Source organism: Gallinula chloropus (genome assembly GCF_964237585.1).
Source record: "Gallinula chloropus genome assembly, chromosome: 10".
NCBI classification, from domain to species: Eukaryota; Metazoa; Chordata; class Aves; order Gruiformes; family Rallidae; genus Gallinula; species Gallinula chloropus.
This window is the reverse complement of record NC_140095.1, coordinates 18,436,884-18,674,327: the sequence shown is the minus strand read 5'-3', so window position 1 is coordinate 18,674,327 and position 237,444 is coordinate 18,436,884. Positions and strand designations below refer to the sequence as shown.

The window sequence follows — 237,444 nt, the reverse complement described above, 5'->3', positions numbered from 1 at the left end:
CCATTTTACAGCGTTAGCTGGGATTATCTCTAACCCTTGCTCATTCCTGGGTGCGTGTAAGCAGTCAGGCTGCAGCCAGTGCCTGCTGCTGTTGGGGTCTAGGTGTGATGGAGTCACTTCAGCCTCCTCTAAGTAGGTTACGGTGCTGGGGGAGTGATGCTGATGCTTAAGTGCTTTCAATTGATTTTGTGCAGTCACTTGGCTCCCTGCCAGCATTTGTAGACCCAGAGTGGGTTTACACTGGAAGACATGGATAAAATGACCCTCTCTCCTGTAACAAGCTGTCTGTCTGATAGATGTGATTTATACCAGATCTAAAGGAATGGCCCAGCAGCCCAGCAGCGTGTGGCAGTCATGGGCAGTACGCAGAAAGGAGCTGGAAAGGTGACGGCAGGAAACCAGGGTCTGGTCGCTGGAGCAGGTAGGTCCCAGATGCTGTAAGAGCTCATTTATACTTTCACCTTTTGCTCTCCATGTCACAAGTCTCCCTGTGGGGCCATTGTGGCACAGGGAAATGACTTTATCAGCAAGGGAATATCCTAAGGTTTTGTGCACCCCTGAGAAGGGGAAGGGAGTACAAAGCTTCTCCAAGCAAAGCACTGTCTGTGTCCCTCTGAGCTGCTTCAAGCTCAGGAGTGTGTCCTTCAGAGTGTCACCTTGCAGTGTTCACTGTCTCCTGTGGATTCCCAACCATGCTTGCAGTTCAAAGGAAAGGGGGAGGCCACCATGAAGGTCACTGGTGAAGGTGCAGGGCAGCATGGTGCTCCACAGCACCTGGAGACATGTGGGGGAATGCAGGGGGTGGGCATCGTGGCTGCAAAACTGGGCAGAACTCGTGTCCCTCCCCGAGCAAATCCCCACTCTGGTTCTGTGCTAAACTAACAGCCTGGAGTAGGGATTTCTCTCCCCTCAAGTCTGTGGCCAGTATGAGATGACCAAAGCACGAATAGGGATGAGGTTATTTTTCAGAGCTGTCTCATAGACTGCCCTGCTTGTTCTCACACTTTGCCTCTGGTCCTTACTGTGCCGGCCAAGGTAACAGCTCCCTCCCTGCCCTGCGGGGGTGCTGAGCAGGGTCCTGCGTGCAGTTGGGGGTTACAGCTGGTGGCACTTGGGACTCCAGCTTTTCATCAGCTGCCTGCCCAGCACCCCGACTGTCCTACACCATCTCTCTGTGCTGCAGCCATCACTGCTTCTAAAGCTAGGCCAAACATCTGGCAAGAAAGTTTAACCTCTTCATCGCTGCTGCATGTGAACATCCAAACCCTCTCTGAATTGCCTGCTCTCCATTTGTCTTTCCCAGTTGGGTTTTTATTTCCCCCCCCTCAGACTGATCCTAGGGTTCATGGGTAGTGAGTCCAAGGTGTCTGGATGGGGAACGTTGTGTTAATGTACCGCGGATGGGGCAGCGAGATCGACCTGGCTCTGGTGTTTTCAGTGCATGTGGGATGTCGGGGCAGTCTGTGCACGGGACCAGTGTCCTGAGCACAGTCACCCGTTCCCCTGAGAGTCCCACCCTCACCATTACCTAAAACAAAGTGGCAACCGAGGCAAGAGGGATGGCTGCAGTCACAACATCCCTAACTCGGCCACCTGACTTCATTCCCTTCACCTTGCAGCTTATCATCTATCGCAGTGTGTTTAGCATGTTTCATTCCTCCTTTTTTTTGCAGCTGGCATATCCAGTTACCTGTTTCTGTTTACCCTTGTGATCCCCTTGCCTGGCCTTTCAATCCCCAGCTCTTCAGGTTACATCCTCCTCTGTGGTTCTCAGTTGCAGTGCCCCGAGCTGCTCCCTGCCTTAGTCTCTGCTTTCAGCATGTGATGACCAGTAATTGTTTCATCCTCTCTTAATCTGCTTTCACCACTGTTCCACATCTCCCCAGTGTACACTTCTCTTACCAGCACAATGCACAGCTGCTTTGGATGTTTTGTTTTCCTTGCCATCCTTTGGAGGATTCGTGCATCTTTCAAGGCTTTTAAAACCAGTGAAACTCTGCTCAAGCCTGGGCACTCCACATAGCATTAAAACCTGCAGTTCTGCTGCCTGACAGTGTTTTCCCAGGCTTTGACTCTTGATTAGCACTTCAAGGTCCAAACCCAGCATCCCTTACAAAGGTCAGGGCTTTCCTGATGGGAGAAGGAAGGGAGGGCTCTTCAGGGCCTCTTCAGGACTTTCTGCCTTCAACTGAAGAGTCACAACAAGGCTGGAGCAGGGAGGGGAGAGAAGTGCAGCAAGTCCACAAGTAAACCAGCCCCACAGTGGCATGCCAGCAGGTCAGAGAGGTCACCAGTGGTGTGACATCCCTTTCGGACAACCTAGCATCCTTCCTGCAGTCATCTCTGCAGGGGCACAGTGGTGTTGGGCTTAGCTGAGTGGGAGGAGGATGAAGATGAGCCCTTTGGGTGGGCAAAGCTGGGCCAGGGGGCGGGGGGGGTGGGTGTGGGGGTGTGGGCAGTAAAGCCCTGGCAACCTGTCCACACCTCCATTAATTCTCTGGGGTGGTTGTAGCAAAGTTAACAGTATAAGAAGGAGCCACGTTTAAGGAGTTGCTAAGGAGTGAGATGAGCTGTCTGTGATTAAATTAAATCCATATGAAAGCTAATGACCTGCCAGCGCAAGCCTTGAGTAACTTTAAAATGCAATTAAATGCCCAACGGGGAAAAGAGCTGTGGTTATGCCATGTGTTGAGGAGCTGCTGGGAAGACAGAGGCTGTGGATGGTGCTGATGCAGAGAAGTGCCTGGTCACTGCCTTGCCCACGAGCAGAGCTGGGCACCAAGGGCGGCACGAGGAGCTGGGCTGCGGAGGAGGAGAAGCGGGATGCTCAGCTCCCAGGCTGTGTGGGTTGCTTGGGGTAAGGAGCTTCTGGTCTGACCACACCAACAGCCAAGAACGGCACCTTTTTCTGCCCAGCTCATTTCCTGGATCCTTTAGTGGTGGTTGTGGACAGGTCAGCACCACCTTGGGGGCTGTTGTTATGGGACAAGAGCGGAGCTAAGTCAGAACCTGGTTGCGGAGCCCACGCACAGGCCAGCCATGCCCGGCACGGTGGGCAAGCTCGGACCCCTTCCAGCCCCCATAGCCACCTCCCCGCCACGGGCAAACCAGCTGCACGCACCCCTGGAGAACCCCTGCCCTCGGACACAGCCGGGTCGCCTTCTCCCCCCCCGCACCCCGGTCCGGCGGGCAGCACGACCCCACCAGCGGCACGGAACGCAGCGGACGGGCGCTGCCGGCCGCCCCTTTAAGCAGGCGGCGGTGGGGCCGCCCCGCCAGCCGGGATAGGCCGGGACGGGCCGGGGCCGCCTCCCGCCCTCAGCAGCGGGCGGGCGAGCCGCTCGGCTCGGCTGGGCTCGGCGCGGCGCTGCAGGCACCGGTCCCGGCTGCGTGCGCCAGTGCCTCCCCCAGCGCCGCTCCCCGCTTCGCCGCTGGCGCCGGGCTGCGAGGGGCAGAGGCATGCCCAGGCGGAGCATCGCGGAGGTGAAGGTGCTGGACGTGCAGAAGCGGCGCACCCCCAACAAGCACTATGTGAGTGGCTCTGCTCGGGGCGCCCCGCTCCGCCGCGCCCGGCGCTGGGCGAACAAAGGCCGGGCGCTGCCGGCTCCGCTGTCCCGGCGGCGGGCAGCGACCGCGGTGCTCCGACCCCGGGGTGGGAGGGAGGAGAGGGAGGAGGACAGCGCGGTCCCTTCCGCCCCCGGCGTGCCCCGGTGCCCCTCCTGCCAGCGGGGCGGGGGGGTAGGGCGCGCTGGCTCTTTCCCCCAGGCCCCCGATGCCGGGGGAGGCGGGCGGGGAGGTCGCCGCGCCGCGGGACCAGAGTTCGCGGTGACCCTGTGCGGGACCCGCCGGGGAAACGCCGGGAGGTGCCGTGCATAGCTGCGGGCGGGATTTGGCCGAAGGGGCTCTAGGGCAGCACGGACCCGGGAGGAGGAGGAGGAGGTGTCTGGGCACCGCCGAGACGTGCCACTGCTTTCATGAGAGAGCAGCGCTGGGCAGAGGGGCTCTGAAACCTGTTGGCTGCAGGGTCCCGGGGCAAGGGACCCTCTGGTTCCTCCCTCTGTGCTTGGGACGGTGCTGCCGTCCCCACCGAGATGCTGCCTCGTGTCCCCTACACCCCTTCAGCGTGAGCCGCTCAGGGAGCGCGTTCCTGCACGCTCCAGGGCATCTTCCAAACTGTTGTGGGTTTGTCTGTTTTAGAAGGGGTTTTTTTGTTGTTGTTTGGTTTGGTTTTATTTATTATTTAAACTTTAGTGTGCTTCCAGGCATCTGTGGAGGTCTTGTGGGTGAATCCTGGCAAAAACCATATAACAAAACCCAAAATGTTCTTCCTGCCGCATTTGCCTTAGACGGGGGTGACCCAGTGACACACTGCTCATGGCGCGCTGGGGTTGTGCGGATGTGGTGTTCGCTTTGGCTGGAGTGTGTTGTGTCAGCAGGTCCAGGCTCCCTGAGCTCTTGGGACATCAGGCTGGGTCACCCCAGCTGGTTTGCGTCCGTGAGCAGCAGTCACAGGAAAGCAGAGGGCAGGATGGAGGGGAGGGTGATGGGGGCTGTGACCCTCTCCTTGCATCCAGGGATTTGGCGTGGCTGCTGCTGCCAAACCCTTTATCAGCCCTTCTTCCTCTCCTGCCCTGCCTGCAGCTCTATCAACCCTAGCTGAGCCTGGCCCCAGCTCCAGATGTGTCCCCCTTCCTGCCATGTTCATCTCAGACTTACTCATCGAGGCTGGGTTATGCATCCGATCTGGAGGAGCATGTACGTGAGGAGGTTTGCTGAGCTGCGTACACTCCTGTTTGTCTTGGCGGATCTGTTGCACTGCTGTCAGGTCCTGTAACGGGATTTGGACGAGGTCGCCTGTGGCTGCTCCTCTGCTCTCCTTTCAGGCTTTCACATGCTCTTGCTGGGGCTGGGGGCTCCACACACCCCTCAGGACCTGCACCCCATGGCTGGGATATGCACCCCAATTGCTAGATACAATCTGTTTTGGGCACTGTCCTTGCTTACCCTCTACCCGCAGGGGTGAGGTGGGTGGAGTTGGGCATAGCACAAATAAACCCTGTGAAATGGAAAAAGATGGACAAAGGTGTTTTTAAACAGGAGAGGTGTATGCTGGGGCAGCTGGGTGGGGGCACTGGAGCGGAAGCTCCTTGGGTGGGGGGGAGAAAGTGACTGCTCATGACAGCCAGCTGTGCAGCCCAGCCATTGGGCCACCCGCTCCCTCCTCAACCAGCGGCTGGAGTCCTTTGCCTCTAACCTTTCCCTGTACTTGTCTTGGACCGAAACCTGGCAGCATGAGCCAGCGCGGCTGGCGATGAGGCTGAGCCCAGGGAGGGGCAGGCAGCTCACAGGCAGCAGCCTCCCCTGGGCAGTGCTGGAGTGAATGGGAGCGCTCGCCTTGTTTGAGGGAATCGATAGGAACTAGGCAGATTCACAAAGCCCATTAATTATATGGAATCAAACCCTTTTTTCCTTTTTTTTTTTCTTTCCCCCCTTTTTTTTTTTTTCCTCCTGCCTGTAAAGAGGGAGAGGAGGGGCAGCAAATCACGGCTGAGTCATCTTACTTTAAACTGTATCTGCTGGCATGCTGCAAATCCGAGTCAACCACAAAGTGTACATGTTAAACCTTTGCTCTCTGCCTTCTCGTTGCTGAGCACAAACGTGCTCTCCATCCCCAGGGTCAGCCGCTCGCTGTGCCCGGGAAGGCTGTAGGAATACTCCGGCTTTTCCTCCCGTAGCCTCCTGACCGGTGGGTGACCCGTGCTGCTCGGGCTCAGCCTCCTCTCTACATTGGTGAGAGGCCTTTCTTTGCTGGACAAAGGTTCGGTTGTGTTGGCTGCAGTGAGGCCACGGCAGAAAGTCGCGAATTCCAGTTTCCCAGAAAATTGAGCCGAATCCAGTGTTTCGAAGCCCTTATTGATGTCTGTGGTGGGGAGGGGCTGTGGGAAAGGCTGGCTCTAGTCTGGCCGGTGTTGTTCTCCTGTCACCTTGGTAATTGATACAAAAAGAGTTGTGCTGCCTGGTACAAAAACTTGGGCTTTTCGACAGCTCTGGTTTGAAACAGGAGGCAAAAGTGTTCCCTCAAAGCATGGGGCTGGCTGGGCAGGCACCCAGCCTGGGGCTGGGTAGGGCTTGGGTAGCAGTGTGCCAGCTTGAACATGTGTCAGGCTGAGTGTCGGGGTTCAGCTGGGGACCTGGGTGCAGCCCCATGCCCCTCGAACATGTGTGTGCCTGTCAATGGCACCGACTCAAATCCTGGTACAGGAGAATGTTGGTGCAGCCTGCTGCTGTCCTGCTGCTTCTCACTGTGTGTCTGGTGGCTGTGCTCCCCTAGAAGGATGTGTTGGGACAGCAATGCTCTTGCCTGTCTATCCTCCTTACCCTGGTGACAGATCAGTACCCAGCCTGAGGGCGGGAGGAGCTGTGTGGGTTGCTCAAAGGAAACCCAGGCATGTTTAAAGCCATTTGGGGGATAGGGAAAATGAGAATGGCCTCTCAGTTGCTTTTCCCCTCAGTTGAGGTGTTAAACCCCTTGGTGGGTGCTACAGCGAGCACTGCTGGCCAGACTCAGGCTAAATGGCAGTTAGAGGGGTGTGCTTTCCCCTTGTATGCTGCATTCCCTCCTGTCAGCCTTGCGCTCCTGGAAGGCTCTTGCTGCTGTGGTGTTGGAGTGGCACGAGCCCGACCTGTCTGCTCCCGTTCTCACCAAACCAACTACACTCACTCTCATGGAGGAGCCAAGAGGGGAAGGACAATGGAGTGATGGGGACCTTGAATTTGCTCTGCCAGCTGTGAAAGCACACGGCTTTGTATTGCAGTGACACCTCTCCTGGGCTGCTTCAACTGTGCTTGTGCCACTTGTGTCTTTTAAGCTTTCTTTTGTGGGTGGTACCTGGAAGGGGCAGAGGGGAATGTTCCTTTTGCAGGTGCTTGTTGCAGGATGCACTGCTCTGGTCCCATTGAGAGGGAGCAACTGAGCTTGGGATCCTGGCAGCCCATTGTCCAAGTGAAGAAGGGGACTCCTATCCTTCAGGCAGTGGCTGGAGGGTCACCCTGTGGTGACATTTCCCATACAATACTATGTTAAGTGATTACAGCTCGTGCCCCTCAGGGATGCTGCCAGATAGGGCTTCAAGGCCATACAGCAAATCTGAAAAGGCAAAGTCCAAGCGTAAAGTTTAAAAATAATTATTCTGGGCAGCAGAGTAGCAGACTGTCTTTTCTATGGTCTGGCCAAGTCTCAAATTCTGATAAATGAATGTTTATTCAGAAAAGACCCAAAACAAAGCCATAGTTGAAATGGACTGAATTTTCCTTTAAAGGACTTCACACGGGATCTTTTTATAGTTTTGTGTTTGTTATTCTCTAGTAGAAGCCTTAAAATAAAGCTTTTCCTTACTAAATCCAGATTTTGCCTGCTTTATTTTCCCCTTAGACCTTTGATTTTAATACAGCTGCAGTTTGTGCGTGTTTTTCTATGTTAATATCAATGCCATTGATTCACGTCTTCATTTTTAGAATCCCACCCACCAAGAACCATAGTTCATATAGTTTTCAATGGTTGCTCCAGAGTACAAACCAAAATTATGTATATAATTACAGGAAAGAGAGCGCGGGGTGCTGTTTGGTTGTGTTAGTTTATTGGGAAACATGGACTATGGTCTTGCAGGGCTTCCTTTCCCAGCCTCTGTGCACACACATACTGCTTTCAATAAGGGAAATTTAAACAAAGTGAACAGCATAGTATATTTTTGCAAGCTGAGTTAGCACGATTGCAAACTTGAAACAAGGTGAATACACATGCCCCTTGAGCTGCCTTGTTTGTGGGAGCTGCCTTGGGAAAGCAATTAACAGTGCGTGTTGGAATCTGGTCCTTACTTGATAGGGTCTATAGATGTTTTAAAACAAGTTTGAAAACCACATTTAAAAAGTAAACGTGTTCTGGTTTTGATGTGGAATTTGTGACAAGGTGGTAGGTGTCTTCTCTGCTTCTGTTCCCTGTAGTGGTGAGGCTGTTGTGGTTTCATTTGTTGCCCAACCCAAGCCCATTGCTTGTCTGGATGTGACCGTGGGGCATTGAGAGAGGAGTGCTCTGATGGCAAGAGGATGAGAGTGCCTCATCTACAGATGTGGTAGTTCTTTAGTGACATACATGTATAGCACAGATGTCTTCCAAAGAACATGTGTCCCCTGGGCCTGTGTGTTGTGGTCCCCTGGTCCTGAGTCACCCAGCTGAAGCAGAGCTCTGCAGGGACCTGGCATGGTATCACCCTGTACGGCTGCGTTATTTCTGCTGTTGTGAATCATACCGATTGCTTGGCTTAAAAAGGGCATTAGGGGATGACTCCCCTTTTGCTAGGCTGTCTGGGGAGTCACTGTGCTCCTGGTATGGTGGGAATGTCCTGTGGGAGCCGAAGGAGCTGGGTGCGTTTAGGTTGAGGGTGCAGGAGGTTAAAATGAATAGTGTGAAATCTATGCAGGGACCGTTAACTAAACTGGGGATGAAAGAGAGCAAAAGCCAAACCAGAACGTGTGAAGCAAGACTGAACCCAGGAAGCTGCGGCGAGGAATTTCTGAGTATGGGTAGCCTGGAGAGGTTTGGGGGCTTTCTCAGCATCCTTAGTGGTGTTTTGCTGCTGTATCCTGTGGTGCTGCTGTATCTCATCCCGTTTCCTGTCAGCTGGCTGATGCTATCCTGCTCAAGGCAAGGCACAGACAGGGTGCTTGGAGCCCATAGCTGGTACGAATTTGTGCCTGTCCTTGTGCCTGACCCTGTTCTGCTGCACAGTATTAGAGAGCCAATTGATCCCTCCTTCCCCCTCTCCTTTCAAGAGAGTTGGGGCGTAAGGGAGCGCCGCTGGCTTTGTGGATGAAAACCAACACTCAACTGCAAACTCTCCTTTGTTTCTCTTCCCTAGTCATGTTACTGAAGGCTGTTGAAAGCCTTGAATGTCGTAGTTCAGTGTAAGGGCCAAATCCTGCCTGGCACACAGCCACTGAGGCGGGTGCAGCTCTGCGTGGAGAGCTGGTGCTTGTACTCTGTTGCAGCGGTGAACTTCAGCACCAGGGCCATCCATCGCCTCTGCCTGCCCAGAGGTCCGGTGACCTTGATCCCTTGCAGCTTTGCTTTGGAGGGTATCTCTGTCTTCTGGCTGTTTCACATAGCAGTGGGAAATAGGAAGCAAATGAAACCATATGTTTGATTTTCAGTGTGATTGAGAGGAAAGGAAAAGGTGGTTGTACGACTGGGGGGGGCGAGTGGAGCTCGGTGGGTTGTCCTTGCAGTCCTTGCACTTGCTGTAACCCTGCATGCATGTGCTTCATCTCAGCAGCTCTGGCTGTGTGCTCAGGCAGCACCATGCCCTTGTGAGCCGCGCCACAGCAGAGCAGGAAGAGCTGTTGCTCCCAGGGAAGGGCTTTAGGGAGACTACAGTCGAAGGGATGAATTAGGTGGCTGCTTTGTAGTCCCGGGTGGATGGGCAGGTTGGCTTGGGTGGTCTATCCCGGTGATGAAGTTGTGCCTGTCCTCATGCTGCCTCCACCGCTGTTACCCAGCTCCTCCTTGTAACTCTGACTTGTTGCTTCTGCCTCTTTCCTCTGCTAAACCAGAGGGACTTTGGCAGCATCCCCAGTGCCATGCTGTTACTGCTGGGATCACTCCTCTGCGCCTTTCCCAGTGCTGTCTAAAACAGCGAGACCCTTCTCGGAGCTCTCCGTGCCCACAGAGCAGGAAGAAGGGGGTGACAAAGTTTCTGGGAACAGAGCTGGGGGCTGGCAGTCCCTCTCTTGCTCCAAGTGTCGGTGTCCCGCAGAACAAGAGCCCTGTGCTGCCTTCCCCAGCCCTGCACGCCCGTGGCGGCGAAGGCTGATGGAGAGGGGCCAAGCACAGCAGCTCTCCGCCAAGAACTTTCTTTGTTTCCAGCCACCTCCCTCCTTTTTTTTTTTTCTTTTCCTCTTACAATTTCCCACTCCCTTTTCTATATTAAACCCGCTCTGGTTTGGCTCAGTCCTTTGGTTTCTCTGCCCCTTTGAATTTCTGAGTACTCCTTTCTCGTGGCATCAGCTGCAGCCAGGGCACGAGGCTCTCTCATAGCTTCCCAGTGTTTCAGAGTGGGGAGGAGTATGGGTGGAATGGAGAGGCCGATGCTTTTTTCCCCTTCGCTGGCGAAAGATGCTTTAAATATGCAGGGCTTTCCACAGAGAGGTTTATTGTACATAGTCTTTCTGGACTCGAGACCACACAGGCTCAAACCCATTGGAAACAGCTCTTCAGACAGCTCTGCCTCTGCTGGAGGCTGTTATGTCTGGCTTTGCCATAGGAGCTTTGCAGAACAGCTGGGGACCTATGCTGATGCCCGTTGGTGGCGGGTGGGCAGAGCTGTGTGTCCCTGCAGCCTTGTGGAGGTGTCTTTCTGAGTGGCTGTGGCATTGCTTTCTGTCCTGTTATTGTTCACGTGCCTCTGGTGTGGAAATGAGAGGGTCTCAGTGTGCAGGAGCTCTGGGCATGGGAGTGCTCAGGGCCCAGGGAAGCTTGGGGATTCCTGCCGAGCTCCCCAGGGAGGGATGCTGGTGGGTTGCTGGCTCACAGAGCTGTGGGTGTGCTATGGGTATGCTGCTCCTGGGCTCCAGCTGGAGTAGCTGGATGGTGCTGAGCTTGGGCTGGACTTGCAGCCTTGTTCAGCTGGGTGCCAGGCAGGGAGCTCACAGGCCAGTCAGCATCTGCTCTCTCCCCAAAGCCTCCCTTAGGGGCTTTGTGTGTGTGTGTGTGCCCCAGCCAGGATGACTTGGAAGGCTCCTTGGAAGACTTTGGGAAAATTCTTCCTGTGGGAGGACAGAGGCTGAAACTTTTCTCCTACAACTTCAGTCTGCCTTTTTCCTCCCCAGATTTAAGCAGTCCGGCCTGATTCCCAGGCCATGTTTAGTGTGTGTCCATAGCATGTTTATGCAGGGAGTGCAGACGTGATTTTTCTAGGAGGTCACAGGGCCTCATGTTTCAAGAACAGGAAACTTCTTTTTCTCTGTGTGTATCTATTCTTAATCCTGTTGCCTCAAGTTAGTTGCTTGAATCCTTTCCTCTCTCTAGCCACACTGATGTATCAGGGCAACGTACCTCTTGGGGAAGGTGCAAGGCTGAGGGCTTGCAAAGGTCTCCAGAGTCCCTGGTCCCTCTGAACGGTGGAAGTCACCAGGAGCTGTTGGTATCTGCAGCACTGAGGCTCTTTTATCGGTCCCTGGAAGAACGCTGCCGCGGTCTGACAGCTCCTAGGGCTTACGCTTGGTGCTTCATTTCTGCAAGAGGTAAAAAACCAACCTGCCCTGGATGTGTGTCTGAGCAGGTCCTTCAGTCTCCCTGCTCTTCTGATGATGCCCATGTGGGAGCTCTCTCCCTGTCCTGGAGGGATGTCCTGGATCTCCCTAAAGCTTTCAGCCGCTGCAGGGTGCCAGTGTGTTTCCCCCAAGGCTGCAGAGCCCTTGCTGCCATGTGAGCTGACTGGCAGCTCTCCCTGACAGCTCTGTTAAGGTTGGCCAAGTGCCATTTGCATTTCTTTTAGCAACCTGTCATTTTTTGACAGTTCCCTTACGAAGGTTTTCAGTCCCACTTTCCACCAGCCCTTCTCCCTCTGAGCTGCCTCCCAGAGATGCTGGGGAGAGGGGAGAGCCAGTGTTACACCGGAGGGATGCTGAGCTTGCAGTGCTCTGCCAAGATCCCTTGGGCCTTTTTTTTTTTCAATCCTTGTATGTCTCCTTAGGGCACTTGGTTTCAACCATGACCAAGGAGAATGTTGGGCAGTGGTGGTCCTGATGTTAAACTCTCAATTGGTAATTTTGATGTAGTTGGTATGTGGCCAGTTACTTGTAATGTCAGGAGTCTGGGGAACACAGGGAGTTTGGGAGCCTAATCCCTGTGGTGTCTGTCAGAGTTCAGCCTTTTGCATCTGCTGACTTCCATTTTCTATGAAGGATCTGATCTGCTCCTGCCCTCCAAGGGACAGGAACACGGGGAGTGTTTGGTGTTAATGTGAAGTGTCCTTCTCCAGCGCTAAACAACATCCACCTACACCCCCAAAACTGTCCTGGGTTCCTCTGCACCCCCTGCCCTCAGCCTCCAGGGTCTTTTCACATGTCTTGCTCTGGCGTGGTTGACCCACTGGGAACTCCTCCTGCTCTGTAACGGGGGCTTGCTGCAGCGTGGGCCATGGTGCGAGGGCAGGGGAGCTGGCGACTGACAGAGGAGTGATGGGGGAGACTGGGGTGTGTGGTTCTTTTAACCCAAAACCCAGGATTTTGAGTGCATTTGAGTGACTCTGAAGGCTCTGTACCCCTCTTCTGCAGCTTGCTGTAGTAGGACAGATGCCATGAACTGCATCTCAAGGATCTCAAAAGCACAGGCATGAATTTCAGCTGTGTTCCCCAGACCTGCGGCTCAAATGAAGCTAGGGAGGGTTCAACCCCTCTCATATCTCCTTCTTCCAAAACTCAGCTTGGCCCAGTGCCTTCAGGCATCAGACCTAGCTGTGAGGTTTGACGTGACACGTGTGCAGCAGCACAGGATGGAGCAGAGGGTCTTGGGTTGGGAGTGGGGCAGGGCAAGGCATCCTTTCCGGAGGGAGGGGAACCACTGGTTCCCAGGTTTCACCGAGTCAGCTAGTTCCCTCCATGGTGCAGACCCTGCTGCTGGCCTGGGAAGGGCTGTAAATATTTAGATAGCTCTGCCTGTTGGTTTTGGCCAGGGTCCCAGCCCACATGATGGGGTTGCAGAGCCCCCCTCCTGGATCTGGCTGCCTGCTGCCTCCCTGCCATCTGCTTGGCTCTCTCACCCCTCAAGTGGGATCTCAGCAGTGCCCCCCTCATTCCCAGCAGTGATCCCCATGGGGGCTTGTCCCTGAGGCAGTGCCAGCTGCAGCCCCAGGAGATCCCCTCACTCTTTCCATGGAAAAGGCCTGCTGGTGGTTTCTCTGTGTTATTTCTTTGAAGGACCATAGAAATTGGAGCTGGAGAAGACCCATGAAATAACTGTTTCCATCTGCCTTCACCCACACAGCTGGGCTGGGAAAAAGCCTGTCCTTGGAGCAACCTCTGCAGGACTGAGGGCTGTGGGAAGAGGGGATAGGGTGGCCCCTACCAGGACAAAATTGGGTTGGTTTGGGCTGCTACTTCGTGGTGGGTGCTCTTGGCAGGCATGGTGCAGTGCCAGGCTAGGAGGTCAACCTTCAGACCAAATGCAATCCTTTCAAAACTATCGTGATTGAAAGTGTCATCCAAAAGCACCTGAGAAAGGGGTGGGTGGGTGCCTGTGGGAGCTTGGTGCCTCACTGTCCCCAGCCCCTGTGAAAATGACTGCTGGGTGACTGACTGCACTGCTTATCCCTTTCAAAATGTGCCTTTTTGATGTTAGTTGAGGTGAGTACCTGAGTTATGCTTTCTGGTGTCTTTTATGCCCATAGGACAGTAGGAACTGGATTAGGAGTTGACAGAGGCAGAGATCTGAGATGGTTTTGGCCAACAGAATACCTTGGTAGGATAGTCAGAGTGAAGGATGAGGAATATGCACAAGGAGAGGAAGGCAACATCACTGAGACAGTGTTTTCATAGATATTGAGGAGCTCCCACTCCTGTGGGCTTCCCCATCTCTTCTGCTTGTTCTGAGTAGATGAGGAGAGTACCCCTGGAGACCTTTCTGCTGTTCTGATGGGATGTGCAGGAATCTGTTATCCAGAGTCCAGGGAGATCTGCGTTTCAGCAAAACAGGAGTGAGCTCATTGGTTGGGGGAAATACTCCTTCCCTCAACTGCAAAGGTTATAATAAAGCATGGTGTGCCCTCAAATCTCATAGCTTTATTACCCTTAAGAGCTTTGAATTCATTTTGGCTTGAGTAAATCCACATCCTGATTAAAATCCCAGTCTAATAAGCTGTTGACTCCAAATAAAGGCAGGATAGGAATAAACAATGAAGAAAAGTTGGCTCTTCCTCCTGCCCCAGTGGAAGGCTTTCTCCAGGCAGGCAGCCAGCAGTGATATAACTGTAAAGTGTTGTAGACTGGTAAGAAAGCTGGGATATCAGCTGAGCTTCCAACCAAAATGAGCTCATGCTGGCCTGCCTGCAGGTCCTGGGGTGAGGGTAAAGGCAGCTTGGATGCTTGTTAAGTGTCAAGTTAACGCTTCGCTTGCTGATGGTGTGGTGGTGACTGTACAGATGCTCTTAGATATTCCAGAGGCCACATCATGCAACTTTAGATGTTGTCATTGCAAACTGTGGTCAGCCAAGTTGTCTGTTGAGGTCTAAAGGCCTATTTGTCAGTGGGTATTGTGCCTGACCCAGTGCAGAGTGCCTGTCAAGCCATGTTTGGTGGTAAATAAGCACGGTGTCTTGGCCTCCCTATAGCAAGTCATGGTCCATCCAGGTCTCCACAGCTGCTACGGATGGTGTCTTGTAGGAGCCCTGTCTTCCTTGTGTTAGTGTTCAGAAAGCATGGCTTCTTCAGCTCCAAAAAGGGATTTCTGTATGAAAGGAGAGGATTGTGGTGAGCTGAATCAGGTCTGTGAGGCAACGCTGAGTAATGCGGGTTTTGTCTGGAAGAGGCTGCTGGTGCCTGTGACACCCAGCCAGCCCACTGCAAGGCAGCAAAGCAATTGCAGCAGCTTCTGAGCTGATCATCTGGTTTAAGAAGAGTGGTCATTGAATTCCTGGGTTGAAAGTACTGAAGTTCTTTATTCTAGCAGTAAGAGCTTTTTGTTCATTTGCTGCCTTGTTTTCCATCTTACTTTGGAAGTTATTCCTCTGGGAGAGGTTGTGGTTCCTCAGGAGTCTCCTCACCTTGGTGGGTCATGCTGTGTCAGCCCTCTGAGCAGCAGAATGACCTTTCAGTTAGATTTTTAGTATGGCATTTGGTTAGGTTTGAGCTCAAATAATTTAGCATTGAGTCTCCTGGTGTTTGAGTTTGGATACTGGGCTAGGATGTTGGTCACATTCCAGCATCTGGAAAAATGTGTGTCCCTCTGGGAAACCTTGTGAAACTCTTAAGGGATTCTGTTTTAAGCACCTAAATGTCAGCATCCTAAGAGCCTTCATTCTTCATTATGTTGGTGAAAGTTGTGGCAGCTCTGTTCACCTGAATTTCTGAATGTTTTGCCCTTGCTTCACTGGATCAGTTCTTGAATCTGTGGTGGAAATAAGCAGGATGTGAGGGTTAAAAGAAAAGCTGAACATGTCCTGACTCTGCTTAGTCAATCTGTTATCAGTTAGTGAGGGTTTGCATCACTTGAATGTTACATTGGCATCTTGTCAGGGGTCATCTTTGGCTTCTGCATGGAACAAGCAAGGACATTAGACATATAATTGCCTAATTCTGTTATCTGCTTGTTGTCTTTCATAGAAGAGTAGGAAAACTGGGTTGGGGAGGTGTTTGGTAGGGGTTTTTTTTGTTTGTTTGTTTGTTTTCATTTATTACCAGTAAAAACGTGGTCATATGGTCTATGAATAAGCTGGTATTACTGGGTTTGATTGTGTAGCATTTTAAGGAATAGGAGGGTAATTTGCACCCTGCAAGTTTAAGTAAAACCTCAGAGCTGCTTATGGAAGAATGTATGAGAGCTTCAAACCTCTTGGGTTTGGGTTCTTGCAAGCCCTAACCCTAGGACCTAGGCTGCTGGTGGGTGGTGATGTGGGCTGTGGTTTTGGGATCCAAGACTGACTTGGGTGGGAAGGGACCCCAAAGCCCATCTAGTTTCACCCTCCTGCCATGGGCAGGGACACCCTCCACTTGCCCAGGTTGCCCAGAGCCCCATCTTGACATCAAACTTGATGCTGCAGCCACTGATGCGAGGCCAAGGCATAGGTATTAACTCTTGATGTGTCTGTGACTGGAGACACTTGAACTGTCTATGTAAAAAGACAAGTCCTCTCACATTCAGTGTGTGCCCCTGTTTAGGGACAGGGGACTGTCATAGTTCACAGCTATCAGTAAGTATTTAGTAGACACCTAAGTTGCAGCTGTGGAATTTAATAATTTAATCTTGCATAGTTTCCAGTATTGCTGAAATGACTTTAAGTGGTGCAGTGAACTTCCCTGGTTGATGCCCAACTGTGGAGGCTGCGCTGGCAGCTTTAGCAGTGTTTGGGTCACGGTGCTGGTTGTTGGGTCACTCCTCTCTGACTTCTTCCTTTGTTCCCTGCAGGTGTACATCATCAAAGTCACCTGGTCCAATGGGTCCACAGAAGTCATATACCGACGGTACAGCAAGTTCTTTGACCTGCAGGTAAGTGTTTTGCCAGTTCTTGGGGTTTGGACTTCTGAGGGTCGAAAGCTGTGGTGTGTTGAGAAGTGTGGTTTCTGCCTTGTGCTACGCATGCCTTCTGTAATCTACCAGGAAATGTGTTGATCTGAAGAAACTTAAGTGCAATTTTGGACATCCTTGAAGAAAGCCAGAATAAGGCAACCTCAAAAGCTGGACTCCTCACTCCCATGCCTCTGGCAGCTTTTGCCTGTCCCAGTGTTGGAGCTTTGGTGTCACTCCTTGCACTAAGTGCACGCAGGGCTGCGTAGGTGTGTTTGAGTTCCTCCAACAGAAATCTGTGCAAGTGGTGAGGGTTTTTTTTTTGCTGGGGATTGTTGTTTGCTTTTGGGAGGGGGATTTATTAAAGTTAGGCTCAAATTCCATTCCCGTGGAGCTTATACCGTGCCTTTCCCAGCTGCTATCACAGCAGAACAGCACGGCTGCTGAAAGACATCGCTTCCCTGGGTCCAGGTCCCGCTGGCTGGTGTTTCGGGGAGCAGGCACTGGGGAAATGCTTGCTGCCCAGTGCAAGACACTGCCAGCCCAGAGGGCAGCTGACAGCAGCTGCTTTAGCAATTACCTCCCAGTGCAGGGGGAGATGGGGAAAAAATGGAGCCAAGAGGGAGGGAGGAGGCTGGAAAGGCAATCGGGACAGGCTGGGATGCAGAAAGCCGAAGCCCGTGTTCTGGGCGAGCAGGCAAAGGGTGTTTTCCACCCCCTCCTTGGTGGAGATGAGCCAAGGGGTCTGGCTGAGCTTTATGAGCCAAAACACAAACTGAGCTGCTGGAACAAGCTCTGTGCAGATGAGAAAGGAAAATGCATGAAGTGATCTATGGACCGGCAGCAGCTGCCAGAAGAGTCACTGGCACATCCCTCCTGGCCTCTGTAGGGGACTGGGAGAGGAGCTGGGCACCCTCTGCCTTGACGACGCGCTCACGTGAAGGTGAGCGTCACTGTGGGCTTTATTTGAAAGGGTCCTGTGATTGCTTGGGAATCAGGATGCCTTTCCTGCATCCAGGCACAAATATGCTGCTAGTTACAGTGCATCTGGGCCTGCCTAGCAAAGCAAAAGCCCAGTGGGAACCCAGATGGCTTTCCCAGGTTCAGCTAGTCATCTGGCTCCAGGTCAGCCAACAAAGCCTGGGATTGTGTGAGACGGCTGCTCACACTGGTGATGCCCAGTCCCTTCCACGACAGGGCACCTTCCCTGGAGCTGTGGACATGGCCATGAGGGTGACCACATTGAGTGAGCCCTGGCATGGCAGATGAGAGCCTGGCTTTGGCAAGGCCCCATGTGACCTTGCCTTGCCCCATACTGGGTAAGGTAAGGTAAGGTAGGGTGTCATGGGAGGCCGCTGGTGCAGGCAGGGGTTAAGCTGCATGCAGCTGCTTGTGTAACCAAGGAAATATTAAAGAAAATAAACAGGGAACAGCTGTTGGGCAGCAGCCAGGACTGGAAGGAAATGGAGCTCAGCACTTCCTTCTTTGCAGCATCTTGTCTTTGCCGGTGCTCCAAGGTAGTGGCCAAGCTGGTGCTGTCACTTGCTGCAGGGGGTACAGTGTTTGGGGGCTCATCTGTGATAAAACTGTGCCTCCTTCTGTGCTGTTTCCCTGGCTGCCTTGTTCCTGTGGGGAAGGATGTGTAGGGAAGTAGTAGCCATCCTTCCTCTCTTCCTCCCCTTCCATCGTGGCTGGGGCTGTGCATGCTTCTCCGTGGAAAGTCACTAAAGGCTGTCTGGAGCCAGAGGCACAACTGGCTCTGTAGAATACCCTGGACCACCTTTAGAGGCAGAGGTGCTTTATATATATGTAAATAGCTATTTCTCTCTCTATATATATACCATGGAATCCTAGAACCATGGAATCTCCTGAGTTGGAAGAGACACATAGGGACCATCAAGTCCAGCTCCTGGCTCCACACAAGCCAGCCAGCTTGGATCAGGGACTGAGTGCATCGTCCAGGCACTTCTTGAACTCAGCCCAGCTCACAGCTGTGACCACTTCCCTGCAGAACCTGTTCCAGTGCTCGATCACCTTCTCAGTAAAGAACCTCTTCCTAACATCCAGCCTAAACCTCCCCTGGTGCAGCTTCATGCCATTCCTTCAGTTATGCTGACCAGCTATATATATATGTATATATGATTGTGCAGATGAGGAAATTTAAAGCAAACATCTACCCCCTTCTCTGTTCCCTACAGATTTTTTCTTGGGGGAAAAAAATAACCACTCCTCTTTGGCTGTGTTGAAAGAATGAATGAAACTGTGGTTTTTCCCTTCCTTCCCCCTTATCACACATGCTTCCTGGTGTCCTTATTTTAAACTTGTGGTGCAGTACAGTGGAAATTGGATTGAAAGGCGAGGAGTGAAACAGATCCTCTTAGCACAGTGGAAAAAAATGCTCTAGGTAGGCTTGGTAGCACTGACTGTTGCTGTTGCTGGAGGCCTTTATTAAATGACTGTTGGATGATTCTATGCCAATTTTAGCTCTTTAGGCAGAAACTTTCCGTGCTGGAAATTATTCATGCCTCTGATTATTCAAAAAAAAAAAAAAAGAAAGAAATACAAAACCACCCACAAAATAACTGATTGGCTGAAATGGTTCAGCTGCTTCTGAAAAACGTAGTAAGAGGGGAAAAAATATTTTTCCCAGATCCATTTCTGATGATCTTTTTGATGTGTTGGAGGAAGAACTGGAAACTTGAGTCGCAGGTGATCCCTGTGTCAAGAATCTGTCTTTCGTGTTATCCCGTGAAAATCCATCCAAATTTATTCATACTCAGGACCTTGAGCAATCACAGTACATGAATGTTTGGGAAGAGTTATTTGTTAATTTAATATCCGCGTTCCCAGTGATTCTGGCTGCACTTTCCATGCTCCTGCCAGAAGCTGAGCAGGGGTTTGTTTCTTTAATAGCAGTGCTGGCCACGTTCAGGTGAAGGTTGATGCACCCTCTCTTGCTGTCAGTGACCCTCCTGCTAGGACCAGGCAGGAGGACAAGGATGCCATTTGATTCAAGTAGGAGAGAGGAGAAGAACTTCTTGGGGCAGGAGTAAGGGCTGGTGGTGGGGGTCTGCGGTGGGGGCTGTTGTGATGCTGCAGTTCCAAGCAGCCCAGACTTGGTCATGTGAGTGGTTGGGGATTTTCTCCGGATATTCCCTGTGGATCCACAGCTGAATCGGTTGTCACCTTCCATTGTGGCCAAACAATTATTTTAGGAGTAGGGCCAAGTAAAACACAGGCACGCTTACTACTGACAGCCTCGCCGGCTCGGCTGCTCCCACTGCAGCCAGGGAGCTGAGTGTCCTTCCCTCCCCAGCCGGACAGGAATGACACTCCAAACACAAACCACCAGCTCAGCTGAAACGGGGTGAAGCCTGGAGTCTGCCCAGTGCTGGCCTCTGCCTGTGTCGGGATGCAGAGATGTCACACCAGCCACTTTCTCCGCACTGCAGTGGGAACGCTGCAAGGCACCTTGCCGATCACAGCAGTGCTGCAGGCTCTGCCCTCGCCAGCTGGGAGTGTTCAAGGTGGTGTCTGAGTACTTTGAACTTCCAGAGCTCTTCCCTTTGGCTGTCACTGATAAAAGACTCGCCCTTTTCCACATCAGTCCTGGCTTACCACTCATTGTTGTAGCAGCCTTTCCAAGAACCATCCTGCTTTTCTCTTCCAAGGGTGGCAAGACCTCTTTTTGCCTAATTACCCATTTTCATCCCTCTGCCCACACCACGGGCCATCAGCTGGTCATGCAGGAGACTATCACCTCCTCTGTAGGCCAGTGACTGCTCGTTTTGCAGTTCACATGAGGCATAGGCTGCTTCCTCCTGGTCCCGGTCCAGCATTTGAAGCAGATGAAATGGTTACCCTCATCCCTTGGGAAGCAGCGTGCAGATCATGCCCTTTCCTGCTCTGAGGTCTTTACAGGAAGGCTCAGTGTACCGTGCCAGGTGGGGAGACTGGGGAGGGAATGCTTAAGCTAAGGAATACCCCCACCTCCTGTACAGTGCTTACTGCAGGAGGACCAGGGCAGTGCTCAGGAGTGTTTCTGCTGTGTAGACCCTCTGTGCTCAGATTCCTGCTCTCCCCACCATGCTTTCTCCATAAACTTTTTCTGTCACATGGCGATTTACATAAGAGCAACTTTTTAGTGATGAAATTGTAATTCTTAAGTTTGAAACCTCAGGTAACTGCATGATTTGTAGTAAATTGATAACTACAAACACTAAACTCGGTTCTGCACGAATCTTTTGGCTAGAGGAATAATTCTCCTCAAATAGGATTGAGGCTCTTTCATAACACTCAGCATGCCAGATGTGAGCTATTGGGAGCAGATGGATGCTGCTCCTAAGAAATAAAGGCAGTAAGATTGATGCTTGCAAGGATGCCAGTTGTATTCTGGACACTAATTGGGGCTGGCAGGTATGCTGGAAATGTTAGCTGGCATGGAAGTTGGTAATCAGATATGTGAGCGGCTGTCTGTGGTGAACAGAGATGGAGGATGAGGGTCTTGCATTCCTGAAAGATGCTTCCAGCCCTGCCGATGGGGGAAGAGCCGTGCAGTGACTGCAGGGTCTGTGGGATCGTGTTGGATGCATTGCAGCACATCTTTTGGAAGGATTCTCTCAAAACCATTGGCTGTAAGGAGCCACACTGATGGTTAGAGAACAGAACCTGGCATGGTTTTTTGTGTTTTTTATGGAAACCCCCAAAAGGAAACATTTTTCCCCACTCTGTAATTTTGAGCTCATCAACCACGACGGTTGTCATTTCTAGTCTTTCTGTGACAAAGTGTCACCGTTGTCTTGCTGCACTCCCAAAACATGCTTATACCCCAACCTGGCCCTTTTGCACTGTTCCTGCCACTACCAAATCCCTGTGCTTTGCCTGGGTGGGAGCCCCGCTTCGCATCTCATCCTTGTCTTCCTCTGCCTTTCAGCTGCAGCTGCCCACTCCTCAAGTAGGAGCCTTTTCCTGGCCCTTTTCAGTCCTCTCTGACATTCCATCATGGACAGCAGAGCTCACAAGCTGCTTGTGAGCTGTGATGGAGCTGGTTCTCTCACCTCCCCCTTGGAGCAGGCTTTGCCGTTCACACCATGCCCTGCCTTCTACCCACCGAAACAGTAGCTTGTCCTCTGGCAGGCAGCAGAAAGCCCCTAAAAATCAAATTGCCATTTAGGGTTGCCCTTCTGGGGGACAGGTTACCCTGGGGCTTTTCCCTTTGCATTGAAAAACCTTGTCCCATCTGAAGGCTGTAGGAAGACAGGGTAATATTGTGTGGCTGCTCCTCAGCACGACCGTGTAATTCTGAGCCAAGGGATGGAGACATGCCGTAGGCTGGAGTAAGTGTGCTTGCTGAACGGTTCAGAGACAGAGAGCTGGAGAATTTTAAGCAACGTTAAAAATGACTCTGGCTCTCTCCCCGACTCCTTTCTGTATGTGCATCAAGTGGGTTTCCCAGTCCTCCCGTTTGTCCATATGTTTAACAAATCCTCCAGGTTCTTAGCTGGAAACTTTTAGCTTTGACCCACCTGGAGCAATGTCATCTTGGAGAGAGTCCTGCAGCCCTCAGGCCAACAGCTTTGTGTGTAACACCAAAAAAAAAAATAGTCTGTTGAAGTGGTGCCTACTTCTATGAGAAAATTGGCAGAAGTCAGCAGTCTGTGCAAGTCGTCTCGACGTGGAAGACGGATTAGCCCTTCTGGAAGGGGTTCTTCACCTGCTGTGCACGTGTGGCTGTGAGGCAAAGATGGGGAGAGGAGAAAAGTCAGTATCCTTGTAATTCGCACTGCTTTTAAATAAAACATTGCACTAAAATGGGCTCAGAAGACACTAGCTGGCACGCAGAGGAGAATTGTTCTCACCAGCCTGCTTCAGGCCATTGAACTCTTGAAAAATTAAGATGAGCCTTGTGGGTTGCTGCCAGTACTGTGAGCCCTGTGCTTGCCTTCCTCTGCCTGCACTCCTCCTCCTCCGCTCTTTAAGCTGGTCTCCTGGCAGGACATGTTGGACTCCATGATCTCTTGAGGACCCTTCCAACCCCTACAATTCTGTGAACCCTACAATTCTGTGACACACGGTTCACAAAGTTGAATTAAGTGTTATCTTAATTCTCCAGATGCAGAAAGCAAGGGGCAGGCGTGCTGAGTAATGTGTCCCAAACAGCACAGGGCTCCTTCAGGTGGGAATTCCAGCTGAGGCACCGCTTGGACTTCACCTCTTTTCTGGGTCAAACCTGGTCCTGGTTGTCTCTTTGATAACAAAGCCCAAAGGCAGCTTGGCTGCAGGAGATGGATGTGTTTTTGTGCCCAGAGACTGTAAACAGGGCTCTCTTGATAGCTATTTCCTAACAGGACTCTTATTTCAACACTTTGGGGATTTCTGTTTTCTCCAGGGTTTATGGAATTCAGCAAAGTTCTGCACTGTTGTGTGCGCAATGTACTTTGCGGTTTCACCCCACCACGAAAATACATCACCAGGACCTCACTCTCAGACAGCTGGATCATGAAAGACAGGCCCTTGCGTGATCAAGGACAAGAAAAAAACCCACAGCTTCCTACAGTGAGGTTCCTGCTACAAAGCACCAGTGACCATTGTTTCTCTGTGTCCAGCCATGAGCCTAAGTGCAGCAGGCAGCAGTACAGAAGAGGTGAACTGCTGTAATGTAACCAGAAAGAAGAAACACTTTCCATGAAATGAGGACTAATTCCATCTCTGTAGAAGAAGCAGTCGGTATTTTTCCAGCAGTGCATCAAAGATCTTCATCGTTCTCCTCCTCCCTCCCTCCCTCCCTCCACAAAGAACACATACAGCCCAGTGCACTTCAGCCTAGTTAAATGTTGGCTCCTTAATTTTTCTCCCTCCAAATGTCTCCCATTTATAGCTTTCCAGCATTTGGCAGCCGGGAGCCAGCGCATTCCCGCGCGTGCTCGCACCAAGGCAGGTCAGCGCAGTTATAATTGGCTCTAGCTGGCACCCCCACTAGCTGCTGTGCTCGGTGCCTGGCAGCTGAGCGGGGCTGCGAGCTGCTGAAAGCCATGCCTGCTGCTGGGAAGCAGCAGCACGTCCTCCCAGGGTGTCAGCACTGGATGACAGTTCCCAGGGCCAGTGTACACCTGGGCGAGTGGGGCAGCACCAGCAACGTGCCTCTGGAAACCCTTTTCAAGTCTCGTGGCTAAAACCTAAGAGCTCCTAAGAGCACTTGATGGGGTTTGGTTTGTTGGAAGCTTTTGTTGGCCACTGTTTGCCCGTTCCCTTTGCTCCCAGCATGCTGCTCCGCAGGGTCTCTGCACCCTCACCAGGTCTCTGCAATCCTCCTCTTGTCTCCAGTGTGGTTTTGCTTCTTGCTGGTTTGCTGTGAGCACTGGGGGGGCTCCTGCTCGCCTCCTGGCTCTCAGCTCCCACTGCTCCCATCAGGTGGTTCCTTCATGTTCCCAGGCGCATCACCTGCGCTGCTGTGGTGGCCCCAAGGGAAAGGAGGGCTGGCTCGTGAGCCCATGCTCTGTTTATTCATCCAGCTTGGCACCCCCATGTCTTCTCCCCTCAGGAAACATTGTAGAGCAGCCAGAGGAGGCAGCTTTCATGGCCTTTGCTTCCCAGCCCTGGGAGAGGTATATCCCACATGAAGCATTAGTGTGATTTGGAGGGAAACCGGTGCTGAGCAGAACCCATGGAGAGGGGAGGCAAAAAGACAGGGTGGTTTAGAACAGCTTAAGCTCCTCATGTGGTTTTATTTGCTAGGCCTTTTGGTAATGTGACATTTAAAAGTTGTCGTGTAACGTGAGGAGAAGGGTTACACCCCTCTCCCTGGCTCAGGGGTGAGCTAATGTCCTTCCACTCCCCAACTGTAATGGCAAAAGCCCTGGAAGTTCAGCTGCCTTGTACCTGGGAGGGCTGAGCAGGATCCTCAGGAGGACAGGAGATTGCTGGTAGCCCCTCTCCTGCCCACTGTCCATGGGGTCAGTCCCTGGGGAGGTCCCCAGGGTCCCACTGCAGGAACCTGCCTGGATCCAGTTGTTGCTGGGGAATTCTATGAGGTTTGCATGGGTCTGGGCTGACACAAGCCCCAGCATCTTCTCCATGCTCTTAATCAGTCCCATGCAGCTCAGTCTGCTGGTGAAAAGACCTGCCATTTGTATTAGGTGGGAGCAGCCCTGGATCTGAAACGAGACAGCTTCAAGCTCGCTGATAGTGGCTGGGGAGAAACTGAGGACTGATAGCAGTAAATCAGTGCAAAGGAATCTGCTGGATGGTTAGGAGAGTGTCTGGGACCCGTTTATATCCCTAAATCTGTATACTCTAGTGCTGGCTGTAGCATGTGCCACATGCATAGTGTGGGCATCGGAGAAGCGGAACCATCTGTGCAGTTTTATGGTCCATGGGAGATGGAAAGAAAAGCTAGGAGAGACAGAGAGAGATGGTGTTTCTGGGCTTCTCCTGCCCTTGCAGAAGGAGGTGATAAAGCTGAAGGGATGATGTGTTTTTCCTGAGTTCTCACTTCTTTTCTGTGCCTTTCATATGATTATATGAGGCTGTCGCAGGTCTGTCGCGGTGCTGTAAATCACTACTCCTACACAGGCTGTTGGCAATGCTTTCACTGAAGGACGTCTTGCAGTCCCCTTGCAAACTGAGGTGTGGGCTTCTGCAGTGATCTCTCTGGGGTCCTGGTGGGTCTGGGGGATAAGTGAAGAATTTAACCTCCTGCTCTCCCTTCCCAAGCATCCATCTGAGAATGAATGCTCCTTCCCCTCCTTGTTTCCTCTCCTCCCTGAGGCTTGCCTGGCTCCTTGTTCCCATCCCTGGGATCCAGCACAGATTTTTGCTGGATATGTGGCAGGCAGGTGCCAGCTACTGCAAGGCTTCTCTGTTTGCTGGACCTAGGGAGACCTGATGGGGAGAAAAGGGTGGGTGTGCAGGATCTGCCTTTCCTCTGTGATTCATGCCTTCCAGCCAGCAGCAGGGAGGGGGGCCTCATTAACCAGAAAACAGAGAGGGGAAAACGTGACATGGTGCCAGCGGGTGGATGCTGCTGGGCTCCAGCAGATCCTGTCCCTCCGTGGTGCCATGGTGACTCTGTGGTTTTCCTGCCAGCGGCTGAGGCTTTGCTTCTCCACCACTGCGGGGGTGTTGCAGTGCTGCTGGATACACTGCACCCCTTCTGCTCATCTTCCCATCACCTCGTGGCTCCCACGCATCCCCAGGCTGTGGGCTGCTGCTGTATCCCCCGTTTCTTGGTGATTTATATTCTAGTGTTATCTAGGATTGTGGCATGAGCAATAACGTGTGAAAAATGATCCCGTGTGATCTGACAGCATAGGAGAGCCAGTGTTTTCCCTGTCTGCATTCCACCTCCCTGAGCCTTTCTGCCTTACCCATTCGATGCCTCAAGGCCTTTGCAGTGGGGGTGACTCACTGAGCAGTGAATTACAGGTCAGGTTTATGGCTCTCTTTTCTGGGCAGAGTGGAGATTAGATTTTAGAGATCAGGTTAGAGAGGTGTAATTAAGGTTAGTGGGTTTACTGTTTTCATACTGCCTCTGATAAGATTTAGGGTTTGGGGCAAGATAAGGCTTTCATTCAAAAGGCATTTTGTCGGTGCTGATACCATGCAAAATTAGCCAAACCAGGTATATTTTAATAGGCAGGGTGCTGTTGTGCACTTTATGGAGAACTCCTTGTGCTCCTGTTTTCCTCTGCAAGCCCAGCTTGATGATGGTTTGCCACCAACTGTGGTCTGGTATTGGACCTTTTTGGTGAGCAAGAAAATACTCTGTTGTACCAGACTTTGAGAAAGTGCCTCCCTTGGTAAGCGTTTTGGGTGCAAAGTGCTGTGGGACCCCTTCGGAGTTGGTCCCCCCTCCCCAAGCTGCAGCAAACCAGCTCGTGTCCCTGCAGGCCTGGAGTGGTTCCAGGAGGGTCAGGAATGAGGAAGGGAAGGAGGGTGGGGGTGAGACCTCTCCCTGTCTTGTGCTGCAGGTGAAAAAGTTCAGTTGGTTCAACCGTATCGTGCAACTTGACTCTGGGGTAGGTGGGCAGCCTGCCCCTGGCACCGCAGAGCCGAGGTCTTCAGCCTCCCAGAGTTCCACTTGCCTTTTCTTTTCCCTTTAATTTTAGTTTTTTAGGAAAAAAAAATTGCTGAAAAAGGAAGGAAACATCACTTCTTAGAAAGTTTGAATTGTAGGTCTTCATCTCTGCCTGAGGGCATTGCCCCTCTCCAGCCCCAGGGAGCACTGCAGTATGGAAACTGCCAGCATCTCTGGTAGGAACCCAAAATTCTGGAGTTCTCACCCCATCTCAATCAACAGAAAGTTGTAATCCTGTATTTTTTAACTGCATGCATACATGCTGATGAAATGGCTGCTGAAGAAGGCTTGGTGTTTGGCCACACAGAGTGCCAAGCCAAATGGGGAGCTGCACAGCTCTTCCAAATGGTGAGGTTTCCTCGTCCTAAGTTGGGAGGAAGTTAGTGTTTAAGTTTTAGCAAGGAAAGAAACTCAGTTCTCAGTGTAAAACATTTTCTGGAATTTTTGGCTATTAATTCTTTGGGAAAAAGAAAAGAAATTAAAAAAAGCTTTCCCCTTGATTTGTCACTTAAACCATTAAAAAACATAAAGTAATTGTAGAAGTTAGGTTTTACTGTTCAAATTGAAACACGAGTTGAAATGGATACTCCTCTGCTGATCTCTCTTCTTGGCAAATCAGCATTTTTCCAGTTCTCTTCCTCTCCCTCCACCCCTCCGCCCACGTCCAGGAAACAAAAACAATCCCATTGGAAGTTTCCCCATGGAGCTCTGAGCTTTCCAGGGGAGGGAGACAGACACACCACTTCCCACCTGCCAACAGGTGGCTGCTTTAAGCCCCCAAACAGCGTTGGCTTTTTATCCATCAGTGAGTTTGGCCAGAGGCTGTTCAGATTTGTCTCTCCGTGTGTCTGCGGTGAGATTACGCTTAGAGAAGAGCTCAGAGATGAGGATCCTGTCAAGCTTTGCGCTCTTTAGTGGTTACTCTTTAGTTACGCTGGTAAACCTCAGCATTGTTTGATCTCCTCCTGTCCCGGTTGGGTCCTAGAAAAGCAGATGCAGGGTACATGGTTTGGGTTGACTTATGTGTGAAACTTCCTTTTCCCTGTTTAAATGTGCAGAAGGCAGCAGGGTTGCTGCCCTTTGCCTGCTGCTGGGGCTTCTCCACAACGCCTGTGTTTGCTGGCTCTGGGCCTTGGGAAGGGGCGAATATCCTGGGTTAGGATGGCGTTCTCCTGGAGCTGCATTGCATCTTGTTTCATGCAGTCCCAAGGGCTCTCTGTGGGGCTCCCCATACCCCAGCTCCACCGTGCACTGCTCCTACAACTCTTCCCTGTTAAGGGCATTAACTCTTCCGTAAGCTGCGAGGCTGGTCTCTGTCAGACACTCTGGCGTTCTGGGCTTGCAACAAGCAGAGTTTCTTGGCAAGCTCCAGCCTCCTGGCAAGGTCTGAACTCTGGAGCACTCCGAGCCCTCTCCTGCCATCGTGTGAGTGCTGGCAGTGCCTGGCTCCTGCAGCAGCTCTGGGTATGTACTGTCTGCAGAGGCTTCCTGCCCAGCCTGGGCTTTTGGGCGCCCTTGGGCTTGGTATCTTTAAACCTCATCCTTCACAAGGGCAGTGTGCTCCCTGAGGGAGACACGCTGCTGGTGCACAATGAAGGGAGGTGGGGATGCTGGTGGCAGGAGCTGGGCTGGTTTGTGCTGCCCATGGGGTTGTGGGGTTCAACCAGCTTTTTCTCTGCTAGACAAAGAGTTTTATTCTCAGGTGGGAGAGCGTGGAAAGGAGCATGGTCATGCTAAGGACTAAGGTGTATCTGTATCATATGGAGACCCAGGTTTAGGCAGTTAAACCTCAGAGGTTTGTAGTGTCTTGTTTTCTGCCTGTTGTAATTGCACTGGCTGCCATAGAGCTGCTCTTGATGGCCACCACCACAAACCTGAGCAGAATGAAGTCCTCTCTTGCATGGAAAGAAAAGTCCACATCGGCCTTTCTGCTGACTGTACTTGCTTGGAAGACAGGGTTTGTGTTTAGGGAAGGAACAGAAGGGAAAATAGATGGTTAGCAAGAAGTCTGATGCAAGAGGAGTGTCATGAGGCTGGTGTTTCTGACCAGCAGTGCTCTCCCAAGTGATAGCACTACAATTTTTGCAGCTCTGCCTGCAGTTCATATGCTTCCTCCTTTGTCTCATCGTGTTTGGGCCTGCCACAGATCTAAAACATTGCATTAATTTCAGGGAAGGAATGCACACCGGTCTGCTTGTCATCTGCTGGAGTGGGGAAGGTTTTTGGGCAGGGAGAGGTCAAAGAGGAAAGAGATCCTGAGCGGTATAGTGGAAAAATGTGGGGTGAGCCATCCTGAGGTTTTGGCAAGCGTGCAGGTTGGAGTGGGGTGGCCTGCAGATAACACCTCTCCATGACCCGTCACTGAAGCACTTGACTGAAGGCTGCCTCATGATGTGAAGCACCGTGTCATATGTGCAACTAGATCTGGTTGGAGCACGTGAGCACAGCCCTCCCCTTGCTGCACCTTGGCTGCTCAGCATGTGGAATGGGGTGAGGGTGTGGGTATTTCTCCACTGCTGTTTCCATTTCCACAACAGAAACTAAATCTCGTAACTTCCCAGTCTTCAGAGGAGACCTCCTTTGGGATGCTAGAGAGGAGGATGTGGGTGAATGTGAACCATCTTTGCAGCCTTCCCTATGGCTGCTGCTGCTGCCGTGACAGCTCCAGTGCTGGTTGTGGTGGTGGTGGCTCTGTGGTCTTTGCCCCCATAGCTGTGACCTGCTCCTGTGGTGAGACACCTTCCAGGGGTACTTCCTCATGTGACACAGACACAGCTGTGCTGAAGGAATATTCCCATGGATGGGGATGGGAAAGAGGAAGTGGCACAGACCAGTCACCCCTGAGTGTCTACCGGTAAGAGTCATTTCCCTTGGCTGGGGTGTTGTGGTGAATTATGGATGCTGTACTGGCAATTTGGTGATGTCAGTGTTCTGCTCCTGGTGCCTCTATGGAGTGCTGCGGTTTCCGATGTTCATCTGTGCGGTCTGCGACCTGCCCACCCAGCCTAAGGCCATCTGGAAGCTGCAATTTTCAGAAATGAAGTGGGAAATGTGAAGAGAATGATGACTTTCCAGACTCAACACCAATGAATCAAATGCAAAAAGCAGACAGAGGGATCAGCAGCTCTGTGAGGTGGCTCTGTTAATAGATACTGCTCAGTGCTCTTCTCCAAATCTGAGGTTTTCTTTTTCCCTTTTTTGAATGCTAAACTCTCCCCTTAGTTTCTCCCAAATATTTTCTTGACAGGCTTGCAAAAGGCGGGAAAACAAATAGTGCTTTTCAGGAGTTGCTTGGGCCATCCAAAAGTGGGTGATGATCCTGGATCCTACCATCCTGGGGTGTCTCATCTGATGCCGTACTGGAGCTGGGTTTTGGGAAGGGGCAGCTTTGCCCTCTGGTACCTTTCTGGGTGCCTCAGAGTGGGCACCTGGACCTGCTCGTTGCTTTTAGAAGCATTTAAATGTCTTAAAACACATTGGTTTGGGGTTTTTAATGCTCTTGGAAATGCGTTTTGTGGGTGTGCACAGAACAGAGAAATCTCTGCAGGGAACAGGGCTTGGCTTGACCAGAGACACATGTATCTGGAGATAAGGGTATTTCTGTCTCCTTCCATGACACTCTCTTTTGCCCATCTGCTCCAAATAGCACTTGGTGTTGGTTGCGATGGTGGATTAGAAACTTCCATCCTCACATCACTGCTACACAAACATGATCATCTTTCCATGATTTCTGGATATTTAAGTTTCAAGGCTGGGTGATAAAACAGGTTCCTTACAATGAGGTTAATACAGGCTCATAGGGGTTAGACACTGGAGGTCAAGTGCTTTGCAGGGAATCCTGGCAGCCCCAGGAACATGCGGTGCCCATCGTGGTCACAACTGCTTCATCTGGAGCTGAGCACCTCTGAGACTTCCACTCATAGAGAATCAGTGGGTGCTCTAGCTGGAAACATCTCCCATCCCTCTTGCATCTTTGCTTTTGGAGGACCATTGCCCTCAGACCAAATGTGTGGATGGGAAGCTGGCATATCATCCAAGTGATGTGATATCATCCACCCCATGTGCTGGCAGACCCTGCCAGCTCCCCCAGCTTTGGGACATGTAATTTACAGCCAAGCACCCAGGATAGCACAGACCTGCTGGTGGCTCGGTCCTGGGGCTGGGGGGACAGCGCAGGCAGAGGATGTGTCTTGCCCAGCCCTGCACCCACTGTCCTCTCCATGCCAGGGACCTATTCACAGGCACCAGTGTCTCCCTCTGTCTAATGCTTCCTGTGACTTCATAGGAAGCTTCTCTCGCAGTGGCAGCTGCTGCCAATTTATATAGCCCTTTCTTCCTCTGACCTTGGTTAATTCTTTTTTGTCTATTGCTGAGCGATGCTTAAAGTTTTCCATCAAGTTTTCACAATCCAGCCTCTGTGATGCCATTTCCTAGTGCTGAGGAGGTTGGGATTGCCCCTGGCCCTGTAATGTGTACAATAGGCTCAAATGCCTCATCCCTTGGACTGGAAAAACAGGAACTGGGGAGAAGCTGTGGTCATCGAGAAACCACTTGGTTGTGCTGCCCCTCGGCTCCCATTGCTGCCTCTGAACACCCAACTCACTTTAGGCATTGAACAGGCATTATGTGGTGCTGCACCAGTAGAGTCCTTCCCCAGGCTTGAGCTCCTCAGCTCAGCATCACTGACACTTGAGTTCTAAGTTTACTCCGCGTTGGTCCTTCTGTCTTCTGGGCTGTTGTGGTTTCAGCTCCCATTTCCTCATAGACAGTCCATGTGGATGCAGGAAAGGTGCCTCTTCTGGGACTGCAAAGAGACTCAAAATCAGTAGCCTGTGAGCTGCTGCCAGATGTCCTTCTCTTTCGCAGACTGTGTACTTAGATCTTCCCTGATCCAGGGGGCTCCAGGGCACAAGGGTGCTCTGATTTGCAGGAGTGCATTTGCAGAGTGTCTGTTTCTCTGTACACAGCCATGTCCCTTGTCACGTCCTCATGGAGCTGGAGTGCTGACGGGCGACTGATGGTGGATGGATCTGTTTACCTTTCCCATTGTGTTTGGAGATGGAATGCTGACCCTCAGTGGATCAATCTTGGAGGAAGACTCTTCTTTCCATACCAGGAGACCTGACTCGTGCCCCGCTCAGCACGTGGAGGTCAGGGTGGGCACTGTCTGTGTGTGTGAACATCCCCATTTAAAGTTCACCACCACAGGGACGGGGGGCCCACAGTGTGCCCAGCTGCCTGTGGCATTCCCACCCACCAAGCAATGGAGAGTTTGGGAGCTTGGGATGAGAGCAGGCTTGGCTCAGACCCATCTTTCCCCCATGGCAAGCTACTGCCTTCTCTCAGTGAGGGGGCTGTTGCTCTCACAAAGAATCTCCTGTGATTCTGCCACCATGCCCTCAGCTGGACTCTGAAGCCTTTTGTTGAACTCTTTTTTTTTTTCCCTTTTATTCTATTTTTTTACCCCTCTTTCCCTTCGAGGCAGTGTCAAAGCTGACTTCTCTGCTCTGGATAACAGACATGTCTGGTGGAGGCATGGGCTAGGTCAGTTCTTACTTGCTAGACCACGAAGGAGGAATGTGGTTTTAGGCTGAAACCCCATCACACAGCCAAAGCAAATCCTGCTGATAAGAGAAGCGGGAACTTCTCTCACCCCCAGCCCAGGATAGCAGCTGACAGCCTGGCTCTGACACCAGCTCCTGGTGTTGTGCAAGAGTGGGAGAGTTTGCTCTCCCACTGGGTGTTTCATCACACCCCAGCCTGTGCTGGGATATCTTGCTGTGGGGTGACATGAGCCACCATCCCCTCTGTAAGCCGGTAGACTTGCTTTCTCTTCTGCAGCCCTGCTACACGCCACACGAGCCCTAATGCTAACAGAGAACCCAGGCTTTAGAGCAGCCAGAGGAAAGCAAATCCCACTGGCTGCAGAGAGCTCGCTGCAAGAGTAATCCCGTGCCCTTCTGTCTCATCCTTATCAGGGGAATGCATGACCTCTCTGTTTACCACTTCACCCTGACATTTTTTTCCCACCACATGAGATTTAAATGAAAAATACTTCCCCTCCCACCCCCACCCACCCCTTGCATTTTAGAGAGGAAAACTTTTCCACTTCATTGTGGAGAGCGGAGCAGAAGACACAAAGCAGTGCCCCACCTTATTACCTACTGGCACTTGGCTTGTGGGTTACTGTTTCTTGGCAGAGTTCTCAGAGTTTGATTCCAGCTGGGAAGCGAATAGGGCCTGCTCGCAGGCTGTTTGACCTGGAGCCCTGCTCCTCCAGGAGAGACATCCCTCTGGCATCACCATCTGCATGGTGTATCCCTCTGGCATTACACCATCAGCTTTTACTTGGGCAAAGCCCTTCCTGAATGCTGGCTTCCTGGGAATACTGCTGAGCACATACATTCCCCTTTCCCTAGGATCCCCTGCAGCACTCTTAATTGATTCAATTAGAACATTATCTTAGAGCTTCCTGTTAACGAAGCAGCTGTCTGCCAATGTGTTAGCTGTTGATACAAAGCTGCTTTTGAGAGGCTCAGTCTCCCTGGGTGGCCCCACCAGCGTTATCTGCCAATCCTGGGCAGCTCGGCCCTGGGGACAGTGTACTCCCATGACTGGTACAGACCTTCAGCAGAGGCTTGCTCCACAGACTCACTGCACAGACCCTGCTGGGTTCATGAGAAAAACAGCTAATTGATAAGATAAACTGGTGGTGGAGATAAATGGATAAAAGTGCTCTGTCCTGGCGTGCTGTTTCTGGAGCGCAGCCATGGGTTGGATATGCTGCTGGGGTATCCACAGCCCTGTCCTGGCTTAGGGAGCCAGGGCCTGGCAGCTGTGTGATCACCCAAAGGAATTGATGAAAAGTGTGGTATAACAGCCTCCTGCATTTACAAAAGCAGACCAAGATGCTTTAAACAGCATCCATTCCAGTTTTTCCCTTTTTCTTCCCCCTTTTTTCAAGATTCTATCACAAATACTTAAAAATAATCCTGGAAGGGGAGAAACAACAGGGTTATTGTTTCTTTTCTCCTTCATTTTTCTTCCCAACGCAGCTGAGTGTATTGTTGAGAGTGAGACTTGGCCTCTCTGTGCCCTCCCGAGCTCGGCAGGGAAAGCTGCGCTCTGAAGGGTTGTGTGTCTGTCTGCCCTTCGTCTGTTATATCTCCCCCTCTCCCCAGGATCTTGGACGCCCAGGCAAGTCCTCTCATCTGGGAATGTCATGTGAGCAGTCTGGTTTGGAGCTTGGATGGAAACCTGAGGTGATTTGTGGGAGCCTTCCTGTGCTGGCTGCCTCCCTTCCATAGTTCCTTGCCTGCTGGGGAGCGTGTTTCCCAGCTGAGGCTGGGGAGAAGGATGCTCTCCCAGGAAACTTGTGCTGCCCTGCCGTGAGCTGGCATGCCTTCAATTCTGCAGGCCATCTTCTGATGCCTACTTCTGCATCTGTCTCCAGGACTTTTACCCTTTTTCCATCCCTTTTCCAGAGCTGTGCCTGCTCTCCTTGGCTTTCCTGGGGAGAAGCAGTGCTGTAGTCCCCATCCTGCAAAATCAGCAGGAGCCAGATCCACCAGAAAGGGTAGAGGGAACCTCAAAACATAGAGACCTGCTAGCTGGCTTCCTCCAGGTCTCTGGAGCACCTCTTGGCTCTGGAGTTGGTCTTTTCCCATTGCTGCTCTGTGCTTTTCCTCGCTGCAGCTTTATAGCGTGTGGTGCTGCAGAGGAACAGTCAGCCCATGAACCACAGGCTGGATTTCTGCAGATGTGTGCTCTTTTATCTTGCTAACACAGTCTGCCACGGTCACAGCTGGCACTGGGGTTATTTTCTTTGGAGTGGGTTTTTTTTTTAGCTGTTCTGTAACCACAGGTTTATGCCTAGTAAAATGAGATGAACTACTCTTGCTGCTGTATTCTCCAGAGCTGTGTGATGGGACACCTCTGCCTTGCTCCTTCCCCATCTTCTCCTCTTTTTGTGCAAGCTGGAGGGTGCTCCAACGACCTTGCAACCTCTTTTCCTCCCTCCATGGCAAGAGAAGGTTGTGAATACACAGGCATAATGGTACCAACCCATGGCAGGTGGTATCTGGTTTGGCTGGGGTGATGTTGGTGGTGCTGGGCCGGAGGGCAGCAGGGTGGCTGCAGGGAGAGGGTCCCCACGCCAGCCTCCTGCTTGCTGAGCAGCCGCTGCAAGAGGCCCTTGGCAGTCAAGATAAAGGAAATGGAGAACTTCTGGACTGAAGTTCTGGCTGCGTTTGGTGGGATCACATGGGCAGGAGCAGATCTGGCCAGAGGCACAGCCCAGGCACGTGCGTACGGCAGAAAACACAGCTTGCACCGTTTGTGCCTGGGAGGCTCTCAGTGCTCCGGCAGCGAGACGTCCTCCGCTCGCCTTCAAAGCTGAGAGGAGGGGAAAGCTTCCAGCCACTCCAGTGCTGTGTTGCTTAACAGCAATCAGATGTGCGGCGCTTGAGACTTGTTTTGCTCGCCCTTTTCAGCAGTCACAAGCTTCCCCGAGCTCTTCCCAACAGGAGGAGCAAGGCCAGAGGCACCTCTCTGCTGTGGTGCAGCATGGCTGTTTTGCAGGGTAACGGGGATGTGGTGTCATCCTTTATTTTCGTGGATGGAGGGATGAGCAGGACGTCTTTGTGTGCCCTGGGAGCCTGCGGTGCCTCAGGGAGGCGAGTCCTCCCTCAGCCGTGCTGAGGCTGGCTTTGTGGCTGCTGGTAATGTTGCTCCAGTCTCCAGTTGTTCCCGAGGCCAGAGTAGTTTTCTTTGTTGTCAGCCCTTTTAACCTTGTTTTGATTTGTTTTGAAACTGTAAACAGGGTCCATCCGTGCTTAGTGTCACCCTAGTTCTGAGTTGTCTTGTTTTCATTTTGAAGAGAGTATTCGAGAGCTGCTTTTGGCTTTCCTGTTGTCTTTGGGAGTGTTGGGGGAGTTTTTTATTTCTTCTCATAACGTAAGAAAAATACCTCTTTCCTTCTGCCCCCTCTCCACCAAACCTCAAGAATTTTATCCTGGTGCCTTTGAGATCTGAGGAAAGAAACCCACAAGTATGGCATGTGCAGAGGGCCATATCGACAGAAAGGGCTTAGCTCCAGGGTTACTCTGCTTTAAACGAGCTCCTGCCTGGTTCTAGATGAGGCCACAGCCCTTAGCTGGGAGCACAGACCTCCTGTAAAAAGCATGTGGAAAAATAGGTGCCAAAGAACAAGAGCCATGAAAAGCAGGCAGTCAGGTGGGATACATCCCAAGGGGTGCGGGGACCCCACAGTTTGGTTCTGTCTGGACTCCCCATGGTCAAGGGGCTCCTAATGTTACAGAGCAGCAGACAGGGGGGAGTGTGGGTTGTGTGTCTGGCTGCTCGGTGGTGCCTGTCCTCCTGCCAGGCTGGGCAAAGGCTGCCTGCAGATGCCTCTCATGGGATGCATGGCTCGGGCTCTCTGGTTGCCTAGTTTCTTCTTTGCATGAGATACTTTAAATATTAATTGGGCCAGAGGAGAATGGCTGTTTAGGCTTTGTAGGTGCTCAGGACACTTCCTAGGCGGGTTGTCTCCAGTGCTTCCAGACGTACTTACTTATTTATGCAGAGTATGGTAGCTCCAGTAGGAGAGGGCAAGATCCATTCCAAATCCTCTGGGACCAGGGAGCTCAGACCTGTGCCCCAGAGAAAACAAGGGAGAACTTGCACCTCCCCCCGATCCTTCCAAAGGAGGGAATATCTGAGTGGTTGGATGGATGGCTCTTCCTCCTCCTCTGGTCTGTGTAAACTGCAAAGCCCAATCCAAAGGGTGCTTTCCAGTAAGACCAAGTAAAGGAAATGCTGAGGGTGTAGATCATGCCAGGGCATCGGTAATGAGCATCACTGAAGCTGCAAGGAGCTTGTATGCATGTGCGGAAGCACCAGTGCAGGCAGCCAGCGAGAGCAGGAGCTGGTTATCACCTCTCTGTGCTAACCAGATGTATTAAGTGCAGTTGCATCAGTCAGGAAATCATTTATTTAATGCTGACGATCCCATAAAACATTCATTCTTCAAAACCTGTGTAGCACAAAGTGTTCCCCAAACTTGTCATATAACTTTATGGCCTTTTGCAGGCAAACATGGGTTGGTGCTGTGAGTCCAAAGCATCTGTAGTCCAGGAACTGTGTCAGCGCTGTGCAATGCTTGAGCTAATAAGCTTAAAATACAACTTTTTTCAGGAGCTTCTAAGATCTAGTGACTGAGGTCCATCAGAATGAAATGTAATAGCTGCAGAAATGCAGGTTACATAAATCACCCATGCTGAGCGGAGTGATAGTGATGGGAAACATCAGTGGTGAGAAATGTCTTGAAAATAGTGGAGATGACGTGAAGATCTTGTGCTTCTGGCCCTGCTTTGGATGTGCTTCCCTCAGTGCTGCAGGTCACTGTACCCTGGCTGGTGGTGCTGTGTACGATGTCTTGGGACACTGCTGTTTGGAGAATGAGCTTCACCTCCTCCTGGGGATAGCGGCCTTATGTTGTGAGAGTAAATCACAGACTTCAATCTCTTGCATTTCCTTTTCTAGATGCAAATGCTGGACAAGTTTCCGATGGAAGGAGGGCAGAAGGACCCCAAGCAAAGGATCATCCCCTTTCTGCCAGGTAGGCAAGTGGGCTCCAGCAAAAAACATACTGGTTTTGGCGTGGCGGGAGATTTTTCCCAGGCTGTGTTTGCTCTTATCTCCTGAACCATCTGAGTGATAACAAGTTCTTTGCCTGCACTGTGTCCATTAAAACATCTGTATTTGTTACCAGTGTGCCCAGTGAGTGTTAAACCCTCAGTCATTCTCTCTTCCTCCAGAAATCATTAGTGGAGGACTTCAGCTAAGCAACCCCACTTGCACAGCTTCTGCCCAGAGCATCCCCTGCAGCAGCCTCCTTGTTTTTGGAAGGGTCCTGGCCAGCATTGCCCAGGGCTGAGGATGGTGTGAGGCTCCCCAGGAACTACTTATACGCTGTTTTTCCTGTCCTGTGCAGCTCAAAGGGCCATCTAGAGAGAAGGAAATAGAAAGTGAATTCCAAATGTTAAATCAAGCTGACTGATGGCCTTGGCTTCCTCCTGTGATGTTCAGGACTGGTTGCTCCGAGACGGGATTTCAGTGGCATGCTGTGTTTCCATGCCTGCCCAACATGCAGCTGAGCATTCGTGTGCCCCAGGAACAGATGCAAACTCTGTGGTGCAGGGGGTTGCTTGTGGCTGCCCTTTGGTGCGGGGAGGGGGTGGGGGGAAGACCCTTAATGTGCCTTTCAAAGATAACCAGCCTGAGGGGGCCCTGGGAAGTCTTTCCCACACCCATAGCTAATGGCTTTGACCACAGAGTTGTCTTTACCCCCACCCCAAGTAGCTAATGGGCATGTTTAGAAATGTCAGGGTACCATAATCACTTCCAGCGACTGTCAGGTCTGCTTAGTGCAGCCCTTTGTGCTTGTGCTCTACCTCCTGGGTTTTCAGGAAACACAAAGGCATTTAGTGGGCTTTACTGTTCTCTGACTGGTGTGACGAAAATAATTTACACCCCTTTCTGAGCAAGAGAGTCTTGTCTGGGTTTCCCACAGAGGGACTTCTAATTCTGGCTTGTCCTTGTCTTGTAACATCAGCAAAAGCAAGGCACACCTGACATGAGTACGGCACAAAAGCCTTTGCTATACAAGTACTACTCCCAGCGAGGAGGAGGAGGAGTGGAAGCCAAGCTGGCAAAGGGCATAACTTGGAAAAATTGGATATACCATTTGGCTGGGCTGCACTTGCAGAAAATTCCCACCAAAATGCTATTTTTGGAAGGCAGCAATGGAGCTCGGGAAGCCTGGTCGGAGCACTGCTGCTCACTACACTCATCAATATTTGCTCCTGCTTCTTGGTGTTGAAATAGTTTCCCTTCTCTAAGAGGCATGTCACTGGGAATTCCGCTGGAGGAAAAAGGGGTTCGAAGTTGCTGGAAAATAAAGCCTGGTTCTTGTGTAGGAAAGTAGTTCTGGGGACTTGGAACGACCATCCTCTAGATGAGCTTGTGCATTTGTGTCTGGCCTCTGCAGAGACACTTGCTCTTTTGCTCTGGTCCCTTTTTTTGCAACAGGATGGAATGATGCTGTTTTCAGAGGTAGTCACGCGTTGATGTGGAAAATGGCTGGTCCATGCTTCTCCCAGAATTTCTCCTTGACATTTCATTTCTGCAGCAGTTTGCAGTAAGGAAGAGACAGGCTGTTGATGTCTAACAGCTGGCACCTGCAGCTTTACTGCTTGTACTTTCGGATGCCAGCACAGAGCAAGAGGTGGCGTGGTGAGAAGATCCCAGTATGGAATGGTGTCCTACCTCTGAGGAGGAGGTAGACACTGGAAAGACAGATCATCTTGCAACTGCCTCCTGATGGGGCAGCTCCGGAAGTCCTCTGGCTTCAAGAAGTTGTTGCCCTCCTGCCTTTGCTTTGCATCACAGAGCGGCCAGGAGCTGGTGGCTTTCTCTGGGGCAGGATGACGAGCCCTGCCTCCCTAGAGAGATAGCTTGCAAGCTGTGTCAGCTTCTGAAAGAGGACTTCACTTGGGGGCGAGGGAAGGCTCTCTTAATAGGTGCTAGAGGATGTGCAAAGCAATGTGGTTCCTTTCTGGAGCAGTTCTTGGCCTTCGCAGTTTGGGAATGGCAATGGCTTTAGTCACTTATGGCTAAACCCAAAAGTCTCTCTGTGCCCGGGGTGCCATCCAGATGAGCTCAGTGCAACAAGCACAGGTCTCTTTCTCTGCAAAATGTGGCTCTAGTACGCTTAGATTGCTAGGGGCTTGATTATGTTCAGCTTCTGTGAGTACTGTAGTTTGCTCCCAGTTCCATTTTGAGCAACATTTTTAGCATCTGAATTTCATTACCAGCAGAGATTTGGCTCCAGTGGTTTACTAAAAGTGCACAGCTTTCTGGGAAGTCCGTTGTGGAGTAACATTAGACGTTGTGGCCACTGGAGCTCTCAAAAATGTCTCTTGCAACCCCATGTCTCCTGCAGCTCTGGCTTTCCTAGCAAAACCCTGTGTCCCGAGCTTGTAGCACCACCACGACCTGAGAAGGTGCCATCTGGGTTTGTCTGTAAGGCCGATTTCCTGGAATGGGAAAAGAGTTCCATGATTACTCCACGGTTACAACATCCAGCCCACGGGGACTCTGCTTGCTTTGTGTTGGTTCGTTTTGGTAAAGTTTGCTTTGAAGGTTTGACTTCTTGGAAATTTCTAGGGGCTGTGGGTCTTTTGAAGTGGAGCCATAAAGCTGGATCCTCCGAAGCAGAGATTTTGGGCCGTGGGGATGTCCTTCCCCAGGATGTTGGCACCACACTCCTCCTGTAGCACAACTTGGTGGGGCCCGGTTTGGCTCAGGAGGACACTGCAGTGCTCCTGTGCCATGCCTGAAAAGCCTCTGTCGCCTTATAGGGGAACTTGAAGTGGACTCTTGGCTACTTTTGCTGGCTTTGAGCCGCTGGCACAGCCTGCCTAGCTTCATGTGGTGCTGAGGATGGTCCCTGGAAACAGCTCTGGCAGCACCCAGCCCATGCATGGCATCGACTGCGGTCCCTGGAGCAGAGTCAAGAGTAGCTGGTGAGAGAGAAGAGACCTGTCATTGCCTGGCCCCGAGGACGTTGTACTGGGCAGCTCCATCCTTGCCTGCAGAAGTCCACACTAAGGGTTACATGCATGTTGGCTGGGAGGTGATGGTGTGGAGACCCCAGGAAAGAATGAACTAAGAAAACAAATGAGCTCAGTTGGGCCCGCTGTGTAGGGGCTGTGCCAGATCTTTCAGGAAACAGCTTTTATAAGGAGAGTGGAGCCTTCCAAACTTTGTACAGCCCGAGTGGCCTGGAGCAGATCCTGGCCAGTCTGCTTTGCTGGAAACGTGAGCCTCAGCAAGGAGGGGTTGCCTGAGGCAGAGCTAACTTTGGCTGTAAAACTGCTTTTTAGGAAGCTTTAGCTACAGACAATAGTGAACTCCCAGGAAGAGAGGAGGAGAAAAAGGGGTTCAGTGGGAGCATTTTAAAAAGTAGAATGATGTCTCCTTTCTCCCCTACCCAGCCGGCTAACCTCCTTGCCATGGGCATCAGTGCTGCCCACACACTTCGGGGCTTTTCTCCCAGGACAACTGTGGGGATGCTAACAGCTCTCCACACAGGCCCACCAAGGAGATGGAAGACAGCTCATGCATTTTCCATCTACTGTACCTGACTTCCCCCAGGCCCATTGTGTCTTCATTAGAGATGTGGCAAGGGTGCCAACAGTATTAACCGAGGCAGGGTGCTGTGCTGAAGCAGTTGCTCTGCTTCTGACCTTTGAGATGGCTTTAAACAAACTACCTTGTGGCACTGTAAACTGTAAGAGAAATGGCCTCAGAAACATTTTGCTCCAGCAAGCTCTGACATTTCTCAGTGAGTTCTTGCATGGATGGGTAGCAGCAGGGCTTTGGAGAAGGTTTTGGGGCACCTTTCAATGCAGTTCCACTCTCCTGATCATGAAGAAAAGCTGCTGAGCCTGATGGGATACCCTGAATTAAAAGGATTCACTAAATAGGAGACTGCCTTTCCTCCTTGTCCTCCTCTCAACCCCTTGTCTTTGCAGAAGTGTCTTTTTTTGCAGTAGGAAGGGTAGTAAGGCCATTGCTGTCCTGCCAGAGCAGAGAGCGAGCCGTTTGGGGTAAGAAGCCAAGATACTGAGGTTTGCCTCTCAGCTGGGTGGGGAAGAAAAAAGTGTCTTCTCTTGCATCAAAAGACTGACCTGGGTGCCCTGAAGAGCTTCACTGGCTTAGCCCAGGCCAAAATCTTTCTCCTGTATCATAGCAGCCTTGGGTGCACCCTGCTCTCTTTTCTCCTATGGAGATTTTATGTCTTTGCCCTATTCCTCTGGCCACCTCCTCCAGTGCCTGAGAGGTACCTTGCCCACCTCTTGTTGCGCTCTGTGGTTTTCTCAGCAGTTCCTGGCAAGCAAATAGGACTGTGCCCCATCCTGCAGGATCTCGAAGCACGAGAGTGTAAGGGGCAGTCTTGATTAGAAGCACTGTTTAATTCAGCTCCATTGCACAATTTATGGAACTCTGTGCCTATGCTATGCCCAGGACAGCCCCAGAGGTGTGTTGCTGATTTGCCTCCTTTTTTTCCAGGAGATGCACACAGCTCAGGACTTTGCCAAACAGATGCTAAGTGCAGGGCTTCTGGAAACAGTGTCTTCCATGCCTGCTTCCCCATCCCAGGAATAGTCCATGTAGCTGGCTGCTCTGTGGGCTGGGACTAATTATGTGTACATTTGGGGCTGCCTTTTTTTTGAAGTGAGTTTGGAACCCGTGCCAGGGAAAATCTGGATGTGATTTGAAAGGTGCAGAGAAGTGAATTCTTTCCGAGGCAGTAGGGTGGGGGGAGAGTGGGGGAGGGGGAGTCCTTCAGGGTAAAGCAAAAGGCACAGACGGTTTTCTACTCTTGAAATACCTGGCTTGGTTTGTGGCTGAGATCAGCAGGCTGATGTGTTTCAGGTTCTCTGTCCCTCCAGCTTGCTGGAGATCCACTAACAGCCTCTGGCTCAAGAGGAGCCTCAACCATTTTTCTGCTTGGAACACTTCTGCCTCAGTGTTTTCAGCTCCTTTCTCCCCAGTATAACTTCAGCTCTGCCTTGAGAAGTCCCATGGGAAGGAGTCATTTGCAGAGCCCTGTTTCCCTAGCTGTTTGTTTGGTGAGATTAACCACTCCTGTGGTCTGCCTGCTCTGTTTCATGCTGCCAGAGACCCAAATTCCTTATCAGCCCATTCCCCAAGCTGTCCTCTGACACTTTGCAGACGTTGATGAATGGCTGAGGCAAGGGGGCTGCACTGCAGACATCGCTTTGCAGCCCCAGCCCCTGAGCTGCTGCTCTCAGTCACTGCATAAAGCAAAGCAGCTTTGATTAGCTGCAAAGAGGAGGACTTCCAGTCCTGGGAGAGCAGAAACCTTCTGGCATCAGCAGAGTTTTCCTGGGCAGAGCATCTTCAGTGGAGCTTCTCTGTGTGATGCCAGCTCTTCTCTATGGGGAAGAGAGGTCATGCCTGGGTGGGGTGACCTGTAGTGGGTGGTGGGCACCAGCCTCCTCCTCCTGCCCAGTTGGGTACAAGGCAGCACACCAATGTTATCTCTGCTCTTGAAGCCCAGCAATGTGCAGCTTCAGTTCAGAGGTGCAACCTCTGCTCCAGTGGTTGGATAGGGAATAAAAGCCATGGATAATGTTCCCCTGTGTCCTGGCCAGACTGTTACCACTGAAGGGACTGTCACAGTGGAGTTTTGTGGGGGAAGGAGTGCAGGAATTGTGGCAAGGGAAGGATTTAAGGAGGATTTGAAAGAAACCATACCAGTGGAAACCATGCCATGCCATGCCAAACTGTCCCCTAGGGTGAGATGCAGCATGGGATGGTTGGGACAACAGCTGTTGTGGGACAGTGCTGGCTAGGCTGAGGTTCACAGTGATGAATGGTGGTTCTGCTATTCATCATGTTGGATGAAATCTTTCTAATGTGTGGTGGACCTCTGGCCACAGTGGATGGATATACATAGCAGTGATGGAGGGAGAGGAGTGTGCCTGTGGACAAAGGGAAGAAAGGAGGGCAGCTGAGTTGGTGGGACATAGAGCTTTGTAGCTGGGGAGCTTCACATCCCACGAGGCTGTGATCTCTGTCCACTGACTGGTGGAGTCACAAAACAGCACCAAGCTGCTCTGCTGTGGTTTTCCAGGTTTCGTGCCCAGTAGAGTGAAGACCACTGCCAGCTCCTGCCATCAGCCCAATGCACAGGGCCAGGAGAGAGACACAGAAGCACTGGGACGGTTTGAGCACCAGAGCTGAGCAGGTGGTGCAAGGTGGGTCAAAATGGGAGGGAAGGAAGGGGTCACAAAGGGGAAGGGAAAAGTAGGCATGAGTGTCCATAGCTGTCTGTCCAGGCTGCTTGCAAGGTCTCCTCCTGTCTGCTCTGCTGCTGCCCATCTGGGCGAATGGAACACTTGCTGCTGACTCAGAAGGCCTTCAGATGTGCTCAGAGATTGGCTTTGTGGTAGCTTGAGATCTTTTCTTAGGTTCTCCCCCTCTCCAGCCCCCTCCTGAGAACCGGCTGTTGCCCCCAGTGCTGAAGTGCCTGTGCTGGTATTTGCTTGGCTGTAAAACAAACCGGAGTCCACAAGGGGATAAAGTGAGTGTACAGGCACTGGAGTTGGCAAGGGAACCTGGAGACATGGCTTCTGCCACTTTGTTACTCTTGAATTCATCTTTTCTTTGGGTAGATAAAAGCCTGGGTTGCATGGAAGCAAGCAGTCTCTGAAGAGCACAGCTGGCTTTGGCCACAGCCCAGACAAGGGAAGGGGCACCATGCTTCTCCTGCATTGTGCTGGGGACCAGGGCAACAGCAGTGGGGTGAGAATTAGCATCATGTTAGAAATCCCCTGGGATTTCTTCCCCATGCTGAATCCCCTGCCAAGGGTTGTCATTCATACACTGCCCTTTTCCTGGGATGTTGGCAGGGATAGGGGACACTGGGGCCTTTCCCTGGACGTTGCTGTGACAGAGACCCTCTACCTGCCCCAGCCACATGCATGTTGTGTGTAAAGCACCAGGTGGTTCCTGGAAAGCACTGCATACAATGCTGGATGCTTCCACTATTTTTGGCTGGTGAAATTAAATTTTGACTCTGATGTCCTCTTGGTGTAAATATTTATGACAACTTGTTTTTTAAAGAAATTAATCCTTGCTACTCCAAGGCAACCCTACAATAATAATCTGTATTGTTTAACTTCCACCCCAGTTGCTCTAACCAGCCAGTGAGCTTATGAAACCTGCTCCCAGGTGTAGCTGGAGAGGTGTAGGCAGGGAACAGTGCAGAGAGACTTCATTTGCTTTGATTTTTAAAGTATTTCATATATTCCCATGCTCTCCCTTTTGGTTTTATTCCCTCTCACTTTAAGGGATGGATTGTGTTGGTCAGACTTCTCCAGTCAGAATGCTGGTGGAGAACAATAATGGTGCCACGTTGCACTTAAGAGCAGATGCCTGCAAAGCCCCTAACTGCTGCTGGGGAAGGGGGGGGGACACAAATGCGTAGCTACCAAAGCACGGGCGATGCTTTGGTGCATCTACAGTCGTGTCAGTGTAATATGTAATAAATATATTCTGTGGGATAAAGTGTCATATGTCCTACTGAAGAAAGACTGCTTGCTAAATAGGAGCTGTACACAGAGCATCTTCAGAGCCATTGTCCTCCTCGCAGGGACTGCTTTTTTTCCTGTAGGTATTTATGGGTTTTCAAGATCCAGGAAAAGCAGACAGCGTGTCCTGGAGCCTGGGTACTTCTTGTGCAGGGAGACTTACCAGGGCAAGTGGTGCTTTATCTCCATGTCCTTTTTCCAAAATCAACTTACTTGACATGTTCCCAGGTGATAAATGTTCAGTCTACTCATAGCTCTCTTTGTGTGTGTAAGGAACAGCGTGTTTTACTGTACTTCCTTGTGCAATGGTTTTGTTGTGCCAGAAGGGAGAAGGACTCCTTGTTCTGATTGCTGATGCGTAATATTCTGTATGTAAATAAGAAAATGTAGTAATTTCTGAGTGTTTGAGTTGTGGCAGGAGTGAGAAGCTGGTGAAGTGCAGCCTGAGCAGCACTGATCTTACCAGCCAATGGAAAACCCCACTAGGCAGCAGAGGTGCAGAACTGCCTTCCTTCACACTGCTCTCCCTCTGTGTACCTCACACTGATGGTGAGGCCAAGGGCAGGAGCAGTGCAATGAGGCTGTTTGGAGTAAAGTGAGTCTTGCCAGAGGACATTCTTATACAAAGCATGGAGCTTTGGTGAGTTTGCAGCATCCAGGTGTCAAGGATCCGAACTGCACCGTGGCTGTCCTTGCTCTGGCTGGATACCACGAAGGCAGCTGGGATTGCTCCCCTTTTGCTGTGGCTGTGCATCGCTCACATGGAAGGTTTACTGAGTGAACAGTCCAGCAACTGGGAAACTTCATGAGGGAAAATCCATCCTGAGACCTTCCTTTTCTGCTGGCTTCATTCTCTGCAGATGTTTCTCCTTGTTTGCCCTTGCCTGGAGACAGGTTACGCTGTGCCAGAGCTGGGCCAGTGACTGAGCCCTTCCTTGCACAGTACCTGTCTGTCAGGCTGCTCGTTGGAAGAGGCCAGGACAGGAATTCAGCAATTATCCAATGCAGTCTTCAGACTTGAATTCTCTCTTGCCTTGGCCCATCGGTCCATTGTTTGCCATGTATTTCCTCTAGGATCTAGAGGAGCTAGTCCTGAGCCTTCTCCTCCCCTTCAACATGAGGAGTATCTGCTGTGGGCAGGAGGAAGAGTCTCCACCTGTAAGCCAGGTATGAGACTGAGAGTTGTTACAAGCTCCTGGAGGCAGCCAAAACCAGAGGAAAGTGGAGAACCCTTAGGACAAGGTGTGGGTGGTGAGCACCATCGCTTTTGCTGTGCTCCAGGGTACAGATATGAGATGATTACTGTCATGTTTTTCTCTTGCAGTATATGGTCTTTGGCCACATGAAAAGTCCCAGTGGGCAGAGCTGTTGGTCCCATTTTGCAGATACAATCCAAGGAAAATATACCCAGGAAAATGTTGTTTCTCAGTGACCCTGCGAGTTGCCCATCATCCCCTCACAGGAGGGAGAGGGTTTCCTGCTCTTTCTTGCTTTTCAAGTCAAGGATTTCTGTGGCTGTATTTGACAGGGCTGAAGGGCCTGCAATTATGTTAATCAGGCATTTTGATTGAAAACCAGATTTTTTTCTTAGAAAATAAACTTCCTTGTTGAAAAATGCTAGATCTGGAGCAAATCAGGAGAGGAGCCGGTTTTCCTGCTGGTTCATATGCTCTGTGCCTTGGCTAATTTAAGATTCCTTCAGTTGTTGTGATGTATTTGTTCCCCCAAACTATATTCTTTTTATTATTATTCACTAGCATCTGTTTGTTCAACATTTAAATATTCCCACACCCAGAGCTTATTATTTGAGACATTCATAATGTACCCACCCATCAGTGATTTCATTCTGGCAGGCATAAAACCAAAACAGCTATTCCTTACAACTGCCAACAAAACTATTGTGATCCATTAATCTTTTCTAAAAGCATCAGTCAAATAGAAACCTATGCAGCAAATACACCACTATTACTGATGAGAAGGGAAAACTGTTGATCATTTGCTTGTCTGATGGAAAATAATTGCTATAGGCAAGGAAAGGAGCTCCAACCTAGTTGTCGCTCCCAGTCTTTCCAGACAGCCTCTGCATTCCCAGGCTATTCACCCTCAAAATCTAAAAGACAGATTGAATAGAGGGGTGGGTTGGGGTTTTTTTTTTCACTGTATCATAAAGGCTGCCAGACTTGGCTCTGGCAGGCTGTGAGAAGGAATGCATTTCAGAGCAGAGCATTTCCCCACCATGAATGTCTCAGCCCCTCGCTGTCAGCAGGACATAAATGAGAAGTGATCCTTCTGGTATGAGCTGGCCTGACCCTTTGCATTTCACTGGAGGGCAAATATAGAGCTGGTACTGAGTGTAATTCCATGTGCTCCCTTGGACAGTCCAGTTTCGAAGACATTCTACATTGACTGAGCCTAGCAGGAGGTTTGGCTCAGCCATAAAGTTCTGATTCATACTCCTTGCAGGCAGAAGTTGGGCTGGCTTAGCTCATCTCTGCTTAAAAAATGCATTGGCAGGCTGTGTAGGTCAGGCGTGTTCCAGATTCTGGACAAGTCAAGGAGAAGCACGGGGTGACCCAGCCCTGGTTTTGAAGTTGTGATAAGTGTTTGGCCATTGTAACATGTCCTGTTCTCAGGTAGCTTGGTAGTGTCCAGCAGTGCCATGGCTCCTCTGAAGGCTTGCCTTAGGGGCTGAAGCTAGCCATGGTGCAGCAAATGGCTGTGTGGCTCTCCAGAGCGTTCTTCTCTGTTCTCACGTTGATTGTAAAGAGGATGTGGTGGTATTTGGTTCTGAGGGGAGTTTGGCTTCTGGGTTGCCCCATGGTGACCTCTTTGATAAGTGAAGGGACTGTATGGAAAGACATATCAGTTGCTCTCCCTGGGGTTGGTGGTGGGATCAGAAACCCAAGCAGAGACAAAAAGAGACTTTCCTGCATTAGGGGAGGTATCAGGAGGAACATAAGAAAACTTCATCACCACCCACTCCCCAAAACCACAATTTTCCAGGTGAGTGTGTTGCAAAGTGGTGCCAGTTCCTGGTGCTTTGGGAGGTGCTGCTCTGAAATCCTACCACGTACCAGCCCTTTTGATCACTGAGTCTCTGTGTGTATCTGTTTCACTGTCTGCTAATGGCTTTTGTCTCGTTAAACGCCAGAGAAGCTGTTCTCTGTGCAAGCAGCTTGAAGCATTTAGGACTCATTAGATTTCAAAGGCAAGAGGCCTGTACCACAAGCCAGAGGGGAGGAAATGGAGTGGCAAGAGGATCCCATTAATGGAGAACACAAATAAACCCCAGACAGAAGGCAAATCCTATAGGACTGACTCAGAGCTGCAGCCCCGACGCTGACGCTGTGGCTTCAAGGACCGGTTCACCACAGGAGTTGCACAGAGAGAAACCCTCTGGCTTGGCTTCAGCCCACGCTAGGCCTGGATGCTCTGAGCAACCCTGGAGCATGCAGCGAGGGTCCCACCTGCACTGGCAGTCGCAGGGATGTCCGCTTTCCTGGCCAGTGCTAGGACCTGCCCATGGGTCTGTACACCCGGGACTTGCGTGCCAGCAGACTGTAAGGTATCAGGCACATGCTTTGGTAGGGGCTGCTCCTCTGGCATGGCCACACTGGTGATGGAAGATGGGGATACACTTCGCTGGTAGTTGTTTCTTCTTCTCTCTCCTCACCTCTTTAAACATGCTTTATTCTGATATAGTATTGAATCTACCAGAGGGTCATGTTATTTGTTTTTAGGTACGATGTTTCTGGCAAGAAGAGGATGTGCAGGGAACAGGTTCTGACAGAGTGATTTAAAAGAGCTTTCCTGGGTGTTGCACTGACCTGCTCTTCTCTCTCCATCTCTCCTGTTTCAGGGAAGATCCTCTTCCGCCGGAGTCACATCCGTGATGTTGCAGTCAAGCGCCTGATACCCATTGATGAATACTGCAAGGTAAGGGGAGGCTTCTAGCATCAACTAAAGATGAAGCCACCTGAATCAGGCTCCCTCTGATTTGACTGATAGTATATAATGGTGTGCCAGTGCTGGGAGAACGGGAAGCATGGGCTGTCATGGCATGATGGGGATGGAGTGCAAGGTATGCTTGGACCTGTGTGCTTCATACAGCATGGGGGACTGATGGTGTAATAACCGCTTGGCTCCAGCCAGGCATAATTATCCCCTTGTCTTCTGAGTCCCTAAAATGTGCCAGCTATGTCCAGACACACACCACCATAAATCTAATTTTTGGGAAGAAAAAGTCCCTAAGTGATAAGATGTTGCAGCTGGCTGTCTCAGAGTGATGCCATTAATGGCATAAAATATAATGAATCCGTTTGACTTAACAACTGGAACATAATTGCTGATGTTATATGACCCACTTAGATCCGCTCTCTCCTCCTCCCGTTAATGCATTACCAAGTAATAACATGCATGCTGTGCCTGGCCTTCCAGTTGCTGCTGCTTAACTGTAGAGCTGCTGAGTAGAGGGTGGCTACAGGACCAAAATCTGTAGAGATATGGAACGAGCAAGGAGTCACTGGGAGCAGAAAGCTGTCCCTCCTGGACACGTTGTGCAGCGGATTGCAGCCACAGAGTCCCAGCACATGCTTACTGCCGTGTTTATCGCTCGAGGTGGGCATTGAACATGCTTGGGGGATGGTGGTGCAGAACAGAAAAAAATGCAAACTCTCTGCTCCAGTTTGGCCCCAATGAGCAGGAACTGAGGGTTAGGTGAGTATGTTATGAACGAGTTCCCACAGAAAGCTGGTTAAGGATGTTTTTGCTTTCTTTCCATCCCCTGCGAGAGAAGTGCTTCCTTACGCTAGGAGAGCCCTGGAAAGGAGGAGGGAGAGATTTGGGAGGGAAAATAGACAAGACTGGCAAGGGAGGGAACCACTGCTTTCACAAAGCAGTGCTCTTGCTGAAGGGCTTCTTTCCAGGTCCCTCTGTACTGAAAAAACTGGCAATTTAAAGTAAGGTGCCAGAAAAGCAACGAAAGAACCAGAGCAACTGCTAGAAATAGCTGGTTGTCAACTGAGACTTCAGACAACCATAGGGATGACAAGGAGGAGGACAGAGGCCTGACATTTCTTCCCATTTCTCCGGTTTATTCTCTTTGTGTTCTACATCTGTTAGCCTTTCCCCTGGTGTGGGGACTGCCTTCCTCCTGTCTAAAGGGTTTTCAGAAAGCGTGTGTTGGAGGGTTGATGAAGGAGTTGCAGTGCAGTGATGCTTTTTCCCAGTGAGACTGGGTGCACTGCTAAAGAGAAGTGCTGCTAGAGAATAATTCTTTCTCCCTCCCTGGGAAATGCAGTAAGGTTTGTCTGTCTGGGGTAAATGACCTTTCCCTTCAGGCCTGCAGGCAGCAGGGTGGGTAAGGTGACGTGCTGTGGCTCCAACACCATGGGCTGGGGTCACGTTCTGAACAGTGTGCCCACTTGACTCCTTTGGGGGCAAAGCTGGAGGTGGGACAGACGTCAAGCTATTTGTGCCACTCTTTTTGATTTGGATGGGCATAACTGATGTAGGTCATCACCAGCTAGACTGCAGGGTGGCCTTCTTGACTTGGCCACCACTGTGCCAGCTGTGCCAGCTCTAGGTGGGTTTCCTTCACGATGTCCTGAGAAATCAGCTGTGTGCCTTGCTTTTCATCCTTCCAGCACAGGGTGTTTTCTGTGATCATCCCCTGCTATCAGAGGACACAGAGCCTTCTCCAGGCCACAAAAATCAGAGTGATTTTGGCATGGGAGAAATTATGTAGATCATGGGATGCCTGGAACTGGGGAGTGGTACCCACATGGGAATGGCATCCTTGCAAAGCTTGGTCTTTGGATAGTCTTTCCTTGGATCCAGAAGCCATGGAGTGAGTCGTTTTTTCTCTCCTGTCCCTCACATGATCTCGCTTGCAGCTGGCCCGTGGTTAGTGGTCTGACTGCTGTGCTGGCAGAGAGTGACTGTGTGCTGAAGGGCTGGAAGGGCTGTTGGGGAGCAGCAATTAGGTCAATGTGGAGCCACATCGGATCTGCGTGGTAACCCTGGGGCTTTGCAGATGTGGCTTTGTCTGTGATACAGAAAGGAGTGGAGGTTCGGTTTGCCCACACTGCTGTCACAAGACTGCTGTGACAGCAAATGGAGGGGAGAGGAAATTATAGAGAAAATTGGTTAACCATCTGCTCCAGGTCGAGCTGCAGCACTGCTCCCTGATTTCAAATCATCCCTTTTTCAGTTGCTTGAGGTTTTTTTCACTTTTTGCAGCTGCCATCATCTGTGACTCTGTTCCCTGCCACGAGCAGAGAGCGGGGCAGGGCTCCCTGCCAGGCAGCTGCCCATCCTGCCTTCCCTGCCCAGGCCTCACTGCAGCCCACCTTGGAAAGGACCTACAAGAGCTCTGGTCCAAGGTGAATATTGCTGTCCTAGACTCTGCCCCCAGCCCCCACAGATGCTCTCACCCTGCAAGTCTCGTTGTTGAGTACTGTGTTCAGTTTTGGGACCCTCGCTACAGGAAGGATGCTGAGATGCTGGAGCACGTCCAGATGAGGGTGATGAAGCTGGTGAAGGGTCTGGAGCACAAGTCCTATGAGGAACAGCTGAGGGAGCTGGGGCTTTTTAGTCTTGAGAAAAGAAGGCTGTGGGGAGACCTTATCGCTCTCTACAACTGCCTGCAAGGTGGTTGCAGAGATGTCAGGGTCGGTCTCTTCTCTCGGGTGACAAGTGATAGGATGAGAGGGAATGGCTTGAAATTGCACTGGGGAGATTTAGTTTGGATATCAGGAAGAATTTCTTTACTGAAAGGGTTGTCAGGCATAGGAACAGGCTGCCCAGGGAGGTGATGGAGCCACTATCCCTGGAGGGATCTAAAAGGCATGTAGATGAATGGCTTAAGGATATGGTCTAGAGGTGGACTAATCAAGGTTAGGCTGTGGTTGGACCCGATGATGTTGAGGATCTCTTCCAACCCAGATGATTCTGTGATTCTAAGAAGTCTGTCTTTATACAACAGAGGGAAAGGAGAAACACAGAGGCAGCTCATAGCTCCTGCCATTTGCTAGCACACGTAGCAGCCTTCCAGCCCTTGCCCTGATGAGCTGGTGTCCTCACTTTTGCCTCCTGTTGCTTCTCTCCCTGCCTTTTCCTGAGCTGCTGTTGCCCGGCAGAATATTTTTGGGATGTGCTGGTCAAGGCCGGTGGCACTGGGAGTCTGCCACAACTGCACTGCTGAGCCTTTCCTGAGGATGATGGCTCCATGCCCACAGCACAGCTGGGAAACTGAGCCCTGCCATGGCCAGGAGGCTGGATGCTGGGATGGACATCCCCGTGGCTCTTACCCGGTGAGAGCACAACTGTCCAAAAGGCTGGAGCTGGGCTAAGCAGGGCCCACGCAGTCTCTGCTTACTCTCCTTTGGTCTTCAGCAGCAGCTGGGGTGGTGTGGTGAGGTAACTGGGGTCTGTCTGGGTCTTGCTTTGCTTTGGTGTGTGTTTGCAGTAGCTCTCCCCAGCCATGGTCTGTGCTCCTCTCTGCCAGGAACCACATGGGTGTCTGGCTTGGTGTGCGCTGCACTCTGAGGGCCTGTTCTCACTCAGGTCCTTGCTCAGATTTGATGCTTCCCATCACCATTGACTCTGTTTCCTTGCAGGCTCTGATCCAGCTGCCTCCCTACATCTCCCAGTGCGAGGAGGTTCTCCAGTTCTTCGAGACGCGACCTGACGACTTGACGCCCCCCAAAGAGTAAGTTGTTTGGGTAGCTGCTGGTTGGGGTGGTGGTGACACACAAACTGCCTTCAACTTGCTGGTATCCATCAAAGTTTGAGGTTTATCAACAGTTTGCCCTGTGAGTCACAGATCTGGGATTTGGAGGTTTTCTTAGAAAGGGAACAGGGGCTGTGCAGCCTGAGGTGGCCACTTCTGTGCACTCAGCCAACTCCTGGCATAACCTTCTCCAAGTGGGGAAGCAGAATCACTTCTCAGGGACCCCATGAATTGTCGGTATCCTCGTGAGCCACTTTCTGCTCACAGACGCTGGCTTCAGAAACATGGTCAGTCTGAAAAACCTCATTTCACATGGTTACTAATAACCACCCCTGCTGTGCTGGAAAGCCTCTTTCCCTTAGCCGTGTCCACAAGCCCCATCCATATCATCGCTGCAGAGTCTTTCCATGCAAAACAAGGAATGTTTGCAAGGAATCTCGCGTGCCTTACGCAACTCTGTGTGGTTATAAGTCTTGTGACTATGAGCTACTTTGGCCAGGAGCCACCCATCTCTTACTAATCACAAGCAGCATAAATCTGAGCAGCCGCCTCCATGTCCTGCTATGCTGCTCTTTCTTTTTATGCTGCATGTGACACGATGTGCAGCTCTACCAAAGGTTGAGCAATGGAAGAGGCTTGATTAATTGTGAGAGGAAGGGCAGTAAATTGATTTGACATCATTCTGTATTGGAAGGGTGTGGGTATAAAGGGATTTAGTTTTCTCCTCGGAGCAGCAGTGCTGAGCCTTTCAGGTCTCCAGCTAAGTATTATGCTTCTGTGGACTATACATTTTCCCTGCGCTTTTGATTTGTTTCATTCCATCTCTTAATTCTCCCTTCCCCCCCCACTTTGCTTTTCTCCTTTGGCTCCAGTCTCTATTTGCTTGGCCTGTCATCATTCCTCCAGCAGCTCACAGTCACTTGATGAGATTGGTCTGAGGGCCTCGCAGCCCATTAACTAATTGCTTGCTGTCGGCTGGCGCTCTCATCCATCCTGCCCAGCTACTGCTCACCACTTAACCTGCCACCCCGGCGGTCATCCCTCAGCAAAGGCAGTAGCTCAGGGGCAAGCAAGAGACACAAGGAAAAGATGAGCTGGCAAGGACATTGCAGTGGGAGTTTATTGCAGAACATGGGAGGCTTCCTGTGCATGAGTCTTGGGAGCTCTGCGTGAGAGAGTGGTGGGCTGTGTTGCAAAGGGAGTCGCTTATTGAACCTGCCTGTAGCTGAGGCACTGTCATGCGTGCTGGATTGAAGGGCAGCTTCATCCTTGCACCCATATTTCTCACCTTCTTTTTGTCTTGTAAACTGATCCAGAAATCAGGCAGGGTGGGGGCTGTGGCCAGAACAAGGATCACATTCAGATGTGGAGACCTTTGGGTGCTGAGCCTTATCTGCAGAGTGATGCAGCACAGCCGTGTTTGAAGCTGTAGCTCCTGGCCCTCCAGCCAAGCACCAACCGGTGCTGTGTCCCCCATTGTCTCCTCGGTTTGGGTTCAACAGACAAGGGGAGCACCTTGTCTGGAAGCACCAGCCCAACACCCAGTCCCAAGCTCGTGCTTGTGTTGCAGGGCCCATCCTCGGATCCATCCTGCAGTGTCCTATGGGCTGCTGGGCAGCACCCAGAACTCGCTGCAGAACTGCCATGTGTTTGTGGGTGTTTGGTCATGGCATTACTGGGAGGGCGAGCAGGTGATGCACCACTGACTCTGGCAGTGGGTTGTTCTCCATCCTGCTGCCTGCTCCTCTCTGGGGAGGAGAGCTGAGCTTACGGCGTGCAGAAGGACTTTGCAGGTGACACTTGTCCATTTGCCTCCAGCAGCAAAAAGGCTACAGCATCTCAAGGACACCTCTCCTGTGTTTCCTATCCCAGCCTGAATGCCAGAGGGGTATTTATTAGCTACAATTCAAAATGCTAATTAATAAAAGTCCTTGACTCTCTCCTCTGGAGAGATTGGTGGGAGCCCTTTCCTGAGCCCCGAGTGCTGGCAGGCTGCCAGCTCACCAATAACGAGATGAGAGCTGTGATAGACGGCTGGGCTGGATCAGACGTGATGGCGTGTCTGGGGTTTGGCCGGATGTCATCAGTCATCCAGCAGATAAATACTTTTCTCCCAGAATTTGAAAGGGAGCCAGGCCATGACCAGAGTGCAGAAACAGGGGGGAAAAAAAGGCAAAAAAAGAAAGGCAGCTTTTCTTGCAGGGTGGCTGAGAGGTGGGGATGAGGAGGGGAAGAGGACTGGTCAGCATGCTGTGTGCTGAGCCGAGCAGCTGCTCTTGCAGCACTGTGGTTGGGACCCTTCCTGCTCCCCGTCCCTTGCCCCGGCTTCCCCAGCTGACAGCTCGGGTCACAGCACACCCACGGCAGTGGCAGCTGGTGGCAGCGAAGGGGACATGCCTTTGGGTGCTGTTGGATGCACCCTCTGCTTGAGTGAGTTTTTTCTGAGGCACACATCACCCCAAAATGGGAAGCCACTTTCAGGGGCCACAGCTGACTGCAGTGTCTGAAGCCTTCCAGTCCCTGAAGGGAGCTTATAAGCAGGAGGGGATTCAACTTTTTAAAAGAGCAGATAATGGCAGGACAAGGGGGAATGGACTAAAGCTAAAGGAGGGAAGGTTTAGATTAGATATTAGGGGGAAGTTTTTTACAGAAAGAGTGGTGAGGGGCTGGAACAGGCTGCCCAGAGAGGTAGTGGATTCCCCGTCCCTGGAGGTGTTCAAGGCCAGGTTGGATGGGGCCCTGGGCAACCTTGTGTAGATCCAGGCCTGGAGGTTGGTGTCCCTGCCTGTGGCAGGGGGGTTGGAGCTCTATGATCCTTGGGGTCCCTTCCAACCCAGACCATTCTATGATTCTATGATTCTATGTGATGGATGAGTCTTTGGGAATGGTAAGAGGAGGTTGGACAGCCCGTGCACCCAGCTCTGGGCCCCTGAATTGTGTGCTTTCCCCAGCACTGGGGCTCTTCCTGGGCTGAGCCAGGGCTTTCCTTCTGCTTTCCCACAGCACAACTCCCTTCAGTGCCCCTTTACCAGTGTTGGGAGTACCAACAGAAACAGGTCTGCAGCTTGAGCCCCTCAGCCCTTCTCAAGCTCTCACCCACTGTACATGCCCCAGCGCTGCTGCTGGCATGTGCAAAGGGAGATGAAGTGGCTGAGGGCTGAGTGGAGAGGGAAAGAGTCAAGTACTGACTTTGCATGTCCTTTTTTCCCCATCGTTTCCAGCTGGGTGGTAGGTCACAGCTGAAAGCAGAGCTGAGACACAAGTCTTCAGCAGTCAGGGGGTGGAAGAGGGAGGTGAAAACCTTCTTCCATCCTCTCTGCACACCTCTGCCAATTTTCCAGCATCCTCTTGCCCAGAGAGACCGTTTCAAACAGGAGAGTGGATTGAGGTTGTGGTGTTTCCACTGGCAGTGGTGATCAGTGGCTTTTGTGATGTGGATCCCTGTCCAGCAAGCTCTGGACTGAGATAATTCAACTGCTTCCAACTCAGAGAGCTGCTTGGTGGGCCAGAGTGGGACTGTAATCTGGAGGCATTTGTTACATTTGGGAAGAGGTGACTCCACAGAGCAGTGGTACGGGGTGGATGAAGAAATGGTTATGGAAAGAAAAATCCTCAGGAAATGTAGCAATCGGAGGGGATGTGGGATTTTTCTCCCTGGTGTTGGATGGAAGCCCTGTGAAAACTAGTTTAAAAGGAGAGAAATCATTAAATTCCCTCTCTCTGCATATCTCAATAGGTCACATGCTTGGCTGTTGAGGTAGAATGTTGCTGTGTACCCGCCTTACCTCCCATCCATCTTTATACAGTTTAAAATCGTTGTGAACCACAGCAGAAAGTTTCTGGAGTAAGGCTGGGGCAGTCTGAATGGCTGGGCACAGAGCCACTGCTGAGTCAAGGCATTCAGCTCCTGACTCTCCTCGCCAGCTGAGTTTCAGCTCTGTGACACGTGGGAGCCCAGGTTAACTCCACAGTCAAGCAGGATCCTCAGTGGTTCTGTAATAATTCTCTGCAGCACACAAGTGCTGGGGAAGGAGCCATCATCGGGCTGCTCCCAGGGGCTGCAGCACTGCTGTCCTCTATATGTGAGCTACCTCTGGCTGTCAGAATCACTCTCATTAGAAGCAGCTTTCATTGTTTGGTAGCTGAGCATCCCATCATGTATCAGTTGTTGTTTTGAACCTATTAGCTTATGAACCTGAATTCTTTCCCCCCCGCACCCCCCCAGTGGAGGCACAGGCACCTGTAGAGCAAATTTACTGTGTCTTAAACGTGCTTTAAAGATGTCCTCAAGGACCTCTCCTTGCTGCTTCAGGGGACTGTGGATTCACAGTTCGAAAGCTACTAGAGTCAGGATGTCCCAATGTCTTTAAAATGCATAAATTCCTCTTCTCTGAAGTATCTTCCTCCTTGCATACTGGGTCTGTGAGTCCAGCAGGTCTCCAGCGATGGTAGGGCAGGGCCAAAAGGCTGACGTGAGCTGCCCTGGACAGCACGCGCGGGATTGGGGTGGGCAGCGGTCCCAGCACCAGGACTCTCTGAAGGCTCGTTAAGGGCTCATGACCTTTCCCAGAGCAGATGGTAGCAGAGGTGGAGGCCCTGTCTCAGTGAAGGCTGCAGTGCCTGCGATTACATCTGTGCCCATCCTGTCTCTGGAGACCACAGCTGGGTGTTTGGCCGGTGAACTTCAGCTGCTGTTTCTCCATACTCACTGAGGTTGCTTGGTTTTCCTGGCTGCTACTACACAAGTAGTGTACTGGGAGCAATGCTTTCTGCCTGCTGGGTGGGCCATGGGCTGGTGGGAGCCAGAGAAACCCCACATCTGACTTGCCTAGTCAGCAGATGGATGAGAAACCTCCTCCTGCCACCACGGAGCAAACCTCCTCCAGGAACAGACACATAGCTTGGGCTGCTGCTTCCCAGATGAGGTGATCTTCAGAGCTCTTCACGTGAAGTGAGAGTGGGTGGCTTTCCCGGCTGCCATCTCAGCCAGCAGCATTGTTGCAGGACTGTGCTCTGTTTTAGAAGATGGCTTCTTGGGCTTGGTCCTCTCCGGACAGGAAGGCAACCCATGTATATCCAGGCAGATTACAGGACACAAGCCAGCAAGTGTCCTTATCCAAACCACCATCCATTGCCACCCATCCCTCCAGCCTTGACCTGCTATTGCTAGTGCTGCTCAAAGCAGTGGGTCCTTGCCTCAACTTCCAGACACTCCTGGGTCTTGGTGGCTGCAGCTTCTGCTGCCTCAGTTACAGTTATAGACCCCAAAGACATTGAACACTGAGAGAGGAAGCACCGAGGAACAACATTTTCACTCCAGTGATGTCTTCCAGCTCTGGTTCTGAACTCCTCTGGGCAAACTCCACTTGCAGCAGAGGGCCACTGATAGCAGCCATAGCCTGGGACAGCTTTAAAAGATTATTTTTTTCCATCCTTTATGTATGTGCAGGGACTTAAGGAGCTCACACCCCCAGCTTGCCTTCCTGCTCTTTCTCCTGAACGGCCCTTGGCTAAAGTGAGAGGATTTTGGGGTGTTCCACAGGCAGTTCGTCTTTGCTGTGGTGGATGTTTCCCATGCTGGGGTGGAGGACCAAGTGCAGCAGGAGTAACCCTGCTGCTCCCTGCTGTGTGATGCCAGGGGAAGGCATCACTGTCACTGTAGGAATTTGGGGGGCAGCAGGACCCAGGTCCTGCATGTGAACCGAATCCAGGCTCTGCTGAATCAGCACAGGGTGGTGATGGCTGGGTGCTGTGTGTGCCATCCAACCTGGAAGGTGTCTAATAATGAGCTGGGACCTGCCCAGATGAGGACGTGTATGCTGCTAACAAGGTTCTGCCTGCAGCAACTTCAGCAGCCCGTCATTATGCTATTAGTACCGAAGCCCTGGTGATGTGCGGGTGGGTGGGGGTGGCACTGGCAGTTGCAGTAATGGATTGCTTCCTGCACACAGACTGACAGGGACTCCAGGCAGGCACCAGCCCCAGTAAATCAGAGAAGGGAGAACTGGGTTACAATGAGAATTAGCCCTGATGGGGTCTGACCGTGCCAGCTTGTCTCCTGTATGGGCTGATTGCAAGGTTGGGCTTAGGGCCAGGGTGCTGGCAGCCATTGGTGGGTGAAGGATTTGTTGTCTGGTCAAAAATGCCACAAGAGGACACTGACAGAAGCATGTTTCCATCATTGCAACAGGGAGCATAACTGCTCCTTTCCCTTGTTTCTATAAATTGGAAGTGCAGACTTGTATACAGGGACTTCCAGAAGCATCTTCTCTTCTTGCTTCCCCATAGTGTGTCATGTCCTTATCTTTCCTCGTGGGTGGGCTGTGCCAGGAGCAAATTTTTCTTGTCCTCTTTGCATGGTCTTTGGGGGGTAACAGGGACATGAAGTTGTGGGGCAGGTCACAGGGGATTTAATAGAAAAAGGGGAGGCTCAGGTCCCTGCTCCAAAAAGCAATGACTACCCTGCCTAGGAAGCCATTCCAGGAGCTTTTGCTGGTAAACTGGAGATCCCCGAGTCGATGGCTGTTGGTTTGGATAAGGACTCTTGCTGGCTTGTGGGTTTTAAGCTGTGTCCCGCTATCCAGACAAATTACAGCTTGTATAATAATTGTTTGTTTTGCAGTTCTCCTGGTGTGTACGTGCAGACTCACCAGGAGCTCAGGCTGGACCTCCGCTCCAAAATAGCAGCCTACCTCACTCTCAGCTGACAACTGTCTTTCCTAGATGACAGCAGACAGAAGGAGTATCAGAGGAGTCGTGTCCCCTCTGAAAAAATACACTTAGTGCCAGTGTGAACTCCTCTCAGGGACAGAGCACTTGATTTTCTGTGCTAACAGGGCAGCTTTCTGAGCCTGAAGGTTCAGCTTGGCCAGCTCTGCCGTGGTTACACGCAGGGGTAGCACCGGTGCTGTGGTGTGGGGGACAGGGGCTCCATTCAGTGCTCGGTGGAGCATTTGCTAAACACCAGTTCTCCCAGACAAGAGCTCTGTTGTACCCCAGTTTTCAGTCTGTCTTGTCTGCATAAACTTTGCTAAGACTTCTAACATCTCCAGGCTTTCTAAATATTTACAAGATTAACTGCCTCCTGACAGCTGTTTTGATGGCATTACTGTATTACAGAAGGTTGGGGTTTTTTACAAGAGCCAAGGGGTTTTTTTTGTGTAGGAGGTGTTTTCTTGGAATGGTGACCTCAGATCTGTCTCATCTTGCATGTTGATCGTGGCTCCTGTGTGGTTGGCTCTACAGCAGCTGGAGTTGTCTTCCTTGCACTGATGCTCCACTGTCCCTCTCCAGCTCAGTGGGGCAGCAGGGGTGATGCTAAGGTCCCCAAGCTGCACGTAGGGACATCTTCTTCCTGGGAGTCCCATTGTGAGGTGGGAATCTCATAGCCACCTCCCAGCAGCACACTGTGGCCTGCCTAGCCTAGCAGCCACCACGCACGAGTGCCTTAGAGCTTCATGTCAAGCAAGCTTGTAACAGTTCTTCTCTAGACACTGTCCTAGCCTTTAGGGTTTTCCTGGTTTTATAATTAATATTTTTTAATTAACATTTCTTGCCTGAATTATGACCCTGTAAGCCCATGAAGACTTTCAGTGTCTGCAGTATCTTACAGTAAGTTTACTGGCTCACCTACATATTGCTGAAGTACAGCCAGCTTCTGTTTGTTCTGAACTTACCTCCCAAGCTGCTAGCTTTGCCTCACAGAGTCACTGCAGCATTGTCCTTCCATCACTGGATCCACAGGGATGCTGTCTGATACACTAGAGAAGATGCTTCAGAAACCTGACTTTTTTTCCCTAGAAAACCCAAAGTGTCCTGGGGAGTATTCACTGGTGCTGAGAGTTCTCCACGTGTCAGTTTTCATTCAGGATTGCACTGGGTGGTCAATAGGTTCTTGAAAGACACTAAACTGAGGCCACTGTACCCTGGGACTGGCATGTTGGCTCTGTGCTTCGAGACTATGGTCACATGGGAATCCTTCCTTGCCTTCATTGTTAATGCCAAGGAGCTGGGAAGGTCCTGAGAAGCAGCTGTAGAACCAGCCATGGGTTTCACTGCCTGGGAAGCTTTGTGTGGCTGGTTAGTGGCACATAGTCGTAGCTGTGTGTTGGTGCTTTGTCACTGTGCTGTGACTGCCTGGTTCATTTGCACAGCCTGGCTGGTGTGGGGGTGAGAGCTAAATGAGCTTGACAATAGGAGGCAGAGAGGCCTTTCCTTCTCTCCTGGAGCCACCAGTTTGCAGGAAGCTGTGTGTGCAGGCCCTGCTGCATGCCTTTCTCTGCTCCGCTGGGAATGGAGGAGGAAGAGATGCTGCCCGGAGTTTATTGCTGTTTCCTGTCTTGTCTGAGCTCGTGTCCCCTCTGTGGTGGTGGGCTGGGGCTGCTGGTCTGAAGACCTGCAGTTCTTTGTATCCCTGCCAGGAACAACCCAGCAGCAAAGCGAAACTGCAGCTCCTTCCTTGCCCACTCACTCAGATGGAGCAGCCGGTGAAAGGAAACGGGGGATGAATTACAGTAATAGGTTTAGCAGATGGCAGGGAAAAACCAACAGCTCTTTCCCTCAGCACCTGCCTGTCAGCACGAGGGTGCCATGCCGACCTGCTGACCTCCAGCACACTCACCTGGCCTGGCTTTGGCCCTTCCCCACTGTACTGCTGAGCTGGTGCAAATTTAATGGGGCTTATTGATAAACTCTGACTTAGCTCTGCAGGGAGGTCTCTGTTTAGAGGTGGCTTTGGGATGCTCTGTCCAGGAGATTCCTTCGTTAGTCTCTACAGCTGGGACGTGGTATTCAGGTCTTGACCCAGCCTTGTGGTCTCTGAACTTAACAGGGAGTTTCCAGTTTCTAGTTAAGTGTCCTGTTTGTTCCCAGCCTGGCTTTGTTGCATTTCTTTTAATTTTATTGATTACTCCATGGATGAATACCAAAGGTTTAAGGTGCAAAGTGAGGGGGGGGGGACCCAGGAGGATAAGGCATTGCAAACAAGACTTGTTGCCAGGATGGGTGGGCAGTCTTTGATGGCAGCCAAGTCCTGGCATCACCCTGTGGCTCCAGGGGAACCAAATGTCTGCAGTAATTACAGTCTGAAAATGCAGATAAGCTTGAAAGAGAACAAAGCGTAGCCCAGGTCTGGCTGGCTTTCTTGCTGAGCACAGAGGGATTTCTTTACTTGGCCTAAAAAACAAATAGGAGGGAGTGGAAAAGGTTGTTTTGCCAGTCGACTTGGTAAGCTGATGAAGGGGCTCCTGTGGTCTGTTTGGGCTGGTTTCCAAGCAGTGGTCAGGCAGCTCAAAGCCTCAGCAGGGTCCCCTTACCACCAGGTGAACGTTGCCCTCCTTGGAAGCTCCAGTGTCTGCTCTGTGCTTGTTATTTTTCCTGGAAGTACCACGGATCGATGCACGTCTACTGGTACCAAAATATTTCATCTTGTCCAGATAATCTTCATCTGTCACGTGTGTGATTCTGAGGAGCAGGGACAGTAGTCTCCTCTGTAAGTGAAGGGGGAGCAGGTTACCATCACCCCACACTGTGGCAGCATTTCAAGGCAACAGCGTTGAATTATATGAAAGTATTAAGAGCTCTTTTGTAGCACCATGGACCACTGTGGTTGGGCTGGGGACAGAGGGTTTCAGGCTGGTTGAGTATCTTAGTTTGTTACCTGTGATATTTTGAGGCTTTTCTGGTCCCACATTTTCTTTGATCTGGTGTTTGGTTTTTAATCATGAAGTCCCCAAGATTTCATTGTGCCTGAAGAGGGTTGTGTTTGTGCCCTGGGTTTGAGGCTGTTCAACAACCATGTTTCTTGGCAACAGGCAGATAAGAGAAGGGACCCAGGACCTGTGGTTTCTAACCCATTTCATCAGCAGTGTGGCCAGTGCTGGCTGTAGCAAGAGGAATTGGGCTGAAGCTACCTCACTGCCTCCTCATAACCACCAATAGCTCCTGCTTAATCTGTCCTGGAGGCGTTTTTTTCTGCTGCACAGCCCCATTTTGGTCCCTGAAAAAGGTGTAGAAGGATGAACATCATGTTTTCTCTCTTTGTCGTAAAAGTGGTGCCCAGTTCTCTGGTAGCTGTGGTCTGTGCTGAGAGCAGTTCTGGGGGTTTGGGCTTCCCAGACTCCTGACTCTTCTGCCAGATCATCCCAATCCACCCTCCTTTGCCAAGTGACAATGGTGAGAGCTGTGGCTCTCAGACCAAGCCACCGAGGAGCCCAGGCCAGCAACTGAACCTCACTCTGGGAAAGACAAAAGCATTAAACTACTAACTGAGGGGTGAAGAGACAGGCCGTTAGCAAGGCGAGTGACAACCATGTCACCCATGGGGATGTGAGTTGTTTGAGGGAGGTCAGTGGTCCCACCAGGGCCAGCACTGCTGTGGTTTCCTGTGCGGTTTTGTCACTTGAATAATAACCAACCCAGCTGCCCCATGCCTCTGCTGACTCTCTTCCTTCTCTTTTTCAGGGAGCCCATTGGAAAGAAGAGGTCTGGTAAGGACTCTTTTCCTCTCTGCCGGTTCCACCAGCTCCTCCTTTCACCCACAGCTGTGGTCTCCTGGAGTGGGACAAGGGTCTGGCCCCATGGCTGTGCTCCCCTGCGGGGTGTGGGGCTTCCTGACACAGCATAGCCCCTCCATCCCCCCGGGGTTTCAGTGCAGCTTCTCAGACCCAATCTCACAGCTCCTGTGGCACTCCCAGAGGTGGATGGATGCCTGCAGCTCTCCATGCTGCCCTGGCCTCCATGTTCATTCATTAGTCGAGTCATTGCCACCATTACTGCCACCCCCTGTTTGTTTCCCTCCCCACCTCATGCCTTGTTTCCCAACGTGTTGTTCCTCCATCAGGGTTTATCCAGAGAACGGCCTCTTTCCTGCAGAGAGGTAGTAACAGCCGCTTGCTACCTGGCCCTTGCTCTTGCTTTGCCTTTCGCAGGGGGGACACGTGCTCAGGCTGGGTGGCCAAGCCCCTTGCAAGAAGCTGTCACGTTCCCCGTAGCTTTCTGTGGTGGCTGGTGGGTGGAGAGGTAGCAGAGAGGAGGTATGACGGGCTCGGGACCAGTGCTTGGCTGTCAGGACAGCTCCGCGTGCAGGGGCTGTCACAGATCTTGGGTGAAGGGCTGGGCTTGTTCTGCAGCCAGGAGGATGGGGATGCAAAATTTCCCAGGTCTGAAGGAGGGTCTGAGCTGCGTGGTGGTCAGTGTGAGGTTGAAGGTTTCCCTCTGCAGCAGTGTGTTCTGCTTTGTGATCGCACCGGCTGGGATGCTTTGGGTTGACAGTTGGATCTGGGATGCTCTACTGCTGCTCCTCCAGAGAGGAGAACATCTCTGAAAGACTCCCTAGGTGGTGTGTTTAAGCAGTTACCTGAGCTTCCCATAAAGAGGAGATGGAGAGAGGAGAGGAAGAGCCTTCAGTCTGTGGATTAGGGAGGGCATCTTCCAGCTCCTGAAACCACAGAAGGTATAAAAATACCATGAGGATCTTTGGGAAGGAAGGTCTGAGTCTTGGCTGGATGGAGGTTCTGCTGAAATAGGTTTGTAAAAGTTTCTGTCCTGAGAGTTGGCACTGCCATGAGCTGCATAAGCGAATTCATTTGTAGATGAGTAGGTTCCTCTCAGAGCAGAGAGCAAAGTACAGGGGAGACTCGAAGACTTAATTCCACTTTACTTTTTTCTACTGGATCTGCAGGTTATCCCTCCTTCAAGAGCTGATGGTGTCCCAGCCTCTTGCCTGAGACTAGTTGTAGGATACATACTAAAAGCTGTTTTCTGCTTGGGCAGTGGCTCCAGGTTTTGAAGTGGTGGATCTTCAACTAGCTTTGGAGGCAGAGAGAAGTCTCTGTCTGCCTCTGGGTGGGGACCAAAACAGGCTGAGGGTTTTTTCTTCTCCTCTCTTTTGATTAAGCAGAAGTAAAATAAAGATACAATCTCCCTTGTCTTCAAAACTTCTCTTGTGTACAGGCTCAGCGGGAACATTTGGTGACTAGGGGAAAGGTGTTATGTTCCCTGTGAGATCAGTGTGTGTTTAGATCACTTTGAAGCCAGTCAAAGACAAGAGAAGATAAGACCTCTCTGGGGTTGAGGTGAAGAGAAAGAAAATTTCTGCTGTGTAACTCCATTTTCTGAGGGCAGAATTCAGTGTGGGGATGTTGGCTGCCAGAGAAGCAGGAGCTCTTCTCCTCTTGGTGTACACAACTTTCTCCTGCCTTCTCACCACAGGTTTATGGGCAGCTTCACTCTGCTGTCCTGCTGGCATGGCGGCTTTATACGTGACACAGGATGTTGCTGAGGTCAAAGAGAAAATGCTGTTTGAGGTGCTGTTTGCTTGGCAAACAGGGAGGCAACAGGGAGAGTTTGGGTTGCATCCAAGCCAGAGCCTGTCCTGGCAGGGCAGGATGTGATGTTTTGCCCGTGGCACCTGGCATGCCTGCAGCAGCCAGCACGGAAAGGTGTGTGTGTGCAGTAAGGTTACAAAGGGCTGATGCCTTGTGCCAGATGTGTTCAGAGGCTGTCTTGCGTTTTCTGGCATCAGAAAGAGTTTTGTTCTTCTGCTCTCACCCCAAATCCTCTTCTAGCTTGTGGAAGACCCTGGTTGTTGATCGGTTCCTCCAGCCCCAGGTCTGCTTTGAGGCAGCAAATATGCAGCAAGACACCAGGAAAGAGCTCCCAGGCTCCTGCACAGCAAAGCCCTGTTTTAAATGGGATTTAAGCAAGCACTGGGATGCAAAGCAGGTTAAAGTGCTGCTTGTCCTCAGCCTCCTGTAGTCACCAAGAGACTCAAGTGACATGAGCTGTTGTGAGGAGGGCCCGGTGTAAATCAGCAGTGGTAATAAAATCATCTTCCTCTGCTGAGTTTCTTTACCTGTATCCATAATTCCACACACCTGTGAGCCTTAGGCATGGGCCCAGGCTCTGTACAGCCTGCAGCTTGCAGGGGAATAGGTTATTCCCCAAGCTCTGAAGACTGACTTAGCCACTGATTTAGGTGTGTCTAAAAGTAGTTGTCATATCAGTCCCCAAAAGTGTTCTGAGCATTTCTATCCACTCACAGTTCAACAGAAAGCACAAATGGAGAGTGCTGCAGCACTGCCTTAATGCAGAGGAACCTGGAACTGTCTCCAGAGTTCATATTTGGGTGCCCAAGAAGGCTGGCAGAGAGCTCCAGTATCCCCCTGTCAGTTTTATTTTAGATGCTATCTTGTGTGGCCACATCCTTTTGCTGTGCTACGTAATGTGCCTGCAATGGTGTAGAGACCCCCCCACAGTATTCAGTCTGAGACAGTGAAAAAACAGCTGTCATTTCCTACAGCATCCATAGACCTTTCTAAAACTCCACTGGTATTTTTATGTGACTACTCCAGTTCTGGAAAAATCCCTGGAGAGATGAGAGGGCTTGCAAAGAGCGCAGCACAATATCTAATGCCCATTTTGTATGAGGGCGGGAAGAAGCTCAGGTTTGCAGTACTGGTCTTCATGGATCCATCAGGTCTGGGAGAGGAGTATCTGTCCTGAGAACATGGGACAGGTTAGCACAGGCCAGAGGATAGGAGGAAGAAACTTCATCCCAAATTGGGTAAAGCATGACGTTTTTGGAAGGTGCATTAGGCAGAGGGTAGAGTATACAGCAAGGGCAGACTTCAAATACCTGTGTCCCCTCTTTTATTTCAGTCCTGAGCTCTTTTCTTCCATCTGGAAAAGAGTGTCTGAGCTCCATAAGAAAGTCCTTGCTTCAGGCACTGCAAAGCCCAGAATCGGAAGGGCTGAGCGTGTCACAAGCACCCCTGTATCATGAGATTTCCTACCTGCTTTTCTACATCTCACCACTCTGGGTGAATGGCCAAGTTTCTGGTCAAACAAAACCTGGAAAGATTTGCAGGCTGACCCATCATTCATATGTGATGTGTCTTGAGAGCAAGGTCACTGCACAGAGCAGACCTTGGGTGGGTAGCAGGGATGTGCATTGCTGGAGGCAGCTTCTGCCTGGCCCTGCCTGCAGAGCTGAATGCATCTCCCCAGAGGCTCTCCTGCATCTGTGGCAGGTTCTGCAAGTCCACTCCAAGGACCTCAGTGGTCTCTTGACCACCACACATCCATTCTCTAGGCCACTTGTGTCACTGTCACTAGCGATGGGTGTTCAGGGTACAGAGGCTGTGCTCCTGCCTACAGCTGTCTGCAAAACTCATTCTTTTGTGGGCTCTGGACTGTATTGATGCTTCCTCCCCTCCCCAGCTGCAGAGCTTCAGTACTGTCTCTCAGACAGTAAGGTTTACACCATGGCTATTTTTAAGGGACTTAAGTCTGCCCATAAACAGGATGCTTTGTTGTTCACTTGAGTGTGTATTTTTGTGGTTGAAGACAATTATGCCAGGTGAAGACACTCCTGAAATTAACTCCTACTTCTTCCTCCAAGCTCAGTTTACCACTTCTGTTGCTAGTTTAATAGGTACATTGGAGGATCCAGAACTGCTTGCTGAAACTACAAATAGCCTCAGAGCAATTGGTGTAATTATAGCGAGGGAGGCAGAAAGGAGAGTACTTCTCTCTTCCTATAGCTGTTATTCTCTCAGGTCTGGGTAGGTCTTCTGATCATTTTAAGCACAAACCTTTAATTGAGCTAGTAGAACAGATAGTCCCAGCATCCACCATTCACTTTTGAGGGCTATTTTTAATTTGGTCTGGTGCCTCACTTCTGGGTTTTGGCATGGAGGAAGCTTTCATTAGTGGTAACAGATCCTCAGCACTTGTCCAGTTCACCTGGAGCTCTGCAGAGTGCTGTTTATAGCAGAATAACATGGACAATTTGCCTCCTCCCCTCTTCCTTTAAATAACATTGTCTGAAGATACACTGTCCATTTAAATCTTTGATGTGGTCATTCTTTCTCAGAACCAGTTTGAGAGGCTGTGACCTTGCACACAGGAGAACTTCTCTGTGGGGAAGCAGAGCATCCTAGGGTTGCTGAAGACCTGCTAGATCTTGTCCATCTCTGCTCCTCTCTCTTGTTCTGCTCACTGTAGGATTGTGCCATGCGGTAGGTTCCCCATAGGAAAGATCTTTTGTCAGGCTGAGACCTCTCACGTGATGGGGAGCTGCTGCAGTGTAGGTGCACTTGCCCACAGAAACTTCTTCCCACTGCATAGCTGGAATTTCTCTTTGCTGCATTTTTGCCTTTAGATCCTAAGGGACCATCACTCTCTGTCACTTCTTTCTCACACCCTTTAGAGACTGGGAGGTAGCTGTCCTTACGTTATCTGCCATGCTGTAGTAGTTAGAGAGCTGAGCCAGACGTGATTTCTGCCCCCACCCACAACTGGAGGCTCAGGGTACAGGCACAGCCCCTCTAAACCTGACCTAACGCCTACGATCGGGTGTGTGGTTCTTCTGCATCACTCCTGCTGTAATAATAATGAGCATTATCCTATTTCCAAACCACTTGGCCAATACTAATTTTTACTGCACCTGGGGAGAACATGGTTCTGTAGTAGTGACCTCAGCTGACGGGTTGCAGAGCTGCAAGGCAACGTGTTGGGTTGGAGGCCATGGCGGGGCTGGGGAGCTGCCTGTGGGAGTTTCTGAGTCCTGCGGCTTCTTGGAGGCTTTTGGAGGCAGATGGGGCAAGGGCTGCTGGTGCTTTGGGCAGCCAAATGCCTCGTGGCTGGTTTAGCAGGAGACTGTGCCCGAGCGAACCCCCTTCTTGCTCGGCACTGAGCACACACATCTCTGCTTGTTGGGGTCTGCAGAGCTCTGGGTCACTTTGTGGTCACGCTGCACACAGCGAGCCCCTGAGCACGTGTGGGACAAGGGCAGCTGTGCTCCATGTACAGGGACAAGCTCGAGGCCACGTTTCTAAAGCAGAGACAGATACAAGTGGAAACCTCTGTTCCAGTGCTACCACAGCAAGTGAGGCCAAGCCCTGAAGGATACATCTCTCCCCAGGGCACTCTCCTAAATGAAAACGTGCTCGGAAGATACAAGCCAGCCTTGCCCTGCTGTGCCTTGTGCTGATGCCCTGGCAGAGAAGGGGCTGGTGGCTCTCCCGGGTGTCCCCTGGCCTTAGCCGGCAGTGCCACCCGCAGCCTGCCCGGGCTCTGTGCACCCACTGCTGCAGCACCCAGCTCTCCCCCCGAACCCAGCTCCCCTCTCTGGGTGTGAGGGCCCTTTTTGGCCAAAGGAAAGCTTTGCTCCCAGTGAATCCTGCCACTTTGCTTCTCCTTGGAGTATACTTTTTTTCTTCTTCTTTTGTGACATGAAATTGGGAGCCCCAGGATCAGCAGGAGGATCTGAACAGAGTTAGTGGAGCAAATAGCTGAGAGAGCAAGCCGTGCTGGTGAGTCATGAGAAGGCGGCTGAAACTTGAGGGACACAACAGAAGGATGCTGCTCTGTCCAACAAACAGCCTAAAGTGTCCAAACTCTTTAGCCAGAGCCAGCAAAACTCGCAGCAGGTTGTGTGTATCGAGCTGGGGTCTGAGCTAGTCCACGTGTTGGGAGGGCAGCTGATGCCAATGCACAGGAGACTGTCCCAAGCCCCCCTCAGCCTCTGACAGCAAGGACCAGGCTGCTGTGTGCTGCTGCATACATCCATGGTGGTGGTGGGGTTGCTTGGATAGCTCTGTCTGCGAGCAGGAAGGTGGGCAGCAAGTGAAAGGTCTCACCTGGCTGTACCCATCTCACCTGGCTGCTGGTTTGGTCTCTCTCATCCTCACTCTGCCCAAGTTTCTAGCTCACATCTCACGCTGGGGTCCCCAGGATGTCCTGGAGCTGCTCACAGGCCAGCAGGTGCTTGGGAGCGGTGGCCTGCACTCTCGGGAGCTGGTGCTGACCCTGGCGCATGGGTCGGTTCTTGTCCCTCCCCGTGCAGGAGCTGACTCTGCATCGGTCGACCCCTTGGTGCTGGAGCAGTATGTCGTGGTGGCGGACTACCAGAAGCAGGAGAGCTCCGAGATCAGCTTGTGCGTGGGCCAGTTGGTGGATATCATTGAGAAGAACGAATCAGGTACAGAGAGTTTGGCTTGGCAGAGGGCTCTGGGTCTGCTCTGCATCGCAGAGGAGGGGCAGGAATAGCAGTCCTGTGTGTTCAGTGTTTTCCTAGTAGGACCTTAAGCAAAACAGGATCCAGATACCTAACAGGGATGTCCTTGGATGGTCAGCTGAAGTGGGACATGGAGGAAGCAGCTTCAGCATGCAAGCTGTCTGTATGAGTGTGGATGAGGCTTCAGGGCTGTCTCTGATGGAAGGGTCTGAGTACCAGGGTGCTGAACGCCAGGCACCATCCACCTTTTCCAGTCTCTACTTTATGCTTCTTCATGCAGAAAAATCTTGGCCAATGGGTCCTGAGGACAAAAGCCATTCCCAGAGTTGGCAGGCTTGTATTTCGTTCACAGTGGGGGGGTGGCTCTCATGGTGCCCATGAAAGACCCCACTGTGTATTCACAATCCCTGCCTCCAAACACGATGAAGTGCCCAGTCGTGGACCAGGGGCAGGCAGCCCAGCCATTCGCTTGCTTCCAAACTTAAGCTTGCTCTTAACCTCTGCAAAAGGCTTGAGTCGTGTCATGGGCCCAGCTTCTGGAATTTGTTGAAAAGGGGAATTTATTCCCTGAAGTTAATGGAAGCTGCTTAGGGGGTTTACAGATAAATTGTGAAAATATATTTTAAAATTCTGGAAACCCAGTCCCCAGAGGATTGGTTGCTCCAGCAGCTATGCTTGAGAATAGGGAAAATAAAAGCACCCCTGAAGCAAGTGAAACCTATTAGCACAGCCAATTTAAAAGATATGGCAAATAATTTATTTATCAAATGTCAGCCCTGGCTTTCCCTTCCATGCAGATCACTGCTGATTCCCTCCCTGAGAATCTAGTTGTCTTTCTAAATGACTCACTGGTGAGGTTCTGAGGATAATGCTCCGTCTATTTTACATTTTTTTCCCTAAAGACACAAATAGCTTGTGCTTTTAATGACTGAGGAGCACACGTTTATTTTGATTGGCCACCTAGGGTGGCCCAGAATTGCTCATGGCTGCTATGGAGCTGGCTAGGTTTCCGCTGGGAGAGCTCATGTTTTAATCCTGCATTTGCTCAGAGCTTTTAAAATTTGCTGTTTCCACAAATGTAAAGAAGGGGAGAGCACAGCAGGAGTCAGCTATTGATTTGCAGACAGTGTATTCATCTCTGCTAATTGGCCTGCGCTTGCTGACCCAGACTGAGGAAAAATGAACCATGAAGGGGAAAAAAAACAGAATGGGAATGTGGTGGCTGGAGCCCTTCAGTTCTCAGAGCTGCTCCTGCTTTTCCTGGGGAGGGAACCGTGTTTAGATACTATTCAGCTGCGATTCTCCTGCGCTGCTGTCTGTGCTCCTTTTCAGATAGTGCTTGGTCCTGATGCTTTGGGGTCACCCCAGCCTCCTGTGTAGGCATCAAGGAGGGGGCAGAGCTGCCCCCAGCCAGGTTTATGGTTTGGAGGGAGTGAGTTTTTGGCTGGTGGGAGCCCTTGGCTGAGCCGTCTGCTGTTTTTCTTGTCAGGCTGGTGGTTTGTGAGCACAACGGAGGAGCAAGGCTGGGTGCCAGCGACCTGTCTGGAGGCCCAGGATGGTGTCCAGGATGAGTTCTCAATGCAGCCTGATGAAGGTAAGAAGGTGTTGGAGACATCTGCTGCAGCTTCTTCATGCTGGACGGCACCGAGCTGCTCACAGGACTGCTTTGCCCTCCCCAGCTTAGGCAGGACAAGAGCCCAGGGGTGGGCAATCCACTCGTGCTCTGTAGTCATGTCTCCCTGTAATGGTCCTGCCCACCTGGCACTCTGCTCCAGTGCTGTAGCAGGAGTGGAACAGCTGGATACTGGTAACATAACTGCTGGCCTTTCTGCTCCCTCACAGAGGGGCTGAAGGTGCCACCTCCAGGGACCACACAGTTGTGCCATCCCAATGCCTCCTTTAGGCCCCAGGGAGCTATTTTACCTGTGCAGGAGGAGGAGGAGCAAAGCTCAAGTCCTGGGACAATTCCCCTGTCTTCTAAACCCACGCAGAACAAAGAGCATGCATGAGCTCACGTTATGAGAACAGCAAGGTTGCAGCCTTTGCTTAGAGGAAATCTGAAACACTCCTGGAGAATGTATCCTTCCCGTTGACCACTGTATTGCTCAAAGTAGTGCTGTAGCTGGCTCAGCACCTTGCCTGGGGAGATAGAGGTGGGAGGGCAGGTTCAGATCAGGGAGGGCCCCCGTGAGGGCAAGTACAGTCTCTGTGCCACTCTGGTGTCAGCCCTCTCTCCTCTTGGACCTGACTTATGTCACCTCCTTATGTCCTCTCTTGTCCTTTTCCTGCTTCCCCAACATGCTTTTCCTAGTCCCATGGAGATACTGGTCTCTGCCCAGGCACGTTGGCCGCCGTCGGACTCTTGGGGACTTGTACACCAGTGGATGGGGTCAAGGTGGACTTCATAGAGACTTGTTTGGCTGCCCGTGTTTTCTGTTTGGAGCCTTGTCTGCATGTGTGTTCATTTTGCATGAGATGGACCCTGCTTGTGTCAGTCCTCAGTGTGTGCCATACTTACTTCTCAGCCTTCTATTAGGTGCACTCATGCCCACCTCTTTCCTCTACCAGATGATCCTTCTTTTTGGGGCTTGTTTTGTGTACAGAGGCTGGAGTTGCTGCTTACCCCCAACACATGTATGCAGGTTTTGTGCAACTGCTGCCTTACTACCTGTAAGAGTAACTCCTCTGAGCCGTGGCCCTGGGGTTGGTGGCTCAGATGGGGTCAGGATGGGAAGAGACAGGTTGGTTTTGCTGGATGTGACAGGACATTTTCTGCTTTGACTCATTTGCATGAAGGGGGTGGGAAATCAGGCCCTTAGAGGGCTGTGCTCCTCCAAGAAGACAAAGCCACACGTGGCAGGGATGTATGAATGTCCCAAGGTGTGGGTTTTGGCAGCAGACTTTTCCCAAATGGCCTTCACCCTCTTGTGGCACTGTTTAAACCAGTTAATTGCTTTCCTGGCTTTCATCCAGAGAGTACAGGACAAGGTGAGGGAGAGGGGTGGATGGATGGACCTGTTTGTCTGACCTGCTGTCGGCGTGGCTGTTAGGATGTTTCCACTTCCTCTTGAAGGGAAGAGCATCCATGTCTCTGCTTTCCATTCTCTGGTCTAGTGGACAGGACGTCAGACTCTTCTCCAGGCTTACCACGTGGCTTTGACCAATGTCTTGGAGGACCCAACTGTTGAATAGTGAAGTTCATGTACACCTGCTGTTGTGAAGCAGTTGGAGAGCTGTGCATGAGAGCATGTCTCTGTGTGTGGGTTTACCCCCTGGTGTCTGTGGGACAGCTTTCCCTCTCTAGAGGACAGTTCTTCTTTAAAGGCTCCGAGAAAGAAATTTGAACTGAAATGGATGCATGGAAGGGATTCTGTGAAGAGCAGGTGAAAGGAGAGAGGTCTTTTTTAAAGATAGCCTTGAGTCCTAAGGGAGAGAAGGAACCTCCTTTAGACAACTTCCCCTTGGACCAGCCTAGCACACCAAAGTTTACATTTCAAAATGCAGCTGGGTTTGTTTTGAAATACATTTCACTGGCATTTCTTACATGAATGGTTGTGAACTTCTGTGTCTCTGCACCTGTACTACAACATGAATTATTGTTATATAAAGCACTCAAACACTGTTTGACTGAATCCAGGTTTCCATAAAACAAGATGAAACCGTGCTTTCTTTCCACCAGAGGAGAAGTACACCGTTATCTACCCATACACGGCAAGAGACCAGGATGAAATGAACCTGGACAAAGGGGCTGTGGTGGAAGTGATCCAGAAGAACCTGGAGGGCTGGTGGAAAATCAGGTACCATCCCTACCCCTTCTTCTTCCTGGCACTGCAGCTGGGGGTGTGCAAAGCAGAGACCTGATGTGCATGGGATGTACAGTCCAAAGGCAAGTCTAGGGTATCAGGAAGGGCAGAGGACCGGAACTCATTTCTCTTCATCCTTACAAACTAAGGCTAGCTGATGTTCAGGGCTTCAGCCAAGCATAGCTGTGGTTAAACATCTTTAAAATCCCCCGATTTCCTGTGCTGGGAGGTGGACTGCATCCCAGTGTCACATGCCCCAGCAGTGCAAGAGGAACTGGTGTGTTACGTCATATGCTGCTGATAGGAAAACCAGTGAGTGTCCTGGAGGCAGGCTGGATCTGCCAGCTGTGTTAGGAGGCTCCAGTGGAGACAGGCCGTTGTCTGGGCCAGGTCTGCTGTGTGCAGGGTGTGCTGTGGCCAAAGACTCCAGATCATCCTGAGCTGATGTTTGTTTTCTCCTGGAAACCCATTTTCTCTTGTCTGTGGTGTAGCAAACGGCCGGACTTGAGCCGGGTGGGAGCACATGCTGCAATTTTCTTAACCTTACGTTGAACCTCTGGTCTTGGCAGCAGCAAAGCCCCAGAAAAACATCCATTGACTTTTTAAGCAGAGGACAGCTGCCATGAGAGCTCTAACAGCAATTACAAGCTCCGTAGCTGGTGCCATCTGAGCATCGTGGCCGCAGCCCAGCCAGCGGGAGAGTCTCTGACGCTGGCGCCCAACCCTCCAGCATGGCAGGGAGACTCCATGGTTGTGGTTTCTCAATCAGATGGGGGCTGGTTTCTCTCCTAAACAATGCAGATTTAGAGCAGGGAAGGGATCCAGGCTGCCGGCACTTAGGGAAAGGGCTTGTGCTTTCTCCAAAGACCAGGTGCATCAGTCCTAGCAGCAGCGCCCTGGATTTGTGGATTTTGCCTCCCTGCCAGGGTGATTCACTCTGGAAACGGTGCCGTAGCTGTGGTAAAAAGGAAATCAGGCTTCACACTGCTCCCAGTCCTCAGCCCACTGGCTGTGGCCAGCTCCTGTGGCAGCATTAGTCATGGCTGGAGCTCTCCAGGTGCCCACGTGCCACGAAGCATCTCACTGGGCAAGCTCGTTTTGCCCAGGTCATGCAGTACCTTTGGTCAGCGTGTGTCCTGAGCTCCAGCACTGGAGATGTCCCGTGGCTCAGCACCACTGGAGCACAGCGTGTTGCTCCTCCAGGGAGGACCTGCTGCCCCGGTGCAGTGCAGGGCCTCTGTGCAGTGACGCTGGTGTTGTTGCCACTGCAGGTACCAAGGCCAAGAAGGCTGGGCCCCCGCCTCCTACCTCAGAAAGGGGAACGGAGAGGCGTTCCCACAGAAGCTGGGTTCAGGCTCCTCCGCTCAGTCATGTGCCTTGGATCTGGACGGCATCTCCCGGCAGCAGGTCGTGGCGAGCCGAGAGAAGGATGGGCTCTCTGGCCAAAGGGATGGGAGATTCGACAGCCGTCCCCTGCCCAACGCTGACATCCGACGCAGTAAGTGGCTGGGCAGGAGGAGGCTGGTGGTGGCTGGGGCGTCAGTGCAGCCTTTCCTGCAGGCTTTTGGGTGATGTAATGGGATATGAGGGAGGCAGAAGGCTTGCAGGTGCTGTGAGCTCTGCAGGTGACATGGCAGTGGCTGAAGGTGCAGGACCACAGTGCTGCCTAGGGATCTGCTGAGGATGAGCAAACGTGATGGGGATGAAAGCCCCCTGCCCCAGACTGGAGATGCTCTCCTGGGGCATTTTAACCTCTCTGCAGGCCAGGTCTTCTGGATCAGGCCTGCAATGAAAAAGCAATTTCATGTGGTGACCTCAGCTGCATTTTCCAGCAGCACCTGATGGTGCAAAGCTGGTTTCTATTCCAGTGGGTTCTCAAAAATTGGGTGACACATGCCACTCAGGGTACTGGGCAGACAGGTTCCTCCTTCAACTTCCTTGCCCATGAGGCAGGCTTGGTCCTTGCCTTTCTGTTTTCTCTTTTACTTGTCTTTTGTGAACACACATGTGACTAAAAGCCAGAAACTCAACAGTATCTGAAATTTTTCCTCCACAGAGTCACCAAAGATGAGGCAGAGACCCCCTCCCCGCCGAGATCTCACCATAGTAAGTGCCACCTGATGTATGAGCACAGCAATGGCAAAGGGAGTCGGAGAGGACCACTGAAAGGAGCTCATGGTCACCAGTTATTCTTTCTCTGGGACCCTGCCTGTGTACCACAGGCTCTGCTTGTGGTCAAGGCTGGAGTGCTCATGCCACCTCTCTGCTGTCTTAAGAGGCTTTTCTTCCCCTGTGGTCATTAAATGAAGTGTTGGCCAGTCTGTCCCACAAGGCTGGGTTGCCAGTGGGAGGCTGCAGACTGGCTCCCTCCCTCTGGCACCGAGCAGTTTTCTGCTCAGCCTGGAAATGGTTTGCTGGAAATGTTTTGCTGGTTTGTGTTGGTGAGGGTGTCACGTGGGCACAGCTCATCTCCCTGGCCTGGCCATGCTGGCTCGTGCCTCTGCAGGCTCATGGTCTCTGTGGGTGTTGTGTCACTCCTTTGGTAGGAACAGGCTGATGAGTTTTCTTTTGTCCTGACACAGCCACGTGGTTTGAACCTGCCGAAACCTCCTGTTCCTCCTCAAGTGGAAGAGGAGTATTACACCATCGCTGACTTCCAGACCACCATCCCTGATGGTATCAGCTTCCAGGCAGGAATGAAAGTAGAGGTGAGGCTGTGACTTTCCCTTCTGGCATCTTTGTGTGAGTGCAGCTCTCCTGAGTCCCTAGGACCTATTTCAGGCAGGAGCTCCCTTTCCAAGCAGCGAAGATCTGCTCACCATAGCCTTCTGAGTGGAAACTAGGCATGGTGGTCCATGTGATTGCCCCTGTGTACTGTTACTATCCCAGGGCTCTCCTGGAGTGGGAGAGAAAGGTGTGCGAGCTCATGAAACTTTGGAGTCCCTGTGGCTTCCTGTCCCCAAGTGTGTGAGTGCTGTGTTGTCTGAGCTAGTGGAAACTAAAACCACATCACAAATGAGGGTAGAGATGGTGGGGTTTCCTTATTTCAGCCAGGTGTAAAGTTAAAAGCCCTTCCAGAACTGCTTTCCCACCAGACCCCTTTTTGCTGGCAGAATCCTTCTTGCGGATGTGATGTTGCTTTTCAGACAAGCTGTGCCTCTCCAAGAGGATTTTTCCTTTTGGGCTGCCCCAGCGAGCCTCTCCCAGGGCGCAGCCCCGCTGCTGGAGCACGCAGCCGCCGGGCAGATGCTGCTCCCGCGGTACCGCTGCCGGGTGATCGCTCCAACAGTGCCGCGCAGTGGCCGCTACTGGTACCCAGCATCCCGGCCCTGCATCCCGGCCCTGCCTCCCGGACAGGATGGCGACTGCTCAGCCGCAGCCCCCTGACGTGTCTAGGTCATTCCATCATCCCTTGGCAAGCGGGTCCCCTTCCTGGGCAGAGGTTGTTAACAGGTTCCCCTCCTGTTAGGATGCTAGTCCGTGGCTTTGGGTCACCAGGATGGGGAAGCACTGAGGCCATCTACATGTCTCTGACATCATTTCGGAGACACCCAGCATCCCCTCTCGTGCAGAGAGGGCTCCTGCAGGGATGTCTGAGGTTTTCTTTCCCCTTGGCAGGTTATTGAGAAGAACCTGAGCGGCTGGTGGTACATTCAGATCGAGGAGAAGGAGGGTTGGGCCCCCGCCACGTTCATCGATAAGTACAAGAAAACCAGCAACGCGTCCAGGCCGAATTTCCTGGCTCCGCTACCCAACGAGATGGCCCAGCTCCGGCTCGGCGATGCCACGGCAGACAGCAGCGCTGGCGAGGACGTGACGGGACCCTGCCGTCCTCTGCCGGAGGCTCCTCCCAACGGTACAGACTGTGGTGGGAAGTGGGCCAAAGACTGGAAGGGGAAGGAGGCTCCTGAGAGCGGGGACCTAGGCTTTGCCGGTGGCTATGAGGAGATCTCGGACCGCGACACGGAGGAGAAGCCCAGCCTGCCGCCCAGGAAGGAGTCCATCATTAAATCAGAAGGTGAGTTACTGGAGAGGCAGAGGCCTCCCCCCAAGCCCCCAGGCATGATTTTGCCCATGATCCCACCCAAGCAGTCAGCAGCCCCGAAGGACAGCAAGAAGCCCGAGCTGAAACCAGAGAAGGGCAAACTCTTCCAACTGAAAAATGAAATGGGTCTGGAATGTGGACACAAGGTGTCAGCCAAGGAAGTGAAGAAGCCAAACCTCCGACCCATTGTCAAGCCAACCAAGCCAAAAGCTGAGCCTGTGGAGGACAAGCCTGAGCCCATCACCCAGAATCCATTCTTGAAATCGAGACCTCAGATCAGGCCAAAACCCACTGCAGGCCCTCGGACTGACCCACCTCCAGCTGATGATAAATTGGACATTTGCAGCCTGAGGAGCAAGCTTAGACCTGCAAAATGCCCAGAGAAACCCTCCGAGCAGGACAACACTGCCAGTGAAAGCTCCTTCAGTAATGTCATGGTCTCTTCAGAGGCTTCAGGAAGGTTTCAGGAGCGACCAAGCATGGAAAGCAAACCCCTGCCTAAGCTGGACAGCTACACCAGCAAAGAGGCACTGCCCAAATCTTTCCAGGGCCCAGGAAACATCCCAGGTGCCAGGGAGCCACCGCCACAGCGTCCTGTTGTGCCACCCCGCAGACCACCCCCCCCAAAGAAAACAGGGGGTCCTGTCTCTGCCCCCGCAGCGGAGCTCAGGGCCCCAGCACGGGAATCACCCGAAATCAGGTCATCCCCGGTGCCAGGGAGGCCCATGCTGGTCCCTCCGAAAGCCAAGCCGTTCCTCTCTGCCTGTGTCCAAGATGAAGCCAAAGTGAAAAGCAGCATAAGCCCAAAGGTCATCTCCAAGCCAGTGGAGAGGGGGGAACCCAGGGAGAGGACCTCAGCCCCTGTCTCCAGTCAGGACATCTCCAGGGAAGCTCTCTATGTGGCAGTGGCAGATTTTGAAGGTGATGAGGAGACCAACAGCTTTAAAGAAGGGACTTTGTTTGAAGTTCGTGAGAAGAACAGCAGCGGCTGGTGGTTTTGCAAGGTCCTGACTGGGGGGCCATGCTGGGAGGGCTGGATCCCTTCCAATTACCTACGGAAGAAGCCATAGCTGCTCCTCTGCTTGCACGGCTGGAGGTTCCCTGGTCTCTCACCTGCATATTTAATTAGCAGATTAATTTATAGTTTTCTGTGAGGCTGGCTTTAAGAAAGAAAGGTAATAATTGAGATCCTACGCATCCCAGCTGGTGCCTGTTGGCGTCAGCTTGGAGGAAGCAGCTCAGTCTCCCTTCCCTACCCATGTGCTCCCACCTGTCTCCCCTCCCAGGTCCCCCCACCCTGAGCACTTCGCTGCCCATGGCTGCACCAGCAGCCCAGTTGTGTGGCTGTAGCTGCTCTGGCCAAGCTTCGTGGCATATGATGGCTACAATGGTTCTCCATGCTGGGGTGATGGACCTTGATAGACATTTTTGCCACCTGTGGGGGGGAATTGAGAAGAAACATGGCAGTAGCCAGGGAGAGAAGTGAACTGTGGAACGGTACCAACAATGGAAATCTGGCCATGCAAAAGGATTTGCCTTTCCCTGAGGCTCAGCATCGTGGTCAGAGGCTGTGGGTCAGGTGTGTAGCAGAGCCATAGGGAACATGGCAAAAAGGAGGAACGACTGCTGACAACATGGTCCCTGCACTGTGCTCTGGTGAAGGGCTGTGCCTTGCTCCCCTGGCCCCTGCGTGCCACAGCATCACCCCTTGGTCTGTCCCTGCTCCACAACAAATGTTACTGTCAACATCCTCCCAGTGGGAAGAAAAACATGGAAAAATCACAGACGTACAGGTATGTAACAGGTCCTCTCTGTGCTGATCCAGGACACGATGCAGGCTTCTCTCCCTTGCAGCATTGCAACCAAACAGCAAGAGGTGATTTGCTTCAGTAGCTGAGGAATACTATGCAAGGCACAGAGGACCAAAGGGACTCCAAAAGCCCTGGAAAGAGGATGCTTTGCTTTCCTTCCCACACGGACTGCCCTGCCTGTTGGACTAACAGGGGACCACCCGTTCCCATGACCCACAGAGCTTCCCCGGGCTGGCGGGCAGCAGCCGGGAAGTGGGTCCTTCAGTAGGTGCTGATATTATCAAGTGCAATCCAGAATGTGGGAGTTCAGCTCCTCATCACAACCAGTTGTGAGGTGTGTCTGGTGCTCAGGGGCTCCCTGCCTTGTTTCTCACCCCCATCTTCCAGGTACTTTCATTTCATCCTGTGTGCCAGGCTGTTTGGGGGGCTTCAGGTCAAGCAGAGCCTGTTGTTTTTTTTTTCCATGCTGATATTCCTACCTGCCAAGCCTAATCTTGCCCACAGTGATGCTTATTCCAGCAGGAGAATGAGCATGGATGAGCTGTTGTTCCCGGTGCAGCTGTCTTCATCTTCCATACTTGCCTACCTGCAGATTCAGGGCCATGGTTCTCTCTCCAGAAGAGCTTTAAGCCCAGTGCTTCTGCGGGTTTGTTGCTGACCAAACCTCTTTGGCCTTTCCAGACAAATTGCAAGTGTAAATGCTGCAGCCACAGATTTGCAGCCACGTTATTCTGCTACTGAAAACAAATGTTCCCTCTAATTTGAGACTGGCAGAAGTGAAGGAGTGTTGTCCACTCCCTGAATGCTCACTTCTCTCTCTGCCCCATGTTTTCTACCCTGGAAACATGGAGTTGAAGATTCATTCTGTGTACAGAATGCAAATGGTGGTGTGTCAGGAGGCCAGGGTTGTCCTGGGAGGGTGATGGGGCAGTTTGTCCCAGCCCTGGGTTGATGTGATAGAGGAGCCCTGACCGTCCCAGCCCAGCCTTGCATCCAGAAGCCCCACTGTTCATTTTCAGCCGTGGGAATTCACACAGCCCCGTCCCTGGCTGATTCCTCTCCCTCCCACCTACGGTTTTCTCTGGTGGCACATCAGCCTCTGATAGCGCTGACTCACCTGAGCTGGCAATAAACAATACATCTGCAACCCAATCCAATAACAGAGCTCCTTGCGTGGCACGTTGCGAGGTGTTGATGTGCTCCCAGGAGAGTTGCAGGGTGGGTTGGGGAACAATGCTGCCTTGTCTCTGTGCATCTCTTCCTCCAGTAAATCCCTTTTGCTTTGGAAAGCAATGGGGACAGGGTGAGTTAAGCCAGAGCTGCCCAGCAGCCAAATCCAGCCCCCATCGTATCTGGGGAGGGGACAGGACTTGTGTTCCTGTCTGCTCTGGCAGTGTCACGCAGGGAGTGGAAGGGCTGTATGCCCTTGCCCTGTGGCAGTCTGGCCTTGCTCTCTTTGCTGAATGGCCTTTTGATTGCAGAAGCTTCTCTTTTCTGTCATTTAAAGACCTCACTGCCCCCGGCTTTCCTCAGGGGGGCACGCTTCTCTTGCCTCCATACTACATGAGGGCTATTTCTGCTTTCCTCCCAGACTGAACCTCAGAACTGGTAGTGCTTCGTTTTGCTGACACAAGTACTGTATTTGGCTCATTGAGCGTGTGACAGGATGGCTCCCTTGTTCCCAAAGAGCTTCCAAGAAGGCACGGTGAGTGCCCAGGGTGGGAGTCACCCTCAGCAGGGTGCCGGCACTGGCAGCCTTACCCCTTCCTATGGCTCTTCCACCTGTGAAGGCACCACTGGCTGAACAGCAGGTCCCATCAGGAGGGTGCCAGGAGCCACTGGGCTGTCAGGGCTTTTCCCTCCCCGGCCCAACACATCCCCTCGGTTCAAAAGCCACATGTGCCCTCTGCCAGGCTGCACATCCTCCTTCTATGGTGCATGTTCAATGCAGCCAAGCTCCCCGACTACCTCGCAAGGAGGAGGAGGATGGATGGGATGCAGGGCTCGTCACCCCATCCACCAAAGACCAATCTCCCTCCCTCCCTACCACCAGCCCAGCCCCATGGCCGGGGACTGCGGCAAGGGGAGGCATCGCCGTGGCTTGGGGCGGAGGAGCTGGGTGTTGGGAGAGCTGCAGCTCTGCAGGTCCCTGGCAGGCTGGAGGCCCCTGCTGCACTCTGCTCCTTGCAAGCTCCTGAAGCCCCTTTGTCTGTCCGTGTCTCGCTGTATTATGTAAGCGCATATAAATCTACATTACCTGTGGGCGGGTGGGGGGTCAGCAGAGGATAGATGTAGCTGTGTTAATGCCGTATCTAGACTTTCACCATTAAGGGACTGATTTGGGTTTCTTTTTATTTGGTGGGGTTTTTTTGGTGGGTTTGGTTGGGTTTTTGTTTTTTTTTTAAGAAATAAAAAGAAAGTGCTTGACTGGTTTCAAGCACCCTTGTGAACCTGTGTCTGGCTGGTGTATGTCTGGGGTGCTGGCTCAGGAGGTGAGCTGCTCTCCTGCCCGGAGCAATGGTAGCTCTGCCCAGGGAGCTGTTTGGACTCTGGCACATGTTGTTTGTCACTGCAATGGTGGTATCAGCAAGGGCCCTGACCACTGAGCTGCCCTCCCTCCTGCCGTGGAGGAGCCATCCCCAGGTAACACAATTTTCTGTCCTTGGACACTTTTATTGTCATGAGAGGAACAGGGTGTTGCTGTGTCGCCTGGTTTCATGGGGACTTGTGGCATGGGGACTTGCCACGGGGCTGGGGCAGATCACATCACTTGGACTTTGGACTTCAGGGTTCCTGGCCATGAATAACCCAGCTTGCCCATCGCTGCTGTGCCCCAGGTCTCCTCTTGGGTAACCCATGGACATGCTGCAGGAACAGGGGTCAGGTGTGGGTAAGTGTACAGTGTCTGTGTACTGCTTTGGCACAGGAGTGTTTATCCCGTGCAGCTGTGGCTGGGGGGGGCTGCAGCAGCATCAACACGCCCCACGTAGGGTTTAGCCTGGGCCTCACTTTGCACTCTATATGTACCATGGTGTTGGTGAAAAGGAGAAATACTGTTGATGGTAGGATGAATTGCTCAGCAAAGCTTTGTTTTTTCTTCCCATCCCTATAACCCAGCAGAGAGACGAGCATTGCACAGCTGAGACTCACAGCTCTGGGTTGGTGAGAGGTACCCCCTGTCCATCTGTCCGGGCAGCCTTGGTTGTGCTCCCTGCCATGCACAGCACACATGCCTGGGAGCACTGAGGATCACAAGGACCTTAACAATTTGGGTCTTGCCTTTGTACACAAGCCCAGATGGACATCCCAGCAAACGGGACAATGCAAGTGTTGCTGTTGTGTTACTTTGAACTTCAGCTGGCAGGCTGAGCCTGCTGATTTTGGGTCAGTGTGGCAAGACCGAGGGAGTCTGCCTGTCCTGAGGGGATCTGCATTGATTGAAAAGGCTGGGGTTGGACTCCAGAGCCCAAGTGCCTTCTGGCAGAGGGCTCTGGTATTGCACACATGTACTGCTTGTTAAGGGGTAGGCAAGAATTGGGGGAAAAAAGGTATGTAAGAGCATCTCCCACTGTCCCAGCTTACTGCCTGGGACATGTGAGCCTTGTCCATGCTCACCTCTGGCTTTCAGGTGGCCATAACCCACCTAATCCACACAGCTCCTGCACAGGAGCCCTGAACAATGTGCAGGGCTGTGCAGGCAGCAGGTAAACAGCCCAGTGCCTGCCACATTGCACTTAGCATAAGGATCTGTGTTGCTGTTACCCCCCCTGACAGCTGGTGTTCGTTCACCTGCTCACAGTATGTGGCCCATGCCAGGAGCACGCACCTGCCCACCCACTCTCCATGCAGGGCCTGTGTCTTAGCAGCACACCATGCAGCAGCTGCCCTGATGCTGTCACCTCCCTCACACCCAGCAGCAGCTGAGCGTGCTGAGGAGCAATTCAGGTCCTGTGACACAGCCGGGAGCATTGCATGTGGGCCCATCCCACCTCAGGCATGTTCTTGCAGCTGGCTCCTGGCACCGAGTGATGCCAGTTACTGCCCACATCTCCAGCGCTTGTGTGGCCGCACTGAGTGAAGCTGGCAGGGTGCTAATGAGATTTGGGCTTTGGCCATGGGAGGCTCAGCTTGGGCTGGTACCCACGTCATGGCACCCAGGCTGGCAGAGGGGAGGAGAGTGATGGGGGAGGGTGGAAGAGGGAGCTGTGGGTGCAGGTGATGGGAGCAGGTGGTGGTCTTCCACACTGATCCCAGGGCTTGAGCTGGCAGTGGCTGGAGCAGGACATCACACATGCTAAATGGTGCAGATTCACTCCGTGGCCTGAGACTGGCAGCATTACTCTGTTGGCAGCGCACGAGGATCAGCTCTCTGCATAAAATGGGACAGCAGAGTTTATAAAAAGGCATTTTGGAATAAATAGCCATTGTCAGGCTCCTTTGCCACCTGCAGCTCACAAGGGTTTTTGTGGAAATGCTTAACTATGGCCGTGCTCTTGCCAGGGCAGAGTTATGAATGAATTCTTCCACTCTGCTTTAACCCACATCTGAGGCTGCTTGACTGGTGTCTGGCTTTGGCGGGCCACGTTTGGGGATATAAACAGTTTACAGAGCAGCCTTCTGTTGGCCTCTGCTTGTGAAATACAGAGCCAGGCATTGCTACAAAACAAAAAGGAAAAAGGAAAAAAGAGAAAAGAAAAAAGCATCCCTTGTGCCTGTGTCTGCATCATCCCCTCCCAGGGCCAGCCCACACGGTCCCCAGGCTGCCACAAGCCCCAGCACGGGCACACAGCGGGGCCAGGCTGGCAGCTGCCCTGCTTGAGCCACTGCAGCTTGGATGAGGAACCTGGGGCACCTGGAGAGAGCATCTGCCACAGGACCCCCCCAACCCCTCTAGCCCTAAACCACACATTAAATGAGCCAAGAATCATTATTCCTCCCTCCTCAACCCTGCCCATCAAGGGGCTGAGCAGCCATGGGGCAGTAGCCTCCCAGGAGCAAAGCAAAGCTCATGTGAGGTATTTGAAGTGCCTACCTTGAATTCTTCTTCAAGCAGAGGTGCCTGAGCTGAACAGAGGCTCCCAGCCTCTGTGCATTAATATCACCACGCTTCCGGAATAAAGGATTCGCTCACCCTCGCAGGTCAAAGTTCTTTAAACACCCAGGAGCACCCTTTACAAGCCAAAGGTTTATTTGTTTCATAAACAAGTAAAATTATATTAATGTAAAACAGGTAAATGGACAAAAGTAAAACACACAGCACTGAACACAACGCTATAGCAAACTGACACGGAGAAGTGCAGTTTCCCTCCCTCGTGCGATGCCCCCCCCCCTCCCACCCCCACCCCACCCCGGTCCCCCAAATGATTTGCCTGAAAAGCCTAATACAGAGGTCCAAAATCTGATTCAGCTTCAACATGATGTACAGGTCACGGTACTGAATCATCAAGGTAACAATAAGAGAGTAACTGTCTCAGAAAGGAGGAAGATAAAAGAGTTCCCCCACCTCTTCTTTTTCTTTCTTCCTTGTTTGGTTTTTTTTTTTAATTTTTAAACAAATAGGTTAGGAGGAGAGGGGGGAAAATCCATGGAAATAAACACTTTTTCACTCCAATATATATATAAAAAAAGCAGGATTCTCAGTGAACACAAAATTCTATAAAACTACCATTTATCTGTGTTGTTTTTCTCCCTCCCCCCCATTTTTTTTTAACTTTTTAGAAGTTGCTTTAAAAAGGATAAAAAGTGCACAGACACCCTTATAAGGCACAAACAGATCTTCTGTACAAATCATAGATCATCGGACTGTTTAAAAAAAATAGCAATACGAGTACTAACAATTAAATCTGTAAGAGGCTACCTTTTCCTGGAAATCTTTTTTTATTTTTTAAAGAAGAGGCCTGGTTTGGAAAATTCCTGTTGCTCTCAGATAGGCAGGGTGACAGGTCCACTGCTCTCACATCCCACCCGCTGCATGGCCACGCTCCAGACCCTGACAGAGCTGGCTTAGCTGGATGCCATACTTCTGGAAACTGATCTTGGCTGCTGGAGCAAGAGTTCAACCTGTGCAGTGTGTCCTGAAGGGCTCGGACACAGCCCGGGGTGGATTCGGTATTTCTCCTTGCTGGCTTAGAAAAAAAGAAAGAGAGCTACACCAAAAAAATAACCCCACCCCAGGCCTGCAACTAGCCCTGCTTGTTGAGAACCTCAAGTGTCAGGCAAGCAAAGGGCTCTGCTCGGGCTCGTAGCAGTGGGCAGCCACCGAAAGGGACCAGGCACCTCTGAAGTCAGGGCAGCAGCCACAGGGATGGCTGCTGGCATCCACTAGCCCCAACCCGATCCCAGCTAGCATTGCTTGCTGTGGATTCAGACATTCCTTCAAGTCCTCATCATGCAAAGGCTTCCCACTGCAGCCCGCTCCCCAGGCAGATGCTTACCTGCCTGTCCTTTCATCCCACGCTCACGTGCTCTGCCATGGTCATGCTCTTAGTGCGGTGCCCACTGACCGCAGCCAGACCCTGATCAGCACATGCAGGACCGGGGAGGTCTCTGCGAGGGCGATGCCTGTGGTCCCCAGGTGGAGGGCAGCCCGGAGCTCTGAGCAAGGCTCCAGCTGATGGAAACCTGCCCTTGCTGCCTCCTTCTGCAGCAAAGTGGACTGACCACAGCTGAGGTGCTGGTGGCTCCACTGAGGGCCGAGCACGCTGGGCCAGTGCCATGAGCCACGTTTCCAAAAAGGCCTCTTCAAAGCTGCCTGTCTCTTGTGCCGATGCAGCAGGGCAGTGGGTGAGAGATCTCGCTCCACAGCAGCCTCTCATATATACACTTAATTAAAATGTTAATTAGCTCTTCAAGGAAAAAAAAACCCCACATTTTCTCCATGCCCTGTGAGCTGGTAGCCACAGCCTGCTGCAGGAGGAGGATGAGCTGCTCCCCTGGGTGCAGAGTGGGGCTGGCACTGGGCTGAGTGCCAGCTGGTGACCCAGGGCAGCACCACTGGCACCACCAAACCACCATCCAGGCAGTGGCATCGAAAAAGGTGGCAGTACACCTACAGCTACCAGCACCTGGAGCAGAGTGAATGGCGAGGTGACAGGCACCACCAAAATCAGGCTGCCCCCCTGTGCCCAGAAGCCCTGAAATGTCCAGGGGTTGCTTTATTATTTTTTCCCAGACTAAAACATGCTAATTGCACCTTTCTGAAGAAAACCATTCTTACCCACTTGGTGGCACATGGTCACCACCACAGTAGAACAACACCAGCCCCTCTCTCATCTTCCCATTTGCATCCTCTTTCTTCCCCTCTTTACGAACTTGGACCAGCTGGAAAATGGCCAAGCTCAGGCTGAAGGACTGGATAGGAGCTGTGGGAGTGGGTGTAGGGCAGAGGATGGAGGGCAGCTCCTGTGGGAGCAGCGGGAGGACAGCACTGAGCTACTCACACCAGCCCCCTTGCTGCCTGCTCAGATGCAGCTCAGCTTATCCAGGTTGCTGCTGTTTGTAAATGTCTAAAATCACAGCTCAAAACCATTTACCTTTTAAGTCCCAGCATCTAATAATAGCCCCAGAGCCTTTTTCTTTCCTCCTCCCAAGTAAATCCAAGTGAGATAGATCTCTGATCATTTCAACAAGTTCTTATCTACTGTTGGGACCCAAAGTCCAGACAGCTGGAAGCTGTGCTGGGAAACATGGAAAGGCAGGAGAAAAACCAGGTAAAATCAGTCCCCAGAAAAAAGGTGAGCCTGCTGGGACTGGGTCAGAAATTAGTTTCTCATTACAGGCTCCAGAAAGTCCCTGCGGTGGGGCAGGCAGAAGGCTGAGCCCTGCTGCGGCGCTGGCTGCAGGGGAAGGGCTAGGGGGAGGCAAGCCAGGCAGGACAGTGTGGGATGACAGCTATGCTGCCTGTGAAGAGGAGCAGAGCAAAACGCAGGCGCATGTGCCTGGAGGTGACAAACACCATCACTGCAGATGGCAACAGCCCCGTGCTTCTCCTAAGCCAGGACTGCTCAGGCAACGTGTGTGCCCATCCAAACGTCCCTCTCATCCACGGGCTGCAATTTATGGCTTTGGCAGCCAGACCTGTGGGCAGTGCCTGAACAGCCCATCACTGCTGCTCCACCACTGCTGCAGCAGCTGGGCTTGGCTGGGGCTCTGTGTGGGATTGTGCTCCTCACTGCTACCCCGCGGCTGCTCCCTGGGTCTCAGCCTCCCTGGCCAAAAGACCTTGCTCTGCCATGAAAAGCAAAAGCTGCTAAGTCCAGATCAGTGTCTTCACATGCCCCAGAAGCCTGTTCATGGGGGCAAAACCAAAGAAAGTGAGCATCTGGCTGTGCTACTATTTTGACCTTAGCTAGTTCCCCTTTGCAGGGATGAACATGACATTTCCAGATCAGTTTTGTCCACTTTGAACCCTCCCACTGGCCTGTGTCCTAATTTTGTTCCACCACAGCGCAAGCACCCGGCAGCAGCCCAGAGCTGTTGGGGTTTGGGAAGCCCAGTGGCACCCGGCACTGACCAAGCGGCAACCTTCCCTTGCCAATCCTCACCACAGAGAGTCTCCTCCAGGAGAAGGAGGAGGAAAACAAGAGCCTTTGCACAGGAAATTTCTCATTTGCAGCTGGGTCGGGTCCAGACCGCAATTCCCTGGATTCGCCCGTGGGCACATGGCAGCTGTGCCTTTGGGCCCCACGTGATCCGATCCTCAGCTCAATTTGATCCCTGAATTGTGCCCTACCAGTCAAATAAGGAAACACAGATAACGAGCCACTTGATAACGACTGATCAGCACGATAACCCATAAGCAGGGACGGAAAGGCATGGTTACTGCTAGCGGTGTTCCCCCTTCCTACAGCCCGAGCTGGGCGCTAAGGGCGGTATATTTTAATAACATCTTTGATGACCCGTCGGCAGATTGGGCAGCAGGCGTTGAGCTGCTTCTTCAGCTTAAGACCACAGGTGTTGCAGAGGCACATGTGTCCGCAGGTGTAGATCACCGTGTCCACCTCGCTGTCAAAGCAGACGGTGCATTCCCCATTCTTGCTGCTTGATGGCTCCGGAGGGGAAAAGACGGGAGAGATGGGGGGGCTGAGGGGGGAGCTGGGAGCAGTCACTGCAAGGGAGGAGGAAGGAACAAGGTCATTCGGTCACCAGGATGATGCACACCTGACAATGTACAACACACACACCCTCAAGTCAGTTTTTTAAGGCTCTTCCTTCCTTAAGTCATTGCCTGTCTCGTCTGGCCAAACAAACATGGGCATCCCTCCAGCAGTAGAGCCCTGGCAGTGCCGAATGCAGCAGTGTGGGCAGTGTAAGCCCCCCAGACATGATACTAAACCATCACACACCCCCCACCCCATGGGGACCAACTTGCATTAGACTGACTGACAAAGTGGGAAGTAACACACAGTCCTTCTTCAGGCTGTGAAAAGCTTCCTACCACTTTGTGTTTTCTTCCAATTATTTCTGTTGGTCTCATAGGAGATGAAACATCCCCCCCCGACCTTGTCCTGCTGTCTCACATAGCATCATCTATCAGCCCGGATTCCCATCCCAGCATAGCTGGCACAGCAGCGTGCCGAGGGCTAGGCTCTCCTTACCGAGCGATGACTCCGAAGCAGACGATGACCTGTTGACGCTGAAGGCCATGTCCGAGTCACTGTCATACTGCGAGCCGCCGGGGGATCCTGAGGGAGAGATGTTCACTGGGCTGGACTGCACAGTGCCTGCAAACACAGGAGAGGCTGAGCCTGCCTGCCGCGGCGCTGATGGGCACCCATCCCCTCCTAAATGCCTCTCAGGCTGGTGAGTTGCTCCCACCCCACGTGCTCAGGGTGCTTAAGGAGAAAGCCACTGAGATAGATGCTGCCCCTTAGTAAAGATACGGGTGTATGATTTCAGATGTGACCTCCAGCACCTGGACCTTGTACAGTTCCTGTGCAGTGCTCCAGTGAAGCAAGCAGTGGGTTTTCTGACAGGTATCAGCTGGGATGTAACGTCACTTCCCTGCAATCCTGATCTCTGCAGCAGAAGCACTCTCAAGCTATATGGCTGTCTCACTGCCAGGTCAAGGGCAGCTGGGAAAGGGCATTGGGAAAGAGCAGAAAATCCTGCTCTACAATGTCACCAGCATCTGCTTTCCTGACAGAATCCTTAGCCAGAGGAAAGGAGAAGCACTGTAGCTGGTCACCAGCCATACATCAAAAGTGATGCCTGATACCCGAGCTGTGGCAGTGCTTGGGGAGCAATGACTGTCCATTTGCAACACCCAGACTTGTGCTCACAAAAGTCATCACTCTTGTCATGACAGGAGTTTAACACCTGTTGGCTGGCACGGTGGGTATATAAAGAATCCCTTTTAAAAACAAACCCTCTGCAAGAAAAAGCTGCCCCGGCCCCGCCCCAGCCCTCCCTGCCTGCTGCTTATTTTACATCTCCAGTCTCAATTCTTTCCTGGGGGACTCAATATAGGCTGCATACATCTGTGTGACACCTACCATGCCTCGCTCACTCTTGTTTGCAAACACAAGGTGAGATCCAAGGTGCTTACTCACTTCAGTGACCACCTGCCAAAGGTGACACTGCACACGCAAACCCACATAGCTCCCATTCTGGCCCAGGAAGCTTCACGAGCCGGCGGTTCCCATTATCATTCCTTTCGGCTGCACTTACCCAGTATTTTCAGCTGGTTGATGACACCATGGATTGAGAAAAACACCCAGAGAGACTGTGAGGTGTCCACACACATTAGCATTCCTCGGCTGGCTCCATTCACCCCATGGTGCACCTCTCCGTTCGGCAAGACCATGAAACTGAGAATGTCGCCGCTGTTGAGGACGGGGAAGGCTCGGTACACCACCCAGTACTCCTTGCGGTCCAGAAGAAAGTCTGGATCTGCCGGGAGCTCATTTGTCCGTAAAGTACTCGGATCACAAGAAGTGATGCCAAATGAAAGGGCCCCGTAGTATGGCAACCCAAGATGTCCTACTTCCACAAAGAGGCTTTCACCGATGTGCAAAGGCCGGTCAGAAAACACCAAAGTCCTATTGCTTTCTTGCCAGTTAGTGCACGCAACCATCCGGTCCTGAGAGAAGGTGATGTCAGGTCCACGGGTGGGATGGAATCGCAGGTCTGTGTCCAGGAAGGCTGGGACCCCCTGGGCACGCTGCCGGCGGTTTGGGCAACAGGGGATGATGTGGTTGTCTGTCGCAAGTCCTGGAACCCGACTCAGGTTTAGGTTTGCAATTTTGGCCACCACTTGGTTATTCTCCAGTTCGTTGTTATTGAAGTTGGCTGAATCGTGGTTGCTCTGCGGAAGGCAAGTGCTGAGACGGGCGGTGCTGAGACGGGCAGTGGTCATGGTCTCTGCAAACATGCTATCTGTGAGATAAACCCAGTGAGAAGGGGCATTAGAGACAAGACACGATTGCCTAATTTTACAGTTACAATTGTTATTATTTCAGCTGACAGGTGACCTGAATTCTGCTCCTCTGCAGGGAAAAAAAAATGGAAAAATTAGCCAGAGATCAAACACTAATGAACAGATAGCAGCAAGCAGAGAAATACCTGCATCTTGGTACTAGCTGAGTAAAAGCAAGTGTTATGAAGTGTCCATGTAATCTTGGAGCTCCTTGCTCTGGTGAACTGAGAAAAGCTGTAAACTGGTTTGGTCCTACAGCTTTCTAAGCAGAGGGGTCTAATGGGTTTAAGACTGCTCTGTAAAAGAAGGAAGTATCTCAGTATCTTGTGAATTTGGCTTGCATAAGACTTTTACACAACACCACAGTGGTGGGTGAAGGAGCACAAGCATGAACAGATACTCCTTTCACACAGGTTTGGACACTTCACTCCGAAGGGGAGGCATTAACCAGCTGAGCCAAGTTGAAGCACATAGAAGTTAAAGAGTGTGCATGAATGAAGCAGACTCCTGGTCCTCTCAAAGATGGGGCAGGGAGAAGCATCCCATCACTAACACTGCCTGCTCCTTGGAGGAGAAAATCACTAGAGATTTACCAAAGAAGGTAAAAGGCCCAAATCTACCCAGCAGCTGCAAAGCAGAAGCTGCTTGTGCTCAGAAGCCCGTGCAGAAGAGATCACTGGTGTTGCCTGGAGGCTGGACCAGCTGCCTCTAGCAAGCACAGGGTATCTGGCAAGAAATGCTCCCACAGAGGGGTAAGACACCTCCAAGCTCCATGATGCTGAGAGATCATTTTGTGCACCTGTATTTGGGCTGTATTTCACAGCTTTCTTGACTTGTGAAATTTTGGGAGGAGGAGACAGAGACAAACATGTCCACTATGGCACTACCACTCCTGTGGCAAAGAGGCTGAGTCTCCTGGTGCCTCAGATGGCTGAGCATTAGCCCAATTCCTGGGGTACCTTGTGGGGCTTGGTACTTTGACCAGAAAAAACAACACTGCCCTCAGGCCAAGTCTTTGACTCTGCACACTTGGATGCTGCAGGCAGGACCTGGGTGGGGGATGTGCAGAAATCAGCAGCGTCTTATTCTTCTAACTAGAATCTTTTGAGGAAAAAGGAGCCCTCTGGTGAAGCAGCTGCACTGGTCAATACAGCAAACACTCCTGCACCTCTGTGATGAGCACCAGAGGCTGGAGCACATCACAATTGCAATTACAGGATAAGCTACTGCTAAGATTTAATTACACATTTGAGGCAGAGCAGGCAGGGCAAAGTGTTGTTTATGTGTAGCCTTTTTGGCTGTAAAATAATTGGTATGGTTCAGAAGAATATGTGGTGGAGCTGCCTGCCCACTGGCCCAAGTGCTCTGCAGCTTATTGCAGATGTGTGAGGATGCAGGTACCATCCCCTCGAGCAGGTACAGCTTAACTTGGCTGTTTAAAATAAATCAGCTCCTAGGAGCCTCTGGGAAACGGCAACACTCTTGTATTTTAAAAGGATTCCCTGTGGTGTAGGTCAGTTCAGAACACTCCATCTAACACTGAATTCATCTGAAATTTCAATGCCATGAAAGGAAAGCCACCCCATGGCAATCCCATCGGTTTGCTAATGGGAACAAATTCATCCCCTCTTGCAGCACCCCCCAAGGATGATGTTTGTAAGTCAGCCAGGCACCACCTGAGTGCAATCATCTGCTCAGGGGTGTGTGTGGGGGGTGTGGCTCATGGTGGCAAGGATCCCAAAGCACGTGGGAGCTCACGCTATGTTTTCTCATCACTCTTCACCTGGCAGACTGCATCTTGAGCTGCAGCTGGTGCTCTGCAGCCATACGGTGATGCTCATGTCTAAGGGAAGGATTACCTGGGGCTACATTTGCAAACGCAGCTTGTTAAACTGCCAGCCTAGGTGGGGAGCAAGAGTTGGGAGAGGGGCTGGGTAAAGGTGCCAGGAAACTCTCGGGGAATGGGTTGTAGTTTTCTAGTGGACTGGTGGTAACTGGGAGCTGGGAAAGAAGAGTGGAAGCCAGAGCTGGTCACCTTTTTCTCCTCCGTCCCTGGGACCTTGCTGTAAAGCAGCACTATGTTTTCCCACGCCATAATAGCACATGTAGCTCAGAAAAAGCTGGGTCAAGTTACATGTAAAGTTTTCAATCTAGCCTTTCACATGGCTACTATAATGCACAGCCTTGGGCCTTCCCATCACTGACATGTCTGGCACACATTGCTTTCTGGATCCCCACTGCTGGCAAAAGAAAACCAGTTAATTTTCAGTACAAAACCAACAGTGAATTAGTTTTCTTTAGTATCCCACAGAAATGATCAACCAGAAAGATCATGTGCCTTTTCTCCATAAGAATGCATTTGTGGAAAGAGCAACCAGAAGAGCAAGCCCCAGGCCAAAACACACACTCACCTAGTATTTGCACTTCATGGGTAATTCCATAGACGTCTATGAGTGCCCAGAGGGGACCAGAAACTTTAATACCACAGTGAAACAATATCGGCTCCTCGTCATTAATACTGTAGAAGACTCTCCCATGACGGTCAACCCAGAAGGCCAAGATATTGTCTCTCACAGCAAACCTCTCTGGCAAAGCTTTGGCCCAGTATCCAGGTCGGGTCACTAGGTCTGGGCAGGCGTACTTTGGTATCTCCTCAGAGCTCATCTGCGATGGGTCGTGAATGGTGAAGCCGAAGCGCAGGGCCCCGCTCCAGCCGTGGTGCACGGCCACCAGCTTCAGCCTGACTTTCTCGTAGAGGTGGATGGGCCGGTTGGTGAAGGTGACTCCGTTGCAGAAACTGTTCCTCCGCGTGGCCTTGCGCGAGTGAGCATCCAGGCGCACGTTCTTGCCTTTGGCTTGGGAGTGGAAACGCGGCGGCTCCGTGATCGCGAGGACCGAGCGTCTCTCATGGCTGCTGTTGGGCAAACTGTAATAGGGGCGGCTGGAGACCGAGCGGGTCTGGTGGCTTGTGTCTGCAAAAGGAGAAACCAGCAGCTCCATCAGAAGTGTCTAACCTGAGCAATGCATTAGCTCAGCCCAGGCAAGTACAATTGGCTTTACATTCCTCACTGGAGCCTCGCTATTTAATATTAAAACACGGTGCTTGGACACAACCTGCCCTTTGTTACACCAGTTTGGCCCTCAGCTTTATGCAAATATAAGGCAAATGTGGCTCTCGGGGCAAAGGTTAGGCAGCTTCCCTTCGACGCCCTGCAAAGCTGGATGAAAACAGACATCCTTTTGTTCCCATCAGATGCATCCTATTGCACTCGGAAAGGCCCTACACTTGTGACTGTGCTCCAAGTTTCCTATTTACAGTGTATGTGCTGCTAAATCACCACTGTGGCTGGCTGCAATCAGAGTCACACCATCTCTGAGAATCACGGCTGTTAAGATCAGAGGTGCTCAAGAGTCACACGGATGTAGGATACTGATTTTTGTGGGACACGCAGCCACTGGCTTCTACATCCCTTAATTTTGTAATGATGAACAGGAGCTTCTGAACAACACAAATAAACCAAGACATTCAGCAGCTGGACTGTCACCACCTCTGCATCACCAGACTGCTCTTCCAAAATGATCAACCCAGCCCCTAGTTCAGGTATCAGATGCAACCGGCATGTTAAGGAACATCTCATCCCCCAAAGCCTTGCCTTTACACAGAACCTCCCATTTGAGCTCAAAGCGCTTTATAAATGATGATTGTTTTCAGCTTCACAGTACCACAGATGGCACAGAAATCCTACCATCCTCGTTTTACAGATGGGAGAAGGAGAATTTATGGGTGAGATCTTGCAGCATTTAAAGTCAATAGCAATTTCGAGACCAATTTCAAGAAAAGCAGATTTCAGGCCTAAAGTGAAGTTCATGCGAGCGTGAAGCAGGAATGAAAAAAAGCCCAACTTCTCATCTTAAACCTTAGCTGTAAGTTCCCTGTGGCAAAGAAAAATCTCTTTTGCATACCCCTGAACACACGGGGTCTTGCTCCAGGACCAGGGCTTCAACCACCACCGCCATGGTGTTACAAGCACTTCGATCTGGACACCTCTCCCACCCATCCCACCTCTCCTCCACTTTGCACCTGGCTTGGCAGTAGATTTTTAAAGCAAAAAAAAAAAATGGAAAGTGCCCTGGGTGCTCAAAGTCATCCTGTTAAATATAAAACTGCATCACATGTACACATGTATTTCAAAATATATTACCACTTTTGAAGTTTTAAAAGCCACCTGCCTGCCCCTTCCCTTGAGCTGCTTCCCCCTATGTGTAACCCATGGCTCTGCTTCGTGACAAGAGAAGGATTTTGATGCTTTCCTCTCTTGGAAAGAAACACCAGAAGATGCTGTGAGCTCTGCTGGGAAAGCTGCCTGGAAAGCCGCAGTTGTGACATCCTTTTCCAAGAAAAAACACACGAGGTAGGGCAGTGAGGGTCTGGAACCTGCATCCGTGTCTGAACTAATAGAGGCTCTAAGCAAATGCTGCCTTTGAGAATGCAAGAGAAGAGGGGCCAGAGACAAGCCCTGAACACAGGATCAGCCCTGGAAACCAGGCATCTGCAACAGGAGTCAAAGAGCTGCAAAGGTGAAAAGCTGCTGTCTGCATCAAGAAAAAAGGTCAGGCCTAAATGGTGACAGGCAAAAGCAGCAGCTGAATAAAAGGCCTCTGGTACCTCTTCATTCTCACTGCACGTGACAGTCGCTGCATAGCACAAAGCAATGGTTAATCCAGTTGCACCCGAATATAAATATGTACATCCTTGGCCCTACCCCAGCAGGGGGGCTGCCATTTCTACACCAGAGCCACAAAGGCAAAGTCCTGGGGGAGATGGGGAGAAGTCCGTCCCCCCCCCCCCCCCCCCCCGGGTGTTAAATCCCCTCAGGGCAGTACCCTGCAGCAGCGCTGGCTTCCTTCCCTGGCTCTCCTGGTGCAGGATGGGCTTCCCTGGGTCTGCAGGGTCAGCCCCGGCCACACTTGCAAGAGACATGGGTATTTCTCTTGGGTGTTCCCAGGAGAAATCTCATTTCTTACCTCCCGGGGAGGTACAATGCAGAAGATGGCTGCTCTCAGCACAGACCCACCCGCCACTCATGTGGGTGCTGCTCCAGGCGTCTGCCTGCAAACGTTCCTGACAAGTGATGCTGCTGCAATAGGGGTTGGGGTTTTCTTAGCAGAGAGAGGCAGCAGCCTAGCCAAGCCGTAACGCTGGCTGAATCCTCCACAGCCAATGGCTCCCCACTTGCCATCTGCACCCACACAGCCTTTGTGCTGTCCAGCTGGGACACAGGTTAGGGCAAAGCACCCACGGGTGCTGCTGGGTCAGCCTCCAAGGGGCTCCGGCGGGATAAGGTGGCCTCAGTGCTGCTCCTTCACAGCACGCCCTGCCTTGTGGGGTGACAGCCTCCCCGTGTAGAGAAACCCTCATTTTATAATCCACTGAGCTGCGTTTTTTTCTAAAATGGGTAAAAATAACTCCTCTGTGAAAGAGAGTGCCCTACCCTCAGTGTCTCTGTACTGGCCAGGAGGAAGGAGGAGGGAAGGGAGCTTTTGCTCCCATCCTCTCCGCTCTCAGAAGAACCCCTTGCTCTCCAGCCCCTACACAGCACCAGCCTTCCTCCCACACCAACCTGCTGGAGCAAACACACCGAGTGTGGCAGGACATGATGCCACCTGGCCAGGAGCCCATCCTTCTCACGCCGCTTTCATAAAGCATGGAGGGGTGAGGCGGGAGTGACAGCACCAGCAGGGTGATGAACACAATCACGATGACACGGGCACTCACTTCAAACGCAGCTTTGGGCCCACCCTGCCAGAGAGGAACTTGAGGCCAGGGCTTGGCTTTTTTTGTTTTGTTTTGGCTTTTTTTTAAAAACAGGAAAGCATATTGTGGCTAAACAATAGGAAATCTCCAGAAGGAAATGAATGGATAATTTATTTATAATGCCTCGCATGAACACCTGCCGGTTGCCACCAGGAATAAAGCCTGACATAACCCAAGGCAGGGAGGCAGAGCTTTCCCACTCAGACACGCCTGAAGCTGAGCTGGGGCATGTGCTTTACTCATCATGTACCCACGGGGACTAGGCAAGCTCAACAGGATGTTTGTGCCTTTGAATTGCCCTAATTTGCGGCTCGGCTTCCGCGGTTGGGAATCACATTTCAGTCCCTCTGCTGTTCCTCCAAACCCTTCCCTCTCGCGTCTGTGCGTTCCCACCCAAAAGCCCATCAGTGGGATAATGACAGCCGAGTTTGTGGCAGAAATGCCACCCTACCCAAGGGTGCCTGATGCCTGACAGGCAGCAAAGAGCTACGCCAACTCTTTCTTTCAGCTCTGAGATTCCTACAACACTTTGAAGAAGTAGTTTCTTCTCTTTATGCCTCACCTCCCTGCCTGAGAGAGTAGTAGTATTCCTCCACCTCACAGGAAGCTAAAGGGATTAAAAAATTGAAGGCTCTCCAACACTGCAACCCCTGAGCCCTAGAAGCATGTCAGCCCCACGGCTGGATCATCAAATGGGACATGAACCCACTGGGTCCCCTGGGTGATGTCCTGAGGTCCCATCCAGCACTTCGCTTCTTTTCATTCCAGAGTTTTCCTGTTTTCAGCCCTACCCTCACCAGCTGCAAACACAATGCTTGCAGTCCCTCTAACACAGGAGCAGGGCTTCAGCAAAGGAAAATGGAAGAGAAAGCTGAAGGATTAAGAATGGTGTAGGGCTCCTTACTTCTCACAAAAGCAGCCCTGGCAGCATCTCCATCCACGTGGGCTGCACCGAAACAGATTTGGGCTGTGGGGTCCCGTGCTCTCCACTGCAAGTAGCTATTGCACATCTGAAACTTCACCTGCTTTCTTCCAAAAGGCCAGCACATTTATTTCTTAGGTTATGCTGACCTTTGGAGAGTATTTTAACAAACACACACTTTGCATTTCAAAAAGGTACAGCAGGCAGACCCTGGACAAACTCCACATATTTATCATGGTTTCAGTTCTAAAAATAAACATTTTTTTTTCACCCGTTTGTTTAGAGCATCAGGTTTGCTGTGGCACTGTAATCCCACTGACAGCAGCAGACAAAATTCACAAGAGCTCTCTCCAAGGCTGCTGCTCTCCAGGATGCAGGATGGAGGGAGCTGCTTAGCTGGGGAGTTGATCTTAAGCCAGACTGATCCCATCTTCACTTGCCCAGACAAGCCAGGCAGAAGTAATACTACAGAAAGTCCTAAAATGAGCAGGAGAGTAGTGTTCAAGGAGATCAGAGCTAGAGCAGACAGCTATGATGAGGGCAGCCTGACAGTGAAGGAGGAGGGCGGCACTGCCTTCCCGATGTGCCACGGGTAAATCCACCATCTGTATTAACTCTACAACCGCTGCATCAAAACACATTCCCTGGTTCCCAGAGCCCTTTCCTGAGGACTCCATCCAAGTAAATCCATGACAAACAGCACACAGGATCACAAGGCAAGCAAATCAGGGGGCAGCCAGGTGCCAAACAAGGATGCATACTGGATAAAGCAAGGATGTCAAGGGAACAGAAACTGCTAGGACGACTACGCCGCGGGTGACAGCTCATCAGCATGCCATGTCTCCCTGTGCCAATCAGAAAGGCAGCAAGGCAGCAAGCAGTGTGCAGCCTGAAATCCAGCTACTGATGCTCACTGCACAGGGAAAGGGAAACCCACCTAACATGCCTGCCTCTAATCTTTATGGCCGCTGCCTTATCAGTAACATTAGAACTCTTTCCTATTACAGTAGATAGTCAGGTTACTGCTGCTGCAACACCCCTGTTGAACATTAAACAGCATCTGGAGAGAGGGGGCAGGTGGCTTCTGCCCGAAACAGGAAAATCCCAACAGGTGGGAACAATGCAGTCAAGTTTGCTGCGGGATCACAAGCTGGCAGCATCAGCCCTCGCAGACCAAAAGTCAATCACAGCAAGCCAGTGCAGTCAGAGAGGGCACAGTGCTCACCGTGCCCCTACCACTGCATCTTCACTGCTGAAGATGCTGGAGCCGCCCGCGGGTGCGGGGACTGGAGCCTTGCCGGAGGCTGGAAGGAGCAGTCTAGGCTGTTCCTGCAGATAACAACCGCTAACAGCAACACCAAACAGGATTCTGCTCCGACTCGATCTTATCTTCTGAGAACAAGCGATAAAAATCTGTTCACATATAAATTTAGTGCACTGCCTAGGCTTTTTTTTTTTTTTAAATACAGAAAACGTGTCGAGGAGCTCTGCAGGGAACACTGGTGCCTCCTGTTCCATGCATACCGGCGTGCATTTGTGAAGCTGGGCTACCAAATCCACTACAAGGCTCCTACAAAAAAAATCATCCCCATTTCCAAACATCCCACTGGCTCACACGCTGGAAAAACTCAACTTGACAATTAACTAATATCCCCCCATTTAAATTTCAGTGGTTTGCATGACCAGTCCAAAGCCTCACTTCGATGTAAAGGTCTCCCTGCCCAGTCCTCTAACCTGAGAGAAATTTCCAGGGACTTCAACTAAATCCTCATGGTTGACTTGCAGAAGAGGGATACAGACATCGAGGCATCAGGGGAGACTGAAGACCCTGCAGTGCTTTACAGGAAATGTGACATTTTTGAAGAGACTAATTGGGGAAGGAGGAGAGGAGGAAAGACTGAGGTAACTATGCAAATATCTAATGAATATATAACATTTGCCATTGCAAAACCATCCAGAAATATCCATGGCAGAGAACAGGGATTGACTTTAAGTTGCAAAATCAAGTTATGCCTGTCTCTACAAGGATTTTCAAGCAAGAAAACCCTCTTGCCTCTGTGGCTAATGCTTGAAACCAAACACCTTATGAGGGATTTTTTAAAAAAAGCTGAAATCCATGTTTTTCTGGGCAGAAGCTAATGACACATTTATTCTGGTCTTCTAGGTGTTCCTCCATGAAAGCAGAGACAACAGCATTAGGCAAAACCCTTTTGTTCTGATCCTTCTTCTCAAACCAGCAAACACAGACAACTCCATCAGGATCTTGCAGTATTTTCCAGGCTACACCATTCCCCATCTTTCACCATGGCCTCAGGAAACAAGCTCCTGCATCCTTGCTTCTCTCAAGTGAAGCCCTTTCCTTGCAGTGGGGATCTCATGCAAAGTTCAACCTCATGATCTACAAGAATGGTTGCCTTGATAGGAAAGCCGACACCAGGCCTTAGCTCTCCTGGTTCACTGAGTGTCACATCACGACACCAGTGTCAAAGCCAAAAGACAGCAAGTGCAGCTGAAACACCAATGTCTCTCTCCAAGATCTACCAGCTGGCTCGAAGCCGAAAATAAACCATGACAGAAGGGCTGCTCCAAGGATGGAAAGTGCCAATAGCAAATCCTCCACGACCTAGAAGTGATCACAGAGCCCCAAAGACTGAAGAGAGCCAGCACTTTACTGGATCAGGCAGGAAAATGCTCCCAACCTATTCCCAGACCTTCTGCTCAGCTTTGCTTTTTGGAGATGTGGGCACATCTTCAAGCACTTCCCAGTGTCCCTCCAGCTGTAAACTGTTGGATACCAGTGACCTATCACTTCTGCATTCCTTGTTGATGCTTTTCTGTTTTGGTCTTCATGTCTCTTTATCTTTGTGTCTACCTACCACAACAACACACTGAACACTTGTCTTGTCTCTTGTTCTTTAAAGGTTTTCAGGCCTTCACATTGCCTTCTTATGTTTTTATCATTATTTCCTAGGCTGAAGCTGGTTTGCCTTTAGCCTGGCTATAACATTGTCATTTGGTTTAATGAAATAACTCCTTTCATCACGTGCAAATGAAAGACCATTTAAACTTAAAAAACCCAACAGAATAGCATTTTCTAATCTGGGAAAAAAGAAAAAAATATTCTTTAATCTAGATTTTTTTCTTTTTTCCTTGCACAGCTGAAGACAGGCAAGAAACTATGTTCTGGTGGTCAATGAACACGAAACAAAGCAAACCAGTGTATGACTTTGATGGTCTTGAATTTGAAGAGCGAAGTGGGGAGCCCTGGCCTCTCATGGATCAGGCTGTGGATGTGGGGGCTGCTATCAAAACAATCTGCTGCTGGGTCTGCAAGTATAGATAGGTCTACCTACGCTCACCTCCGTCTCCCTGTTCCCCCATCTCTCTCCTGTTGTGCCTCTCGCTGTGTTCGTGCATGGGTTTTGCTGCAAAATTGGCCCCATCTTTATTACAGGTTTTTAGTTCTCCTGCATATAAATAGCACTAAAAATACACAGAAGCCGGCGATTAAGCGTGGAAAAAAATCTCCTCTCCCCCGTATTATTAGTGAATCTGGGTCAATGAGTCTGCAACTCTAGTAACAAATTCTTAGACTTAGTTAATGAGAGACAGAGCGGGAGCGAGCGGGAGAGGGATGGAGAAAAGGCAGGGTTCCTGCCATAATCCCTGCTTAAGTCTTTCGGTGGGAGTGATGAAAGCAGCTGCATGATAGATGAGGAGCCTTGGAAACGGGATGGCTTATTGTAATTCGTTCTGTGGCCTCGACACCCAAAGTCCACTGGCTCGTGTCAGTCAGAAGGCCATGCTCACGAGCCAGGGAGCTTTGAAAGATGGCAGGGATTTGAAAGACATAAAATAACGGGATGGAAAACTAGATGAAACTTTTGGCTACTGGCTACAGATTAAAACACCTTGTCAAAAACAGTCAGTCAGCCACTCTTACTATAGCTCTTATCGGGAATTTTTGGACTGTGTTCCCACTAATACGCTGCACGTGCAGTGGGTATGGTTTCACACACCAGGAGAGCAAACCTGGGCCTCTTACTTGATGTATTACGCTTTTGCAAAATTGTTACCTTCTTTAGAAAGTTAAGTTTAACCTGGGGAGCGCAGCTCACTTCATCTTCCAGTCCTAAACTCAAGAGTCCATAGCACAGTTTTGGGAGATGATCAAAACCAGTGAGAAATAAGCAGCTGACGTCTGTTTAAGCAACTCCACAAATTATTTCTGAGGCTTGCTAGGCTGAGAGACTAAATATTTTCTAAATGTAAATGCTCACCTTGTCAGTCAGTGATTAAAATATGTACTCTTGCACTTTATTAATTTCATTGTTTCATAGAAACAGACAATAAAGCACACCAGAAAGCAAAGAGCACTTTAAGATGTAACACGTCAGGCTGGAAAGAGCAGTCTGGAGGAATGAACTCATCTGGAGACCCAAAGATGGAAGAAGAGGAGCAGAGATATGGACAAAATCCCTCCTGTTCTCTGGAGCACAATCACAGAATGTTAGGGATTGGAAGGGACCTCGCAAGATCTAGTCCAGCCCCCTGCCAGAGCAGGATCACCTAGCAGTGAGCAGTTGGGTTCTGTTCTGATTTACTAAATTCACACGGAAATGGGGTCCAACTTCCATGAATTTACAATGCCAAACTATTTTTTTTCCCAATGGCTGTTACTTCAGGCAGGTCTGAAGCCCACACCCATCTTCTGGTGCATCAGTTTTGTTAAATCAAGTGCGTTGTGCTCACTGCAAGTTAAACTCAGCTTAGGAGGCCAACGTCCAAGGATCCCACTTCAACAGGCTCTGCTCTTCTGCCGAGCACCATTTTCCTTGTGCATTCCCTTTTCCCAAGCCTGACTCAAGGACAGTCCCACAGTACATGAGTCAGGGCACCCTCTTCTCTAACGACCACTCCTTCAGCCATTAGAGAAGGACTTAGTCTTCAGTGGTTTCCATGCTCTACAGCATGGTTCTAATACAGACTTTCACAGCATCAAGACAGACATAGAACTATTCTTAGTTTTATAGCATATTGTGCCACTGGGTCTGTCTCAGAGATCCCTTCCCCTTCCTCTTTGCTCCAGGCCAGCAGCGGTCACTGCTGCAGCACAGACCCCAGGCACAGCCTAAGAGCAACCCATGGGACCCAAAAACCTGCCACATCAATGGCCTGTGATGCCAGAGGCCACCCCGAAGGAGGGGGAGGGATCCCATTGTTGCATCTACAGGAGACCCACCGTATGCTCCTGGCTAATCACACTGCCCAGAAAAGATCCTAGTTGGAGTATTTTTTGCAGATTAAAAACTAAATCTTGTCTCCATGCCCCCGATTCCCCTCCATTCATCAATCCCTAACTTCCCAGACAACTTTTCCCTTTCAGACAGTATAAACAGCTCAGGACTGTTTTTCAGAGCAATGCTTTATGTTTAAAGAGCATCGTTCTGAACCGATGTTTTCCTTTTCCAATCATGGCTGTGATGTGTTGAAGAGTTACAAGAACACGTGAGTGGCGTAATCACTGACATTGAAATGGTCCATGCCCTCACCCTCTCCCCTCGCTGCCGGAGGAGCACGTAACGACCATTAATGCAAATAGACTCCCTGTTTCCATTCAACCTCTTTTCTTCTGACCAGCTGTACCAACTCATCTGCACTGGGGATTTATAAATAGTGACCATGTCATTCCAATGTTAATGGCTTTTAATGAAATTGGAGAATGAAATGCATTCCCTTTTAATATCCTCATAGAGGCAATTTTATTCCATCCCATGGTTTCAATACAGGGCTCATGGAAAGAGTGCTGGAGCTTGGCACATCCTTTCCCTCAGCCCGTCAATGTGTCGCTTCCAGCGCAGACAGGAACAAAAAGAGGGAAAGAATTTTGTTGTCTCCCTGACGCAGGAAACCCACCCATTCCCTACAGCCAGGCAGCATCACAGCACTGCACCAGGGAGGCAACTTGTGAAACAGGGAGGGAAAAAGACTTGAAAGGTAATAGTGGCAATTTACTGTGGCTTTTGACGCGCTGTTCTCTGAAAACACCCTAAAAGCCAGTGTTTATGTTGTCTTCATCCCTCTGAATTCAGACTGTATACAATTTACACTCCTGCCCTTCCCACCTCCAAAAAGCATGTTTGGAGAAAGGCCAGTATGTAAGATGTGCTGCTAGAGCCCTCCCTGGGTCTGCGTGCGTACGGTGCCGTGCCACGCTACAGCTGGCAAGTAGCTGCAACTACCACAGGCAACTCAGATGGGGCACATGATGCTCGAGCCGAGAAGCACTATGAGCTGAGGGTGTTTTCTGAGCTCAGTAAAAACACAAGAAAATTCTCCAGTAAGCACAGGAATTGCTCAGCACCAGGTCTCCAGAGGAAGAGAAGCTGCAGCTGAAGGGCAAGACCAGCCCTCAGAATGATGCTACAGGGGAAGAAAGGAGAGCCTGGCCATTTGGTTCCACCTTCAACTTTTTCCAAGAAAACCTTATGATAAAGGGAACAAACCTGCTGTTTTTCTTTGCCACACATTTGTTACAGAAGGCTCTTTCATCACCTCCTCTCTTCGTAGCATTTGTAGGGTCTCTTTTCTTTTTTTTTCCCTCCTAATCACAACTCCTCTACGCACAGAGGACAGGGATAAATTCAGTTTGAAAGAGAACAAAACAGTGGAACTATTTCAGTCCAAACAGGGCTGGATAACCAGAGAGCCATTAGACTTAACAGTGGTACCCACACAGAGCTTTTGATCTGTCCTAAGGGAGCCGCGAAACCACAGGAAAAGGGGGGAAAAAGGCCTCTAGGAAGATTTCTTTCCAGCAAGCCCCACTCCCAACATGGTGCAGCATTTTTAAACGTTGTCCACAGTCCCTTTTATATTTACACACAGTTTAAACAGTGATCTGGCAGCGAGAGGGGAAAATGCTTTGGGAGGAACGCAGGGCTGAGGAAGTTAAATAAAGAAGTGGCCAGGTCTTCAATCATCCTATATTTTATATATACAAAGGCTGCGATTCCACTAAGCTTTTCCGAAACAATATGTAAAGAATCCAAACCAGGGCAAAGGGATGGGAATAACTGGTTATAATTAAATCGGGGGGGGGGGGGGGGGGGGCGGGGGGTGAAGCACAGCTCTTCCACTCTGCCAGGCTAGTTTCCCTGGAGGCATCACAAAGCACAAAGGGATTCACGGTTGCAGGAACTGTAACAGCTTATAGGTGACTGCACAGGGGCTGAATTCAGCCTGCACGAGGTGGGCTGCTGCCCGAGGCTGATGCTCTCCCATCAGGGAGATCTGAAATAAATTCAATTTGTAATACTGGCCAGGCTCTCTTTCAAGGGATGAGAAGTGCTGGTGACTTAACTCATGTAAAGTCTAAGCTGTACAATAATGTCACGTATTTTGTTGGCTGTTTTACTTAATGTCCAGACAAATAGGCTATAGCATTTCCAAAGTACAGTGCATCTTCAGAAACAAAGCCAAAGTCTTTAAAAGAAAGAATAAGAAAAAAGAAAAAAAAGACAAAAGATAAAAGAAAAAAGAATAAAGAAAAAAGAAAAAAAGAAAAAAGAAGAAAGAAAAAAGAAGAAAGAAAAAAGAAGAAAGAAAAAAGAGGAAAAAAAAGAAAAAAGAAAAAAGAAAAAAGAAAAAAGAAAAAAGAAAAAAGAAAAAAGAAAAAAGAAAAAAGAAAAAAGAAAAAAGAAAAAAGAAAAAAGAAAAAAGAAAAAAGAAAAAGGAGTTTTTTGCTGGACCAGAATCAGAGCGAAATGTTCCACTAAAAAAAAGATGCACTCCTTGGTTGAAATTTTTCTAAATGCATAGTTTTCTGCTAAGCTTTGAAACCAGTCCGAGAGGCAGGTGGTTGTGCAACACTTGGCTGCTGCATGGCTGAGCTGTGAGATCCTTTTCCATGATATTTACAGGAATTAATAAGAGGAAACAAGAGCTACTTCAATACATTAAACTGTCCAAACAAAAGAAAATGCAGTCATACCATTACTGGACACACAATGACCTCAGCCCCTTTTTTCATCTCAAATGTCTTCAATTATTTCAACACAAAAAGGATTTGAATGGGAAAGGTTTATTTTTAAGCCACCATGTCAATCTTCTTAACGCTGGTGGGATTTGGTCCCAGCACACCTAAGTCAACATCAACATTTTTCTCCCTTTACTCTCCCATTGTGGTAACCCAGCCAAGAGATGATAAAGGCAGGTGAACCAAAGAAACCTGGAGGTGAGAGGCAATTCCTTGCATTGTTGAAGATAAACACCAGCTTTTTTTTGGCCAAAAGAAAGGCCAAAGCCTTCTTTTTGCTCCCTCCCCCAGAGAAAGGGATCAGTCCCAAGAGATGGTGTGAATTATACAGCAAACAAACAGCACCACAACGCAGTGGTGATCTCCCATGGACACCTGCCTGCCAGGGGATGTCCAGGCAATCTAAAGTACTGGTTTTCATCCTGTTTTCCCACCTTTTTAAGGTGAAGCTTGGACTATTGTTCAGCAGAGCAAACTTGGTCAATACCTTCAAAACAGTTCACCAGGGAGCTGCAAGCTGTTGTTATTTTGATAGCAGTCTTTTTTTTTCTGTTCTTCAGAGATCATTTACACCTATAAAACCCCACTGTACAGCCAAACAGCACACTCCTTAGTAACTACAGAATTGAAATTTCAGAAATCCCACGTGAAACAACAGAAACAGCTGTGCAGAACCTCCTGCTTCCACCCAGATGGCTCTTGTTTCAATTAACCAAATCAAACTTTAATTCAGAGTCAGTCACTGGCCTTGTTTGGATTTACTTGGAAAAACACACCTATAAATCACATATAAAAAACTGTGGAAAGAAAGAATGTGTTTCTCTTTGGGTGGTTCTTTTGGTTCTTTCCTTCTGTTTTTTTGGTAGAACAAATTTTTTTTGCAAGCAGACAAACAAATACACAATTACATGTGGACAGCTTAGAGCCTCTGGTGGTTCTGGCCATGATAAAGCACAGGCAGCACACGACTACATCCTGTTCCTCTGCTTCATCAAAATAGATGGCACCGAGCATCCCCCATGGAGTTCTGAGCTGGAACTATGCTGAAAAAGGGATGCCAAATGTACAGAAGCCTGAAGTCATAAAAACAGACACAGACAGGGGCTTTCCTCTGGTCCCAGGTCCAGTGCCACCGCCCTCCTTCTTGAAACACCAGTCACTCAAAAAGATGCAGGACAACTCATTCATTGGCACCATCAGCTGCTGGCAGGAGGGAAGAAGCTCGGCTTCCCCAAAACCTCTCTGTATCCCACAGAAAAGCACGTTCCCCCCAGGCAGGCACACTCCTGTCCACCCAACCCCTCCTTCTGCCAGCACATCACGGAAGTGGCTTCAGCAGGAGCAAAATGCACTCAAGATGTCTGAAAAGAACACTGAAAAATCATCTGTAAGGCAGGGGGCAACGTCCACCCCGGCACAGCTCCGCTGGCTCAGCTCCAAGGAGGATTTCCAGCACATGTGCCACAGCAAGGTGTACTTGCACTTTGGTACATGTCTGAGCTTTTCCTGATAGACAGTCAGACCAGAGCACCTACCAAAGACAAACTCATCACCCTTTGCTGGAGGAACCAGCCTGCTGCTTGCGAGAGCTGCTGGTGGCAGATACTAGGAGGAAAAGGGGCCAGGAAGTGGCACAGCCTGTCTAGTATCACTCTGGGATGCACACGATGCCCCAAACACCTGCCCATACCAAGCCCTCCTTTCCCTTTCCATTTCCCATGTTTTTGTGGGAACCCCCTGGGTCCCAAAGAGAAAGTCCCTTCATTAGCACTGCAGTGGGGGGGGTTGGACAGAGCCTGGCACACAGGCCCAGCAAACCTGCCCATCGACAGCCCCAGGATGAAGCAAATGCCTGCCTGACCGCAGCAAATTCAGGGATGCTTGCCAGATCAGCTTCATCCACACCCAGAGCTCCGTGAGACAGCAGCATGTCTTCTGTGCCCCCTTAGGTTTCTCTAGGTTGTTCTGGTCAAGTCGGATCATCAGCAGAAACGTTTCATGCCACTGCTAAACCACGAGAAGCCCTCACCCACACGTGGGCAGTGCCATACGGTCACGTATCAACAGCATATAACAGCTCTCTGACTCTAATGCTTCCTCTGCTCAGAGAACGCAGGGTGCTGCAAAGCAGTGTCTTCTGAGTCTGAGGTGGTGCCTCATCAGGAGCTGGTGGGGCAGTACCAGCAGACCCTCCCCAGAGCAGACCCAAGAACCTCTCCAAGGAGAAGGGCAGCACCAGGAGCCTCCCCGGCACAGGAGCAGTACTCCAGTTCCACACAGGGCACGCTCCTGTGTACAGAGGCCCTGCCCTATGTTCCCATCTTCCCCGCTGATGCCACATTTCCCATAGCATTAACTGCTGAATGTGAACGTTCTCTGCAGCTCCCCATGTTGTGACAGCAGGGCAGGCCCGTGGCATTTTGGACGGGGAGATTTCTTCCTTCTTTTTGTCAGATCTGCATGTCCATATCAGGCAAATCCCCGGTGCAACATGTGCACCCAGGGTTGCACAGGGCCACCAGAAGGATGGAGCTCAGCTGGCATATCTGTCTCCATCATTTCCTACCACCACAGTCTGGTTTCTCCTCAGCATGGATGCCAGGTAGTCCTGTGCCTACCCCCCAAACACCCCCTTTGCCACCCACCATGCCTTGCCTGAACATGTTTTTGGGAAACAATCGATACCGCAGAGAAAAAGCATTTCAGGTCCCAAACCCCACACCTTCCCCAAGGCAGCAGAGCCGTGAGCTGTAAGGCAGCACCACTCCCTTCAGCTGCTCTTTCATTGCCACCGAGATAAGCCACAGGCAGTGCTCTGAGCGAGCGCTGGTGTCAGCCCTGGGGAAAAAGATTTATAAAAAAGACAGGGAAAGCTTTGGAGGAGCTTTGGTTGGGCAGAGATCCGAGGTGATGAGTCTGCGGTGATGAGTGATAGCTGGAGACACACAACAGCAACGACTCCAAAGCGAAGCCCTGGCTCAGTGCAGGAATACAGGCAGAGAAAGGGAAAATACGGGAATATAGTACAAAAAGGTCTCAGCACTGACCTACCAAACATCTCTGCCCATCACCTTTAGTCCACTGGAAAAAAGGAATCGTGGGTGGCCTAATGCAGGACTATCTTCAAGATACAAGAGGCCGGGAACGAATTGGAGAAGGGGTAAAATATGGTCAAGATCCAGAGGCATGCAAGGAACGCTTCTCCCTCCTTCTGGGACTGCCTCCTGAGGTTGCACCGTTAATCTCATCCCAAAGGAAAATCTGAGTGACCAGCTAAGTGCTGCTTGACATGGTTTGGTGATTGATTCTACTGGTGTGCCCACAGATTTCAGTATTTACAGGAGTGCAGCTTTCTTGCATGGGTGTATAAACATTTACTAACTCGGAATGCATACAGAAAGATGATTTGAAAACAGTTTGTTTTAAAATGAGAGGCGGTTTTGACCTCTCTGGGAGGAATGTACCTCTCTGCCCTCTGCTTAGCGATGGTCAGCCGAATGCTTGAAGAGGGTGGGAGAAATAGTAAACATGCTCAGGGAGCTGGGAAGCAATATTTTTTTTAGTTTTGTTTTGCTCCTGAGACTAGCTTTTAATATTTCTAAGAGCAAGAGGCCCTTCAAAAGAAACCTGATCCCTCAAAGCTCAATTTTGAAAAGGGGCTAATATTTAATCAAAATAAATTCTAAAGGAGAAAAATGCAAACACTTCTATTAAGTGATAAACTCTCTCTGTCCCACGCGAGGCCAGCATTGCAGGGCAAAAGGGCTTCCCAAAGCATTCAAGTAATTAAACCTCACAGCCACTTTGTGAGCAGCAGGGCTGGGAACTCAGAGCCACAGGGGACCCCCGCCCCGGATTCCCCACCCTGGCACCCACAGAAGAGAAAATAAGCTGCACCACTATTAGGGAACGCTGGAAACCATCACATTAATTGTTTGAGGGAGGAAAGGGCTGTTTTAACCAATTCATTAATTATGAATATTAAACAAGTCAAGTTTTGAAGTTTAGTTTGTAACGACTCAAACTTCTGCTATTGTTCTGCTCCGGAAAATCAGACTCTCCAGACAGCATCTGTCAATCTGATTATTATGTAGTTCAATGAGGGAGAAAAAGAATTGTTCTCTCTCACCTGCAAAAAACTATCTGTGCCTTGTAATTATTTGCCTTGATAAATTTAATTTACTTGAGTTTTCCTTTCTAGATTTGGCTGGTCATGTTAAACCATAAAGATTATTCATGGAAAAGCAACCACAGTTGGTTACTAGGATACAAAAAAATCACTTAGTACGTTCCTCCAATGAATAATCCCAGCAGAACACACACAAATTCAATAAATTATGAATTTCTCTTTTTCTCTTACATAAACATCGGGGTTGCGGAGGCATTTCTTGGAACCCTTTAAAATAAATTAATATCTTAATTACTATGCCATAGCAAAACAAACAGAGGGGACAGCCGAGCCTTGCAGGTAAGCTGCATCCTTTGTCTAGACATGCAAGTTATTTTGGAAGGAGGCAGTGTGCAAACGGACAGCAGGTCCATTATTGCCAGTATCCATGTGCAGACACTGGTATTTGGCATGCTCACACGCCTTTTCAAAGCGGGTAACGTAAGCAGTAGACTGAGCTAATTTGGAAGAAGGCATTCTTATTTCAGATTAAAAAAAAAACAAACAACCTCTTCCTGCACAATTCGATGTATACAAAAGGCCCTACACAAAAGCACTTGTTGCCAGATCTCTGAACCTGCAAGGTGAAGCATGAGATAAGTTTCCCTACCCTGGGTAGCGGCTGCCAAGCCAGTCCATCTGAGGCCAGCATCCACACTGCTGATGGGCAAAACAAACTGCAATCAGGCTAGGTCTGCCCCGAGCCACTCAGACATTTTTGGATACAACACCCAGACTCAAAAGATTGATTTTGGATACTTAACATCGTTTGGTCTTTTTTTATGTGTGTGTGTGTGATTGTACCTTGCTCTGCCTTTTCCTCGCTCTCATCGTACCCCCTAATAACAGCCATCCCCGGGCATGACTCAGTATAGGCTGCTGTTCAAGGCTGTGGTATTTAAAGACACGCTATAGGGTCTGTTGGCTAAGATCAGTTTTTATAAACTTTAACCGAGATGGATTTCCTTGAAATTCTGACTTGCAAAGCATCTGTCCTTCTCACCCTCTCCCTTTGATCACATCGGCAGCACAAGCAGTGCTGTTCTCCTGCTGGCAAATCACCCAGTAATTGCTATTTAAGTCTCACAAATCAGATGCCAGTGTGAAGATCTGCCTCATACTCTTCAGAGGACATCTCCTTTCCAAGAGAGATCAACCAAAATGCCTGGTGTACTGAAATATCTGCAAGCCTTCTTCCCTGCCAGTGCCGGGAAGTTCTGCTGGCATCAAGCTTCCCCTCCCTGCACACACAGTCTCGACATTCAACTTTGATTCCTCAGTCCATGCTCCCGTGCAGACATCATGTCGTGTCCCTGTGTCCCTGCAGGCTTGTCCCCAGCCCATCCCGCACGTGGCCCCGTTCACCAGCCAGTCATGGAGCCCCAAGGGGCACCGTGCCCCAGAGCAAATCCAACTCCCATTCTCAGATCAAAGTCGAGACAAACACTCTCCATTGTGTAGTTTGTCCCCGTGAAATATGAAAGTTATCTCTGTTTTATAGGCCAGCACAAAGACCACACAATATACAGCTAATGCTCTTTATCACTGGAAGTGGAGCAACAGTCTGCTAGGAAGTTATTTGAGTTTTCGTACTTCGAAACCTTTTCACTTTGCAGAGCAAAGTAATCAAGAGGCTTTGACAGCATCCCAAGGAAAGCACCACCAGAGGACAGCCCTTTAAAGAGGCATTTCTTTGGCAGGAGCCTGCAGGGATTACCTAACCCACCTTAACCCTCTGATGAGACTAGCTCTACCAATGCCATTCTTAGTTGATGAATAACAAACTTGGTCTGCAAGACCTCCACCAGCGATATACATATTCCAATGTAGTGTACTCCACCAAGGCTTTGGTGTTGACCTGCCCAGCTGCCTTCTGGAGAGTGCATGCTCAGAGGTCCTGGTCCTGTCTCATCCAAAAAAACCTGTAATTCATTTTAGCCTCTTAGCTGCTCCTCTTAGCAGCAATTTTGGTCACCGTCAGGACACAAGACCAGTCAAATCTCAAACACCAAGTGTTTTCCATTACCAAAAAAAAACCCCCCAAAACCTCTATCCAACTGTGTCAAGTTCAAAACCCCAATAAATAGCAATTTCCCCTCATTAGGAATTATACTATCATCCTCAGCATCACACCGAGGAGATAACTTCTGAACTCCACTCCATAAATTACAGAATATGTTAAGCTGAGAAGCTGGTGCCCTGATGAGACCAAAACAGATAACAGACTGAGAAAAGCTGTTGCCACAGTGCTAGCTATCGCTCAGGAAAGAGAGATAAACCTGAATGAAATTATTTCATTTCTGCTGCCAAATGGGATATTCTATCTTTTATCTTTGGCTTGTCGAGGCAGGGCTTGGAAGGTTTAACATATGAGCTATGGAGAAGGGCAAAAATCAAACAACTTTTTTTCCCTGACATTTGGAAACCTGGAGGAAAACTTCCACTTGGGGAAATTCTGTCTTGACTGACTGTCTTCCCTGTGTTGCAACACAGGCTATGAAAGACAGAGCTTTGCTTTTATGTGGTCTGTTTATTTCTCCCACATAGCCATAAGACATGATGCCATCAGGACTACTATCACAAGAAACCTGGAGTCACAAACGGATGGTTAAAATAGGAGAATTCCTAAAGCACAAACATCTCATTATTATGTAAATATCCACAATGAAGCAAGAAAATTGATAAAGCGAAACCTGTTATGTGCAACTATCTAGCCAGTAACTCTACCAACACAAGTGCATCCATTTTTCTCCCTTCAAAGCATCAGTAGCTCTTAAAAAAAATCCTAAACATGATTTTCCCGCTGCACTGAAAAGCTTTGAAATGCAGTTAAATGGGTTTTCTTTTTAAAATTTTCCTGTGTAATTCCAGCAGCAAGCGAGAAGTCGTTTCTTATCGTGCTATTTGGTTTCTTTACATCAGCACTGGTGGTGTAGAAAGAAAAAAAGAACATGGTTTTGCTGGAGCAGAGAAAGGAATGGGGTCTGACCCTCTCAGTAGGAGATCTCTGAGCTGCTCCACTGCCACAGGTCTGAAAGCACTGAGAGAAAAAACTCCTGGGTGGAAAGCAAGCCCTACTTACACAGAGCAGAGAAGATATCTCCCTGGACACAGAGGGAAAAACAAATTAACAAGCAAGAAATCACTTTCCCCTCCTTCACTCCTCCCCAAAGCCCTGCTTCAACTGCTCAGACACGAGGAATTTAATGTTCCGGCACTCGGTAATTGAGACAACAGGGCATCCAGGTCTGAAGGGAAAAGCTGGCACAGGTATGCCGAGATAAAGCTTTCAAGCAGACGTCTCGGTGCCAGTGATTCATGCTTTTTAACATACAGAGGGGGAAAAATACAGCCATCATAAAGACACGGAACAACCTAGAGTAAACAGCACCTCCTTCCCACCAAGCATGTCCTCCCACGGGCACACATCTTATCTACAGGACTGTCCGGAACATGCTACCCCAGCTAACGCCTGTGGGCAGTCCTGCTGTACTTGCAGCATGCAGAGAGGTGGGATGAGGAGGTCTTCAGAGAGGTGGTAGGACCTCACAGCCTCATGGCACTGTGGCCATCAAACAGACCTGTGTCCCACTGACACATGGTCAGTCCCCTCCAGGACACAGCTATTTAGTGACACCAAGGGAAGGGGTGGAGAAGGTGCCTAACGATGAAGATCCCTAAAGCAAAAGGCAGAGGTAAGTATGGAGATGCTCCTGTGGCAAAAATACCTCCAGCTACTGCAGACAGAGAACCCTCCCCAAGATGGGACATGGAGCCAGGTCCCCTCCAACAGCCTTTGGGGCCCCACCTCTTTCTGTGCTTGTTGGTAGGTGAGCCCACGTCTGCCCTCTGGGTAAAGTCTGGAGAATGATCTGCTGGCCAAGCTATATTTTGATGCCAGGAAGCCCCAAATGACCGAGAGGAGCTCGTTAAGAGCAGGGAAGGTGCACGTCATGAGTCAGTCGTGTGGTTTGGCTGCGGTGGCAAGAAGCAGCAGCAGGCACGAGGTGCCAAACTGCTCCGGGCACAAGAACGAAGACAAACAAAGGAGATAAGACAGATGGAGATACAGAGAAGAGATGGAGGAGATTGCACACACAGACCCCATAAGGAAACTCAAATGGGACCTGACACATGTTTCAGGGGATCTCACCTGGCCTCATCCCACCTTGCAGCTCGTGAAAGCCCCTGCTCCCACCATCTCACTAGCCCTCCCCCTGCCCAGATCAGCAGATTCCCTTCCCTGCTTCTCTCCTGAACCCACCAGATCCATCACAGTGACATGCACACTCTACCTGAGGAAAACCTCCTCTTACTTTAGCTACCAACCCGCACAGATAAGCTCTGTAATCAGTGGGATGCTGATGAGAAAGAAAATGTTTCCTTTCAAGGCAAACCGTGCAGCAGAACACGAACTGTCCAAAAGTGCAACTCCGAAACTCAATGAGCTTGAATGCCAAATCCACTGGAGCTAACGAAGACCAAGGTGCTTATTTGCATTCCTAATTGAAAAGCCACTGAATGTGATACGCAAGGAGAATCCTTACGAGAAGGGGAAGAGAAGCACGGCACAAGCTTCAAGGTGACTCATCCTTTTCATGTCAACATTCAGACTTGACTGCCTAAAGTTAAATACCTTAAACATACTTAAGCACCTCCATAGGCTGTCAAATTGTAACGTGCTGGGAAGCTGCAATTTCCCTCGCCTGCGGTGAGGGCTCTCTGAGTTTTGCCTCCACACACAGACTCAGGGGTGCGATTTTAAGCACCTGTACTAGGGTCAGAGGGTGACACATGGGTCCTTCCGACCTGTGGCGATTATCTAAAGAAATAAAAGGAAAGAAGAGCTGTTTGCCAGATACCCTGCCTCTCAACAAAGCAATTCCCCTCTCAGGCGTAAACAATAAAATAGAAGAGAGGGCACCTGCCCAGCACTATCCAGCATGAGAGTGGAGAGCAACAAAAAGCTCTCGCTTTAATGACACACTTGGCAATGTGCTGTACGCGTCTGACAGCGCGCCGGCCATGGGGCATGACACACAGCTCCACTTAGCACCGTCTTGATAGGAGATGCCTTCCTGGATTCAAGTACAGTTGTTTCTCCAGTCTCAGCAGCCAAGATGCCAATGGTAGCGCTGAATTAATCATGCCAGTTGGCTGCAGCACATTTTTGGGTATGTGCTGCGCGAGGCTGGTTAAAGATAGTCCTCAGTATACGATCAACTTGTTCCAGCTCTAAATCACAGTGAAGGCTGAGCAGTTTCACAGGTTTCCTTCTGAAGAGTGGAAAAGCAGAAAGCTACAAAAGCAGTGAATTAATATTTTTTTTTTTTTTTTTTTTGCACTTCTGTGACCTTCTTCCTGGAGATGCTTCGTGCCTGCATGTTAATTAATTAACTCTCCCATACCCATGTGAGCCAAACAGTGTTCCCTACCTCCCTTAGATACAAAGCAAGGCTACAATAAAGCCACTTGCTCCAAGTTCACAAAGGGAGCCAGAAGCAAAAGCAATGATGGACTCTAGAAAGCTCAACTCCTGGACCTAAAGAGGCAGAAAACCAGCAAAATTGAGCTGTTACTGAGGCAGGGTTAACACCTGTAATCTGCGCGGAGCAGAGTTGAACCAAACCCAAATGAAAAACTGGTCTGAACAGGTACCTTTTTCACTCAAACCAGAACAACCTGAAGTGTTATTTTGTAGTTTTTGTTGAAGTCAGACTGGAACAAAACCAAAACAATTTACCCAACTAATTCCCTGCTCGTAATACCAAGAACTCCTCCTATGGTGTATCACCAGCAAGTGAAGGGGGAGGAGGGACCAGAGAATGAATCTAAACAAAAATGTTCCTTGAAGCTGAGATTTTAGTCCCTAGAAAAGGCGGAGTGATCTTATCCCACTATGTGCTCTTTGTTACTAATTTCTTACCAAAGAAATTCTTACAGGCCTCAGTGTTTTAACGGGGATACACAGAAACATCATCTTATACCCACAAGCTATAAATTGCTGCTGTTCTACTGTAACCAGGCCGCTATGGCCATCGCTGTTTTGCAAAAGACTGGCAGATGGGTGAAGCTCCAATCTTGGCATTTCTGATGTGCTGAGAAGGAGTTAATTATTAAAAGCATTTTTCTTAAGAATACAAAATAATTTATTGAAAATCAGAAACTGAAGTCACTTGTGCCAGAACAAGCCCCATTCTCTCCTGCGTTGAGCAGACACAAATGCCACTCATACTTGGTATTCCTCGCAGTTGTGAGGAAGGCTGGGGGAGAAGCGCTGCAATCAGATCCCAGCCCAATTCTTAAAAGGGAATTCGGCTCCTTTGTTAAATACCAATGACCCTATTTGGGCCAGGATCAACAACTGGATCCCAACTGGAGAGCCTTTCGCTTGTGCTTCAGCCAGCAAGTGCCTGCTGCCCGCCCTGCCCGGCCATGGCAGCAGCTGTCAGCGCTCACCCCACTGCACGCTGCAAGGACACTTGCTGCCTGCCCGACTCTCCCGGAGGTTTCCTGGCCCTTGCAGCTCCATGTAAGGGCTTCTCTGGGTCAGGGGAATTTTCACCTCTCCCAGCCTGCCAGACCTCAGGTACCACGGCCTCCTTGCACGCTCAGGCTTCATGCTCACATCTGTCTGCTAACCATTCTCCGGGCCCTTATTCAATGTGTCTGCCAAGGAAAGCCATGAGCACGGAAAAACTAGCACTATCCATGAAGGTGGGATGTGGATATGCATCGCTTGCTGCCTTGCTCACCAGCAAGCTAACTCAAGACAGCAACTCCTCTGCGGAGCACCGCAGGTAAGAGCAGCCACCAATGTCGGTATGCAACCCATCCACCACCACCATCCGTACAGCCTCCCAGCCCACTCTGCAGGTCAGGACACGTTCCACCCATGGGCTGCAATGCTGCACACCTCGTTTGTCACCTGTAGCAGGCAAAAAACCGGTGTGCCTCAATAATAAAGAATTCACTCTTGCCTAACCACCTGCCCACAAATTGCCTCGAACAATGGGCAGTGGTAAGGGGAGGGAGGCAAGAAAATATTGACACTCGAGTGTAAATTCTCACACTGCACTGGAGGTACACTGGGAGACACCTCTGGAGATGTGGGAAGGGTCAGCAACAGGCTAGTGCCAGCACCACGAAGGAGCACGAAGGCAAGAAGGTCCTGCTCACCCCTCGGGGTCAGGGAGCCTCAGGAGGAACCATCCCGCTGGAGGAATGTGTCTGTGTCATTTAGCTGTCATCTAGATAAGAGTGATTTCCACCACCACCTCGGGACCGTTGTTAAGCGTATCTGACACATCTCGGCTCTTTTCCATTCAGATGCCTCCTCAACCGGTTCAAATATAGAAGCTGCCTTTCATTAGCCCTAGCCTATTACTCATTTCAATACCACCCTGGTTAGAAACCTCACTGTTAATTCGACAAAGCCTTCATCCATTGTGTGTTAACCATCACATACTTGGCAACCCATGAGTTTCCCAAGCTCCCAATACAAATTACTCCGGCACCCGGTAGCATATGCTCTTGTATCATTGCATGGAAACGTGGATGGAAAGGATGAGGCTGCACAGGGATTTAAAGATGCAACAGGCACAGCAAACACATTTGATCATATTTAGGTATTAAAAATAAAGGGAAAAAAAAGAGCTGAACTGCATTCAACAGGATTTAAAATTGAATTCAACTATTTGAGTGTTTCCATTCCTACATAAAACCCAAATTGTTGATTGCTTGGCTTTTCAAGGAGCCAAACGACAAAGGTCTCTCTACATTCCCTCTACATTGGATCAGAATAGAAAGACGTTGTCCACCTTGATCTATTTGCAGTGAATGCAACGACAAAAGGGGAACAGCATCTACAGGCTTCTACAGTTGATCAATTTAACACCACGGGTAGGCAAATTTTAATTTGGGGGTGTTCTGTTTGGTTTTTCCTTTAGTAAGTTCCTTCAGCCCCTGGAACAGGGGAGAGAAATTCATCTGAGAGTTAAAATGAGAACGAAAGTGCATTGCTCTGTCTGCCAGGGTGAAGAAAGAAGTGCATTTGGAACAAAGAGGAGGAAAGATTTAATTCTCATTGATTATCTTTGAGTAATTGTAAACAGACATAGCATTTATAAATATGAATTCATCCAACAATTCAGTCTTCCAGAAAAACTTGGTAATTTTCAAAAGGGCTGTTCCAAGAACAGCTCTAAACCTGCTTCCCCCCACATAATGCCATTTGGATAATGAAAGCCAAACAATGCACCCGAGCATATTGATATGAAAAATTGCTGAATTGTGTCCAACTTGACAAAACACATTTATAAACTTCCAAATTGCAAGCATCCAAAATCCCTTCTGCAGCCACAGGTTAGCACTGGTTAGAGTGACTGTCATCACTCTGTAAAAACCAAACACAGCTGAATTTGGAAAAAAGACACATTTTTCAGCATCTTCCAGCACATCAGCAAACGGTGTCCTGCGGGGTTTTTGCAATGCACAATCTGACAAATGTTTGCAAACGGACTATCCCCAGCAAAGCAACCCTTACAGACCGTCTCCACCTGGCAGGCCAGGGCAGAGATTTTTGAGGCCACCAGAGCAATGTTAACAGTTGGGAGGTCTACATAAATCAAGCCTTCAGTTTTTTTTCCATCAAACTTTTCCCCTCTTTCCTAACGACTTCTTTTGAAAGAGCTGCTAGGAACTCTTCAATCACAGAACTGCAGTACAACTGATGTCATCCCTTTTTTTAAATTCACGTGTGTAAGGCCGTGCATATGAAGGCTGCTCAGGAGAGACTGTTCTAGCAATAGGCAGAACGGCTGATACCACTCTCAGCCCTCTGACAGAGCTCACAGCTAGATCCCACGTCCCAGCAGGTTACACGTATTTTTCTCCTTGGGAAGTTCCGACTGTGCTGAGGTAGGTTCCCCTGACCCAAGGGTATTTCCCCAGCTCACACAGATTTTTTTTTGCAAGTGGTCCCTAAGGTTGCCTCCAGCTGACAAGCCAACCCACAAAATGAATTTTCACCAAGGTCATGCACTCCTCACAATGCTTTTACTGCCAGCTGGTGAGGTATTTAAAAAAATGAAAACTTCCTTATTGTGAAAGGAGCTAATTTCCCATTTAAATGTAATAAGAGAATGAGAGGAGATGCAACTAGAAATCTAATCACAGGTTCACGGCTAAACGACAAGCCTTAGCAGCTTTCTTTTGTGCCCTGAAGGTCCCAAGCACCCTCTCTTTGCAAAGACAATATATGGCACATGCAAATGCAAATCTGTTCCTCTCTTTATTTCTATATTCAGCTCCCTGGCTGATTACCGGGAGGCATGTGTGTGTTCAATAGGTCCTCCCGCCTCTTTAAAAAAGTTTAATAATACCCTTTTTATTTATTGGAGACCCAAGTACAAAGGATGCAATGCAGGAGCTCTGCAAGAGCGTTAAAGAAAACTAGCTGAAGATACAGACTGGCAAAGGCTCAGTAATTCAATACTGCTGATACTATAGAGACCAACTGCTTTTATTATACACCGAGGAGGAAAAAGCCCCACAATTATGAACTCGCAAAGGAAAAGAATCTGTGCATCTCTTGTGTTAAGAGCAGAATTCGCTCAGGAGGCAGTTTAAAACCAGGGCAGCCTACCGAACATCTCAGCCCTGCCTTCAAAGTTTTCTTCTGGTGACTCTGGACAACTGACAGCCCTCCGCACTGAAAAGTTGCGTTAAATAAAAAAAAAAGGGGGGGGGGGACGACGACGAAAAGCAACGCGCCTGAAAGGCATCCACCGGAGGGGAAGGGGATCACCGCTTCAGCTGCCAGAACAGCTCCGCTTCGCCCGCTTTTGTTGCGCTCACATGGGCGAAGCCGTTCCGCGCCGCGCAAGCATCACCGCCCCGCTGCCCGGCACGGCGCCCACCCTTACAAATAACCAGCGTTATTTGATATTTCTTCTTAACGCCCGGCTTATCCCGCTCCGCAGGGCGCGGGGCTGGGAGCGGGAGGGGGCACAGCCCGCCCCGGGTCGCTCCCTCCGCCGCGCCCGGCTCTCCCCCAGCACCTCCCGGGACAAGACGCGCCCGGCGCCCCGCGGCCTCATCGCAGCCCCGCTTCCCCCCACCGGTACCTGCCAGGGTCTTGTGCACCGTGTTGCCCATCGCTCCGCTCGGCGGCGCGGCGGAGCCCGGGGCGGCCCGGCGCTCCGCAGGGCCATGGACAGCGCCCGCCTCCCTCCCTCCCTCCCGCCGCCGCGCTCCGCGCCCAGCCGTGCCGCCCCCCCGGCTCCGCCCCGGCCCGCCCCGCCGAACCCGCCCCCGCCGGAGCCGCCGCCGAGCCCGGGACGGTGCTGCCCGCTTAGCCGCGCCTCCCACCCCGCCCCGGTGCTTTCCCGGGACGTCCGGCGCTGCGGGGCCGCCGGTCGCTCTCCGCCCTGCTCCGGGTCGTAACGGGGAGGAGGAGGGGGTGGGGGGGGGGAAGTGTGGGGCGGAAAACTACAGCAAAACCGGGCTGGCAGCTGCTGGGGGAGCTGCCAGCGGGGCTTTGGGCTCTTCCGACAAGGTCCACCGAGCCCAGCAAAATCCATCTTGCCTCCCCTTAGGAAAAAAAAAAAAAACCCAGAATCTTCTTTCTTTCTTAGGAAAAAAATGGTTTGGAGAGCAGGAGGGCATGGCCGGCAGCTCCACCCTTACCCTCAGGACAGCCCTTTCTATCAGCAACACCTTCCCAGAGGGTACACCCTGCACTGGGAAACACTGGGAGTCAATAAAACCCGAGCTCTTTACCCCTCTGTGCCATTTACTTACGGGGTGACCTTGGATAAGCCACTTTGCATCTCAGTGACACGGATTCCCCATCTGGGAATTGAAGGTATTAGCAGGAGTGTTGTGTTGGCAAATTCGCTATTAGTTTGAAGCACACCGATACCATGGTGACGAAGGACACCCCAAGCCGACAGCTTTAAGTGCAGTATTGACAGGATCTGCCTCACAATTTCTCTCTCTTCCAATCTCAGGATGTGAAAGCATGATTTTAGCCCCATTAGAGAAAAGCAAGAGCTTCCTTTTTCTTCTGGCCACACCTGTGCTGCTGAGGGGTGATGCTGCGGCCGAGCCTTTCTTTTCTGAGGCTGGCGTAGTTTCGAGAATGGAGAAACGGGAGGGTGGGAGCTACAAAACACGCTGCAGCCGACACACTGGGGCCGATGCCGCAGTGCACGGTGTTTGGGAAAAGCCACCGTGTCCCTTTGCAGAAGTCACATCTGTGGGCTATCACATGGCCCGGGACACAAAAGGAAGCGGAAAGAGGGGAAGAGCCAAGGATCAGTAGCTCAATGGCCTGGCAGAGATCAGGCTCTGATCTATTGTAGGGAAGCTAAAATAACAAGCCTTTAATCCCTAGATCACGTTGAATGGGTCAAGTATGTCTCAGGAGATGAGAGGGGACAGAAAAACCTAATTTCCAGTATTTTTTTGCCATCATACAGATTTGTTCAAAATGGGATTATCGAATGAGACACCAGCAGCTGTTCTTAAAAGCACTTGCACCCATCTGCTGTCGTCCTAGGTTAGCATATGTCTCCCACTGTATTGGATGCCCTGAGCTGTAAACCACAGGCAGGAGCAGTCAGAGGGCAGGAGCCAGCGCTGCAACGCAGGGCTCCCCGTCAGGGAGAAGGGGAGGGGAGCAAAGACATTCTATTTACATGGAGGGGAAAGTCCTTGTTTCACTAGGCAGCAGGGAATGGGAGGTTTTGGCTAATCCCGGTTGGTTTCCCTCAGCAGGGAGTGGTAGTTGTTATTTTAGGGCTTAAATGAGCCTTAAAAAGCCAGAGGCGGCAGAGGAGTTCTCGGCAGCTGGGTCTCTGCGGGTGCCGGGGGGCTGCCAGGGCTGCTGATGTGTGTGCCATGTGTGGGTTGTGTGCCACCTCCCCAGGGGCTGCCTGGGAGACGTGCCGTGTCCCTCCTTCCACAGCCCTGCCACGCCAGCCCAGGGATGGTCCATGCCTTTCCCCAGGGTGTTCCAGCCCTTCCTCCTCCCCAAAAATGAGGTAAAAATAGAAGACAATAAAATGGAAATGCACATCCTTAGGACACGGAGGCAGCCTCCAGGAATGCAATCAACACTCCTACTTCTTGGCATTGTAAAAATGTAGAGTTTGTTAAAATAACCCGCATCACACAATGCAAAACAATAAGCATGAGAAATAGTTCAGCGAGGATGACTTCACCCTCCCCAGAAACCACACTGAGAAAGGACAAGAGAACCAGAAAACGGCACTGAGCAGGGACTGAAAGGCAATGCAAAGTCACTGCCCAGCCTGGAGAAACCCAGAAACTGTCCTGAGCAAGGCAACACAAATGAAAGCTCATTAGTATGTTAAAATTCTTTCCGCTCCAGCAAGTTTTGATAACTATTGATAACACACTTCAGTAATTTCTCCTGCAAGCCTGACAGATGGCTGCTGCTCTGAAGAAATCCCCTTCTCTCTCTCACCCTCATTTTGATCAAGGGACAGGATGACCTGCATGTGTGTGTCATCTGCTTTGGCACCTGTATCCTCCCTCACAGCTCTAGGACAGTAATATCACCTGAGCTCTGTACTAGTACTTTTTATTACTAGATCTTAAACCATTTTGCAGACAAGGTGAGTGACGTTATCCTTATTTTATAGGTGATAAAACTGAGGCACAAGGAACCCAGGAGATGAGAACAAGGTCACCCCGTCAGCCACCACCAGACTTGGGAGCAGAGGAACCACAAAACACTCGCTGTGTTGGACCCAGCTCACAGGACACTTCTAGCCACGTGCACTGTACTGCTGCCTCCCCCTCTGTGTTTTCTGTGCACACAACACCCACACACCCCACCCAACAAATTCATCTCAGTGGGATCAGTAGAGTAAGATGAGGGCAGCACCACGCACAGAAAAGTGTGTCTGAAGGGTGTCTGTATCACACTGATGCCAGACATCTCCTTCCCAGCTCCTCTAATCACCTCTCAGTGGGTGTGGATGTGTACCCAGGCCTTTAAAACACAGGATAAAAAAGAAGGGAGATCTTTTTTTCCTGAGTGAAAAATAGGATGAATTCCACCTGAGGTTTGCCACGGACATACGTCACAACCCCTCCTATACCCATGCACACAGCCCAGACCTCCCACCAGAGGGTATGGGCTGTACTGAACCTTATCAATCACACAAGCACACGCCCGTAAGCGTAATGTTGCCAGAGATGCAAATAGCTTACAAAGAACAGCTAAATTTCCACTGATTGATACCAGCCTGAGGTGTAACTCTTTTTATGGCATCAAATGGGTTGCACTGTCTGTGTAAATCCCTTGGGGGCTCAGGTTTTGGGGGATGAAAGACATTGTGAGATGTAAGATACCACCATTAGCAGCTGCCGTTCTTGTCTATCTAACAGATGGCAGTAAATAATGACAGACTCATCTCTTTCAGCAACAGTGAGATAAAACACTGAAAAAATCTGTCTCTTCCCTTCAGGGCAGCCAACCCTGCTGCGCTGGAGCAGAACAATCTCCTCCAATCACTGGCTACAGCTGCACTGCAGGGTATGCACCCCAGACCAAGGGTGCAGTTGCCCCTGCTGCTGGCTGCATCCCCGTGAGTGCTGGTTTTACCCTTCCACTCTCAAATGGTTGGTTCTGTCTTCATCCACAGGTGAGCTCCACCAAAAACCTGCAGACCTCCCTAAATCTCTGCCTTGCTCCAGAGGCCAAGCTGCTGCTCGCAGACATTTCCCTCCAGAGCCATGCATAACCCCCTCCACAGCCTGGGGGCTGTCAGATCTCACACCCCTGTGCCTTCAGTTCTTTTTTTTCTTTTCCCCATGACTCTAAATCCAACTAGACATTTGGAGCATCCACTTCTCTTTCAGCCTCATCTGTGTGAAGCTCTGAGACTGTCCAAACCACTTCCATCACATCTCACCTTCAAACCTCCCTTTCCCTCCCCTACTTAGCAGGAGCATCCTGGGAATGCTCAGAGACTGCAGACAAAAGATACCCTGGAAAAATACGTGAGTTGACTGTACGAGCCTACAACACTCTTCCAGCATGCAAATCCCACCATGTCTAAAAGAGTACAGTTACTCTGCCACGCACATCAGTGACATGTAATGCATCATCTTCAACAAGTACCCATCCAGCATGGATACCCCAAGCAGTATCATGGAAATAATTCCTCCCTGCTGACACACGTGCAAGCAAAGAGCTTGCTTCTGTGGCTGTGCTGAGCAGTGTTACGTCCTTACAGAAGCCACACTCCCACCAGCACCTTGCATTTCCTTCCCTCGTGCTACCAGCTCAAGTGACTGTCCAGGAGGGAGCAGATTAGACTGATAAAAGCAAACGTTACTCGTCTCCCAGCTTCCCAGCCTCCACACCTTGCCCGTGGAAGAAGAGTACTAATAAGCCTCATTCCTACTTGGAGAAAAAAAAAAAAACAACCCTAATTTGTTCCCTGAATTCCCATAATGAACATTTAAAGAGGTATTTGTTTAGGAGGGATGCGTGTACGGCGCGTCCTCCGGCACCACGCAAAGCCATCCTGCCACCCACGCCTTCCAACTGCTGAAAGCAATTACTTTCCTCCCCTGCTCTCAGCACTAGCACAGGATGCGCCGGGTCCCCACAGGTCATGCACAGAAACTCGTTTTTACTGACTGGGGTTTTTTTCTGTAAGTACTTCAAGGGAAGCAGGAGCTTCCAGCGCAACACTCAGAAAATCTTCCAAAGAGCTTCTTGAACTGGCCTTGACTGCACAGCAATCGAAGCTGTTTCCTGATCTGAGTCTGCCTGCTTGAGATTTGGCTGCTGTGAGGCTTATTTACCCAAAGCTGGGGAGGTTAAACCACATTTTCTGGGAGATGGGGTGGGATGGCATTGAGATGGATCTCTTGCAGACAGGGAAATGCAATCTGGAGAGATGAACCAGTCGCATGGTCAAGCAAGACCTTTGTGGCTTCAAAAGAAGCAGCGACTGTCTGTGCTGACCACAAATGGCTACGAGGTGTGCCAGCCACGCAGCGCATGGAGAAGTCATCTCTGATGAGAGACCAGAGCAGCGCTCAGCTGAAGAACGTGTGGGCATTCCTGGCAAAAACCACTCTGTGATGGATTCCTCAGCTGCAGGGATTACAGCCCAGGCAGAAAGAGGAAAAGGAAACGGTGAAGCCACAGTGCAGCAAAATGCAGTTTGGTGTCACTCACACGAGCCACAACCCAAATGGCTTCGGTAAGGATAATAACATGATCCCTCAGACAGCAGCAGAGGCTGTCACAAAGGGCAGAAGCTAGGGTTGCAGCGAGGACAAGGAGGGAAGGAGGAGAGTGGAGCCAGCAGAGAGGAGGCATGAACAGGGAGACCCAGTGAAAGCATCTTTTTCTGGGAAAACTCTGTTTGGGCTGATGGTTCTGCCACCTTATTAACTTCCTGAGATAAACAGCGCATTGTCTCCAGAGGACCCCAAGGTGGGTCGTTCACCACCTTTTCCATGGGGTGCAGGGAGAAGAGAGGCTTCTGGCAATTACCAAACACAGGTCCAAGCCCTGCGTTCTCCGAGGCACCAGCACTCCTAGGAGATGCTCCATCTGCAAGTCCCAGACGAATGCCCTTTCCCTCAGCGGGGGTGGAGGGTGGGTTGGGCCCATGTAAGGAAGAATTTCCAATTTAAAAACAAACAGAGGCAGTTCCTATTATTGTTAGTGGAATGTCAGCATCTCTGGTCCCAAGCACCACTGTCAACAAACAGGCTCACAAACGCTCCTTCAGCATCAGCCAAAATAAAATCCATGAAGGCATCTATAACTCAGCATTCACTACACACATAACAAGCTCCCCTTTTTCTTTTTAAACCCAGTCTTGTCCACGTAATTTTAACATAAAGGAACCGGTTGTGGGCTGTGTTATCAAATGAGTCATCATTTTATGTGACAGTGTAATACGATTTAGAGAATTCTTGGCACACCAGTATGGATTATGCATTATAATCCCTTAATTTGGACTGTTAGTGCTGTGCAGCAGTGACTGGAAGGAGCAGGTTATCTGAATTACAGTCCTAGCTCTGCTCCTGCTTCGCTGTGTGACCTTCGCAAATTAGTTACCCTCTTTCTGCCTTACTTTCTTCATCTGCAGAGCAGAAACATGACTGTGTTTTACAGCAGGGTTGGTTAATGTTCACACTGGAGATCTGAAGAACATTACGTAAGTGCAAATTATTATTTTAATAAGGGAAGAAAAGCAGGACTTTGTTTCAGATGCCACAGGCTGATCTTGGGAGGTACTAGACAGGAGACCAGGACATGGTCGCTGCGTGCTGTATACCACTCACAAGATAATAGGAGATAATGAATGGTTTTCAGAAACACAAGGCATAGGAAGTGCTAACAGGAAACCTAGAGATTTGCAAACTGGGACTCTTGAGAAAATGAGCATAGTTTCTGATAAACATTGATATGCAGAAGATAAATAAGAACCCTTGAGGAAACCCCCCTCCCATCCCCCAAATACTGCATGGCAACGTAGTCAACAAGTGACTTTGTGTCAACAGCCCTGGAACTGGGATCATCAGCTATGGTGTGCTGATGGGGGAGCCCAGGCAGGGGCAGGAGCAGTGTGGCAGGTAGAGCAATGAGGGACTGGGGTGATGAGCGGCCACCCTGGAGGAAATGAAGTGTGTGTGAATCGGGAGCTGTGGTCAGGCATCCACTTCAGGCTGGACTCAAAGTACCAGAGTCCGTTTACCCAGTCCCACTCATCAGAGCAGAAGAGTTTGGGATCAGAGTGTGCTCGGGAGATCCAAACAAACAATCCCAGAGCCTAACATCTGCAACTGTTACTTCTGACCCCCCCAAGCTTTCCATTCCCTCTGCTTTTGGTAAATATAAACTTGCTCGTATTTAGCAAAGGGTCACTAGACAGAGGGGAGGCCGGGCACCCATTTCCAAAGCTATTATCCCTTTCCCTTCAGCTCGCTGCCTTCTGAGTCCATGAAGCCTGCCTTAGTCTGCACCCCTCATGCAGTCCCTGGTCTGGTGTTAGCAGGGGCCAGTATTTCTGCAGGGAAGGAGGATGCATTTTATGAGACACAAATACCACATGAAGAATTTTGGGAGACTGAGAAATCCTCCTCAAGAGAGGAAAAGAAACCCATCCAGAAGAAATGGAAAAAAACCCCACAATCGACATTTGACAGCAGGAGGGTTTCTTTTGAGCTCTTTGAAAAGCAGCATGTTGCTGCCAAGGCGAGTCTGTCAGAACTGGGACGCAGCTGGGGTAGGTAACTGGCCTTTCCCAAAGCAGCTTCTGCCTGGTAAAGGCAGAGAGGCCGCTGTGACAGACAGAGCAGGCAGGCAGCAATGGGTGGCCTCTGGGAGCTCTTTGGGGAAGGGATGACAAGTGAGAAACACAAACATTGGAGGCGTGTCCGTGCTTCGAGATCTCTCACCTGTTACTCATTTCCCCAGACAGGGCAGTGACTGAGAGACACTTTTAAATGCAGTAGCTGAGACTGGTTTACCTTTTAGGAGCTCACGGAACAAACCAAAACAATAACCAGGTATATGAACCCTAACACCTTCTAAGCACAGGACCAGCTTCTAAAGTCTATTTGAGAGTTTTTCTTTTGAAATTAAATAAGAGGGGGAAAGGGCAAAGGGATACTGGGTGGCACAGAAAATTATCAAGGAAAAAAGGTCTCATTTCATGCTCTACCTTCCCCATCTTTTCATGCATATTGTAGCAGAAGGGAGTTGACCCTTGATGGCTTGTGGTTAATTTATAAATGGAAAGCTCTATGCCCAGAGATGCTTGCACTGCCATGCTAGCTATCCAGGCAAAAAGCTGAGGCCTGCTGGGCTGCAGAAGGGCTCTGCAAGGGCCAAAGGCAGAGCACAGCCCACCAAAACCCCACATCTCTGCTCAGCCAAAGCCACTGTGCCCGTGGCCTTTCACCAGTAACATCATCATGTAAGCAAAATGCACCCAAGGGCCTGTGAGGCAGATGGAGTAGCCATGTAGAAATGAGCAAAACCTTTTGCTCTGCACACCTCTGGTGTTCGATGCAGCGCTGCCAGTGCAGGCGAGATGAACCAAAGCTCTGGAGCTAGATGTGCCTCTCTCAGGGGTCAGCCATATCCCTCCTGGTTGTGGTGAGATCAATGCCTGTCTCGCCACCACAGCTCTGTGCCATGCTGCCCACTTCCCCCACTGCCTGGGCACCGTGCTTAGCAAAGGAACCCACATTCCACTGCCCATGCCTGGAGCTGCCGGGGAGATGGACTCACCACGACTGGGACTGCAGAGCTGCCCATGGAGATTTCTGGAGAGAACCCAAATCAGCACGAGAGCAGGCTCAGGATGCCCCACAGGCACTGCACTGCTCTTGGCCCGGGGTTCACATTCACTCACACAGGTACTGTAGGGATTGCTGTGTGTGCTAACAGCCCTTCTCTGGGGGCTTTCCTAGAAGAGAGGACCCCCAGGCACAGCCTCAGTAAGCAGAAAACATATCTTTGTCTGAGGGATTCAGGTTTGCTCCTCCTGTGGGCTCCTCCTCTAGCTCGCTTCAAAAGGAGGGGGTCAAGCAGAGCATCATCTGTGCTGGTACCCTGGTGCTACGGTAAGGCCTCCAGCTCGGGCACTGGGAGGGTCTCTGGGGGACAAATGTCGTAGCTCCCCAGGGTATCTGGCTATCGTAGCTCCCTCCTTGGTCTTCAGCCTCCCCTCCCTGCCCAGAGCATCTCCCAGAGCACCCCTGGTCACAGCACAGGTACTCCCTGTGCTTGCTGGGCCCTTCTGCAGTGCCTGTTTTGGCTGTAAGACCAGTGCCAGTTCCTCAGAAGGTCTCCTAACATCAACACCCCTCCTCCAAAACACACCAGTGCCAAAGTGGGGCAAAGCCCTTCAGAGTGTCCAGCCAAATCAGCACAAACACAGCACAGCATCTCTGAGCAGAAGGCCAGGAAGAAGCAGCAGCGGGCATGGTGGGACAAGGACTGGGATGGACAGCAGTAGCTTACAGTGGCATTGCCACCAAGCACCCCCAGGTTTCAAAACAGAACCTGTGCATTGGTCATATATAAGACCCCCTTGGTATAGAGGAGAGCGCGAATGAGACAAGCTCCCCAGACTTTCTTGTAACTGTGAAGACATCAGAACAGTGTGGAAGTTGTTATTCCCTTTGTGAGCTCTAGCTCTAGTACTCACAATAATTGTTATCTCCTGTTATCTACAGATTGTCCTTCCGGAGCTGCGGCATCAAATCCTGCCCCCCACATGCAAAACACTGCTGCCTTTATCCCCAGCCCCGAGAACATGAAATCAAATGGCAAAGAATCCAATCTCAGCTGTCCTCTTTGGGGCAGAACAAGATGTGATTTATAGATTTATATACACACATGCCCATCTATTCATCCTCTTAGCAAACAGTTCATGAAGTGTGCCTTAAGCCTTTCTGAATCGGGCGATTCTCTGCTTAGACAATCAATCCCTAACTGAGAGTCTGCAGGGAAAGACATCATGTTGCAGGAATGCTGCAGAAGCTGTTGCATATACTGCTCCCTTTGTTGAAAATAGCATCTTTGCCTTGGATAATTTTTTTTTTCCCTTCGTAGCCATTTAATTTCATGAAATGGGGCCCAGTTCCAGCAGGCAAGAAGAACATAGCTAGATTTTGCTTCTCCTTTCCTGAAAGGCTGAGAATCCAGATTTAAAAAATGTGCTTAAGTGGGCGTTTGGTGGGATGAATTCTCTCCCAGAGTTCGGCATTTTTTGAGATGGAGAGAGAAAGCAATCATTACATTGCATATGGTGCCTGGCTTTTCTTCTGCAGCAGGTAGTCTAGAGAGTTGCCACTTACCCTGACACAAAAAAAATCATCATAGTTGTTTTAATTTAAAAAAAAAAATCTTCAAGAGGCTTCAGGTTAGACCTTTTGCCAAAAAAGCTCAGTGCATAAATTTTTAGAAACTTGTTCAGTGCTTGTATGTAATGAAAAGCACATTTTACCTTGACAGCAGCCTAAAGGGCATCACCCATCTTATTCTCTGCAGTCCAGCACCGAGCATAACAGGAATTCCCAATACCTGGCTGGGGCTATTACACACTCACATATAACCACAGTAACAAAACCAACCCTTCTGAGAAATATCTGATTCATCTTCCATAAGGACTTTAAACCAGGTGCAACTCCCTTGGACATAACATGGGCAGCAGCAAGATCAAAGTTTCTACACACACTCAAGTCTAAGGACATCATTCTTCAGTGTTACTATCCTGGCAGAAAGGACAACTGGACAAGTTTCAATCCTACCCTCTGGTGCTACCCATGGCAGTGATGGGCCCAGCACTTCCTTTGCACACCCATTTTGGAGAAACAGTGTTGGAGCTTGGGTGGAGAGACCATAGAAACCAAGTGTGATTGCACAAGTGTGATCTTAAACCACCACTTAACGATGTGCATGAAGACCTGGCTGATGCACCTCAGCCCCTGGGCACCTGCACTCTCAGTTTGCAGGAACACACAGGTGGAGATCTCCACGTACCACAGGGAGTTAAGAGGCCATGTAAGGAAGGAACACACTAAAAAAATAAACCATATCTAATGAATGACGTTCCTGTTTCCATGCATTCTTATTAGCAAAATAAAAAGTGGAGAGAAAAATTGCCAAGACGTGTTACATCTGCAGAACTGTCTCCAAATCAAATGCGCATCCATGTTCTATAAAGCATCATTAATTCTTTAAATCTACTGATTTTTTTTTAGCTTCCAATTTTAGAGACTTCCCAGAAGATACTGGCCTAAACCTGCCATCTCAACTATTAAATAGAGAGGATATTTTATTAAAAAACCAACCAAAAAAACCCACCCTGAACAAACAAAAACCCACAAGAGAACACCTCCATGAGACTCAACAACTCAGACTGAAGAGAACAGCCATGAAACATGGTTTTAAAGAGACTCCAGTGAATAGCTCCAGTTACTAAATCTTGCCTCAGTGTTGCACATAGTAGGAAAACTCTTCAGTTCATGGGGAAGCCCCTTTCCACCAGCCAGCTGCAGCAATCTGTCATTGTAACCAACAACTCTACATCACCCAGATTTCTGCTCTGCCTCCACATGGGTCACAGCAGCTCCTGGCACAGGACACTGACCAACACAGGCAGTGAGCACATCATCCCAGCTCAGCCATCAGGAGGGCCATCTGCTCAGGCTGCTCTTCTCCCAGAGGGACACATCCTGGCCAGCACTCAAACTTGCACCAAGTTAAGAGCCTACACACCTGTGTCTGGTCAGCTTTTCTGCTGAAGTCCGAATCTTGATGCATTTTCCTCTGTGCCCTGCAGCAAGGCAGAGAATTTCTCTCTCCCTTTGAGAGGCACTTTGGGATAGGCAGCTGAAAGACAAGCTACTACAGCACCACGTGGATTTGGGGATGTTTACAAAACTGCAGAAATCAGAGCTGTCTAATGGAGGGAGAACACTGAATTCATTACGCCCCCAGATTGGTTTTGGGCTCAAAGAAATTTTAGATGACAGGGATGTTACAAAACTCAGTATGGCATGAAAGCCTTTCTTTTGCCGTGCCAGAGACCAGCCTTTTGGCTTGACATTCAACCCTTCCCTTGGAAAAGACCGAACCCCAGCCCAGGATTTGAGCAAGGACCACACTGGCAAGTCAGCCTTGTGAGGCACACCCCAAAGCCAGCATGGGGGGTGAGAGCTGAGGTACGGGCCTGGCTTTCCCAAAGCAGCCAGTATCGATGCTGTCCGAGCTGACATGCACTCCTGGCAGCTGACTTTCCCAGGAGAAGGGCTCGGTAACGTCTGGAAAACAGAGCTTTCCAAAGCATCTCACACAGACTTATGAGGAAAACGAGGCCTCCCCAAGCAGCAATATCTACAAGACATCGTTGTAAGTTTGGTTTTATAGGTTCTCCTATTTCAGTGCCCAGGCAGCATATCCAGAGCAGTGAGGTAAGCCACAGCTTCACAAGGAGGCTGGTAACATTGGCCTACAGCTCTGCTTCCTGGGATGACCTGTGAGATGATGCTGGGACACCTCAGCTGTCTGCATGTGAGTGAGGACGGATCCAGGAAAGCTGCTGCTGCCCCTCTATGTGCTAAGGGATGGGGATGCACCTGCAAGTGAACTAAATCATACACTGGCACAGGGCAGCGTGGGGCTGTCTGGACCGTCTTGGCCAGTTCAAAGATCTCAGGCTGCAGTAGAAACTCTGCAGCTATCAACTTCAGCAGCGTCCTGGAGGGAAACTGTATTGATGGGCAAAGCATGGGGGAGTCTCTGTACCTTCCAGCTAGCCCAGCTCTTTCACTCTTGGACCAGCTTCACACTGGCAAGAAGATATGTGGCTCCAAGTAAGAAGATACATAGCTTTCTTCATCATGGACCTATTCTAGTTCATCTCTCTGGTGGGATCCTTTGGCCTGGACTGAGTTTGCCCAGGGTATGAACTGCACTGAATTTTGAGATTAAATCAACAGCAAATCTGTCATTGATTCCTGTGGCCATGAATTCACTCCATGTATTTTATAATCACATCTATGAACGGCAGGACCTGTGCTTGCAACGCACTTTGTACTGAAGGGCTTTGGTTGAAGAAAATAGGAAGCAACTTCTATTGTATCTCTGTGCAGTGAAAAGGAGGCAATGTCTCACAACACTTGTGATACCTTTTAGGTATCAAAGACAACAGTTTGCAAGACATCATCTCTGCTGCCTGGCAAGGACTGAGCCTGCTGCCTTCACTACGCTCTTGGCTTACAGTCGCCCATCCATCACCTGCCTTTTTAACTGGCAATGATGAGGAAATTATGCATGCGAGCAGCCATGTGCACCACAGGGTGTAATTCCTAACGTCCCATAGCAAACATTTTTCCTGGTGCTAGCAGGTGTTTCAATCCTTCATCTGGACTTTTATGAACAGTGCTGCTGGGTATCTCCTTCCAGCTGCTCCGCTATCTCGCTGCCAGCTGTGCACCAGCTGAAAAAAAAATACAGGGAAGGTTCCTGGGGCATCTGGAGCAGCTCAGGGGCACTGTCATCACCCTGCTGCTTGCCCTTAAAAGCTGGTAGAGGAAGAAGGTGTGAGAGTGGCAACTAAAAGCTGCTGGCTCCTCGCGTTCCCTCAGACCTGGTGGGTTGTGTTGTGGTGCAGCAGCCTGCACAGCACGGAGCAACTCATCACAGCCAAGCATGGGCCATGAAGCTTTAGGGAGGAGTGGAGGAGGACTAGATGAGGGATCATTTAGCTAACTGTCAGCCCAACAAACCTCTTACTGGCCTAAGCTCTACCCAAATAGCAGGACAGTGGTGCCCCCTTCTTCCTGCTTCCAAGCAAAGCTGTCCACAGCAGGTGACATCACACGCAAGGCCTGTCTCTGCAGCTCAGAGAAACAGCCAGCACAAGTGCTCAGGCTGGACCTTCACAGGATGGGTTTTCATGACACATTTTCTCCATGCATCCCAGTGCTCCATGAAGTACAAACCAGCCTCAGAGCACTCCAGGGAGGTCGTGGCTGTTGTATTCTGTTTCTACACTGAGTAACCAAGGTGCCGAGATGTCAGGGATCTGATCGCAGCCTACTGAAGTCACTGGGAAAGTCTCCAACTGCTTCAGTGGGAATATGGGTTGGGGCCTCCAGCCTTCTCCAGACGGGGAAGCCCCTGGCACAGCTAAGCAAAGTTTACTATTGCAGAACCAGGGAAAGGGCACCCCAATAAGCAGCGCTCTCAGGGTGTGAGAGGATTCCACATTAGGAAGGAAAAGGACTGGTGCTGGCTCCCCACAGCAGCACGGCTTCACACAACATGCTTTCTGCATCAGGGCAGGAAAGAGCTGGCCAAGCCCCCATCCATTCACCATCTGCACCCACCCTGGTAGAAGATATTTATGGATTTTATCAGTGGACTTCAACCAACAGCATTTCTCCACATATTTCTGGGCCACATACAGCCCCACTCAGCCCAGAGCTGCAGCCCTCTCCGACCCCTGTCCTGGAAAGGGCTCAGGGTTGCACTACATACAGGAAGGGCTCCAGGCTGCTTCACATCAGGCTCCAAAATGACTCTCATCTGAGCTGTGTCAGTCCCAGAAGCCAGCTCTCCAAAACCCAAAAGGTCAGACCACATAGTGTGTTCAGCAGCACTCTGATCACAGCAGTCTGCAGTGGATGGTATTTCTGGGGCTGCAGCCATTTAAAGTCCTCAGCAATTAGGGAGACAGAGTCCTGAATCTCACTGAAACAAGGCTGATTTACAAGAAATGGGATAAGGCAAAACAGGACACGGGTTTACTCCTTATTTCTTTTGCTGTAATTGTTCCAGATCTGTCCAAGGAAAGCATCCCTCAGGGCTTATCAGAGCCGCCACCGCAAAGGAGAACAAAGGAAACACCAATCATTTCCAGTAAATCAAAAATGACAAGCTTTAACCTTCAGAAGAGAGCAGATTCCTGCAAAGGGTTTGGCTGCTCTGTCTTTGAGTTTCCTTTTCCCCAGTCCCGGTTTCCTAGCAAAAGTTTCCTCAAACAATAGAGATTGGCATCAGAAGAAGAAGAAAAAAAAAGTTTAAAACACCCCTCCTTTGACAAATAGGCTTAAAATGGAAAGCCAGGGCTCGTCACTGGGGAGCAACTGGCTACTACTCTTTGCAGTGTGGCAGCACTGAGGACTTGCATCACAGGCCAGAGCCCCGTGGTGCTGGCGCTGTACCATCAAGGCAATAAGATGCTCCTTGGCTCCCTCTCCCACCCCTGCTACAAGTAGGAGAGATGTTACGGGACTAGTAGGTAACTACTCACATTAGAGCTGTTGTGGGGAATAACTAACTGCCACAAGAGTCACCATGAGGCTGGTGAGCTGCCACCAGAGCCCAGGAAGGGTGCAGGTAGCCCAGACACCACAAACAGGTGCTCAAAGCAGGGCACAGCCCTCCTCACGAGCGACAGCCAGGCACAAGCTCAGAGAGGACAGGGTTAGCCATGCACAGCCCTGGGAACAGGATCCAACCAAACCCTGCTCCTCTCTGGCACTACCTTCCTCTGCACTTCTGTCCAGCTCATGAGCTTTGGTATCCTCAGATGTAGTACAGACTGAAAGTGGTCTCCAAGGACAAAACCAGCTACATGTGGATATTCTGGTACCGAGGGACTGGTCCAGACACCACACTGACCCTCCTCTCCTTTCAAAAAACCCCCACAAGATGCAGAGCAGGACATGCTCCTTATCCAGTGGGAGTCAGTGGGAATCCAGTCCAACCCAATGATGCTCTGGTTTAAAAGACAGCATCACCTGAATCAGGAGGAACAAATAAACAACACCCCTGCACACACACTAGTGACCATCCGAAAGAAAACCAACAAACCAATAAATTTGGGTAAGGAACCAAGAGATTCCTTGAGAGCTGCAGATGTTAGATACAGTTGCATAATTGCTCAGGCTGCTGTAAATCTAAATTCAAGGGCCTCTTTTTCATGGCAGATGCTTTTCAAAACCCAACAGGGAACAAAGAAAGTCGTTACCATTTTACCCACACATCTTTCCTCACCTAGGAAGAAAAGAGGTATCTCAAAACCTTCTTTTCTGGGGAACAAGACACCCCTGTAGAGTCACATCCATGGAGAGTGCAGGTCTGTGATGGGTTGGTGCTGTGGACTGGCAGCTGCAGATGACCAGCTGCTGCAGATAACCATGGCTCCTGGCATGTTCAGCCTGGCCAAGCACACAGGGGCTGCAGCACAGCCCTTCCTGCCCACAGCCTTCCAGCCCTGCACAGTAAATCAGCTCAGGCCAACCAGCTCCATCCAAGCATCTGCCAGAAACAAGCTTAGTCCCACAGGACATGCAGACATCCCCAGGAGCTGATGGAGATGTGTACAATGGCCCGTGGCACTGGTATCTGCATGCATCCACTGAGATCTCCTCAGGTGCAGCAACTGCCTTTACCTGCAGCTACCAGAGCTCATCTGCTGTCCTCAGCTGGCACCATTGCTAGGGCATGCAGTGGGTCACCACAGCAGGAGTGAGCTCTGAGCAGGCTCATGCAATGCACTTGGCTCTACCTTCCTCTCATCCCACCTCAGACCCCACTGGTACCATTTGTTCTTGAGACTCACTGGGGAAAACCAACTGTAGCAGACTGCAGCTGAGGCAGGAGCTATAAAAGGGTAAGTCACTGCTCCCAGGAATGTGCACCAACCTGAATAACGGGCTGTGCAGGAGACCTTTGCCGGAGCCAGGATTTGAGCAGCACTCAAGGTTTGGGCACTGCACAGGCAGAGACTCAGCACCACATAGGAACGACTGCTCTGGGCCAGTGGAAAAACCCATGTGCCTAAGACAGGGGACAACTGCTCACTCTTAGCAAAAAGATAAAATCAAGTTGATTATAGCAAAGTGGAACTTCTGGTATTTTCCCAGTTACCAGAGATCTTCATTCAAGGGATTATTTAGCAGAGGAGGAGAACGGGTTTGCTGAAGTGGAAACAGGTCATTGAAAGGTAAGAGAAAAATCATCAAAAGGAACACCCCAACCACAACTGCTCCTGCTGACTGAATTGCTACCAGGGTGAAAAAGGCAAGGATATCAAGGCTTGTCTTCCCCAGTGAGACTATGGCCACATCTCAACAGCAGTCATGGGTTTCCCTGGGAGAATCCGATGGCACTAACATTGCCCTATAACTAAACACACACTCGCCCTCCTTCAGCGTGCCAGGCCATCGCTATTGCAGTATCCTGAGCACTGATGAAGCTTTGTGCAGCCTGTTTTGCCAGTTCTGTGTTTGGCAAGTGACTCACCAGCACGCTATCAGCTGTATCGTGGCTCCCCAGCCACCACGCCTGCCAAACATCAGGGAGAAAACCTTCCCTGCTGCTCTGGCACAGGCCCTTGCAGTGGATGTGGAGAGGTTTTCAGAATGTTTTTTTTCTTTAGGGAGAAAAAGATTAGAGTTTTACAGCTGTGCTGTGCTTGCTGTAGCCATGGGGTGGATTGGGAGCCTGAGGACAAGGCACTGGCCAGGTGTCATGCTCCTTTGGTTATGTAGGAACACCCCATGTCTCCAGGAAGACAGGATTCAAGGACAACTTATATCCAACCCATCATACTTTGAGGGATGGTTTCCAAAGATACCTGAGCTTCCAATTTCCCACCTGTGTTGACAGTTGACCGCAAGGGTTAAACTGCTAGAGGGTCATTTCTGTGCTGTGGAGATAGGGCAATATCAGAGTGATCCACCCCATCAAGAAGTCCCTGTAGGTGGGGGACAGAGACCTTTTCATTAATGCCAGGTTTCTAGGTCTGACTGCTCCAGACAAAAGCTGTTCCCAGTGTTACAGACACTACAGCAAGTTGCAGGTTATCTGCAGGAGGGTATAAAAGACCAGGAAAAGAACTTGGACTTCCTTTGGTGAATGACCTGAATACAGCACCCATATCTCTGGAGTCTGCTCTGATAGCCTTCCAGATCCTGACCCCCTGAAACCCAGCTGCAGGAAGAAAATGTCATGCAAAGGAACAAAGCTCCCATTCTTTGTTTTGTAGCTTTTCCAAGTACTAAATTCAAATTGCCCATCCTTCAAACTCCATCACCCCAAAACCCTAACACACACCCAGTATCCACTGCTCAGAGGTCAGATCCATGACACTTAACAACATCTCACTGGAATGACACTACTTAGACAAATCTACTCTACTGCCTGGGCAAAGCCTGCAACAGCAAGCTGGTAAATCTGTTCTGCACTTGCCTCCTTATTCAAAAGCAAGGTCCTCAGCAGAGCCCATGCCCGGGGTCAGTGTGGAATTAAACTAACTGAAGTGAACTAAAATCTCAGGAATAACTCAGGCTTATATAGATCATTTGTTAAAGCACTGGACTAAAGAGGATCACTCCACACTTTGGGTTTTTCTCAGGAATGATGCCGGACTTAGCCACACTCCCCTAGCCCTGTTTCTCTGCTTTAGTGAGTTCTCCCTAAGAAAATACTGACTTTTCCCTTGCCAAAAACTAATGAAAATTTGGTGAATTCTCTGTCAAAATGTTCAAGTACAAGAAAATAAAAATCCCACAAGAATAACAAGGTTTTTGTTCAAAAAACTCAGAACCATTGCAGAAAGGAAAGGCTTCAGCATTTCACCTGCTCAGATACCAACTTCACTGCTGTAAAATCAATTCCGCTTGGAAAATGGTCGACTTGTTGATGTCTCAGTTGACTCAGAGCAGAGTTAATTATGCTAATGAGACACCAGGGTATACAAGGAAGCCTTTTCAGTAAGTCCATGCTGAAAAACCTGTGCAGCTTTGAGTTTTTGCACTTGACCTTGCCCTGCCATCCCATCAGCTGTTTAATTAATTTGGATGACTTCAGGAAAACACACAAAGAGAGAGAACAGCTCAGACCCCTTTGATTACGGAGCATCCAGGTACGTGCCTCGCTTGGCTAACGCTCTTGGGAGCCCTGCTGTGAGCACCACCACTGACCCAAGGTCTCGCAGGCTCTTGTGAGCATTCAGAGTCAGTCTAACCCAACGCTGGTGAAATGAATTCATTGTTCTTTTAGTCTCCTTTCTTTCCCTCTAGGTTAGATGTAACCCAGGTCACTTATCTAATCAGTTTATGCATTTACAGACATGGGAGGAGCCGGTGGGAGGGCAGGACGATCAGTGAGATTAGTCTCCCCATGGAAGTGGTGGCTTTTGCCCCTCGAAGAGTAGGCAAGACCCAGCCCTTTGGTGTTTTCTGTGCTGGCAGAGGCACCCAGGGCAAGTAGTGTGAGAGTGAAAAGAAACCACTTCCACCACACTGCATCTTGTGTGGCTCACACCCCACACAGTGCTGGAGAGCATGAAAGGGAACAGTAATCTTTTAAAATGATTCAATTCTTTTTTCCTCCAAACAGGGCACGTTCCCAGGTAGATCTGAAGTGATGCCCCTGAAGTAACTACACCACATTTTCCATTGCCCAGTGACTCATTTCTCCTGCGTTTAACTTAGAGGAGCTTTTGGAGAGGCAACCTGCCTGTGTCTGAGCCATTACCCAAGGCTTTGGTCCATGTCCTGGGCTCTTTGTCTCTGCCTATTTGCATCAGGGTGCAGAAGATGGGATGAGGCCACGAGGTGAGTCACTCCTCTAGCAGCCATTGTCTCATTCTTAATCTTTAAAAGGGCTGGTATAGAGAAAGGATCCCTATTAAGGAAATTATAATGGGGATAGACCAAAAAGAATCCTCTTAAAATTATAAACAAAAAAAAATCCCAAACAAACAGCTGTCATTTTATATAGATGGAGGAGTCTTTGAAATCCCACCCATAGAACTATTAGTTGCATAACATAATTTATCCTATCCATATTATTCACATACTAATGTTGTTCCCTGTAATTTATCCTAGCCTGACTTTAAGTTTCAAATATTCCCTTTCAGTGATGCAAGGCTTTCAGCAGCTCCCAGGCCATGGGGATGCAGTAAAAGGTGACTGAGCAGCAAGACCAGAAGCTGTGAGTAGCTCAATGCGTGAGGACAGGACACTTGTGTCCTTAATAGAGAGCAGACCCTTTGGGAGCACGTGTTGGCTCCTTTGATGTGCCACGAGTATTTCAGATAGGGTTGCATCCAAGAAGAGAGGGCTAGGATAGCTGCCAGGTTTATGATTTCTAGGATGAGGGTGGTCTCCAAGAATAGTCCCCTTGTTTTCCAAAGACTGTCAGATGAAGTCATGGAATGGGAGAGGGAAGGGGAGAAACAAAACAACACACAGAATGTTTATATGTATTTAAAGTGCCCGAAAGATGTGCTCAAGACTCTGTTCATGACTCCATGGGAGGGCAGAAAGTTTGACATCTGGTTATTTTGTGCCTCCCACACACTTTGGACTGAAAACTGCTGGGCATTAACGGGCTGAGAGTCACCACTTAGACATCAAAGAGGATGTCCTAATGGGGAAGGAGAAAGCTGCAGACTAACCAGTTCCCTTTCTCCCAGCCAAGGACTTTCCACTGCTTGTTCACCTTGCCACCCAGAAGGAAAGCTAAGGTGGATGGCATTTAACCTGCACAGCTATTAATTAGGAACAATTGTCTTACATGCCCCTCATTTTTGATGCCTTTAATTAGGAGGTGGGGTCCTTAGCTCCACTTGTCACCTCCCAGGATAAGGAAAAGTTGAGAGAGTTAAAATATCTGGCCTGGGAGAGGTTTCCCATTTTCCCTGAGCCACACTTACTGTGTGTGACCGATTACTCTATGGCCAACATGCAAAGCACAGATCTGCATCTCTGTGCCTGACAATTATGGGGTGTACATTGGTGTGCCTACGCACGTGCTTTGGCCTGCATACCAAGCCTGGGTTAACTTTGCTCCAGTTTGCCCCTTTTGGGACAACGATGTGACTGGTATGCAAGGACTGGAGACAAACAGCAGCACTGGTATGTGCCATCATCCAGCCCCCGCTTGCCTCTCCAGTTCTCTGCTCTCAACCCTGTGTCTGGGCTCCTGGGCGCAGGACACAAAGCATTCAGCAGTGCAAGACTCATGCCTGCAGCCCTTGCTGCTTGTTCCCACCCTTGTGCCCTGCCAAAACGTTGCCTATACCTCCTTCCCCACTTGCTTCAATAAAACTGCCTTGGGAGTCCTGTTAACCAGAGAAAGAAGATTGTTCCAGCTCACAGAAAAGAAGCCTCTACTCCAACTGACAGTGCAGGTGCAGTCAAGTAAGGCTTGGCACAGGACGAGGAATAACATGGTGCTTCCAGCAAACAGTTTATGATATAAATCTATTGCTTCAAATAAAATCTGCTGGGCAGCTCATAGGAGCTAAGCAGGATTTGATCAGGGACCAAAGAAAATGCTCCGGATGCCAGAGAGACACTGTGCCTGTGCTGTCCTAGCCTGGCATCACCAGCCCTTGAAATAAAAATCCCTGCACAACAGTCCCTGGGCAGTTCAAGAAAAAGACATTTCCAACCCAAGACCTAAAGATAGAAAGGACACACTTGGAAAAGGGAGGCCTAAACATACCCTTCCATGGTAGACAGGATGTGGACATAACCCACAACTGCCGCCTTAACCCAAGGCACCCGTGCAGCTCTCGCTCACAGGCCTGGGAGGAGCCATGTGGTTCCTCCACGCTGCTTTTCTGTCCTGCTCCTGACTGCAGAATCAGGGTTCAGAAGGGGATTTATTGCTACACCCTACAAACTCCAGTGTGGGGGTGAGGGCAGGAAAGTCTGTGTTCATGGTGCACGCTCCCAGAGCTCTGTTACCTTTTGCAGGTAAGCTTAGAATGGTCCTTGCTATTAAACTTAACTCTGTGCACACTGTTGGCATTCGGACAAGCTCAGCAACCACAACAGATCTTGATTTTATCATGTGGAAGATTAAATGTGTGTAATTATCCTTTTCTTAACCAAATACTAAACTGAGCAGACTGGCTGCTCTCATTCCGAGCACTAAGCGTGGCTCTAACCCTAATGTTGAAGATGTTTTGCCTATACCCATAAATGCTTACAAAAACACCCCCACTGGCTGTGGAGCTTTAGTCTTCCCTCTCAAGAAGAGCCACTAACTTATAATAAAAATAATCCTGTACCTCACAATCTTCGTTTCATGCTGTTTTTCCTGTTCACAAAGAAGTTTCTATCTGCCACTGGTAGCAAATCCCAACACGCCCTCTCCAAGGCACATTAAAAGCTAATTCAAATATCTTTGATTTTTACCCTTTCCATACACTATTCAAGCCTTTGCATCACCCAACAAACAAAACTGTCTTCTGGAAACCTGGACCATCTTTGTCCTTTGGGAGATCTATCAGAACCAAGGACCAGCAAGGAAACAACACATCTGCACAGCTGTGAGATGGGGAGAACACAGAGACCACTTGACTTCAGCCACAGGTGAGGGTCCGTTGGAAGCCATGGGCATCAGGGTATAAACTCCACCAAGGTTCACAACTCTTTGTATAGTGGCAAGAAGTGGCTGTGTGATACTGGAATGGCGTAACTATCTGGGTTTTCAACAGGAAATCTATTTTGAGACCTAGAAGGAAGAGGACTCCTTAACCTTCACTCTTGGAAAGAATCGTTGATGATCTCACTGCATGGCTATCAGCATCCTGGGCCAAATACTCCTTATGCTCTTGGACTTCTGATCAGCTAACAAAGCAGATGCATGAACTAATTAAAGAAGCAGAGCCTGTGTTTTCTGCTTCTTTCAGCTCTATATTCAGTAGCTGGTACATGACACCTCGTGAGCTGATGCTTGTCTGTCTGTGATCTAAGATGAAAGAAACATTCGCCAAATAATCCAGGGGGATGGGAGATGGAACAGTCTTTGCTAGGGCTGTTTCAACATATGGAGAAGCAAAATCAATTCCAGCATCCCAGATTCATGGGCTGTAGTTCTTAAGAATGCTATTAGGAAAATACACTGATCTCTTCTGATTGGAAGTATTTCATACCTGAGATGACATCACCTGATATCTGTAATCTGATTTTGCAAGAGGACAGACTCTGTGACCAAATTCCATAGACCTTTTCAATCTTTAATTATGATAGCACATTTAACCCCATAACATACTTCATAGGAGGCAAGGGACTAAAAATTGTCTTGGCTTAACATGGAAAAAGAGCACCAGTGATTTCAGCACCACTAGCCTCCTGCTGTTTGACTTAGGCTCTCAAGAATTTTTATAAGGCACATGTGAGTAACATAATTAAAAATAAAGCAAACTAACCAGTAATTAGAAAAGAAACCTTCTCTTCCCTGAGTTATTTATTAACCAGTTCAGAATCTCTCAAGGCCTCCTTAACTATTAACAAACAGTTGTTGAGATCAGGACAGAATCCCAGGCTAAACTGTGCAATTTAATGATGTGAGTGTATGAAATTTATTGCTCTCCTTGTACAAACACTGATCTGCAGCTGCACACAGCCACCTATTCCCCAAATCTCCCAAAGGAGGTCAGGGCTTGAGGACCTGTTCTCTGCAAACACTGCTACAGGGACAATTCCTGACACGCCAAGGTGATGCAGGACTAAGACCACCATAGAAACCTAAGGCAGATAAAAACCCAACAAAGATGCTATTCCCATACACCCAGTATTAAGAACCATATTTAACTGAGAAAGATGTGTGCTATTGCCCCTTTTAACACAGAAAGTATACCACTTATCTAGCAGGGAGCCAACAGAAATGACACACATGACAGAGCAATTGGGAGAAGAAATAACAACCAGGAAACCAAACCTCTCAGCCTTAAATGATCTCAAGTGCTTATGGGCTAGGGAAGAAAAACAACAAATGCCAAGTGAGAGCAGCGACTCTCCACACCAGGTCTGCGGCCACCTTCTCCATCATAGCGTGGCTCTCAAACCTGCTCAGGAGCAGCAAGTTTCCACAACTGCTTCAGAAGCTGGAAAAGAAGGATTGCCTGAAGCTGACCCTGAAGGTATCATGCCATGAGCAGCCTTGGATAAAATACAGCCAGTCTACAAGAAAAGCAAGCATGTGAGCTTGTATCACAGCTTCTGGAGAGGCAAGTGCTCCTGCTTGTCCCTGGCACCATGCTTCTGAATTTGGTGTCTAATTTCCTTTCATATTCTCTAGGCACCCCTCACACATCATGGCATTGGAGTCTTTAGGAAAAGCCCACTCCTGGGTACACCTTGCTAAATTTTCCTTGCAGCTACGATCTGAATGTTAAATCAAAGTCTGTCAGCAATAACCAGGACACACCTGATGTGGTTCCACAACTGACCGTGTCTGAGACCACCCCACGGAAATGGTGCCTCCACAGGCTGCTTCAGAGATGGTGGGATTTAAACTGCCCTACTAAACCTTGATGTTAATACATCTCAGGAACTCCCCCACTGTGCTCTGGGGAACATCCCTGCGAGCAGCATCCCCAGAGATGGAAGAATCTGAGAACCTGACAATGCAACAATGGCCCAGTTTCATGTTGTGTACAATAACTGCTTGCATGAGTGGAAAGAAAAAACTAAGTGCAATTTGTTTATCACCAGACATATGTCTCTATAAAATAAAGAGACTCAGTTCAATACAAGGCTCCTTTGGGCAAGGACATGGCATTTAAGTTATGTCTGTGGGCACAAAGCGTATGTTTGATGTACCATAAAAATAAAGATGTTCTTTTAACCATTATCTACAAAACGCAAACGAATCAGCATTGCTGGAAAGCTGTGCTTTGACATTTCCTTCCCCCTACCTCTCTCATGGGTATCCTTTGGGCTGGTCCCAAATTAAATCTGAAAAGCACTCTCTGCTTCTTCCCCTTTTCAACCTCCTATTAGCATGTGGAAGTTTCTTTCCTCCCTGTGGGCATAAACGATCTCTGACACGCAGGCCCTCTTCAAAGCCCGCATTATGGCAGGGCTGGCTAGCATGCTGACTGCTGGAAATCTGGTTTACTTTGCTTTGTCCCTAGAAATTTCAAGCAATGCTATGTTTTTGGTCACTGAGAACACCCGTGGTAGAAAGCTGAATTTTCACACAGATACAGCTGTATCTCAAAAGCAGTGACAACAATCTGGAAGAAAACTTTTGCTGCAAGCATTGCTGGGAAGATCTCAGGCAAACTAGATCTTTCAACACAGGAAAACCAAGCCAACTCCTGGCTACAGGTGGGGAGCAGATAAAGAAAAAAAAAATACTGAGAGTAGAAAAAGCCTTTACCTCATCATGATTCTTTTTAGTATGGCTATCTTCAGCTTCACCTCCATCTGGACATAATCAGTTACATATACTTTTTGGATCCTTCAGCTGAAAAATGCCCACCCACACTCCTCTCAAAGTGGGCTTTCCTCCCCACTGTCTAGAATGCACTGTTCTGAACAAGGAACAATTACTCTTTCCCCCATTGATTTAATCCCTTTCCAGCTGAAAAATACCAGCCTGTGCAACTTTCCCTTTATTTAGGGGCCAAATGCCAGAACTTCCTTGCCTTGTTCATCTCCTTTCTGAGAGCAGCACTAATGACACCCTGGAAACATGACTTCTTAATTAGCAAGGCATGCTCTGCTCTCAGAGGAGAGCACCAATTCTGCAGGGTCCCAGAGGTGTCATTTTGGGCTGCTGTGATGATCAGGAGAGAGAGCACCCGGGTCAGGATGTTTTCCTTGTCTGCCCCAGTCAAGGATCCTATATAAACTGCTGAAATCACCCAGTTACAGTCTTCCTGCATCTTGGATCATTCCCTGGAATAGAGAGTCAGTGATTGGTACTTAGTTGTTGTGGGTACATAAGGTGATGCAAAACTCATCTGAGGATTGCTGTTAGTTCAGTAGGCATATGCGATGTGTCAATGCAGAAGAAAGGAGGGGAGCTACTGAGTAACAAAGCAGTCATTTTTACAGTCATTTCCTTAACAGTTGCTACATCTTCCACGTGCAGTTTCCTCCAGGCTCTTTATTACTCTGCTCTAAGTGATTGTTGCTCCCTGGTTGCTGCCATCTCTCACACAAATACCCACATGAGAACACTCGTCTACCTTAACATCTCTCTCCTTCATAAACGCTTTCAAAACCTCCAATTTTGGTTTCATTTACATTTTGCTTATGAGTAGCCAGAGATATTTATCTTACAGGCCGGCTTCTCAGCAGCCACAGTCACGCCTGGGGCAGCTGCTGGATTCTGCACTGGGGTTTGTCCGGTGCCACTCGCTCTGCCACGTGGAGCCCACCTACCCCTTACTACAGCAAAGCACCTGGGCACAGGTGGAGCAGCACAGCCCCACAACAGTCACACCGGACACCAAACAGTGTCTGGGGTGTAACCACTTGACATTTGGGAGCAGAGAATTGGGACCCAGTTTCTTCCGCCGATGCTTCAGAAGAAAGGGCTAATCAACACACCTTTGCCACACACTTAACTGTTCAGCCTTCTCATCCCATCTCAGGGGCTCTCACCTCACTGTATAATTAGCTGATGGCCTCAAGCATCAGTTCTCAGGGAGGGATTTTAGCTAACACAACTGCAGTGTTGTTCTTGGGGCAAAATCAGATGTCAGCTCTATCTGTGCAACCCTGGGGACAGCAGCAGCGCTACGTGGCACACTGCATGTTGGCACATGTGGATTTACAAAGCATAAAAACCTCATTTGTGGAATATATTTCAGAAGAGAGTTTCACTTTCGTTTTTCCTTTCTAATTTTCACCTCTTAGTTTCCTCAGGTCCATTCTTGTTCTCTGTGAGATGTGCCAGCTCCTGGCACTCCAGACCATGTTCTCCAGGTGAGATCAGCCATTCTTTTCTAGGCTCTTAGTTTAATTCTGTTTTTGCATGATAATCACCAATGCCATTTCCCCAACTAAAAATGCAGTTTAATAGCCATTGCCTTCCAGTGAGAAGCATTGAATGATCCTGAACCAGTTATAGTTTGTCACATTATCACCTACACCTCATATGAAAACTCATCCTCAAAAGAGGACTCACCATTACATTCAGTGAAATAAATTGTCCTATTGACTCCAGGGTGCCTAAACACACTATGTGTCTGGGTACACCACTGGCTAGACTAGAAACATGGATGAAACAAGTTTGTTTGTCTTGTGGCCATAAGCATTAAAAAATTCATCTTCCTCTACATAAGGTCTTTGGGAGATGAGGATGCTAATGGAACAAAGAAAGTCCAAATTTTCAAGTTCTAGTCTCACAGTTCCTAAGGACAAAGTCTGAAACCAGGTGGAGCCCACATCCTGCTCTTATTCCACTGGGACTAACCCCAGGAGCTGTTCTGGTCACTGGAATGCAGCACAACAAAACAAGGATAAAACCAAAAACCAACCACATCACACACAGAAGGAAAAATTAAAATCAGGACTCATGTCAGTGAATTTCCACTATTCTGGGTAACGTTGGAAATTAATTCATGGATGTAGGATTCAAGAATACCAGATCAATCACCAATTAAATCTGTGGGGTAAGATTGGAAGGGAAGGTCTAATTGACAAAGCTGGCTGTCCCCAGGATCTGACATCCCATTTGGGTATCTCCTAGCTACACTGGATCTTTCCTAGGTTTGATAGCACAAAGAAAGCTCACAGCTGTTGTGACAGAGAAGGAAGAATCTGGAAAAGCAAGAAATGTTCCCAGCACACCCTCATCCAAGAGAACCTTGTGCTCATTAAGTCAGATTTTGCTGACCATTTCCAAAAGCGTGGGGTTACCTGGGGGACACTAGGCAGAGATACTAATCCCCTTGCTGCCTTAGTCACGTCTGACATGCTTATGAACCACAGGATTTTACAGGGCAATGAGAGCTAGTGCTAGATGATCTCAGACCACTCCTGAATTCTTCACTAAGACAAACCTTTTTGCGATGGCACCGATATCCCTGACTCACCCCCTCCCAGACAGGACATTTGACTGGCTGTGCAGCCCCATGAACAGCTCATCCTGACTTTTCATGAGTCTGTCACTATTTTGTAACGTATGGATCCTCATTCAATTCATGGGTCTCTGTAACTGTGCAAGGATTGAGGAGATGGCTTTGTAGCAGTCAGCAAGGCCTTCTTGACACTGTGCATTTGCATCCCACAGCCTGCAATATTAACAACCACCTAGCACATGGAGCAATCCTGTTCAGATTACAAATGCCTGTACATCCAGTTGCAACCTGTTACACGTGGTTATTGTCTATTATTTAGGAATGGGTCTGGATCTCAGTGATCCTAGGATTTTTATGCCCCTCTGCATGGGAAACCATAAACTCCTGTCCCTATATATATCTTGCTGTATGCACCTCACATTGTTTACATGTTGTTGAGACCTTTCCCACATCATTACACTCCAACCTGCTCCATATTTGGTTCTGCTCAGCAACTTTCAAGGTGTTCAAGCCAGATTTGGGTTTAGTAACCACCAAGCAAGAAGCTGTGGCCAAGAAAGCCAGTTCAAATCACCTCAAAAGTACTAATCCCATGGAAAGAAAACTACTCTCTCACAAAAGCAAACCAACAGCGATGGAACTGCCAAGGCCCACGAATACAATTAGCTTACATTTAATGTACACATGCACTTGCCAGACTCACACAGCCATGCAAAGCCAACATACCTTTCAGACCCTCTGTTGAGGGTCTAAAAAATCCAGACCTAAATTCAGAGAGCAGATTGTAGATTATTCTCTGTGTTATTTTTACTTGCTTTCTAGTAAAAGAGAATTTCATCCACCAAAAAAAAAAAAAACCAAAACCCTTGTCTGCACATATTTATCCCTAATCCCCTGCCAGGACTTCAGAAAGCATTGCTGTGGAGACTGGTGAATGGTCACAAGCTCCAGCGTGGCACAAAGAAAAGGACTGAGGTTGTGCCGGCCACTGCTCTGGCTGCTGGGCTGCTGCAGGGTGCAAAGACCTGCCTGATGGGAAGGACATTCTGGGCTGATAGGTGGCATTTGGGACTGAGCATCAAAGGACTGCTACCCCTGACGCAGCTGGGCAGAAAGAGCTGCTCTCAGATGGCTCCATGGGAGCCCAGGGCTCACAGTGGGATAAAACTTGCACAGCTACAGACCAGAGGTCTAAGCTAACATTGCTTGAAGTTAATGCCAGGCTTTACACTGGCTTCACTGTGCTTTGAATGAGAACAAAAGGCAGATCATCGCCTTCACTGCAGTGCTTTGAATTATCATAGTTTGTCTGAGGGGAAGAAGAAACCTGATTAAATTCCCTGTCAGGAAAAAGACCAAAGGAAAGACAGGTTCTGAAACCCTCTCAATCTTTTGGGTGAAGGTGCCTGTCTTTACCTGTGTGATGGTGCTTAGATTTGGGAAAAGGTGGAAAAAAATTTAAAACGTTCTTTTAAACATTCATTTCAAATCAAGACCCATGATCTTGTTACCAAGGTATTTAGGATGTTAAAAAAGACAGACTTCTGTGGGTGGAAATGAGCAAAAAGATCAACAGAGACTCCAGTTCCATGTAGCTGTCTTCAGCAGAATATAGCATGAGAGGGGGGGGAAAAAATCCCCATGCAAGAAATACAGCAAGCTGGCTAGGGAAGAGAACGACCCTGACACCAGAAGATATCTGCTCCTTAACAGTGGGCTGAAGGCTGTACAACTTCTTCTTAGGAAATGCTGTGGACTAGGAAGTATCTCAAATGACCTAAAAAGATATGTAAGTACATATGCATATAAAGAAATATATATATATATATATGCACACACACACACACACAGAGACACGGAGAGAGGGGCTATATATAAGGACATATCCCTGCAGCTTTAGAGCCAATTCACTTCCTGCTGTGCTCAATCATCAAAGCTCCCCAGCATCCAGGACTCCAGACTTGCTAAAATTGGGTAGCTCCAGATCCACATTTTAACTAAACCCTATTTTCTGAAGAGGCAGAATGCATCTGGGATTTCAGCTGAGGAAACGCCTCTTCTCTTGGCACACAGAAGTAGCTCATGGGAACCACAGGCTCCATCTTGGATGTTCTTAGGTAAAGGATGCCCTCTACAAAATGGGAACTTTTGCTTAAGTGAAACTCAATTTCATGTTAAAAGCAATGGCAGCTGTCTTCTGCTCTGGCTCACAGGAGCAACCTACAAGTGCCCTGCCAGTTAGCTGATGCAGCCCTGTCTCATGTGGTTTCAGATGTCCCCAGCTCAGATCATGGACATGTTTCAGGACTGGGGCAGCTTAGCCACCAGGTTACATCTTGATGTGTCTGCAAAAGGCCAAAATATTAACAGGTCAAAATACACCCAGTCACAGACTACTGCAGTTTTATTGGTCATTGCAAACCCACACACCTTGAAGTCCAAACTTGTGATGAAGCCCAGTGAAAGACGGTATCAATCATTCTGGAGGGTACTGGGTCTGAACAAGGGCTATTGATGACATTTAGTTCATTGATACAAGATTTAGTGAGACAGCAGTGCTGTTCTGCAACCTTTTCAGGGTGCTACTGTTGTCAGCAAGGGTAGACAGACAGGCAGAGAAAGGAACCTTGCAACCATCTGAGCCATTCCTTTATCAGTTCTGCTCTTCAGAAATCCTGGTCCCTTTTCCTACAACACAACCCTATCTCACCCAACTCTGTCCCACCACAGGCAGAGGGGTCTTTCTCCCCTGCCCATCTTAAGCTTCGTGCATAGCCTTTCTTTCTCTGTATCTATCACTGGGGTATGACTACTCCAGACATACATGGATCCTATCGCCCCTGTGAGCCGCTGTGATTCCTCACTGTGAGAGTAGAAATTGTGCAGCTGAGGGGGATCCCTCCAAGCAAGCCAGCCAAAACCCCCTTCCTCAGCAAAACCAGGCAGGTGGATCCCCATGTCTCTCTCCACTGCATGGCAGCATCTTTGCAAGCACACAGCCCTGCCACTGCTCTCCACAGAGCACAAAACCTGTTTTTCCAGCTCTGAGGGACATCCCTTCCTCTCCTCCTGGAAGGGATCACTAGATAGAATGAAGATCAGGGAAGATACACGTGGCAGGAGACAGGCTTACTGGTTTTCAACCTACAAATTCTACAATCCTCAGGTCTAACAGGGAGGAAGGTCTCTTGTTCCCTTAATTCACAGCCTGACAACAATACTGACATGTTTCCCCCCTCTATGAAGTGGTCATGTTATCTGGCACTAACGTGCGCTGTCAGGAGTAGCTCTGTGAGATGACAGAACAGTGAGTATGTCAAGTTCTCTGTTTGGGTTTGGGCTTTTTTTTTTTTTTTCCCTCTTCCCTCCTCCCCAAAACACTCACACAATTTTTTGCAAAATAATCTTATCTCCCTCCTGGGCAATGCTAACAGCTGTCACCCAGCATCATGTGCTTCTGCCTTCGCCGGATCGCTTACACACCCCACACCACTTTCCCCAGGTCTGCCACAGTTATTAAAGCCTCGTAACAAGCTGCTTTACATTTAATCCCATCTGTCATCAGATCCTGTTTAAACACCAAGACTCACCACTTTAATGCAATTACTTCCTAAGACATGACAGCTTCCCTCCATTGATCTCAAAGCATTCTGCAGGCCGACCATCCCCAAGCCCCTTTATGTGACAGGTGATGTACAGTGAAATAGGGCAGCCCAAGCAAACCAAACGACCCAGTGCCAGGGGACACAATGGCCTAGCCTTGACTTGTAACATTGAGCTGCCCACAGGTCCAAGTGGGACTGCCTACACCAGCGAGAAGACGACACTGTTCCCATCGACACAGAAGTTCTCTTAGCTCACATACGCCTGGTCCAGTGAGAGGTGTCCCTGCCCGTGGCAGGGGGGTTGGAGCTTGATGACCTTTAAGGTCTCTTCCAACCCTAACCATTCTGTGATCCTATGATAAGCACTCCCATATGGCTAGAGAGTCTACCCAAAGCCTGCAATGCAGGCTGCAGTGGCTAAGCCCACCTGGCACCTCCACCCCTGGGCAATATATTGCTGAAGAAGCTAATAGCACATTCATTTGTAAGAGAGAATTTAAAATAAATAAATAAATGGGAAACTGCACTTGTTATTTTTCATTAAATGTACTGGAGCTGCCTTATGTGCTAGATGTTCTTACCCTGATGATCTTAGCAGCTAATTAAAGAAGACTGATGAAGTATGATAGAAGCAATGTGTTAGTACATCCAAACTACAAATGGAAAATTGAGGTAAGGAGAGCATGCGTATTTATTACCTACATGAAATACTGAGAGTGCATGAAGCTCTGTATGAAAGCCAGCCCCGTTCCTTCAGATCAAAACACTCCTTCCTCTCTTTGCAACTCTGTGCTAGAATGACACATTAGCAACGTCCTCCTTGCCAAACTAATTACCTGCCTCGTAATGCAGGCCAACAGATTGAGGAGTCCAGGGTTACTGATGGATGAAACTAGTGTCTGGTAAGTACTAAAGCTGGGAAAGTTTTGCCAGAAATACAGTAGAAGTTGTCCCAACAGAAACACTGGCCTGGGGCCACTTTTGGAACTGAACTTGAATCAAGATTTCTGGAAGGACTTATTTATACTTACATGAGATGATGACACCAAACACTGGGATACCATGAGAGAGCTGGTTCTCATGGACTTTTCCATCCTACATTTAGGATGTTCAGACTGTCCAATGGTTCAAAGTCCTTTGAAGGAAATCCAACTCTGTACCTTTTGGGTTTCCTCCAGCAATCAGCAGGAGAAACAAGGAGAGCTCAAGTTACAACTCCAGTTCCCAATACTGCATCCAGATGAAAATGTCACAGTTATGTGTTTAAAAGACTAAGTCAGAACCTGTGTATTGTAACTTCAGCCAAGGAAAGGAGTTCAGATTCATACTCAGCTGTTCAGTCCCTACCCTACTCTTACATTTGTGTTTTAATTACTATGCATACTCAAAATGCTAGGCACATACACGTTAGATACTACTGCGATGAAATCCTTGGCATCCGTACCACTGGCCATAAATCTTGTGAACAAATTCCTTGTGATTTAGCTCCTACTTCTAGTCAGACTGGAATTCCCACAGGACGGTGTCAGTCAGGAGCCTGACATCAGAAATGGAAACAACTTAAATAAAAGCCAACCTAGGTTGTTGGGGTTTTTTTATTTTATTCAGATTCAGGTCAAGGCTGCTTTGCAGATCTGGGCTGGTTCCTGCTTTATCCTAATCCTCTTGCCCTAAGCATGGCAAAAGGGCTGGATCCTACTTTCACTGACTTCAAAATAAAGGAAGATCAAGCCCAACAATCACATTAAAAACCACAAAACATGTTAGAACTTTGGATTCTGGTTCATCAAGCCACATCCTAAATGAGACTCCATCCAGCTTCAATGATGTTTGGACAAGCCAAATCACAGTTTGATATTTAACCAAACTATTTGATGGTTCAACAGCAAAGCTCCTCTGATTACAAGCAACACTGTGCTGCCAAGTTTTAAACAAAAGAGCACTGCATACAGCCCATCTAACACAGAAACAGGATGGGATGCAACCTGTTCCTCACCACACAGCCTTTTTGCACAGCAACATCAGGCTCATGGGTCATTCCCTCCTCAGGGAAAGATCCTTCTCCTCTGCTGAAAGGTGAGGAATGAGATGGCACCGGGCCAGTAGAAAGATTTGGTGTGGGGCAGGTTCCACCAGCTTGATGCTGAAAGACAGACAGAAAGGCGACCCGCTGGCAAGCGTGCGTAGGTGGGGAGAATCATGTTGGCCACGTTTGCCAAAGGGGCAGAGAATAACACATGTTTCTGTGTCTCGGTGGAAGGGGAAGTTCCCAGAAGCTTGCCTCATCTCTCTATTCTTAACCCTTCCCTGGCAGCCTTGCAAGCCTGGGTATTGGTCGAGGAGCTGCTCCGCAGAAAAGCAGCTTAGGAAAGCCAGCCCTCCCCAGCCTGGCAGCGAGCAGGACCCCTCTGCCTCTCCAGCACTGGAAGGGCGATAGCTGAAATGGATTTCCCAGTCTGATGCCATGTGGGCTGGCACCAAATGCCTTGTTTACAGAGAAATGGGCTACAGCTGTAAACAAGTCACAGGTACTTTCAGAGCAGAGTCCTCACTTCAGCCAGAGCTGGGGAAAGTTGTCTCCCCTCCATCACCCAGCTAATGCTCCAGTTGCCAAGTCCCTAACTCAGCAAGCTCTTGCACTTTGCAAAGACCCATATGGTGCTTCAGGGAATAATGGAAAGACTTGGATAAATATTTACAAAACCAGAGGAAGGTGCACTGGCTCCATCTTTCATCTCATCCGCTGCAGCATGGTTAAACGGAGGATGCTAAACTGTGCCCAGTGGTGTAGGAAAGCTGTTGTGTGAAGGTATATCCATCCCCTGGGTCACAGCTACCACCTGTAGATGTCTAAAGGCCTGATTAAATGTGTTCACATCCGAGAAGTCATTCTGCCAGCATGGACACCATTCCTTATCATGCTTGCACCTCTGTTCCCTGGGGCAGGGGCAGCTTTTATCACACACACTTAGCTCCCACTGACCAGGCTCTGAGCAGAGGCAGGATCTGCTGGTCTCCAGAGGTCCCTGTCAACCTCAGCAACTCTCTGCTGCTATGAATCACCTCCATGTTCTGAAGTGCATTGATGCTACAGGGATGCAAACCCTCATGTCTGAGGTAAGAAATCCTAAAGCCCGTTTAAAATTCTCAGAATAAGGAAGGCTTTCAAAGCAACAGGCTTGAGAGGGATTTAAAAGATTATAATTCTTTTCAGGACACAAAAATTCTTCTCTCTGCTTTCCTCTGCATCATTCCCAGGTCATTGCTGTGAGACACCATAGTGACAGAGAATTTGACCATGAGAGCTGGCACCATCCAGTCTCTACTCCACGTCATGTTGAGGACAAACTGTATATCTGGAACAGAGACAAGAGATCATCCCGCTCTCCTAAATACCAATAAAGCTAAGAAAAAGCCCTCAAAAGCATTGAGGGCAAAATTTCACCCTGTCTTGAAGGGTAATTTGTAGAGGAGCCAGATTGCCCTTCTGGGGGCAGTGAATTTCAGTATCTGGGTTAATCCCAGCTTCTTTTTCAAACTGAATGGAAGTTTCCAGCATTTGTCATTCTGGCTTGGAAAACGTAAACTGATCCCTTGGTTGGTTTCTTCTAAAAAGCTGGGAAGATTTCAGCTTCCTGCAACTTTGCTACCAAAGCTGGGAGGGACAGGAAGATGGGGATGGCAGATTGGGGCACCATTCAAAAGTTAACAAATATGAAAGCCCTTTTCATCTCTAGACCCAAAGGAATCTTACAACAGATTGTCTTCCTCCACTACAGATGGAAAGCAAGGAAAACCTGGCAGTGCATCAAGGAGGGCCAAGCAAGGCACTAGAAGAGCAAGAAGGGGACCCATGCCTCTTGTTCCCTGCATGCACTGCCCAAAGCCTCACCAGACCTAAGGACCAGAAGGATGGCAACACACAACATAGCCATGGACTTGAAAAAGTATTGCCAGAGGGGGCTGGAAGCACTGGAACATAAAAGTGGATAGATGAGAGAGAACAGGTTAAACAGCAATCTCCCTCCCTGTCCCCCAGCACAACAAAGCCAGCCAGGGGTACAGCACAGCTGTGCAGGGGAGCAGGAGAGCTCTGGTGTGCCTGGGCTCGTGCTGCTTGGGGGGTGAGCATGGCTGAGCGGAAGAGAAAAACAAGGTACTGAGGAGGGTACAATTCTCTCCAGGTTCACACGTAGCAACAGTGCAGGTTTCTATAGCAACGCTAGAATTATTTTTAGCATTAGTCATATTTTAACAGTAGCAACCCAACATGGAGCTGGGGTGGAGGGCTGCATTTCACCCCCTCCACTGCTTTTTCCTTTCTTCCTGGCGATGCTGAAGCACACCCTGACAACTGCTTAAGTACACATACACAAACACACCATGGAAAGGGGAGGGCCTCAGGCAGAAAAGCTCCCTTTTTCCCCCCCCTGATACTCCTGTGTTGATGTGCCTCCAGTGGGCACTCAAAGTCCTGGTAAACTGCACTCCCCAGTGACTGTGGGGTCAGAGACCCAGCCCACAGAGGACATTTTCAGGGTGTTACCACACCTCCTTTCAGTCTGGATTCATTTTATAAGCATACAGGAGAGAGGAGAGGAGCCACTTGTTCTTTTTGCCGCAGCATGCCACAGCAGCACAGGGGCAGCTACCACAGATGGGCTGTGTTCAGAGGGGTGTTTCTCCATCACATTGGCTGCAGGCTTTGTGGCAGGAGGGGGTGAAGACAGCTGCAAGACACAGGAGGCTGCATAGTGAGAGAAAAGGTACAGAGCATCTTCCCCAGCACCAGGGAAGAAACACCCACATCGCTGAAGTGCCCAGGTATGAAACACTGGAGAGGGGCGACAATAGGATCGAGCACAACCTATTATCTTTGATACTGTGGATATACAGGAGACCAAACAGATACAGCCTTTTGGATCTATAAATGAGCACACAAACATCTTCCAGGATGCCTGTCCCCATGGCATCAGGTGACGAATTCCTCAGGCAAGTTTGAAAACCCTTTTATGTTGTACAAAACCCAGTGCAGCACAAACAGCAGCCTTGCTTAACTGCTACAGGAGCCAGCAACAAACACAGCAGATCCATGACAGTCTTGGCCAAGCAAAAGTAGGAATAGAAATTATAATGTCTCCTAAGTATCTGTTACCCACCCACACACCCACAGACAGTTCCTGTTGCCACTCAGAGCAGCCCAAATCATTAGCAATAAAAACGTGTACGGTGATAATTAACGAATTTCCTTGCATGCAGTTTCTTTCATGCAAAAAAAAAAAAAGAAGCCATTGGTGTTCCACAATTCATATTGCCACTGAACTGCAAGCAGCTTTTCATGGGTTTTAGCCCCCCCCCCCGCCCCCAGCCATGCATGCACACCCACAGGAAGCACAGCAAATGGCTCAAGCATCCAGCTATGGGAATGGAGTAGGAGTAGTCATGCTGGGATATCACCAGTAACAATCCTCAAGCTTTAGTTTCCTGACCTGAGGAACCTTCCCACAAACAGGGTGGCAATAAGAAGGGATGGGAGAAAAGGCAGATAGGCTGACACATTTATTTCATTCCTAGCAGGGACCACAAGAATTAGCCCACGTCATGATTCCCACCATGATGTTGAGACTCTGCTAACACAGTGGGTGTCTGTACATGCCCCAGAAATATCTTGACCACTTCAAGACATCTGCTTGTCCCAGCGCCTCTAGTCAGTACCTGGCTGAGCTGCCTCGAGCAGCTCAAAGGACAGGGGCACAAGGAGTTGGCTGACATCTGCAGCACTGCCCTTCTTGAAGGTGCACTGTGTTGGCTGGACAGCATCTGCCTGCAGTCAGGCCAAAAGAGGAGAATGGCATCTTTTGCTATCCAAGGGCCTTGACATACCTTAAGTTTATCACAAAAGTCTTTTATTACATGGTCACTTCCAAGAGAAGGCAAGCCTGGACTGCCCTCCAGATGGGGAACAGATGAGATGATTCCCAGGCTGCCTCTTAGCTGTGTAATAGCATCCTGTATGGAAACAGCTACTGAAGCAACAGTGGTGGAGGGTCCCATCCTCTCCTAGCTGTCTGCCTCCTCATACCACCATCCTGCAACACCTTCTTCATGGTCCATGGATTCCTACCTACCCACAAAGTTAAAAGATAAAATCACCTACTATACAGCACTGCACATACCCAGCAGGATTCATCAAAAGGGATACCAACAGTGTTTAAGAATGCACAAACTAAACTACATTTTAAACCACGATCGAGGGAAGTGGATTCTGATCACACAGAATCACACAGATCACATAAAGGAACCTCTGGTTGTCTCTGATCTCAAGACAACTCACTTCTGCTCGTTCCTGAGCCCATACCAAATAAGGGTCATGGTTGAGCCCTGCTCAGAAGAGCAAGAAACAAGTCTTTGAAACAGCCACATCACCAGGAGGCAATTTTTCCAACTTTATTTTCCTTGCTGAGTACGTTTGCCACACCACCTACAGCATTGCACTCAAATGGTGACTGTGCTAGCTAGTCGGATGGGAATGCTACTTATGGTCCCCAACACCACTACACACCACGACTGTCCACGGCATCTTATCCAGAGGACCACAATGCCCAAAACGATTGGAGAAGTGGGTCCTTTTTTGCCCACTGGCTTATGCAATCTGCATATCCCCCGCATATTCTGGAACAGGCAGCGAGTACAAATGCCCTTGGGGAAAGGCCAAGTTTGTGTTGCGAGTTAATTGCCCGTATCCACGGCATCCAAAAAAACACAGAAGCTCCTTAGAGACAAGCCTGCTGCCTTGTGAAATTACGGATGCTGCTTTACCACTTCGGTAAGTACTCGGTGTCCCCCCTCCCAAAAAAGGGGGAGGTTGATTAAAACAATTTGCTCTTCAGCCTTCGTCCATCTGCTAAAACACACTGATCTTTCCTCAAGAACGGTTCAGCACAAGCCAAGTCAACAGGAGCAGAGAAGATGGGAAAAGCTCGGATAATTGGGCTGTTACTGCCATAAGGGAACTGTATGAGCCGGGAGAGGAGGGGAAAAAAGTCCTGGTGGCTGCCTGCCAGGAGGGCTGTCATACCCACAGGTGAGCTAATATTAGACTCTGGGAATGAAGTCAGAATAGGCGGTTTGGTCTGCTCCTACACGGGCTTCCGCACAGCTCTCCACACCGGCTCGCAGCACTCCAGCCCCGCACATCGCCCAGTGCTGGGAGCATGTTATCCAGGAGCTATTTTCAGACTGTGACAATGAAAAGCAGAAAGACCCGCAATGCCCCAGCTGAGTGACAGCCAGCAGAGCTGCTGTTGTCACCATTTGAAATCATCAGCACCTGCCACCTCTGGATTTGGCATCCCTCCCCCAGGCTCCCTACCGAGATGATGTCATCTGCTTTTCTGACTGTATTTCAACATCCACTTGACACAAAGTTATGTAAAACTCCGTGAAAAGAAACCTTCAGCAGGACCCAGAAAGTTTAAGGATGCCCCTGATCTGAAGACAGAGATCAGTACCTTTGAGCCCCTGCCTTGGAGTGTCATCCCTCATCATGGATCTGGCTGCTGGTCCCCAATCTTAGAGTGGGAAGAGGCAAACCAGACCTCATGTGTTTGGCAAGCACTGTGAGTTCTTTGGTTGGAAATCACTAGAGAAGGACCAGGCCCCCCAGTATTTACCCATTTCCCCAGGTCACCAGGGCTGTCCATAAGGAGGAAAAAAGAAAAAGCATTTTCTCTCTGTTAGCCCAAGACAGAGGGGGGATTCTGGGGGAGGCTGCAGATGCACTGGGATGCAGTAATGGTACACCAGCACTCCACAGCTCTCCCTGCAGGTTTATGCTTGGGTCTAGTGTCACAGTGAGTTTGGGTTTCTATGGAATCATAGAATGGTTTCTATAGAATGATAGAATGGTTAGGGTTGGAAGGAACCCTAAAGATCATCAAGATGATCATCGTAAGAGAGGTGCTCCAGCCCTCTAATCATTTTCATGGCCCTCCTCTGGACCTGTTCCAACAGTTCCATGTCCTTATGTTGGAGACTCCAGAACTGGACACAATACTCAAGATGGGGTCTCACAAGAGTGGAATAGAGGGGCAGTCACCTCCCTTGACCTGCTGGCCATGCTCCTTTTGATGCAGACCAGGATACGGTTGGCCTTCTGAGCTGTGAGCACGCATTGTGGGCTCCTGTTGAGTTTCTCATCCACCAGCACCCCTTTTTTCCATTAAGTACTCAGATATTTAAGTGGTGGAGGCCATTTGAGAAGTAGTAGCTTTCCAGGCTCAGACAAAGATTTGAGCTCTACATGCATACTCTAGTGGCTGGTGCTTAAAGTAATTAGTTTAGGCTAACTTCAGAAAGACAGAGGTCTCTTTCAGCCTGGCAGCTGAGACTAAGAGATGTCACTTAGCTGCCTGGGATCCCCAGAGAAGAAGAAATCCGCCAGCTGAAGAGTGTTACAGAGCATTACCCACACAGTCTGATCAAAACCAGTAGTTTGGTTTAGCAACCAGTGTGTCTGCGTCCTGTAGTAACTGTCCCAACATCCAGCTCTTACTACTGGAGTATTGCGGTGGCCAAGTTTCCCTGGTGCTGACTCTGGACCAAAATCAGGTGCTGGATTCTGGGACTGGCTCTGAGCTATAGAAATGGCAAGAGACAGACTTACTGCAGCCAAAGCTGTCCAGGGGAAAATGCAGGAGAATAGTACCAAATCTACTTCGTGGAATTGGGAGCAACAGACTGCACCCAACTTTCAGTCTCTAAGACATCACTTCGGTGGGTTGGGAAGGTGCTTGCAAGGTTACAGCAGAGCTGGTAACTCAGGAAAAAGAAAATTCATCAGCCCAAGGCTGCAGGATGATTATTCTTATAAGAAGTGTGGGGTTCTTGGAAAAAAAGACACGGTGCATGCTTGCCTTATGGAAAGGACCTTAAGTACCACAGTGACTAGCATTTCCTTTGTTTACTCTAGGACTCAGCAAGTATGTGAGCCAAGGAAATTAATTTTTATTATTCTTTATTCAGTCCTCAATTTTACACACAGCATAAGGGGCTCTCTCACGAGCTAGCAGAACAAGAGCTGTATTCTAAAATGAAATTCTACCTCTTGCTCAAACCAGGATAGCCAAGGAAGGAGATCCCACAGGCTGCAAGGCATATGATTGCAATCCAGCAGCTTACCTCATGGGTACTCAAATTCAGCATAAGCTCCCCAGTCTCCTGTCCTGCCCCAGAGAACAAAGGGGAGGAAAAAAACCCACCAAGAAACAGTCTGCATCTCTGGAGAGCTCTGCTCTCCCGCGCTGCGTTTCCACAGGGATGCCGTGCTGGGCTGATGAAGCACAGTGTGCCTGGCCTGCCCTCCATTACAGTACGTTTCACTCTTCCCCAAGGAAACATAGAATTTTTCTAATTAAGCATTAAAGTGATTTAATTATGAGGAATGCTCCCTTGTTGAGCTAAAATCCATCCCAGACAAGAGTACAGCAAGGCTTTGGACAATTCTGGAGAGGTTTTGCTGACTGGTGGGTCAAGAAATACTGCATCTCAGACATGGGATTTTTTTTTCTCTTATGAAAAACACTGAATAGTGCTCCCTGCAAATGCAAAAACCAGCAGAGAAACAAGAGAAAACCATGTAGACAAAAATGATCCACAGGCAGGCCAGGCTTCTCGAGCTGCAAAGGAGAGGCCAAGGAAAAGCACACACCCAGGTATTTCAGGCTGCTGGAGCTGGTGGCAGGGCTGCTGCCCTGGCACCTTCCAATCTGGCATGGACTGCAGGAGGTTGAGTTCTGGGCAACTAAACAGGATTGCTTTTGCCAACGCAGTCTTCACAACCAATCTCAAAATCCTTGATGAAACTCGCTAATTGGCACATCAAACCGCTATGACTGACAGCTGTCAAGCCAACACAGCCCAGTGTCAGCTCTGCGAGGCAGCTGAAGTGAAAAACATTCCACATCCCATGAAAGGCACATAATTATTTTTGTCTTGAAAACAAACAGTCCCCCCCTTCCCACTGGGCTGCTGACTACAACACGTACCAGCTCTCTGGTGGCTGCAGCCCTCAGTCCAGTCCCAGGAGGGGCTGCTGGTCCTGGCTGGGCTCCAAAGCCCCTGGCCCTCCTGCCCCAGAGCGTGGGGGGCTGTTTGCCCAGGGCCCTGACACACTCAGGAGCCACTGCTGAAAGCCACTGACTGGATTCAAATGACATGTTCCTGCAGGACAGTGCCACAAAGGCTGGGAAAGCCTCCAACGAATGGACAGAGACCAAGAAGGAGAGGAAGAAAAGCTATGAGAGCACTTTGTCTCCACAACTGAAGTGCAAGCAAGTATCTTTCCTGGGTCGAGGGGTAATAGCCCTTTAGCTTCTGTCCCAAGCAGGACTCAGCCCACATCCTCTCCCCAGCAGCCTCACCAGAGGCAAGGGAGCGCAGGGAGAAGTGCAGAGGCTGCACTGACAACCCTGAGAACGCATTTGAATTTGTAACATCCAATATGGACTAGGCTTTAGGAGGAAAAAAATAACAACCCACAGACACTGTCTAGACAAACCCACCTTCCAGGCCCCCCTTCCTTCCCTCCCATCTACTCCATTTGCCTTCACAACCTCCAGCTGTCCTGTCCAACATCCCCTCCTTGTCTGCTAGTGCTAATGATGTCCCCATTTGTTTAACTGTTGAGGGGACTTCACAGAATCATAGGGGTTGGAAGGGACCTCCAGAGATCAAGTCCAATCCCCCACCAAAGCAGGGTCCCTAGGACAGGTCACACAGGTCGGCGTCCAGACGGGTCTTGAATATCTCCAGAGAAGGAGACTCCACACCCCCTGGGCAGCCTGTCCCAGGGCTCTGTCACCCTCACCGTGAAAAATTCTTTCACATAGTGGTGAGGAACTTCCTGTGCTCCAACTTGAGGCCATTGCCCCTTGTCCTGTCTCCACAGACCATTGAAAAGAGACTGGCCATTTCCCTCTGTCTCCCACACTTGAGATATTTATAAACATTGATCAGATCCCCCCTCAGTCATCTTTTCTCAAGAATGAACAGCCCCAGCTCGTTCAGCCTTTCCTCGCAGGGGAGATGCTCCAGGCCCCTAATCATCTTTGTAGCCCTCTGTCTTTTGTTTTAATACCAGGGAGCCCAGAACTGGACACAATACTTCAGGTGGGGCCTGACCAGGGTAGAGAACTTCTTCCAAGCCAGCACACTATGCACTCACAGGGACAGCTGCAGAACTGTCAACCAGCAGCACAACTGCAGCTCAGAGCACCACACCTGATCTAGCCTTATACTGACTGCAGAGGGTGTTGGTAGGAGGAGCTCAGTCCAAAAAATGGACAAGAAACTGCATAAGTATTCATGGCAGCATCATGCCATGAGCATCCTGCTGCTGGAATATTGCTGGTAGCACAGCAACGTACCACAGCATGGACAACTGAGCCACAGCGTTTTGAGAGCATCCTCCTAAAGGGGCTGAAGGCTGGGTGAGAGCTGAGTGACACAAACAAACCTCAGCCAAGGGCGAGCTCTGAGACAAGGGAGAACTTGTCATTCCTCACACTGGGGTTGGACACAAAGCCACTTCCAAATGAGCACCCACCTGAAGGATGTCACCTCCTCTCTGCTGAGTGGTGATGGATGCTGAAGCAGCAAGAAGTTGCATTCAATGGGAGAGCTTTGTGTGAACCCTTTGTTGCTGTCAGCATCCAGTGATCAATGAATATGTGGACTTGCTACTCTGCCTGTCAGCCAACAATCTGTCCTTGAGACAGCTTGGCCTTCTCCACAGACATGGCTCAAACCAAGAGCCACCACCACAGTGAACGCCCTTCCCAAACTCTTACTCCAGTGTTTCAGTGAAAGTCAATGAAAAGTCTTAATTTTCATTTTTCTGAACTATTTTGGAGAAATAGGTTTCTGTCCTGGGTGGTGGGCTGGCACAGAGTGTCCCACACTCCCACAGCCTTGAGGCACCAGCTCTGATGGGAGCAGAGCACAGAGAGCTGTAAAACAAGTGTACAGCAGTAGGTGACCTTCCGTGACCCAGGTAATTTGTGCCCTACTTAACTTAATCCCTGGAAATCCTGGACCATAACCTCAAGACCTGCCTGCAGCACACTATGCTAAAATTAAACCAAACTTTTTCCAATGAGGTTTGCAGACCTCAGGCATGTATTTTTCCTCCTGAGAAGCTTCACAATTTAACTGTTTCCAGCCCAGAAAGGTGAGCTATGAACAGACCTGGCCAAGCATACAAGAACCATCTTTGCAGGAAAGCAGGAGTCTGTGGCAGCATCAATGTTACCTAGTTCAAGTCTAAGAGGTGATGGTTTTGATTGTGCCACCTGCAAATGGAGATTATGATCGCCATCTTCACATCTTGTGTACCTCAGATAAAAGCATGAGGAAGAGATTCTCATTACCATTGAAAAGTTGAAGATGGAAGAGACTTAGGAACAGCCAGAGATCATTGCTAATCCATCATTTCATCTCCTTCTCTCTGTGCCCATATGCACCTCTTGGCTTACTGCTCCCAGCCTGCGCCTCTGTGTTCCCTCAGCCAGGACAGAGACTGTTTTCCTGTCCAGCTGGAGAAAATCTGCTGACCAAGAAGCGTCTGTTCTCTTACCCCCACCAGGAAGCAGATGCCATGTTCTCAGGCAGGAAGATGCATCCTCAAAGGGATGAACCATATCAAATGAATAGTTAGACAAGACACAGTTTGGCCCAGGTTCAGCTGACCTAAATTCTGCCTAATTTCCTGGCCTAGTGTGGCCTGTGGGAAGACCCACAGCTTTCAGCAGCATCTGCCAATGGCAAACATCAGACAAAGGTGGGAATTAGGGCGCCTGAATCTGGGACAGTGCTCTTCAGTCCTGAGATCCCACCCTTCATTGCAGCCTGTCCCTGCTGGGCTGGGAGGCCAGCAGCCATGCCATCCTGAGCACTCAGACTGGCTATTTCACTTCTAATACTGGGCTGACAGCAAGAAATGGAGAGGTCTAAGAGCAACCTTCCTGGGGAGGAGAAAAAGAAAAAACAAAAAGAGGGAGCCTATCAGCCCCATGAAAACATCACCAAAACCTCAGTGAAAGAGAAGATGGAAGAGAAACCTCATTCATTCACACTTCATCAATAAACAATCTCCTGCCTTGGCATTCAATCCAGGCTGCAGTCCCAGCTGCAAAGCTGCTCACATCTGTAGCTGCTACATGTGCACCAGAGCATGGGCAAGCCTGCAGCAAAACATACCACAGGGAGAGGTGATCCATTAGCCAGCACAATGCGTGCATCACCTAACTCTGCCTGGCCACAGGCTTCATGGCTGCGCTCATCTCCTCTCCCCACGTGTTACAAAGCCAGGCCAGCGAGTCACGGGGCCCCTGAACGTCTGCTGCAAGTCAGGGACTACAATCCACAAGCAAACTCTATTTCTCCATTCATTCCAAGCAGCACACGCTACTTTTCCTGCCACTTCGCCACATTTCAATCATTTGCAGTAAAGCAAATCAATCATTTACATGACTTACTATTTGGTTCAACCTACACACAGCTAAAAAAGACGAGGGCTCTCCTTGAATGAGGACAGCACGTTACTCGAATGAGGCTGACAAGAACAGGATCTCTTTGGCTCATCTCCTGCCACTCACTGACAGAGATTTAGAAAGGGCTGTTTGACAGTAATTTCCTCTTTACATTCTTATGCTGCCTGACAGTAAAACTACCAGTGCGGAAACAAAGCCGTTCAGAAAAAGACAATCAACCCTTTGAATCGGGTGCCTCTTGATTCACCATCTGAGATTTCTGAATCATTTGTGGAGTGAAAGCAGGGGAGACCACAAGCTCCATGGCATGCTTGCAAAACAGATCATGGCTCCTGGGCATCTCCCGTCCACCTCCTCATCCTTCCCAGGGGTGCTGCAACATCTAAACATACTGCATGGCCACCATGTCCCTCCTGCTTGGAGAGTACTAGCAGTTCTGGAAAACCAAGTATGTGGTTGCACAGCTTGTTTTGGGGCACTTCTTGGGCCAGCTTCTCAGAGCACTGTCAGCCCAGGGCTCAGTTACATGTAGGAGCTGATGTCTAGAGCCAAACACATATTCCACAGATGCATCTCCTTGCTAGAGTCTTTCTGGTGCTTATTATTTTTGAGATCTCACCTCTTGCAATCTTTCACTCGGGCACTAAGCCACTCTGCTGCTGAGCTGCCAGAGGATTTACTTGTATATGTCTTCTCCTTGGAACAGCCCCAAAACCCATGTCAGTCATGATCGCATTCAAATTCCACATCAGGCAGCTTTCCTCACCTGCCTGCAAATATTATTTTAGCCTGCTGCCACAAAGACACAGATTGGTATCAATTTCAGATCAAGCCATTTAAAATACCCTGTCCTCCTTTTCCAATCTAACTGCCACACACACCCCATCAAGATGCCTGAACTGTTGGCACAGAGCAGGAGTATAAACCCCACATCCTCTACAGGTTGCACCTACAGAAAAATGAAGGACCCCCTGTGTAAAAACTTAGCCTGCGAGTTGCAATTTTCCAACAAGGAGAAGAATTACAACTGAGGACAGAGATGGGTGAGATAAACAGAAAGAACATTAAAATCAAGGATTAGACTGGAGGGGAGGAAGCCTCGCAAGAGGTCAGCGAGCTAACAGACACGCTGCCAAAGGAGTGCGTGCACTGTTTGAATGCAGATAAAATGAAGCATGAACAGGACTGCAGCAGCCAAACACAGACAAGAGGGAGGCAAGCAAGAAATCCCTTCCTAGTATGCAAGGAATAGTCATCATCTCAGTTCTGGCTGTGCCTGGATAGCCCAGCACGCACTCAATTACTTACCTACACTAATGAACACATGCTCCCCACTGGAGGGAGAGAGTCCTTCAACAAAGCCATCAGGACATGAGAGCTTTTGCTGCACCTTTTCTGACACACTTGGAGGTGAAAATCCCCCTCTCTGCCTACACCCCACAACAAGCAGCTTTATCAGACACCTATCTATAACCGCAGAGGCTGTCACATTAATCCTAAGCCTTTCAAAAATCAGCCCTCTGTATTTCCCCCTTAGAGACTTGTGTGCTTGCAAATCTGCGTGGCTGTGAGTTCACATCCCTGAAATACAAGCTGCAAAGAGCAGAGATGCTGTGGGCCTGATCACAATGCTGACACCACGTTACCTGTGCAGTACATCAGCACAAGGGAGAAGCCAAGGACCTTGTCTTTTGGCTTTCATGTCTCATCTCACAATTGTCAGAAAATCTCTTGGCGATCCAGAAAGAATTGAACAACAACAGGAGACTCAGCAATGAGGAGGAGAAAGTACCCTTAACGCACACACACACAGATGGAGGGAAAAAGGAGGAGAGCAGGGGATGCTTTCCTCACTCCAAGACAGACAGTCAGGCTGAAACAATTTCATAGTCAATCTTTCTCTTTGCCCTTTTCAACGAAAATATTCCTGTTCGCTTCTGACATTCTCATCAGCCTGCAGAGAATCAGGAGTACAACCGTAGCAGTTTGTCTTCCCTACCCAGGAAAAGCAAACAGGGAAGAAAAGCTTTAACACACACACACATGCATATTTTCAGGCTTCCTTTATAGCCCCTGAAGAAGGGTACAAGGGTCAGCGCCTCTACTCTTGCCCCAGTCACCCTCAATGTGAAGCACACAGCATGCTGTAGGGTTCAATCCCAACTCTTGCATTCGTTAGAGGAAAACCACTGATTTATGGGACCATAGGATTGCTTCCAGGCCAAACACAACTAGAGCCTCAGTGCTGAAATGCCTCGTAAAGCGTTAGCCTGGCTTTCTTTTCTGCCGGCCTTCTGTTTATGCAGGCAGGAGGCACTTCCTCTGTGCTTTGCTGTGCTTGGCAGCATCTTGGGAATGCTAAGTCAGGCAGATTGCCTTTCAGGCATGGGAAGATCTCGGTTGAAACCATAAATAGACTGTGCGTCTTCATCCGCTGCTTACAGGGAGCTTATCATGGAGCACATAAACAAAATGAGAGAAAGCTCAACACATCACCCACGCCCCACAGGAGCTCTTCTGCAGGACCTGCATGAGCCTGCGTGAAACCTGGACCGCCTGGCTGCTTCCACGGGGGGATGCACACCACAAGCCGCAAGCCGTGCAAACCACAGGCTGCAGGACCCAGCAAGGAAGGACTGATCTCTCCAAGTCCAGCAAAAGCCCTAATATGTCCATTAGTACATGATATGCTTTGCAAAGGAGAGTGCTGGTAGGACCCAGAGGGCTAACTTTATTCCTGAGAAATTTTATGTACTTGATGCATCCATTTTCCTTGGCAGCATGGGAAGGCTGGAGGCCTTAAATATCCAAGAGCATTTGTGCATTTGCACTGTTTCTTAGAGGCATTTACTATCTTCACATCCAGGTATGAAGGCAAGGCTATTTATTTTTGACTCTTCAAGTAACAAACTATTACCCATGTAACAGCTTGTCCTGACTTGCGGCATATACAGTTCATAGGACATCACCCATCTCCCATGCCACCTTCTTGATCCCAGTTGAGCTGTTGGAACCCCACAGTTCATTGCAAGCCAACCATTTACCAACAGAATCTCTCTGCTGCAATGACAGCTTCTAACCTTAAGAGATTATTAAGCACTCCCAAGAGAAGCTTCATGCTGAGGGGTACCCAATGGTTTTCCTGAGAGCGAAGGTGAGGAGGAGGTAGAAGATAAACAGAAGAGATTGTGCAGAACACGTAGAGGTTGGACACTGCAGCAGCACAGCCATGGCAGGGAGTCACCAGAGACAGCAAACTCCCTTCAAAGGATTTTTTTTACCTTTCTGCTTCTTTCTCTGGTCTCATCTACCAGTTCCTTGCATCCAGGCCATGTTTCTCATCCCCTTGCCTGGCACTGCAAGTTGCTTCTCCAACCTCTCGCAACTCTTTCCCCCAAACATCCCCTTCAGAAGGCATTAGGAAAGCAAGAGGGCAAACAGAAAAAAACAAGTCTAAACACAAAACAAGGCATCGCAATCTGACCTTGAGATCACTGACAGTTTGCCATTGGTCTTTCCAGCCTCCACCCTTTCAGCTGAACGCTCCCATTTCACCTGCACACCCTGGGGGAACTTCTTTTTTATTCTGCCCTTGACACATTCTTTGAGAAGTGATTAACATCTGAAGTAGGCAGGTACCCAGACTTTTTTGAGCACACAGAAGTCCAACATCTCTTTCTCTCACACTCCATAGGCGACTTAATGAATGGTTGTATATGAAACGCCAGGAGCAAGATCTTGAACTGAGCAACTGGCTAACTCAGGGCATGGCAGCAGCTCTCACACACCATCTGGAGCAAATCATAACAGTTTGGAGCTGAAAAGTGCCAACTGGCACAAGCTTAGACCCAGCCCTGAAAGCCACGAGTGCAGCACTGTCAGTCAAGACCAGGCAGCCAGGGGAACTCCCTTGGCTTGAGCTGGATGCTCTTGAAAAATGGATCTGCTGCAACAGGAAGCCCGTGGGACTGTCCACATGCTCCACTCCGAACTCCAGCAAGGGCTGCTCAGCTCACAGGTTCCAGCAAACACTGTCATTTCATCTCCTGTCAAGGAACCACCTCCTGTCTTTTGCTGAGCAGATGTTTGAAAGCAAGAGTCTTCTGTTTAAGGGGCAGGCGAAAGCAGTTCAGGAAGCTCATGTTACTGCCGTAGGGGCATAGGCACAAGAAACTCTCACAAGTCCTTCCTTACTCAAAAACAGTCCCAGGGGGACTGAATGGGGTGGGCTGAATGGGCAGAAGAAAAGGAGATGAGGACACATAGCATGGACTGCATGTGGTGGGTAGGGAGCAGCCGAGGTCTGAGGCAGTCAAGGACAAAGGGATAAGATAGCAGGTTGATCTGCCCAAAGATAGAGCCATGAGCCTGCCCAGAGTACAAGCCTGCTGGCCAAGCTGTGGTTGGTCCTTGCTCTGGACCACAACCAGAACCTCCTCCTCAGTTTCATCTGCTCTATCCCCTATGCCATTCTCCAATTTTCTGTCTCTTTTAAGCACTCTGCACTTCCTCTTACAGTGTGTCCAAGTGTCATCACACACACAATAGGCACAGATGAACACATGGACCCACTGACCCAGAGCAGCCCCACGCAGCCCAGCTCCCACCTCTGCTCTCCAGCTGATGTCACACCCAGCACAACCCCACAAAGCCCACTACAAGCCCCAGCATTTTATGGGCAGACCTGTGAGCTACAGCTTTGGGGCACTGACAGATGTGCATGCCCCGTGTGCTCCTCCATAGCCTCAGAGGTGATTCAGAGACACCCCAGTAACCATGACATCTCAGAGGTGGCAGTGCTAGGAGCCTCTGCCCTGGGAAATGACATTTGCTTCCCTGCCTGATGCTGAAATCCCAGGGCTAGCACCACTGGGAATCTAGCAATAAACAAACTAGTTTGCAAGGCTTTCTTGTGGCTGCAGCCAAGCATGAACTCCCCTGAAGGCATATGTGTGTTCTTTGTAGGGTGCTTGATGCCTATGGATTGTTTGTGGAAGGTCAACTATGTAACACAGCAATTACAGCAGCTGATGAGAGTTAATAAATGTTTTGCTGCTGTCAGCAAAGCCCCATCTAATAGACACAGCTCTGCTCTTTACTAATGAGCATTCTTCCCAACTCATACATGCCCAGTACTAGACCTCAGCAGGTCCATCATCAGCCTGTCCTAGCACCCGCCTGCCCTGGGGACTCTCCACAAAGACCCTGCAAACCCTTCTCAGTATGGCCTTCTGTTTTCAACACTTTCTCTCCCCAGAGCAGCCTGGTTTACATGCCACTGGAGTTTGTACAGCTTTTGCATCGTAAATCCATCATACATGTCAATCTCTCCTGTGAAGCCCCGCAGAGCAGCGCTGCCCCACAGGGAGCAGTCCACCCCAACAGCCTCCCCCTTCCAAGCCTGGGAAGATGGAGCCCTGGCGCTGTTGATGTGCAGCCACACCACCACCACAAGGTTGTCCTCAGCCTGTCACTGTGACCACATCACTCCTCTCCTGCCATCTTGGGTCCCTCTGACATGAAGCATCAGCTATCTGTCTTCTCCCCCCTGTCCCCGCAGCAGCTCTCCTCTCTCGCCATTGCTTTTCCCCTGTTCCTTTTTCCTGGCACTCAGACAAAACACCTCGGTGTTGACTTGTAACATTTTTCTGGTTTATTCCTTCCTAGGAGGACTGCCAGTCATGTCAGGCTGACCCCCATCACGCAGCTATTTCTGTCAGGTAGAAGTATCCTTTTCAGGAAACAAATGCTATTTTCCCCCCACGATCTCGAAATTGATGGGAGGCCAGGTTCTTCCTGGGTGATATCAACTTTACGAGTTACTTACACAACTTCCCTGGCATGTGTCAGATGAAAAAAAAAAAGAACCAACCCAAAAACTCAACCAGGAGAGAAAAAATCTAATATTAAGTAGCAAAAAAAATCCCCAGCCCACAGTAAAGCCACTCTTCCCACTGCCAGGCTAACCAACCCTGCTGTGTGTGCTACAAAGAGCAACCACACACCAGTAAGTGCAACATGGACCCATTCCAGAACTCAACATGACAAATTATGCCCATAACGAGGGGGCCAGAAGACAATAGTGAACAACTCGTGATGTGCCAGATCCTAACCAGCTTTGACAGGACAATAGAAATATCATAAATAGAAACGCAGAATCGCTGGGCTGCTTTCCGTTTGTGAGAATCACTGAACATCAGGAGTTGGAAGGGACCTTGAAAGATCATATAGTCCAACCCCCCCTGCCACCGCAGGATCACCCAGACTAAATCACACAGGAACACATCCAGACTGGTTTGAATGTCTTCAGAGAAGGCGACTCCACAGCCTCTCTGGGCAGTCTGTTCCACTGCTCCCTCACCCTCATAGGGAAAAAGTTCCTCTTTCTATTCACACAGAACTTCCTCTGCTCCAGCTTACACCCACTGCCCCTTGTCCTATTGCTGCCCATCCCTGAGAAGAGCCTGACTCTGTCCTCCTGACTCTCACCCTTTACATATTTATAAACATTAATAAGGTCACCCCTCAGTCTCCTCTTCTCCAAGCTAAACAGGCCCAGCTCCATCAGCCTCTCCTCATAAGGAAGGTGTTCCACTCCATCATTTTCATGGCCCTGTACTGGACTCTTTCAAGGAGTTCTATGTCCTTCTTGAACTGAGGGGCCCAGAACTGGACACAATATTCTCACCAGGGCTCACCAGTCACAGAGGATTTTGAGTGAGTTGACCCAAAAGAGAGAGAAAGTCTGGATCAAGGAGAAGCTTTAAAAGGATGTGATAGAAGACAGCCCTGGTCTTCTGATATAGCTCCAGCCTCAGCTGAGGCTGAAAAAGCAGAAGTTTGTGTGGAGCATCTGCCTGAAGCTCTTTGTGGTGAGCAGACACCACCTCAGCAGGAATGGTGAGGTGGGTTGAGAATCCCATCTCAGACACATCGTAACACTGGAAGGTTGATTGTTTGCATGGCTTTTGTAACCTTCAGAAACAGACAAACTACTCCAAAAACTTCATCCTAAAAAGAGAAGAACATACTCCTCCCCATTTCCCTTCAATCACTCAGGGAGGCTCTTAGTTTTCCTCGAGAAGCTACATGCTTAGTGCCATTGCTTACGTCATTTTGCCTGTAAAGCAAAGAATCAAGAAACACTCGAATTCAGACCTGTTAGAGGGGGGAAAAAAATGAATGTATAAACTCCTATAAAAATCCAAGCCAAAATAGATCCCACATAGAAGGTATTTTCAAGATTTCACTTCCAGTACTCAGAGAAAACTGCCATGCCCAGGTAATGGAGGGAGGGTCCCAGGTGGAACAAAGCTCCCAACTTGACAAAAAAATGTAAGAAAAGAAGCAAACAAGCCAGGGCTTAAATTTATCCTACACATTCGGTTAAATTTGTCCTATGCATTAGATCCAATCTAATGTCCAGGAAAATCTCAAACACCCAACCCCAAACGCATTAAAGTATTTATCCCTGCCATGGCAACAAAGGAAAAGCTGTGAAACACCTACAGTCTGAGGCACACCCACCAGCTGGGACCAAGCATCGCGACTGTGATGAATTCAGTCATTTTCAATAAGCTAATTAATGTGCCATGGACGTCCTAGTGAGGTGGTCTAAATTTGGAGAGTTAAATACACACTGCCTGCAATACATCTTGTGTTCACCTCCACATTAAATTAGAAGCCAATAATTCTTGATCTGTGGCCTGGTATTCAATTTGCTCAGATAAATTTGTAGCTTAAAAGGCTGTTGAATACCTTGGGGAAAGAAAACTACACAGACAAACATAATCTCATCAGATCCTCTGGCCCACTGGCTGCATCTGAAGCATCAGCACAGCCAGTTCAGCTATTCCCACCATGAAGCAAGCTCAGAGGGGGTTAACCAAGCACAGTGCTCTTGTACATAACTCCCCCAACCAAACCTAAAACCCCTGCTCTTTACTCAGAGCTACCTCACCCTTTTGCTAGGCAGCATCCTCCTAAGGGAAGCTCTGAAATACCCACTGAGAGACAGGATTAGAAAATCTGACACCTACATCGCTGTGGTTTGAGGCATCACCAAGCTGAGATACCAAAAAGCTGCTCAGGATGAGTAGGCTCCAGCACCCTGCGTAGAAATCTGTCACAGAGGTGACCACAACAGGCTCTTACTGTCTCAAATACCCAGGGCACCAACAGCAGCTCCCAGCCATAGAGCACTACATGACTTAGTGGACCAGTACCCCCAGTTCAGCAGGAAGCTGGGCACCTAGACTTCAGCAAACATAGACCTACACCACTTCCCTATGGTCATCCACAGTCTCTTGCACAGCAAAAGCCTAGCCCCAGCTCTCGCAGGTCTGAGTGCTTTACCTTGCAGACCACCATTTCTCTTCAGGAAATGCTAGGCATGTTTCCCAACTAAGTAAACTTGAACCCTTAGCACAAGGGAAAGAGGCAGCTCCCACCAAGCTTGGGGTGAATTCTTGGCAGTGGCTGTGCTTCTCGTCGCCAATGCAGCCACAGAGCTAATGTTTCCTTTAGTGAGTTATCTTTACAGCCAGGAAGTGGGTCTTTCCATCTGGACAGTGTCAGTCTTTTGGCTGATTCTGCCTAAATGTTAACAAATCCCTGCTGCTGCCTTTATTTCCCCTCCTCGGGGATACTTGGAATTTTTATTTTTCTTCATAACATATTTCAGTCCCGTGATCTCGTAAAAGGACTAACAGAAGAGGGAAGACACACTGGGTCTCCAGGTTATCTGTTTAGCCTAAATAAAAAAAAAACATGACATAATGCAAACCCACAAAGACAGAGGTTGCACAAGAAATTTGTAGGGCCTTAGGGGATGAAAGGCTCATTTACCAGATGAATTTCACCGAGAAATCTCAGGAGAGAAAACAGACATAACTAAATATAAACATATTTGCACAAACACTGTGAAGGTCCTGTTTGGAATGGGTATTTATACAGTTCACAGAAAGCGAGATGAGATAAGCTTATGGGCAAAAATAAGAGCCAGGGCTGAGCTGTCTTGAGAGAGTAAAAACCTTGCCACCCTGAGAGGCACTGGGGCAGAGGCTTCACCCCTTTATCTGCAGGCAGCACAGAGCCACCGTGGGATGGAGAACGCTCTGGGTCTCACACAGCCTCAGCAAATACCACCCATCACTTCACAAGAAGAGGCAGCCAAGTGAAGCTCTGCAGTGCTCAGCTGGGGATGATATCCCTCTCTCCACTGCTCACACAACTCAGACACAGGAATGTGTTCTTCACGAACAGTGGGCTGATCTCTAGGGGCTTTGCTCAGCCTCATCGCAAGTGTGTAATGCATGGGGACACCCAGCACCTTCCTTAGGTCAAAAGCACTTTAAATCTCCCATGGCAAGAAAAATTAATCCCATTTCACCCCACCAGTTGTCTACACCCATTCTCTTCTCAATATGGTACTGACCCAGAAGAGTAAGGATGGAAGCACACGTGCATCATGCTCCTCCTGGCAGGACCAAGGCAGCAGGGGGGTAGCACTGTGGGACCATGCTGCTGGTAGCACCACAGCTCCTTTGGGTTTGGGAGGAAAAGCAGCTGTGCTTGAAAGCTACAAGTGTTCACTCCTTCAGAGCAGGGGACAGCATTTACACCCACAGCCCATCACTGAAGCTATTTCCTTGCCACCCTGGAGGACTTCAGCTGCTAAACTCAGGGGGTCACAAAGGCAGAAGAGCCAAACTTTTTTTTAAAACTTGAGGAAAACTGCTCCAGTATAGCTCACATTGGTACTAGCCTTTGCCATGAGCATCTGTGAAAAGTTTTAATCTCCCCCACATTAGCTGTCATTTAGCCAAATGAGTCTCATCAGCCTCCTCTTAATTCTTCTGTCCCTGCTGCCTCCTTCCACTGATGTCCCTCAATATTCAGAAGATAGCCTCCACACACACACCACCTCTCCTAGAGCAAGTAGGAATTGCTCCAAAGAGCTTAAATCGCTGTAAAGTATCCTCAGGTTACACGGCACTTGGAGACCATGAGGCCTTTTTCCCCTCTGTCTTTCCTACTCTGTCCACGTGCCCTAAAACAGAGCTGTGCAGATCATCTGTGCTTTGCTCTGGCTCCTGCAAACAGGGCCAGGAAGAGAACCAGATTTAATTTTAGAGTGACCCAAAATGATTTTATTTTCTTCTCCTTGCTGGACTGAAAAACATGAACTGTTAATCTAGCTCAGACATAATGTTTTGTTTGTCCCTGAGCAAAACACTTGGGAAACTCTGGCAAAGACAAGGAAAGGATCAGACTGCAAAGCATCCAGGACAGCTGGAGAAGTTCCTCTATTATCTTCCAATGGAGTAGTTAAAGAGCTCACCTAAGAGATGGTTTGCACACTTTTCACACCAGGTGGAACCCTTCTTGGGTTCCTGGCCCACGGGATCCCGATCAAAGCAGCTTTTGCACTGGGGACAGGGGGCAAGGGAACACCCTTCAAGCAAAAAAGTAAGTTGCAGAAATAAATTCTCCCCCTTGCCATGGACAAGTCCTCAAACCTCTGGATGACAGGTGAACATCACTTAGTCCAACACTTAGTTTTAATCCATCTGTCCCAAACCAAAACATTTTAGAAATACCAAGAAATGTCCATTGTCATAAAATTTGTGTAAAGTTTAACCATACAACCAACTGCATATTTTTTTCCAGTGAAAAATAACACAAGGGGGCAAAGTATCTATTTTTAAGACAAGTTTCTCCACAAAAAATATTCAGTTCAAGACAGGACCTAAGAGGGCAGGTAGTTGCTATGCAACTCCTGACAGAGGATGGCAACTCTGAAGGGTGCTTTCACAGAATTAAAATCTCTATAAAGTCAAACCACTCTCAAAATGTTATTTTCAGTCTCATGTTCTATTTAATAATTACAAAAATCTGGCACAAAAAAAAAAAAAAAAACCCACCAAATAACGAAGAGAGGATGTTTCTTGGAGCAGATGAGCCAGGATGTTTAACTAGGGAAATTCTGTCTTTATGGAGAAATATCTATATTTTCACAAGATAAGAACTGTGCCTTTCTAAAGGAAAAAACACTAAACAGCCAAGAAGACTTTCTTGCCAAGTTGGAGTGCTCTACAAACCCACACCAAGCACAGGGCAGCCTGCAACACTCACTCTGCATCACCCAGTGCTGCCCTGTGGATACAGAACCCTAAAACTATGTTCCTATTGCACTGATGTTACTGAGGCACTTTGGGTCATTTTTGTGAGGGGGAGCTGCTAGACCTGCCAGACTTCAAGGAATATAAAATCCCCATAGTTCAGTAGAAGACAACTTCTGGGTGTGAAATGCTTTTATACCCTGATGGGTTTGCTCAGTAAATAACCACTGTTGTCCCTTGTAGGGGAGAATACCTATCAGCAGTAAGGCAATTCTTCTGCCTCCATAGAGCATCGTGAAGTTGGTACATGCCACGTAACTCATGCCTCCCCCTTTCATGGAGCTGGTGTTGCTCAAGCCTGCCTGCAGCTTCCCAGCTTCAAGTAACCCTGCTTTGCAGGAGTTTCAGGCAAGGTTACAGCAGAGTACTGTAGACTGTGCCTAACAAACCCTCAGGGAACCTATAAAGACTGGTGCAGAGAGTCACAGGCAGCTGCTGATGAGAACCAGAGGTAACAAGAAGATTTGGGAAGGAGGAACATGCATGCTTAAAAGAAAAAAAGAACAACCCAAACAAGCACACAAAAAACCCCAGATAGTGAGGTGGTGGTGAAGTGCAGCTCCTCAATGGCTAAGAATCAGTCACTAGTACATAAATGTTCCCCTAGATTTACTCTAGCTAGGGGAACGATGCTCCTGGACTCACCCAGGGCCATTCTGCACATGGATGGATACTGGATGGTCGTTGCTATGCAGTGGGTGTGGGACCACTGAAGACCTTCAGCAGTGGGGCACCTCATACATATCCGGACACCACTTGGACTCCAAGCTGCCCTGTTGGACAAGGTCTTCCCATGCAGATTATTGCTTTCAGGGTCAAAACTATTTTTTACTCATTCCTGGACATTTCTGTAGTATCTCTACACCGAGTCCAAGCTCTTAACTTTAATCACTTTTCTTATTCCCTTCCATGAATCACAGATATCTCTGCCCTGTCATTTCAGCAGTCAGGCGCAACGTGGCAGCTGTAGACGTGACAGTTACTAGAAGGAATTCAGACTGATTTTGGGACAGGCTGACCCATATTATTCATGTCCTGAAGCAACATAACCCCCCTCAGGAAATGCTGTCAGGGAAGGAGATAATAATGCCAGCTACAGCTTTTTAGCTCTCCAAGCAGCTGCATACTCACATTGATCCCAGTGCCAATGTGGGAATAGATCAGTCACTAACGGGCAGTGAGAAAGCTGTTTACGGGATGCAAAATGCCCCAAAACATGCAGAAACTGTTGATATTATTACTTCATAAGACACTGTGTTTGTCTGACTTCTGCAAGTAGCAGGCAGATGCTTTCAGACAGGTAAAAGAAGGGGCTTGTGCACCAGATGAGGAGATGCCTAACCCATAGCTCAAGCAGCCTCTGTCAGGAAGAGACAGATTGGATGGTTTCTAATCATCCTCCAAGACACAGTAATGCACTATTCCTGTAAGTCCATCACGATGGAGCAAATCAAAAGCCCCAGCCAGGTCCCACCCAAGCCAGGAGTTGTTGTTCTCCATCTCCGAACAATGCAAGCCCTTTGCCAGCTTCCTCCTCCAACACAAAGAAAGGCAAGAAGGTCCCAACACAAACGCCACTGGAACCAGCCACACTGTCTGGCCAGCAGCAGGCAAAATCCCCTGCACAGTATCGTCTGTGGTGCGATTGTGCTCCTTGTCAGGGGTTTTCCCCACAGCTCCAGCACACAGAGACACACGTGCACAGCTGCCAAAAATAACAGCTGCGTTTTTAAACAAGGGCAAAGCCCGCAGCATCCTGGAGGTGCACATCACAAGCAGATAGGGAGAGCAAGTCTGAAGCCCAAGTGCCAATTTGAAGATGCAAAGCGCTTTCCACAATTAAATACAAGGGCACCTCCCACTCCAACCCACCAGGGATTGCTGGGATTTTTCTTCATCCATCTGACACTGGTCCCTGAACAATGAGACCAAATGGCATCTCTTGTTATTTGGTTGATGCTGGCTGTAACCTTTTGTGCCAGACATTGGTGACACACCCCTCTGCTCCAGAGTCTCCCATAAACAAGTGTTTGGACCAGGAATGCAGTTCCCCCCACCCATCTTGGAAATAAAGTGTTTAGGAGCGGGAACATGGAGACCCAGTTCTTTTTCTCCAGTGTTTCCTGGGAAGTTCCCAGCAGAATCGGCAACTGAGTCCCAGGTCAGCCCAGCATCACCACAAGCCTGTTGCTCTCTTCTGCTCTCTGGGAGAAGGAGAAGTGTTAAAAGTGCAGAGACTGGGGAGAACAGGAGAGCGCTCTGCACACAATACCAAAGAAGCCAACCCACAAATCTCTGCATCGGCACTTGCAGCAGCAAAGAAAAACCACCACATACAATTATGGCAGGTAATCTTATTTACAAGTTTGAAATAATTTGCCCTGGGATGGAAGATGGGAACCACAACCACTTACCCAGTAAACCACATACAGCATGGAACAGCCATGGGGAGGGAAGGGAGGCTGTAATAATCTTATTTCTATTCAGCAAACCACACCACTCAGAGGCAAGTATTCCCACAGACTTCAGGATGTCAATGCAAGGGAGTTGAACGCTTTTTTTTCCCCCCCTTCAAGGTTCTCAGAGGAGAGAACACAGAGGAAAGCAAGACAACTCAGCCCAGCCTGGAATACCACTCTGATAGCTGCTCCCAGATGGGTTCCCAAACCTCCCAACAGGATACTATTATGCATTATCAGCAAGGCACAACTTTCCATGTACATTAATGAGAAACACTGCTGTGCTACCAATTTGTCTGGCTTGGTCTTGGCAGTATTTCTAAGTTGGAAATCCCATAGTTCACATAACTGGTCTATTCACCCCGCTGCTTAATCTGTCTTCACTTGAGGGGATGAACTCCATATATAAACACGCAATGCTGTATATAAACAGCCCCCAGGCCTGCAGGCAGCAAGAATTAAGCATTGCTCTGCGTGTATATGTGTACATCCATATGTGTGTGTCTGGGAAAGAGACTGTTGTTTGCTTGTTTATTGTGGTATTCTAAATTGTAAATGCAAAGTTATCCAAACCTCAAACCAGGCTCCAGCCTCAGAGATAAGCCCTGACCAGAGAGGGGCTGGCAGGGATAGACTTGCAGGCGACAGGATACTCAGCTATTTGTTGTGGTTGGCAGATTGGTAGAGATTTCACTCTTTCTAAAATAAAATTAGGGGGAAAACAACTAAACCCATCCTGATTTATGGAATAGAAGATTAAGAGGTGCATAGATCAACAAGAACTGTTGGCTGGTGGGGCAGGGGGATGAAAAAGCATCTCATGAGAGCAAGACTCTGCCTGCTCCCGGGCTCCAATCTGCCTTGGACCCAGGGAACTCAGCTCCTTGGTGCTGAGTCCCCCCCGAAAACACACACCACCACCCATGCACACCCCACAGCATGCTACCACTCACGGGGTCCAGGCTGTTGCTTATAAAATGACAATAGGGAAGATCATGTTTTCCTCCTTGTACTTCACAGAATTCACTAGTTTGAATGAAAACAAGTCTCCTCTGATTCCTTGAGATTTTTCTCATGCTTTTTGATTGGTGGCTTAATTCTTCTCAGTGTTAGCACTGTCTTCTCTCAAAAATATCAGAAACTACCAATAAAAGGAGGGAAAATGCAAAAAAAAAAAACCCCAAACAACAAAACCCAAAATACTAAAACCCTTAAAAAGGGAGAGGGAATCCCCACACACATCACTGAGCAAAATCACCTGTCTTCTCTGGCAATAAACATGGCAGGCTGAGCCGGGCTGAGGGATGGTGTGTACCAGCACAGGTCTGGTTTGTGCAAGAAGGAGCAGTGCACACCATGTGCCTGGGACATGCACATGCTGCCAACACCTCAGCCTTCGAGGTGGGAAGGTCCAGGCCCTGAAATAAGAAGCAATCGAGCCAAGCACGGGACCAGAGGTCCAAACAGACGATGTTCTGCAGGACTCCTGCCACTCCTCTGTCTCGCTTTGACTCTACTCTGGGCAGGAGGTGAGCTCAGAGGCAAAGGTTCTTGGGCAATGCCCTTTGAGACTCACCCACGTCTTGCTTTTTTCTTGAATAAAGATAGGGAGGGGAAACAAAAGGAACGAGAAACTCCAAATTTGGCTATTTTAAATACTCTGTATTTTGGAGGAGGGATTATCACAGGCAGCAGCCACTATACCAATACAACTCTGAGAAAAGCAGTGGGTAGGAAACTCTGATCTCCAGCTGATTGCTATTCTGGGGACAGAAAAGAACAGGAAAAAAAAAAAAAAAGAGGAAAGAAAAATGTGATGCCTGAGTGGGCAAGCAAAGGTTTTAAATTCACAGCCTACCCTGTATCATTGCATGTTGCATTTCACTGGTCTCAGCCCCTCCTGGCTGTGACCAGATAACAAACTCACCAAAAAGAAATAAATTTAGTTGGAGAAATTATGTTTATCCTGCATCCAAGCTAATCACCGAGTGCACAGCATGTACTGTGCTCTTACTGATTTGTTCCCAAGTGTCTCCAAACAGCCTTCAACAAAACAAGAAGGGTATAAAGAGAACCCAGGGAGATGACAGAATGCATAAATTAAGGCACACGTGGCCTCCTGTATTCATCTCCCTGTCTCTTCCCAAAAGGAACAGAAGCTGTGCTGTTACCTAAGCCCATACCCACAACAACCAGGCGTATGGTTGGAGCAGGTGCCTGCAGGCTTTGGGCGTGCTGTGGGAGGTACTCAGCGAGAAGGGTGCCTTGAACCTCTCTCCCTCCCCGAAATGCAGACAGCTGGCCTGGCTCCAAGTGTTGAGAAGAGCTGCTTTGGTAAGCACACGGTCTGGAACCCAGGCTCTGCATACACACACCCCACAAGCCCTGGTGAAGTGGAAGGAGCTGTGCCCTCAGCCTGGGCTTTGGCACATGATGCCCAACACCTCTATGGTGTCTGTGCCTCCCCCCTGCACCGCGACTATAGTGGAAACACTATAGTTGGCTCCAGAAAATCTGCAAGGATTAATTCTGAACACACAGCCTCAGGCAGGTGCTCCTAAAACAAGGGCATTTGCTTTCCAAAAGTTTGGGATGTACGTAGACTAGTCCTGGAAAGTAACCACGGTGGAGAGAGCTTTTGGAGGTCACCAGTCTTGAGGTCAGAAGGAAATTTCTGCAAATTGCAGTGGTGCACAGGGAGATGGATGCGAAAGGTTAGCAGCTTGAAGGACACACTTGTGCTGGTGATTCAGGGCTGATGGAAGCACTCAGCTAAGGGAGCAATGGGGGGTTTTGCCCTCAGAATTTGAGTTTTCTTAACAGTTTAGTGTACCGAATTTGGAAGGTATTTCTTTTATGATTTCTGCAGTCAGAAGTCTATTAAAGAGCTCCAGAAAGGCCACACTCACTGTCCCAGCAGAAGCACACGTGGTTTCTCTTGTTCTAGGACTGAGGGGAGGAATTTGACCACTTTATGAATCACATTTTAATGGCTGGGAAGGCAGAGGATTTCAGGAACTGCACATGTCTCACTCCTTTTAGACAGCACGTGGCAAGGCACTGGACCAGCACTGTCTGTCACTTTTACAGCTGCTCCATCTAAACACAAAATTTGGTATAAACCATGAATATATTAAGTGCCCTAAGCAATGACCTGTGGCCAATCTGCATTCCCTTCAAGTTTCCTACCGTGTCTATCATCTGAAAGCCATGAAGGCTCTTCTTGTGGCAGGACATGTATTGGGAGGGAGGGACATGAGAATTGCTGAAATCGTTCACAATCAGTTCCTTCCCAAGAGTCTCCAAACAGCCTTCAACAAAACACAGAGTAAAAAAAGAAACCTGAAGATGACAGAGGAAATAACCAGGACATGAGTGGCCTCCTGCATTTGTCTCCCTGTTCTGTCCACAGGGATGGGGAGGTTGTACCCCAAACTGCATGTGCCCACTTCCTAATTAACAAGATGCATCATTATAGCAGGTGCCTGCAAAGGCTTTGGATGTGTTGTAGCTGCTAGAAGGTCCTGAACTTCTCAGAATTCTAAGTATCTGACCTGACCAGGACATACTACAGGAAAATCCTGTTGGTCCTAATAAAGCATGAGGTAACTGTCACATTGCAAAGACAAACTCAACTTTTTTTGGTGGATGTAGTTTTGGGGGGGTTTGGGGTTTTTTTTTAAGTGTACTTACTAGGACAAGATCTAAACATCAGTCATTTCCTTGCAGAAGTTGAAGAGCAAGTAGCTGGGCCGACAGATCACAGCCTGAACAAAATCCAACCTTATTTGCTAGGAAGCAGACTCAGCTTAAGAAGCTGGCCCTGGTGTGGAAAGCATCCTGCTCGGAGCTAGACCTTTCCACAACTTGCAGCACAGCCAGAACCTGGAGTGGTGCTGGGGGAGGAGACAGGCAGAGGCAGCCCAGGCTGTCTACAGAAACCAAAAACCACATGCTGTGACCCTGCTAGCCAAACCAGTGGGGAAAAGTGCAGGTTTTCCCCTAGGAGCAGTAGTCCAGAAGTAAAGCAACCCAAATGACCGAGAGTCACATCACCAGCTCATGTAAACCTAGGCAGCTCCTGCAGTCAGTTGAGGTGCATCAGCCCACCAGGAGGAATTTAATTCAGATTCATTACTCAGCTTTGGGTGCAGCACGTCCTATCTGGAACACAAACAGTGACTTGCACTGTCTGTCTAGCCCCTTCCATCACAGACAATTTTAACGCTCCAGGAAGATTGTTTTACCTCCCCAAGCACAAGGCAGTTGCTACTGGAGCAGAAGGCATCAGCTGCTGTAGCAGCTCACAGACCAACCACAAGTGGAGAATGCTGCAGAAGCAGGAGAAACCACACAGGTTTTCTCTCCAAACTCAAAAATCACTAGAATTTGTCTGGAACACCAAGGTCCTACAGCTACCACGAGAAAAGATGGCAGGGGGGTTAAGTACCTTTTTGTAATTGTTACCCAAGTGTTCTGTTCCTTTTTATACACGGACAGCACGAATTCCCAACACAACAGGCAGCCACTGTGCCAAACACCTGGATGTGCTAATTACAGAGTTTTAGGGCAGATTTGGCATTCCTACCTTGCAGGCTGCTGTACTCCCCTCTCTTCACTTCATTCCTTAAAGACATCGTGCCGTACATGCCCAGATACCTTCCTCCTTCCTCAGCTGCTTATTGCCAGAGGGCTGCTTCCATCGCAGAAGCCAAGAAATCCCCCAGCGCTCTCACACCCGCTCTCCAAGGAGCAGTTCAGACCCCAGCAGCAGGTCCTGGCTCTGGTTTCAGCTCTCAGAACCTTCCCATGAGGTGAGCAGGCAGAGCTCCTGCCCCTGCATCTCAGTCTTCTGCAGGGAAACCCAACACCAGGAGCAAGAACAGGATCAGGTCCCCAATGAGAAGCCGCAGCACCTGCCTGCCGTATGGGCACAGAGGGATTCATTACAGTTGTGCCAGGTGACTGAGCATTCATAACCCAAGCCAGGACACTGGCAAGCGGACTGCTGCACCACAGGGATCATCAATTATGCAAAAAGGTCCACAGTTAGTGTAGCTTGACCCACCCATGGGGTTATTAATTCTTCATCTCATTAACTCTAGTTGAAGGGCTGCCGATAGCTAATTCATATCCCCCAAGATCCTTCCTCTGAGCTGCTTTTCATCTGTTTATCTAAAAACATCTGGCAAGTACTACAAGACTTAGAGAAGAACTTCCATTTTATGAGTGGGGAAATTAAGGCTTTTTTTTTTCCCCCCCCCAGAAGGAACTTGCACTAATTCACAAAAAAAGCCCCAGGATCCAAGGCAAGCACTGCCAGCCTTCGTGACCACGCTCTGCACACTGGATGACATGAGCTTGGCACACAACAGCAGGCAGGAACAGAGAAGCAAGTTGTGAACCACGCAGCAGATCTGGAGGGAACCAGCTTTAAACCATCACTGCCAGGGAGAATTCATCTCAGCTGAACATCTCGATTAATAGGTAACAGGAGATGCAGGTGGTTTTCAGTGCAAAAAAAACGTCTGACACAGCAATGAAGGTTTCCTCCTTACTGTGTTTTTCCTCCCAAGGCTATAAGGAACCTAAAGTTTCATAGTGACAGCATCCAAGCCAAACCTCCACCCTATGTCCTGTGTTATTTTGTTGAGGGTGTCAGCCAGGAGGCCAGCAAGATGCTTCTGGTCACCCTTGGGACGAGGGAAGAGCAGAGACATTTCATGCTGGCAACTATGCGTTTACCCAGGGGAGTTTCAGTTGAGGTTACCCAAGTCTCATTGGAGCTGTCTCGGAGTAAGAAGCTCTAATTCAGCTTCCCAGTACAAATATGTATCCATCTCAGAGGAGAGGTTTGCAATAGCCATTAGAGGCTTCCAGCTATAAGAATAATCCTCTGCAGCCTTTCCATCAGGCCATTAAGAAACTCCTTAACACTGAACAAATAGATGCTGTTTCTGCAATGGCTGTGCTATGAATAGCTTTTTTTTAAAAAAAAAAAAAAAAAGAAATTACAACTTTCCAGATGTAGTTGGAGACATTCCTCAAGAGCCAGACTTCATAGTTCCTCAGGAGGACTGGATCCAATCCCAGCCCCAGTTCCCCCTGACCTGCAGCAGTTCACCTAATTCATTGCTGTGAGCAGCAATGCCTTTACAGGTCTCAGTGGTGCTGTGGAGGTTAATTATCTGAGACCATGTGTTCAGAAAGACATCTACATGTCAACTGTTAAGCACATGAAGATTGTTTAGACATCAAGCTCTTAAGAACAGGTTCAGATGCTACAATTGTGTCAGTGATGTATATTCTGAGAAAATGTGGAGTTTTTAATAAAAATCTTAATTGAGATACTTAAAAGCATAACTCATTTTTCTCTAATTCTTGTGGACATGCTTATCAAGCAGATAAACAGCCTAAAAGTAAAACAGGCACACAGTGAATAAGGCAGACAGAAAACTCATCCGGGGTGGCTGCAGCATTCCAGATGCATTGTGAGTATCTGCCTTGTATCCTACTCCAGGTCCTGCTGCTGCTTCTTTACAGCCTGTGCTGAGAGAGGCAGTAGGAGCACCACTATCGATTTCAGTGGGTCAAGAAAATCCTACAAAGTTGCAACTGTTCTCCAGTCAAATCCCGTGCTCTGGTAAATGCACATCCTGCAGAAATAAGCCTGTGTAGGACCATTCGGCTCCAAGCAGGCAAAAGACTGCATGTCCCCAAAAATCAGTGTCATAATTAATTAACTAGATTACTCAGGCTGCAGTGTCAAGGCTTTTGCTCCTTGGACTAGTACTTCAAACTGAAAGAAATGACTTAGCAAACCACACCATCACGATGCTGTCCAGGACAGTCAAACTCTACACTGCTTATTCCAGTAATGAGAATTACAGCGTTGTCACAGCTGAAGTGTGATCAGTCTACCAAGGTAAAGAACAAAGAAAACGTGTGTTTCTGCTCTAATCCCACCATTCCACGTGGCTGCACAGCCAAGGTGAGAGCTGGGTTCCTGCTTGACAGCCCCTGGTCTCAGGTCATGTCCTAAATCATGCCCTACAACAGCTGCCAGCATCTTAGGCCAGGTATCACTAGCAAATATGCATCTCCCCTCCTTCCCTTTCCTTCCACCCTGCCCAACTAATCACCAGCAAGGCTTTTCATCCTCTTAATTTTCTGTTTTGCTTCATACCACCCTGTCAGCTTTGTGCTTGTTTCCTATGCGGGACTGAGGCAGAAATCCAAGCCAGAATCTCACAGCAATATGTAATTAATTGCAACTACTCTCACAGAGGCTACAATTTGGGCTGTTCAGCCAGACACATACACTCTGCAAATAACGGTTCCAAATCACTACTCCTATTTAGCAAGCTGTCAAGGTCCTGGCTGTTCTTTAGCACATCAAAGCTGAGAGTGTAACATGGCTTTTACATCAGTCTATGAAGCATACTATGGGTTTGTACAGCATGTAATACTTTATCTAGAGCAATACAACCCAGAAGGGCTTTTCACTTTATAAGTGTAAACCACTATTGCTTGAGCAGGAGAATTAAACCCATTAGAGCTGACTCAGAGGCAGGTCCTTATCCAGAATGCCAACCGCCCACTGGTAAAGACATGATCTCTCTATACATTTAGCATATGTAGGTAGAACAGAGAGCATGGCTGACTCTGAAGCTAATCACAGTACATTCTCCTGATACTACACAGCATACAATTTAATTAAAATGGTTAAAAAAAAAAAAGTAACTTAGGTTCTTGAACCCCATTTATTTTGAAGATAGCTTTAAGATCCTAAGACACTTTTGAGAGCAGTATTCTGGTTCCTCTCAGCATTTAATCACCAGTTAAAAAAAAATAAATAAAAGCCATGTCACAAACTGACTTCCAATATCTAGACCTCCAAGGCCAGTGAATTATCCAAGAAAATATATTCATTTGAAAAAGTCTCATCTGCCTTCACAGTCTTGGATTAAAACCTCATCCCAGTAATATCACCACGAAGAACAATACTTATAGCTGTGGCTAATATCCGAATCAATAGATACACTATTTGTGGAATTACACTGGGGCTCGTTAGTAGCTTGTTTATATTTTTCATCTCAAACAATTTCAAAGTGGTCCACAAAAGCTGTTGATAGCTACCAGCATTCTGTGGACGAAATTCAGTTGCTAGGAGTACATGACTTGCCCAAGTTCACATACTAAGTAACTACCAGATCTAGATTGTTAACTGTGAAAAAATGGTCAAATACAATTATTCCTTCTTATGTGTGCTAGACAATCTCACCAGTAAGCCTTTAAGATTAAGTAGCTACAGCTGCTAATAATTTGTAACTACTCAGAGAAACTGAGGAGACATCACATGCCTAACACATGCAAGAAAAACGCCAACTCCTGTATCTTCAGGAAACCAGTTTTGAGAAGAACAACTGCCCAAAGCCCTGGCTGGCTAGTGACCCAGCAGGACAAAACACACCATTGCAGACAGCAGCCTTAGAATCACAGTTTCTCAACAACTACCTATTTTCAACTAGGAGGGGTGTTTTGTGGAGATAGGAAACAGCGTTGTTCTTGATGAGGGCAAATGGCTCTTCTTTTCAGTGCCTGTTTCAGAGAGACAATTTGCTTTTCTAAATGTTAAGGATAAGACTTGGGAGAAAATCTGTGGAAAGAAAAGTCCAGATTTCACATTCACAGGTAAGAGGCTGGAACCAGTGCAGCAACTTCCCTGGTGAGAAAGCAATGACAGCAGCACTGAGGAGGTTAGAGATCCTGGGAAAGCCACAACAAGGAGAGCTTAGTTTTGCATCACCATTATTACTAGAACAGTGATAACATCCTGCATCAAACAATTAGCAACTTCCGACCATCCATCCCCAGCACCAGCTCAGTATCACCCAACCCCTCAGGCTGAAGTGGGAAGCTGATAAGAAACTCTGCTTGGGATGTAGAGCGGGTGAGCTCACTGCCTCATACAGCATCTGGGGAAAGAGCAAATCTCTCACACCTCAGATCTACAGTTTTGCCTGGAAAAGGCAGATCTCAGTGAGGTGGAGCACCAGTGCTTAGCACAGCCCTTTGGCTGCCCATCTGGAGACCTCCATTTCTATCTGCTCAGGTCAGAGGCAGAATGAGTTCAGCAGTCTCATTCCTCCCAAAAGCAGCCAGCACAATATGATGCAATTGAGTATGATGTATAGTTCTCCTGGTCCAAAGCCCAGAGCCATCAGAATGCAGGTGACAATTACAACTTACTTGAGGAGCTGGTGGAAAGCCTGTGGCCAGAGCAGATACATCAGCAGAGCTCAGGACCCCAGTTTTTGCTTTTGAATTGAGAGATGAGATTTCTGGAAGGAGATCAAATCTTCCAGAGACTTCAAGAGTGCTCTGGACTGAGGGTCTGGGATTTTTTTCTTCAAAGATAAAGCTGCATCCAAGGCTATGAACACTCTCCAAACACCTACAATACATTTTCCCAACAAGTGTTTTTACCATCACTTATCACAGGGAAGGAAATACACCCCCAGCTGTATGGCTGTGCAGTTTTAGGGAGTCACTATGAAAAGCTTTGGGGAATACAGCAGAAGACACAGAGAAATTAAAAGGTATCTTGAAACTCTGCAGCTGAGAGAATTGCACTTTCTGTGCCTGGACTTCCCTGCTTCTCTGTGAGCCTCATCTCATGCTTAGGCTTATTATTGCTGGGTTATTCCGGGATGGCCACTTGCTAACACCACCTTGATGACACTGACAAAGAAGATAAAGCTGAGGCCACCAGTGTGTGTTCCTAGAGATATGCAGGTGATGGTATGTGCCACTTCTCCCCATATGGGGTCACTCCTAGGGTCACAAAAGGGCAATAGAAGGGTCAGCAGCTCAGAAATAGTGACAGATGTAATTAATTGATTTGGTCTCAAGAGAGATTGTCCTACAACTATTTTATAGGTAGGAAGAAAAGGGAACAGGTTCTCATCTGTGTGCTCCAGCTCCCCATCTAATCAATGGCAAATCCCTGTCACCTCTGACAGGAGCAGGCTCTAAATGAAAGGCTGCATGACACACCAGCAACAGAGGCACTTGGTACAGGTCTGACAGCCCATGGACAGGGGTTGCTGTTGCTCTTCTGCCTCATCACCCATTCCCAGACAGGGGATAAACAGGAATGTACATTCTTGTCCTGCCTTAGAAAAGACACTTATGGAAAAACTACTCCTGCTGTACTGGAGTCTCTTTTGTTAGGCACCTTACAGGTGCCATGTGTCCAGACATCCAAAAGAACTGAACAACTGAGCCGTTTTTAGGAAGGGATAGGCATCATCCCATGTTTTACAAATGGGGAGAAAAACATTACCAGAAGTTAAGGAAGTCACTGCAAGACTGACCTGCACCAGGGTCTGCACCACGGTCTGCCTTCCTGTTAGTGCCCAGAGCACCCTTGAATTGTGCCAGCCCTGGGGTGAGCACTCCAGCTGCTCAGTATGCTCTGCATCTCCTCCAGTGAACCCTCAGGCAGAGACTCAGGTGTCCCCATGCTGGCCCAGGGAATATGACATCCAGCTGGGTAGCGCTTTGTTTCCCCAGACTCTTAAAGCTGGCAGTCTGCACATTTATCAGACAGGGGACCAGGTTCAAGCTTGATGTAAAACTCGTCAGTAGAGCATCATCAGGAAATAACCATGCCTCTCTTCTCCCACTCCCTCCTGTTGCTGAGGGGAGAAGCAAGCTGAGCGTTTGAAACATCATTTGTTTCATGCTAATGCTGAAGTGGCTGGAGCAGGCACGGATTTATTAACGGGGGAGATCTTTGTAAACCTCCCCCCAAAAAGGGAGGTAGGGTGAAGGTGACAAAGGGAAAAGGAATGGAGGTGGAGGAGGGTCGAAAGGAAGCATCCATTTCAGAGAGCTCACATCACAGCATAAAGCTGAGCTGAAAAGAGGACAAAAAGCAGATATGAAGTGTCATCAAAGCCTATTCATGAGCATGACCGTCTCTCCCCGGGTCTCTTCCTCAGTCTGCCTCCGACTTTCTCTGGGGAATGCAGGAACACATCCCAGCCTGTCCAGCAATTGCATGAGGGCTTTGGGGTTATTTTTAAAATAGTCATTGTAGCTCTTGTGACTCACTAACTTGTAATGATGGAAGTATGTTGTTTGATCTGCACAGATATCCAAATAGTTTTTTTAAAAGGGGATCCTGAGGGGAATATAAAAGGTATTCCACAGAAAATAGCAAGACAAAAGGAAGATGGTTTAGTGGAGCAGGGTCTCGTGCTGACCCACAGGTATAGTACTAGTTCTACCTGTTGTTTTAACCCTTCATTTTTAACAGCTCCTCACCCTCAATGTCCTTGGCTCCCTGGGGCCCATTGCAGGGCTGTTACTGGACAGCAGCGTACCAGAGGATGCACAGGGATTGGGATAGTTGGGACAGTCTAAATAGAAAATGAACCAGACCACCCAACCTCTGAAACATGCTCTCCCCCCCTCCCCAGGCCTCCTTCCCCAGGGGCTGTCCATGAACTCCGTTTGTCCCCACTCTCCCTCACAGCCCTTCTTCTGTGGATGGGCTTGGGCTGGGCTGTCTGAGCAGAAGCAGTAATGGGAGACAGCTGGCAAGAAGGACACCAGAGCAAGCCGCCAGGATGCTGCTGGGTGTGCAAATGCCAAGACAGGATCAAAGTATTGCCTATTTGATAACCTCCAAGTGACACTCCTAAATTAGAAGCAGCAGTGGCACCACATGCATTTCAGCCACAGCATGACTTGAAGGCTGATTTTCTAACAGACCCAAAGAAACCACTCTGGTGACTTAGAGACCACAGCAGTGCTTTTTCTTTGATGCTACAGAAGCATCCAGAGCTGAGCCTAGCACAGGGATTTTCACTGGTCTTTCACTCTTACTCACAGAAAGCAGCAGAGCAGAGCAGAGCTGCCCTGGTTTTTGCTTCATATAAATCATACGTCCAGGGAGTGAGGATCATTTTGACAATGACCTAATATTTCTGGGTTGCTATTTCTGTGCTTTTGTTTGCCCAGACACAAAGACTCAGCCCTTTGTAGTTCCCAGATGACAATGTCCATGTTGCATGAGATCATGTTTGTGGTTTTGGACACATCTTTTTTTAACAGCGCCTATTGAATTCCCTCAACTCAGCACTTTCCTTCCTCTTGCTCTCAATTGATCAAACAATATCAAGTGGAGCTCAGGAGCCGTGCATATACACACATCCCCTGTGTTTTAATAAGGCTGGAGGAGATGGTTTGCTCCATGTAGTAACCTTCTGGGGGGCAAGTGGGAGAGAGAGGAAATACCTGACCAAAAAAATAAAGGCAGCTAGAGCAGAGATGGCCACAGCAGGAGCTGATGAACAGAGCAGCAGGAGCAGAAAAGATCAGAGAGGTGATAACAGCAGTACAGACAAGTGAGACTAAAATTTCATCTAGGCAAAGACAATTAGGACCTCGCTTTGTACATCACCACCTCTCCGTGGATAACACCAGACAAGGGATAACATCACCAGGCTGGGAAGACAGAGCAGAAGCAGCTCTAAGTTTTCAAGAGAAATAATTTGCTTCCAGGTAACTTGGGAAAAAGGGGACAAGGATGCCAGGAACAAGCAGGTATTGCTGGCACACCCTCGGTGCTCAAGAGGGGAGATTCTATCCTGGAGGGATCCTGCCCAGAGGATTTCTGCACCTTCACCTCCACCACTGGGCAGCTCAACACAAGACACCCAAGGGCTCGGAGACTGCTGACTGCAGCAGGAGGCTCTCCCGATGCTGACACTGCAGAGGTGCAAGGCAGCAAGCCAAAATAATACTTAGGGTGCAGCAAAACTTCTAGAGGAACAGATTTTAGAGAGACAGACACTAATTCACTCAGTCAGAAACAAATCTCCAATTTCCTGGTCTCCTCACAGCTGGAGTTTTGAAAAGGAAAGAGGGTCATAAAGCTCTGAAGGAACAGAAATCTCCCCTCTCCATGCCAGCTCACATCCTCCCCATAGGACCATAAATACCATATCCCCTGAACATGCTGGATGCAAACAGGAAAACTTTAAATCGTGAGGGCTAATTAGCAGTCTTTACCCAGCGTGTTCTTTATAAAGAAGGGCTCCCTCAGGTCCACTTCTCTCAGCAGCATCTCTCCCCTTTATAACAAGCAGGGGAGGTGGGACCTGCCCAACAGGACAGTCCCAGCATAGAGTCCCACATAGGGGCTGCCACCAGCTGCTCCAGCACACCGGTCAGGCTCAGCTGTCCCACAGCAACAGAGACCATCTATAAAAAGACCTTGACAAGATTCTAAACAACTGCTACCAATAACCTTGCCTCGCTCCAGATTTTCCACTGACAGACATCTTCAGTTTGTTTTCATTTCTTTAATTGATATCTTATTAATTTCCCTATAAATAGAGCTAGTGAGCAAAGAGCATCATGCAGGCGGGGTCAGAAGACTGGTGCTGGCAGCAAGATGCCCAGAGGGAGAAGAGATAAGGAGCTCATAAATTCACAGGGGAAATGAGTCATCTCCAACTTTCCACAGAGACAGGGCCAGCCTGGCACAGGGTCCATTGGTGCTACACAAGACCTTCTTACCCTGAATTTGCACCACTGTCACCAGTTCACCCTCAGGCCCTATTTGTGCTGCGATGCTGTAAGAGCCAAGCTACTGTCTCTCAGAGTGCTCGGACAAGTCCCACAGCGCTCATCCGCGGGAGGATTTTGGCCTCCTGTAAACACACGTCACTCGTGTTGGCAGAACTCCAACTGACCTCAGTGGATGAGAGAGACAAAACATCTGCACCCAACAAGACTTTCCAGCAAGCCTTTTCTTCTTAAGGGAAAAAAAAAAAGGCAAGGCTGAGTTGCCCTGTGTTCCCATGCTGGTCAGGGCTGAGGTGAGAATGTGACCAGGAACCATCCTGCTGGGCTGCCCTCTCCAAAATAACCAGCTACTCCAACCAGTTCGTGACACCCCACCTTGCTGTCACCACACCACCTCCTAGACACCTTGTCACATCAGTTCTGTGCTCTGGACAGGCCACTCACGAGGAGCCAGTTGGATTGCAGGATGAGAGAGGAGAGACTATTTCATCCACTCCTTCTCCTTGTCTAAGACATGCCTATTGGGCTGATCTCTGTTTTTATGTAAAGCTGGAAACTGAGTTATTCCCATTTTTAAGATGAAAAACCAAAGCAGAACTGGAATAAGTGATCCATCTAAGCTCATGCTGGAAGCAGGAGGCAGGGAAAGGGCAGTCAAGGGAGCAAGCATCCTTCCTCTGGCACTGCAAAACAGCTGGCAAGTAAACACAAGGCAGAACCCTAAGCAATGCACCCTTCCCAAAAGCAGTGGAAAACTGCAAAGACAGCACAAGGGGTGCATCTGAAGTGTCAGCATGAAAACCTGCCCAGGTGTTTGCTCAGTGCCTGTGTGTTGTACTCTGCTCCTTGCAGCACCAGGCATGCTCCCCAGAGGCCACTGCAAGAGCTCCACATCCTCAACATGAGTGTGTTAGTAGAAATACAACATAAATAAAAAAAATAAAAATAAGAAAGAGTTTTTCTTTGTCACTTTTTAAGCACATCTGTTGTGACACTGATACCCAGCCCCACAAGCAGAGCTGGGAAGGGCTGCAGGGCACAACCCCTCAGGCAGAGAAACCACGATGTTAACATGTCCCAGTGACTAATCCCAAAGTTTATCATACTTCTCACAAGACAGTCAGAAAGCTATCCATAAATAATCACACAGAACATTAACTGACTGCAGATTACTTTTACTCTCACTAACCATTGTTATGACCTTTGTTAAGCTTAGATCTAGTAGAGGGATGCTGGAGTTTTTTTACAGTCACTATCAGACAACCGTATGGAAAACCTGAGAGCATTTTCCCAAATAATACTCTCTGAAGCACTTGTTGTAAATTGGCATTTCCATCAAAGTTACACTCAAAATTAAAAGGGAGAGATAAGTTACCACTGTTCCACCTGGCCAGAGACACGCAGTAAATCAGTGTCAGTGCAAAGGACACAGTGACTCTGCTCGCTGCTGTACAGAACTAATCCAACTGCACAAATCTAAGCAACGACTTTATTAGCAAAATACCCAATGATAGAACTGTGCTTAAAAAAAAAACCCAGTACCACAAATTACTGACCATCCAGTGCCCTGGAGCATTTTGGACAAGGTAGGAGCTGTTGTGCCATCCCTACCATTGGCAAACCTGCATCAGACCCACTGAGTGATCTACCTCGCGGGACAGGCACGTGCTGTTACTCCATCAAAGGAGGAAGTCAGAACAGACTGGGATTGATCACTGGCCCAAAAATCACCCTGGGAATCTCTCTCAATGCCAAACACAACAAGCAGAGCCCCTGATGCTGTGCTCAGACGACCCCGACCTCCAACCGCTCCTTCTATATGATGGATTCCATAGTTTGTGGTTTGTTATTTTTTGAGGAATGAAAATAATCCCTGCATAGATACAGGGGGATCACAGTGCCATCTCCAAACAAACACTCTGCTTGCTGGCAAGGAGTTTTGTTAACACAACTAAATGTGCTGAATTATGCACACAGTTTCCCTGAACATGTGTTGAAGTCACAGAGATTGCCTGGAGCCCTCCATCCATTTTTAAGCCAGGCTCTTTGCAGGCTGCATTCCAACTATCCAGCCCATCAAGCACTGAGTTTTGCAAGGGGCACCTCTAGCAACAGCACAACAAAAAAGCCCCTTTCCCAGCCAGCCGCTCTGGGCAGCCCAGCTGCTCTGCTCCAAGCCCTGCCAGGCGATGCTCGCAAGGGGATCACTTGGATTGTCCTGGTGCAGATGCTGAGGGAGGGGAAAAAAAGGAGGTGAGGTGCTGGCAGGGTGGGGAAGGACTTGTAACAAAAGTGTTGACCAAAGGAATTTCTTCCACATCCAGCCTACAGTCTTAATGGTCTCTACAATCCCTGTGCTAAGCCACCAGTCTCTGAGCTGTGGTTCTGACTTATACCAGAGCACAGAGAACGACCAGAGACCCCTGTGCATAGCTGTGGAAGTCACTCTGTATCCATGGGGAAGTGTTTTAAGTTTTCTCTGACCCCCTTTTATCCATCCACACCCAGTACAATACTTATGCACGGAGAAGGCTATGCTATTCCAACTTCCTCATCTGCCAATTTTAATTTTCAATCATATGTCTCCCAGCATTCCCAAACTGTTATCCTGTGTTTCTTTGCCTGACACATTATAAAAATAACCCAGACTGCAAAGCTCGCTTGATGTTTATAGGGCATCATGGAAATTTACAGCTCAAGATAATTACCTTTAAATAAAATGTTAATCTACAGTAACTACAAAATAGAGGACAGTTTGGGGAAGTGCTGTGAAATCCAGTGGTGGAAGTTAGTGCACTGTAGGTGCAAATTAGTAACGTCTGTTAACGGGAGAATCTTGGTGGATTAAGCAAACTAACAAAAGTAAAAATAATTAACACCATTAGTCACATAAAACATAATTGCCTTCCAATTGCTTCTAACATTATTTTTCTAATGAAGTTGCTGGAAACTAATCAGAGCTGGCTGGATAGCTTATCAGGGGACAGCCACGGTCCACAGGATTAGCTGCTTAGTGCCAGAGCACGATTCACCCTGAGGAAGAGCTGGTCATCCTTCCCAGCATCAGGAAGGAAATTTTCAGCACTTGACTCTTTACTGCTCTTTCATCCCCTGCCCAGACACCAGCAGCTCAGCCTGGGGCAGGCAGGATGCTCCAGGGACCCGTGCATGCAGCTGCCTGCCAGGGACAGTGGCTCTTTTTATAGCACCAGACCGACTTGCTTGCGGTCCTGGGTGAGGGCCTTACCTCCTGGTTCTGTTTGGTTTGGTGTTTTTTTGGTTGTTGGTTGGTTGGTTCCCCCCCTCCCCATCTTAACAATGTTCACCTTTGATGCCTTCCTGAGCAGAGTTTCAGTTTGCCACCCTTGCAGGTGAACACAGACACAGGAGAGTGTGTCTGAAAGCTGACTGCTCTGGAAACCAGACCCTTTCCTCTGGGTTAAGTGCCTTTTCCACAAAGCCCTCCTGCAAATAGCAGCTTATTTCATGCTTTGTAAGATGACTTGTCAAGCCCTGAATGCTAATGTTGCAACTGCTCCGTGACACCAGCCATGCCTCTTGCTGGGAAGAGAGGAAGAGGGTCCTACAGAGACCACTGCTTTCTGACCAGTGAAGCTGAGGGTGGTCACAGGCTTCGCAGGACAGAGACTGAAAATTAGTTTCTGGACAAAGTGAATTTCACTTTTGCAGGAGCCTTTCCTAAGCCTGAACACACCACTATCCACCAGCTCCCAAACTCCTGCCACCCCCCAGTATCTGTCCAAACACATCCAATGGTGCTCATAACACTTTGTTAGCCCCCAGGGGGTCCCACTCACTCCATGACCAGAGGATCCCTTTTCCCAGCGGGGTGCTGGGACTGTCCCTTTCCCTCCCCCATGGCAAGACACTGCCTGAAGAACCACATCACCTCACATCGCCTGGAATGTGCTCTTCTCAGCCCAAAGCAAGACAAAGCAAACACACTCAACCTGCACACAGGCTGGTAGTGGAGGCTGCTCAGCTGTGCCTGGGGTACCCAGTGCCTGCCTGACGTCAGGTGAGGTTGGCACAGGGCTGTCACTGCCACGAGGCCACCCTGGAGCAACCCGTGGGGTCTGTTCCCAGTGACTGCTGGGGGACTGCCAGCTGGAATAACGAGGGAGACATAGATCATCATCTGTCCCTCCCTGAGGAGCAATCTGGCTTTTCAGCAGTAACAGTAAATGGAGAATTAATATCCTCAGTGTGGCACGGTGTCAGAGTGTCGCACGCCCCCGTCCCCCGCCCAGTTGATGGCTTTCATCTGACATCACCGTTTTTTCCCCGCTCAGCAGCAGTCAATCAGCTAGAACAGCAGTGGCCCTCATCACCACCTCCCAGGAGAATTTGGGAAGGACGTTCCCACCCACCAGTGCCCCTCCACAAACTGCCCTTCATCATCCTCAGGGACCTGGATGGCTTGGACTTTCCAGTCATTGCAAAAATCCCGTTCACATTGGCTCGGAGAGGCTCTGGGAGAACAGACAAGTTTGTTATGGAGAATCCAGATCACATTTTTCCACCCTAAATATTATCTTGTTTGTACCCTTTCCACACGCCTGTCCCTTCCTCCCTCCCAGCCAAGCTGGCAGGAAGCTCCACAGGGGTTTTTTCCCCCTCCTCAACCAGATGCTTCATCTGCTTTTGTTGCTACAAGACACACTGGTCAAATCCTGGCAACATGCAGCAAACCTTGAGCTGCACAGCTAACGACCAGCATCTGCATCCAAGATTAATCAAGGAGGTGGGAAAAGGCACATCCAGCAAGAAAGCACAAATCCCCATTTCTAATTGTTTTACACCAACAGCAAAACATTTAATTCCCAGGATTTCCGAGAGGCGGAAGAGGCGAGTGGATCGCTCGGCGCCTCCTGTTTACCAGGCCCAGAGGGGAGTAGGGTTAACAGAGAATTTCTTGTTCCATGCCAAAGAATTACGCTCTGGAAGAGATCCAGAGAGAGATCCTTTGTCTTCAAGAACAAAAGGGACAGCTCCCCATTTTCAGGGAAGGTCTGCACACTGCTCCATGACCTACACTGGCAGCATCACTGCACAGCGATGTGGCACTTGCCTGCAGGTGATGGAGCTTCTGAGACTTGTTGCACCCTACCATCACCCCACTCTGGCCATGAACATGCCCCAGACCATGTGCCACGCTCCCTTCCAGCCTGTCTTCTCCATCTCCAGGGCAGCCCTTGCACCACCCCAGCCACCCTGCCATCCCTTCCCAGTGCTCTTGGCACCATCATTTTGATGATGTGAAGCTTGAAATCACTGCATCTCAGAGCAGCCTTGGCAGTCCAAGAGACAGCCAACATGCCTCCATGCAGCCCATGCTGTTCTGAAGTCTGTGAGCCACCAGAAGGGACCTAAGCCAACCTGTCTCATTGGGCTTTGTAGCTTCCTGGCGTGGATCTCCAGTGATAACCAAACCTCTGAGAACAAGCCTGCTCAGCTGCCCACAGAGACATCGGGGATGGCAGCCAAACCCACATGCTTCTTGTCCAGTCCTTGCCCATGTACAATGTGTCCTGTGCCTGGAGAGCCATGCACAGAGCTGAGGATCCTTTGGGCTTTCCACTGACCTCTTGACATGTCTTCTTCCCTACTCCACGTTCCCAGGTAGCCCCAGAGATAAATCTAACTCCAGTTTTAGGGAGGAGACTCATAGAAGTTGTCCCACACAGACACAAGGGGAAGGCACAGTAGAGAGCTCACAGACATCCTGCTCCCATGGGAGATCCATCCCCAAAGGCAACATCTGGAGCCTTACCAGCAGCTGGCCTGCTCCCTCCTGATGGCCTCAAGAGGCCTGGAAGTATTTAACACCAAAAACTTAGGTCCTTGTCTACCCTACCCTTTTCCCTTGAAGTCTCTGTGAAGAACAGGGAATTTAGCACAAGAGTCCATAGCAACTGCTGACTGTTGTTAACTCTCTGCTTCACTTTTTTTCCTCTCTCCTTTTAAGTTCTCATTTTACACTCATGTCTGTTGTTTTCCTTATAGAGGAGAAATGATCTGTTGACATCCTCAAGGCAGAGAAGGCTCCCAATGGACAGCTATTCCTCAGAGACTGCAACAAAACCAACCTGACATGGTGTATTTAATACTTGCAAGGTTGGGGAAAAGGGAAATGGTGGGGGGAAGCAATAAAAACCCCAGTAACTTTCAGGTTTCATCACAAAGCAGAACAGCAGGCACAAGTTACCCCTACAAGTCACCTTTAGGCTACAGCCATCTTTTTTTCCAATGACAAGGTTCAAAAATTATTTATCACTGTTGTCTTAGTGCAACCATCAGATTACAAAGCCTCCTGGGAATGAGAGGGAGCAGGATGAGATTCCCAGTCACCCAGGATAACGTGTCTCCATGCAGGCTGCTGCTACAATGTGGGTGCACTTGGGTGTGGCTTCCAGCCCTTCCCCAGACACTGGGGATGCCCATGAGGCTCCCAGATTCACAGGGATGGTTTGTAATGGTACCAGCATCCAGCTCAGCTCCTACTAACAGCACAGGATTAATGTTACTTCCCTGCCTCTGCAAGACAACTCCATCCATGAACACCTGCAGAGTGCTGAGCATGGAAAGTTCATTATACCTGCACTGAGCAGAGAGAGGAGGGAAACCCCTGCCAAAAATGATTGCCTATCAGGGCTGTCTTCCTTCCTGCCACAGCACTCCAGGGCCAGTTCTCATGTTTCCCAGGACGGGGTTCCCATGTGGACACGCTCCTGTCTGGTGGCCCCACTAAGGACCCCAAACTCCCCTGCCACTCTCCTGGGCTTTCTTCTGCCTGAGCCACACACACTGGCCCATGGGGGCATCCCTGAGGCCAGGCACAGGACTGGCAGCTCCAATGTCTATTAAGAAGATGTCTGCTTCCTGCCTCTCCATATTCCTTATTTACAGACGCTGAAAAATTTGCTGCTTCGTGGAGCCAGGCCAAAACCAGCAAACTACTGCTCCTTCCCCCTCCTGAGGGCCCAGAGCCCAGCACACAGAGAAGGCATTACAACTATGTAACCTGGGGTCACATTTCACCCTGGACTCAATTAACAAGGGTTAAAAATGGAACAAGTCTTTACTTTCCCATAGGAAAGTTGTTCTCTGTTGTCCACTGCCTCCACTGGCCTTGTGACACTTCTGTAGAAGACAGCAGCATCCTCCAATCTGGTTCATAGGGATTTTCCCAGAGCGCTTTCTACGCTGATGGCTCCCCAGCAGACAGCCCCTCTCCAGGCCACCACATCCTGATTGTGTGGAGCATCCCTGGGTGACCGGTCCTGCTGCAGGGGGAAGGACCCATCAACCTTCTCATGACAGCAGCAAATATATCAAACTCATCCCAATCCTCAAACCCCTCTCATACAAACACGCCAGATACAGAGCACAGGGATTGTTTCTACTGGGAAAGGGAATTCAGGAAACATGCAGGCAGGAGAGCATCACTGAGGCCAGCAACCACATCAGAAACCCTCAGCTCAGAGGCTCCAGTGTCTTGCAGCACATTTTAGTCTTCCCTGTCCCACCAAGACTCATCCACCTGAAGAAAGGGCAACAAATAACACCAGAAACCATGGCAGAGCCACCCAAGGGGAAGCTCTTGTCCCAGCACTAGCTCACAAAACCAGAGGACCTGTGACACCACAAGGTCACGTATCTGGAAACACACAGGGAAGCTAAGACCAGCCATGGGCCACAGTAGATCTGCCATTAACTGCCCGTATTGCCCCCAACCTTTCTTCTCCCCTTTCCATCCTTGCTCTGGGACAGGGTTTCATGCAACATGACCAGAGTCTGTGCTTTCCATAACTACCCTCTTGTCCCCTGGCCTATTAAACCACTTGTCCCCCACTGACCTGGGGCAACCCACTGGCCAAGTAAATGCTGTCCAAAGCACTCTCCCTTAAACAAAGCATGGAGATAACCTGCCAGGCAATCAGGAGTGAGGCAAAGGCTTCATTTTCCCAAATCTCACCCACAGAGACCCCAGAGTCACAGCACATGAGCTGCTGGGGGAGAAAAATAAAGAGAAAGCAAACAAAATAAAACCCCTCAGGGCAACCAAGACACCGTTCATCCCCTGCTTCTGACCAAGAGAGGAGGTGCCAGAAGGTGCAGAGTGGGCACATGCAGCCACAGCCAACTCAAGCTTCTGCAAGAGCAGCACAGGGAGAGGTTTTAAAACCCACAACTTGAATACAAGCTGAGGAAGCTCAAAGCATGCCAGCAACATGCATGCAGAAAAGGACAAATGATACCCATGTCTGTACATACAGCTGCCTCATCACCTCAAGCTTCTTGGGACAGAGCAAGAATTGAGCAGCTGGTGACCTCCTCTCTGCTTCTCCAAACACCCAGCAGGCCCTCAGCTCCCAGGAACACTGTGATCACAAACAGCACCAGCACATCCAGCTACCTGCTCAGGTTCAAAACCCACCCAAGCTATGCCAAGAGAATGTAACTGTCCCAGAGGGGGCACAGGCTGGAAATCAAGAGACCTGGCAATCACTGCCACCTTGCACAGACTCACTGCCTGGGCTCAGGGAGGGCACCCAATCCCTCAGCACCAGCTCCATGAGGAGCCAGAGGGATGATCAACCTCTCCCCAGGGCAGCAAGGAACAGAGGCAGAGCTCCAAGCCAAGTGCAAAATGCTGCTGGCATCCCAACCAGTGGGGATGTGAGAGTTACCCCTCTTAGAGCACAGACAGCAGCTTCATCCAGTACCAAGCCCATTGCAGCTGCCTTCAACCCTGGTACAGACATTGCTCATCCAAAGCTCCACGTCCCAGCCCACCACATCCTCTCCAACACACCAAAGCACGAGTGCACTGGGGTTTCTGTACATGGCACTGCTCATTTACCCCCTGCTGCTGCTGCATCAGCCAGGTCTCTCCAAAACCTCCAGACAACATGACATACATCAGAAAAAAAGAAAAAAGAAGAGGAAGAGATAAATGTTTTAATAGCACAGCTGTTGGAAGCAGAGTGAGAAAACACAGCAGCCCTTGGACTGGAAAGGGCTGCTCCACAGTTTGGGAGTTTTTCCAGCTGGGCTGGGAGACTCTGGAGCCGCTCACGCAGGAGGCCTGGGCAGAAAGGATTACCTGTGGTTAGCTGGGATGAGACTCTGAGGCATCTTTGCCAGTCCTGGCTTTGGGAGTTAGCTTGTGCAGCCACATTGCTGCATGGAGCTGAGGGAGCCTCACTGGTGCCCCTCACAGCCCACCTGTGGGCTGCAAAGCACCTTTGCTCCATGCCCACCCTCTCAACCTCTCTCACCTGCCCCGCAGCAGAGCCCCTTGAACCGGTCAGACACAGTTCTGCGGGTCAGGGCTGGGAGAGCCTCTCATCACAGGGTGCTCAGACACTCTTGCTGTCCCCTGAAAGCACCCAGGCAACGCAGAGAACAGAAGGGGCAGCACGGGGCTCCAGCACACACTCTCCTCCTCCTCATCTGGGCAGGATGAGGGCCAGGTCTGCAGATGATTAATGTTCACCACAAAGCTCAGATTTCCAAGCACTCTCAGCGGGACACATCTCCAGAGATCTCAGCACCCAGCACAAGGAGGAGTTTTGGAAAGCTTTGCCCCCAGGGTGCAAACCCCATGGTCCAGAATGCTTCAGAAAAATACACACAGCAACATATATTCTCTCTCCCACACACACTGCAGCATATATAATTTCCACCACAGCAAGGGGAGAGATATACATCAATGATCCTCTTTCATTTTTCTTGCTGAAAGCTTCTGGCTACAGAATTTGGCAGCCAGGGAGCTGGTGGTACAGCTCACAGAGCCGCTCCGAAGGGGATGCATCGGCTCCACATGCAATCCCATCCCCTGGCCTCTGCCCTGTAGCAGACCAGGCTTGTTGCTATAGCTCATTAAAGGGGGATAAAAGTAACCTTTAAAGGTTGCTTTCATGTGAAACAAGTCTAAAGCCAAACAATGACTTGGCAAAGAGTGAATTGGATTTTTAAAAGCAATGAAATTCACTGGAAGTCTTATTTCTTCTTTTTTTTTTTTCCCCCTGCTTCTTCTTTTGAGCCTGATGGTGGATTATTTTTCCTTGACACAATCCCGCCTCCGCTGTGATAGATGACGGCACATTTAGCAGTGTTCAGCCAAAACTTTTTATCTCCATATGGAAGATGGATGGATGAAGACTCTGAAGCCCGCATCAATTCCTTCAAGAACAAACAAGGATCCAGCCCAGACCACCTCCCAGGTTTGTTTAAAACACACAGAGCATAGGGCAGAGGATGTGATCTGGCACTATTTGAGATGTTTATGAAGCAAAATGGACCGAGTACTGCCCAAGACCTCTGGTCATCCCACTGGAAAAGACTTAGGACAGCTGCAGCTTGGACGGGCTTTGTTCTGGGGGGGTCAGGACTGCCTGCACAGTCCCGTGCCGGATACACTATGTCAAGCACTGCTGCGTGCAGCAGGGTGGGAGGCCTGAGGAGGTGTCCTCAGCTATCTGAGCAAGGATCACACACAGCTCCTTGAGGGCAGAGGCTGGACAAGTCAGAGAAGCCGCCAAATGGCTCTTGTGAAAAATAACAGGCACTGCATCAGTGCAGCAGTCCCCACTGGGAACAGACAAGGCAGGAGAGACGTCCTGGACAAGCAAAGCAGGAGAGCAGGTGATGAGAAGCTAGGAGCAGCTCCAAGCCTTGAAGGCTGCTCACCAGCACGAGTGACTGACTTCCATCAGCCCAGACCAGACACCAGTGGTGAGGCAGCAATCAGCTGATGTTCAGGACTCCAACTTAGTTAAAGGAAAAGGAAGAAATCCACCAGGATCACAGCTCCTTCTTTCTTGCCTTTACATGCCACAACAGATGGGGCCACAAGCCTTCAAGGAGCTTGCCCACAGCTGAGCTACAAGCTCAGGAGTGCCACATCCCACAAGACCAGCTCCCAATCTCCTAACTGCTTTCATAGTGCCCCCTCCCACCAACACCAAGAAGTACAGAGAGCAAGATATCAGTAAACATCCAGAGAAAACTTGCTGGGGGAACACTAACCTGAAGCAGGTAAGGTAGAAAGGGCAGCACAGGATGGAGGATGCAAGAGGTGAAGGGGGCTGAGGGTTGCACACCTGCAGGAAAATATTACGGCTGCATGCTTGCAGCAGCAACAGCCGTTACACGGAGCAACACATGCACCCCAGCGCACACACACCTCATTAATAATGTCTAGAGCTCCTAACACAACGTGCCAAAGAAGTTACCTAACCCGCAATAAAAACTGCTTTGGCCCCATCTCAGGTACAAAAGCCAACGCTCTTCAACTCGTAAAACGCAAAAAGCCCCCAGATGTTTATAAAACTCTGCTGGGCAGCTCAGTGCAAGCGGTGTTTACCATCAAAGCATTAGGGATCAAAACTGACCATCCAGCTGACTGGAACTTTGTAGCTGCAGTGCAATCCTCTCCAGCTGCCCTCAGCACTGTGCCCTCAAGCCCACCACCTTTTGTCACTCCAGCCCATCAAACACGTCTGCTTTCAGTGCGATGCCAGCACCTCCTACGCAGCACGGGCAGCTGGCAGGAGCTGTGCACACAAGCATATATGGATGGATGGATATGCAGGTCAGCAGAAGATGGTGCCTCCACACAGCATGTCCACTTGGACATCGTGGGAAGGCGAGACCTGGGCTTGCTGCATCCACAGGCTCCTGCTGTTTCCTGGGGACTCTTTCCAAGCACGGAGTGCCCACAGGCACCTTGTGGCACACACGGGCAGGCTGCCCGGCACTGCGCTGTGCTACACGCTCAGGTAAGGTACCTGAGGGCAGCACATGAGGCTTCATGGGGATCTCCCAGTGACAAACGCCATCCCAGCTCAATGGTTAAGACCAGGCCAAGTAAACACAGAGTATATTTATTGCTCCCAGGAAATGCTTTAATTCCCCACCCCTCTGCTTCACATTCACTCCAAGATAGCAGCAGCTCGCTGCGAAACACTCCCTCCATGTGGTGCTGTTAACCACGGGAAGCAAACGCACTAGCTTGGACAGATCATTATCCCTTCATGCACTGGGCTGAAGAAGGGGGTGGTAGTCTCTAATGATGCTAATTAAGTCCTTAAGTGTCTTGGTAAAAAAGCAGGTAAGACTTCAGCACAAGGCAGAATATTCCATTAGGGCAGGCTTCACCGTAGACACAATGCTGCATAATGGGATCCTGTAATTATGCCTGCACTGCAGAGACTTTTAAAAAAAGGAACCCTGTTTTACATTCTCTAATGCAAACAGCATGAAATGATGTTGCTTAGAAACCTTTACACTCCTACAGTGTGTGCAAAAAAGTTATTCCAGACATCTGTATTTAAAATAAAATTTAAAAACAATCCTACCGCACACACTCACATGGATCTTGGCTTCACGTTGAGTGATGAAGCCTATGAAATGTCAGAGGAAATTTAAATTAAAAAAAAATGACATGCATTTAAAAACTTCAGCAGCTTGTTAAGTCATTTCAGGTTATGTCTGGTACTGTTCCACCTCACCCCTTTACACAGGGCTCTGTCTCAGAGGACTGATGGTGCCATTCGTACCAATCCAGACTTGGAGGCTCCTAATCATTTCCCCAGTCATGTTGACCTCAAACACCTGGAAAACATTTTCTTTTCCAAAAAAGCCACGGGAGGTTTTAGTTGAGAACCAGCGTGCACACCAGAGCACCATCCAGGTCCCAGCATCCCAGGAAGACCCATACCACAAAGCTGACGGGACAATTTCACACACAAGTCAAGCAGCAGGGCACAAGACCCAAACCCTGCTTGCTGGCAACCTCTGGTTGGTGGGTTACATCAGGCAGAGAGCAGCAGGAGACTCTAGTGCCCCGAAGTTTCCTACACCAAAGGCAAGACAGTCAGATCTGCAGCAGCCCATAAATAGCATTTTACTAAGCACCATCCTGATACTTCCTCCTGTAAGTCAAGCATCACGTCCCACAGAGATGGCAGGCCCCACTGGGGAAAGCTTCATCTCAGTCCAAGTAGGCAGGCAGGGATGGGGCTTTCTGCACCCAGGAAATCAAGGAAAGCAGGGAGGAACTGTCAGCTTTGCTCTGTGCATCCAAACACCCAGCCCTGGCCTGAACCACCCCACCCTCCCTGGCACAGCACAGCCCTGGGAGCCCCATGCAGGGCTGCCACTGCCTCCCACCCACCCATCACTCTCCTCACCATCTCCTCCTCCTCTCCGAAAAGGTCACCCCTCTCTGCCTGGCAACGGGAACGAAGGCTCGGCAGCAGGCATGGCTGATCGATGCGTCACAGCTGCCACCACACTGTCAGGCTGCCGTGCAAAGGCCAGCAGTCACTCCAGCAGGAGCGGCCAGGGATGTCACAGACCTCAGGCGCAGGGATGTGCCCCACCCGGCTGCGCTGGGCTTGGCACGATGCAGAACGCTGAGCTGAGGCATCAGCATCTTTCCCCCCCTCCCCAACCCCAGGTTTCTGGTTTGTTATTTCCAGCTGGCAGAGGGGAACGGAGATAAGAGCTTGAGCCTGTATGCCTTCATCAGCTGAGAAACATGGAAATCATGAGGGATGCACAGAGGTGGAACCTCATCTCTGTCCTATAGGGAAAGTCTTTGCCAATGGGAGACCCGGGAATCGGCTGCTGTGCCTCTGGGACAAAGGCCTGACTCAGCAAGATTATCTGAACCATGACAACAAGGGCCCAGCACCAGGCAGAATTTTCAGCTCTGCTGGTACCCACTCTTTCAAGACTCCCTAGATCCTCAAGAATACAGTGGCCATGTGGCTCAGTCTCCCTTCAGAAGCACCACTTTTCCCTGTCTACCACAAAGAACCTCCTCATAAGAGCTTGTTAACCATTGCAGCATTTTAAATAGTGTACAGATACCTGGAAAGGTGCTTAGGCAGAACATGGGTGAGCTGCTGCTCAGAAATGTGGCACCTGCAGGTGTTTCAGCCTCCTGCCAGGGAGATCTTCCTGGCAGTGCAGGTATCTACAAACTTGTCCCTTTCTCCCCACACAGATGCTGAGGATCCAAACCTGGAGGCTCACTCTCCCTGTCCCCAAGCTTTCCAAATACACTTGCATCCCTCTGAGGCAGGAAGCATTGCCTCGTTGATCAACAGCTCTGCACAACCCATTCCAGTTACCTGAACTGGTTATTGCAAGTGGTGAGGAGCCAGACCATAGGAAAAGGAACAGAGCTGTTTAACTTCTTGGTTTTCTGCTGCTGTTACAGTCACAGGGCATGGATGGATCTGGAAGCCACAAATGTGCAAAGCACCAAATCACAAGTCTTCAGCTCCCCAGGTTGTCCCCAGGAAGCAGCTTTGCCTTTATCACCTCTGGCTATCACAGAATTGCCATCACCAGCATGGAAGTGAGGCCAGAGGATCAGCATCTGCACTGAGCAATCAGCTCCCTGCAAGAGAGCCCAAGGCTGGTCAGAGGAGAGGTGGCAGGAGGGAGAGCCCTACAGTGGAAGCACACAAACCACCAGTGACCCAGGGCAAAGGGCTGTGTCCTGGGCAGTCCTCATCCACAAGACAGCACCAGGAGCATCAGGAGCTGATGGAGGGATCAGAAAGGAGCTCACAGCAAAGGTACAGGGACAGCCACCATCCACAGACCTTTGAGGCAGTCTGCATCTGCTCTGTGCCTCACATCCTCCCTGCTGGCATGCAGATTGTGACAAAACTGCTCTCACCTGGATGCAAGAAAATCAATTTGAGGACTAAGATGCTTTAAAACCTCCTGGTAAAAAAATTATCAAGTTGTGAGAATTTTTATAGCATCCAGAAGACAGATGTTGGCCAGCTGCTGAAGACAGAAGGTTGGCAGATTCCTCACTGCACGATGCTCCTCTCCAACTGGAGCAAACTGCAGAAAATATATCCTTCCTGGGGGAATGCACACGGAGCAACAGGCCTGGGCAGCTCTCCTTCTGCTGGCTGCTCTCCTCCTGCTGAGATGGGAGACAACTGCCGTACAGGCACATTCTTCTTTTATCTTTGATTGTTGCTAAAAATAATTGATACAAGCTACGTGGCTCAGGCTGTTCTCACCATTGTTCATTGTGGGGTGATGTCCAGCTCAGATCGAATGTAGTTCCACATGCAGAGCGCTGCTGGCTCCCCAGGGCTCACACCATGCAGGAGCACAGTCTGTATCTGTCCTGTCCATCAGAGACACACGATGCTAAGGGCATGAGCATGCACACCAGTGATGCACCAGCTGGGATACCACCAACTGGGAGACAAGAGGTTGTGCCCAGAAACTGAAAGTGGAGATAAGGAGCCGAGTTTCCCCTCATACACACAAGCAAGAAGCTAGAAATCCTGTGATCTTTGAAATAAGAGAAAATTCAACCGATTATCCTTCATACAACATCACACCCCTCCACTCTGGCATCTGTAGAGCCACCTGAAATCTCAGCATTCACTCCCTGAATCTTCTGTTCATTATCAAAGCTCGAGTGTGAACCACAGCAACTACAGCTACTTTTTTCCCCCCCTAATCCTTGTATAGTGCAACCAACCAGTTGAAGAACAAGCCCAAAGTCTGGAAGATAACACTACAAAACCCAGCACACAGACAACCCTCATACATTCTCCAGAACAGACCTCAAAACACCAAGGAGGACCTGTTCCCGCGTGCGCTTCCATTTTGGATGGGCCCAGAGGACATCTCCCTTCTCATGGATAGTTAAGCAAAGCACAGGTTTCATCTGGCTGCCCTCTGCATGAACAGCAGATGTTTTACAGGGGGTGGGTGAATGGCCCAGAGAGATAAATTGAAAGTCTAAAATGGCTGTTAGACATCAGAAGCCGGATTAGCAGCACCTCCAGAGCCCATGGGATCACTCCACCTCCTGCCCCAAGAAATCAAGACTGTAACACCACTTGGGGCTATTCTGCTGCACTGTATTTAAGAACCAGTTCAAGAGACTCGATTCAATGCTCCCAGCAATGTAAAACATTTCCCAGCCATCTCCAGCAAAGAGTTAAACACATGCAACCTGTTGATTAATTTGCAGGCAACAAGCTTCACTAATAAAGCCCTGGGGACCTTAATCAAGCTGTTTGCTGGATGCCAGACCAAAGCAGGGAGATGGGCAAAGCTGTCAGGATGGATTAGTGTTTGCCCACTGGCAACATTTCTCCTGAATGAAAGAAAGCAGGGAAGGGGGAGGGGGGCACACACATAAATGCAGCCACAGAGGGGAAATGATGGAAATGATGTGCCTGGTGCTAGCCAGCAGCAGGGCCTGAGGCCGGATGGCTGCGGGAGCTCAGCAGCCTTCACAGGGGAGTTAATCGCAGGAGATGATTTTGCATCCTGGGTTTTACGCTCACCTCCATGGTCTGAGATTCCTTCCAAGAAGCTGGGAAGGAGCAATTATTTTTTTTCCTTGTTCTTTTTAAAAAACTTCTCATCTTTGGCCATTCAAGATTTATTTCCTGGCCCCTTTTCACCTCCTGTTCTGTGGAGGGCTAAAGGAAAGTTGTTTATAATTGAGCCCATTTTGAAGGGGTTTGGTAACGCAAATTGGGGTGAGGACATTTTGAAAATTCAGCCCAAGTAGAAAAAGGATCATTTCCTTTCATTATTACAACAAGGCTTGACTGGGTGCCTTTTTCTTCCTGCAGCATTTACTGTTCTGACACAGCACCTTCAAGGTAACACAGCCCAATCCAAGCAAACCCGCTGCCTTCCCATCCCTTTGCCAACTGCAGAGAACCCAGTTGGAATCAGCACTGGAATAAGTAAGAACTATAGATCCGAACTCTTGTTTCTGGTTATGTGCAGGGAAACTTTTCATCTTTTAAGCTGCTAAACTTTACTGAACTTGGCAGTCCCCTTGATCAGAAGTATGCCCTTATGTGCTGCCAGGGAGCACCTGTCTTGGTACCAGTTTACCAGGCCACTCTGAGGCCAGGTGGGTGTACAGAGCTTGTAAAACACCCAACTACACAGGAATAAACATAAAAGCCCAAAAGATTTTCTTTTTTTTTTTCCTCAACCTTAACTGACCAAAACAAAGGGGCAGAAAGCTGCTCAGCTGTGTGTTTCATTTGTGTCAGGTATGGTTGAATAAGGCCATCTTCCCCATCAGGTCTCTGCTGCTCCAGCCAGCAGGAATGAAATACCCTGCGGGCATTTCCACAGCTGGTGGAAATTGCTGTAGATTCACTCATATCAGCACAGCTTTGATAATTTACACCAGCCAAAGATAATCTTCTCCTGTGTTTACAACTCCACCAAGCATCACAAGGGACACAAGCAGGATGTTGACACCTCATGACTTGTACCCATGGATGAAGGGGACTAAAGCACAAATGCAAATGCAGCTGAGGATTAGCAAAACCAATTATGAAAAACAAGTAGTGGAAATAATGATTCATCAGGAATTGAATCAGATGTTGGGCCCAGTCCTGCACTCAGTGGATTTGGTGACGGCATGAGGACACTAGCCCAATGGAGAGGATTTTTAAAGCTTTTTAAATGCAAAAAATGCCCAGTGCTGGTTTTGCCACCCCACCTTTTTGTCTACCCTAAATACCTTTCAGACAGCTCAGGACCTTGGAAAAATCTGTGTCATCCTTCTCTCCCCACAGGTACCTGTCTCCCTACAAAAACTTAAAGTCAAGAAGAAACACTCCATGACATAGACCCCACATAGGAAAAGCTGTGTGAAACCATTGGTTGCATCAAGCCAGAGACTGGCTGGAGCACTAACAGTGCCCTGAACCAAGTATCCCTGCATAATTATTTCTCAGCAGATCTCAGAGCACTTTTGATACGCTTTAGAAAACACCAACTATGTCAACTGTATCCCTGGAATAATAGCTGGAAAACTTGGGAGACACGAAAACGTAGGCACCCTTGTTCAAGGTCACATACTCCAGTGAGGCCACTGGACGCTCTCAGCCACCACCTCTACCTGGAGGAGACACGCCAGGCATTGTACCAAGCACAACTCCAGCAGCCAAATGCCCTTTCAGTCTTAGCCAGTGCTAGAAGGATGTCCTCATCAGGTAGAGAAGACCAGCAACAAGCATACTCTGTACCTTGAACTAGAGAAAACCCAATAGCCAGAAACACCCTCTCCCCAGACAGCATTTCCATCCCTTTTACTGGGAACAGGATCAGATCTGAAATTGAGGAAGGGCTGGCACAGGAACTTGACAAGGACTATCAAACCCTGGGTTAGATCTCTTCACACCAATTGAGCAAAATGACCTTGCTCCATGAGCGTCAGCTCTCCATCTGCAAAGTTTCACTTTAAAACGTCACAATTGAACAATAAAGTCAAGTGTCAAGTGAGTCACTAACATAGATGAAATAAGAAGGCTCTACTTGAATCCCCCCACCCCACTCCAGGGTCAGCAGCCAAGATATTCCCCATCAGCTGCAGGCTTCCTGGATTGCCAGTGAAATCACAAGCAAAACGCCAATATGGCTTTTTTTTTTCCCCCCTCAATGTTCAAAGTGTGTGCAGTGGTTTGATTCCCACAGGCTGTAAATCCACCACCCCTTAGGTAACACAGACCTCTGCCAGAAATACGTTAGCGCTGCACTGACACACCACATCTGCCTGGCTGGTTCAGCCCTGCCGAGACCCTTGCCAAGGGGCCGTGCTAGCTTGTGTCCCAGGAATAATTCACATTGCTCTCTCTTGAATTAGGGGGGCTGGTAAGGAAGGGTTGGTCATATGGACTTGGGTTTTTTGCCTGCCAACAGGTCCCCAGTATACAGAGGGAGGGGGCTTCTGGCATAAGCTCTCATGTAGTAAAGAAGTTGGTGAGGTTATACTGATGAGCAGACTACACAGGATCACCAGAAAACAGGCTCCCTGGAGCTCTCTCACCTTCTTATATCCCTCTGATGAAGCTACTGCCCAGATCTAACCCATGATTGCAGCCCCCTTGGGTGCAAAGCTGCCTGGGAGAACCTTTGGTGAGAAGAATGTCCTTAAGGATATTCAGGCCCTTAGGAGAACCACCTAGTACCATGCCAGACACATGGACCAACAAACCATGTCAGTACCAGAGCCAACAGTGCGGTGGTCAGTGTCCCCAAGACCCTCAGCATCTGAGCTCCCAGTGCAACCAGTGCAGCAGGGTCCATGCTGCAACCATGCAGGTTGTAATCACTGATGAAAAGCAGACTTTGCTCATAAGTGAAGCTCAGGGCTGAGGTAACCTATCAGTCCCCTCTCATGGTCAAATTATTTGTTGATCACCATGGGATGGAGTCACAAGAACTGGGGGTAGGCCATGGGAAAGAGAACTGCTGTTCCTGTTCCAGCTCCATTCCTAGTTAATAGTCCCACGGGTCACAGTAATTCTGGAACAAAACCCCAGGCAACACTTTGCCATCAAAGAGGAGAAAAAGCCTGGCTAACCTAGAGTAAATCAATGGCAACAACTGAAATGCAATTTCCCAGCAAAAAGCCAGAATAAAGATTGCAGAGGGAGTCCATCGTAAGAGAGAGAAAGACGATTCAAGGGAGACAAAAATCAGTAGGGAAAGGGGATGGGGGGGAAATCCAATATTCAGAGCTCAGATCACACAAAGTAAACAGATGAAATACCTTTTTTTTTTTCTTCACTTAGTGTAGCAGAAAAATGATATAACAATATAGAGTATAATCTTACTGAAGCCAGTGGAGCAGGGCCATAAATTACAGCTGACAAATAGCTGAAAACAAAGTCAAAACCAGGAGATCATTTGCAGGAGACTTCCAGATGACTCTGTGGGTCACTTCGATCTCCAGCAGTTAAGGAAGAAAAGGAGGGTACAGAGGAAGTAAATTATTCATGTCAGTCAAGCTTATCTGTCACAGGGCTGCACTTCTCCTACCATGGCACAGTTCTGCCATCAATGGCCAGGCACAATCTGGAACCAGGCAGGAGATGAAGAGCTGGAATTTGGTTATTCAAAAAAAAAATATGCATTACCCAGGCTCAGCTAACAAACACTGACTCTCACAGGAATGTCTCCCCAAACCAGTTAAAAGATGTACTTTGTGATAACTAAAATACCAGATAGCAAGAACATCTCTACTGAAAAGTGCATCCAGGAATGGCAAGTCATTTAGCACGGTGCCGACGCCCAATAAACTAATTAAGATGCTAATTAAAAGCAGAGCACTTTCCCATCTGGGGTTCACAGTAGAGACGAGCTATACCCAGAACAAGTCTCACCAGGGGAAGGAGATGGGTGAATAAAGGAGGCGACTCAGGAACACTGATTGACAACGCAGTTAGATTTTCATGCCGTCTCTGATGAGACTCTTCACAATCGGCTGTTAAAGCAGCCACATAATCATGGGAAATAATAAAGAAGCAAATGAATTAGGGAGGGGATGAGGAGGAGAAATAAGCAGGCAGCCTCATTAGGGTAATTTTTTCATCTTAAAAGACCAGGTCCCCATGACGATCACCAGTTTATTGGCTCAGAAAACAGGCAGAGTGAAGAGGGGTTAAAACCCCCTCTCTCTCTCTCAAAATTATTCCCAAAGGAAAGCTGGGAAAACAAGCTGATAAAAGTGAAAAAAAACATCCCATTAGTTCACCCAGCAGCATGATTAGCACCCACACAGGAAGGGGTCTGGGCAGCTCAAAGACATCCCATACCCAAAATGGGTGAAAGCAACCTGGAAATAAAACAACTTGGTGATGCACCCCATGTGAGCAAAGGCTTAGGAGCCCAGTCTATTCCCACAGACACAAGTCCCAAGGGATGAAAGGAAAGCATTCACTTTAAAAAGACAGAGCAAACAGGTGGCAGAGTGAGTCCTAGCTCCCCCTTCCTCATCTCTGAGAAAGCCGCTGGTTAAAAAGTACACTGAGGCTGTGAAATGAAGGATCTGAAAGTCAAAACTCACTAAAATTCATGCTGACAATCATAATTCAGCCTTCCTGGATGCTCACCCTGCCCAGGGAACGGAGCAGGTGTCCATAAGGAGGGGGAGAAAGGATGCATTTAAGGGTACCTTTGTGACATCATCTTTGCAGCCTTTCCAAATGTTTATTTTTGTTTGGGTGTGGACAGGCTTGTTAGAGGAAATGATTTAAAAGACACCCTATAATTGCACAAAAGCTCATTGTGTTTCCTTGCAATAATCCTCCCATGAAATACATCACTCTGTGCGCCATCACCGCAGGGGTCCTCCAAAAAAAGCCTTACAGTGCCTGAGCCCAACCTGCACAGCTGTCTCAGGGCTGGCTTTCACCTCCCTTGTGATGGCATCCAGGCCACTGAGCTTAGCACAGGTCCCATGCAACCAGCTCACCCCCAGGCAGCAAGAAGAAAGCTCACTCAGACCACGTGTGACACCAGTTGCAGTCACATCTTCATTGAGAGGGCTGGCAGAGCCAAGCATCCATTAGCTGGTATTGGAGAAAGCCACCAGCCCAGAATAAGGTCTTGCAGAAGAGGCAGGGGCAGTTGAGGTGGACAGGGGCTATCTTGGGTGGCTTTTCTACCCCCTTCCCAGGGTTGGGGACCCACAGAGCACCCCAGGAGCTGAGGTGCAAGTGCCACTAGTGCCAAGCAGGGCAGCAAAGACACCCAGAGGCCATCTGCTCTCACCATAGCCCAGATGCAACAGGTCCTCCAGCACAGGGGCAGCCAGGCAAAGCTGATAACACCATATCAGTCCCCATGGCAAGCGATCAGCCAGGCAGACTCAAAGGGGGAAAAGCAGCACAATTATCTAAATGCAGAGATGATCCAGCATTATGAAAGATGCTGATAATAAGATTTTCCTAAGCACTGCTAGGGCATGTTACTACTGCCATTAAGACTGTCTTAGAAGGATTTGAATGACAGTTTGAGAGTCAGGGGCACATCATTACACCCAGAATTTTACCAGGGTCCCTTCTACCATCCCCTGAAGCATCTGAGATTGGCAATGTTTTGGAGAGGGCTCTACTGGCCCATGAGAAAGGATCTCTGCAACAGTCCCCCAGTACCTAACAAAAGCTCCCTCCCAGCAAACTACTATATTGTGAAAAATGTGGGTGGAAGGCGAAAGCAAAGGGTCATTTTTGGTTTCCACTGGCACCAATTATACTTCTGGCACGTTTATATGATTTTTTCCCATAATCAAGATAATGAGGTTAGGCTTTCTTTTTATTTAAACAAACAAAGGCTTATAATGGGTAGTCTGTGCTGTGCCATGTCTGGAGCCTCCAGCTTATCAGACCCATCATGGGACACAATTTTTGTTAATTTAAGGGGGGGGAGGGCGGGGAGTGAGGGGGTCAGTGAAGCCCACAGACCCAGCCCACACAGGTGGAAGGGAGGTCCCTCCTTAACTCTACTGGATTTAGCATGTCAGCTTTGACTGGAGACAACAAGGGGGCAGAGAAATGGCAGTCAGCAACCAAACAGCTTCTGCTGCCACCCTGAGCTCTGCTGGAGACTCAAGCACTGGCTAGCGATTCAGAGAGCAGAGGGAAGCCAGCAATACCCATCGCCAGCTGCACATTTCTAGACCCAAGAATGTACTTTTCCCAAAGATGTGGCCCGGGGGGTGATTCACAGGGTCCCTCCCTTGTTCTCTCACATCCTTGACCAGCTTAAGGGGATTCCCTGGAGCCAAACCCATGTTTCCCATAGCTGGATCTGATGACCACCCAGACCGAAGCATCCAGTAACCAGCTGGCGCCCACTGTCCTCTCCCCTCAGAGGAACTACGGATGGACACAGAAGGGTGCTGGCAGGAGGGCAGCTCAGGCTCCTTCAGGACTCATCTTTCCCAGCCTCATTCTCCCCATTTATACATTACTGGGGGAGTGAAGATACTTGACAGCTGCAGAAAAGCAGATAATTCTGCCTGCTGTGGATCTGTTTACACAAAAGCCACTGGTTTATGAGGAACAGCTTAGTCAAAGCACACAAAGAAACACCCTGCAATATTTTTGAAGGGGTTTTTTTTTATTGCTTTGAGCAGCAAAAGGTTAGAGACAGAAATAGAGCGAATGAAGCAGCTTAACAAAACAACTGCTTCTTGTTTCTCTTTATTCTGCATCTCCCCTCCCACCCTCTCATAAACCCCGCTTGCCCTCACCTCCTACCCCACATTTTCTCCACACCTAGTGCCCAGGGACCTTCCTTCTCCTGCCTGATGCTCTCACACCATCAGCATGACAGACCCGGCACCTTCAAAAACCCCACAGGGTGCTCAGCACAGCCCAACAACAGGACCAGGACAGCTCAGTTTCTCCACCTCAGTGTGAGGGAAATGAGAGAACTGAGACATCATCCCTCCTCCTCTTCACACTCTCCAGCCTTTTCCATTAGCCAGGCTGCTCCCTCTGCCCACACTCCTCCTGCTGTGTTCCAGCTTCACCAGCTCCAGGTGCTGCGAGGCACAGGTCCTGGCCTCATCCTGCCACAGCTCATCGCATGGCTGCTTCCCCCCTCCCCTTGCTCTGTGGGCATGCAGGTACAGCTGTGAAGTAACCCTGGAGCTGGCATCCCTGGTATCAGCAGGAGCCCAGAAACAGCTTTAAATCACCATATGAATGTACTGTTCATAACAGAGGAACTACCAGCATCCAGCTGTCTGACCCACAGCCAGAGCGAGAGGTCCAGTTAATCCCTGGTGAGCTGTGCTCAGTATCCTTCCCTCCCCAGCACCCTCCATACCTGAAGGGCTGTGACAGCTCAGCCCTGAGTTTTCACAAGGTCAGGGCTGGCTGCCACAATCCAAGCTGTTCCCAAGGGACAGGGACCAGGCAGCACCCCCGGTCACGGCCCATGGCAGGAAATACTTGGGTCATTGTTACCGCGTTTCATTAAGAGGGTTGTTTGTCTCAGCCCCATCAGCATTCAGCAAATTACAAATAAAGAACAAAAAACTCTGAAGGCAAAGAGTAGCTCAGGTCAGCCTGCTTTACCAGTTTGCACTACAAACCATGTTATCCCGGGCTGGGTAAGGTCAGAAACAGCTCCTGGCCCTACAACATCCCACTGCCTGTCCCTCGCTGTCACAGTCATGTTTGGCTTCAATTCCATCAGACAGGGGGGGTTCTCTGAGCTGGGGGCCAGAGCCATCCCTGCTGGGTGCACCCAAAATGCAGAGCTGTGTTTCCCCAGAGGGTTTTAGAGATTGAAGGTTTGAATTTATTGGCACGGGAGTGCCACATGCAGGAGGAGAGATGCACACACATTCCTGGGAGTTGCACTCTGCCACCTGTAAGGCTCCAGCAAAAAAACAAAACAGGTTTGACAGAACAAATTAATTCAGCATGGAGAATTTTTAAAGAGAGTCGTCTTTGACATACCAAAACCAGATAAATCCTTGCAGAAGATTACTTTAACAAGGCCAAGAAGTCCATCACAACACTGAAGAAAGGAGGCACAGGGAAGGCTTTAAAGCGTGTGTGATGGTTTTATATCCTTAGGCGTTGGGAAGGCAGCACAGTTCAGAGATGACAACAGGAATCCCAGCCAGGGCTCCTGAAGTCTCCCAAGCTTTGGGAGATTGCTGCAAACAGGGAATAGAAGCCCTCTATCCACAACAGGTATTATAAACTCCTAAGATAAACAGTATCATCTTATGCCTTAATTTCTTCTTCAATTAATCAAAACCAGCAGAATAACCCCACCATTGTGGATTTTCTTAAGATCTTGTCATGTAACACAACATGAATGTTTGGATAAGTGTTTGGGATGAGTGTTGTACCCTGAAAATGTAACGCTTCATAGAACCACAGACTGGTCTGGGTGGGAAGGGTCCTCAAAGCCCACCCAGTCCCACCCTTGCCATGTCAGGGACACCCTCCCCTAACCCAGGATGCACAAAGCCCCATCCAACCTGGCCTTGAACCCTGCCAGGGATCCAGGGGCAGCCACGCCATCTCCAGCTTTCCCATACCCCATTCAGGCTGTTCTAAATTCTCCCTAGAGCCTTCTCTTCTCCAGACTGAATGACCCCAACTCTCTCAGCCTGTCTGCATAGCAGAGGTGCTCCAGCCCTCAGATGATCTTTGTGCCCTCCTCTGGACCTGTTCCAATAGGTCCATGTCTGTCTTGTACTGGGGACCCCAGAGCTGGACACGGTACTGGGGGGGGGTGGTGTGGGGGGGTGGGCTGTCTCACTAGACTAGAGGGGGACAACCTCCCCCCTCAACCTGCTGGTCACACTGTTTTTTGAAGCATTTGAAGCAGCCACAGTGATATGGAATGTAGCATATATCATATTCCCATCCCCAGCTTTCCTGAGCTCAGGCTTTTTGGTCCACTCTAGCATCTCACTGGCAATACAGCCCTGTGGCCCTGCACCCAAACACCATGGGCATCTCCCCAGTAACAAACACTCCTTTGACACACTGCCTTCTTGGCTTTGCTGGTCTAGGGTTTTATCCTTCAGGGACACACAGGAGCTACTTTTCATAGCATTGAGGTTCTCTTGTAACTTCTAAGAGTAAAGTGTGTGTGTGTTTAAGAAAAGCATGGGGGCACGTGCACCTGTACCCAAAAAAACTACTCTGCCCTAACTCCTCAGAAAAGCTCTTCAACTATTCTGTAGGGACTCCAGGATCTCCAAATCCTGCTCAGTCTTCAGGCTGTCCCTCCACCTTGCAACAGGCTCTCTCCAGCAGGTCCAGTATTCATCCCAGTTCTTCCCTCTCCCACTAAGCATAGCACATCTCTGCTAGCTGTAACACCCAACATCCCTCTGTGCTCTCCTTTCCTCCTGAGGAATTTCCAGGCTCCCTCCCATGCCCCATCCTCTCAAACAACTTGTGACAGCCAATTCCCTTCAGCACAGCCTTTAGCAAGTCCTTTTATTGTACTCATCCTACCGCCAGAACAAAGACGTGCCAGGTTAGCAGCCTGTGTGACAGTTTTGTAGCTGCTTTCAAGCCCAGCACATGTTGTGACACTTTGCGTTTGTATTTATGGATCTCAGAGGGTTTTTACGTCTGTGCTCCCAGCATCATTATACAACCAAGGACACTGAAGGGTACCTACCGCCAGCCTAAGAGACTCAGCCAAGATCCAAACAGCAAGACAGAGCAGAGCCATGAGTAGAAGACAATGCCTCAACCTCAGACCCAAAAAGAGCACCCAGGAACAGGCTGTGCAGGTTATTCTATTGTACAGGCTGTAGCATACTGTGTAAACCCCATCTGAGTACTCTTCCACTGCCCATTTATACTACTCCTCCTTGCACTACAGAAGGGCACGTTAGGTTGCAGCAGCCAAAATCCTCCATCTCCCCAAACCCAAGCGTGTACCACATCTGACCTTTGCATGTATTCTAAATTTGTACTTAGAAGTGCACATTGTATTTCACTAGCCTTTTATACGTGTTTTCCATAGACACAATGACACAAAAGCAGCAGGGTCTGGGAGCCAAGCCCTGGAAAGACGGTAGCTTTAAATAGCCTCTTTGTCTCACTTTTCCTTGCTGAAATATTGCACATTATTTAGACTTGAGTTTTAGTTTTATCAGAGACCCAGAAATAGAGACAATAGAGGGCTGGGAGGACTTCAGCATCATTTTGGGACCTGAAGTTTCTCATTGCTTTCTGCCCTTTCCCATCTTGCCCTCCACTGCAGGATTTGTACCTGCATCCCAGGAGCCACCAGTACTCCCTCCTCGATGGGCTCTCAGACCCACAGGAATGATCTCTGCTGGAAAGGGAAGTACATGTGTGAGCACCATCACCTCTGCAAGTCGAGAGCAGGGTTGTAAAACCAAAGTTACTGTCCTTGATGGGGAAAAAGTCTGCAACTTTAACAGCCTTCAGGCTGGTACCCAGATGAAGTCAGAAATGGAAGGGTTTCTTAGTTTCTTGACAGTTCTCCCATTAATTTAGTGCTAACAGAAGCGATAAACATTTATGTTCCAGTTGAAGGCAGGAGCAGACATTTATAACTGTGCTATTTGAATGCCAAACTCGTTGAAAACTGGAGTTCTTTCCAGCCAGGGCATATGGATGCTCCTATTTAGGTGTGTCTAATAGCCTGCAGAGATGAGCAAAGAGCCCCAAACGGGAGTGTAAGGGGTGACACAATGGGAACACACCCAACAGGGGGATTCCCATCCCTCCTCTGAGCTGTAATTAGTCACCTCAGCTGGGTCCTAACACACTTTCCCATGGATTTAAAGCAAATAGAGTTCAGGTTTCTTTCATTTTATAATTTTCCTAAAAAGCAGCTGCAGAAGTCAGAGCTATTTGCAGAGGGTAGAAGTGTGTGGGCATTAACTCAAGGATACACCCTGGAGTAGTGGGTTTGCAGCGAGAATGATGCTGAGAAGAGAAAGGCTGAGCCATACTAGAGAACACAAGGAAAGAAAAGCAAGCACAAGGTGCCTTTGTTTGCCTCAGAGTAACGCATGGGCACCTACCCACAAAGGCATGAACCAGAATTAACCCAGACCTGCAAAAAGACATCACTACTAAGCACCAACTTAGTAAACCTCACAGCTCAGAGCAGCTGCAGGACACGGGGCTGCAGGGAATCCCACACCCCCAGACTTCTGCGCTGATGGGAAGCAGCACAGAGCACTGAAGAGGAACACACAACACGGCCTTTATATCATCACCTCAGTGATAAATCCACACAAAAGCTGTTCATTTATCAGTAACAATGAATTCTACCTGAGGCTACTGTGTACACTGCAGTCCCGAGGCACCAGCGGGCTGAGCATGGCACACTCTGCAGCAGCTTGCTGAGTGCTAAACCACAGCTCTGCAGAAGCGATTTGCTAAGGAGAAAACAGACTCTACGCTGTGAAATTAAAGTGTGTGAGTAAACTGTGCTCAACTTGAAGAGAACACGCTACTTCCCTGCCACCGAGCCCACCTAGAGCCGCACGCGAGCAGGGTAACTGAGAAATGGAACTGCTGTTAACCCAGGCATGCCAGGCAACGGGTGCAAACACAGTTCACCTGGGAACTTCCTGCTCTACAGAGTGGTTTGGTGGCTGGGCACAGCGACTCGGAGTAAGTAGGGCAGCAGTAAGGACAAAAGATGTGTGAGTAAGTTCGCAGCTGGGTGAATCACAAGGTACTAGCTAAAGGTGACACAAACCCACAGGAGAGAGGCAGCTTCGCCTCTGCTCACCGTCTGCATAGGTCAGCTAGGTTAGGGGCTGGTGAGCCCAGGTGAGCCCGAGCAGAGTCCCAGGCTCAGGGCGAGCAGCCGCCCGGGCACTGCCCAGCAAGGTCCGTCCTTGAGGGTTTGGCGCCACCTAAGCCCAGAAACGGTCTAGTTCATCCTTCCCACAGGCAGGGAAACCAAAACCTTTCTCACTTCAAAGTCTTCTCGCTTTTACAGCGCCAGGTCCTTCAGAAAAGCCTTCCACACAAGAAGGCATGTGGGAGCCAAGAACTAGCAGAAGGGCAGGGGAGACACTTGTGCTTGAGTTTCTCCACTAAAGTTAGGTCAGACTCAAAGATCTGGGGAACTTCAGGAAGGTTGCTGTGGCTTTTCCTTGAACTGCCCAGATTCCAAGGGCTCTCTTGCCACATATCAGCCCTTCACAAATTGCCAGTTCAACTGTCCCAAAGTTGCAGGAAGACCAACTCGGGATGGGCAAAGGGGTGCCCCCAAAAGCCATTTCAAGATGGTCATGGGATTCAAAAACAAGTCTCAAAGACCTGATGAGCCACCAGGAAGAGATTCAGAAAGGTACTTTTGGGGTTACTCACCAGCAAGCCACACGTGCTGACAACAAATACTACAGCGAGTAGGGCAACACTTAGAAGCTGGAGAGACAGAAACAGAGATGCAGGGTTAGAGGGGGGCTCTGAACTGAAGGATGGGGAAGGAAGGGCAGAAGCTGAATTCATCAGACCGCTGCTGCAGAGGAGCTACTGACAAACCAGACAGAAGCCAAGAAGCATGTACGTGCCTGACAACATTTGCAATCATTTTTGTGATATACTTCTAAGTACAGGAATACAAGCAACACCCTGAGCTCCAGTCCAGCCGATGCCTAACTGGAGGTTTCAGGCAAACAGTCAAAAAGTAACTCAGCCCAGGGCCCTGTACTCTGTGATGCCCTGTAACACACCCCAACATTGCAATTTGCTTTTACACTCAAAGGCCATCAACAGACTTCAGTCAGGGAACAATTTTTGAATGCAGATACAAGTGAATCGTATTATGCAAAGCAAACTCCCAGCGGCTTTTGACCTTGTTGAGCTGCACAAGATGGAAATAATTCAAAGCTCCTGCCACACTGAGAGGCTTCCTGCTGCTCAGAAGGATGCACATGGCTCCTGGAGGGGACTGCATTTGGCCAGTTGTTCTGAGAGAAGATTTACACAAAAAGAGCTGGAAGCTCTCATTGGACTCTCAATGAAAAAAGCATTTACTTTGGATCAAAAGATAAATACTCCTTGGAGACTTGCCCGTCCATCACAGACTTTTCCAGAAGCTAACACAGACCCTGGGATTTCCAGCCATCCTGTATGGACCTCAGGCCAACTCTAAACTGAAACGTTTCATTTGGGTATCAGCCCCCAGCCACCTCCACCCGAAACTATACCCCAGGCACGTCAGCCCGTTGTGATGCCAAGGCAGGCACCCACACTCTGAGCAGAAGGATTAAAAACACCCACCCAGTTACACTATGTGTACTCACACTACAGGTACCAGTCAAACTGCCACAAGCCATCAGCCTGTACCAGACACCTCAGGGAAAGGAACTCACCTTCCCCCCTCACAGGGGCGTGTGCACTTACAAGGAAGAACAACCCACCCTCAGGTGTGTCCTCCTCAGCCACCGGGATAGATTTGCTCTCCTGGGGACCAGCTGCTGCCTGGTTATTTTGTTTTCAGGCTCAAGCCCTTCAGCAACTCACTCCAGGGGCATTCACCCGGCTGCCTCTCCTGCCCGCCCCGTCCCAGAGCAGCAGTGCTGATGTTTTAATCCCGGCTGCCCTCTAGTGACAGATGCTCTGCCGGGACCGGGGCACCTGGCACAGCCCAGCTTACCCTGCTGCAGAGCCTGAGCTCAAGCCCCAACCCTGCTGCTCGGTATAGAAGACGTACAAAGGGATATTTGCACATTAATCGCGATACCTCAGCGACAGATCCAGTTTTTAAGGATTTAGTGGGGTTTTGGGGTTTTATTCCTGCTTTCTTCCCAAGCACTGGTACTTCAACCGTAGCTAAGGAGGAAAAGAGCTCTTGGTCCCCTGCCCCATCAGAACCAGAAATTCACAACAGTGGGTGGAAATGTAGTTGAATGCTTTCCCAACATTCCCTGTGCTTTATAAATATCCTAGGGCCAAGAAATAAGAATACTTTGAGTCACTACAGTGAAGGTTACTGATGAATGAAGTTTGCAGCCACAGCAGTAACACACTTGCTATTAGAGAGACTGTATATTCCCTTTCTCATCCCCAAGAGATTAGCCCTTCCTGCAGGGATAACTCTACATCAGAGTCCTACTGCAGGTGGAGCATACACAAACTGCTGGCCAGAGCATCTCTTTGCCCAAATTAGTGCAGACTGCAAATTGTACCAGCAGCACAGGATTCCAGCAGAAGAGGTGCTCAGCAGCTTGGATTTGTTCACATTTGGTAATCCGTGAGACCTCCCCATCCTTAACAGGGATCAGGCTGCAGAGACCACAGCACACAGCCCCTGTGGAAGCTGCATTGGAGAATGTGGGTGGCTTGAGCCTGGGAAGGGGGCACAGCTCAAACATCAGCAATAGGAGAGGTATGGAAATCCACTTGAGGTTTTGGGATTGGGACACAAGTAGTACTACTGGCTTCAGAAAGTGGTTGATTTGATCTCTGATTATACTGTGCAAATGGAAAAGTGACTTTACATTGAGAACAGGCTGAAGTTTCTATATATTCTCAGTCCTTGGCAATGAATTCCCCCTTGGCTCAATTCCCCGTAATCAGTACTGGAACTATCACCAAATGCATTTATTTACCTTCTGCTACACAAGCAGGAGTGCAGGGGTAAGCAGTGACAGTATGTATAACTGAGGTCCAACTTGCCTGATAGTGCATTAACTTTAAAACTGTTATCTTGGGCACAGCTTGGCAGAACCAGCTTTATAATCAAGGCCTTGATGTTTGGATTTCAAAACAGAAACCAACATTAGGGAGCAGAGTTATGCATCAGTTAAAAATAATCTTCCATTACAGAGCAAACATGTAAATCTGATGGTGACTGACTGCTCCAAAACCAAACACAGCATTAGCAGCTCCCAAGAGAAAGAGATTCAAGAAACATGAGAACCTGCTACAGCAGCACGTTCCCTGCACCCAAAGCACTCCATCATTAGGAGTGCAGCCAGCCCTCCATCCGCTGGGGCCAGCAACCCCCTGCCCAATAGCAGAGGTACTCCCTTAATGTACATACACTCCTGAACCCCATATTGCCCTACATGCCCGAGAGCAATAGCCAGCTGAAAACAAGGCTTAAGGGTCATTTGTGGGTTATTTGATGTTTTTATTCTGCCCACTGCCTGCAGTTACCCATTCCCTGAAGTGAGAAGCATTTACTGCAGAGTTAGGGGAACCCGCTGGACATGGGACAACTCGACCTCTGTAAATGCATTTGCCATTCAGGACAGAGGAGGGAAATGCAACATGTTCCAAAGGTTCCTGGCACAGCCCCAGAGGGACCTTTCCCTCCCCTCTATACCACACACCGTTACAGAGGCTCAGGCAAGAGCATCCAGCAGTGCAGTTTAACAGGTTACCCTGCTGCATGTAGTGCTGCTGAACTTACACATTAAGTAAACGAGAACATTAAGTAAATGACAACACTGTTACACGGCCACTAGCAAAAATACTTTGGGTTTCCCCCAAAGGGAGAGAAAACAAAACAAAGCACTTGAGGCTTTTTGCAAGAAGTCACTAAATCAGACCAAGCTATAAGCGACTGGAAAATTGATCAAGTTTCTAACATTGCCATTAAGTACTGGGTGTGAAGAATGACAATGCTTTATTTTAAAATGAAACTGTAGCAGGTCACATGCACCTGAAAAACAGTATGCAGATTCCAAAGGCCTGGAGTCAAGGAGAGGTTAACGAGGAACAAGTTCAGTCTTGTCAGAACTCAGTACTATACAGCAATGCTGGTAACGAGGATGATGCTTCACGTTAGCTTAGGTGTTACCCAAGACTTTCCTTATTCCCACTCAGGATTATTGGTATTCTGGAGCGCTGGCACCTCATACCGGTTGGCTGAGTTCAGTTATCAGCTCCCTTCAAATCCAGCCAACCAGGCTGCTGACTGTTGGACTTCTTGGACACGCACAAGACACATAAAAGGCAACGAGAACCCGACACCCCGCCGCACAGCCAGTGCAAACTCATTTGTTTTCCCAGGGCTGCTTTCCCAGCCCGAGAGCTGGGATTGGCAGGCGATTTTGGAGCGAAGGACTTTGAATCGCAGCGGGTGGATTTGGCAGGGCTGCTGCCCGGGCAGTGACTCCGCAGGATGAAAGTGCATTGATTGTCACAGTTCTTGTTCGAGGATGGAGGGGGGGAAGAAGAAAGCAACCCACACACAGCGATCCCGGGAGCTCGGTGCCGGCTCAGATGAGCGCAGGGGCTCAGACTCGCGGGTGCCCATCCTCCCCGCAGCTCACCCGCTCCAAGCGCCAACACTTCACCTGCCGTGCCCACGCGTGTCACCGATGCCCCTGTCACACCCTCCCCACCCCGAGGGACACCGCAGGGCGGCCCCTTTGGGTTTTATTCCAGCCCACAGCACGGCGATGTCCTCCCTGCATGCGGCACCTCCCGCGCCGGGCGAGCCCCCGCGCTGGGCATCCCCCAGCCCGGAGGGATGCGGGGAGAAGGGACGCGCCGCCCCGCACTTACCGATGGCGGCGGCACCGCGCAGGACGGACTCGGCGTTCCCCATGGCCGGGCAGAGCGGAGCGGAGCGGAACGGAGCGGCAGGAGGAGGCAACCGGGCAGCACCGCGCTCCCGCCGCGCCGCCGATTCGAAGCTGCCGCCCGCCCCGCCCAGCGCCGCCACCGCCAACCGCGGGCCGCGGGCGGGGCCGCACGGGCGGAGCGGAGCGGAGGGGCCCGGCCCGGCTCTGCCCGGCAGCGGGGCCCCCGGTTCCTCTCCCGAAGGAGGAGCGGTGCGAGGAGCTGTGCCGGCGCCCCCGTGCGCCCCTGTCCACCTGCCTCGGTGTCAGCCCGCAAAGGGAGGTGTCTGTGCTCGGGTACCCATCTCAGCTGTGAAGGGAGGTGTCTGCGCTCGGGTACCCATCTCAGCTGTAAAGGGAGATGTCCTCGCTTAGGTACCCATCTCAGCTGTAAGGGGAGGTGTCCGTGCTCAGACGCCCATCTCAGCTGTTAAGGGAGGTGTCCTTGCTCAGGTACCCATCTCAGCTGTAAAGGGAGAGGTCCTTGCTCAGGCACCCATCTCAGCTGTAAAGGGAGGTGTCTGCGCTCAGGCACCCATCTCAGCTGTAAGGGGAGGTGTCCGTGCTCAGGTACCCATCTCAGCTGTAGAGGGAGGTGTCCTTGCTCAGGTACCCATCTCAGCTGTAGAGGGAGGTGTCCATGCCCGTATCAAGTTGCAGAGACAGATGCCTGTACCCGTGCAGCCATGCCAGCCTGCAAAGGGAGGTACTTGGCCGGTGCACTCTTCCCCAGGTGGCTGTGGCCATGCCCCCACACCAACCCCTAAAGGCGGATGTTTTCCTACCCACACTCACACAATCTATACAGACCAGTCCTCCATGCCCACGCCAGCCCAACAGATGTCCAACATGCCGTGACATTTTGAATTAACAGACTGCAGGCACGAGGCAACAGAAGGGCTTCTCCATGGTCCCTGCACAAGGCTGTTAAATTGCTTCCTTTTCTGGAAAGGCTTTAAAAGCCCCGCAATACAAGTGCAGACTACTGGTCCACTTGCAGTTATCTTTACCAGTGTACAGCTGTGCTGAGGCACAGCTGCTTCTAGGAAAGGGCCACTGTCACATAACGGGATGAGAAGACTTCTCCCCCATCTCAGACAGCATGTGGTCCTCTTGTGCCACAAAGCTGGGAGATTTGTATCAGAGATGAGTCACGCTGCCCTAGGACACACTGTTCCCCATTATCTCATTTGCTGTCACATTTTGCACAGGATTGATGAGGACTTTGGGGGAAGTACAAGAGCAAAACAGAAGGCTCGAGATTCCTGAGTGTTTCTACTGCCACAGCAGCCCAGACAGGCCTGGGAATAACAGAGAGAATGAAGGAAAAAGACAGTAGGAGCCCACCATTTACCCCAGTGCCGATTTCCTCTTCCACAGCTGCATCCAGAACACCATTACTGGGTGCCAGCAGCTTTGAATTGCTTATATGCAGATTGAGACACGTCCTGCCCTGAAAACCATAGACAAAATAATGGGAACACAATGACGAGTGTGTTGCTGCTTCAAGCCTGGGAACAGGCCAAGTCTGAGAGAAAAGCAACAGCAATGCCTTTCTGGGAGCACTGCTGCCTTTCCTCCTCCCCACCATCCCAGCACCCTTTATCAGATACCATGGTTATGCGGTGAGAGCCCGGCTACGGAAGGGATGTCTTGCTTCAGTGCGAGCAGGGGAGTGCCTGTGACATGTGGATACTCTTTATCTAGCTGCTAATGCACTCTTTATCTTCTCCGTTAGGTGAGAGCAATATGCCAAGGTTTCTAGGACTTAAGCAACCTTCAGAGCAGCCTCCTGAGCCGATGGCGCTATCCTCACACACAGCAGTTTATAGTCACCTCATCACGAGGTTTGGGGTCATTAGTGTGGCTTGGGTTTCTAATAATAACCCTTGGAACAACAATAATAACAGCAGCACAAGGCAGAAGAACTGCTGAGTGTTCACAGGAGGTCCTGAGCAAGTCGGAACAGGCAGCGGGAACGCAAGCTGCAGCCCTGAGTAACTACCACCAGCCTCTGCAACAAAAGGGCACTCGTTTCTCAGGCTTTCTCAAAGCAAAAGGGAGGAGACGTCTTGCTCTGTTTGTTCCCAGAAAACACTGAGACACGGCACCATTCCTGAGCAGGGCGAGTAGCACACGGGACAGCTTTCCCAGCCCTCTAATAACAGGGAAGTTGCTTCCACCTGAGCAGGTGCAATGGGAACCTGGCTGCAGAGGCAGCGTGTGCAGAACTGCCTTCTGCCAGGGAAAAGGGCCTGTGGGCAGGTGCTGGCACACTCAGCACACAGCAGGATTCAACCACCTTGTTTTCTGCAGTTGGGCCAGGACCACAGCCCTCACCATCCCAGCAAGAGTTTCCCAACTAATAAGAGCAGCCTCCTTCCACTCAAATCTTATCCTGCAGCTGCCAGGCTGTCCCTAGATCTTATCCCACCCCTGCCAGGGCGGCTGCCAGGCTGTCCCCAGAAAGAGGAACCTAGTCAGGTCACACCACGTCACTCAGCTGGACACTTGCTGGAGCTCAGAGGAGGCTGAAGGGAGCTGACACCGCTGCTCCAAGGGGCAGAGATAGAAACCCCACGAGGAGGACACAGGGGGTTGTGTGGCTCCTTCCCATTCAGATTGCTGATGGGAAGCTGGAAGCATCATTGATGCAGCTCCTTCCCACTGATCGCTGCCCTGTCCCTCTGGGACTGGGGTCTCAGGAGGCATTGCCTCATCTGCTGGTCACGGCGCAGAGCTGAGGTTCAGAAGATGTTCTGACAGAGGTTGCCTGTTTTCTTGGGCAGCTGTTGTCAAATCTCTTTAATCCTTCCATGCAGGAAGGAGGAAGGGAAGGAAAGGAAAACAAGGGCGGGGGTTGGCATGGTTGCTGTTTAAAACTGGCCTGCAAATGCTCAGTAGTGTCTCAAGCAGGCAAAGGGCTATCTAGCATCACATTGCCCCAGACAGCCCCCACATAATCCTGTACTGGTCCTGTTTCAGTGTTGTGCTCTGGATTAAGGCTTGATCAGGCTAAATTTTGGGTTGGTTTTTTTTTTCACAGTTGCAATATCAGGAAGAGCAGAGATTTCCCAAGCAGCTTGGAGCCAAAATGCATCGATCCTGACCTGAAGAAAGGTGTTTTTATTCTTCTATGTTCGCTCAAGCGATGAATCTTCTCCTGTTGCCAAGAAGCAGTCTGGCTAGCAATGACCATGGTAATGATTTTTTTTAAAATGTGAACATCTGTCTGTGCTGGGAACCAAGCTGAGGTTCACCAGCTCTTTTCACGCCAAGACCACCAAGCAGCTGTCAGGCAGCACTAACTCTCAGCATTTGTTATTGGACTGGAACCAAAAGCCTTCAGCAAAGAAAGCTTCAGCTCCCATAAACTCTCACACCTCAGCTCCAGGGACACAGCATCTGCACCATGAGTCAGCTGGCCAGCCAGCACAGCTTTGGGGTGCAGCCCACAGCCTCCCCAGCAAAGAAGTCAGGAAGAAGACACTGTCCTGCAGCCCCATCACATCCCCTCAGCAACAGGACAGTGAATTACTTCAGTGAGTAACAAAACAGGCTCTTGCATTCCTCTCCCTGTAAGCCCTTGCTCTGGAAGAATCACTCAGTACTCCGAACAGAGAGAGATGGGAGCAGCCCTGGCACAAGCAGAGCACCAGAGCTGTTGCCCAGGGCACTGGGCTCAGCCCAGTCCCTGCAGCTGCACACAGTGTGGGTGTGTGGGCCATCCTCAGATGCCTGTGCACTGGGCAGGTGGTCATAGAGAAGCCCTCGAGATTCCCCGTGCCCTCACACTGTGGAGAGATGCTTGCAGAGCAGCTGGGAAAGGTGCAGGCACGTGGGTGCAGAAGACACCCAGGCTTGAGCAGCGTGTAGCAGCCAGGACCAGGCCCCTGCTGACACAGGGATATTCCTCGTTCTGTCACAGTGCAATCCTGGAAAAAGCAGGATCACAGTAATACTAAGGGTAATAATGCAGTGAGAATTGCAGTGACAGCTGCTTTTGTAGCAGCTTTATCAGCAGATCTCAAAGTGCTCCACAAACCATGGTCCCTGAACTGCAGAGAGCCCCGACCCCAGGGAACAGCAAGAATGATGTTTTCATTGCAGTCACCATGGTACAAACCCCCACATCTCCCAGTACTCAGACTGGATTTGCATCCTGCAGCACAGGGCATTGGCATTTCTAAGTGCCCCTCACCTCACTAAAGATGCTGTTGAAGAGCAAAGAGTTTACATACAGTCTCTTTACATTTTTTGGCATACAACTCTGTTCAGGGCCACTTGCAAAACGACAGAACTTTGTTCTTTCCGTGAAGAACAGCTGAGTGATGTGACAGAGCAGCACAGCTGGTCCAAGCGATGCTCCCTCCAGCATCACTTGAACCCTGACCTCAGATGACTTCACCAGACAAGGTCCTTCCCTTGTTTTCCCAGCATTTTCTCCCTCTGTAGAAAGCAGACAGCAACAATACAGAGTTCCCCCCTCGGGATGCCGCTGTGAACTAAAGTGTTAAGAAAGGAAAGGGTAAAAACCCCTGAACACAGAGTTCTAAGAGCTCGGTAGCTCCATCACATCACTGCCGGCAGTGAGAACCCGGCACTGCCAGGATCACCCACTAGAGGGGAGCTTTTCCCTACAAACCGCCTCTCAGCTCCTGCGGCAGGGAAGACTTCAAGCCCAGGCTGAGAGGAGGGTTTGCAGGGACGGATTTGCACCGACCATGCTCCCGGCCAGCGCTTCTCGGTCGAGTGGAAGAATTTCTCTCTCCCGGTTTTAGCCTGTGTCCCTTGAGAATGGGCCGCTTGTGTCTGCTGGGGGGCACACGCACACCCACAGCCCTGCTGGTCCTTCAGGGTTCACCTCTGGAAGAAAACACTGGCGCTCTGGAGGCACAGAAAGGATGTCAAGACAGCCAGCAACAGCCAAAAGAGGATGACATCCTGCCAGTGAGCTAGTCCAGGGTCGTCCCCAGACAAAACTGAACGCTTTCATGTTGTTGTGGTGTTTTGCAAGATGTCAAAAAGTCCAGGAAAGATTCCAGGATGGGGCAGCTCTCTGGAGTACTGACAGACCCCACAGGAGGACGGGAGGGAGATGATATCACACAGACATCCCTTCTTCACCTTCCACTGCTGCTTTCTGCAAACCATCTTCCCAGGGGCAGGAGAAGGCAGGAAGGAAGGAGATGTCCTTTCTGAAGCCACAGCAGATTTTTCAGACGTCTCTGGCTGGTCACGCTTCAACACACACCTAAATGTCATCTGATAAGGGCATGGAAAACAGAAAAAACACCAAGATAACACAATCAGCAACAAAGAAGAAAAAAACCCACTCAAACCCGCCCAAAACACACGTGGCTGCATGCCACATGAAATGAAGTCACTGGCAGTTCCCCACCCCTAATCCTGGGGCTCTGCACCCCAGAGATCAGCCAAGCCCTCAGGGAGCCATTTGATCTCAGGACCCCTCCTAGCTCATGCCTCGAAGCCCAGCAGATGGCAGAAAGACATACGGTGCTGGTGAGGAACAGGCTATTAATTAATTACAGACACGGTTATTACTCGTGGAGTGGTACCCAATACTTCCCAATCACAGCTTCAGGTTTCAGTGGGCTGAGCACAACGGGCTATTTCCATGGCACTTTTCACCCTAGAGATATTTCAAGGCTGGACATGCCCATTTCTGGCCTGGTGCACACACACTGTGGAATAAATTGCTTTTTGTGTTCAGTGGACACAGACAAGTGTACACACACTGCCCTGAGGACTCATGTGCACTCTCTGCAGCCTGCCCATGGTGAGAGTCACTCCCTGGACCCATTCGTCCTGTTCCCTCACCCACAGCAAACCTCTCTTTGGCAGCTCCCAGGTGCCCACAGCCTGCTCAGATAAACACTGTTCTGGCTCACGATATCCAGGGATTGCAGATGAGTGTCCCAGCTCCTTAATTTCATCCTGGAAAAAGATTTCTATGTAGGAAAGAAGATACTTTTAGAGAACACGATGAGCAAGGCAGACTTATTTAAACTCCTGGCAGTTATTTATTTATTCATTTTGCCTGAGCTATTTTAGAGGCTGTCATATGAGAAGCAAACTAAAAAAAAAACCCCTTCTCAGCTAATGTGACAGCAGAGCTGGACAAGATGAATCTCTGAAGGTGGGATGGTATCTTCTGTGGGTGTGCTGGCTTACGCCCACCTCTCTGGGGTGAACAGCAGTTTGACAGTGACAGCAGCACTGTACAACAGTCTAAGGCAGAGGATGAAAAACCACAAGTCAAATCACAGTTATTAGGGTTCTCACGTAGCTTTCCACCTCTCACATAGCTTTCTACCAGACTGTAAATCAGGGTATGACATTTTCTCATCACACCTTGAAGACACATTGTTTGTTACCTGCTGATACATCTCTTAATGCCATGTAATAGTGGGGTAGTGTTTCATGTTTCAGAGCAACCCTGAGAAGTGTCAGCAACAGCTTGACATGGGGCTGAAAATCCAGATGTGTAAGGTGTCTGACAGCAACTTCTGCTTTGGCTTAGCATGAGTCATGCCATCACTCCCCTAAGTCACAGGATTTACTGGCCTCTCCTTTCAAAGGGAAAGAAATGGTGGAAAACCTGCTGGGGAATATTTCAAGCATTTCAATGCCAGTGCCCAGGATCAGGCAGAGGTACTTCAGAGACCTGAGCCCCATTTCTTTCTCCCTCTCTCTCCTTCTTTGACTTTCTGGATGATTTTTAACAAGTTACTTCATGGCTTAGTCACCTCTTTCTTGTGTGTAAAGACGATGGAGACTCACCTTGATAAAGCACGTAGGGACCTATAGCTGGCGTGACTATTGCCTGAATAAGAGCTTGAGATCACTGGAACCTGTCACAGCTCTGTGGTGGTCACTGTGCTGATGCAGTGTCTGACAGAGCATCTGTTTACCAACAAACCCAGTAGATCCATGGCTGCTTGGCAGTGCCCTGACAGGGGAGGCAGAAGTTTCCTCCCCAAGTTGCAGAATTTTGGTTGAAGAGAGGCACATGGAGTGTGTGTGTGGGGGGGTTGCCTGTTAATGTCCCGTCATGGCTCTGGAGGTGTGGGTTAGTGAGCCACAACCTGCTTTTCTCCTCCCTAGTTCTCTCCAAAGCCTGGATTTGCTTCTAGGTTTCCTCTGTAAAAGCTTTGAGTTGTCCAAGCAAACGCTCCCCCAGTGTGCTGGGAACACGCAGCTCAGAGAGAGCAGAGCTCTTTGGTGACACAAGTGACACAGCAACAGCACAGCTGGGACAAGCCTCAGCCAGGGCTGAGAGCACAGGCAGGGAGGGGCCTGGCTTTAACCAGCAACCGCCTGTGAAGTCCAGAGAAGAGACCAAGCAGTGAATAAAATTAGCACTGTGGGCTGCGCCCACCCTGCCCCAGAGCTCCTTCTGTGTGGGAAGGGGAAGCGCTGGAGGTAGCAGAACCAAGGTATGTAGGAGGAGACCAAGAAGGAAAGCTGATCTGCCCCACGCCTTTGCACAGCTTCAAAATAGGAGACCCAGCAGTCAGAGGGGCAGGCTATGAACAGCCTGACAACTGAGGGAGCAACCAAAGGACACGGCGTGTCCTGCAGCGCTCAGAAAACTTGAGAATCTGGCCACAATGGTCAAGAGAGCTGAACCACACAAGTGGATTTTTAAAAGACTGTTTTTTTTCTGCCTAACAACAGCATTTGAAGTTAGGCTAGCATTAAGCTCAGCCCCTGCTGTGGGGCAGCAGCCATTTCATCAGGACTCCCTCTGCCTGCCTCCCTGCCCAGCATCATTACAGCCAGCTGTGATGCTGGTTTCCATCTGAGCAGAGGACACGATCTAGTGTGAGGGCTGCCCTTTCTGACTGGACATCTGCACCCACTTGCTCACCCCCAGTTTTCCCTGTCACCCAGATTGCTGCTCAGGTTCCTCTCAGATGATCATTGTACAGAGGATGACCAGCTTCCCTGTGCCAAGTCTGTGCAGAGCCAGGGACTCCTGCACCACTGATCCCAGTTTCTGTGCAGTGGAAGGAGCACTGGTATGTCTGGGGTGGCAGGGACCAGCATGAGGCATGAGGGCAAAGTGTCCTCAGGAAGCTCAATCCCCAGGAAGGCTGTGGGGTTGGCAATTGGAAGGGAGGTCATCCAGGGCACAAGGACTTGCCTCTCTTAGATGTAGGTCTGGAGCCCCTCTTCTGAGCTCCATTAGTTCAGGATGGTCAGACATGAAGGACTGGTTGGGCCCACTATGGAGACAGTTGGCAGACGTGACACAGACTTGGGTTCACATTTTCCTGGAGCTTCCTGCAACTTTGTCCCCCTCTCCTGAAGTGGGTCCCAGGACTCGGACACCCATTGGACTAGAGATCCAAGCAGGACCTTCTCCTGGGGCTGTAACTAACACCTTTGCTACTCCCCTGATGGGTTGAGTGGGACAGCAGATGCCTTGAACATGCAGCAGCCCTGTGAGCAGAAGTGATAAGCTGTGCCTGGACAGCCATAAAAGGGATGGGCAGTGCAGGAGGTAGAGCAGGAGCAGAACAGGCAGCACTGAGGCTCCTGCCCGCTGCCTGCCCTGCCTGCACAGCCGGTTCTAGGAGACAGCACTGCCAGGGAGGTTCCCTGGCTGCCAGGCCCCAAGCAGCACTGCCTAAAACGCTCCCTGCTGAAAGGGGTGGGAGTTTTCAGAGCATCCATAATTGTTCCTCCACCAGCCCACATCCATTTCCTGGAAGCTTTGCCTTTTTCTGCACTGTGAAGCCCAGGCAAGCCTGAAAAACCAGAAAGGTTTTGTTTATGTTGATTTTTTTGGGTTGGTTCCCCCCCCTCCCCCTTTGCACAGGTGCCAGCACTGCTGTGCCGTTGCTATGTTGTGCAGTGGTTAAGCACAGCATGGTTCTCATTTCAGGCACTGACGTGAACCCCGTGAATCTGGAACGAGTTAAACTGGCCTTGCAGGGCTGCTGGGAGAGCATAGCGGCTGCCCCTGCCCCACAGCCCCCTCCTCACACCCCAGCAGAGAAGCTGGGAGAGAACAGAGTCAGCTCCACACTGCAAAAAGCATCAAACTTTTCAGGGAAGGCTGGCCCAAAAGAACTGGAGCTTGGCTCAAAACCTTCCTGAAGACAGTAACTTCTCAGATGCTTGGAGCTGGGGTTGGGACAAAGACAGTGAAAACACTGTGGGTCAAGAGGGTTCCCAGGGGGAATGCTGCTCCCAGGGTGGGTACCTGGGTCTGACACCCCTTGGACATGTCACCCAAAGCTTCCAGGACTGTGTGTGCTGCTTCACAAGGCAGGCACAAGAGACCAGCCCCTGTGCCAGCTGGGACTGATGCAAAGGAGGGTGTTGTGCTGTCCCAAACAGACCCTCATCACCCCACTTCCACCTCCGGGGCTCAGCCCATTGTGGGGCACACGGGGCTGGGGCACATTTCAGCTTGGATCTCCTCCCGCCAGCTCCCTCTGCGTCAGGAGAAGCGTGGGGCTGCTGCTGGGATTGCACAACACTCGCCTGCGCTGTGTTTGAGGCTGGTTTTCGCCAGCGTTACCAGGGTACAGGAGTGACTAATTCTCTCCGAACTTTCAGTTTCAGCCTCAAGCGCCACATTTCAGAGGGGCCTGGTGTCTGCTGTGTGTGTAAAAAAACCCTGAGACAGCTCAGAGCTGCAGCAATCTAGGGCAGAAATGTCCATATACAGAGATCACCCTCATCATCGTTGGCGCTGCACAGAGCCTGGCCCCGAACGGGGCAGGGATGAGCACACCCTCCCCTCCCTGTAACTTTCCTACAGCTGCTGAAGTACCACTGGCCAAAACGCCCTTCGTGTTCTTGTCAGGCAAATGAAGTAAGTGCTGCAGAAAGGAGACCGCTCACAAGCGGAAACATGAGCAAAGCGCAGCGAGCAGCAGAGCTTTCAAGTAACTTCTCCTCTAGAAGCGACCCCTGGACAATAGTCAGGCCTTAACAGCAAATAAAGAGCAGAAAGAGAGGTGAGGGGCACAAGGACACGGATGGTTTTACTTGCAGGGAACTGGAGTTCCAGCCCCAGCCCCGTGCGTCCCTCCTGCCTGCTTTCCAGGAGTCCTGGGTGAAGCCGCAGGCTCCGTCCTGCCAGGCAGCTGCAGCACACACTGGAAAAGTACAGCCCCTGCTAGAAGTCTCTGGACGAAGGCTTCGGGGAGGGAAGGGGGGGGGGGTGCTGCTTCCACCCTGCCGTGTGAAAAGAAATACGGATCTGGAAAGGTGCCATGGAAATGGGTTTCAATAATAGCCGCTGGAGACGGGCTCGTGTGCCGGAGGGGGCCGCGGCGGGGAGGGGGCCGTGGCGGCCCCACGCAGCTATGGGAGGAATGTCCCCTCAGGAACTCGCTGTTCCTTCCTGCGGCGCCAACGTCACTGCACAGAGCAGGAGCCAGGCAGGAAGGCTGGTACAGCCCTTCTGCTTCCAGCCTCCTCCAGCACAGATCCTGTGTGCTCAGCCCCACACAAACAGCCCCTCTCTCAGGGGCTGGAGGAGAGGAGGGAAACGTGTGGGGCTGCGTGGCTGGCTGCTCCCCGTGGCTGATACTGAGCTAGAGCAGGGGTGGAGGATATACACTTCCCCCAGGGGCCAGTCCTCTCACAAAGACCCCAAGGGTTACATGGGGGGGGGTTACAGCACTGTGCCTACTCGAAGGGTGGGCACAGTTGTTGGTGAGCAGCTGTTCCACCCTCATGCAAGAGGAGAAATCCAGCACACTGCTTCCTCTCCCACCCGCTGCATCCTCAAAGAGGAGCTGGTGGCCACTGGTCCACCATGGCTACTTCTGCTAAGCACTCAGCAGGAGGAGACTGGTCCCTGCCAAAGTGCACCCAGCTCAGGGGTCACCACAGCCCTGTGCACACACATTACCCACGTGCGGGGACAGCCCTGGGAGGAACGTGCCAGCAACACTCCCGTGCAGGCAGTGACACCAGAACGGATATTGCACCCACTCAGCTGGAGTGCTGACCCTGCAGCACCCATGTATGCCTGGCTTCCCGCACGGACTCTGCACCCCTGGTTGCACAAGCTTCTCCCGCAGAGCTGTTGGCACACCAGCCAGCAAGCTCCAGCACCTTGCCTGAACCTTGCAGCACGAGGGAACAGCAGTTCACACAGCTCAGGAAGAGGATAAACTTCACAGCAGCCACCAGGCAACAGGGCAAACAGCACAGTGCATCTGCAAACATGGCCCAGCAGCTTCAGCCATGCCAAGTGGCTGCTCAGCTGGCCACTGTGCTTCCACAGGCAGCCTCCTCCTTGCAAAGCCATTTCTCATTTCTTTAGCTGCCTTTCAGAGACCCATTACTGGCTTGAAGGGGGGGAGGATGGTGGGAAAACATAGATCCTTGTCCAGATCCAGGACTGGTAATTTGGTGGAAAGCAACGTTGCAAGGGGAGTAGCCTGGAGCAACTGGTCCTGCTTATGTCACAGTGGGAAGGGCAAAACAGGGGAGAACCAGCCCCTCTTCTCTAGGGGTTAGGCTGTCCCTCAGAAGGGAAACTGCCTCATGCAGTAGAAGGGGGAAATGGAGCAACAAGGCAGCCAAAGACACAACAGTGGGTAAGAGGGCTGGACAAGCTCTGTGACAAACTTCAGAATCCCCAGCGCCAAGAGGTAACAGGATCCTCAAATCAGCAACATATGGCACATAGCTCTGCAGTTTCACCTGCACACAACTGCACTGTCCCCCTGCTTTCTGTGCCTGCCATTTGCATAAGGAACAAACAAGGGCTTGAAGGCTGGAAGTTCTGTGGGACCACTTGCAGCACCTGGCCATGGAAAAGAAATGCCCCAGCTAATTGCAAAAGAGGGTAAAATAGCAGTGCACAGCTCAGCCAGCACCACACTGCTGTGAATGGAGACCTCTCAGAAACAGTCCTTAGAAAGGGAGACCTCTCTCCCTGAAAGACCCCATCATGACCTGAATGCTCAATGCTAAGCAAGGACACAAGTTCCCCATCTTTCACCTTGTTGTGACCCTTTCTGTCCTGATTTAGATAAGCTGTCATCCTCCTTAGAAATCTAAGATGTAGGTTTTTCTCCTTGCACAGTGGGGATGACATTTCTTTAAAACATGGGCAAAGCCTGGCTTTCTCCTGTCACTCAGTGTTACCTCTCCAACTTTGTCTGATCAGGGTGAAAGAAGCTCTGTACTTCACACTTGGTCTCTCAGTGACATCCCAGCCTGCTGTCAGCCCCATTATGCTTCATTTTCCTTGTCTTTATTACAAATATATTTTATTCTTTCATACTTTGTTCATGCTCCTTCCCCCCCCCCCCCACACATACACACACACACAATTTTTTGTCCTTTTCCCCTATCATGGAGCTCTGCCTGATAATCTCCAGGTTTAGGTCACTCATAGCATCTATTTCCTTCTTCAAACTGTGGAGCATTTATGGCATCCAGGAACTATTTCCCTCATTGCAGATTGGGTCTCTCCTGTATTTGCTCTAGCTTCTTCACTGTATGGTTTGATAGCCTCCAGCATCTGCCTTTTCACCATCTTGCTTCACAAACCTTTGTTCACTCACCCAGGACTCCTTTTCTGCTGCCAGTATCCACAGCTCTCTCCACTCAGGACCTTACCTCACTGCACAAGAGAGAACAGTGACAAAAATGAAGCAAGTTTCCTTCCCCTTCAGTTTCCCTCTGCTTCTTCTCCAGTAACTCCCTGACTCCTCTCTTGCCACAAACAGAGAAGTCACTGGCCCCCTTGCCTTCTCCACTTCCCCAGTGACCTCACATGCTTCCACATCAACCTTGCTCCCATCCTCATCCCCCCTCTTCTGCCTTCTCATTTCTATCCAGCTCCTGGTTCTTCCCCTCCACAAGGCAAACGTGCTCCTCATCCTTCACCCTAGAAACCACCATCCCTGACTCCACTCATCATCCCACACCAGTTGTGACCTCCATCTGGGGTTCTCCTGCCCCTGATCCACCCCAGGCTGTTCCCCATCCTGTTTCCCCCCTTGTGCTCAGCCGGACCTGCTCTTGCAGAGGCCAATTCCAATTTCAGCTCAGGAGTCACATCCCAATGCTGGTCAGGCACAGCCACCTGCACTTTCCTGCAAACCCATCTTCCCAGTTCCTCTGAGGAGAAAGAACAACTCCTCTGAGCACATTTGGCAAAATACATATTGACTTTAAGGCAACGGTGAGATCTCATGGCCATCACACCCTAAAAATGCTCAGCATACTCCACCAGAAAAAGCCTGATGAACATGTGCTCTCACCAGTGAGCTGCTTCTGTCACCAGTTGGTGAACAGCCTAATTAAATATAATATCAAAGCAAAACACAGTCTTCAAGGTGGCTTGGTGAAAGTAACACAGGTCCATGTTGAAAATCAATGATCTCTGACAATGTCATCTGCTCTTCCCAGAGCAGATGTCAAATCTCCATGATT

General features: G+C 49.7%; 2 protein-coding genes across 4 annotated transcripts; one reads left to right on the top strand and one right to left on the bottom strand.

Annotated features, from left to right (window-relative positions):
* Positions 1-3,459: 3,459 nt before the first annotated feature.
* Positions 3,460-78,223, top strand: SH3PXD2B (SH3 and PX domains 2B; the record flags this gene model as incomplete). The annotated part of the gene is made up of 13 exons (XM_084268864.1): positions 3,460-3,531; positions 16,175-16,255; positions 36,894-36,969; positions 48,396-48,472; positions 52,156-52,247; positions 62,730-62,755; positions 69,118-69,252; positions 70,778-70,882; positions 72,968-73,085; positions 74,363-74,589; positions 75,148-75,197; positions 75,674-75,799; positions 76,710-78,223. 13 exons carry the CDS (start codon positions 3,460-3,462, stop codon positions 78,204-78,206), a joined length of 2,682 nt encoding a protein of 893 aa, XP_084124990.1. The 3' UTR covers positions 78,207-78,223.
* Positions 78,224-87,808: 9,585 nt separating this feature from the next.
* Positions 87,809-223,988, bottom strand: NEURL1B (neuralized E3 ubiquitin protein ligase 1B; the record flags this gene model as incomplete). Of its 3 annotated transcripts, none has more annotated exons than XM_084268529.1 (5): positions 87,809-88,053; positions 88,544-88,669; positions 89,616-90,323; positions 92,775-93,335; positions 223,946-223,988. In XM_084268529.1, the coding sequence occupies 5 exons, from the start codon at positions 223,986-223,988 to the stop codon at positions 87,809-87,811; spliced, it is 1,683 nt and encodes a 560-aa protein (XP_084124655.1). The 3 variants fall into 3 exon arrangements, with proteins under 3 accessions (XP_084124655.1, XP_084124654.1, XP_084124656.1); XM_084268528.1 differs by lacking the exon at positions 223,946-223,988 and adding an exon at positions 182,071-182,131; XM_084268530.1 differs by lacking the exon at positions 223,946-223,988 and adding an exon at positions 119,434-119,464.
* Positions 223,989-237,444: the final 13,456 nt, after the last annotated feature.